This window comes from Dendrobates tinctorius, unplaced genomic scaffold (assembly GCF_039654945.1).
Source record: "Dendrobates tinctorius isolate UK_male_01 unplaced genomic scaffold, ASM3965494v1 ptg000070l, whole genome shotgun sequence".
Classification (NCBI taxonomy): domain Eukaryota; kingdom Metazoa; phylum Chordata; class Amphibia; order Anura; family Dendrobatidae; genus Dendrobates; species Dendrobates tinctorius.
The window spans coordinates 97,306,535-97,594,892 of NW_027361738.1; the positions used below are offsets into that span (position 1 = coordinate 97,306,535).

General features: G+C 44.3%; 1 protein-coding gene across 2 annotated transcripts; it reads right to left on the reverse strand.

Moving 5' to 3' along the window:
* Positions 1-4,237: 4,237 nt before the first annotated feature.
* Positions 4,238-240,573, reverse strand: VIPR1 (vasoactive intestinal peptide receptor 1). Of its 2 annotated transcripts, none has more exons than XM_073582198.1 (13): positions 240,310-240,573; positions 205,446-205,539; positions 119,311-119,418; positions 88,515-88,615; positions 78,119-78,213; positions 54,490-54,622; positions 36,377-36,530; positions 33,095-33,155; positions 31,036-31,105; positions 28,310-28,401; positions 13,964-14,093; positions 13,055-13,096; positions 4,238-11,569 (listed from the first exon to the last, which is right to left on the reverse strand). In XM_073582198.1, the coding sequence occupies exons 1-13, from the start codon at positions 240,385-240,387 to the stop codon at positions 11,378-11,380; spliced, it is 1,350 nt and encodes a 449-aa protein (XP_073438299.1). In that variant the 5' UTR covers positions 240,388-240,573; the 3' UTR covers positions 4,238-11,377. The 2 variants fall into 2 exon arrangements, with proteins under 2 accessions (XP_073438299.1, XP_073438298.1); XM_073582197.1 differs by having other exon boundaries at positions 78,119-78,216.
* Between the last annotated feature and the right edge of the window lie 47,785 nt (positions 240,574-288,358).

Consider the following 288,358-nt stretch of genomic DNA (forward strand, 5'->3'; position numbering starts at 1 on the left):
CATGTAGTATGTATGTAGTATGTATGTTGCATGTAGTATATATGTAGTATGAATGTAGCATGTATGTAGTATGAATGTAGCATGTATGTAGTATGCATGTTGTATGTATGTAGCATGTAATTATTTTTTTTTTTTTTTTTTTACATTCAACACATTAGCCGGATGATGGGACTACTACTGTCCCATCATTGGCTAATGTGTCAATCACTGCCATGGTAGCAGGCATTGCCTGCACAGACCCCCGAAGCCTGCACAGCCCCCCGGCAGGCCGGCACAGCCCCCCGGAGCCTGCACAGCCCCCCGGCAAGCCGGCACAGCCCCCCTGCAGGCCGGCACAGCCCCCCGGCAGGCCGGCACAGCCCACCGGAGCCTGCACAGCCCCCCTGGCAGGCCGGCACAGCCCCCCGGCAGGCCGGCACAGACCACCGGAGCCTGCACAGACCCCCTGGCAGGCCGGCACAGCCCCCCGAAAGGCCCGTACAGACCCCAGAGAGGCTGTACAAGGGAAAAACAGGATTTTTCTTATTCCGATACCAGAAGTCCCATAGACTTGAATGGGACTTCCGGTATCGGAATCGGCGATACCGATACTTTTTTTTAAGATCGGCCGATCCATTCCGATCCGATACTTTGAAGTATCGGACGGTATCGCTCAACTCTAGTTCTTTCATTCTCTGTTCTGTCTTTCCCTCATTTTCTTTCTCTTTCTGTTCTTTCTTTCTCTCTCTAACCTTTCTTTTTTCTCTCTCTGTTCTTTCTTTCTTTTTCTTTCCTCTCTTTCTCTGTTCTTTCTTTCTTTACTTCTTTCTTTCTCTCTCTGTTCTTTCTCTATCTCACTGTTCTTTCTTTCTTTCCCCTTTCTCTCTGTTCTTTCTTCTTTCTCTCCATGTTCTTTCTTTCTCGCTCTCTCTGTTTTCTTTTTTCTCTCTCTCTCTGTTTTCTCTCTTCCTTAGTGCCAGTCAGTGTGCCCATAATGCCAGCCACTGTGCCCTCAGTACCAGTCAGTGTGATCAGCAGTGCTGAATGGGTGCGATTAGGTGTGGACATGGGTGTGACTAGTTGTGAAATGGGTGTGGCTGGGCGTGGCCAAAATTTGCAGCGGCGCGCTCTGCGCGCCGCAGTCTTTGTCCATCTTTCCCTTCTTCAAAAGATGGGAGGTATGATAGGGGCGGCTATGACCAAGGGGTCTGGTTGCCCAATAGAGAGCAGTTCTGCCAGGAATTCTGTAATCATGCATACAAAAGGGGACAGAGATTTGGGAGGAGTATTGTACCTAAAAGCAATAAATAGGACTGAGCTGAAATACTGGGCACAGCTGTGACTACTTGTTATATAGTCGTGTTAATCTCCTCTCACTTCTTGTAAACTACAAGTGTACAAAGATATTATATAGTCACCATGTGACTAGTGGCCCTGTGTAACTTCAAATGCCAGGGCTGAATTTTAGTCCCAGTCCGGCCCTGGGGCTACAGCTGTCTGCCATACGAGGTAGATCAAAAAGGGAAGAAGGAGGAACTTCAGTGTAACACAGTACTGCATGTACATCAAGTAAGCACTAGAGAGGAGACTACACAACCCATCTGACAGAGAGATTCCTAAGTTGCTCCCAGGCTAATGAGCTCCTGTGCCATCTGTAGGCTGGACCCTGGACTGCACTTACAAGTAAAGGTAAAGAAACTACATTCCGCTGTGTCCTTGCCTACTTCCTGCAACTTCTTCAGGACTGCTACATCTCTGTGCCCGACACCGCACCCTCTTCCCCAACACCTATCTACACTGCCCTGGGACCAACAGCGCTGCCTGTGGAGGGCTACAACACCTTTGCTGCACCACACCATCTGTCCCAGAGGATCCGTCTGCAGCGTCGGCTTAACACCTTCATTGCCAAACACCACAGGTGGCGTCAAGAATCACTCAAACTTTATTTCACCACTCAATCCCCTCTTTACATGGGCGCTCAGGGCCACGGACCGGGTCACCGCTGCTGTGACATTCCCCTCTGAAGGACCGGCCCGGTACCGAGTAGCCCACAGCCCTGGGAGGGTGATCCATTTGCACAGCTGAAAACAGTTTGGCTGATTAGAGAAGCTATAAACCTGACTTTCCTTTGAGCTAGTTGAGAATCTGGAGCATTACATTTGTTGGTTCCATTAAACTCTCAAAATGGCCAGAAAAAAAGAACTTTCATGTGAAACTCGACAGTCTATTCTTGTTCTTAGAAATGAAGGCTATTCCATGCGAGAAATTGCCAAGAAACTGAACATTTCCTACAACGGTGTGTACTGCTCCCTTCAGAGGAGAGCACAAACAGGCTCTAACCAGAGTAGAAAGAGAAATCGATGCCTCACAGGTCCTCAACTGGCAGCTTCATTAAATAGTACACGCAAAACGCCAGTGTCAACGTCTACAGTGAAGAGGTGACTCCGGGATGCTGGCCTTCAGGGCAGAGTGGCAGAGAAAAAGCCATATCTGAGACTGGCTAATAAAAGGAAAAGATTAATATGGGCAAAAGAACACAGACATTGGACAGAGGAAGATTGGTGAAAAGTCTTATGGACAGACAAATCCAAGTTTGAGGTGTTTGGATCACACAGAAGAACATTTATGAGACACAGAACAACTGAAAAGATGCTGGAAGAGTGCCTGACGCCATCTGTCAAGCATGGTGGAGGTAATGTGATGGTCTGGGGTTGCTTTGGTGCTGGTAAAGTGGGAGATTTGTATAAGGTAAAAGGGATTTTGAATAAGGAAGGCTATCACTCCATTTTACAACGCCTTGCCATACCCTGTGGACAGCGCGTGATTGGAGCCAATTTCATCCTACAACAGGACAATGACCCAAAGCACACCTCCAAATTATACAAGAACTATTCAGGGAAGAATCAGGCAGCTGGTATTCTATCTGTAATGGAGCGGCCAGCGCAGTCACCAGATCTCAGCCCCATTGAGCTGTTGTGGGAACAGCTTGACCGCACGGGACGCAAAAAGTGCCCATCAAGCCAAACCGACATGTGGGAGGGGCTTCTGGAAGCATGGGGTGAAATTTCTCCAGAAAACCTCAGTAAATTAACTGCTAGAGTGCCAAAGGTCTGCAATGCTGGAATTGCTGCAAAGGAGCATTCTCTGACGAAAGCAAAGTATGAAGGAGAAATTATTATTTCAAATAAAAAAATTTTTTTCGAACCTTGTCAATGTCTGGACGAGATTTTACATTCATTTGGCAACTCATTTGATTAATAAAAGTATGAGCTTTCATGGAAAATACAAAATTGTCTGGGTGACCCCAAACTTTTGAACGGTAGTGTATGTGTAAAATGTATTATAATGTTATTATTTGGTGGTTTTTTTCACAAGGGGCACTTTTTAAATTTGGGACAGCTATCATTTTAGGTCTCATCTTCCAAAATTACAAATGAGAGGAAAGGCAAAGAGCAGCAGAAGAGCACAGTGCAGTGCACATGATTCATTAGCTGCTCTCAGTCTCTGTTTTCTATGTCTCTACCTCTGAAGAGTGCAGCAACGGAGAAGAATTTGTCTTTGGCTTCTGCACTCTGCATAGGCAGTAAGTCAGGTGACAAATGTCACTTTATTACATTGAGAGCTTTGTCATCCCTCCATACAGAGCACCGCAGCCGATGCCTCTCAGCCAGGATCATTTGACAGTGGGAGCAATGAAATCCAAAATGTTGCACCCCTGTGCCCCTCTAACTCGAAACCATTGGGTTTTGGATGGTTATCCAGTGTCCCTTATGACAACACTGAACTGAATGAGCACAGCGAGCCTTGAAACTGAGATACGGGCGCGTTGTCAGTGTGCCTGTGAGTAGCCAGAGCACAATGACAGGAAGTCTTGTCAGAGGGACGCAGGTAGAACACTTTACCTAACGTTACTCTCCATTTTTGCATAAATAGACAATATTGAATGGGAGATCTGATTATTTGCACAGAGAGATCTTGTGTCCCTATGACAACACTGCTGTACCACAGCACATTGACAGGAAGTTTTGTTAAATGGATGCAGGAAAAGAAGCCCAAATTCTCTCTATTTTTCTACCAAAAGTAAAATGTAACTGGAGAGTTCTGACGGACTGAGCTGAGATTCAGTGTCCTCATGACAACACTGCTACAATGCGGTGTCAGGAAGTGTTGTCATGGGGTCACAGGTAAAGAAACTCTTCTTGTACAAAGTATGAAACTTTAAACCTGGCAGAGAAGTAAAATATCTCAACACGCTTCATTGCAGATGTTCTAGATGTTTTCCTTTAATAAAAAGCAAAAAAAAGTTTCTCAAATAAACAAACAAAAAACAATTTGTCATAAAATAGAGATAATAATAAAGCAACAAACATTTCTGCACCATATATACAATTCACATTGTATCAAAAACGTACATTCATTTCCTGTGCTGTTATGGTCTAGAGCCTTATATACACCATTATATACACAGCGAGCCTATAGGGGGGCAGACTGGCCAGAAACAAAAGTGAAAAAAGTCAGGGAAAAAAAAAAAAGAAAAGAAAAACTTCACATTCTGTAATCCGTCAGAAGTTACAGAGGTTTCAGCTTCTTTCTGAAGTCCTCTTGTCATTTCCCTTTTCGCATCTTTGTTCTCTTGGATTGCGTGCTTTATTTTGCAATCTTCTCCTTCTCATTGCTGCTTTTTTTTTTGTTGTAAAAATTACAAGAAAAATATTTTACTGAAATTTATATATAAAAAAAGAAAATAAATAAAAACCAGCGCTTTTTCATTTTTTCTTTTAACCTCCAGATAAAGGTGAATATTCATCCTGATTTCCGGTCATTGGCCACTTTTTCTTGGCCATAGTGGTTGCCCTAAAGGCCAACCACAACCGAAGAGTTGGTGGAAGACTCTGGACAAAAAAAATTTGGTGGGAAGTTTCATTTGGATAATCCCTCATATATTTTTTAATTCTATGAGATTTTTTTTTCGGTTTTTCTTTTTCGAGCAGTGGGGAAATTGAATTTCGTTACAGCCAGGGAATCTGATAGCAGCATGATGTTGGGGCAGAGACCCGGATTCCAGGGATGTGTCACTTACTGGACTGCTTGCTGCAGTTTTGATAGAATCCGTGTTTGCTCGGCTGTAAATGTAGCAGGGCTCGGAATGCTCTGTTTAACCCCGCCCCCACCATTGATTGGTAGCTTCCTGTGTACACTGTTAGTAAGTTGCCAATCAGTGGTGGGGGCGTGGTTTCACAGAGTAGCTGGACTGTCCTGCATGTGAGTCCTAGTCCTCTAATGATAATCTCCTGCCGATAAAACACTGATTGTATTGAAACTACAGCAAACTGCTGAGCAAGTGACACATCCTTGAAATCATACTCTCTGCCCCTACAATATGCTGCTCTCAGATTACATAACATAAACTTGCAGACAGCTTACCACTGTTTCTTTTCCCAAACGTTGTGTGTATGGGGTGATATTGCATTTTAGTCTATGGATAAAATCCGTCTTTTGGACTTACCATAGTTTTTCCAGTAGGGCATGCCTCAATGTAATAGTTGTTTGATTCATTGAATCTAACCTTTATTACTATAGTTAGAAAAAAAGTAGACTAAAAACGAAAAGTGGACAGTTCTGGGGACAGAGGGGTCTATGGGTCGGCTGCTGGTGTGGTCACATCCCTGGATATTGTAACTACTCTATAAATCTTAGTAAACGAAGAACAGAAAGGGATAAATATAAAGAATAAAAAAAACCCTTACATGTAGAATCTGGTCCTCTGCAAAAGACTAATAAAAGCTTCTTAAATATTTCTTAAGAGGTAGGGTGAGTCAATGAGGTAATTGCTTTTATAGTCGTCTAGTGCAGGGGTACGCTGTAGGCGAATTTCGGAGGGTCCATCAAATGCTCTCAGTAGCTGGTTGCAGATACAGCAGGTGCCAGCTGCCATCCTATTAATAGAGTTTAATGAAAACCAATGCAATTCTAATAAAATGCCTATGGAGGCCACGGGACAGCCTTCTGATTACAGCACAAAACTTTCTAGGGAAACCTCTTGGGGGGGGGCCTCCAACATTTTCCGATGATGCCAGCTATATTTGGGCTATAAGTAGATATATTCAAGGTCTAGCAAACTCAAACATGGCTGATTGAACCTACAAAATAGCTGCCAATACTGAGTGCCAACAGAAGGACAGCCAGGACGATATAGCTATGTGACTCTGCTGGGACGTATAGCGACACCTACATAGAGCATCTCAACACATGTAATTCTTGCCTATTCTATGCGCAATGTCCGTAAAATTAATTTAATTTACTAGTTATTTTATAGACTGAATGTTGAAAATCTACAAAGAGTGATATGCATCAAGTTATAATTTCATTGTGCTAAATATATATAAAACAATTCCTTTATAATAAATTGTATGCTATAATTGCTTAACTATATTTGGAGCTATTAGCAATCTCAAACATTTCTATAGTCATAGAGTTATTACATAAAGGGTATCATTTCCATTTTACTTTGTTTAACAGTAGAGATGTCGATAGACCCATGGCGGTCCCCCATGGCCAGAGCTTTACTTCTCATATATTCCCCACTTCCAAATTACTTTAAAAAGATACCCTAAGTAGACAATGATGATTATTATACCTGTTACTTTTTATATCCCTTTATTTTATACCAACATCAAAGGTAAAATACTAGCAATTAAACAAACAAGATGTAGACATTTGTGGGGATGTTGATAGACCCATGGTGGTCCTCAAAGGCTGCAGAACTTGTTCTCATATATTCCTCAGTTCCAGTGATTCTTCTGTTTATCACCTACTCAGGGTATTTTGAAACTATATTATTATTATTGTTATTTTTTTTCCGTCTCTGCATTTTGGTTCAAGATCACAGCTAATACACTAATAATGAAGCTTGCACAGTGGAGATACTTGTCCTGTATAGGTTTGTTAATTGCTGCCTTAATGCAAGGAGAAAGAACTAAACTCAACCCTAAAGACACATTTTAAATTCTAAAATTGTAGTACGTTGCTCGAGGGTGGGTTGTCACTAAATCCTCCTACTGCCATTATGCTGATTGGTGCATTTTAGGGAAATAGCCAGGGATGTTGAATGTGTAAATAGGTGCAAAGTGAATGGAGAGATATATTTAGAAAATATAGTGGATTCAAATAACAATCTGCACCAGAATGTGGTTCCCTATGCTGTCGGGTTCTCCAATCCTTGTACAGCCCCTACTCAATATTCATTCATATCCATGCACTTACTCACATTGCATATATCAACAATTACTGAAATAATAAAAAGGGATAATCATTTTAAGGGGCTGTCACCTACTTTTGGAAGAGAATATAGATTGAGGATACTGTCTTACATATTGATAGAAGGGCTCAACTATATTAGGTAAAATTAGGTGAAATTCAGGGGGCGCTATTTCATTGGGGTCTATGTAAAGTAAGGTGGTGAAATGTGGTACTGCAAGTTGTAAGTGTAAACGATATGCTTGAGGTCTAAGGGGTAAGGTTTCTCCTTGCGGAGAGTGACATAAGTTAAATTGTGCATTTAACCAGAAGGCCACAGAAAAACCCTCACAATATTACTGCACATTGTGAAAATAAACTCAGCTCTGATACATCGCTGTCCGTACATCCATATTCATTTTATCTGCTACAATGGAGCAGAAATATTCCGCAATCTCCGTCAATCTGCAATTTTCTCCTTGCCATCATTACATCAATGAGGGTCCGATTATTTAAAAAGCAAAACTCCGCTATCTGTGAGCGCGGAGGCGCACTCGCTGTCACTCGGACTATTTAGGTTACTTTCAGCCGATATTATAAATTCTGTTCGGTCTCTGTAGAAACAAAATATTAAATCGGCTCTAAAATCCCAGGTTCTTCATAATAAGAATCTCTGGCGCGACGTCGTTTATTGCAAGAACATTTCAATCACGCTCAGCTGAATTCTGCCTATCTCTCAGGAGGTGCCACCAGGTGATGGGCTTAAAGGGGAACTCTAGTCACCACTAAATCCTACATATCTCCATACAGATGTCCCCCGTTATAGGACTGTACAACAGAAGGCTCTAGACTCCACATTTTGTTTTCCCCCATCATGCATCATTTTTAGATTTTGGGCGGAGCTTAGTGGTTAGGTAGCCATGTGCACTTGTTACATGACATCTGTGTAGTAAAACAAGTATTAAAGGGATTATCCACCAGGGAAAAATCATCAAGGTCTAGATGTAACATAAAGGTGATAGAATAATCCCTTTAAAAAAAGGTAGAGTGTGACATGTTGGCTGAATTTGGAGAACCCCTTTAAATATACCTCCTCATCTTTCAATAGCTGCCCAAGAAAATCTCACAACTCCCCCCAAAATGCCCACTTTTGCCATATTTCCACAAACACTTTCTGTTTTTTGGGGTCATTTTGCCAAGAAGTCCAAGAAAACAGAACCAGTTGGAAGGAAATCCTTAAAAGAGAACCCGTCACTTCGATTTCCCACATTGAAAGTTATCATTTGACTTTTTACTCACAAGTAGTCATCTGGGCGGGGCCACTCCTGGAAACAGTCACGGGCTAGAATCAGAACAATGTTGTCTCTTTTCCTGCTGTGTCGGGTTTGGTTGTCGGACATTTGCGCATGCACGCTCCAGATGACAGGACACCGATGAAGATTCCTCGCCTTCACTGCACATGCCCGGGGAGCGGAACTAAACAGAGCAAAATACCCACAACCACTGTGTGACTATTCATGGGAATGTCCCGCCCAGATGACTAGTAATCAAAATAGTGCATGCACCAAATTATAACTTTTTTTTTTTTTTTTAAACTATGCCTTTAAGAAAGTTTACACAGGACTTTCCCTTTAAAGGTGTGAAAGAGGTTAATAACATTATTATGCAGTTTATTGTGGAAGATTTAAAGTGACAGCAATCCCTTTAAAAAAAGGAGGAGGAGTCTTAAACATTTGTAAATCATGTGTCCTGGAGACCACAGAAATGAGTTGATACAATGTATAAGCCCTAGTGTAACACTAAGAGCAGGTCTGGGACAACTTGAGGACAGTTTTCAACTTTGACTGGGGTTCCCCTTTAAGCCTTAGATCAGCCACCTGTATACATACATGGTAGTGCTGTAGGTGTCGGAGGGCGGGGGAGGGCGGATATCTCATTTTATGGATCTCATAAACTTCCATAATAACCTGCAAATAGACACATCGTATCTCAGAGAGGCAAATAGAAGCTGCCGATCCATGGAAGCTCATTTACAGGGACGATCTAGAAATGTACAGCTACGCTAATCCTGTGCATTGGAAATATCTCACGGCTGCGACCTCAGGAGTCAGGTATTTCTTACGGAAAGAGAAGGTGTGTATACTTTTGCAACATTCATTTTATTGCTTCAATGCATCTAAGATTAAAAATGAAGTCCCCTAGTCAATAGACTTGATTAAAACTCTTCTACCGTTTTTTGTATACAGCTCCGCTTCTGACCATATCACCATGGCTACAGAATAACCCTATGTCGTCTGATCTCACCTACCCCTCTTCTAGTGTCTGCAGGTCAGAGAGTGAGGAGTGACAAGGAAGGCAGGATCTGACTACAGGCAGGGTTTGTTTGTTGTCTGTAACCATGGAGACAAACTGATACTTTTCAAAGTCAGAGAACTGTTGCCACTCACCGACCAATAGAATGTTATGTTCCATGTAGTTTAAAAGCTTCGTGGAGCCCAACGGGGAGTACAAGGAGAACATCTGTACTCCATGTTATGCTCCATAGACCGCTGAGTGCAGCTTCTACTCAAGATTTTTTGTAAAGTTGCTTCATTTTTGTATTTTCAATTAAAAATGTACACACCCTTTAATGTTTAGCGAAGTCGTCCACATAAATGTTTAGAAGTTGCAGGAGACTTAGTCTCATTAGCAGCTGTAAATGCCAAAATACTGTAAAATTTCACTTCCTGAAGGTAGAAACACTTAAAAAAAGGGATATTTCCCATATTTCTAGACTTTCACCCATTTTGCAGATCCCTTCTTGGTGATTAACGTAAGGATTCCCCCATTTCTGATGGACATTTTATTCCGAAGTTATTCTAATTACAAGATAAAGAGCTGGGGGGGGCGCTGTTTCATTGGAGTCTAAGAGAAATTTACAACAGCAGTTGTGGTGGAAGGTGGTACTGCAAGTTAAAAAATATAGTTTGAAATTACTTTGAATGGGAATGGACAGATCAATACTTCCTGAAAATCAGGACCGGAACTACAAAAATAAATACATTCTATCACACTATAGATGGTACTGCTCCTTATACAATTAATGCAGCATAAACCTGGACTAACTGGTAATATATGGAATATGGCTCCTTCTACACCCTGGAGACAAAATGTGAAGTCTCACATATTTATCCCATTAGATCAGTTTTCAAAACTTCAAAAAACTTTTTTTTTTTTTTTTTTTTCTCTTTTAGTTTGGCATTATGTTAGGGTCAAACATTTCTATTTGCTTTCTCTCTAGGTTTCCCGTAAGGATTGTTTTAACCCAGGCACAAATTTATTACTAGTCATATCTTATATATTTTTCTTCACGCACAATTCCCCCCCCCCCAAAAAAAAAAAATAAAATAAAATCTGTCCAGAAAATACGATTTACACAAAAGTAGCTCCAAAAGTTAAAAATAGCACAAAAAAAAAAAAAAAATAAATTCACTAAACTCCGGACTGACAACACCGCGGAGCCACGAATGTGATCCAGTCAGAGGCTGAAAACTGCCCTCCGAAAATAGAAAAAATACAGACGCTTTGTACAACGTCTTGTGCATTTTCTGAAATTTCTATCTAGATGATTTGATTTTTACTTAAACGCTAGAAAAAATTTTTTTGTGTACTTTTGTGTTTTTTTTGCTTTTTTTTAACATTAAATATAAAATGGATCCAGAAACCCAGATGGATCATTTCTTAGCTTATCAGATTTCCCTCTATGTTCGCTCATTCCGTCCATTTACATCTTTTCTTGATGCTTTAGTTCGTACTCCAAGTCAAAGATTAAATAAATATATTTAGAACTTTTTGTTTTTTTTTAACTTTTTTTTCTAAAATTCCAAAATTTTGCTATTCTTAAGATTTTCCTTTGTTTTTAAGATTCACTCAAGAAAGTTTTGTAAGACATTCCAGTACGAAGCCAGAAAAACTCCAAGTCTTTTTTCTGTCTGTAAAGTTTGCAATGGTCCGCTTGGTCCAGGAGAGTGTATCGGGGGGTTACGCAAACCCTCTAAAGTGCAATCTTAAAAAAAAAAAAAAAAAGTGTGTCCAGGCTTCCTGCTGAATCCACTTCAAGGCGGTGACGTCACCATTTGGCATAAAGTCTCGCACCAAACTTGTAAGCTTGATCCTTCCTACTTCAGACTAAAGAAAATTCTGCCTGGAATCCGGAAGATCTCCGGGTCTTGGGGCTGCATTTGGTCAACATGGAAATCTGGGTGCTGAAGTTGGTCCCATTGCTGCCCAGTGAAGGGTGGTGATATTTCATGTCCTTTCCTGGACACCGCTCAAGGTGCCATCTCCGCCATTTACGTTTTAGTTCTGCTTGAACCTAGAATATTAAAAAATAATACAAAAAAAAGATACAATATCTAAAATTCAATTAATCTAAAATATATATATATTATTTTACAGATTATTTTCTTATTTATCCACTTCCGGACCACCTATAGACTTTAAACATCTGGGTGGTCTGTGTTCTACTCTGCATTAATGAAACGGCACCGCATACCAGGATAGCTGCGAGAGCATCGAGCTGGCTCTTAGGTACAACCAAGCTCCTCATAGGAAAGGCAGGGATGGTTTATTACCATTTCTGCCTTCTAAATCTCAGAACAAGTGCTATTGGTGCTTCCTCCTCCTGACCTAGTGATCACAGGGTTTAGGGAAGGAGCAGGACCTGCCGAGTCCTAGAAGATCCAGTTAGCTCCGCATTGCAGCCAGAATATTGAATTTCCACTGTAACTAGGGCTAACATACCTGCCCCAGTTACAGGGTAAATCAGATTTGGAAAAAAAGTATTTAAATGTTGAAATGTCCCTCAATGGTGTTTTATGACATTATGGGGGGTCATAAGATGTAAAATAACTAAAAAGTAGGTAAAATACATTAGGAACACTCCTAATCCAAACCAATGTTACTAGCCCTGTCCTTATAAAAAAAAAATTAGAAAAAGTCTTGTCCAATATGTAAAAAATGAAAGGGGAACAAATTTTAAATGAAAATGATTAAAAATGACAAAACAAAAATGAAGCCTCCCATATCAGGGAAAAAAAAAGACGCAAAAAAATTTTAACAACCATATGAGAAAATTTTTACAGTTTAGTTGCACGAAAATTCCCCGGGGTAAATGGCCTGGTATTAAACTGGTTAAATAGAGCTAACATATTCCATAGAACTCTACAGATAATATCATCGCTTCAATACCCACAGAAATTAATTTCCAAATTATCTGTGTGTTTTGGGATTTGAGCCCTAGAGCTGCAAAACAATAGCGCTAATCAGTGATGTCTCTGGTGAAAGAGCTTCTACAATGTTACTGTAAAGGGGAAATTAGGGCGCCAGAAGGTGGTTTTGACTGCCTAACAAGCCACTCAGGAGTCAGCTATGATGGGTCATGAGAATAAATCAGGACTTTTATACAATTAGCAATGACAATTGCATTTTTAAATATTTACACAAGTTACATAACAAACATAGATAAAATTGTGACTACCTGCAGCCACCACTAGGGGGAGCTTAGGAGCTTACAGTATACAGTTTATATATTGATCTCAATAATAACCCTGTATGCAGTAAGCTCCTGAGCTCCCTCTAGTGGAGGCTGCAAGTAGTCACAATTTTATTATTCACATATATAGTATGTCTAAGCAGGTTGCGCATTAAGGAAAGGAAGCACCGACTACTACATGGATAAATTAAAAAATTGCTCAAAACAAATTTGTCACCTGAATTTAAAGAACTTGTGCTCAAGGCAAACTATTTTAAAAATATAATAATATTTGAATTATTTAAATAAGAAATTGTTTCTTCTTACCTCTCCATTTAGGAAACAATACAGAATCGCCACCACGAAACCCTAGAGAGAAAACAAGAAACATGAACTGCTACATATAGACATACAAATGCAATGAAAAGTATATGACGAGGATGTCATGTCCCCCTGGAAGATCTAGAGTTAGACGGTCACGTCAGGTAATGAATCGCAGGTTTTCTTTAGAGATGGTGTGATTTAGTTTCCTCTGGTGCTGCAGAGGTTAATGACCTTTCCTATGCTGGTCAGAAACATGCAGCTCCATTTCAGCTGCTTCTGATCTGGTCATTACCTCTTCCTGTATAAACTGTCAGACCCCCTCATGGGGTGGGGGAGGGGACAAGTCAGGGTTTAACATAAGCATAGCAAGGTTGGAGACTCAGGCCTCTCTACCTTCAAGAGTACCCCTGGGACAGGGATAGTCCCAGGACCAGTTTGATGCCCCCCCTTCCTTACTGAAGACTGTCAAAGCATGACAATGTATCAACATCACAAAGGTCAGGGCTGTGAATTGATAGGGTTAAGCCCTTAAAGGAATATTCTCAATAACTTCACAATGGCTCGAGATTCGACCGATGGGTCCTCCAACAATTACGAAAACTGGAGATCTGAAGGCCCCTGTGTGAGTGGAGCAGTGGTCTATCATTCTCAATGGGACCGCCAGATATAGCTGAGAGCAGCGTTCAGCTGGTCTTCTGCACTCCCTTAGGAGTGAATGGATCTGATGTGTGCACCATCGATCAGCGCACTGTTCACACAGAGTCCCCATTCTCAGGATCGGTTGGACCCCCCAGCGATTAGGAAGTTGTCCCCTATCTCATTGGGTAGAGAAGAACTTCCAAACTTGCCGAATGTTTAATGATTTGGTGATTTCGCCCTCGAGTGCAATGTGAACACGTCTTCATTTCTTACCTGGAAGGAGCCGAGAATGAGCTCAAAGACCATCTTCACCTCCACCTTGTAATGGTCCGGGAAGAAGGCGAACACGATGTAGTGGATTCCAAACAGTGGGATTAGGAGAAGAGTCGACTTCGCCAGTCTCCTGGAAGACACACGGATATTAATTAGCCATTACTGCCTGTCCACTCAGGAGCAGACCTCTTCTAGTTATTTCCAGACCCTCAGGAGCTGCGCTCCCATGAGCGACGGCAGATTTCGGCTGCGCCGTTCTCACACTATGTTCTCTAAGAAAAGAAATAGAATAAAGGAATAATCCGAGCAAAAGTAGAAAACACCAAACGTATTAAGTCACGGTCCCTAAAGGGAGGGATCATGGACCTGAGTAGAGGAAGGATCATACACGCGAGGCTTAGATACACCACAACTCAATAGATGGAGTCGAAGGAATGATATCAAAGAAGAGTGAACACAGATCATGAAAGGTAACAGTAGAAATATGAATGGAGCTCTGGATGTGATTAAAGTAAAAAACATGATGTAACGGCAGAATTGTGAATGCAGCTCCGGGCGTAACTGTAGTACAAGAAATGAAATAACAGTATTATTATTATTATTATTTATTGTTATAGCGCCATTTATTCCATGGCGCTTTACATGTGAGGGGGGTATACATAAAAACAAGTACAATAATCTTAAACAATACAAGTCATAACTGGTACAGGAGGAGAGAGGACCCTGCCCGCGAGGGCTCACAATCTTCAAGGGATGGGTGATAATACAGTAAAACATGTTACTGCAGCTCTAGAAGTGACTTTTGTATAAGGCACAAAGTAACAGTGGAATTGTGAATTCTGGATGTAACTGGAGTAGAGAATATGATATGAAATTAGAAACATTGCTGCAGATCTGTATGTGGTTAGGGTGTAAGATATGAAGAAACAGCAGAATTGTGAGTACAGCTCTGGAAGTAAATACAGTGCAGGGCACGGGATACCAATATAAATGTGGTTGCAGCTCTGGATGAGACAAGTATAAGGCATGACATAAGAGCAGAATTATGAATACAGCTCTGGATGTGCTTGCCATGATGATACATTAGAAACATGGCAGCAGCTCTGGATGTGACAGAGGTAGAAGATATGATATAACTTGAGGCTAAGGTAACAGAAATTTACTTCTAGGCTCAGATGTCTGCTGCTCCCCATGCTTTACACTGCAGCACAGCATAAGCTGGTTATTATTACAGCAGTGACGTGATGAGGTACCGGCTGTAGGTGAACTGTAGAAAAGGAGCTGCAGCGCGGGGAGAGGCTTTTAAGGGAACATGATTTCCAGAACAAATGACCCTTACAGTAATTTATGCTCAGCAATCTCAGCCATTTGATTTCTGGACGCTCGTCCCGGCTGACGCTGCAGCTTTCGTCACCGCACTCCGGTTGTTAATGTCCTCGGCAGATATTAAATGGGAAATGTAAATTGATTTACTCCCTCCCTGTGCACTTCAATTGGTTTTATGCTCCAAGACGACTCAGAGTGAAAGGACTTTACCTAATTAAAACCGTCCTAATGGTAAGTAGAATAAATGGCGCCTGACTGTCTCCAGACACATCCAAAGATTACACCCGTGACTAGAAGAGCCCCTTACACCGAAGACTAGATGAGCCCCTTACACCGAAGACTAGATGAGCCCCTTACACCCAAGACTAGAAGAGCCCCTTACACCCATGACTAGATGAGCCCCTTACACCCAAGACTAGAAGAGCCCCTTACACCCATGACTAGATGAGCCCCTTATACCCAAGACTATATTAGTCCCCTACACTCATGACTAGAAGCCCTTACACCCAAGACTAGATGAGCCCCTCACACCCAAGACTAGAAGAGCCCCTTACACCGAAGACTAGATGAGCCCCTTACACCCAAGACTAGAAGAGCCCCTTACACCCATGACTAGATGAGCCCCTTATACCCATGACTATATTAGTCCCCTACACTCATGACTAGAAGCCCTTACACCCAAGACTAGATGAGCCCCTCACACCCAAGACTAGAGGAGCCCCTTACACCCAAGACTAGATGAGCCCCTCACACCCAAGACTAGAGGAGCCCCTTACACCCATGACTAGACGTGCCCCTTACACCCATAACTAGAGGAGCCCCTTACACCCATGACTATATTAGTCCCCTACACTCATGACTAGAAGCCAGTTACACCCAAGACTAGATGAGCCCCTTACACCCAAGACTAGATGAGCCCCTCACACCCAAGACTAGAGGAGCCCCTTACACCCATGACTAGACGTGCCCCTTACACCCATAACTAGAGGAGCCCCTTACACCCATGACTATATTAGTCCCCTACACTCATGACTAGAAGCCAGTTACACCCAAGACTAGATGAGCCCCTTACACCCTGACTAGATGAGCCCATTACACCCATGAATAGATGAGCCCCTTACACCCATGACTAGATGAGCCCCTTGCACCCATGAATAGATGAGCCCCTTACACCCAAGACTAGATGAGCCCCTTGCAGCCATGACTAGATGAGCCCCTTGCAGCCATGACTAGATGAGCCCCTTGCAGCCATGACTAGATGAGCCCCTTGCAGCCATGACTAGATGAGCCCCTTGCAGCCATGACTAGATGAGCCCCTTGCAGCCATGACTAGATGAGCCCCTTGCAGCCATGACTAGATGAGCCCCTTACACCCATAACTAGAGGAGCCCCTTACACCCAAGACTAGATGAGCCCCTTACACCCAAGACTAGAGGAGCCCCTTACACCCATGACTAGAGGAGCCCCTTACACCCAAGACTAGATGAGCCTCTTACACCCATGACTAGAGGAGCCCCTTAGACCCATGACTAGAGGAGCCCCTTACACCCAAGACTAGAGGAGCCCCTTACACCCATGACTAGAGGAGCCCCTTACACCCATGACTAGAGGAGCCCCTTACACCCAAGACTAGATGAGCCTCTTACACCCATGACTAGAGGAGCTCCTTAGACCCATGACTAGATGAGCTCCTTACACTAATGACTAGATTAGTCCCTTACACCCATGACTAGATGAGCCCCTTACACCATTGACTAGATGAGCCCCTTACACCCATGACTAGATGAGCCCCTTACACCCAAGACTAGATGAGCCCCTTACACTAATGACTAGATGAGCCCCTTACACCCAAGACTAGACGAGCCCATTACACCCATGACTAGATGAGCCCCTTACACCCAAGACTAGATGAGCCCCTTACACTAATGACTAGATGAGCCCCTTACACCCATGACTAGCTGAGCCCCTTACACCCATGACTAGACGAGCCCATTACACCCATGACTAGATGAGCCCCTTACACCCAAGACTAGATGAGCCCCTTACACCCATGACTAGATGAGCCCATTACACCCATGACTAGATGAGCCCCTTACACCCAAGACAAGATGAGCCCCTTACACCCATGACTAGATGAGCCCCTTACACCCATGACTAGATGAGCCCCTTACACCCATGACTAGATGAGCCCCTTACACCCATGACTAGATGAGACCCTTACACCCATGACTAGCTGAGCCCCTTACACCCAAGACTAGATGAGACCCTTACACCCATGACTAGCTGAGCCCCTTACACCCAAGACTAGACGAGCCCATTACACCCATGACTAGATGAGCCCCTTACACTTGTGACTATATGAGCCCCTTATACCCAAGACTAGATGAGTCCCTTACACGCATGACTATGTAAGGAGGTGTCAGAGACCCTCACATGCCTCCTCTCCCCTAGTAGCTGCTCACAGGATAGCGTGCGGCACCTCATTGTTTATTAATGTGAAATGTAATGTTTATGTACTATAATGTCATGTGTCTGTCTGGAACTGTGTAAAGGCTTAAGGGGGTTTTACACATAGCGATATCGTTAGCAATATCGCTAAAGCATCACCGATTTGGTGACGCAGCAGCAATATCGCTAGCGATATCGCTATGTGTGATACTTACCTCCGACCGGCTCCCCCACTGTCTGTTGCTGATCGCGCGAGATCGCGCAGCTCCATTTCTCGTCAGGCGCTTCCTGCTGGGCTTCCAGCTGGCGCCGATGAGCGACGCGTGGACGCGGACGGGAGGACGTCAGGATCGCCGCATCTGAAAGGTAAGTAACGATCGCTGTATCGCTGCTGAATCGCTGGTGAGATCTGCCTGTTTGGCAGCTCACTAGCGACCATTTAGCGACGCACCAGCGATCCTGACAGGGTCATATCGTTGTCGGGATCGCTGGTGCATCGCTAAATGTAAAGGGGGCTTTAGAGCTAGGGTAGGATCTTAGATAGTATAGGACTGTAAGGGGGGCACATTAGAGATAGAGAATAGAGTAGGAAAGATAAGAGTGGTAGTTAGGTATAGGCAGCAAGGGGTTATTCAATGGGGAGGAGTTAGAGCAGAGCAGGGCAGAGTCATAGGGATATAGTAAGGACACTTTCTGATAAGACAGCAGAGCCTTGCCCAGCGCAGGGTACATGCAGTAGTGAGTCCAGACGGATTGCTAGCCATGGGGATAAAGTTGCGGAGGCAGTAAGGGGCCCCAGGCGAGAACACTTCAGTCGGGCACCAGCTCAATGGGACCATCCCCAAGAAGGATCGAGGGTCTACGACCAGGGCGGAAGCCGCTGAGATGGTGTTTCCGGCACGTTTCTCAATTAGAATGGGACGAGGGGCTGACAGGGAGCTGGTGACTTTGAAGACACAAATGGGACACAGACTGTCCAGCGATACGGCAGGGATTGGCGGGAAAAGGAAGCTGATAGAGAGGACAGAGGCTGCCCGGATGGCAGGGAAAGAAAGAAGACGTCTCTGTGTCTAACCTGTGCTGCCAATGAGATGGATGCCCTATTGTTTAGTAAAGTTAAATTGTTGGAAAAGAATTGTGACTATGCTATGTTTTGTGGAGCCGGAGTGACAGAACTGGAAAGGACTCTGACATTGACCACAAGTGGTCTGCTGCGCACGCTGCACATGCAGTAGAAGAGACATTGTGTTTCATCTGTGGGGAGCCAGGGTGTGGGAACCGTACAGCCCATTGCCACGACTACCACCCTGGCCGCCTTACAACTACATGAGCTCCTTACACTTACTCCCATGACTCGTTGAGACTTCCCAACACTTGAGTTCTGATTTATGGGATATTTTAAGTCCCGGCCTGAAATACATAGCTTTGTCCACAATGCCTCCAAGAAAAGCCCCTTGCATAAGATCTGCCCTTGTGCGACGACAGTTCCATAAATCTAGCTGATTTTTCCAAATTGAATAACTCCTTCTCCAGCTATAAGCTGAGGTCAGAGCCCTCCATGATCGCCGGCAATCACCAGCAGATGCAGCAGTAAATGAAACATTACACTTTTCTCCATGAAATCAATGGGTGGAGATGCTTTTTGTCGCCGCTTTCCGCTTGGTGAGGGTCCTGAATTTTTACCACTTTTGAGCTTCAGATGTGACCACTTTTTTATACGTTTTGATGCAGCCAGGAGCTGACGACGACCCGTCCGCCGAGTCACAGTAATATCACAAGCGAGAGTCACATTACCACTGGTAGGTAAATGTCACGAGCCGTAAAGGGCAAGCAGCAATTTTTCTGATACTCAGTCGCTTCCTGCAATCATAAATTTGCATTCCTTTTCATGCCAATCTGCTTGGCTTGCATTGCGATAACAGTGGAGAAATGAAATAAAGTCTATTTTTTTTGTTATCATGTATATAAGGTGGGGGGAGATAATTCTGCCCTAAGGTTCCCCGTGCTACTCCTCGGCACTGTATATACCGTAAATTGATTTTCTGACAGCAAGGAAAAAAAATGACTTGTGACCACATTTCCATATACCTAGACACAGGAACAGCTAACACCCTGCAAACAGCACCTTATATCTCAGCATCCTGGACTCTGGTGAGAAAATCTTGGGGAAGAACGGAATACTTGGCTATTGCAAGCATTTTTCTGCTATTTAGATCTCAGTCAGAAAAACAACAACAATGTAAATCTGATTGAACAAACAGCACCTTATAGCTCAGCTTTCCAGTGCGTAGGATATGCAGTCATGGCTGAAAGTGTTGGCACCCTTTAAATTGTTTGCAAAAATGAAGTATTTCTCCTTGAAAATTATTGCAATTCCACGTGTTTTGTTATACACCCGTTTGAGAAAGCAGGGATAATATTCATACGAAACGCGCGTTGGGGACGGAATCATCAGATTTTTTAATTGTGTCCTCTCCAATTACAGGGTAATATGTCTTGATATTATGTGTATACCTTTTCTAACCAGTTGTGGCATCACATTATGCATGCTATTGAAATGTTGGTGACATTTATTTACTTATTTATCCATTATGTCATTTTTCCACTGGTCAGCAGAATCAAAATCTCTCTTTGACCATTGACTCTACCCCTATTTATGGTGTGTGAATATTACAATTTTGGAAATGACTTTTGATAGTTACATCTGTGTTTGCCTTATATATATTTTTAGAACTTATGGCTATTATGTCCTTTAATAAAAATCAGTCTTTTAACCATTATATTCCATATTTCTCCTGTTTAAGCCATGTTTATTTCCTGTGTGTGTATTCGACTCATTGCTGTAACTTCAGAACTCTCCTGTGCTTTGTTTCCATCCATTTCTGGGGAATTCTTGAACTATATTTGGGACTTTGTTCTACTGGAAGACTCATGACCAAAGACATAAACCCTGCTTTCTGGCACTAAGCATTACATTGTGACCCCAAATCCTTTAGTAATATTCAGATTTCATGATGCCTTGCATACAGTCAAGACACCCAGTTCCAGAGGCAGCAAAACAACCACAAAACATCTTTGAACCTCCACCATATTTGACTGTAGGTACTGTGTTCTTTTCTCATTCTGTTTTTGGTAAACAGTAGAATAATGTGCTTTACCAAAAAAGCTCTATCATGGTCTCATCTGTCAACAAGATGCTTTCCCAGAAGGATTTTGGCTTACTCACATACATTTTGGTAAACTGCAGTGTAGTATTTTTATGTCTCTGTGTCAGAAGTGGGGTCCTCCTGGGTCTCCTGTCATAGCATTTCATTTAGTTCACATGTCGATGGATAGCTCGTGCTGACACTGATGCACCCTGAGCATGCAGGAAAGCTTGAATTTCTTTGGAGCTTGATTGGGGCTGCTTATCGATCACCTGGCCTATCCTGCATTGCAACCTTTCATCAGGTTTTCTCTGCTATCCACGTCCTGGAAGATTAGCTACAGTGCCAGGGGTTGTAAACTTCTTGATTATATTGCGCACCATGGACAAAGGAACATCAAGATCTCTGGAGATGGACTTGTAACTTTGAGATTGTTGATATTGTTCAACAATTTTGAACAATTTTTGAACTTATGAATTTTTAAACAACAATTTTGGTTCTCAAGTCCTCAGACAGTTCTCTTCTCCTCTTTCTGTTCTCCATGCTTAGTGGACTTAGTGCACTGTGTGTCTGTTTGCACAGACAGACAGTGCAAAGATTGAGTCAACTTCTCCCCTTTTTATCTGGTTTCAGGTGTGATTTTCATATTGCCCACACCTGTTGCTTGCCACAGGTGAGTTTGAACAAGCATCAGATGCTTGAAACAAAGTTGTTTACCCACTATTTTGGAAAGGTGCCAACAATTTTCTAGGAAAAATACTTCATTTTCTGGAACAATTTCAAGGGTGCCAACTTTTTCGGTCGTGATAGTATGTGGCCATTGATGTTAACTGCAGTCAGTCTTACATTTCCAGGTTTACTGTCAAATTTACATATTCAACCAGAACTAAAAAGAACTGATTGCCGAGACGGATAGCAAGCGATACCCTGCAACAGTCCAGACCTCAGCTTCCGACACATCCGTAAGTATGATGGGGTAACTGCATATTAGGGGCAATAATTGAATACTAAAATGTTTAACCTCGGAGAAAATCTGTGGTTGAAACCGAAAAGCACAAACGGCAAACTGCGGCCAACATCTTGCAAACAACACCCCATATCTCAGCTTCTTCAAAGCCTATACATGTGATGTGGAGGACTGAAGAGTTAGAATAAGTTTCAATATTGAGTAGATTTAGTCTTTAAATTGAAGCAGGGATCACAACCCTGCAAACAACACCCTATATCTCAGCTTCTTGGACACTAATAATAACGCTCATTCCTACAGATCGCAATCACAAGTTTCCTTGCTGGTTATATTTAGACATTTTAAAATGAAGAAGAAATCACTAATACTCCACAGAGACCAATACCCCACCAACAACACTCCATATCTCAGCTTCCACAGAGTCTGTACGCCAAGATATTCTGGAATGGGATATAGGGATTAAAAGGTAAACTGGATTTCAGCTTTCAGCATAAAATATATCATGTCAAAGAAAGCAGAAAACAGCAAAAGACACTGCAAACAGCAACTAATACTTACCATAATTTAAAAAAAAAAAAGATCTATTTTTGTTCAAGATACAGTGCCACTCTTGGCCGTGGCAATGTCTGGTACTGAGCTCCGTTTATGTGATGAAGTGCAATACCACACATGACCTACAGACAAGGGTGGTGCTATTTTTGGAGTAAACGCAGACCCTTTTACTCTAATCCTGGAAAAGTCAGTTAATTCATAGACAGAAAATATCAGAGAGAAATCCTGGATCCTGAGATGTTTTATTTCTGCTGTTTAGTTTCTGCTAATCTGATGAATCTCTGGAGATAAAGAGGACGGAAGAGATTCTCGGTGTTATTATAAGGGGATGCGCGATGCCACGCTCGGATTTCCTGCTGGGATACTCTGTGTCTCATCCTCGCACTGGATACATTCTGGATTGGATGCTGCAAATAAACACTTCACTGGTACAGACTGGATACATCGGGTAAACTATTTAACCCTTTCCTGCAGTGGATATCACAGTTACAATTTAACAATTTCTACACTTTACCCAGAAGTTGTATAAAACTGATACATTCTCCACCTCCAGATACTGTTTAGGGATAAGTCCCGTTTTTATGATTGTGATGCTCTGCAGGAAACTCCTCAGAAGACCAGCCGATTACTGGGAACACCCCACAAGACCTGCTGTATACTGGGAACACCCCACAAGACCTGCTGTATACTGGGAACACCCCACAAGACCTGCCGTATACCAAGAGCACCTCACAAGACCTACCAAATACCAGGAACACCCCACAAGACCTGCCGATTACTGGGAACACCCCACAAGACCTGCTGTATACTGGGAACTCCCCACAAGACCCGCTGTATACTGGGAACTCCCCACAAGACCCGCCGTATACGGGGAATACCCTACAAGACCTGCTGTATACTGGGAACACCCCACAAGACCCGCCATATATCGGGAACACCCCACAAGACCTGCCATATACCAGGAACACCCCACAAGACCCACTGTACACTGGGAATACCCCACAAGACCTGCTGTATACTGGGAACACCTCAAAAGACCTGCTGTATACTGGGAACACCTCACAAGACCTGCTGAATACTGGGAACACCCCACAAGACCTGCCGTATACAGGTAACACCCCACAAGACCCACCGTATACTGGGAACACCCCACAAGACCTGCCGAATACTGGGAACACCCCACAAGACCCGCTGTATACTGGGAACTCCCCACAAGACCCGCTGTATACTGGGAACTCCCCACAAGACCCGCCGTATACGGGGAATACCCTACAAGACCTGCTGTATACTGGGAACACCCCACAAGACCCGCCATATATCGGGAACACCCCACAAGACCTGCCATATACCAGGAACACCCCACAAGACCCACCGTACACTGGGAATACCCCACAAGACCTGCTGTATACTGGGAACACCTCAAAAGACCTGCTGTATACTGGGAACACCCCACAAGACCTGCTGAATACTGGGAACACCCCACAAGACCCACCGTATACTGGGAACACCCCACAAGACCTGCCGTATACAGGTAACACCCCACAAGACCCGCTGTATACTGGGAACTCCCCACAAGACCCGCCGTATACGGGGAATACCCTACAAGACCTGCTGTATACTGGGAACACCCCACAAGACCCGCCATATATCGGGAACACCCCACAAGACCTGCCATATACCAGGAACACCCCACAAGACCCACCGTACACTGGGAATACCCCACAAGACCTGCTGTATACTGGGAACACCTCAAAAGACCTGCTGTATACTGGGAACACCCCACAAGACCTGCTGAATACTGGGAACACCCCACAAGACCCACCGTATACTGGGAACACCCCACAAGACCTGCCGAATACTGGGAACACCCCACAAGACCTGCTTAATACTGGGAACACCCCACAAGAGCTGCCGTATACTGGGAACACCCCACAAGACCTGCCATATACAGGTAACACCCCACAAGACCCACCGTATACTGGGAACACCCCACAAGACCCACCGTATACTGGAAACACCCCACAAGACCTGCTGAATACTGGGAACACCCCACAAGAGCTGCCGTATACTGGGAACACCCGACAAGACCCACCGTATACTGGGAACACCCCACAAGACCTGCCGAATACTGGGAACACCCCACAAGACCTGCTGAATACTGGGAACACCCCACAAGACCCACTGTATACTGGGAACACCCCACAAGATCTGCCGTATACTGGGAAAACCCCACAAGACCTGCCGTATACTGGGAACACCCCACAAGACCTGCCGTATACAGGTAACACCCCACAAGACCTGCCGTATACAGGTAACACCCCACAAGATCTTCTGTATACCAGGAACACTTCACAAGACCCGAGGTATACCGGGACACCCCACAAGACCTGCGTATACCGGGAACACCCCACAAGACCCGCCATATACCGGGAACACCCCACAAGACCCGACATATGCCAAGAACATCCCACAAGACCTGCAGTATACAGGTAACATCCTACAAGACCTGCTGTATACCGGGAACACCCCACAAGACCTGCCATATACTGAGAACATCCCAAAGGCCTGCCGTATACCGGGAACACCTCACTAGACCAGCTGTATACCGGGAAGACCCCAAAAGACCTGCTGTATACCGGAAACACCCCACAAGACCTGCCATATACTGGGAACACCCCACATGTCCTGCCGTATACTGGGAACACCCCACAAGACCCACCATATACCGAGAACATCCCAAAGGCCTGCTGTATACCGGGAACACCCCACAAGACCGGACGTATACCGGGAACACCCCTCAAGACCTGCAGTATACTGGGAACACCCCACAAGACCTGCAGTATACTGGGAACACCCCACAAGACCCGCCATATACTGGGAACACCCCACAAGACCCGCCATATACCGGGAACACCCCACAAGACCCGCCGTATACCGGGAACACCCCACAAGGCCTGCCGTATACTGGGAACACCCCACAAGACCCGCCATATACCGGGAACACCCCACAAGACCCGCCATATACCGGGAACACCCCACAAGACATGCAGTATACTGGGAACACCCCATAAGACCCGCCATATACTGGGAACACCCCACAAGACCCGCCGTTTACTGGGAACACCCCACAAGACCTGCCGTATACCGGGAACACCCCACAAGGCCTGCCGTATACTGGGAACACCCCACAAGACCTGCTGTATACCGGGAACACCCCACAAGACCTGCAGTATACCAGGAACACCCCACAAGACCTGCTGCTGTACATTGGAAACACAGCACAAGACCCGCCGTATACCGGGACCACCCCACAAGACCTGCCATATACCGGGAACACCCCACAAGACCTGCCATTTTGGAGATGCTCCTCACCTGTTCTATGTTTTTGTATCGTGTGAACTTTATGACATTTTGGAGATATTCTGATCCAGTCTTACAATTTTGACTTGTGACTTTACCTGATGGTGGTTTTAATGTTCTGGCTGATCCCTCCACATCTCCTCAGTGTTAATGGTACAAGGTTCTATTGTATTTCCCGACTCATACATTGTCACGCTTTGTTTCTCGGCTCCACGGTGCGGCAGGACGCTGCGCCGCATTCGCAGACCACAATAACGCGATTTTTTTTTATTATTTATTGATAACCTTCCTGGAAACGAAGTGACAACACAGCACAAAACGCCGCTCATTAGCAGTAACAAGAGTTAATGAGAATAAATTTGACAAGTATTTTCCTGGTACACATTCTCGTCCAGCACAAAGGAGCCATCGCACGGTTGAGTTACAGCCGCTCGGCACGAAATGCCGCTGGAAAGATGCCTGCCGGGAGAACTTCTGCCCCAATAAACAAGCTCTCCGCACAGCAGACACAGAGAGGCGCATCAGATGGAATTTGTCTTAATTAGGAAGAACATCTCGTAAGCGAGCGCCAGGACTGGCCTCCGAAAGAGCAACATTTATGTTCAAAGTCAGCCGAACATGAGACATTTCTCGGAGGAAAGTTTTACCGGGACAATTTTACAAACAGAGACATTTACAAGTCCAGGGAGTTTGTACAAATGTTTTCAGGTCTCTGGGGGTCCTGGTTCACTTTGTGGAGACTTAAAGGCCAAGCAATGCTATCTGGGAAAAAAAATATGCAAATTGACCCTCCTCCTCATTAAAGTATCACTGCCTCCTAATTTGCATATCTCTTTTCCCATGGAGCCTTGCCTCGCCTGTGAGTCTCCACGAGGAGTAACATTACCCTGAAAGGCCTTCTTACCATTGGTGAGGGCCAAGAACCCAAAGTGGGATGTCTTCTCCTTTTGGAGTAAATTCCAGTAATATTCCGAGTTATGATGTAAGGCTCATAAAGAAGGAGATTCGATTTCATTTGTATTTCGTAAATCAATCATACATAGAAAAAGAAAAAATGTAATGTATCGAATCAGGGAAATCTGCTTCTTTCTCCTCCTTTTCACTCTCAAAATTCTCAATTTGAGGTTAAAATCTGTATTCAGTAGAGAAAAAATGTTACACTCCTGAGATAAGAGAGGACAGTTGGTGCTCATAAAGTTCTATGGAGAGAGGAGGAGCTAGAGGCAGACAGAACGTTATAAGCTTCAACTGTCATCTCATATCTCAGTAATGGGAAAGTCTATTAATAGAAGACAGATTTTACCTATGAATTGAGATCTAACGGTATCATTTCTCCTTGTGGAGAGTGAAATGCCAGGTCTGGCACGCCAGTATGAGACTTAAATGCCTTGCATGTTCTTTGGGAAATTAAATATGCAAATTATCTCTTCAGAGAGGAAGAGGACTAGCACTCTATAGCGCCACCTATTGGAAGTAGCAATCTTACAAGTCATAATCGACCCTTTAACGAGTCTTGTAATATGACTTAGGATAAAAGCCAAATCAGAATCTCAATTTGCAGTCACGGTGTTTCGAGCTATTGCCCCTCGTCAGTGCAAAGTGTGATAATTGATTACGTTGTACTGATGAGGAGCAATAGCCCTGAAACACCGTGTCTGCAAACTGAGATTCTGATTTGGCTTTTATCCTAAGTCATATTTCAAGACTCGTTAAAGGGTCTTGTTATGACTTGTAGGATCGCCGCTTCCAACAGGGGGGCGCTATAGAGTTCAGGTCTTCTTCTTCGCTCAAGAGGCAATTTCCATATTTACTTGTGAATTGACAAATTTGAGGAGGAAAGTTCAGTCCAGGCAGAGTAAGAAGCTGACTTCGTGATAAAATTTCTTAGTCTACTATTTTATTTTTTTTCATGATGGTTACACTGTAAATGTTATGCAATGACTACAGTCCCTCCAATAGGGGGCACTAAACCCTTTAAAGAGATCCTCCTTGCATTATCTCATCTTTGGGTCCTCGCAGCCCCCTTTGTTCTCTTCTGTTTTGCTGCTAAAAAAATTGCATTTTATTGATAGACGTTGTGTCCCAATAAATGAAGTGAAGCAGCAGCTCTTAAAATGAAGCAGCTCTTCCTTCCCCTCTCTCAGCGGAATGCCCAGCAATATTTAGAAAATCCTTGATAAATCCGATACCTCGTAATTTAAGACCCTCTAACTCTGCTCATGGAGAGGTAAAAGATTTGGTCCAACCCTCCATCCCCTAATCAGCACAGGTACCTTTGTATGAAATATCCTAAAAATTACAGAAAGGGGTTGGCTTTTGTCTTTTCTCCAGAAGCAATGACACTTTTATTTGTGGGCTGCATCCTAGGTGAAAGAGGTAAAGCTGCAATACCAGTAGTGGCCTACAGACAAAGTGGCGCTATTTCCTCTTTAGAAAAAAACATTTTTCTAACTTTAAAAACTTTCTAAATCCTGAATCGAGCCGACGGCGCCGACGCGTTTCGTATAACAGACATACAATAAAGGAGAGCAGAAGAGTGAAACCTACGTGTATTGGCTGTGTTCATTTCTTCCCACATCGGGCGAATGTAATTTTTGAACCAAAATTCGGATGATGCAGATGAAAAGAATGAAATTTACCTAAAAAAAAAAATAAAAAAAGAGACAGATTACTCAAAAATAAATCCACAAAAATATCTAAAAAAAAAACAAAACAAAGATCATAAAGAAAAAAGAGAAACCATAAGCAGTGCAGTAAAACGGGGCGAGCGGCTCGTCAGTAACCTGTCTTCTCCGACGGAATTTATTCACGTTTGTATAGCGGGATAGGATGGCAGCCATCTTGGGCCTGACATCAACCTGCTTGGGACTTTGTGTCATACATCGCAAGTATGATGATGTCAAGCCCATAGAACACAGCTATGCGAAACGCAGCAGCCTCAGACAGCGGACAGGCGACATGGCGGCTAGAGGTCGGCATTTAGAGAACCGTTAATTAGACAAACTGAAGCAATGAAACAACGAGAAGTCAAGAACAAGTCACAGGTAAAACAATGTACCAGGGTGATAATTATTAAAAGTTTAGAACCATTACCTAAGAAAAAAAAATGTCAAACAAAAGAAAAAAAAACAATGAAAAGATAGAAATTTGGTTCTAAAAAAACCCTCTAAAGTTTATAGTAAAAAAAATTTGAATTTTTGGTGAAATAAAAATAAATCAAATAATAAACAAAAAGTAATAGAAATAAAAAATGCAAATTAAATATTGTTTTTTCTATATACACGTGTGTGTTCCAATCAAAGACATTTTTTTTTCAGACACGGTTTTGAAATTGGTGACATTTTTTTTTCTAGATTTTTCTAAGCTGTTTTCTCTATATTTATGGAGAAATTAAATAACAATAATTTTAATACATGACAATCAAAACTCTTATTTTTCCCAGACCCGTTAAAGAGGCAAATCCAGCAGGTTAACCCCTTTAGAAGCATGGCCATATTGGTTGCTCTGACCGCAGAGGACGACTCAAGAACTGTTGATTCTAGTTTGTTTTTTTTTTGTTTTTTTTAAAAAGTAACAATTCAGGAAAAACGGATAAATTGTATTAAGTCTGATGCAGAAGCCAAGGGGGCGGAGCACCATGAAATCGTCACTGGGTCATGCTCCGCCCACAGATGTGATACAATGTATCCATTTAGTCCACAGTGTTCCGAGTCATGTGACGACTCCTTTGTAATTTAAGCCAATGGAGAAACTTTACTATTATGGATCCCTGTTGTGAGTTCATTCTCTGGTTCACCAGTAGTGAGTTCCCCTTCTGGACTCCCTCTGGTGGCGACGGGAGGTAGTGAGGCTGGTTTGATAGGTGGAGATCTGCCACCTGAGAATGAGGATGACGATTGGATCTCAGGATTCTCAGATTGGATTTAAGACAGCCGACGCCCTATTCAGTTGCTGGTGATTCCTTCTGGCTTGTCAGCTCTTGGTTTTCAGCTCTGTTTCAGTCATCTAAAGCTAAGTTTTTCTGCTAATGTTCACACTTGATTTTGTTGGACTATTCAATTTTTTGGTGTGGTCAGCCAGCCCCGGCTGGGGGCTGAGCTGAATTTCCACTCTTATTTATCAGTATTTTGCCAATTGGCTTTTTGTCCCTTACTAGTTCGGTCTCTTTTTGCTCTGTCTCAGAATATTTCAGAGTGCTGATATAGTGGGAGAAGTCTAGTGACTTCAGGGTTAATTTTGCTATCAGAAGTGTTGGACATTAATTTGTAGGGTTTTGGGCAGATTGCAGACAGTGTCTTTCCTTTCCTGTCTAGTTAGTTTGGGCCCCATCGTTTGCTCAGCCTATTTTCCTACCTGTGTTTGTGTTTTCATCTTGTTTCACCATCAATACATGTGTGGGGGCTGTCTATTCCTTTGGGGTCTGCTCTGGGGCAGTTAGATTTCCCCTTTCTTGCTTTAGGCTTATTTAGTCCTCCGGCCGTGACGAGGCGTCTAGGATCATCGTAGGCACGCTCCACGGCTGCTGCTAGTTGTGTGGTAGGATCAGGGATCTGCAATCTGCATAGTTATCAACCTCTCTGGTTTTTTCTGGGCTTAGCATGTTTAGGTTTTTTCCTCCTCGGTGACCCATTCATAACAGATCCCTGCCCTAAACATGAAACTGCAACTTTCTGGATCCCATTTCAGCACATTTTGGCAAACGGTATAAAATTTATTAAAGTTTCCCTCTCCACATAATATATTACATATTAGATCCACGGCACTTAATGTACCCTAAGACAACACTTCTGGGTCATGCTCTCGCTGTTATCATAGACAGAAGCTCAGATCAACCAATCAGCTTTGATTTTTCTTGCACGGGACCCAAGATTCAATGATACTATGACAACACAGAACTGCCAGAGCACAGGGACAGGAAGTGTTGCCATGGGGGTACGAGGAAAGATGTTTTTTTTTTTAATTCATGTGCACTATGATAGATAATTTTTTTAATTTAAGAAATATTAAGGTAATTGGACCTTAATGGGGTCTTGGGACTCAGCCTTGAAAGGCCATTAATTTTTGACTGGTGGAGGTCTGACCAATGGAACCCCTGACAACAGCAGAAGACAGGGCCGCCTCACCGGACAGGCACAGCCGCTCCTCCTTATGGCACTACTACTCTTTAGGCTTTGCGCCACAAGCCTAAATTCACGTCCTTTTCATGCACAAAGAGTTAATTATAATGTATTTTATAATAGATTCATAGAAGCAATGCAAGTAAAATACTTTACCGAAATGGAGACCAAAATGGGACCTCGGATGATCCACCACCATATCGGGGATTCAATGGTGTCCCAACACCTGTAAAAAAAAAAAAAAGATCAGCGCTGATGAAATCCCTGTTATAAAGGATGGAATTGTGAAAACCGCGCACAATGACGTTTTCTGCCTCCATTCTGATCTGTTCCAGAGGCAGCAAAGAAGGAAGGTGAAACGTGCCTAGGTGCGATACAGATTCACGTTTCAATTTTTTGCTGCATTTTTTGTAAAATTGACAAATCATTTCTAGTCTTTTTAATAAAAGAGATGCCGAAAACATTCATTAAAAATTGCCATAGAAAGGTGCCTAAAATACACCATGAATGAGCACCCGAAAAGGTGCGTTCAGATGGGCGGTACAGAGGCATCTACACTTGTGCCCCAATATAATGTATGGAATTAATCTAGGTTCGTACATTTTGGTCACTGTGCACTTTTTTAGTGAAGTCACGGCCTGATGAAACTACAAGAAAACAGTAACAAGTGAACACAGTCTGTGCAATCAATTAAAAAAGCAACAAAAAAAAAAAACTGCAGCGAAAACTACATAAGTGAACACAGCCCTTTACAGGTAAATATTGTGGAGAGCACAGAAAACTAAACACTGCACACGTGAACACAGCCTTTACAGTGAAATACTATGAAGAACACACAACTAAACACTGACCATAAGAATACAGCCTGTGCAGTCAAATATTATAAAGTACACACAAAACTAAAAACTGCATACGTGAATATACAGTCTAATACTAAAACGAACACATAACTAAGATGTATACAAGAACACAGCCTTTACAGTTAATTATGAAGAGCACAAAAAACTAAAAACTTCATAAAAAAAACCAAAAAGAGAAGATAAGAACAAAGTCTTTACATCCAAATATTGTGCAGAACAGACAAAACTAGTAACTGCATATGTGAACCTTAAAGTCTAACACTAAAAAGAACACACAACTAAAAAAAAGCATACAAGAACACAGCCTTTAGAGACAAATATTATGAAGAGCAGACAAAACTACACAGTGTACACAAGAACACATTGCTTATGCAACCAAACATGTAAAAAAAAAGCAAAGAAAAACTCCATGAGTGAACACAGGAGTTAAAGCTAAATATTGTGAAGAACACAGAAAACTAAAAACTTCTTACGTGAACACAGCCTTTACAGTGAAAGACTATAAAGAACACACTACTAAACACTGCACACAGTGAAATATTATATTATGAAGAGCACACAAAACCAAAAAGTGTATGCAGTACCAGAACACAGCCTTCACAGCCAAATATTGTGAAGAACACACCAAACTAAAAACATCATATGTGAACACGGCCTTTACAGTGAAAGACTATAAAGAACACACAACTAAAACGCTGCATAAAAAAACACAAAAACACAGCCTTTACAGCCATATATTTAAAAAAACCCAATAATAAAATCTGCATAATTGAATACGGGCTTTACAAATAAGTATTATAAAGAGCACACATGTGACCCCCATCCATCCCGCAGTCCCAGTCTCTCATTTGATGCATTTTACTGGTCACAACTCTCTCTCTTCTCTCTATACAGCAAGCACCCTTTAAAGGGACTTTCTATAACTAAACTTAATCAGATTGCTGGGGTTCAGCTCGTTGCACTCCCGCCTATCTGCAGCCGCAGCGCCATGCGGCTCTTTATCGCATACTCCTCCATATAAGCTCAGCACCGTATTTTTGGTAAGCCAATCACTGGGGCTGTAGAGTCAGTCCTTCCATGAAGATTTTGTAGTCCGGATTAACCCATTTAAAGGGAACCAGTCACCAGAATACAATGAGACTTCCACGTCTCCAAAAGTCCATTTTTTTTTTTTTTACAAAAATTTGGGATTTTACAGAAATTTTCATCTAATCGGAGATATCTGGCGTCTGAGGTCCGATTGGTAATTTTCTGGGGCTCAATTTAGGTGGTGGAATCGTCTCGCTTATAGACCTGGGTGACCGGTTGCCCTCTAAGTCATACCTCATCCATCAGTACATTTCGGCTTTTCTTACCCACTGTCATCATAATATATCCTGGTGAACGTCCAGGCGGTGATGAATACGGTCGGGGCTCCTATGGAAGGAGAGAAGTATGTTCAGGTGATCAAAGAGAAATTCATTTGGAGAAAAATACTGATAAATCTATTGATTTAGTGCCAGGGGTAATTTGTCGGAGGTCGCGGAGTCGGCGGGAGATCATCCCGGCACAACGTGAACTTATTGATTTGGAAATCCAGACTATTCATGAGACTTAACTCTTCCATTTTCTCCCTTATGCTCAGACCACAGGGTGACATTTTAACTCCGCAAATATTTTGTGGCCTCAGACAATATTTAGGAGCGTTTAGATAATTAATTGCCCAGTAATAAGATTCACGCCCGTGCAGAAAGGAAGAAAAGTAGAGGCTGCTGACCTCCAATAAAATCCGTACCAGGACCTTCAAAACTTCCCAGCTGTCCCAGAGGCTCCCAAAAAAGGGGGAAACCGTCTGGACTCCCTAAAGAGTCCTCAAACCCACAGAATCTGCCCACAATCTCCGGGAAAACAGAGTCGGTCATGAAGTGGAGTGGCGGGGTGTGTGGCACAGAGATGTTCGATGGGGCCATGACTTCAGTAAAGGGGAGCGACTGAGGCCCAAAAATGTGGATCTGCTTTTGGCTGATCCTTACCATGGAAAGTTGGTGAGTATGTTTATAATAACGATGTCTAATGTGGCAAAGGGGTGTGACTACTACCTCTGCACCTCCTATAGACACACCCCTGAGTAATTCATAGCAACCAATGAGATCACTGATTCCAAGAACCTGCAAATGAAAAATTATTGCAAAACTACCGTGGCCCTAGAAGAAGGAGAACAGCCGTGGTTAGTCTCAACACTTTGGCTACTAGGTGGCAAACATTTCCTGGGGAATGTAGGATTAGAGTATGTCAACACAAAGTGTTATTTTATGCAGATTGTAAAGGGTTATTCCAACAAAAAAAAAAAATCAAGTATGAGAGATTACTTGCTCATTGTTAGTGGGTCCAATCGCTTGGACACACAGCGACCCCAAGAGCAAGGCTTTGCAGCCCCAACCTGACAGGGGTGGAGGTGCAGAAGTGCGGCTTCTGCTCCATTCACTGTCTATGGGACTGTCAAGGCCATCACATAGGCAATGAAAGGAGCCTAGGCTGCACTTGTGCACGTCCCTCGATCTCGGGGTCACGGGGGTTCCCGTGGATCAGACTCCAGTGATCAGCAAAGAAACTGATTATTTTTTGGGAAATAAATGTTTAAAATCTAATCTGCATGAACTAAAGAAAATCTCCGAGTGAACACGTCCTAACAATGCAGTTTCCCCAAGAAAGAGGCCAAGATTTTAGCCATGGAAGAGACCAACCCTGGCTGCTCTCCTCCCATTCCGAGGCATAGGACAGGGGATAACTGGATTTTTTTTTTTTTGGAAAAACCTTTTAAAACATAAAATTCTGCATTTAAACCTATGTGAAATGTCGCATCCTATGAATGTGAACGAGGTTTGCAATATCCAATTTTTTTTTTTTCTACATTGTGAAATAAAATCTGCAGCAAAATTCTGTGTTTTTGCTTCTCATTTCTTATATATTCAGGATGGAAAATGCGAGAATGACAATGGAGATAATCCGGGAGGGGGGGAATCAAAGACAAATGCACATCCAAACGGCGTCCACGAGTGATCACCCAAACATAACCGGAGTTAAGGACAATGTCAGCAATGCGTTAGTCTCCTCTGGATTTTGGCTACTAGCATGGCATAAAGCCTGGGAATTTATTTGGATTTTTTTCTGCTCCTGCTTCTCCCTATAGGCAGGGGATAGGACTATTTCTGAATCCCGGCCCCATAATAAAGAGTCCATTTTTATTTTGGCGACTGGGTTCTTCCTTCTATGAAGGATACGATCACAACAATGTAACAACAAAAAATAGAGGCAAAAAGCAATAAAAACCAAAATAATTAAAACTATAATTTATTCCATAAATTATTTTTTTTTTTACATTAATTTGTTGAACACGTGGATCACAACTAAGTAATTTACCAATAATTGCACCATAATGCGGCCGCTTCCATCATTCCGGGAAACCTCTGAACTATTACTGTGGAAATGTTATTACTGTGGGGATGAGGTCATGACTATCGCTCTACAGACTGACAAATAACAGGACATTGTCATGATCCAGGTTGGATGATGACAGTTAAAAGCACATGTAACCTTTTTTTTCCTTAAGCTGTGTGCTTAAGTTTGGTTTTGCCCCCCGGTGGCCATTAGGATTATTACACAGTGGTGTCTTTTGTTCTTTTTTGCCCCCAGTGGTGGTTAGCGTTATTACACGGGAATCACTTACAGGTGTGATTCCTCTGGCTTAACTATAAAGGTGTGTCATGTGCTCTCACTGGTGTTGGTGATAGTGTTCATTTCCAACCATCCTTGGTGGAGAAAGGAGCTATAGAGAGAGTTCCTTGCAGCACAGTCAGAGTCCTGGTGTGGAAAGAGTCAGAGGGGATTTCCTTGCAGCTCTGACAGCGCTTGGTGGCAGCTATTCAGGAGGAAAGCTGCATTCTGGTGGTGGACTCTGTTGCTGGGAGCAAGAGCAACAGAGCAAAGTGGTGTTTCCCTGTTTGTGCCTTTCCTTTATGTGTGTTTCAGTGCAGTGGTGCGATTAGTCTCTGGCCATTTCACTAGAAAGGGGTAGGTGCAGGGCAAGCTAGGGTTTAAAGGTATCCTGAGTGGTGCCTGGTGCGGAACCGGCCTAGGGATCGGTAAGAGTGTAGAGACACTGACTCAGGGGAGTGTAGGAGGTCTCCACCTCCCCGTTCCCTATCGCAGGGCCTTCCATGGTAATTGTTTCCCTGGTGTTTCCCCTTATTATTTAAATTCGCCTGCTGGAGGTGGTGTATCCGGTTTCACGTGTATTTCTGAAATTCGCCTGCTGGAGGCGGTGTATCCGGCTGCACGTCTTATTATTTAAATTCGCCCTACAGGAGGCAGTGCGTCCAGGGTCGCGTGTGTCATAAATTCGCCCTGCTGGAGGTGGTGTGTCCAGTCACACGTTGACCATTACAGACATTATTTCTAGTATCTTGTTTTGAGCGAGCAGGGGTTGCATTTGGGTTGGTCTGAATGTTAACAATGTTCCTTTGGAGGAGTCCATGAGTGATGTCCAATCGTTGGGGGCAACACTACAGAAATTGGTGTTATTGGCTAAATAATGTCCAAAATGTTCAATATTCTAAAACCTTCCTGGACAGTAAAAGGATAAAAATTATGCAGCTTACCCCATCCTATCAAGATGTACCACCAGAAATACTTTCTTTCCGAGAAGAAAGAGATGACCAAGAGGGTATGAAGGTAGAGACCTTCCACCAGGAGCCAAAAGAAGTTGGCCATGATGCAGTATTGGAAGAAGACTATCGCGGCTTTACATCCAGCCTGGAAATGAAATATTGTACAAAATCAACAATACAAATTATTAGAAAAGAAGAAATATTCTCTAAAAGCTACAAATGTGTGGCCGTCCTGAACCCCGGTAGTCCACTACAAGCTTGCCACAAGGTTTCACCATACACCTACAATAACCAGCCATTTGGACGCCGGTTAAATTTCCCATTCACCCGCAGACAAAAAAATTAGGCATTTCCAATGGAAAGCGGAGAAACCACGACCAGACACCTCCCTTCAGCACTAAGGATTGGAAATGCCGAAATCCAGCAATCCCAAGCCTCCTAGCTTACAACCTCTGATGGTGGAGGAGGTCAGACAGCCCCATACACATAAGCTGGCACGGCGGGTTTCTCCGTCATTCTTAAATGGTCACCCAGGATTATCTAGTAGATACAGAAAAATCTCATTGATTCTTTTCTTAAACTTAGGAAGGAAACTAATGGAAGACCACCAAGTATCCAACGACAACACATTCAAGATAAAAAAAATAACTCTGAGGAACCTCTGTAGACCCCTGAGGACTCATGAAGAGAGGGTCAACTATCAGCTGTATTGCAAGTCTCGTGATATAAGTTCAGGTATTGTAAAATGGCACCAATAATAAACACAAATTAATTATCAGGATTACTGTTTTTTTTTTTTTTTTTACTAAATTATCTATTTGACCATTATTCATTTTAGACTTTACTTCTTCTACTAGGTCCTCTATCATGCGCTTTTTAAGAATAAGCCATCCTGTATGTGCACATGAAGAATATCACTATTTCTGGCTTTTATTCTGCATTTTCCACCATGTTCTGTTCTGCGGACCCCATCTATAATTTTCAGTTGTCTCTGAGATAGTGGGCCTAAACTAGCTGACATGATGTCTCCCTTAAACAGCACTCACAGAAGTAAGTGATTCCTGTTCTACAGTCTCTATATAGCACATGTTCAGAAGAGCAGTATTATACAGAAATCCTGAGCCGTCTAGCTGTGAATCTAGCTCCGGGCTGAGATAAAACACTTATTACAACCAGCAGAATACAGTACATTATAGAGCACTACTACGCAGTGTAGCTGTGAACCCAATCCTGGAGTGAGAAAAAAAAACATTTACTAAAGCCATCACCACAGATTACTTTATACAGCAGTACTGAGCAGGGTAGCTGGGAATCCGCTAAGAAGAGATGAAACACTTACTAGAAATCAGCAGTGAAAGTCTAAGCTTCTCACTCTGGTCCTTCCTCTCTCCCTACCCTCTTCAAAGACTTCAATAGGCAAATGTAATCTGATCCCTCATTGCACTGACAATCCATCTTGTCTTGTGCAAGACAGACTTTAGCTCTTTGTCAGAGTGAATAATGCCATTAGTACATACCATGGCAGTGCTGAAAAATCTAAAAATGGGGGACAGTTTCTGGATGTGGGGGAGAAGCAGTGACCTAAAATCAAAGATTACAAAGAGGGGAGAATGGGTGCTGCTAAGTGTTTGCGCCATAACTGAGAATGGCAGCGCCTCAGTGTATCCAACTGGTTAATTCAAAATCAATGTAGAGTCTTGCCTAACAACATTCTCAACATTGAAGTTACTAAATTTCTATCTTTCAAATGTCGTTCTACTTAATTTGAATACCCAGCGGAGAATATTTCATTAGATTAAGCAGATGTAAATCTCGCTACGTGCTGCAGCCATTAAGCCGTGGGTGGATACAAGCAAAAACATCAGCTTTCGAAGAAACTATTAAAATATAATCAAGCTAATTGCTTCAGTAATGTCACTGTGACTGCCCGGAAGAGCAGATCCTTGTACTGCGGTCTCTCAGATTAAGACATTTATAGGATAACCATTATCATGTCGTATTGTCTACGTGTTCCAGATATTCCTTGTTACAATAAGGTTTATACAATGTAGCCACTCATAGCCGTTATCTGGCTACATGTTCCGAATATTCCCCCTACAATAAGGTTTCTACATAGTAACAACTCTTGGTCGTTATCTGGCTACATGCTCTGAATATTCCCCCTACAATAAGGTTTCTACATTGTAACAACTCTTGGTCGTTATCTGGCTACATGCTCTGAATATTCCCCCTACAATAAGGTTTCTACATTGTAACAACTCATGGCTGTTATCTGGCTACATGCTCTGAATATTCCCCCTACAATAAGCTTTCTACATTGTAACAACTCATGGCCTTTATCTGGCTACATGCTCCGAATATTCCCCCTACAATAAGGTTTCTACATAGTAACAACTCATGGTCGTTATCTGGCTACATGCTCCGAATATTCCCCCTACAATAAGGTTTCTACATAGTAACAACTCATGGCCTTTATCTGGCTACATGCTCCGAATATTCCCCCTACAATAAGGTTTCTACATAGTAACAACTCATGGCCTTTATCTGGCTACATGCTCCGAATATTCCCCCTACAATAAGGTTTCTACATAGTAACAACTCATGGTCGTTATCTGGCTACATGCTCCGAATATTCCCCCTACAATAAGCTTTCTACATTGTAACAACTCATGGCCTTTATCTGGCTACATGCTCCGAATATTCCCCCTACAATAAGGTTTCTACATTGTAACAACTCATGGTCGTTATCTGGCTACATGCTCCGAATATTCCCCCTACAATAAGGTTTCTACAATGTAACAACTCATGGCCGTTATCTGGCTACATGCTCCGAATATTCCCCCTACAATAAGGTTTCTACATAGTAACAACTCATGGCCGTTATCTGGCTACATGTTAAGTATATTCCCCCTACAATAAGGTTTCTACATAGTAACAACTCATGGCTGTTATCTGGCTACATGCTCCGAATATTCCCCCTACAATAAGGTTCCTAAATTGTAACAACTCATGGTCGTTATCTGGCTACATGCTCCGAATATTCCCCCTACAATAAGGTTTCTACATAGTAACAACTCACGGACGTAATCTGGTTACATGCTCCGTATATTCCCCCTACAATAAGGTTCCTAAATTGTAACAACTCATGGCCGTTATCTGGCTACATGCTCCGAATATTCCCCCTACAATAAGGTTTCTACATAGTAACAACTCTTGGTCGTTATCTGGCTACATGCTCTGAATATTCCCCCTACAATAAGGTTTCTACATTGTAACAACTCTTGGTCGTTATCTGGCTACATGCTCTGAATATTCCCCCTACAATAAGGTTTCTACATTGTAACAACTCATGGCTGTTATCTGGCTACATGCTCCGAATATTCCCCCTACAATAAGCTTTCTACATTGTAACAACTCATGGCCTTTATCTGGCTACATGCTCCGAATATTCCCCCTACAATAAGGTTTCTACATTGTAACAACTCATGGTCGTTATCTGGCTACATGCTCCTAATATTCCCCCTACAATAAGGTTTCTACATTGTAACAACTCATGGCCTTTATCTGGCTACATGCTCCGAATATTCCCCCTACAATAAGGTTTCTACATTGTAACAACTCATGGTCGTTATCTGGCTACATGCTCCGAATATTCCCCCTACAATAAGGTTTCTACAATGTAACAACTCATGGCCGTTATCTGGCTACATGCTCCGAATATTCCCCCTACAATAAGGTTTCTACATAGTAACAACTCATGGCCGTTATCTGGCTACATGTTCCGTATATTCCCCCTACAATAAGGTTTCTACATAGTAACAACTCATGGCTGTTATCTGGCTACATGCTCCGAATATTCCCCCTACAATAAGGTTCCTAAATTGTAACAAATCATGGTCGTTATCTGGCTACATGCTCCGAATATTCCCCCTACAATAAGGTTTCTACATAGTAACAACTCATGGCCGTTATCTGGCTACCTGCTCCGAATATTCCCCCTACAGTAAGGTTTCTACATAGTAACAACTCACGGACGTAATCTGGTTACATGCTCCGTATATTCCCCCTACAATAAGGTTCCTAAATTGTAACAACTCATGGCCGTTATCTGGCTACATGCTCCGAATATTCCCCCTACAATAAGGTTTCTACATAGTAACAACTCATGGTCGTTATCTGGCTACATGCTCCGAATATTCCCCCTACAATAAGGTTTCTACATAGTAACAACTCACGGACGTAATCTGGTTACATGCTCCGTATATTCCCCCTACAATAAGGTTCCTAAATTGTAACAACTCATGGCCGTTATCTGGCTACATGCTCCGAATATTCCCCCTACAATAAGGTTTCTACATTGTAACAACTCATGGTCGTTATCTGGCTACATGCTCCGAATATTCCCCCTACAATAAGGTTTCTACATAGTAACAACTCATGGCCGTTATCTGGCTACATGCTCCGTATATTCCCCCTACAATAAGGTTCCTAAATTGTAACAACTCATGGCCGTTATCTGGCTACATGCTCCGAATATTCCCCCTACAATAAGGTTTCTACATAGTAACAACTCATAGTCGTTATCTGGCTACATGCTCCGAATATTCCCCCTACAATAAGGTTTCTACATTGTAACAACTCATGGCCGTTATCTGGCTACATGCTCCGAATATTCCCCCTACAATAAGGTTTCTACATAGTAACAACTCATGGCCGTTATCTGGCTACATGCTCCGAATATTCCCCCTACAATAAGGTTCCTACATAGTAACAACTCATGGCCGTTATCTGGCTACATGCTCCGAATATTCCCCCTACAATAAGGTTTCTACATTGTAACAACTCATGGCCGTTATCTGGCTACATGCTCCAAATTTTCCCTGTTACAATAAGGTTCCTACATAGTAACAACTCATGGCCGTTATCTGGCTACATGCTCCGAATATTCCCCCTACAGTAAGGTTTCTACATAGTAACAACTCATGGCCGTTATCTGGCTACATGCTCCGAATATTCCCCCTCCAATAAGGTTTCTACATTGTAACAACTCATGGCCGTTATCTGGCTACATGCTCCGAATATTCCCCCTCCAATAAGGTTTCTACAATGTAACAACTCATGGCCGTTATCTGGCTACATGCTCCGGATATTCCCCCTCCAATAAGGTTTCTACATTGTAACAACTCATGGCCGTTATCTGGCTACATGCTCCGAATATTCCCCCTACAGTAAGGTTTCTACATAGTAACAACTCATGGCCGTTATCTGGCTACATGCTCCGAATATTCCCCCTCCAATAAGGTTTCTACATTGTAACAACTCATGGCCGTTATCTGGCTACATGCTCCGAATATTCCCCCTACAATAAGGTTTCTACATAGTAACAACTCATGGCCGTTATCTGGCTACCTGCTCCGAATATTCCCCCTAAAATAAGGTTTCTACATAGTAACAACTCTTGGTCGTTATCTGGCTACATGCTCCGAATATTCCCCCTACAGTAAGGTTTCTACATAGTAACAACTCATGGCCATTATCTGGCTACGTGCTCCGAATATTCCCCCTACAATAAGGTTTCTACATAGTAACAACTCATAGTCGTCATCTGGCTACATGCTCCGGATATTCCCCCTACAATAAGGTTTCTACAATGTAACAACTCATGGTCGGTATCTGGCTACATGCTCCGAATATTCTACCTACAATAAGGTTTCTACATTGTAACAACTCATGGTCGTTATCTGGCTACATGCTCCAAATATTCCCCCTACAATAAGGTTTCTACAATGTAACAACTCATGGCCGTTATCTGGCTACATGCTCCGAATATTCCCCCTACAATAAGGTTCCTACATTGTAACAACTCATGGTCGCTATCTGGCTACATGCTCCGAATATTCCCCCTACAATAAGGTTTCTACATTGTAACAACTCATGGTCGCTATCTGGCTACGTGCTCCGAATATTCCCCCTACAATAAGGTTCCTACATAGTAACAACTCATGGCCGTTATCTGGCTACGTGCTCCGAATATTCCCCCTACAATAAGGTTTCTACAATGTAACAACTCATGGTCGCTATCTGGCTACATGCTCCGAATATTCTCCCTACAATAAGGTTTCTACATTGTAACAACTCATGGTCGTTATCTGGCTACATGCTCCAAATATTCCCCCTACAATAAGGTTTCTACATTGTAACAACTCATGGCCGTTATCTGGCTACGTGCTCCGAATATTCCCCCTACAATAAGGTTTCTACAATGTAACAACTCATGGTCGCTATCTGGCTACATGCACCGAATATTCTACCTACAATAAGGTTTCTACATTGTAACAACTCATGGCCGTTATCTGGCTACATGCTCCAAATATTCCCCCTACAATAAGGTTTCTACATTGTAACAACTCATGGTCGTTATCTGGCTACATGCTCCGAATATTCCCCCTACAATAAGGTTTCTACAATGTAACAACTCATGGTCGCTATCTGGCTACATGCTCCGAATATTCCCCCTACAATAAGGTTCCTACATTGTAACAACTCATGGCCGTTATCTGGCTACATGCTCCGAATATTCCCCCTACAATAAGGTTTCTACAATGTAACAACTCATGGTCGTTATCTGGCTACATGCTCCAAATTTTCCCTGTTACAATAAGGTTCCTACATAGTAACAACTCATGGCCGTTATCTGGCTACATGCTCCGAATATTCCCCCTACAATAAGGTTTCTACATAGTAACAACTCATGGCCGTTATCTGGCTACATGCTCCGAATATTCCCCCTACAGTAAGGTTTCTACATAGTAACAACTCATGGTCGTTATCTGACTACATGCTCCGAATATTCCCCCTACAATAAGGTTTCTACAATGTAACAACTCATGGTCGCTATCTGGCTACATGCTCCGAATATTCCCCCTACAATAAGGTTTCTACAATGTAACAACTCATGGTCGCTATCTGGCTACATGCTCCGAATATTCCCCCTACAATAAGGTTTCTACAATGTAACAACTCATGGTCGCTATCTGGCTACATGCTCCGAATATTCCCCCTACAATAAGGTTCCTACATTGTAACAACTCATGGCCGTTATCTGGCTACATGCTCCGAATATTCCCCCTACAATAAGGTTTCTACAATGTAACAACTCATGGTCGTTATCTGGCTACATGCTCCGAATATTCCCCCTACAATAAGGTTTCTACAATGTAACAACTCATGGTCGTTATCTGACTACATGCTCCGAATATTCCCCCTACAATAAGGTTTCTACAATGTAACAACTCATGGTCGCTATCTGGCTACATGCTCCGAATATTACCCCTACAATAAGGTTTCTACAATGTAACAACTCATGGTCGCTATCTGGCTACATGCTCCGAATATTCCCCCTACAATAAGGTTCCTACATTGTAACAACTCATGGCCGTTATCTGGCTACATGCTCCGAATATTCCCCCTACAATAAGGTTTCTACAATGTAACAACTCATGGTCGTTATCTGGCTACATGCTCCAAATTTTCCCTGTTACAATAAGGTTCCTACATAGTAACAACTCATGGCCGTTATCTGGCTACATGCTCCGAATATTCCCCCTACAGTAAGGTTTCTACATAGTAACAACTCATGGCCGTTATCTGACTACATGCTCCGAATATTCCCCCTACAATAAGGTTTCTACAATGTAACAACTCATGGTCGCTATCTGGCTACATGCTCCGAATATTCCCCCTACAATAAGGTTCCTACATTGTAACAACTCATGGCCGTTATCTGGCTACATGCTCCGAATATTCCCCCTACAATAAGGTTTCTACAATGTAACAACTCATGGTCGTTATCTGGCTACATGCTCCAAATTTTCCCTGTTACAATAAGGTTCCTACATAGTAACAACTCATGGCCGTTATCTGGCTACATGCTCCGAATATTCCCCCTACAGTAAGGTTTCTACATAGTAACAACTCATGGCCGTTATCTGGCTACATGCTCCGAATATTCCCCCTACAATAAGGTTTCTACAATGTAACAACTCATGGTCGCTATCTGGCTACATGCTCCGAATATTCCCCCTACAATAAGGTTTCTACAATGTAACAACTCATGGTTGCTATCTGGCTACATTCTCCGAATATTCCCCCTACAATAAGGTTCCTACATTGTAACAACTCATGGTCGTTATCTGGCTACATGCTCCGAATATTCTACCTACAATAAGGTTTCTACATTGTAACAACTCATGGTCGTTATCTGGCTACATGCTCCAAATATTCCCCCTACAATAAGGTTTCTACAATGTAACAACTCATGGCCGTTATCTGGCTACATGCTCCGAATATTCCCCCTACAATAAGGTTCCTACATTGTAACAACTCATGGTCGTTATCTGGCTACATGCTCCGAATATTCTACCTACAATAAGGTTTCTACATTGTAACAACTCATGGTCGTTATCTGGCTACATGCTCCGAATATTCCCCCTACAATAAGGTTTCTACAATGTAACAACTCATGGTCGTTATCTGGCTACATGCTCCAAATTTTCCCTGTTACAATAAGGTTCCTACATAGTAACAACTTATGGCTGTTATCTGGCTACATGCTCCGAATATTCCCCCTACAATAAGGTTCCTACATTGTAACAACTCATGGTCGTTATCTGGCTACATGCTCCGAATATTCTACCTACAATAAGGTTTCTACATTGTAACAACTCATGGTCGTTATCTGGCTACATGCTCCGAATATTCCCCCTACAATAAGGTTTCTACAATGTAACAACTCATGGTCGTTATCTGGCTACATGCTCCAAATTTTCCCTGTTACAATAAGGTTCCTACATAGTAACAACTTATGGCTGTTATCTGGCTACATGCTCCGAATATTCCCCCTACAGTAAGGTTTCTACAATGTAACAACTCATGGTCGTTATCTGGCTACATGCTCCGAATATTCCCCCTACAATAAGGTTTCTACATAGTAACAACTTATGGCCGTTATCTGGCTACATGCTCCGAATATTCCCCCTACAATAAGGTTTCTACATTGTAACAACTCACGGACGTAATCTGGTTACATGCTCCGAATATTCCCCCTACAATAAGGTTTCTACAATGTAACAACTCATGGTCGTTATCTGGCTACATGCTCCAAATTTTCCCTGTTACAATAAGGTTCCTACATAGTAACAACTTATGGCTGTTATCTGGCTACATGCTCCGAATATTCCCCCTACAATAAGGTTTCTACATAGTAACAACTTATGGCTGTTATCTGGCTACATGCTCTGAATATTCCCCCTACAATAAGGTTTCTACATAGTAACAACTCATGGCTGTTATCTGGCTACATGCTCCGAATGTTCCCCCTACAATAAGATTTCTACAATACATTGTAACAACTGTACAACCCACTCTGTACTGACCATGCTTTCCAATAGGACATATATGTATCAGGGTTTTTGGATTACGATAACCCCAGGTAAACTTCTTCCTGCTCTTTGCTACACATCTCTACATATAAGATATTGGTGGATGGCCCTTATTGTGGGAATGGTGACATAATGGTGCAATTGTCTGGATCAGAGCTAGTGCTGATCGGCACGGTTTAACCTCTTAGTAGTAGCAGTAGGTTGTCCTTATATTGTCACAGACCTAGAAGAATATATAGCAAATGTGGATAATGCATCTTGGACAACGGTGTGTGCGTTATTGGATATAGTCTTGGCGCACCGCAGCATATATTTCACTCACTTCACCCCCCTTTCTATTGCCCTCCATAAAGTGATTCATTGCCAGATATCAGATTTGTTTAATAGTTTCCTTCTGTAGAGTGACCTTTGGCAATAAAGTCCTATCTTCTCAGCTACTGGATATTATAAGTGGTGTCAGGTTTACATATCGGCACTTTGTATGGTGCAAGATGTCAAAGACATGACTACTTCTGGATATTTTGACAAATGTTATATTTATTCCATATTCTAATACAAGTCACATATTATACATGTAGAAGAGCTTCTGCATCTTCGCTCCTGAACAATAGATTACAACTGGCATTACAACTTTCTCTATGGGTCTGTTAAGGGTCTCCGATGCTTTATATCAGCCAGTATATGCAACATTTATCATATTTGTAGTACATCATTAGTTTTTTTTTACTTTAATATTTTTTTTTTTTATTATTAGTTGAACTCCGTGACGTGAATAAAAATAATAGTTTTTTTTTTTAAACCATCCCTGAAGATAGATCTTGTCACATCTTTATTTTACCTCCGATTATGGATCATCTATGTTGCAAGTTATTGCAATTCCAGTTTTACGGGAAAATATTTTTCTACCGTTTTTTCTCAAAAAAATGTTGAGGAAAATTACTTTATTGATGTTTTTTTAATTAGCAATAGGAGACTTCCGTTCTGTATCGAGCAGCTTGAAGATGTATTAAAAGGACAATAAACTTTAGATCTACGGACAAAACGTTGAACGCAACTCATTTTTTATTTTAGAAAAAATCCTGCAAAATGACTATATAGTATAGTATGATAGGAAGTCTCGTCGTGCGCTCATAAATTGCCACATCCTGACTATTGAAGGCTTATCACACAGGTCAATAATGGAATGTCCCAAGATAAACTATTATACGGGAGTCATAAACGTTAATTTCTGAAGATTGCCTGTTGTTAATATTTCTGATTAGGCCAAGAGCTGTGACTCCATATAAACCATATGTAGGCATTTTGGAGATAAGACTAAATGAGAATTGATGAACTGTTGACAGTGAGAATGCAGGAAAGCAAACCACGTACCAGGGATCTATTAATAGTGTGCAGATAACTAAATGAATTAGGTGTACAGATCGTCTTTAAATGTTATCTTCATATTGGACATTCAGACCCAAAACTATTCACTTTCTCAATTCACAAGTTTCACAAAACCAATAACATGAAAGTTGGTTTACATGTTTTACATAATGCCAGACTAAAGTGTTTTGATCAATATTGCACACTTGACTTTCATAACCACCCTCATAGCAGTGATCAAAAAATATGGAAGTTTCAAAAAAGTGAAAAGGAACTGGACTTTAATCCCATATAAGTATAAGCATTAGCATCAATGCTTTGAAATGGAATTTAGGAACTTAGCAACCAGCTATCAGTTAACTGGTACCAAGGAATGATTGCGATTTTTTGCACAGTTTCAAACTTGTTTCAAATGTTGGATATTAATGGTAAGGTTTAAAACGTATCACCACCCTTTTTAGAAGTGATCATGAGATGTGGAAAAATGCCAAACTGAAAAGCATGTGGACTGGCCATGGGGTCCCACTTCACCCCACAAGCATAAAATTTCTTGTGTTAATCTCTGTTTCAGTAACTTTGGCATTTGGTGACAAAACCTTGTATACTTCAAGATGTGGTTAAACTCCAAGGTGACCAGCTTGGAAACACACTAGCTTTAACCATTCATCAATTAATGACTGTGATCATTTGCACAGACTCAAACTTGTCTCAGAAAGTGGACAAAGGTGCTAAAGTACAAAAAGAACTTTTTTATGCCCACATTTCTACCATTGTTCATGAATTGTCTCTGGGTATTAGGTTATGTTCACACTGCGTTTTTTGTTGTGCACTTAGATGTTCCGCATAAATCCCTTTTATCAACAGGATTCAGAAGAATCAACATTGGGAAATATAAACTCAGCTTGTTAGTTTTTTTTGGAAAGTGTTTGTCTGTCAGATGGGCATAAAAATGTGGTCTGCTATGTCGTGTGCCCTTCTAAACAGATGGACCATACACTTTCAGAAAAAAAAACACAAACAGCATACGGTGCATTTGAACTCATTTCCTGTCACTGCACTCTTTAGCCCCAATGAGGGTTTATAAATAAATCTCAATTTTAGGTGGATTCAGGTGGATCCCCCAAACACACTATAGAAACATAGTGTGAATACGGCCTTACCACAAGTTATCCAACTCTTCTCTCTACTCCGCTGCATAAATTAATTTAAATATATCTAAAAACAAGTTTTCTCCAGCTAAAGATTCTGTCAAAATCCATTTATCTCTATCACTTCAATTACCTAAAACCCCACATTCTCCCATATAAATACCATTCTCTACCTTTTACTTCGGGGTCAGGGTCTTATCTCCGGGAGACCATCACCAATAGTTCATTGACTCTTATTTTTTGACTCATACAGTGAACTGAATATATTCCTGGAATGTTTCCCGAGTCGTCCCACGCTCTTTGGGCATAGAAATACTTGTACTAATAAGATTTATTCCAAATGTGCATTTTTAAACTTTTCTTAAAATCAAAGAAATCACTTTTCTTGCTTCTTATCTGGGTTTCTTTATATAAAAGAAATCTGATCCTATTAATAGTGCAGAAGCTGTGTCACAGGCAACAAGTGAGTCGTCTTCTATCAAGTTGTTAAATATTCTATTGAATGTAGTCCCATAAGTGCCTACATAGAGAACACATGGACCTACAGTACATTTACAATTGGGCATCTTCCATAGGAGGTCAATGATAGAACATGATCCTTGTCGGAGAAAGTTGGCCCATACAAAAGGCTGTCGCGGATGTGGTGCGGAACCACTGTGCCTCGGACCGCAGAGAGCCTGGAAGGGCATGACTAAGCATGCACCGGACTGTTCACTAGAACCTCTGATGGTGATGTTAGGTTTAGCTCCCGATGCACGCTAGGTGCCATCCAGGACAGACCAATGAACTTTTGGCAGCTGGACCCGGAAGGACAGACTGGATGGTGAGGTAGGCAGAGTTCGTATCAGAGTGCAGCAGGCAGGATCTGCACTGAAGTGTAGCAGGCAGGATCTGCACCAAAGTGCAGCAGGCAGGATCTGCTCCGAAGTGCAGCAGGCAGGATCTGCTCCGAAGTGCAGCAGGCAGGATCTGCTCCGAAGTGCAGCAGGCAGGATCGGCAGGATCTGCACCGAAGTGCAGCAAGGACTGGTACGCAACCTTATGCAACTTAGACTGCAGAACAGGAAGATTGCTCAGGCACCATCCAAGACAGACCAACAGACTTTCGGCAGCTGGACCCGGAAGGACAGACTGGATGGTGAGGCAGGCAGAGTTCGTATCAGAGTGCAGCAGGCAGGATCTGCACCGAAATGCAGCAGGCAGGATCTGCTCCAAAGTGCAGCAGGCAGGATCAGCAAAATCTGCACCGAAGTGCAGCAAGGACTGGTACGCAACCTTACGCAACTTAGACTGCAGAACAGGAAGATTGCTCAGGCACCTCCCCAGTGGGGGACTAAGCAATATAAACCTACTGCCCCACAGCCATTGGCAAGGGAGGAAATAGCAAGTGCACGCACTGGCCCTTTAAGAGGGTGGGAGCGTGCATGCTCTAAGGACATGTCTAGAGACCTGGCTGGAAGCTCTGCTGGGAGCATGCGGAGCATGAGAAAAGGGAGAACCGACCGCAGCGTGGGTGAGTGAAGTGACACGCCGGAGGCCCTGCCTGTCAGAGCAGGGATCCTGCGTGGTGCTAATAAAGTCCTTTTGACCACACCAGAAGGCATTATTAGAAACGGTAGGTGGGGTACTTTCACAGATTTTGTGTTGGACTTCACTAATTTCAAGCTATGTCTCAGCTCCCTTTTGCAAAATCCCTTCTATTTAAGAACAAACATGCTCAATGCTCATTACTCTGGTGTCTACTCATCCTTCATAAGACAGAAGGTTAGTGGAAAATGTATATATATTGTTACGCTCAACATTGACACATACAGTGGGGCAAAAAAGTATTTAGTCAGTCAGCAATAGTGCAAGTTCCACCACTTAAAAAGATGAGAGGCGTCTGTAATTTACATCATAGGTAGACCTCAACTATGGGAGACAAACTGAGAAAAAAAAATCCAGAAAATCACATTGTCTGTTTTTTTTTTTTCATTTTATTTGCATATTATGGTGGAAAATAAGTATTTGGTCAGAAACAAAATTTCATCTCAATACTTTGTGATATATCCTTTGTTGGCAATGACAGAGGTCAAACGTTTTCTGTAAGTCTTCACAAGGTTGCCACACACTGTTGTTGGTATGTCGGCCCATTCCTCCATGCAGATCTCCTCTAGAGCAGTGATGTTTTTGGCTTTTCGCTTGGCAACACGGACTTTCAACTCCCTCCAAAGGTTTTCTATAGGGTTGAGATCTGGAGACTGGCTAGGCCACTCCAGGACATTGAAATGCTTCTTACGAAGCCACTCCTTCGTTGCCCTGGCGGTGTGCTTTGGATCATTGTCATGTTGAAAGACCCAGCCACGTTTCATCTGCAATGCCCTTGCTGATGAAAGGAGGTTTGCACTCAAAATCTCACGATACATGGCCCCATTCATTCTTTCATGTACCCGGATCAGTCGTCCTGGCCCCTTTGCAGAGAAACAGCCCCAAAGTATGATGTTTCCACCACCATGCTTTACAGTAGGTATGGTGTTTGATGGATGCAACTCAGTATTCTTTTTCCTCCAAACACGACAAGTTGTGTTTCTACCAAACAGTTCCAGTTTGGTTTCATCAGACCATAGGACATTCTCCCAAAACTTATCTGGATCATCCAAATGCTCTCTAGCAAACTTCAGACGGGCCCAGACATGTACAGGCTTAAGCAGTGGGACACGTCTGGCACTGCAGGATCTGAGTCCATGGTGGCGTAGTGTGTTACTTATGGTAGGCCTTGTTACATTGGTCCCAGCTCTCTGCAGTTCATTCACTAGGTCCCCCCGCGTGGTTCTGGGATTTTTGCTCACCGTTCTTGTGATCATTCTGACCCCACGGGGTGGGATTTTGCGTGGAGCACCAGATCGAGGGAGATTATCAGTGGTCTTGTATGTCTTCCATTTTCTAATTATTGCTCCCACAGTTGATTTCTTCACTCCAAGCTGGTTGGCTATTGCAGATTCAGTCTTCCCAGCCTGGTGCAGGGCTACAATTTTGTTTCTGGTGTCCTTTGACAGCTCTTTGGTCTTCACCATAGTGGAGTTTGGAGTCAGACTGTTTGAGGGTGTGCACAGGTGTCTTTTTATACTGATAACAAGTTTAAACAGCTGCCATTACTACAGGTAATGAGTGGAGGAAAGAGGAGACTCTTAAAGAAGAAGTTACAGGTCTGAGAGCCAGAAATCTTGTTTGCTTGTTTCTGACCAAATACTTATTTTCCACCATAATATGCAAATAAAATGAAAAAAAAACGGACAATGTGATTTTCTGGATTTTTTTTTCTCAGTTTGTCTCCCATAGTTGAGGTCTACCTATGATGTAAATTACAGACGCCTCTCATCTTTTTAAGTGGTGGAACTTGCACTATTGCTGACTGACTAAATACTTTTTTGCCCCACTGTATGTACTTATGGACCCACTGTGCCACAGGACAGGAAGGGGCGCAGCTAAGCGGCTCCCAGGTATTCACTGGAGCTCCTGATGGTGGAGACAGACTGGACTGCAGGTATCGGCCAGGTACTACTTCTGGGCAGATCCTGGTACTGAGGCTGCTAACTCCAGGGATCAGGTGTGCTGACATGGAATAGGGCTATGTACAGACACACTGGTCTCGGATACTGGGCCAGTGACTGGCCGAACAAGGACAGGGAGACAATGTTCAGGCTTTCCTTTTCTGGGTGTCCATATTCGGGACCCGGTCCTGTTCGTCCCTTATTCACAGTAACGTATGTGGTAGTGGAACCACTGTGCCAGGGAACGAGGAGAGCCTGGAGGGGCATGACTAGGCAAACACCTGACTCTTCGCTAGAGCCAATGATGGTGTTGTTAGACTTGGCTTCAGATAGATGCCAGGTGCGGCTCCAGGTTAGGCATCGGACACATGGCCCTGACCCCCAAAGGGGTAAGAAGTTGGTAGGACCAGAAATGGATGGTACAGCAGTCACAGGCAGGTGCTGGAAGACACCGCTGGTAAGCAGGAAGGTACGGCAGGGGTTGGCAGACACGCTGGTATACTGACAGGCACAGTTGGTACTGACAGACATGGCTGGTATACAGACAGGCATGGGAGATGCTGGCGTACACAGCTTGTACACATGCAGGCACAGCAACTGCTGGCGGACACGGACAATATACAGGGATACAAGCACAGGGGACCTGACAACTAGCAAGCGTGCAGACTAACTGAAAGAACACGTTGCTCAGACACCTCCCAACAGGTGGAGGTACCTTAAATAATATGTGTTACCCAGCTATTGGCTGAAGACACTTTAGCTACATTCACATTAACGCCACTTTGACAAATGATAAGGCTTTAATACTAGAAGTTAGGACCATCCAGATTTGGGCACACCTTGATATTAGTGGGAAGGATTTTTGCTTTTTTTTTTTTTTTTTTTTAATCAAAAACGGTGTCCACTAAGTCCCCTATGTAATTTATATGTTATTTTATTTTGTGAATTACTGATAACTTAATCTTACTGGAAAAACCCTTTAAGAATCCATCTCCCCATAGGACATTTTGTGAAATAAGAAGAACCTTTAGTATTCCATAGAGGAGCTTGTCACTTTCCTAGGTTATACAGGTATAAATGGTAAAAGGTCCGCTTTAAATTAGAAAATGACGATTTTGCTATTACTAGGAGAAGAGAAAAACTCTCCCTACAGTTTCATGTGCCCTAATATTGCCTGAAGACATCATAAAGACTCCCTTCTCTCCGGTGGGCTTACAAAGAACATTTTATTAAATAGGATATCCCATTTAAAGATTTGTATGAGGCTCTGGATTCAATGCCCGCATTCTCCACCACTTGTCATGGAAATGTGTCTTTCCTAGCAAAGATTTGGTCTTCACTTGTAATTTGAATGAAAAGGAAATTTATTTAGTGTTCATTAAAAACTGATAGAAATAGATGAGAGGAAAAATACTGATGGAGGTCTGGCTTTCCCTTCAAAGGTAGCAATTTTGAACAAAATGTTGGCACATGGCCACGAGGCTCCAACCAAAATAATATTGCATATTACGAAAACTCATTCTCGTATATAACGCTTCCAGGATTTCAACGATCATTTTACACCCAAAAGAACAACAATACTGTTCTTCTGATGAGCATTTGTCCTTACAGACTAGAGGGTTCTGTGCTAAATCATTGATTTTCAACACATTCTGGGCGGTTGAACAGAGAAAAGTGCAACTCAGAATGATATATACTAATAAGAACATAATTATTCATTAAGCTAATATTGGCAATTTATTGATTTTAATAAGTGTATATTATTTTCCTTATGAGTCTTAAGAAAGAGTGAGTTATAGGTAAATCCCAAAACCGTGTTGCATAGTCCCACCTTGAGGTCACTGGGGGGTCCCTTGCGAAAACTTTTTAATCTGCAGAAAAGTTCTATACAGAATGTGAACCGTAGGGTTAATTAATTCCATAACCCAAATATTAATTCCCTTTTTCCTGTTTTATTTTGCCGAATAACATCTTATAAATCCCCGAAGATAGAGACGAGCGTAGGAGCAAGAAACACAATGTATCAAAAACGCACACCATGAAATATAGATCAAACGCCCCCAGCCGTTCATTTCAACTCCACTTTACGTTTCTCCGTTTATGGCTCATCATCACTTCTTTCCTTCTGGGTGGAATTGGAAAAAAACATTTATCACATTTAATTCGAGAGAGAGAAAAAAAAAAAACGTAGAAGAACTCAAAAGGCAGAGAGCTACAAAAATATTCACGTCCCAAATAACAGATCCACCTGGAAATTCCTCCTAGTCTAGGCCATCTGTCAGAGGCAGCTGCTGCCATAGAATATTAATTCTGCTACAATATATAGTGATTTCCATAAAGACATTCTCAGTCCTCCTATACAGTTGCAGATGTAGCATTCTTTAACCACTTAATTGCGTTCATCTTTATGCCTAATAATAAGGTTTACTTGTAATACCCCTCCTGACCACCGGGTGTGCAGTTACAAAAATACATTCATTGCACACAGGAAGTACTTTCTTGTTATACAAAAATCACAAAAAGTGCACTGCAGATATTTACATTATTTTTCTTTGCAGAATGTAGACGCACAAATACAAAACATAGGGAGCGTGTACGTATACAGAGCGTACGGTACTCACCGATCCCGGATTGCAGTGATCGGACTCCCCTCTTTCAAAAAGGACAATATCCTTGATAAATACAGCAATGGCCCTCATGATAAACGACATGAAGAGATGCATGTGGATGTAGTTCCTTGTGCAGTGGAGCTTTCTGCAACAGGAAAGGAAATAGTTACACATTACTATCCATTTATTGTCAAACTACTGTATTTTTCTCTTGTTAACCCCTTTACCCCCAAGGGTGGTTTGCACGTTCATGACCGGGCCAATTTTTACAATTCTGACCACTGTCCCTTTATGAGGTCATAACTCTGGAACGCTTCCATGGATCCCGGTGATTCTGACAACGTTTTCTCATGACATATTGTACTTCATGTTAGCGGTAAAATTTATTTGATATTACTTGCTTTTATTTGTGAAAAAAAAGCAGAAATTTGGCGAAAATTTAGAAAATTTCGCAATTTTCAAAGTTTGAATTTTCACGCCCTTAAAACTGAGAAATATGTCACACAAAATAGTTAATAAATAACATTTCCCACATGTTTACTTTACATCAGCACAATTTTGGAACCAACATTTTTTTTTTTGCTAGGAAGTTATAAGGGTTAAAAGTTGATCAGCGATTTCTCATTTTTACAACATTTTTTTTAGGGACCGCATCACATTTGAAGCCACTTTCAAGGGTCTATATGATAGAAAATACCCAAAAGTGACACCATTCTAAAAACTGCACCCCTGACGGTGCTCAAAACCAGATTCAAGAAGTTTATTAACCCTTCAGGTGCTTCACAGGAATTTTTGGAATGTTAAAAAAAATGAACATTTAACTTTTTTTCATAAAAAAAATACTTCAGATCCAATTTGTTTCATTTCACCAAGGGTAACAGGAGAAATTGGACCCCAAAAATTGTACAATTTGTCCTGAGCACACGGATACTCCATATGTGGGGGTAAACCATTGTTCAGCAGGGAAGGAGCGCCGTTTGACTTTTTCAATGCAAAATTGGCTGGAATTGAGATCGGACGCCATGACGTGTTTGCAGAGCCTCTGATGTACCTAAACAGTGGAAACCCCCCACAAGTGACCCCATTTTGGAAAATAGACCACCCAAGGAACTAATCTAGATGTGTGGTGAGCACTTTGAACCCCCAAGTGCTTCGCAGAAGTTTATAATACAGAGCCGTAAAAATAAAAAAATCTTATTTTTTTTCACAAAATGATATTTCGCCCCCAATTTTTTATTTTCCCAAGGGTAACAGGACAAATTGCACAATAACTTTTGTGGTCCAATTTCTCCAGTGGTACCATGTTTATTTATATCCGTCTTTTTGATCGTGTGTTATTCCACTTTTTGTTCGGCGGCATTTTCATGGCTCTGGATGGGATTTCCCTCACTGTCCTTCTAGGGTTAATTTTGCATGGCCTCCCTTTGGTTTGGGGAGGGTTATATTTACCCGCCACTGTGCTGGACTCAGAGAGCTGCTCCATATGAAGGGGTCTCCCCTTGAGAAAGCAAGCACATTTTGAAGCGAAACGCGCGTTGAGGGTTCTGTGGATCCTCACCTGCTGTCCCTTGCCCGCTGTTTACTTACTGGTAAGCGCTGCTCTCTGTATGGTTACCGCTATGTGGCGTCTTATTTTCTCTTAACATGATACCGGTTCATATGGAGCAGCTCTCCGCCTACATAGTCATTTATACAGCCGGCAGGGCACACTTGGGTGGGTTTCCTCATTCACAGTCCTTGTGCATCTTTTACTATCGCATGTTTTTGTAACTTTATGGTGATATATTTATTATGCGTTGTCAATAAAAATTTAATATTTTACACCTTTATACTCCTGTATTCTCCATTTCTTACATCTTTTATATAAATTACATATATATATATATATATATATTATATACACACATTGTAAAATGGAGATTAGTGGTGAACCTGGGTATTATATAACAGAGTTTCTAGCAGTCGAGATAAGGATATTTATAAAATGTTTAATAACACCAAGTGTTCTGCCCATTTATGTGCAGCAAGTATTTTCCTAAGTGCTATACCAGTTATGACCATTAGATGTCATTAGTTGTTCCTTTTTTTCCTGTTCCTGGATTTAGGAGCCTCTCTCTTTAATAGCTTGTTCTGATTAGAACCGCCCCCTTCAGTTTTCCTGGGCTAGAGAACTTGTGGCCATTTTCCCCCCAGATCTCTGAGTTACACACACACACACACACATGTGTTCCTGGCTCTCCCTACAAACTACTGCTTCTGTCAAGCAGATTCCGGTGAGAGTTAATACAGTTATGTGTTTGTGCAATGTATCTGTGCTAGCTAGCCATTATGCAGCCACCGTGCAACGTCTTATGAGTGAGGCATATGGTGCAATGTATCTTCCAGCTAGTTGTAATGCTCTTTGCACTGCATGTAGATCAATGCATTTCTGTTTAGAGTAGTGCAATGCTGGCAGCCTAAGTTTGCTTTAGATATTCCTCTTAACTTCATTTATGTGTTGTATTGTGCAACCTCTGTAATACTCCTGTTACTGATGTAATGGCACCCTGTATTATTGCTGTTGTTTTATTATCTGCCAGTACTGATATACTGTCTATTTCTTTGTAGTTTTTACCAGTTATCATCCACCATTGTTGTTCACTGGTACCAAGTTCACATCATCATCTCAATAAATATAGACTTAAGCACCCATACAGTCTTTTTACTGGGAAGTGGATGAAGGGTTTAGCCGTATGCTGGACTGCATACAGCATCATACGTGGAGGAAGGCAGAACACCAAGAGTTAAAAATTTAAATCGAGATCGGACATATAGGTAACGTTTTACGCATTGGACCACTTTACTTAGATGTTTCTTTAATCTCCGCACTGTGTTCCTCCTCAAGGTGCGCAGCTCCTGCCATCCGTCTCCTCTAATGCCGGCCTGCAGATATCGCAGCTTTACTTAAAGTGTCACATTGTTGTGAAGAAGTGTCACGGTGTCATCACCTCTAATATGTCTTTAGGAACCTTTCAAAGTCAGCCTGGCGCCAGGCGACTGCGAGGGCAAAGTGGGGAGCAATTATACCAGACAAATGGGCTTTCTGCAAAACGCCGGCCGCGCATAGGAGGCTCATTCTGCCGCTCTATAGAAATCCATTAGAGGAGAAGAAAAATCACCTACAGCTGCATCTGCAGCTCGTTAATTGCAACAAGAGAGGCTTCAAGATGCTCAAACGATGATTCTCATCTCTCACCCATCATTACACCCAACTCACTGATCGCCTCCCTCTATATCAGGAGACTCCCAGCACAGTCATGGAGTCACAATCACAAATATTCAATTAATATTTCACTTCTTTATTGATACATATCTTAATCATTGAATTCAGGCTCCCCATTCAGCCCCATTAGCCCCCCCCCGGTGTATAATCACCGGCCTCCCTCCCCCCATGTATAACATCCGGCCATGGTATATAACCTCTGGCCTATCGTAATGCCATCTGAGTGATTCTCCTCGCTGAGCTGTGGATCTCTGCAGCTCCTCCAGTGACCATGGGTCTCTTGACTGCTTCAAACCCATGACAGACAACATGATTAGTGATAATAAAAATTCTTGATTAAATGTCACCTGCTTAACCCAGCAGGAAGTACAGCGGCGACTAAAAATCACTAAGGTTGAGAAATTCCCGGGCTCGGATGGGATACACCCCCGAGTACTGCAGGAATTAAGTACAGTCATAGATAGACCATTATTTTTAATCTTTAAAGATTCCATAATAACAGGGTCTGTACCACAGGACTGGCGTATGGCAAATGTGGGGCCAATATTCAAAAAGGGACAACAACTTGGAAATTATAGGCCAGTGAGCTTAACCTCAACTGTGGGTAAAATCCTGGAGGGTTTTCTAAGAGATACTATACTGGAGTATCTGAAGAAGAATAACCTCATGACCCAATATCAACATGGGTTTACAAGGGACCGTTCCTGTCAGACTAATCTGATAAATTTTTATGAAGAGGTAAGTTCCGGACTGGACCAAGGGAATGCAGTGGACGTGGTGTACATGGACTTTTCAAAAGCTTTTGATACGGTGCCACACAAAAGGTTGATACATAAAATGAGAACAATGGGGATAGGGGAAAATATGAGTAAGTGGGTTAAGAGCTGGCTCAGGGATAGGAAACAAAGGGTGGTTATTAATGGAGCACACTCGGACTGGGTCACGGTTAGCAGTGGGGTACCACAGGGATCAGTACTGGGTGCCACAGGGGTCAGTATTGGGCCCGCTTCTTTTTAACATATTTATTAATGACATTGTAGGGGGCATAGAGAGTACAATTTCAATATTTGCAGATGACACTAAACTCTGCAGGGTAATCAATACAGAGGAGGACAATTTTATATTACAGGAGGATTTATGTAAACTAGAAGCTTGGGCTGATAAATGGCAAATGAGCTTTAACGGGGATAAATGAAAGGTCATGCACTTGGGTAGAACGAACAAGATGTATAATTATGTGCTTAATTGTAAAACACTGGGCAAAACTGTCACTGAAAAAGACCTGGGTGTATGGGTGGACGACAAACTCACATTTAGTGGCCAGTGTCAGGCAGCTGCTGCAAAGGCAAATAAAATAATGGGATGCATTAAAAGAGGCATAGATGCTCATGAGGAGAACATAATTTTACCTCTATATAAGTCACTAGTGCGACCACACTTACAATACTGTGTACAGTTCTGGTTTCCGGTGTATAAGAAAGACATAGCTGAACTGGAGCGGGTACTGAGAAGAACGACCAAGGTTATTAGGGAACTAGGGGGTCTGCAATACCAAGACAGGTTATTACACTTGGGGTTATTTAGTTTGGAGAATCGAAGGCTTAGGGGTGATCTTATTACAATGTATAAATATTTGCGGGGTGTTGTGAGTTCATTTTCCCCTTCACTACTGAGGCCCGAGGAACTCCCTCTTCTGATAATGAAAGGTAGTGAGCCTGATTATCAAACACCTGGGCCTGATGATGATGACTGGCTGAGTGGAGTTACTGACTGGATATAAGGCTGCCGACGCCCTTCTGCCCTGCGGGTGATTTCTCTGTGGGATCCTTGGAGACCAGTCTGAATTCCTGCTCTTCTAAAGCTCAATTTTCTGCTCGGCTTTTTGCATTTGTGCTTTGACTCTGTTTTGCCTTGTTTTTCTGGATTTCTGCCATTCCCTGCTGGGGTGTGCTGAATTCCTTTAGCTCTGTCTTCTGAAAATACCTGAGTGCTGATTTAGTTTTTGAAGCCTAGCTGCTTCAGGGTCTTTTTTTTCATATCAGCTTGTTGGCTTATGTCTTTGATAGGGTTTTGGCAGATTGCAGACAGCAACCTTCCTTTCCTGTTCTGTGTAGTTAGCTTGGGCCCCATCATTTGCTCAGCCTATCTTTCTATCTGTGTGAGTGTTTTTTCATCTTGCTTCACCGTCATTATATGTTGGGGGCTGCCTTTTACTTTGGGGTCTGCTCTGGGGCAGTTTAGATTTCCTTTTCTGTCTTTAGGCTATTTATCTCTTCGGCTGTGATCGAGGGGTCTAGGGCATCGTAGGAACCCCCCACGGCTACTGCTAGTTGTGTTGATAGGTTCAGGGGTCTGCAATCTGATAGTTGCCAACTTCTCTGGTTTTCTGGACGTAGCTTCTATTTTTGTGTCTGCCTCCTACGGTGACTCAATCATAACAGAATCACCCGCCATACCGCAGATCCTAGGGTACTCAATAGCAGGAAAGAATTGTAAAAAAAAAAAAAAGCGTGTATATTTTTTCCTCTATATCTCTGAGGCCGTAGGGGGAATTTTTTTCTCTCTCAATGGAGATAAAGCAATTGTCTGATCGTGTGGAGCAGCTCGCTGCGGAAGTGTGGGGAATTTCCGCCTACCTTGCTCATTCACATGCTGCTGAACCAAAGATTCCTACACCAGATGTATTTTTTGGGGATCGGTCTAAATTTTTGAATTTCAAAAATAATTGTAAATTATTTTTTACCTTGAAGCCTAACTCGTCAGGGAGCTCCGCGCAGCAGGTTAAAATTGTCATCTCTTTGCTGCGTGGCGATCCCCAGGATTGGGCGTTTTCTTTGAAATCAGATGATCCTCTTCTGACTAATGTGAACACATTTTTTCAGGCCTTGGGGTTGTTGTATGATGAACCTAATGCCATTGATCAGGCTGAAAAGACCCTGCTGGCATTGAACCAGGGTCGAGATTCTGCAGAATTGTACTGTCAAAAATTCCGAAAGTGGGCAGTACTTACTACCTGAAATGATAATGCCTTGGCTGCTCTCTTTCGGAAGGGGTTGTCAGAAGCCGTAAAAGATACTATGGTGGGATTTCCTGTTCCCTCTGGTCTTGACAATTCTATGTCATTAGCCATTCAGGTTGATCGGCGTTTGCGCAAACGCAAAGTTGCACGAGAGGTGTTGCCACCTGTTGAACAAATGTCTAAACCTATGCAATGTGATAGAGTTTTCTCCAGAGAGCAGCGTCAGGAGTTCAGAAGGCGTAATAAGTTGTGTTTTTTCTGTGGAGATGCCTCGCATATTATTTCTGTCTGTCCTAAATGAGAGAAACGCTTTGCACACACGTTTTCTGTTGGTGGTGTTCAACCTAAGTTTCTTCTGGCTATTACGCTGATCTGCTCCCTGTCCACATTTTCCGCCAAGGCTTTTGTGGATTCGGGAGCAGCCCTAAACCTAATGGACTTGGATTTTGCTAAACGTTGTGGATTTCCGAAGACACCTCTGCAGACGCCTATACCTTTGAGGGGGATTGATGCTACTCCTTTGGCTAAAAATAAACCTCAGTTTTGGACCCAGGTGGTAATGCGGGTCGCCCCAGACCATCAATAAAATTGCAGATTTTTGGTGTTGCATAATCTGCATGATACTATTGTTCTGGGGTTTCCCTGGTTACAAATTCATAATCCAGTTTTGGATTGGAAATCTGTGTCTGTGGTGAGTTGGGGTTGTCGGTGTGCCTTTAGTGAGGCTCCGGTGTTTTCCACCTCTCCTCAGTCGCATGATGTTCCTGATTATTTGGCGGACTTTTATGATGTATTTAGTGAGAATGAGTCTGCGTCTCTGCCTCCTCATAGGAGTTATGACTGTGCAGTTGAACTGAGCCCGGGGTGTAAATTTCCCAAGGGTCGGCTCTTCAATTTATCTGTACCCGAGCACGAGGCTATGCGATCCTATATTAAGGAGGCGTTGGAGAAGGGTCATATTAGACCATCCTCGTCACCCTTAGGTGCCGGGTTTTTTTTTGTAGCCAAAAAGGATGGATCATTAAGACCTTGTATTGATTATCGTGCCCTCAACAAAATTACTGTTAAATATCAGTATCCGTTACCCCTGATTTCTGATCTATTCTCCAGAGTTAAAGGTGCTTGTTGGTTTACCAAGCTTGACCTCAGGGGGGCATATAATCTTATTCGCATTAAGCAGGGGGATGAATGGAAGACGGCGTTTAATACTCCGGAGGGACATTTTGAGTACCTGGTGATGCCTTTTGGGCTCACTAATGCCCCTTCTGTCTTCCAGTGCTTCATGAACGATATTTTCCGAAATTTTGTCGATAAATTTTTGATTATCTATCTGGATGATATTTTGATCTTCTCCAAGGATTGGGATTCTCATGTGGAACATATTCGGACTGTGTTCCGGATCTTGAGGGAGAATTCCCTGTATGTCAAAGGATCTAAATGCCTTTTTGGAGTACAGAGGATTTCTTTTTTGGGATTTATTTTGTCCCCGTCAACTATTGAAATGGACCCGGCCAAGGTACAGGCCATTTACGATTGGGTTCAGCCCACTTCTTTGAAGGCCCTCCAGAAGTTTTTGGGTTTTGCTAATTTTTATCGGAAATTTATAGCAAAGTTTTCTAGTATTGCCAAGCCATTGACTGATTTGACTAAGAAGGGTGCTGATGTGTTAAATTGGTCTCCGGAGGCTGTTTCTTCCTTTCAGGAGCTGAAGCGAAGATTCACCTCCGCCCCGGTTTTACGGCAACCTGATGTCTCACTTCCGTTCCAGGTAGAGGTGGATGCTTCTGAGATTGGTGCAGGAGCTGTTTTGTCCCAAAAGGATCCTGTAACATCTAAAATGAATCCCTGTGCTTTCTTTTCCCGAAAGTTCTCTCCATCTGAACGTAACTATGATGTGGGGAATTGGGAACTGTTGGCCATGAAATGGGCATTTGAGGAGTGGAGACATTGGTTGGAGGGAGCTAAGCATCAAGTCGTGGTCCTCACTGACCACAAGAATTTGATTTACCTAGAGTCGGCTAAGCGCTTGAACCCTAGACAGGCTAGGTGGGCCTTGTTTTTTACACGTTTTGATTTTGTGGTTTCTTTTCTTCCTGGAACTAAGAATGTCAAGGCAGATGCCCTCTCTAGGAGCTTCTTTGCTGATTCTCCTGTGGTGACTAAGCCTGCTACCATCTTAGGCGAAGGGGTAGTTCTTTCTGCCATCTCGCCCGATTTGAGACGTGCTCTGGAAGAGTTCCAGGAGGACAAACCTGAGCGTTGTCCCAGTGGAAAGTTGTATGTTCCTGACCAGTGGAAGAAGAGAGTGATGTCTGAAGTTCATTGCTCTGCTTTGGCTGGTCATCCAGGTATTTTTGGTACTAGAGATCTGGTGAGTCGGTCTTTTTGGTGGCCCTCCTTGTCTCGTGATGTCAGGAATTTTGTGCAGTCCTGTGGGACGTGCTTCCGGTCTAAATCGTGTTCTCGCTCTAGTGGGTTGTTGATGCCTTTGCCTGTCCCCAAGAGGCCATTGACCCATATTTCAATGGATTTCATCTCTGATATGCCTGTCTCTCAAAGGATGACTGTTATTTGGGTGATTTGTGATAGGTTCTCTAAGATGGTTCATCTTGTACCACTCCCTAAGTTGCCGTCTTCCTCTGAGCTGGTGCCCCTGTTTTTACAACAGGTGGTTCGCTTGCACGGGATTCCTGAGAACATTGTATCTGACAGAGGAGTCCAGTTTGTGTCTAGATTTTGGAGAACTTTCTGTTCCAAGCTGGGAATTCAGTTGTCCTTCTCCTCTGCGTTTCACCCTCAGACCAATGGGCAGACAGAGAGAACAAACCAGACCTTGGAGTCATATTTGAGATGTTTTATTTCTGCTGATCAGGATGATTGGGTTTCATTTTTGCCCTTGGCCGAATTTGCTCTAAATAATAGAGCTAGTTCTGCCACTTTGATGTCACCTTTTTTTTGTAACTTTGGGTTTCATCCTCCATTTTCTTCAGGGCAGGTGGAGCCCTCTGCCTGCCCAGGTGTTGACACTGTGGTGGAGAGAATGCACCAGATCTGGGACCAAGTGGTGGATAAGTTATCTCTCTCCCAGGAAAAGGCCCATCGGTTTTCCAACCGACATAGGACCATTGGTCCCCAGTTTAAGGTTGGTGATATGGTGTGGTTATCAAAAAAAAATATTGCTATGAAGGTGGCTTCTCCTAAGTTAAGCCTAGATTTATTGGACCTTACAAGATTTTGGAGATTATTAATCCGGTCTCTTTTCGTTTGGCTCTTCCTGTCACATTTAAAATCCATAATGTGTTCCATAAATCTTTGTTGAAGAGGTTTGTTGAACCTGTTGTTCCGGGGGTGGCACCTCCAGACCCTGTATTGGTTGAAGGTAACATGGAATATGAGGTAGAGAAAGTACTGGATTCCCGTCTGGCTAGACGGAGACTCCAGTATTTGGTTAAGTGGAAGGGTTATGGTCAGGAGGATAATTCCTGGGTCTCTGCCTCTGATATTCATGCCAAAAGATTGGTGCGTGCCTTTCATCGGGCTCACCCTGATCGCCCTGGTGGCGTGGTTGAGGGTTCGGTGACCCCTCCTCAAGGGGGAGGTACTGTTGTGAGTTCATTTTCCACTTCACTACTGAGGCCCGAGGAACTCCCTCTTCTGGTAAAGAAAGGTAGTGAGCCTGATTATCAAACACCTGGGCCTGATGATGATGACTGGCTGAGTGGAGTTACTGACTGGATATAAGGCTGCCGACGCCCTTCTGCCCTGCGGGTGATTTCTCTGTGGGATCCTTGGAGACCAGTCTGAATTCCTGCTCTTCTAAAGCTAAGTTTTCTGCTCGGCTTTTTGCCTTTGTGCTTTGACTCTGTTTTGCCTTGTTTTTCTGGATTTCTGCCATTCCCTGCTGGGGTGTGCTGAATTCCTTTAGCTCTGTCTTCTGAAAATACCTGAGTGCTGATTTAGTTTTTGAAGCCTAGCTGCTTCAGGGTCTTTTTTCATATCAGCTTGTTGGCTTATGTCTTTGATAGGGTTTTGGCAGATTGCAGACAGCAACCTTCCTTTCCTGTTCTGTGTAGTTAGCTTGGGCCCCATCATTTGCTCAGCCTATCTTTCTATCTGTGTGAGTGTTTTTTCATCTTGCTTCACCGTCATTATATGTTGGGGGCTGCCTTTTACTTTTGGGTCTGCTCTGGGGCAATTTAGATTTCCTTTTCTGTCTTTAGGCTATTTATCTCTCCGGCTGTGATCGAGGGGTCTAGGGCATCGTAGGAACCCCCCACGGCTACTGCTAGTTGTGTTGATAGGTTCAGGGGTCTGCAATCTGATAGTTGCCAACTTCTCTGGTTTTCTGGACGTAGCTTCTATTTTTGTGTCTGCCTCCTACGGTGACTCAATCATAACAGCGGGGACAGTACAAAGACCTTTCTAATTATCTTTTTACTCTTAGACCTGTGACGGGGACAAGGGGGCATCCACTACGTCTGGAGGAAAGAAGGTTTAAGCATACTCACAGACGCGGATTCTTTACTGTAAGAGCAGTGAGACTATGGAATGTTGTGAGTTCATTTTTCCCTTCACCATTGAGGTCTGATGAACTCCCTCCTCTAGTGAAGGAAGGTAGTGAGACTGATTACCAAACACCTGGGCAGCTAGATGATGACTGGGTGGATGAAATTGAGGACTGGATATAAGGCTGCTGACGCCCTTCTTCCTGACTGGTGATTTTCCTGCTTGATTCTTGGAGACCAGTCTGATTCCTGCATCTCAAAGCTAAGTTTTTCTGCTCTGCTTTGTACTCTTCAGTTTTGTTTTTGTTTTGCCTTGTTTTTTGGGAGTTCTGCCATCCCCGGCTGGGGGTGAGCTGAATTCCATTTTTGTCTCTGATCTGTTGATCTTTTGCTCTGTCTTCAGAATATACCTGAGTGCTGATATAGTCTTTTGAAGCCTAGCGACTTCAGGGCTTGTTTTTCCTATCAGTCGGTTGGCTCATTTTGATAGGGTTTTTGCGGATGGCAGACAGCAGCTTTCCTATCCTGTCCTATGTAGTTAGCTTGGGCCCCATCATTTGCTCAACCTATCTTTCTATCTGTGTTAGTGTTTTCATCTTGCTTCACCGTCATTATATGTTGGGGGCTGCCTGTTGCTTTGGGGTCTGCTCTGGGGCAGTTTAGTTTTTCCCCTTTCTGTCTTTAGGCTATATAGTTCTCCGGCTGTGATCGAGGGGTCTAGGGCACCGTAGGAACCCCCCACGGCTACTGCTAGTTGTTGTGGATAGGTTCAGGGGTCTGCAATCCGATAGCTGGCAGCCTCTCTGGTTTTTCTGGACTTAGCTGGTATTTTCTTTTTTCCTCCTTCGGTAACTCATCATAACAGAATCACCAGCCATACCGCAGATCCAAGGGTACTCAATAGCAGGAAAGAATTGTAAAAAAAAAAAAAAAAAAAAAAGTGTCAGAATTTTTTTTTTTTTGTGTGCATATTTTTTCCTCTATATCTCTGAGGCCGTAGGGGGAATTTTTCTCTCAATGGAGATGAAGCAATTGTCTGATCGTGTGGAGCAGCTCGCTGCTGAAGTGCGGGGAATTTCCGCCTATCTTGCTCATTCACATGCTGCTGAACCAAAGATTCCTACTCCTGATGTATTTTTGGGGATCGGTCTAAATTCTTGAATTTCAAGAATAATTGTAAATTATTTTTTGCCTTGAAGCCTAACTCGTCGGGGAACTCCGCGCAGCAGGTTAAAATTGTCATCTCTTTGCTGCGCGGCGATCCCCAGGATTGGGCGTTTTCTTTGAAACCTGATGATCCTATTCTGAATAATGAGAATGCATTTTTTCAAGCCTTGGGGTTGTTGTATGATGAACCTAATGCTATTGATCAGGCTGAAAAGACCCTGTTGGCATTAAGCCAGGGTCGGGATTCGGCAGAGTTGTACTGTCAAAAATTCCTAAAATGGGCGGTCCTTACTACCTGGAATGATGGTGCCTTGGCAGCCCTCTTTCGGAAGGGTTTGTCAGAAACTGTAAAAGATACTATGGTGGGATTTCCTGTTCCCTCTAGTCTTGACGATTCTATGTCATTAGCCATTCAGGTGGATCGGCGTTTACGTTAACGCAAAACTACACGAGAGATGTTACCACCTGTTGAACAAATGTCTGAACCTATGCAATGTGATAGAGTTTTGTCTAGGGCGCAACGTCAGGAGTTCAGAAGGCGTAATAAGCTGTGTTTTTTTTGTGGAGATGCCTCGCATATTATTTCTGTCTGCCCTAAACGAGAGAAACGTTGTGCACACACGTTTTCTGTGGGTGGTGTTCAACCTAAGTTTCTTCTGGCAATTACTCTGATCTGCTCCCTGTCCACATTTTCCGCCAAGGCTTTTGTGGATTCAGGAGCAGCTCTGAACCTGATGGACTTGGATTTTGCTAAACGTTGTGGATTTCCTATGACACCTCTGCAGACGCCTATCCCTTTGAGGGGTATTGATGCTACTCCTTTGGCGAAGAATAAACCTCAGTTTTGGACCCAGGTGGTAATGCGGGTCGCCCCAGACCATCAATAAAATTGCAGATTTTTGGTGTTGCATAATTTGCATGATACCATTGTTCTGGGGTTTCCCTGGTTACAAATCCATAATCCAGTTCTGGATTGGAAATCTTTGTCTGTGGTGAGTTGGGGTTGTCGGTGTGCCCTTAGTGATGCTGCTGTTTTCTCCACCTCTCCCCAGTCGCATGATGTTCCTGACTATTTGGCTGACTTTTAATATGTATTTAGTGAGAATGAGTCTGCGTCTTTGCATCCTCATAGGAGTTATGACTGTGCTATTGAGCTGAACCCGGGGTGTAAATTCCCCAAGGGTCGGCTTTTCAATTTATCTGTACCCGAGCACGAGGCTATGCGATCCTATATTAAGGAGGCATTGGAGAAGGGTCATATTAGACCATCCTCTTCACCCTTAGGTGCTGGGTTTTTTTTCGTGGCTAAAAAGGATGGTTCATTAAGGCCTTGTATTGACTATCGTGCCCTCAACAAAATTACTGTTAAATATCAGTATCCGTTACCCCTGATTTCTGATCTATTCTCCAGAGTTAAAGGTGCTTGCTGGTTTACCAAGCTTGACCTCAGGGGGGCGTATAATCTTATTCGCATTAAGCATGGGGATGAATGGAAGACGGCGTTTAATACTCCGGAGGGACATTTTGAGTACCTGGTGATGCCTTTTGGGCTCACTAATGCCCCTTCTGTCTTCCAGTGCTTCATGAACGATATATTCCGAGACTTTGTGGATAAATTTTTGATTATCTATCTGGATGATATTTTGATCTTCTCCAAGAATTGGGACTCTCATGAGGAACATGTTCGGACTGTGTTCCGGATCTTGAGGGAGAATTCCCTGTATGTCAAGGGATCGAAATGCCTTTTTGGGGTACAGAGGATTTCATTTATGGGATTTATTTTGTCTCCGTCAACTATTGAAATGGACCCGGCCAAGGTACAGGCCATTTATGATTGGGTTCAGCCCACTTCTTTGAAGGCCCTCCAGAAGTTTTTGGGTTTTGCTATTTTTTATCGGAAATTTATAGCTAATTTTTCTCATATTGCCAAGCCATTGACGGATTTGACTAGGAAGGGTGCTGATGTGCTGAATTGGTCTCCGGAGGCTGTTTCTTCCTTTCAGGCGCTGAAGCGAAGATTCACTTCTGCTCCGGTTTTGCGGCAACCTGATGTCTCACTCCCGTTTCAGGTGGAGGTGGACGCTTCTGAGATTGGTGCAGGAGCGGTGTTGTCCCAAAAAGATCCTGTGACATCTAAAATGAATCCTTGTGCTTTCTTTTCCCGAAAGTTCTCCCCATCCGAACGTAACTATGATGTGGGGAATCGGGAACTGTTGGCCATGAAATGGGCATTTGAGGAGTGGAGACATTGGTTGGAGGGAGCCAAACACCAAGTCGTGGTCCTTACTGACCACAAGAATTTGATTTACCTGGAGTTGGCCAAGCGCTTGAATCCTAGACAGGCTAGGTGGGCCTTGTTTTTCACACGTTTTGATTTTGTGGTCTCTTTTCTTCCGGGCACTAAGAATGTCAAGGCAGACGCCCTCTCTAGGAGTTTCCTTGCTGATTCTCCAGTTGTGACTAAGCCTGCTACCATCTTAGGCGAGGGGGTAGTTCTTTCTGCCATCTCGCCCGATTTGAGACGTGCTCTGGAAGAGTTTCAGGACGACAAACCTGAGCGTTGTCCCAGTGGAAAGTTGTATGTTCCTGACCAGTGGAGGAAGAGAGTGATGTCTGAAGTTCATTGCTCTGCATTGGCTGGTCATCCAGGTATTTTTGGTACTAGAGATCTGGTGAGTCGATCTTTTTGGTGGCCCGCCTTGTCTCGTGATGTCAGGAATTTTGTGCAGTCCTGTGGGACTTGCTCCCAGTCTAAACCTTGTTCTCGCTCTAGTGGCTTGTTGATGCCTTTGCCGGTGCCCAGGAGGCCATGGACCCATAATTCAATGGATTTTATCTCTGATATGCCTGTCTCTCAGAGAATGACTGTTATTTGGGTGATTTGTGATAGATTCTCTAAGATGGTCCATCTTGTACCACTCCCTAAGTTGCCATCTTCCTCTGAGTTGGTGCCCTTGTTTTTGCAACAGGTGGTTCGCTTGCACGGGATTCCTGAGAACATTGTATCTGACAGAGGAGTTCAGTTTGTGTCTAGATTTTGGAGGACTTTCTGTTCCAAGCTGGGAATTCAGTTGTCCTTCTCCTCTGCGTTTCACCCTCAGACCAATGGGCAGACGGAGAGAACAAACCAGACTTTGGAGTCGTATTTGAGATGTTTTATTTCCGCCGATCAGGATGATTGGGTTTCATTTTTGCCCTTGACCGAATTTGCTTTAAATAATAGAGCTAGTTCTGCCACTTTGATGTCACCTTTTTTTTGTAACTTTGGTTTTCACCCTCGATTTTCTTCAGGGCAGGTGGAGCCCTCTGCCTGCCCAGGTGTTGACACTGTGGTGGAGAGAATGCACCAGATCTGGGACCAAGTAGTGGATAAGTTGTCTCTCTCCCAGGAAAAGGCCCAGCGGTTTTCCAACCGGCGTAGGACCGTTGGTCCCCAGTTTAAGGTGGGTGATATGGTTTGGTTGTCATAAAAAAATATCGCTATGAAGGTGGCTTCTCCTAAGTTAAGCCTAGATTTATTGGACCTTACAAGATTTTGGAGATTATTAATCCGGTCTCTTTTCGTTTGGCTCTTCCTGTCACATTTAAAATCCATAATGTGTTCCATAAATCTTTGTTGAAGAGGTTTGTTGAACCTGTTGTTCCGGGGGTGGCACCTCCAGACCCTGTATTGGTTGAAGGTAACATGGAATATGAGGTAGAGAAAGTACTGGATTCCCGTCTGGCTAGACGGAGACTCCAGTATTTGGTTAAGTGGAAAGGTTATGGTCAGGAGGATAATTCCTGGGTCTCTGCCTCTGATATTCATGCCAAAAGATTGGTGCGTGCTTCTCCTAAGTTTAAGCCTAGATATATTGGACCTTACAAGATTTTGGAGATTATTAATCCGGTCTCTTTTCGGTTGGCTCTTCTTGTCACATTTAAAATTCTTAATGTGTTTCATAAGTCCTTGTTGAAGAGGTTTGTTGAACCAGTAGTTCCTGTGGTGGCACCTCCTGACCCTATATTGGTTGAAGGTAACATGGAATATGAGGTATAGAAGATACTGGATTCCCGTCTGGCTAGACGGAGACTCCAGTATTTGGTTAAGTGGAAGGGTTATGGTCAGGAGGATAATTCCTGGGTCTCTGCCTCTGATATTCATGCCGAAAGATTGGTGCGTGCCTTTCATCAGGCTCACCCGGATCGCCCTGGTGGCATGGATGAGGGTTCGGTGACCCCTCCTCAAGGGGGAGGTACTGTTGTGAGTTCATTTTTCCCTTCGCCATTGAGGTCTGATGAACTCCCTCCTCTAGTGAAGGAAGGTAGTGAGTCTGATTACCAAACACCTGGGCAGCTAGATGATGACTGGGTGGCTGGAATTGAGGACTGGATATAAGGCTGCCGACGCCCTTCTTCCTGGCTGGTGATTTTCCTGCTGGATTCTTGGAGACCAGTCTGATTCCTGCATCTCAAAGCTAAGTTTTTCTGCTCTGCTTTGTACTCTTCAGTTTTGTTTTTGTTTTGCCTTGTTTTTTGGGAGTTCTGCCATCCCCGGCCGGGGGTGAGCTGAATTCCATTTTTGTCTCTGATCTGTTGATCTTTTGCTCTGTCTTCAGAATATACCTGAGTGCTGATATAGTCTTTTGAAGCCTAGCGACTTCAGGGCCTGTTTTTCCTATCAGTGGGTTGGCTCATTTTGATAGTGTTTTTGCGGATGGCAGACAGCAGCTTTCCTATTCTGTCCTATGTAGTTAGCTTGGGCCCCATCATTTGCTCAACCTATCTTTCTATCTGTGTTAGTGTTTTCATCTTGCTTCACCGTCATTATATGTTGGGGGCTGCCTATTGCTTTGGGGTCTGCTCTGGGGCAGTTTAGTTTTTCCCTTTTCTGTCTTTAGGCTATATAGTTCTCCGGCTGTGATCGAGGGGTCTAGGGCACCGTAGGAACCCCCCACGGCTACTGCTAGTTGTTGTGGATAGGTTCAGGGGTCTGCAATCCGATAGCTGCCAACCTCTCTGGTTTTTCTGGACTTAGCTGGTATTTTGTTTTTTCCTCCTTCGGTGACTCATCATAACAATGGAACTCTCTGCCATATGATGTTGTAATGAGTGATTCCCTACTAAAATTTAAGAAGGGCCTGGATGTCATTCTAGAAAAGTATAATATTACAGGGTATATACACTAATCTCCTTGATATTGCATTGATCCAGGGAGCTAGTCTGATTGCCGTATGTGGAGTCGGGAAGGAATTTTTTGCCCCAATGTGAAGCTTACTGTTTGCCACATGGGTTTTTTTTGCCTTCCTCTGTATCAAAATGTTAGGGCAAGTTAGGATAGGATATGGGGTGAACTAGATGGACTTAAAGTCTCCCTTCAACCTTAATAACTATGTAAACTATGTAAATCATTAGTGCTCTCCTTGCTTGGGATGTCAGTTTAGATGGATGGCCATGTCTTAGTAGGTTTGCAGTTGTGCCATACTCCTTTTCCATTTTTGGATGATGGATTGATGCTCCATGAGATGTTTAGAGCTATGTCACGGGGTCCTTCTCTGGTATCACACAATCAACAGAGCAAGCGAAGAGTGAACAATTCCAAGACCTTTATTCAGGCAAAAATACGAAAAGGTCCATATTCAGTCCACCACACAAAGGATAAGATAGTCCAGAATAAGAATGCAGTCCAGTATCAGTATAAAATGTCCAGGGAAACGAGATTCCAAAACTCTAGCACCAGAGGATAAAATGGGTCCTTCTCTCTCTGAAGTGCTGTCTGTACACGATCCTGTCCACACCGGAACTGACTTGTCCAGCTGCTGTTCTCCCCACCCTCTTCCTTGTCCAGGGGTAGTCAAACAAGTTGAGGTGGTTTCCAAGCCTCCCAGAGGAGAACAAAGGGCCTTAGGGATTAATGCACTACAGGGGGTCATCAAGAGACAGATACAGTGAGGCTGTAGACTTACAATGTAATAAGAAAAACACTATGAAAATAACTGAAATAGAAAAATAGGAATATAAAAAAAATGATATCCACATAACATATCACACCATCACAACCAAGGATTATTTTTTTTTTTTGTAACCTAACCTTGCTTTCGTATGCTCCACAACTTTATCCCTGACCTGTCTGATGGGCTCCTTCGTTTTCATTATGCTGTTTGATCCCTAACATTCTCACACAAACCTCTGAGGCCTTCACAGATCACCTGTAGTTATACTGAAGAAGTCACACCCAGGAGGACGCAATGTACTAATTTTGTGACTTCTAGAGGTGATTGGTCACTCAGGAATTTATTTACGGGACTCAGACTACAGGGGGCTAAATACAAATGCAAATCGCAATTATCAGATTTATATTTTTACAGTGTTTAGAAAACCTCGCATCATTTCCTTTACACTTCACAAATATTTGATATTTTGTGTTTGTATCAAATAAAATACCAATAAAATACATTAAAGTTTTTGGGTGTAATGTGGAATATTGTGGAAAAGTTTATGTGATATGATGCTTTTTCAAGACACTGTATATAATTATATACAGGAGATGCCCAGGTTATAACAGCTGTACATATATAATTATTGTCATGATACCAGTGCTGGGTGACCGGCACTGCTGGGGTTAATGTTCTGACCTCAGTGCAGACTCTCACCTGTACACCGGGGACCTATTATGGTGGCCTCTCATTGGTTCTGGGGAGGCTTCTTATAGCCTCAGGACGCTCCCATCTCTGTCAGTTATACTTTCGCCCTTGGCATTGTGTGGTGACCCCTGAGTGTGTTAGTGCTGTGTTCTGATTGCTTGATTCTCTGTGTACGACTCTGTCTGTTCTCTGGATATTGCTTTGGATTCTGCCTGGTACCTTCTACGTCTGTTTGGTTTTGATCTCTGCTTGGCTCTGACTATCCGTTCTGTCTCATCCCTGGTACTGTACTGATATCTTGTGTATGACCTTTGGCTTTGTCTGACCTCCCGTCTGTTTATCCCTCCTGTACCTCGCTTTCCTGTATTGTGCCTGACCTCTGCTTTGCCCGACTTTGAGTTTTCTACCTTCTTTGAAAGCAGGATGCTAAGCCCCGCCCCCTTGCAGTCACATGACCGTTCATATGACCGTAGGTCCTGTGCCTACTTTCTAAACCTCTACATTCAGGTCCTGTGCATCTTTATTTTCTGGCTGTTCTTGTCCCCAGGAGTCCCTACGGTGCGGGTGAGTCCCTGCTTAGCGGAGGCTGTACGCCGGCGCTGTCAGGACCCTGACATTATAACTGACCATTAAGTTTTTTTGGGGTTTTTTGTGCAGAGAGTTATGGATGCCATACAGTCTCTGGCTGACCAGATGAAAAGTCTGAGTCAGATGTTTCAGGGTTTATCTCTGGAGCAGCGAGCTCTGGCTCGTTCTCAGCAGCAGCTTTCTGAGACAGTGCGAGGGGCTTTAGCTGCTGGGTCAAGTGATGTTGTTTTGGTGTCCCCAGAACCACCTGTTAAACTGCCTGACTTTTTTTCTGGAAACAAAAAGGAGTTCAGGGTCTTCATGGAGGGGTGCAAACTTTTTTTTAGGGGACGAAAGTCAGAAGGTTGGGGTTGTTATGTCTCTACTAAGAGGGTCCCCACAAGCTTGGGCTTTCTCCCTTTCTCCCACTGCCCCTGAGAGAGTGTCGGTGAATGCATTTTTTGAGGCCCTCGGGCACATTTATGATGAGCCTGACCGAGTGCGATTGGCAGAGGACATGGTGATGAGTGTCTGTCAGGGGAAACACTCAGCTGAGTGGTTTTGTACTGAATTCCACCGCTGGGCTACAGAGGTCTCTTGGAACGACGCCACGCTCCGAGGACACTTTCGCAGAGGCTTGTCCGAGGGGCTGCAGGATGCCTTGGTGTTACATCCCCCACCTAACTCTCTCGAGGACGCCATGACCCAGGCCGTCCGGATGGACTGCAGGCTGCGGGCCAGAGGGGTTTTGCAGGTGGAAACTCCATTGTTCCCCAGTGGAAAAGAGACTGCCCCTGAGCTCATGGATGTAGGCGCCCTCTCCCTGAAGGATACGGAGAGGAAACGCCGGAAGGACAAGCAGTTATGCTTTTACTGCGATAAAACGGGACATTGGAAAAGGGAGTGTCCTGATTGCCCGTCTTCAACCCGGTCGGTGGGAAACGACTAGGTCTGGGTAGTCAACGGGGAGACTACTCAGACCCTCAGGTACCCTTTTCCTCGTTTTCTAAAGTCTTACTGCATGTGGAACTGTTTGTGGACAGTAGTTCTTTTTCCTCTACAGCTTTCGTGGACTGCGGATCATCGATTAACCTCATTGACTCCCAACTGGTCACACACTGTAAGATAGAGACAGTTAGGCTCAAGGTTCCGATCAAGGTGATGGCCATTGACTCCTCTCCCCTCACTAAGGAGGGAATTCTCTTTATGTCTGACTTGTTTTCACTCAGAGTGGGCACTACTCATGTGGAAAGCCTAAGTTGTTTTGATCTGGACAATCTACCTGCAGGGTTGGTGCTGGGCATGCCCTGGTTACAACGTCATAACCCAGTTATTAACTGGAAAATGGGGGAGATTGTCCAATGGGGGTTTAAGGATTTTAAGTTATGTGATAAATCCGCACTGCTGGTTGAACCTGTTAAATCTGTGTCTGTATCATCTGTCGAGCTGGAAAGTATTCCGGAATGCCTGAAGGACTTCGAAGATGTATTCTCCGAAAGCGAGGCCGAGACGTTACCGCCACATAGACCCTTTGACTGCGCTATTGAGCTGGTCCCGGGGGCTAAATTACCTAAAGCCCGTCTGTTTAATTTGTCCTCTCCTGAGCTCTTGGCTATGAAGGAGTACATTACTGAAAGTCTGCGCAAAGGACACATATAAAAGGGCTCGAAGGATCATACAACAGGATGCAGCAGCCCAATGGTAAATGAGGTGGCAGGAAACAGTGGGGAAAATAAGTATTTGATACACTGCTGATTTTGCGAAATGGTTCTTACGCAGCGACTCCTCAGTTACCCTGGCTGTGTGATTCAGGCCATTGTCATGCTGGAAGACCCCAGCCATGACTCATCTTCAATGCCCTTACTGAGGGAAGGAGGTTGTTGGCCAAAATCTGGCGATACATGACCATATCAATCCTCCCTTCAATACGGTGCAGTCGTCCTATCCCCTTTGCTGTAAAGCACCCAAAGTATGATGTTTCCCCCACCATGCTTCACAGTTGGGACGGTGTTCTTGGGGTTGTACTTACTGATACCAAAGTTGGAGTTGATACCGAAACATTCTATTTTGGTCTCATCTAACCATATGACCTTCTCCCACGTCTCCTTTAGATCATCCAGATGGTCATTGCTGAACTTAAAATGGGCCTGGACATGTGCTGGTGTGAGCAGGGGGATATTGCGTGTCCTGCAGGATTTTAATCCATGACAGCGTAGTGTGTTACTAATGGTAATGTTTGAGTCTGTGGTCCCAGCTCTCTTCAGGTCATTGACCAGATCTTCCTGTGTAGTTCTGGGCTGATTCCTGACCTTTCACAGAATCATCCTTACTCCATGAGCAAGACTTACAGTCACCTTGTGTTTCTTCCACTTTCTAATAATTGTGCCAACATTTGTTGCATTTTCTCCAAGCTGCTTGCCTCTTGTCCTGTAGCCCATGCCAGCATTGTGTACGTCTACAATTTTATCCCTGGTGTCCTTAGACAGCTCTTTGGTCTTGGCCATGGTGGATTGGTTGGAGTGTGATTGTGTGTGTGGACAGGTGCCTTATATGCAAGTAACCAGGTCAAACAGGAGCAAGTAATACAGGTAATGAGTGCAGAGTAGGAGGTTTATCACACAAAAACTAACAGGTCTGTGAGAGACATAATTCTTGCTGGTTGGTTGGTGATCAAATACTTATTTCATGCAATAAAATGCAATTTAATTATGCAAAAATCCTACAATGTGATTTTCTGGTTTTTATTTTTACATTTTGTCTCTCACAGGTGAAGTGTACCTACAATAAAAATTACTGACCTCTCCATTCATTGTAGGGGGGAAAACTTGCAAAATCTGCAGTGTATCAAATACTTATTTTACCCACTGTAGGTGAAAAAAAAATACTGATGAAACCACCACTAACACCGAGATATCATGGAGGGCCGGCTGCTTAGTATTGCAATTGCACATAGTCCTTGCTATGACACCAGCGCACCCCACAAGGACAGACACCCAAATTACCCAATCTAACACTAAAGGACCTGGCTGCATCCTGTACAAAAATGCAAAAAAAATGTAAAAACTACATCAGGGATTGGTCAGTATTTTGGCCAAAATACATGCATTTGCAACCTGCGTCATTGTCTGCGAATCCCTGCACCAAAATCAAAAGCAACTCGCCGAAAAAGGTCATAAAATATAAAAAACATCAAAGAAAGAAGGCCTTGGGGTGTCTGTCCTTGTGGGGTGCCCTTACCGTATATAGAGCAGGGCAGCTCTAATGTTATGAGGGTCACTAATTCCCGGTGAGCCGGACACTACACGTACCTGTGTGACTGACGCCCTATACGGCTACTGACTTCTTTCTGAGATTTTTTTTTAACTTCATGGCCTTGTCAGTGAGTTGCTTTACAGTGAACAAAGAAGACCTCTATACCGTGACTAAATAATACCGCCATACAGCGACTAAAAAATACCAACATATGAAGATGGCATAATAATAACATTCAGTGACTAAATAACACCCCCATACAGTGACTATATAATACCATCATACAGTGACAAATACTCCATACAGAGACTATATAACAATTCAATGCAGTGAATATTACCCCATATAGTGACTAAATAATAATACCAGTGACTAAATACATACAAAGAAATAAAAAGCAAAGCTATATAATGAATGAACAAGATAACTATTGAAGTCACACATTCAGTAATTAAATACTACCATACAGTAGCTAAAATATACTGATAAATGAATAACACCACTACATAGTATGAAAACACACAGTGACTAAATAATACCCCCATACAGTGACTAATTAGACAATGAATTATGCCACCATACAGCAGCTGAATATCAAACTAGACTGTAACAAATAATACCGCCATACATTAATGGAATAATACCATCATATAGTAATCGTATCATGTCACCAAAAATGCAGTAAATTTTACCGCCATACAGCGACATAATAACACCTTCTTAATATAACCTAATAATACCGCCATACAGTAGTGAACCACGTCTTGCCCTGAATCAGTGGATGCTGCTCCTTTTTCAGTGTACGGGTTAATTGACCAGTTGTACCGCCAGATGCAATTTAATGCTAATTGCTCCTGCAGTGATTTCTATAAATGGCGCTGTATACGCCACTCTCATTCCCTATTATTTACGCCGCTTATAATCTTCGCTGCCTCGCGGATTTCTTTACAGATTGAACTTTACGGCTTTGGAAGAGAATGAAAAGTTTTTGCCTTTTGGTTGAAGCGTAAGTCTTGATTCTGCGCACCGACCTTCTGCGCTGCGGAGTTAATTAAATCGTTACAATGTATCAGTCACAGACGAGCCGCTCGTTACTTGGGGATAATTTAATATTGGCTTCCTGATTGTTTCAGCCATGTCCTATTAATATCCAGAATCTTTGGTAATCTGTAATCTGGCTCCTGTTCATCCCGGACTGAAGAGATTTCTGCTTATTATTTTTTTCCGTTAAATATCCATTTCTTACCTGAAAAGGCAGAGGATGATCATGGCGGCAGTCAGCGAGATCAGGGATAAGCTGTGTCCAATGGTGTAGCCAGTCTGAACTATGGCATAGAAAGCCTTCTGTCAACAGAGGAGATTACAGTTACTCACAGGCAGAAGGAAGGAAGTGGGGGATGTTTTTACTTTTCCAATCATATTTTCAGATTTTAACTATACTTGCTGTGAAATAATTTAACCAGCACAGAGTATTTCAGGAATAGAGTGTTAGAAACTTTTGGCTATCCCCTCCATCTACTAAGGACAGGTCGCGCATGCTCATTACTCAGACGTACAATGGTGGTTGTACATGCTCACTGCTCAATCGCTCAGTGGTGGTCGCGCTTGCTCATTACTCATTCGCTCAGTGGTGGTCGCGCTTGCTCATTACTCATTCGCTCAGTGGTGGTTGTACATGCTCACTGCTCAGTGATGGTCATACATGCTCACTACTCAGTTGCTCAGTGGTGGTCGCACATGCTCACTGCTCAGTGATAGTCATACATGCTCACTACTCAGTTGCTCAGTGATGGTCATACATGCTCACTACTCAGTTGCTCAGTGATGGTCGCACATACTCACTACTCAGTCGCTCAGTGATGGTCATGTGGTACCGACAGGTACGCGGGATGCAGTGACGAGACGCGAGACTTTATGCTTTTGGTAATAACTTTTTATAAGTATAGATCAGGTGACTAGTCTAAGCAACCAAGCAGGTAACAGGGATTGTCCTCGCAGGGACTCAACACAAGCAAACACGGATATATATGAACACGACTACCCCGGCAACGGCCGTCACTATAGGGCCGCGGTATGGCCGACTACGGGTCCTTAGTTATATAATGTCAGTTATCCATCCTGATGTCTTCGGCGTCCTGGGTGATGGTTCTTCGGCGTAGCAGCTGCTGGGCCCAGCTGCTGAAGAACTGGCGAAGTCTTCGAGCGTTCCGACGCTCAGGCGAAGCAGGGGCACAACAGGCCCCGGAAGAGTTCTTGAACAGATGGACCACAATCCCCGGACGGGGGTAAGCGGTCGCGAAGCGGGGTGGCGATTGACAAGCCACCGGTGCAGCCAGCAGCTGTAACAGGGAGTCCGCGGAGGGTAACGGGCCGACTCTTGCCACGGACTGGAGCGGGGAACTAGTGGCTGCCGTCTGCAATGAACTGGCCGCAGCCACGGTCGGGAGCGGGGCGGCTGCGGGCGGCGAGGGGTAGGCTGCAGCCGCGGGCTGGAGTGAGGCAACGGCCACGGTTGACCGCGGGCAGACCACAGACGAGGGCTGGAGTGTGGCGGCAACAGCCTCAGGCGTCCGCGGGCAGGCCACGGGCTGGAGTGTGCAGGTGTCCGCGGGCAGGCTGCGGGCTGGAGTGTGACGGCAACAGTCGCAGGCGTTCGCGGGCAGGCCACGGGCTGGAGTGTGCGGCAGCAGCCGCAGGTGTCCGCGAGCAGGCCGCAGGTTGAAGTGGAACAGCGGTTCTCTGACGGCCGACTCGGCGCCGTCCCTCTGCTGTCCAGTGTAAGTGTCCCTCTTGCTTCTGTCCTCCTCTCGGGCCTCTGTAGGTCTCTCTGGCTCTCACACACTCCCACGGTCTCCTGCTCCTTCTTCCCCATTCTGCTGACTCACTGTGACTGGCGTTCTCCTCTCCTTTTATATCGGCTCCTCCCCCAGCCCATCTGTCAGTCTCAACGGTCCGGCCCTGAACTCTGTCCCCCGGAAACAACCTGCCCTGAAACCTAAATGACGGCCCCCTTGGATCCGGCCCGGACACTCGACGGGGTCCCCTTCTCCTACAGTCATACCTGCTCACTACTCAGTTGCTCAGTGATCCTTCTACCCCTGAGGAAGCCACATATTGGTTGGAGATACGCATGGGGTCTCTGTTACCCCTCTATTACTTCTTGTCCCAATTCTCAGATCCCTCTCTTTTAATTTGTTTTTTTTACAATTCTATGACCTCTGGTCCCTTTTGGGATGCTCATACTCACATTTGGATCTGGTATGTATTAGGTGATCTCTTTATCTGTGCAGCACAGGTCATTATTGGTTGCCCACCATAGATGGTCTTTTCTTGAGTATCTATTGATTTATGGGCATCTGTGTTTCTTACCGTGTGTGTTTATGATTCACAGACTTATCATGCATTTATCCATACTTGCTCTAAATTATTTTTTGTGTTCATTATTAGGCATTTACTGGAACTCTCAGGCGATAACACTGTTCTTCCTGTGATATACTGTACTTTGTATATGGGGCTTTCTATTTATTGCTACTATTTGGACATTTATGGAGGGGTGTTAGCCCTATTATGGCCACGCGTGGGGTATCATTTTGCAGCCTTTTGCCTTTTTAAATGTTTTGATTTCTATGATATAATTTGTTCTTGTATCAAAAAAAAGTATATATATATATATATATATATATATATATATTTTCTATTTGGTAATCCTGACATTCATGCACACTTCTTTCTTTTTAATTACATTGTCGCACAGTGGTGGTCACACAGTGGTGGTCGCACAGTGGTGGTCACACAGTGGTGGTCGCACAGTGGTGGTCACACAGTGGTGGTCATGTAAGAAGATGAGCCGAGACAGAGTCGGCGGTTTCCGATGCGCTTTGAGGCTGGAACTATCGGGACTGTCACCACTGTTGCCGGGGGAAGGTTCTTCTGGGAGGGGAGGACCTTTGCACTGGACAGCAGGGGGCGCGGAGGAGATCAAAGGGACTGAGCACAGGAACGGGAGAGACTTGGTGGGAAAGCAATAGGAGAACAAGGAGAAGGTTGACTCCCTCCCCACGAGTCCGACTGCTAACTCCATGTCATCGATCCCTCAGCGTTCTGACTTTCAAATTGACTGTGTCACTACCGAGGTGTGTTTGGACCCTTCCTTTTTAGATGGCTCCTTCCCGCCTGCAGTTGCAGATAATCTGACTTGCTCCGTTCCTAGAGACTACTCCAGAGTCCCGCACTCTCCCGCGGTCTGCGACCGTGCCCACGGTTCATGTCCGGTGCCATTCCAGACAAGTCTACATAAAGGACTGTTTCTATGTTCCAGCTCACCCAAGCCAAGCGGGACCGGATACATCGGCACCATCGGGAGACAGTGCTTTTCATTCCTCCGTAATAGAGCCAGAGACATTGTCCACAATCTGCGACGCCATCAGGAGATATTCCAGCCTTTCCCCAACAAGAACTGCAAGTGAAAAGTTGCCTTTTTTGTACACCTTTTTCTCAAGCTTTCTGTTTGTGTGCAATTCCCGTTGTTGCCGTTACTGATCTCGTCTCCCTGCGTAGAGTATTTCTTGTATAATTACCCATTCTAGTAAATCCTGTTAACCCCTTCTATGCCTCCGGCTCTTTAAGAAAATGAAAGTGAATACTTGGCAGCAGCATAAGATTCTTATATCTGACAGCTGGTGCTCCTAGATCATACTTCATTGGATGCACACTGAGGATATTTGGCTTTCTGGGAATGTTTTGGGTGGAAGCGGCTGTGCAGGTGTTTTCAAGTGACACATTGTTACACTGGGCACACTGCCAGATATCTGCTGTGATGCCGACTGTGTGTGACAGGGTGTCAGTGGTGACATCACAGGAGGAATGCAGCAGGAGAATGTCACATTTATCATCCAGACAAGAACACAAAAATGCAATAAAGAAACTTCATTAAAAAGTAAAAGTAATCTAAACAAGAAAACTGCTACCACCATGTAATAATACCGTATAATAATACTGATAAGAGACTATATAATAGCGGATTACACCAGCAACATAGAATAAATACAATCTGCACAAGATCATAATCATCAATAAGTAAAGAGGGTAGATCAAGATCTAAAGGAAATCCATATACTGTAATATGACATTCGGCTGAATATTACTATTCTAGTATACAGGTGCAGTAATATCGTAGTTATATTCTTGTACATAGGAGCAGTATTATAGTAGTTATATTCTTGTACATAGGAGCAGTATTATAGTAGTTATATTCTTATACATAGGGAGCAGTATTATAGTAGTTATATTCTTGTACATAGGGGCAGTATTATAGTAGTTATAGTCTTGTACATAGAGGGCAGTATTATAGTAGTTATATTCTTGTACATAGGAGCAGTATTATAGTAGTTATATTCTTGTACATAGGGACAGTGTTATAGTAGTTATATTCTTGTACATAGGAGCAATATTATAGTAGTTATATTCTTGTGCATAGGAGCAGTATTATAGTAGTTATATTCTTGTACATAGGGACAGTATTATAGTAGTTATATTCTTGTACATAGGGGGCAGTATTATAGTAGTTATATTCTTGTACATAAGGGGGCAGTATTATAGTAGTTATATTCTTGTACATAGGAGCAGTATTATAGTAGTTATATTCTTGTACATAGGAGCAGTATTATAGTAGTTAAATTCTTGTACATAGGGGCAGTATTATAGTAGTTATATTCTTGTACATAGGGGGCAGTATTATAGTAGTTATATTCTTGTACATAGGGGCAGTATTATAGTAGTTATATTCTTGTACATAGGGGGCAGTATTATAGTAGTTATATTCTTGTACATAGGGACAGTATTATAGTAGTTATATTCTTGTACATAGGGGGCAGTATTATAGTAGTTATATTCTTGTACATAGGAGCAGTATTATAGTAGTTATATTCTTGTACATAGGGACAGTATTATAGTAGTTATATTCTTGTACATAGGGGCAGTATTATAGTAGTTATATTCTTGTACATAGGGGCAGTATTATAGTAGTTATAGTCTTGTACATAGAGGGCAGTATTATAGTAGTTATATTCTTGTACATAGGAGCAGTATTATAGTAGTTATCTTCTTGTACATAGGAGCAGTATTATAGTAGTTATATTCTTATACATAGGGAGCAGTATTATAGTAGTTATATTCTTGTACATAGGGGCAGTATTATAGTAGTTATAGTCTTGTACATAGAGGGCAGTATTATAGTAGTTATATTCTTGTACATAGGAGCAGTATTATAGTAGTTATCTTCTTGTACATAGGAGCAGTATTATAGTAGTTATATTCTTGTACATAGGGACAGTGTTATAGTAGTTATATTCTTGCACATAGGAGCAATATTATAATAGTTATATTCTTGTGCATAGGGACAGTGTTATAGTAGTTATATTCTTGTACATAGGAGCAGTATTATAGTAGTTATATTCTTGTACATAGGGACAGTGTTATAGTAGTTATATTCTTGTACATAGGAGCAGTATTATAGTAGTTATATTCTTGTACATAGGAGCAGTATTATAGTAGTTATATTCTTGTACATAGGAGCAGTATTATAGTAGTTATATTCTTGTACATAGGAGCAATATTATAGTAGTTATATTCTTGTACATAAGGGGCAGTATTATAGTAGTTATATTCTTGTACATAGGGGCAGTATTATAGTAGTTATATTCTTGTACATAGGAGCAATATTATAGTAGTTATATTCTTGTGCATAGGAGCAGTATTATAGTAGTTATATTCTTGTACATAGGGACAGTATTATAGTAGTTATATTCTTGTACATAGGGGGCAGTATTATAGTAGTTATATTCTTGTACATAAGGGGGCAGTATTATAGTAGTTATATTCTTGTACATAGGAGCAGTATTATAGTAGTTATATTCTTGTACATAGGAGCAGTATTATAGTAGTTATATTCTTGTACATAGGGGCAGTATTATAGTAGTTATATTCTTGTACATAGGGGGCAGTATTATAGTAGTTATATTCTTGTACATAGGGGCAGTATTATAGTAGTTATATTCTTGTACATAGGGGGCAGTATTATAGTAGTTATATTCTTGTACATAGGGACAGTATTATAGTAGTTATATTCTTGTACATAGGAGCAGTATTATAGTAGTTATATTCTTGTACATAGGGACAGTATTATAGTAGTTATATTCTTGTACATAGGGGCAGTATTATAGTAGTTATATTCTTGTACATAGGGGCAGTATTATAGTAGTTATAGTCTTGTACATAGAGGGCAGTATTATAGTAGTTATATTCTTGTACATAGGAGCAGTATTATAGTAGTTATCTTCTTGTACATAGGAGCAGTATTATAGTAGTTATATTCTTATACATAGGGAGCAGTATTATAGTAGTTATATTCTTGTACATAGGGGCAGTATTATAGTAGTTATAGTCTTGTACATAGAGGGCAGTATTATAGTAGTTATATTCTTGTACATAGGAGCAGTATTATAGTAGTTATCTTCTTGTACATAGGAGCAGTATTATAGTAGTTATATTCTTGTACATAGGGACAGTGTTATAGTAGTTATATTCTTGCACATAGGAGCAATATTATAATAGTTATATTCTTGTGCATAGGGACAGTGTTATAGTAGTTATATTCTTGTACATAGGAGCAGTATTATAGTAGTTATATTCTTGTACATAGGGACAGTGTTATAGTAGTTATATTCTTGTACATAGGAGCAGTATTATAGTAGTTATATTCTTGTACATAGGAGCAGTATTATAGTAGTTATATTCTTGTACATAGGAGCAGTATTATAGTAGTTATATTCTTGTACATAGGAGCAGTATTATAGTAGTTATATTCTTGTACATAGGAGCAATATTATAGTAGTTATATTCTTGTACATAAGGGGCAGTATTATAGTAGTTATATTCTTGTACATAGGGGCAGTATTATAGTAGTTATATTCTTGTACATAGGAGCAATATTATAGTAGTTATATTCTTGTGCATAGGAGCAGTATTATAGTAGTTATATTCTTGTACATAGGGACAGTATTATAGTAGTTATATTCTTGTACATAGGGGGCAGTATTATAGTAGTTATATTCTTGTACATAGGGGGCAGTATTATAGTAGTTATATTCTTGTACATAGGAGCAGTATTATAGTAGTTATATTCTTGTACATAGGAGCAGTATTATAGTAGTTATATTCTTGTACATAGGGGCAGTATTATAGTAGTTATATTCTTGTACATAGGTGGCAGTATTATAGTAGTTATATTCTTGTACATAGGGGCAGTATTATAGTAGTTATATTCTTGTACATAGGGGGCAGTATTATAGTAGTTATATTCTTGTACATAGGAGCAGTATTATAGTAGTTATATTCTTGTACATAGGGACAGTATTATAGTAGTTATATTCTTGTACATAGGGGCAGTATTATAGTAGTTATATTCTTGTACATAGGGGCAGTATTATAGTAGTTATAGTCTTGTACATAGAGGGCAGTATTATAGTAGTTATATTCTTGTACATAGGAGCAGTATTATAGTAGTTATCTTCTTGTACATAGGAGCAGTATTATAGTAGTTATATTCTTGTACATAGGGACAGTGTTATAGTAGTTATATTCTTGCACATAGGAGCAATATTATAATAGTTATATTCTTGTGCATAGGGACAGTGTTATAGTAGTTATATTCTTGTACATAGGAGCAGTATTATAGTAGTTATATTCTTGTACATAGGGACAGTGTTATAGTAGTTATATTCTTGTACATAGGAGCAGTATTATAGTAGTTATATTCTTGTACATAGGAGCAGTATTATAGTAGTTATATTCTTGTACATAGGAGCAGTATTATAGTAGTTATATTCTTGTACATAGGAGCAATATTATAGTAGTTATATTCTTGTACATAAGGGGCAGTATTATAGTAGTTATATTTTTGTACATAGGGGCAATATTATAGTAGTTATATTCTTGTGCATAGGAGCAGTATTATAGTAGTTATATTCTTGTACATAGGGACAGTATTATAGTAGTTATATTCTTGTACATAGGGGGCAGTATTATAGTAGTTATATTCTTGTACATAGGGGGCAGTATTATAGTAGTTATATTCTTGTACATAGGAGCAGTATTATAGTAGTTATATTCTTGTACATAGGAGCAGTATTATAGTAGTTATATTCTTGTACATAGGGGCAGTATTATAGTAGTTATATTCTTGTACATAGGGGGCAGTATTATAGTAGTTATATTCTTGTACATAGGGGCAGTATTATAGTAGTTATATTCTTGTACATAGGGGGCAGTATTATAGTAGTTATATTCTTGTACATAGGGACAGTATTATAGTAGTTATATTCTTGTACATAGGGGGCAGTATTATAGTAGTTATATTCTTGTACATAGGAGCAGTATTATAGTAGTTATATTCTTGTACATAGGGACAGTATTATAGTAGTTATATTCTTGTACATAGGGGGCAGTATTATAGTAGTTATATTCTTGTACATAGGGGGCAGTATTATAGTAGTTATATTCTTGTACATAGGATCAGTATTATAGTAGTTATATTCTTGTATATAGGCGCAGTATTATAGTAGTTATATTCTTGTACATAGGATCAGTATTATAGTAGTTATATTCTTGTACATAGGATCAGTATTATAGTAGTTATATTCTTGTACATAGGAGCAGTATTATAGCAGGTATATTCCTGTACATAGGAGCAGTATTATAGTAGTTATATTCTTGTACATAGGGGCAGTATTATAGTAGTTATATTCTTGTACATAGGGGCAGTATTATGGTAGTTATATTCTTGTACATAGGAGCAGTATTATAGTAGTTATATTCTTGTACATAGGGGGCAGTATTATAGTAGTTATATTCTTGTATATAGGGGCAGTATTATAGTAGTTATATTCTTGTATATGGGGCAGTATTATAGTAGTTATATTCTTGTACATAGGGGGCAGTATTATAGTAGTTATATTCTTGTACATAGGGGCAGTATTATAGTAGTTATATTCTTGTACATAGGAGCAGTATTATAGTAGCTATATTCTTGTACATAGGGGCAGTATTATAGTAGTTATATTCTTGTACATAGGGAGCAGTATTATATTAGCTATATTCTTGTACGAGTACATAGGGGCAGTATTATAGTAGTTTTGTAATGGTTTATAAGGGCAGACCCTTTCCTTCTCGGGACTGTAGAACAGTTACAAACCCTCGATTCTCCGCTGATTTTGTCAGAGTCTCCCCCAGATCTGCACAGTACCGGGCAGTATCACTTCATACTTGATGAACTGTATATTTAATTCATGTTCTCAAACAAATAAAAGTCAACAAATTTAATAATTGCTATGAAAAACATTCTATTGTTGGATTGCTCCTTTCCACGTCACACACCGTCCATGAATACGTTTGTTTCCCCTTCTTATTCCTTGTGTTGTGCTGATTCCGTCCCTCCGGTGCGGTTTCCAGCAGTGACGCTCCCCTCCCCCACACCACTGATTCATTCGACTCCCATCAATATTACACTGAAGATGAGATCTTTAATCGCTTTCGAGGTTGCTGACATTTTGTGAGAGGCATGAATAATGCCACCACTTGATTCTGCTTTCAATATAAATGTTTGCAGCGTCGGTGAAAAGGGGGCGACAAACGTCAGGCAGGTAAAACAAACAACCTGCGTCACATCCAGACGACCGCCATCACTTATGTCTCATAATAGGATCGTGCACTGCGATCAGACGTCAGCTCATGGTACAGATCACGTGGTGCGTCGCACGTCTCCACCCGTCGGATTACAAATGCTGGCGGTGACGTATATACGGTATAATGTCTGTCCGCAGATACGCCATGTTGGGAGACCTTTTTTGTGTTAGGACGAAAAAATGAATCATTTGCGGAATTTTCAAAAACACTGCTACAATTCGGAGGAAAAACACATATTTCAACACATTGGTAGAATAGAGGCTGCCATAGACAGCAGTCTGCATTCTGCTGATCTGCTAGTTGGTGCAGAAAAGAAGTAAACTCCGATCTGCTCCACCCCTCCGCACTATGGCAGCCAGGGCCGCCATCAGGGCATTACTGCCACTCTAACCTCGGTAATGCTGCACCTCCTGTGCTTTCCTATCAGTGTTTGCCCTTTTTATCTTTATCTTCATGCACTGCAAGAATTTAAGTGTCTTTTCAATAATATTGGAAAATAAAAAAGTGTTATTAGCGCGATGAGACAAAATAATGTAGGAAATGTCTAGGTAGAGCCGTGCCAGGACCTTCTTCCTCATTTTCTCCCTTCCAAAATTTGATGTTCTGCATGAAAAAAAACTTCTGGAAATACTGGATTCCATGAAATTTCACAGAAGTTTTGATAGTGCCCTTGAAATCTGCCATGAAGTCCAGGAGGTGCCAGAAATCTCCGCTTTCACTGGGAACCTTCCTAACATTTCATAGATGGCAAATCTCGAAAACGTCTCAATTTCGTCTGTGTCCGAGGTCACAACTCAGATCCCCCATCTTGCACCCATCATTATCCTGAATAAGTCACTTTAAATACAGAAATGTACCACAGGTGGGGTCATAAAAGACATATATAAAAAGTCCTACCATACCTGATCCGTCCGGGTGTCATTACCGAAGAACTCGCAGGCCACTATATAGGACGGGTACATCTCCGACCAGCCCTCGCTTGTGCAGTATTTGGAGACATTTCCTGAAAAAATAAAATACAATGATAAGATATGAAGCATGTAGTTTATTGGTAGTTAATTACATTTCCCCGTGTTCAGCAATTCTTAAAGGGCAACTCCATTTACTACTGAGGATAACACCCCCGGGGTTTTACTACATCCATTTATCTTTTTCAGAATAACCCTCTCATCATGTCACAGGATGGAGAAAGGGTGTGTTCTTTATAATCCGGTTTTAGTTTTTACTCACAGCTTTTAGGGGAACATGCAATTTTTTAAATTGCTTTTTATTCCATTTTCCTGGGGAGGCAAAATGATCAGTTTATGTCACTTCTTGTATTATTGGTGGTAATATATATTTATGAATTAAGTATTAACTTTTACAGAAGTTTCAGAATATATTTATACATTCATGGACGAAATTGTTCCAGAAAATGAAAGGTGTCAACCATCGAGGACTCTCAAATTGTATATTGGAGCTGTAGGTGTTAAATTTAGCAATTAATTCACGGAAAAAACTGGCGTGGGCTCAGTGACTACCGCTGACGTCACTTAGGCTACGCTGACTCCCCGCCTGACCCGCAGTGAACTGACAGCGTGGGAAAATGTTCAGAAACTTTCCCACGCTAATGGGTTCATCTCCGGTCAGGTTGGGAGGCTGCGCAGGCAGCTTTAGCTTCATTCCTCCGTGGTTTACAGCCGGGGCCGGTAGCATTAGCACCGCTCCCGGTTGTAAACTATTTAACCCCTTCAGATGGATTGCAGCGTGGGACTTGACTGTATGGCGGACAGGTATGGGATATTGTTGCTTTTTTATTTTGGATTTTTTACAGGAGAACAAAGGCTTCGATTGGATTGGGAATTAAATAAAGATGGAAAAAATGTGTGTTTAATTATTTCATTAAAAGTCTTTAGTCTTAATGTGTGTGTGTTTTTTAACCCTTTCAGACTAGTGAATTAATAATGGATCGGCGTCTTATTGACACCTCTCCATTATTAACCAGGCTTAATGTCACCTTACAATAGCAAGGTGACATTAATCCCTTATTACCCCATATACCACCCGCTACACGGCAATGGGAAGAGAGACGATAAGTGCCGGAATAGGCGCATCCTACAGATGCACCTTTTCTGGGACGGATGGGGGCAGATGTTTTTAGCCGGGGGGGGGGCAATAACCATGGTTGCTGTCACTAGCTTTCCCTCTATGGTGGAGAAAATGGCGCGGGCGCCCACGCCTGTTATGTCTGTGAATTAAATCTTTAATTTAACACTTACAGGTCCAAAGTTTTTTTACACATTCACTACTAACATTATTAGTGAGGGAGATATAAAAATATCGGGTTCGGCAATGATTTTACAGAAGCCGACAATTGAATTATCGTCTATTCTGCTATCTAGCTCTGTATGAAATATAAATTATATATATATATATATGTATATATACACACACACACTATATGTGTGTCTCACTGATATATATATATATATATATATATATATTTATTTATTTATTTATTTATTTAGTGTTTTCACAAATATTTGAGCCCATGTATCCATAAGGGTATGTGCACACCTTACAGATTCGTGTGTGGAATTTTCCGTGCAGAATCTGCTATTTTTGGCAGAATCCACAGGTCAAAATCTGCGCGTTTTACCTGCGGATTTAGCATGCATTTTTACACCTGCGGATTCCCATAATGGAATGGGTGTAAAAACGCTGAAGAATCCGCACAAAGAATTGACATGCTGCGGAAAATAAACCGCTGCCTTTCCGCGCGGAATTTTCCGCAGCATGTGGCTATGTGCACACGTTGTGGATTCTGCTGCGGATCAGCAGCGTTTCTGGCCCTGCGGGTCCGCAGCAGATTTAGGTGTGTTGTACAGTGCCATTGTTTTCAATGGTAAACTGAAAAACGCTGTGCACATGCTGTGGATTTTTCCACGCGGATTTGCTGTGGGTTCAAGTCCGCAGCATGTCAATTCTTTGTGCGGAATCCGCAGCGGTTTCACACCTTCTCCATTGTAGAGGTGTTAAACCGCAGGGCAAAACCGCAGGCTAATCCGCAGTTAAAAGTGAAAAGAACTGGGAGCGCAGGTGGTCTTCTCTTCCATCCTCCCAGTGGATGGCCATGGAACAAGGAGGTGGAATAAGATTCTGCAGGTGAACAACTGGCTACGTCGATGGTGCCGTCAGCAACGATTTGGATTTCTGGATCACGGAGTGAACTACTTATACGATGGACTACTTGCTAGAGATGGGGTGCACCTTACGTAGACTGGAAAACATGTATTTGGAAGTCGCCTTGCTACACTTGTAAGTAGAGCTTTAAACTAGAACAACATGGGAAGGGAAGCAAAAGACCAGAAAAAGCCATACACCTGACAAATGCTATTGAGAACTCTGCTATTAGAAGTGGAAAGGAAGAACAAAGACGAAAGAATCTAATTAATAAAAATATTGGAGAAAGAGAAACCAATCACAAACTAAAATGTTTCTATACTAATGCACAAAGCATGGGCAACAAACAAGGAGAATTGGAACTACTAACACAGGAAAAGAAATATGATGTCATTGGAATCACTGAAACTTGGTGGGACAATACACATGATTGGAATACAAGACTAGAAGGATACAACTTATTGCAAGAAACAGACTTGATAAACGAGGAGGGGGTGTCGCATTGTACGTTAGAAACATGTATATCTGCACAGAGATTGAAGCTTCAGAGACCGGGAGTTCTGTGGAAACTGTTTGGGTAAGAATACAAGGACAGAACAATGGAAAGGACACCATTGTAGGCATTTACTACAGGCCGCCTGTGCAAGCCGAAGATATAGATGAACTCTTTATGCATCAGATGGCCAAGTTCTCCAAAAAATATGACATAGTTGTCATGGGAGATTTAAACTATCCAGACATTTGTTGGGAATCTCTCTCAGGCAAAACTAACAGGTCAAGGAAATTCTCATCCTCTCTTGCTGACAACTTTATCTTCCAAAAGGTAGGGGAGAAAACAAGGGGAACTGTTACCTTGGATCTAATCCTTATAAACAGGGAGGAAATGGTTGAGGAGGTAAAAGTGGATGGGACCCTAGGAGGTAGCGACCATGCTATTTTAGAATTTTGGATAACTAGAGGCGGAAGACCTGTGAAGACTCAGACGTCAAGGTTAGATTTCAGAAAGGCAGATTTTAAGGGATTCAGAAAGAGAATTGGAGGGATCCATTGGCTGGATATCCTTAAAGACAAAAATGTCCAGGATGGATGGGAAATCTTGAAAAATGAAATTCTCAAAGCACAGTTGTTAAAAATTCCGAAAAGAGGGAAGAATAGGAAGCATTTAAGGAAACCAGGATGGATGAACACAGAACTTAAGCACATGCTAAAAAGGAAGAAAAAAATATTTATAAAATGGAAAGAGCATATCTAAAGAAGAATATAATGCTGTCTGCAGAACCTGCAGGGCACAAATCAGATTATCTAAAGCTGAAAATGAATTGAGGCTTGCAAGAGATGTCAAAAGCAATATTAAAGGATTTTGGGGATATGTCAAAAGTAAAAGAAAAGTCAAAGATGCTACAGGATTTTTACAGGATGAAAATGATGAAATGGTAAGACAGGATGTTAAGAAGGCTGAACTTTTAAATTCCTATTTTGCATCTGTTTTCTCTCAGAAAGGAAATGTAGCATCAACTATTCTTCACTGTCCTATTAAGGGAATAGAAGAATCCAGGATATCTATAAACAGAAAGATAGTGAGGAAACACTTAGCTAACCTAAATGAATTCAAGTCTCCAGGTCCAGATGAATTACACCCCAGAGTACTGAAGGAGATAGCAGAAGAAATTTTTGAACCCCTCTCCATAATCTTTGAAAATTCTTGGAGAACAGGAGAAGTGCCAGAAGACTGGAGAAGAGCAAATGTTGTTCCTATCTTCAAAAAAGGGAAGAAGGTGGACCCAGGCAACTATAGGCCGGTGAGTCTGACTTCTATACCAGGAAAGATCTTTGAACAAATTATTAAACAACATGTATGTCAATACCTGGATAAGAATGAAGTGATTAAACAGAGTCAGCATGGGTTTGTAACTAATAAGTCATGTCAGACTAACTTAATTTCCTTCTATGACGGAATCACTGATTGGGTGGATCAAGGAAATGCTGTAGATATAGTATATCTTGACTTCAGCAAAGCATTTGACAAAGTCTCTCATACAATCCTTATTGAAAAAATGACTAAGTATGGAATGGACAAGGCAACTGTTAGGTGGATTCATAACTGGCTTAGTGATCGGACCCAAAGAGTGGTCGTAAATGGCTGCACATCCAGTTGGAAGAATGTCTCAAGTGGGGTACCACAGGGCTCTGTCCTGGGCCCTGTATTGTTCAACATCTTTATCAATGATTTAGATGAAGGAATTGAGGGTAAACTGATTAAATTTGCTGATGACACAAAGCTAGGAGGGATAGCTAATACTAGAGAAGAGAGAGAGAGGATTCAAAAAGATTTAAATAAACTGGAGAAGTGGGCAGCAACTAACAGAATGGTTTTTAACAGGGAAAAATGCAAAGTACTACATCTGGGCAATAAAAATGAAAAAAGCAGATATAGAATGGGAGGAATAGGGCTAAGTGACAGCACATGTGAAAAAGACTTGGGTATACTAATAGATCACAGACTGAATATGAGTCAACAGTGTGATGCAGCAGCAAAAAAGGCAAATGCAATTCTAGGATGTATTAACAGAAGCATACAGTCTAGATCACGTGAAGTCATTATTTCCCTCTACTCCTCTTTGGTCAGACCTCATCTGGAATATTGTGTCCAGTTTTGGGCACCACATTTTAAAAAAGACATCAACAAACTGGAGCAAGTTCAGAAAAGAGCGACCAGAATGGTGACCGGTCTGCAAACCCTGTCTTATAAGGAAAGGTTGCAGGATTTGGGAATGTTTAGTTTGCAAAAGAGAAGACTGAGAGGAGACTTAATAGCTGTCTACAAATATCTAAAGGGCTGTCACATTGTAGAAGGATCAACTTTATTCTCATTTGCACAAGGAAAGACTAGAAGCAATGGGATGAAACTGAATGGGAGGAGACACAGATTAGATATTAGAAAAAACTTTTTGACAGTTAGAGTGATCAATGAGTGGAACAGGCTGCCACGAGAAGTGGTGAGTTCTCCTTCAATGGAAGTCTTCAAACAGAGGCTGGACAGACATCTGACTGGGATGATTTAGCGAATCCTGCTTTGAGCAGGGGGTTGGACCAGATGGCCCAGGAGGTCCCTTCCAACTCTACGATTCTATGATTAAACCACAGGTCTTTTGACCTGAAAATTTACCTGTGGATTTTTCCAAATCCGTGCGGAAAAATCCGCAGCTCCTAAAACTACGTTTGCACACACCCTTATATGTCCATTTTGCAAGCCGGCGAGAAAATCTCACTATACGGATGTCACACGGATGTCATACGGATGCTTACAAGTGAGAAAATCGCATCCTCACATTGCACACGGATGACATACGGATCGCTGTTCAGGGAACATTTCTGTGATTCTCGTCCATGTAAAACGGAACATATTTTTAGACGTTGTGTGTGACTCCAGCCTTAGTTTGTAAATCATCATTAATTTACATAACCCTGGCATATGCTGGACACATCCAACATGTAATTTCCTGGCGCACAGTGCAAAGTATTCTAGAAAATAATAATAATAAACGTTGACATTTGAGGCTGATTAATTATCTCTTCCCCTACGTGAACCTTTCACCCAGGGACAAATGACAGTGAAAATTGTGAAAAGACAGAAAACCTCCTGATAAACTGTTGGACTCAAGCTACCCCCCAAAAAAATGCATAGAATAATGAATTGCTTTGCAAAAAATTGGAGAGGCAACAGAAAGCAGACATGACCTCAGGAGCAACAGCGCGGGCGCTTCTTCTTAGTGCCTTACAACTGGCATAGCACAACAAAGCAGGAGAGACTATCATAGTCTGTATAAAAGCTGAGGCAGGGATTCCAGCAGCCATTTAGGAGTAATTTAGGATACTTAGAACAATCATAGAATGAATCCTTGAGTGTTATAATTGGGAGGGACCTCCAGGGTCATCGTGTCCAACTCTCTGCTCAATGCAGAATTCAATAAACCATCTCAGAGAGATATCTGTCCAGCCTCTGTTTGAAGACTTTCATTGAAGGAGAATGCACCACCTCTCGTGGCAGCCTGTTCCACTCATTGATCATCCTCACTGTCAAAAAGTTTTTTCTAATATCTAATCTGTATCTTCTCCCTTTCAGTTTCATCCCATTGCTTCTTGTGTGTCCATGTGCAAATGAGAATAATGATGATCCCTCTACACTGTGACAGCCCTTCAAATATTTGTAGACAGCTATTAAGTCTCCTCTTAGTCTGAGTCCTCACTGGTCTTCCTCCTCATGTAATCCAAAATTTGAGGATAGCATGATCGCTGCCTCCTAAATTCCGGCCACCTTTACAAAATCAACCATTTCCTCCCTGTTGGTAAGAATTAGGCCCAAGATTGCAGACCTTCTTGTTCTCTCTTCTACCTTTTAAAGATAAAGAAGAAAATAATTTTCTGGACCCAGTACTTTTGCCTGAGAGAGATTTCCAACAAATATCTGGATAGATAAAATCTCCCATTATCACTACGTCATACTTTATTGAGAACAAAGACAACTGATGTAAAAAATCCATATCTTCAGTCTGTCCAAGTGGCCAATAGTTAACACCTATAATAGTGTCTTTACTTTTCTTCTCTCCTTATATTTTTACCCAAATAATTTTTACAGAGCTACCATTCTCTGTAACTTGGATCTCTGTGGAGATATACATTTTTCTAACATACAATGCAACACCTCCTCTCCTCTTGTTAATCCTGTTTCTAATAAATAAGTTGCAGCCTTCAAGGTTTGTATTCCAATCATGTGTATCATCCCACCACGTTTCAGTGATGGCTATGACATCATATTTCTCTTCCTGTGTTATCAGCTCAAATTCTCCTTGTTTGTTTCCCATGCTCTGTGCATTTGTATAGTTTGTAGTCAGCTTCTCTTGCTTTTCTATTTTCATTTATAATTTGTTAGCTTTATTTATTCTTTCCACTTCTAGTAGAAGGCTTCTCAAAAGAATGCATTAGCTGCATATCTTTTCTGTCCATTTATTTGCAATATCATATTGCTCTAGTTTAAAGCTCTCCTGATGAGTGTAGCAAGGCGTCTACCAAATATGTGTTTGCTCACAGCTCAACTATGCAGATAGGAAGAGAAATCCCTAATATCTTGGGCAAATACTCCAAACAGTAAAGTGTTTTATAACTGCATCAGTGAAGAAGATGAGAGTAGTAGTCTGTCAATAATACATAGATGCAATTGAAAAGGGGAGAGAGAAAAGAGAAGTGCCGGCAGCAGTGCCTGGCGCCATGTGATTGATCAGTGATATGGTAAAGCTGCACCTGTTCCCCTGTATTTGTGTTACATTTACACATTTTTTCTTAATTCTTAATGCACTAGAAAGCAGCAGCAAGGCAGCACAATACTTTTCAAAGGGAAATACATCTGAAATCGCTGTCAGAGACTGTGTGCTTGCCTGAAACAAGAGACTGTCCTGAGCGCTTGCATTTATTGTGCAATTGTTTTCGTGAAAGGAAACATTTTTTTTTAAATACAAAAGAAAATTCTCCAAGATCCAGACATTTATCTGCAACTGTCTACTTCACGAAGTGTGAGTGTCACAAACATAAAACAGATGTGCCGAACAAAAGTTATTAGATAAATTACACATCTGTACCTGTGAAACCAATACAGCGTCCTGCTGCAGGTGCTGGGTTATCGGACATCTACCTATAAAGCATTTCTTATTACAGAATTTTTGGGAAAAGAGTTGAATTCGTACAAAAAAAAAGAGGATATAATTTTGAAGTACTAGACATTTAACGGTACATGTCTGTTTTTACAGTGTACAAATCCGTTTGCTTTCTATATTTCTATTTACCTACCTAACCTAGCATTTCTTGTGGTATCAGTAGAAGAAGCACCAACTAAAACACTAGAAAAACACTAGCTGTCTGGGCAAAAGAACTAACAAACGAGGCCACAATTGGCCTCATTTGCCTCTTGCGTATTAGAGGGGAGGAAGTGGAAGAGCTATGGAATATACAGGGAAGGAAATAAGTATTTGATCCCTTGCTGATTTTGTAAGTTTGCCCACCGACAAACACATGAACAGTCTATAATTTTAAGGGTAGGTGAATATTAACATTGAGAGATAGAATATCAAAAATAAAATCCAGAAAATCAAATTGTATAAATTATATAAATTTATTTGCATTTTGCAGTGAGAAATAAGTATTGTTAAAATCAACCTACCCTTAAAATTATAGGCTGTTTAGGTCTTTGTCAGTGGGCAAACTTACAAAATCTGCGTTTATTTACTTCACTGTATGGCTCATCACTCATCTCAGTCACAGCAGGATGATGTTACCTCTGAAAGCGACACCTTCAGTTTTAGTCAGTTTTTTACATCAGGTCTGCCCGATCACAAATAATTAAAAGGGACCATTTTTAAAAATAAAAAAACCATGAAAAGTTTATCACTGCAACGTGTTAAATTAATAATCGGTTGTCAATTTATATTTCTTATTATACCCAGTTCTGTACTGAAAATTGTCTTACGCTGACACTACATATGTAAGTTTAGCTCATAGTAAATGTCAACTCCATATACATATAGAGATCACGTGCTTTGAGAGACATATATAATTCATGGCTTACTCTAGGGGTCACTCTCCTTCCCTATCACCATGAGACACAGACTCGAGGAGTCATCTGTGCTGGGCCACTACACTCCTGACAGCTGGTATGCAACTTAATCACCATGTGTGACTTCAAGAGAAGCTACATGCTGAAGATAGACGCCTTTTTCATTCAGAGTCCAGAGTTCCAGGAAAGAAGGATACAAGCTTAGCTATGAACAAATGGACAATCTCTTTATAATCTTTTAACCTATTTTTATGTTTTTCTGTAATAATCTTTTCTTGGATGCAAGAATCCAAATAAACCACTACATTTTTTTATAAGAACACTGTCATATTTTAGAGTATCACATCTGGTATCAAGAATATACAAGAATATGCATTTTTAGCATTGGAGAGCCAGCCATATCTGAATTTTTGTACTTTTTTGCGGATTTCCCTCAACTTGCCCAAAAGGGGGAATGAACTTTGCGAATGTCAGATGTGCAAGTTATCAGGAACTCCACTACTATGGACAATTCACAAGAATCAGACAGAACCTAGAAGTGAGGACTAAGAATTACCAGATGGATTGAGAAGTACTACAAAGGCAGACGTACTACAAGATAGACGTGTGAAGACAAGAGCCCAGCGTTGAAAGGAACTACAAGCTGAGATATTTCAAGGTAAGAAACATGGATGTCATTACATCTTTTTCTAAGCAGAGTAAACTGAAATTTATGTCTGTAGACGAGTCTAATTTAGACGTTTTATGGCTCAGCTTATATGCAGAATGTGAAATGGAGAATCTAAAGTATGATTCTAAGCTGGTGTCCTTTAATAGAGAAAGAGAGAAATTGAAAAATATTTTACAAATGATTGATGTATTTCACAAGTTGGTGACAGAGAAATCCAAAAATGATTGTATAAAGGAAAAATGTGATGTTCCCAAGATTCACTGTAATGTGGAGAAGCAGTTACAAGATGAAAGGCAAGTGTCTGTAGCAACCATTCAAGGTGACCTTGCAGACTTGGAACAAAATGGAGGAGTAGGAGGAGACTTCAGAACGGACGTAGATGCCGTACAAGGGAAAGATGTACCACTAAAATTAGACCACTCAGAGGCCCAACTCCAAATTAAAGTTAGGAAAAATTTGTTAAAATTATGCAAAATCATTCCTGCATATGATAACAAAATCCATGTTTGTAGAAACTCTGAGGTTTTTGAAAGCTGTGTTGACAAGTTTGATTTGACTAACGAGGAGAAAATCCAGTTGTTTAAAATGTGGGTCCCTGTAACCTTTTCCAGGCGATTATCTTTAAGGATATCTTGTGACACACATGTGAACTTAAATGATACAGACAGATTAACAAATTCAGATTTTTTTGTGCATCAAATGAAAATTATCCAGATATTGATATTCTTCAAAAATTAAGGATTGGTCAGAAAGAATACACTTTTACATTCATGTCCATATTTGATCGCTTGTACAGAACACACTTTGAAAATGTCAAAACACAGTCCCTGATAAAGAGTTTTGTAAACAAATTTGGTTTCCTAAATCCTGCATCTCGTGTTATTGCATCACAAAAAGATTCTTTATTTGAACGTGCGCAATCCCTTGCTTTTGCTAGGAAACATGAGAATCGTGAAAGGAGAATAAATCGTGCTAATTTTGTAAAGACAAGGCAGAGTAAAATCTTATCAGAAGCCTGTATCAAAGTATCCCCGAAATCAAATCTATGAAGAACAAAGAAAATCACATGTTTGCTTTAAGCCTTATGGAATGATGAGTTCTGACCTTCTTTCTGTAATAAAGATGGCGGAATCTGATGGACAGAAGCAGGTGGTGAGTGAGATCATTGGCTGTGAGCTGATGAGTTCATTAACAGAGCCACTCAGAGAATCCATCAGCTTCAAAATGGGGGAAGAGTCTTGAGGAGATCATTTGGATATTCCCAGTGCCTTCTGGGATAAGTGAAGAGTCTCCGCGAGCTCAACGATCACTGGGTTTTGGCCGTTGCAGCTGAAAAGAGGAAATCGGAAAACCAGGGGAAGAGTCTTGAGGAGATCATTTGCATATTCCCAGTGCCTTCTGGGATAAGTGAAGAGTCTCTGCGAGCTCAACGATCACTATCGGCGCACGAATTTTGGCTCATCTTTCATCGTTTTTAAGAAATCTCAAGATGGAAGAGGCCAGGAGCCATTTGGTGAGCTGCAATTCTTGCTACATGTTCACAGACTTACCAGTGGAAAAGCCAAACTTCACATGCCACAAATGCAAGCTTGTGTCCCTGTTGGAGGAAAAGTTGCAAAATCTCGAAGAGAGGTTAGCTACGTTGAAGATCATTAAGGAAGGCGAAGAGTTCTTGGACAGAGCAGAATTATCTCTTCATGTTACAGAAAGAGAAGAAATTCGAAGTGCACCTGAAGAAACAGGAATGGAGACATGTGACCCAGAGAAGCAGGAGGATCGGGAGGCAGTCAGCACCCATACTGCTCAGAAACCAGTACCAGGCTCTCACGCAGGAAAACGATGAAGAAATACATCAGGATAAGACTTTGCCAACAAACAGCAACCTTGTACGCCTTCAGAGTCCTCCTGGATGGAGAAAGAAAAATGTTGTGAAGAAGAAACGGAGAGTGGTGGTCATGGGGGATTCCCTGTTGAGAGGAACAGAGGCCGCTATCTGCAGACCGGATATAACTTCAAGAGAAATGTGCTGTCTTCCAGGTGCAAAAATTAAAGATGTGTCTGACAGGATATCAGGACTCTTCAGACCTACAGATGACTACCCATTCCTGCTACTACATGTGGGGACAAATGACACTGCAAGAAACGTCCTGGAAACCATCTGCAGAGACTTTGAAGACTTAGGCAAGAAAGTGAAAGAACTGGGAGCGCAGGTGGTCTTCTCTTCCATCCTCCCAGTGGATGGCCATGGAACAAGGAGGTGGAATAAGATTCTGCAGGTGAACAACTGGCTACGTCGATGGTGCCGTCAGCAACGATTTGGATTTATGGATTGCTAGAGATGGGGTGCACCTTACGAAGACTGGAAAACATGTATTTGGAAGTCGCCTTGCTACACTTGTAAGGAGAGCTTTAAACTAGAACAACATGGGAAGGGAAGCAAAAGACCAGAAAAAGCCATACACCTGACAAATGCTATTGAGAACTCTGCTATTAGAAGTGGAAAGGAAGAACAAAGACAAAAGAATCTAATTAATAAAAATATTGGAGAAAGAGAAACCAATCACAAACTAAAATGTTTCTATACTAATGCACAAAGCATGGGCAACAAACAAGGAGAATTGGAACTACTAACACAGGACAAGAAATATGATGTCATTGGAATCACTGAAACTTGGTGGGACAATACACATGATTGGAATACAAGACTAGAAGGATACAACTTATTTGCAAGAAACAGACTTGATAAACGAGGAGGGGGTGTCGCATTGTATGTTAGAAACGCGTATATCTGCACAGAGATTGAAGCTTCAGAGCCCGGGAGGTCTGTGGAAACTGTTTGGGTAAGAATACAAGGACAGAACAATGGAAAGGACACCATTGTAGGCATTTACTACAGGCCGCCTGTGCAAGCTAAAGATATGGATGAACTCTTTATGCATCAAATGGCCAAGTTCTCCAAAAAATATGACATAGTTGTCATGGGAGATTTCAACTATCCAGACATTTGTTGGGAATCTCTCTCAGGCAAAACTAACAGGTCAAGGAAATTCTTATCCTCTCTTGCTGACAACTTTATCTCCCAAAAGGTAGGGGAGAAAACAAGGGGAACTGCTACCTTGGATCTAATCCTTATAAACAGGGAGGAAATGGTTGAGGAGGTAAAAGTGGCTGGGACCCTAGGAGGTAGCGACCATGCTATTTTAGAATTTTGGATAACTAGAGGAGGAAGACCTGTGAAGACTCAGACATCAAGGTTAGATTTCAGAAAGGCAGATTTTAAGGGATTCAGAAAGAGAATTGGAGGGATCCAATGGCTGGACATCCTTAAAGACAAAAATGTCCAGGATGGATGGGAAATCTTGAAAAATGAAATTCTCAAAGCACAATTGTTAACAATTCTGAAAAGAGGGAAGAATAGGAAGCATTTAAGGAAGCCACAGAACTTAAGCACATGCTAAAAAGGAAGAAAAAAATCTTTATAAAATGGAAAGAGGGAGGCATATCTAAAGAAGAATATAATGCTGTCTGCAGAACCTGCAGGGCACAAATCAGATTATCTAAAGCTGACAATGAATTGAGGCTTGCAAGAGATGTCAAAAGCAATAATAAAGTATTTTGGGGATATGTCAAAAGTAAAAGAAAAGTCAAAGATGCTATAGGATTTTTACAGTATGAAAATGATGAAATGGTAAGACAGGATGTTGAGAAGGCTGAACTTTTAAATTCCTATTTTGCATCTGTTTTCTCTCAGAAAGGAAATGTAACATCAACTGTTCTTCACTGTCCTATTAAGGAAATAGAAGAATCCAGGATATCTATAAACAGAAAGATAGTAAGGAAACACTTAGCTAACCTAAATGAATTCAAGTCTCCAGGTCCAGATGAATTACACCCCAGAGTACTGAAGGAGATAGCAGAAGAAATTTTTGAACCCCTCTCCATAATCTTTGAAAATTGTTGGAGAACAGGAGAAGTCCCAGAAGACTGGAGAAGAGCAAATGTTGTTCTTATCTTCAAAAAGGGGAAGAAGGTGGACCCAGGCAACTATAGGCCGGTGAATCTGACTTCTATACCAGGAAAGATCTTTGAACAAATTATTAAACAACATGTATGTCAGTACCTGGATAAGAATGAAGTGATTAAACAGAGTCAGCATGGGTTTGTAACTAATAAGTCATGTCAGACTAACTTAATTTCCTTCTATGACGGAATCACTGATTGGGTGGATCAAGGAAATGCTGTAGCAAAGCATTTGACAAAGTATCTCATACAATCCTTATTGAAAAAATGACTAAGTATGGAATGGACAAGGCAACTGTTAGGTGGATTCATAACTGGCTTAGTGATTGGACCCAAAGAGTGGTCGTAAATGGCTGCACATCCAGTTGGAAGAATGTCTCAAGTGGGGTACCACAGGGCTCTGTCCTGGGCCCTGTATTGTTCAACATCTTTATCAATGATTTAGATGAAGGAATTGAGGGTAAACTGATTACATTTGCTGATGACACAAAGCTAGGAGGGATAGCTAATACTAGAGAAGAGAGAGAGAGGATTCAAAAAGATATAAATAAACTGGAGCAGTGGGCAGCAACTAACAGAATGGTTTTTAACAGGGAGAAATGCAAAGTACTACATCTGGGCAATAAAAATGAAAAAAGCATATACAGAATGGGAGGCATAGGCCTAAGCAACAGCACATGTGAAAAAGACTTGGGTATACTAATAGATCACAGACTGAATATGAGTCAACAGTGTGATGCAGCAGCAAAAAAGGCAAATGCAATTCTAGGATGTATTAACAGAAGCATACAGTCTAGATCACGTGAAGTCATTATTTCCCTCTACTCCTCTTTGGTCAGACCTCATCTGGAATATTGTGTCCAGTTTTGGGCACCACATTTTAAAAAAGACATCAACAAACTGGAGCAAGTTCAGAAAAGAGCGACCAGAATGGTGACCGGACTGCAAACCCTGTCTTATGAGGAAAGGTTGCAGGATTTGGGATTGTTTAGTTTGCAAAAGAGATGACTGATAGGAGACTTAATAGCTGTCTACAAATATCTAAAGGGCTGTCACATTGTAGAAGGATCAACTTTATTCTCATTTGCACAAGGAAAGACTAGAAGCAATGGGATGAAACTGAATGGGAGGAGACACAGATTGGATATTAGAAAAAACTTTTTGACAGTTAGAGTGATCAATGAGTGGAACAGGTGGCCACGAGAGGTGGCGAGTTCTCCTTCAATGGAAGTCTTCAAACAGAGGCTGGACAGACATCTGACTGGGATGATTTAGCGAATCCTGCTTTGATCAGGGGGTTGGACCAGATGGCCCAGGAGGTCCCTTCCAACTCTACGATTCTATGATTCTATGATTCTATGAGGCCTCAAGACTATGTATGTTAGAAAAAAAACAAACTTTGTCTTTATAAGAAATATGCAGGTCAGTCAAATTATTAGAATATTAAGATATATAATGAAATATTATCTACACAAGATATATTTCTATATTTCTTTAGTAATTATCTCTTGATTTAGTTAATTGTGGATAAGTGCCATCACACATCAAAATGGTTAAGAAAATCTACATTTAAATTAATTTTTCCAAAGGATAATTTTATGATATTCAAATAAAATTTAATGGTTACACATCTTCAGAAAAATAAATGGTATAAAGCAAGTATAAAATTTACACAATTTATACATTAATTATTTTTAATTTTGGTTTTGATAAATGAATTATTTCATGAAACAATATTTTTCGGTATTAAGGGGGAAATGTGTTTTTGATCCTGACTACATCATCGCATTTGATTAATACCTCTTCTTCACACATTTTAATAAAGAAGAAATATTAATAAGGTACAATGGTATAAGTATTGGGTATAATAACATTAAGTATTATAAAGAGTCATTTCTTTACACTAAGAAGAGTATTACATGCAAAGTTGCATAATTTGAATATTTTGGTAATACAAGTTTATGACAATTATGAAATAATCCGGATCATGGAAATATTAAGGGTATAAGTTACTGAGGACATAACTACTCTGCATTTGGTATCAACATAAAGGCCTTATTTTTATTCTTATTTTTTATTTTTATTCTTATTTTTATTTTTCATTTTCAATTTTTATTATTCCATTTTTATTTTTAATTCTTACATTTTTATTTTTTCTGTCAATCAATAAAAGAAAAAAAAACATCAATATTTAATAAAGTAATGTCTAGTATGCGAATATTGCTTCATTAAATCTAACAATGATATGGTTCCATTTTCTTTCATTCACTCGCTCATATATTCTTATTTTGGTTCATGGCTATACATTCTTACACTGGTTCTGAGCATCTCAGTGCAGACCCTGAACAAACAAGGTGCTCGAGGGGGTCTTGCAGTTGTAAAGCTGTATTTCAGTTTTGCATGTTTTACCATTGTGTTATAGAAGAGCACAGGAATAAAGTTCTTATTATTTTCAGGGAATTGGACTTGTTAATTGGCATCTGGACGGATAGCGGGAATCACAGAAATGCGCTGACCTTTGGGCATTTTCAAAGTGAAGAGTGCGGTGCGGGAATGTTAAGCAGCGGGACACTGAAGACTTAAAATACTGAACGATTTATTTCCAGTGGAGATTTGTATAAATTTGGCCTGAATTGTAATGTCTGGGGTTTTCTGTTTCTTTGGTAGAAAGGAACAAATTCTTACAGGTGAAGAAGATTCTAGGCGGCGACTTCTAGCAGATTGGACTTATCGTTATGACTGTGTCCACTGAGCGTCTATTACATATCTATTATCTATCTATTAACTATCTATCCATTCTTTGCAGCAGTTCAGTATTTGCAGAGTTAGTGCAGATCATACATTGCCTTCTTGCCTTTGCTAAAGGTCTTATGTATTGGAAACCACTAATGGGATACCGGCTCCCTGAGTAGCTCCATTTCTGTACTTTGACAACTCCTAAGATAAAAACAGAAGTAAATGCCACATCCGGCTGACCCTATTCAGGACGGTCCTGACCTCTAGTATTAAAACAATAACATACAGTTGTGGCCAAAAGTATTGACACCCCTGCAATTCTGTCAGATAATACTCAGTTTCTTCCTGAAAATGATTGCAAACACAAATTCTTCGGTATTATTATCTTCATTTAATTTGTCTTAAATGAAAAAACAAAAAAGAGAATGAAGCAAAAAGCAAAACATTGATCATTTCACACAAAACTCCAAAAATGGGCCAGACAAAAGTATTGGCACCCTCAGCCTAATACTTTTACACGTTTCCTGCAGCGGTGCTCCAGGTGCACTGAACGTCTGTGGAAAAAATCCAATCTACATGAAGATTTCATCCATTATAAGTTTATGCTTCGAACATACAACACTGCCCTTCACCTCTCCAAACAAACCTATTTCAACACCCTCATCACCTCACTGTCCAATAACCCGAAACGTCTCTTTGACACTTTTCATTCTCTACTCAACCCAAGAGTACAGGCCCCAACCACGGAGCTCCGAGCTGACGATCTGGCCAATTACTTCAAAGAAAAAATTGACCAGATCCGACAGGAAATTATCTCCCAATCACCTCATACCATGCACTGTCCTCCCTCCCCCACTGCATCTAGCTCACTCTCTGATTTTGAACCAGTCACAGAAGAAGAAGTAAGCAGGCTCCTTGCATCTTCTCGCCTAAACACTTGCATCAGTGACCCATTTCCGTCACATCTCTTCCAGTCCCTTTCCCCTGCTGTCACCACTCACCTAACTAAAATATTTAACCTCTCGCTCTCTTCTGGTATCTTTCCCTCCTCATTTAAGCATGCCATCATACATCCACTACTTAAAAACCATCCCTCGACCAAAACTGTGCCGCTAACTATAGACCTGTCTCTAATCTTCCCTTCATCTCTAAACTCCCGGAACGCCTGGTCCACTCCCGTCTTATCCGCTATCTCTCTGATAACTCTCTTCTCGACCCTCTCCAATCCAGCTTCCGCTCTTTACACTCTACTGAAACTGCCCTCACTAAAGTCTCTAATGATCTGCTAACAGCTAAATCAAATGGTCATTACTCCATGCTAATTCTCTTGGATCTCTCTGCAGCATTCGACACTGTGGATCATCAGCTCCTCCTCACTATGCTCCATTCCATGGGCCTCAAGGACACCGTTCTCTCCTGGTTCTCCTCCTATCTCTCCGACCGCTCCTTTACTGTATCTTTTGCCGGTTCCTCCTCCTCTCATCTTCCCCTTACTGTTGGGGTCCCCCAAGGATCGGTTCTAGGCCCCCTCCTCTTCTCCTTGTACACTGCCCCTATTGGTCAAACAATCAGTAGATTTGGTTTCCAGTACCATCTCTATGCTGATGACACCCAATTATACGCTTCTTCTCCTGACGCCAGCCTTTCTAGAAAACACCGGCGATTGTCTAAAAGCTGTGTCTAACATCATGTCCTCACTATATCTGAAACTGAACCTGTCAAAGACTGAACTCCTGGTGTTTCCTCCCTCTACTACTGTAGCTATACCCGACATTGCCATTTCTGTGTGTGGCTCCACTATTACTCCCCAGCAACATGCCCGCTGTCTTGGGGTCATACTTGATTCCGAGCTTTCCTTTGCCCCCCACATTCGATCACTGGCTCGCTCTTGTTATCTGCACCTCAAAAACATTTCTAGAATTTGACCTTTTCTTACTTTTGACTCTGCAAAAACTCTTACTGTTTCTCTTATTCATTCTCGTCTCGACTATTGTAACTCTCTTCTAATCGGTCTCCCTCTTACCAAACTCTCCCCTCTCCAATCTGTCTTGAATGCTGCAGCCAGGATCATATTCCTCGCCAATCGTTACACCGATGCCTCTACCTTGTGCCAGTCATTACACTGGCTACCCATCCACTCCAGAATTCAGTATAAACTTATTACCCGCACCCACAAAGCCCTCCATGGCTCAGCACCACCCTACATCTCCTGCCTTGTTTCAGTATACCACCCTACCCGCGCCCTCCGTTCTGCTGATGACCTGAGGTTAGCATCCTCAATAATCAGAACCTCCCACTCCCGTTTCCAAGACTTTACACGTGCTGCGCCAATTCTTTGGAATGCACTTCCCAGGTCAATACGATTAGTCCCCAATCCCCACAATTTTAAACGTGCCCTGAAAACGCATTTATTCAGACTGGCCTATCGCCTCAACACATTAACCTAATCTATCCCTGTGTGGCACAGCCAAAAGTTTTGCCAAAACCAGGTTCCCCGCATCATGTTCCCACATGCTTTATGCATCCATTAGCCCTCTGTGTCTGTACTGATGCACACTTAACATTATGGCTGGTCCATACAATCAGGGCAACTGTTACCACCCACCTTTTGTGTCTACCTTTTTTTCCTCATAGACTGTAAGCTTGCGAGCAGGGCCCTCATTCCTCTTGGTATTTGTTATAATCTATGTGATTATTGTTATGCTGTAATGTCTATTGTCTGTACAAATCCCCTCCGAAATGTAAAGTGCTGCGGAATATGTCGGTGCTATAGAAATAAAATTTATTATTATTAATACCTGGTTGCACAACCTTTAGCCAAAATAACTGCGACCAACCGCTTCCGGTAACCATCAATGAGTTTCTTACAATGCTCTGCTGGAATTTTAGACCATTCTTCTTTGGCAAACGGCTCCAGGTCCCTGATATTAGAAGGGTGCCTTCTCCAAACTGCCATTTTTAGATCTCTCCACAGGTGTTCTATGGGATTCAGGTCTGGACTCATTGCTGGCCACCTTAGGCCTCTTTCACACTTCAGTTTTTTGTGTCAGTTACAATCCGCCAAAAAGGCTTAGAAGCGGATCCGTTATTAACTGATGTGAACGGATGCCACAGGATCCGTTTTTTGACGGATCCGCAAAATGAGGAAATTTAAAGGAACCGCTGGTCGGGAAGGACAGAGAGAGAGAAGAGAGAGAAGAGAGAGAGAGAGATTTTTTTTTTTTTTGTCCGGCACCCAGACAGAATTTCGGGTTAAATTAGTGTCTGGAGGATCCGCCGGCCAAAAAAACGTTGCAAGCTCCGTTTGGAAATCTTTGAGGATGTTAACAGACAGCAACATTATGGCGGATCCTCACAAAAATGGATGCAACGGACGACAAGTCGTCAAAATCCGCCAATAATGGAAGTCAATGGTGAAAAAAACGGATCCGCAAAAAAAATTGCGGATCCGTTTTTTTCAAAACCTGGCGGATTTTGACTGATTGTAAAAAACGGAAGTGTGAAAGAGGCCTTAGATGTCTCCAGTGCTTTCTCTCAAACCATTTTCTAGTGCTTTTTGAAGTGTATTTTGGATCATTGTCCTGCTGGAAGACCCGTGACCTCTGAGGGAGACCCAGCTTTCTCACACTGGGCCCTACATTATGCTGCAAAATTTGTTGGTGTTCTTCAGACTTCATAATGCCATACACACAGTCAAGCAGTCCAGTGCCAGACGCAGCAAAGCAACCCCAAAACATCAGGGAACCTCCGCCATGTTTGACTGTAGGGACCGTGTTCTTTTCTTTGAATGCCTCTTTTTTTCTCCTGTAAACTCTATGTTAATGCCTTTGCCCAAAAAGCTCTACTTTTGTCTCATCTGACCAGAGAACATTCTTCCAAAACGTTTTAGGCTTTTTCAGGTAAGTTTTGGCAAACTCCAGCCTGGCTTTTTTATGTCTCGGGGTAAGAAGTGGGGTCTTCCTGGGTCTCCTACCATACAGTCCCTTTTCATTCAGACGCCGACGGATAGTACGGGTTGACACTGTTGTACCCTCGGACTGCAGGGCAGCTTGAACTTGTTTGGATGTTAGTCGAGGTTCTTTATCCAACATCCGCACAATCTTGCGTTGAAATCTCTTGTCAATTTTTCTTTTCCGTCCACATCTAGGGAGGTTAGCCACAGTGCCATGGGCTTTACACTTCTTGATGACACTGCGCACGGTAGACACAGGAACATTCAGGTCTTTGGAGATGGACTTGTAGCCTTGAGATTGCTCATGCTTCCTCACAATTTGGTTTCTCAAGTCCTCAGACAGTTCTTTGGTCTTCTTTCTTTTCTCCATGCTCAATGTGGTACACACAAGGACACAGGACAGAGGTTGAGTCAACTTTAATCCATGTCAACTGGCTGCAAGTGTGATTTAGTTATTGCCAACACCTGTTAGGTGCCACAGGTAAGTTACAGGTGCTGCTAATTACACAAATTAGAGAAGCATCACATGATTTTTCGAACAGTGCCAATACTTTTGTCCACCCTCTTTGTTATGTTTGGTGTGGAATTATATCCAATTTGGCTTTAGGACAATTCTTTTTGTGTTTTTTTCATTTAAGACAAATTAAATGAAGATAATAATAACAAAGAATTTGTGTTTGCAATCATTTTCAGGAAGAAACTGAGTATTATCTGACAGAATTGCAGGGGTGTCAATACTTTTGGCCACAACTCTATGTCGAATTATTTAAACGTGAATAAGGGCAGAGCAGGACGAGGACCCCGACTAGTGGACACTCAGCCGTGGAGCTATGTAAATGTGATGTCCAGCTGAAAGAAGCGTGCTATTGCTATTTACTTACTGTAGAGTAGTCGCTTACTGTGTTTTTATCTTAGATTTTGACTGTTTTGTAGCCAGTGTGGACATGCACCTACACGCTGCATGCACAATAACATGTATTGCAGTTCATATCTTTATATTTTTGGTTCTATAGTAAAAAAAATCAAAAGCGAAAAAGGAAAAGAAATCCAGTATAGTGTAGTACAATACTATGCTCTATACTGGCTATACTCACCATGCTAGTAGTGCTCAATAGTAGTATTGCGCACACATTGCTTGGCAGTAGCATAGACGATGGCATCGTGCACTATATGATGTGACTGACCTTGTCCAGTATCTGTTTGTCTTTAGGATAGTAAGTATCCTCCTAATTAATGGCCGGTGTGTGAGTGGACGGATCAGTATCTTCATATACCATCATGGCTTGTCCCCTCCTGGTGCTGTAACCTGACCCTTGGTGATCAGCTGTAATCTGTGAGGATACCTGGCAGTATGTGCTCATTTATCTGTCAGCACCCCTACTGGTGAAATGAAGAATTACACTGTATCCATTGATACCCATGGGATTTCTGTAAAAAGCAGGAAAGGTGCCCTATGGGGGGGGGGGGGAGAGACATTCTTTTTAACCATTTCCTACCCTTGCTATAGAGAATATGAACATGGACATTCTAATCTGCCTAACCCTTTTAATAAATCCACATTTTCATCTTCCATATAAAGTCCCTTGGAAGCTATGAAGAATGTTTCTAGCTCTGGGACGACCTCACGAGACTTTGCATTACACAGACCGACCGTTGACTTCAATGCAATCAATGCAATACTTCATTTCTCCAGTGGTGGCGCTGTAGAGCAATGAGCTCTTGCTTTCATTTTCTCCTGCCGATCACTGGAGACAATGCTCAGACCATGTGCCCACCCCTTTAATTGTGTCCCAAGTTCTCCCCATGGCTACGTGCACCTCTCTAGTCAGGAAGCGAGAGGACAGCGCGGTCGGTTCTCATGCCGGTTTTATATGGCGCTGATGTCATCTTTAAAATCATTATTGGTCACAGACCAAGATATCAAGTGCCGCTGTCAAAGCCTCCAACACAATCCCCAAACAAACGATGGACGCCGTCCCGGGATTCCCAGCCGAGGTTTTATAGGATTCAGCATGAATGTCAAACTCAGAAAACACGAATTTATGTCAATCTCCACTTATCGCTGAATGTCACGTAGACGTGCGACATCGCAGAGTGAAGCCTAAAGTATTATACCCGGGCTTCATCTACAGAAAAGACCAGAAAAGCACTGTAATGAATGGGGGGAAATGACAGAGGAGGCTGCCGGCTGCATTAAAGGGAATTTCCACTAGTATATGTCAGAATGTAATATGCTATTGTGGCAGAAAAGTGCACACTGTATGACTCAGCAGGGGGCGACACAGAGCAGAAGTAAAAGCTCCTCCCACAAGATGGAAGGTGGTCCGCTGCTCATGGTCCCCCTCTGTGGCTGCTCCATATGAATGGTTTCCACTATGATTTACCCACATGTCCATGCGTCACATAACCGACATGTAATACTAAATCTGACCACAAGTGGCCACTATAGGACCAGCTCAGTTGGTAAAACTGTCCACCTGCGTCGACCCGATCATCTGATCACAGTATACCTGCGGCGATCCGATCATCCGGTCACTGTATACCTGTGGCGATCTGATCATCTGGTCACTGTATACCTGTGGCGATCCGATCATCTGATCACTGTATACCTGTGGCGATCTGATCATCTGGTCACTGTATACCTGTGGCGATCTGATCATCTGGTCACTGTATACCTGTGGCGATCCGATCATCTGAGCACTGTATACCTGTGGCGATCAGATCATCTAGTCACTGTATACCTGTGGCGATCCGATCATCTGATCACTGTATACCTGTGGCGATCCGGTAATCTGGTCACTGAATACCTGTGGCGATCCCGTAATCTGTTCACTGTATACCTGTGGCGATCCGATCATCTGGTCACTGTATACCTGTGGCGATCCGATCATCCGGTCACTGTATACCTGCGGCGATCCGATCATCTGATCACTATACACCCGCGGCGATCCGATCATCTGATCACTATACACCTGCGGCGATCCGATCATCTGATCACTATACACCCGCGGCGATCCGATCATCTGGTCCAAGACATTTACTGGTTCTGACTTACACCCTCCCTCGTTCTCCGGCCCGGCCTTTCCAGATAGTGTTGACCTTTGCGCATCCTAGAAGACTAATTATTAAGCATTGCAGGACAGAAATGTCCAACCAGACTGTTCTGCACTGAAAAAGTTGATTACCGGGGATCACGGAAGCCATATTGTGGGGATGTGATCAGCTGATCACTTGGTCAAGGTCTATACAACGAGCAGCTGATCTAAATAACCCTTTCAAGAGAATGCAAACCCTGATGGGAATCCTTCCATACGATAGCTGAGAGATGACCACTACTATGTAGATCCCACATAACACCGCCATATAGTGCACTCATAAATCCAAGAAATCAAGGTTTTGTTTTCATTTTTTTTACTACAAAACTTGGAGGTTTTCCACTTTTGAAGTCGGATATCGGTGTGTGCACAACACTGCAGTATATTAGTCATTGTTGGTTAGCATGACCTGGCCCCGATGATGGAAACAGACCCGCACTGCGGTAAGCTAAGAGGTGGTATGTGGAATTATTAGCTGGCTGTGAGCTTTTTACAGTCAGACTCCGGGGAATTCAAAGCTTTTAATTTTCGAGGCCAAAAACAAGAATCCAGAACCGGCAAAGAGGAGGATGAGCTGCGCCACTCCGGCTCTGCACCACATGCAGCCCATAGGTGTAATGCAGATTACATCTCTTCTCCTGACCTCCAGATCCAGCGCACGTGTGACACGTTTACAATCTGCAGGCAGATCCGGGGTCAGACGTGCAGACCCCATCCATCAGGACATATGAGCTGCCTTTTTATATGGGTTTTCCAGAATGAGGGATTATATTCTGTCTTCTGCCTGCACAGGGACATGCACGGAGAACACGGGAATTACTCAACGATAAAAGTCAAGTTTCAATATTCCATTGTTGCCCCTACAATGTAACAAATCTGTTCTTAAAGGGCCCTGATGCTGCAAAGGCAAAGCTGTCCTAAATACAGACTGGTAGCAGGTACCCCCACCAATCAGCTGAGTGAGGGGCTGCCACATACTGCTGGGAGCTGCAGTACCAGGCGCGGACACACCTAGGTGGATGGCGCTGCGCTCATGTTGCAAGTCCTATAATTGTCAAACGACGGTACATAATTCTCCCCTTCCTCCCTGACATTGACAATCTAGGAGAAAAGGTTACGTAGAATAGAAGATAGAAGGCCAAAAAAATAAGGACCATTAGTCGATGCTGTATCTCCCCCAGTGCCTGAAGGGTCCACAGACCCATGAAAAGGGTCATCTAAAATAATGTACAACATTTTTTTAGAATTGGGAAATCAATGTGTTTCAATTTTTCACCATTTTAAAGATCTCTGCTTGTCGTCTTGAATATGAAAATGCTTCTGTTTCCCTTTCAAAGGCTGAAATCAGTCTTTAGCCCAGCGTACAGAGATACAGGTCTTACAGGGATCGTCCAGCCTTCTGATTAATGTCTGCACTGTAGGTGACTTCTATATTCTGACAGTGTGCGGTGCGCACACTGTCAGGATCCGCTGGTATTGCTGGTGAGAGCGGGCGGAGACGTGAACACAATTTGCATATTTCCGGTCACATTCCAACTAGTCGTGCCTGGCTTCTCTCAGTACAAGCGACCCATTAGTAATACACCTGACCTCCCTTTTGCATTGATAATAGGCTGGGGTCAGACTTGCGAGAAACTCGGACGAGTCTCGCACATCAATAACTGGCACAGCCGCCGGCACTCAGGACCGGGGCGTGTGGCTCCATGTATTTCTATGCGGCCGCACGCTCCGGCAGCAGTGCCGGGTATTAAGATGCGAGACTTGTCTGAGTTTCTCGCATTGGGTGATCCCGGCCATACTGGTGAATACTGACAGTGTGTGCACTGCGCACTGTCAGGATTCAGAAGGCTGCAGTCACGTAGTGTGTCTGCAGACTTATCAGAAGACCGGACAACCCCTTTTATCATACTTGTAAGAGCTCTGAGTGCACTCTACCCGTCCTGCTCCTGTGTCAGCAGAAAACTTTTGCAAGTTTTTATGTGCAGAAAAAAAAAATATTTCTAGTGGAAATGCTGCTTCTTTTGGGAGTTATTGGGGAAGTTTTTTGTTCCCAGAAAACTTTTTGCAGAGTTTTTGAAGTTTATTTTCCTAGTTTTGGAGCAGATTCCAGCAGGAAACCCTTCCAGGAAGCGTCACACACTTTTTTTTTTCTCTGCCACCAGACACTTTTCAAAACCTGAAATGGAAGAAAAGACTGAACATCTGACCGGCAAGGTGGTTTTTGCAATAGAAATGTATAGGAAGAGTCTTTAAAGGGTTATCGATCGATAGCGAAGTTGCAGAGATTTTTAGAACTGCTCCAAAAAAAGCCTGTGCACATATCCGAAGAATATGAAAAAGAAAGTTTTCATTCACTGACAGCAAGCAGAATTAGAAAAAAAATAACCCTCAATGGCATATAAAGTGATATTCCTAAGGAAAGGTCAATGATGCCTGTGTGGTGCCCAGCGGGGTCACGGGAAAATGGGGACAATGCAGTCAGTATGAGTCCCTGCGGGGTCACGGGAAAATGGGGACAATGCAGTCAGTTCACTTACTATTTATTTACTTTCCATTTTTCCATTTTTACTGCAGTTATTTTGTAAGTAGAAAGGTGGCAAAGAAGAATCAGAAGACGCTTCATAGAAAAGGTCATATCAAGGGTGACGCTTTGGGATTCTCCTTTTATGCGTGAAAGTTTTAGATTCTTTTGGATTATTTTTTTCTGCACTTAATTTTTTTTTTTTTTTTATAGAAAATGGAAGCATTAATTCCTTTCTTTAAGCAAAGTAAAGTATTTACCCAGCTCTGACTCTCAGGTGTAAGGCGTCTTGTCGTTCTCGCAGGCACAGAACCCTCCGCTTCTATAGGATTTGGGCTGTCAGTGTTGGTTAGCCTCAATCATTTGACACACAGTAGACTACAATCACCCCCACTCCTTCTTCGCCTCCATCTCCCTCCTCTCCCCCCCTCCGAGAAACACATTACTATTACATTTTTTTTTTTTTTTCTTCTCTTTCAGCGACTTTGCCAAAGTAAAACTTGTGAAAATGATTAGAGAGTAGAGTATTTTATATAGGTCATTTTCTCGGAGATGAAAGAACGCACCTGTCATGTTCCAGGGGATTAGCGTAAATGACAATTTTTTTACACTTTTAATAATTAATAATATTGGGTTTGTAGAAGGGGCATGTTACAGACGGCTAATTGAGAAGTAAAACAGGAAACATATTACATAATTAAACGTAAAGATTTTTTTCTTCTTAGTTTAGAACATTTTTCCTTATGAAATAAAAATACAGAGTTTACAGCTGGGCAGAAATGTCCCGGAGTTATTTTACTTCCAGTATTTTGCTTTACGATTTCTGAGAAGTACAGGACTCCAAAATGTGTAACACAAGGGTGAAAACTATAACTTGTAACTATGACAGTAACTACAAGAGATAATATTAATGTCGCTTGCGTTTGTATCACTTTAGGGGTCTGGTCTGGTGTCTGTATTGCTTTATGGATCTGGTCTTGGGTCTGTGTTAGTTTAGGGGTCTGGTCTGGGGTCTGTATTACTTTAGGGGTCTGGTCTGGTGTCTGTATTGCTTTATGGATCTGGTCTGGGGTCTGTATTGCTTTATGGATCTGGTCTTGGGTCTGTATTACTTTAGGGGTCTGGTCTGGGGTCTGTATTACTTTAGGGGTCTGGTCTGGGGTCTGTAGTAGATTAGAAGTGTGGTCTGGGGTCTAAATTGCTTTACTTGATTTAATTAGAGGGACTGGTCTGGGGTCTGTATTAGTTTGTGTGGTCTTACGGTTACCTAGGGTCTGTATTATCTAAAAAGAACTGGTCTGTAGTCTGCATTATTTCAGAGGGACTGGTCTGAGATTTGTATTAGATAAGAACGTCTGGTGTGGGGTCAGTATTAGTTTAGGGGTACTGATATGAAGTTTGTAATATATTAGGGGGGCTGCTCTAGAGTCTGTATTAGTTTGTGTGGTCTTATTTGGGATATTATTTAAAAAGGTCTGGTCTGGGGTCTGTATTAGTTTAGAGGGTCTGGTCTGGAGTCTGTATTAGTTTAGGGGGTCTGGTCTGGAGTCTGTATTAGTTTAGAGGGTCTGATCTGGGGTCTGTATTACTTTAGAGGGTTTGGTCTGGGGTCTATTAGTTTAGAGGGTCTGGTCTGGGGTGTGTATTAGTTTAGGGGTCTTGTCCGGGGTCTGTATTAGTTAAGAGAGTCTGGTTTGTATTATTTTAGATGGTCTGGTCTGGGGTCTATATTAGTTTAGGGGGTCTTGTCTGAGGTCTGTATTAGTTTAGAGGATTTTGTCTGGGGTCTATTAGTTTAGAAGGTCTGTGTTGTGTAATCGTTTAGAAGGTCTGGTCTGGAGTCTGTATTAGTTTAGGGGGTCTGGTCTGGAGTCTGTATTAGTTTAGAGGGTTTGGTCTGGGGTCTATTAGTTTAGAGGGTTTGGTCTGGGGTCTATTAGTTTAGAGGGTCTGGTCTGGGGTGTGTATTAGTTTAGGGGGTCTTGTCTGGGGTCTGTATTAGTTAAGAGAGTCTGGTTTGTATTATTTTAGATGGTCTTGTCTGAGGTCTGTATTAGTTTAGAGGGTCTGGTCTGGTGTCTTTATTAGTTTAGGGGGTCTGGTCTGGGGTCTGTATTAGTTTAGGGGGTCTTGTCTGAGGTCTGTATTAGTTTAGAGGGTCTGGTCTGGAGTCTTTATTAGTTTAGGGGGTCTGGTCTGGGGTCTGTATTAGTTTAGAGGATTTTGTCTGGGGTCTATTAGTTTAGAAGGTCTGGGTTCTGTAATCGTTTAGAAGGTCTCGTCTGGGGTCTGTATTAGTTTAGGGATCTGGTCTTTGGTCTGTATATTTTTTTGGTGTGATGAATCTACAGAAGGTTGTAGATCCAATATCTATAAATATAATATATATAAGTAGACGAATCCCGGGCACCACTACCTCAGCTCCGTGCTCTCTTGGGGCAACTCTTCACCATATGGCCAATAAGTCCAACAACAAAAAGTATCCAAGGCAGCAGGCGTGTACCAACGTTTTGGCCACAAATGGTCTTTCATCAAGCCACACATTGACAAATATAATGAAGAATACATCTGGTATTGATGAATATATAATTGGTCGGGGCAGAAGACATATTTGACAACAATGCATTCGGAAAGGTTCTTGGAAAAAGTTGAGACTTCCCGGACTCTTGGAAGAGTTGTCAAATCTCCTTATCATCGCCAAAGACTCCCAGAGTGCGAGCGTCATCAGACGGAGCTGAAGCGTCCAGGCACACATAGAAAAGGGGCACTGCCACAGAGAAATGTTGGCAATCGGTAACGTCTCAGACACTCACTCATGAAAGGTGGCAATTATGACAAAAGTTAAAAAAAAAAATTGTGCCGTGAGCTCTATTTGCTGATTTATACTCCGTCTTTCACAATCCCCTTTCGTAAATGGTAACAAGAATGTTATAAGAAACTTTTCAGGAATCACAAACTCCAAGAATCCGAGAAGTAACAGTCCCATCGTACTGGATAATTGCAACCTTCTTATTGCCACCTTGGAAGAAGTGGTCACTTTACGTTCTGGATTCACAGCCAAGTAACCAATTTACCCAGAGAATCAACGGGCACGCCATGTTCATCCATCATAATGGCGGCTTTCAGGGTGTGAATGTAATGGGGACTCGTTCAATGGCCTGGAATTTGGATCAATGGGTTTTCTTTTTTTCATTTAACACCACTGTTCAATGGAATTCGCTCTTAACTCCCCCGGATTTCTCCGCCACTCAGCATATGTTAACATCTCTTCTGGAAGACGTGAATGTTCTTTGGCAGAAAGACAGAGTCTCGGTAAACAAGCAAACAATAGGAGTACAAGCCGATGAGGTTGTTCAACCTTGTGTTCTGTTTCAAAAGCGAAAAATTCAAGGCGCCCCGCTGAGATCACTGCCAACACGAGGCACCAGAAATCTCCGTAAGAAGCCAAGCCCTGGTTGACACACGGGGAACAACGAAGAGCATGAAGATCCTCAAGACTCGACTCTACACTGAAAACTATGCTGAAGAAAGGTATCCAAATTATAGAAATCTCTGATTAATCCTCGGAAGGTCTGAGGACCACAAGACCCTGCCCTCCGGTAACGACTTCCATGGTCACGTAGCCATCACTAGATACTTGCCAACTTTTCATGATGAACATCTTAGAGGCCAAAGAAGAGCACCACCAAAAACTTTTCCTTAAAACCCCACTGTTTTTCATACCATGACCCCCTTTTTCAGGCCACTTTCCTTGAATGAATATTTGAGGTTTGTCAAAGATTCCAGAAAACATTTTTTTGAGGCTTCGGTAGCGAGGAGAGATTTGCCAACTCTAGTAAGTTTCCAAGTTTACTGGGACGCATCAGGATTTTTATACTAAAAAGCCTTTTTTTCTACTATACTTTTTATAAATTTTAGTCTGAAAATGAATCCTATGTTAGCTACTTCCCCTCTCATTGATTTAACTACTGAACTAAAATTCTCAGACTCACTTGGGTTTAGAATCTAAAGACAAAAAATAACATATATGGGCAAAAAACAACACAAATAGTCACCCCACTTTGAAGTGTACTGCCGTACAAAGCACAAAAAACATATCATACTGTTCCTATTTGTGCAGTATAAGGGTAAGTTCACACTGGGCGTTTTTGCTGCTTTTTTTCTGCAGCAAAACCTGATTTCTTGTCAGGAAAGAAGCTGCGGCGAAAAGCGCAGGTTTAGGTGCATTTTTGTTGTGGATTTGGTGCGGTTTAGGTGCGTTTTTGCAGCATTTTTGCAGCATTTTTTCAACACCCATTCAAGCCAATGGGTGAAAAATGCTGCTAAAACGCTGAAAGAAGTGACATGCTCTATGTCCAAAAAAAAACAGCAAAGCACAAAATCCTGATGACACAAAAAAACCAATGTGTGTGCAGGAGATTTCTGTAATTTCATAGGCTTTGCTGGTACTGTAAAAAGCAGCTGAAAATTAGCATTAAAAAATGCAGCAAAAACTGCAGCAAAAACACCCAGTGTGAACATACCCTAATATTAAAAACAGGGTACATATTGGCCTGATAACTCTTCCATACAGGCACCTAAATGTAATATAGAGCCACCACTATAAACTATAAAATATTATACCGTACAGAACCGCACACTACTTAATATTGCCAAGTAGTTATAATACCGCAATAAAGTGATTAAAGCAAAAAAAAAACATGCAAAAAGGAAATAATGGTTCTATATATAAAATAAACCACTAAGAATTCTGTACAAAAAATATTAGGATCTATAGGGGGTTATAAGTTTTGGAAGAAGTCCACGGGTGATGCGGAATAGTCACAGCGTCCAGATTATCGAGTACAAACATATTAACTTTAAAAAAAAATGGCACAGTCACACTGATTTCTCCACTTAGGTCACTTAGAATCCCATTTTTAAATAGGGTTTTCTTACCTTTTCCAGCAGAAAAGAAAGTAAAGTAATCCGGACATGGAAGCACCACCAGTTCTCCTTCTGATGCAGCGGGCCAACAGGTGATGTTATCCCAAATTCTTGGACAAGCTGAAATATATCAAAACATGTAAAGAAGAATAACTTTACTACATTTATCACATGTGCTTAATACAACAAGCAGAGAATACACTTCAGAAATTCCCCATTATGTAAAAAAAGCAAAAATATTAAAGGCCCCGCTGTAACAGAATATAACATAATCCCTATGTACAAGAATATAACTACTATAATACTGCTCCTATGTACAAGAATATAACTACTATAATACTGCCCCTATGTACAAGAATATAACTACTATAATACTGCCCCTATGTACAAGAATATAACTACTATAATACTGCCTCTATGTACAAGAATATAACTACTATAATACTGCTCCTAAGTACAAGAATATAACTACTATAATACTGCTCCCTATGTACAAGAATATAACTACTAGAATACTGCTCCTATGTACAAGAATATAACTACTATAATACTGCCCCTATATACAAGAATATAACTACTATAATACTGCCCCCTATAGACAAGAATATAACTACTATAATACTGCTCCTATGTACAAGAATATAACTACTATAATACTGCTCCTATGTACAAGAATATAACTACTATAATACTGCCCCTATGTACAAGAATATAACTACTATAATACTGCTCCTATGTACAAGAATATAACTACTATAATACTGCTCCTATGTACAAGAATATAACTACTATAATACTGCCCCTATGTACAAGAATATAACTACTATAATACTGCTCCTATAGACAAGAATATAACTACTATAATACTGCTCCTATGTACAAGAATATAACTACTATAATACTGCTCCTATGTACAAGAATATAACTACTATAATACTGCCCCTATGTACAAGAATATAACTACTATAATACTGCCTCTATGTACAAGAATATAACTACTATAATACTGCTCCTAAGTACAAGAATATAACTACTATAATACTGCTCCCTATGTACAAGAATATAACTACTAGAATACTGCTCCTATGTACAAGAATATAACTACTATAATACTGCCCCTATATACAAGAATATAACTACTATAATACTGCCCCCTATAGACAAGAATATAACTACTATAATACTGCTCCTATGTACAAGAATATAACTACTATAATACTGCTCCTATGTACAAGAATATAACTACTATAATACTGCCCCTATGTACAAGAATATAACTACTATAATACTGCTCCTATGTACAAGAATATAACTACTATAATACTGCTCCTATGTACAAGAATATAACTACTATAATACTGCCCCTATGTACAAGAATATAACTACTATAATACTGCTCCTATAGACAAGAATATAACTACTATAATACTGCTCCTATGTACAAGAATATAACTACTATAATACTGCTCCTATGTACAAGAATATAACTACTATAATACTGCTCCTATGTACAAGAATATAACCACTATAATACTGCCCCCTATGTACAAGAATATAACTACTATAATACTGCTCCTAAGTACAAGAATATAACTACTATAATACTGCTCCTAAGTACAAGAATATAACTACTATAATACTGCTCCCTATGTACAAGAATATAACTACTAGAATACTGCTCCTATGTACAAGAATATAACTACTATAATACTGCCCCTATGTACAAGAATATAACTACTATAATACTGCCCCTATGTACAAGAATATAACTACTATAATACTGCCTCTATGTACAAGAATATAACTACTATAATACTGCTCCTAAGTACAAGAATATAACTACTATAATACTGCTCCCTATGTACAAGAATATAACTACTAGAATACTGCTCCTATGTACAAGAATATAACTACTATAATACTGCCCCTATATACAAGAATATAACTACTATAATACTGCCCCCTATAGACAAGAATATAACTACTATAATACTGCTCCTATGTACAAGAATATAACTACTATAATACTGCTCCTATGTACAAGAATATAACTACTATAATACTGCCCCTATGTACAAGAATATAACTACTATAATACTGCTCCTATGTACAAGAATATAACTACTATAATACTGCTCCTATGTACAAGAATATAACTACTATAATACTGCCCCTATGTACAAGAATATAACTACTATAATACTGCTCCTATAGACAAGAATATAACTACTATAATACTGCTCCTATGTACAAGAATATAACTACTATAATACTGCTCCTATGTACAAGAATATAACTACTATAATACTGCTCCTATGTACAAGAATATAACCACTATAATACTGCCCCCTATGTACAAGAATATAACTACTATAATACTGCTCCTATGTACAATATAACTACTATAATACTGCTCCTATGTGCAAGAATATAACTACTATAATACTGCTCCTATGTACAATATAACTACTATAATACTGCTCCTATGTACAAGAATATAACCACTATAATACTGCCCCCTATGTACAAGAATATAACTACTATAATACTGCTCCTATGTACAATATAACTACTATAATACTGCTCCTATGTACAAGAATATAACTACTATAATACTGCTCCTATGTACAAGAATATAACCACTATAATACTGCCCCCTATGTACAAGAATATAACTACTATAATACTGCTCCTATGTACAAGAATATAACCACTATAATACTGCCCCCTATGTACAAGAATATAACTACTATAATACTGCTCCTATGTACAAGAATATAACCACTATAATACTGCCCCCTATGTACAAGAATATAACTACTATAATACTGCTCCTATGTACAATATAACTACTATAATACTGCTCCTATGTACAAGAATATAACTACTATAATACTGCTCCTATGTACAATATAACTACTATAATACTGCTCCTATGTGCAAGAATATAACTACTATAATACTGCTCCTATGTACAAGAATATAACTACTATAATACTGCCCCCTATGTACAAGAATATAACTACTATAATACTGCCCCCTATGTACAAGAATATAACTACTATAATACTGCTCCCTATGTACAAGAATATAACTACTATAATACTGCTCCTATGTACAAGAATATAACTACTATAATACTGCCCCCTATGTACAAGAATATAACTACTATAATACTGCCCCCTATGTACAAGAATATAACTACTATAATACTGCCCCATGTACAAGAATATAACTACTATAATACTGCCTCTATGTACAAGAATATAACTACTATAATACTGCTCCCTATGTACAAGAATATAACTACTAGAATACTGCTCCTATGTACAAGAATATAACTACTATAATACTGCTCCTATGTACAAGAATATAACTACTATAATACTGCTCCTATGTACAAGAATATAACTACTATAATACTGCCCCTATGTACAAGAATATAACTACTATAATACTGCTCCTATAGACAAGAATATAACTACTATAATACTGCTCCTATGTACAAGAATATAACTACTATAATACTGCTCCTATGTACAAGAATATAACTACTATAATACTGCTCCTATGTACAAGAATATAACCACTATAATACTGCCCCCTATGTACAAGAATATAACTACTATAATACTGCTCCTATGTACAAGAATATAACTACTATAATACTGCCCCCTATGTACAAGAATATAACTACTATAATACTGCCCCCTATGTACAAGAATATAACTACTATAATACTGCCCCATGTACAAGAATATAACTACTATAATACTGCCCCCTATGTACAAGAATATAACTACTATAATACTGCTCCTATGTACAAGAATATAACTACTATAATACTGCCTCCTATGTACAAGAATATAACTACTATAATACTGCTCCTATGTACAAGAATATAACTACTATAATACTGCCTCTATGTACAAGATGTGGTGTAGTTACCACTGTGTCGGCTAGGGGGCGCTGTGTGGGTGTCCCAGGACGGGTGTACAGGCACATTCAGTGTGGTAACAGGAGCAGGGTCCTAAATGACCATTATGGGTCTCAAGGTGGGTGGCCTTGGGATGCAGGCTCCAGGGTGTATTGATCAGCAGAGGTACTGCTGATCTTTCTGTTACACTGTGTCAGGGAAGCCTGTGTGTCTATACAACCTTTAGTGATGTCATAGCCATGTGATCCCCTTTGGGTGTGGTTACAGGGCTATGTAATTGAGGTGTTTGGCACATGTGAGAGAGTGGAGGGAGTCTGTCAGAGTGTGGACAGACTTCCATGTGTCCAGGTGGGACACTACAGAGAGTGTATATGGGGAGGACTACACCTCCCAGCATGTGCTGAGACTCTCGGTCCGAGTCTGAAGCCACGGACGTTTATGTTCTTTTGTGCCTAAGATAGAGGCTATTTTGGTGATACGCTGATTTATGGTTTATGGAGCAAATAAACCACATAGACTTTGGGAAGAACCTGCCTCATGATTGTCTCCCGCTGCACCTGAGCGAGTCACATCCCTACAATTGGTGACAGACTGCGGGCAGCGACTCCCAGAAGCGCGTGTGGCAGCGCTGGCGATTCTGAGCCAGGAGAGCAGACGGTCTGACAACCGTGAGTATTACTGACCGAGGTCAGAGAAAGTGACTGTATTAAAATTTGTGGGATACCTCTGAGGAGAAGAGGCGTCCAGGAACCTGTGTGGCCGACACAGGTAACAGACAGGAGTCTGTGTTGCACTGGGGTCAGTGAGAGACTGTGTTCCTGGAGGGGTCAGTGAGCAAGGTCCTGGAGGGTCAGTGTTGGGAGGTTCTGGGAGAGGAATCGGATCCCTGGAACACGTGATATGACCCTGGACCTGGTGAGGCGTGTGTTGGGCAGTCTCAGGCGGAGACGGATGTCCTGAAGAGCACCCGCTGAGCCCCTGGACCTGGTGAGGCTGGTGTGTTGGGAGACCCTGGGAGGAGGGTCGGCTCCCTGAATAGCACCCGGTGCACCCTGTGTGGTGGACGGTCTCAGGTGGAGACGGTACGTCCTGAGTGGCACACGAACAGGACATGTGAGAGACTGTGCATGTGTTTTTTTTTTTCTTTTTTTTTTTTTCTTCTTTTCCTCTGCAAAACCTGAAGGTGCTTGCTGTGGCTCAGTGGGGTCACGAAGGTCTCGCAGCACAGGGACCTGGTGTTTTCTTTAAGGGATCTGCCCTGGGAGCATTGGTAGCAGACGCTGTCTGTCTACACCATCCTGCTGCAGCTTTATTGCATGTGACTAAGCGGATACAGTAGTTGTGGCTTTACACAACTATTAAGGGTGAGTACCCTGTATTATTGCTGCATAACCCATTATACCTGCACTGGTAAGGCCCTATGGGTGCACTTTTGTGGCTTTTTTATCTTTGAGGGTGACAAGCGGCTTCCAGTAACCCGGCGGGGTTACGAAGGTGACAAGCGGCTTCCGGTGGATCGGCGGGTCCACGAAGATGGCGCAGCAGGAGCTGCAGTGACACCAGCCGCTGTGTATGTGTGTGAACAGCAGCCGGAGGTGCCGGTGATCAGTGACAGCAGGAGCTGTGGTGGTGCCAGCAAAGACTTGTGTGGTATCGTGAGAGACAAACTGTACTGTGTGAACTGTGGCATAAGAAGTTCTGCAGAACGGACATGGGGAAATCCCAAAAGGGGGCGGTGACCCAAAAGGGAGTGGTAACCAAAAAAGGGGTGGAGTCCCAAAAGGGGGCGGTGACCCAAATTAGAGTGGTAACCCAAAAAGGGGTGGAGTCACAAAAGGGGGAGGTGACCCAAATTGGAGTGGTAACCCAAAAGGGGTGGAGTCCCAAAAGGGGGCGGTGACCCAAATTGGAGTGGCAACCCAAAGTGGGGTGGTGGTCCAGAAAGGGGCAAAGTGTGAAGAAGTGACAGCACTGGGTGTCTCAGTAGGTATGTCTGGAGTACCGCAGTGTATGTGCAGGTCTTTTTCAGAATGTGGAATATCCTTTCCAGGTAGTAATGATGGGCCACAGATGTGTACAGTGATGCTGCACCGGGAAGGAGCCTTTGGTCGGCTGGACTCAGAGAGTCAGGTGACTCTGACAGGAACGCCTCTCGTTTTCTCTCTGACCGAGAAAAACATCAGGGTTCGCTGTAAACACGGGGTCACGGTGAACTATGCAGTAGACAGAGTAGTGTTTGAGGGGACCAAAGGTGGTGAGTGCCAAGGTAGAGGGATACCACGGGACTTAGTCTATGCCTGGGAGAGGGGCCGGGACTTTCTTTTGTTTGATGACATTTGGTCGGATGATGGAGATGCTTCGACTGTGGGGCCAGCGGACACTGAGACAGTGACGGCTCCTGACATGGACAGGTCAGAGGTAGAACTGACCAGAGGAAGAAGTACATCTGCCCAACTGACGGACCTGACGTCTCGTGATAAGACAGATGGTGGGCTGGGAGACGAGACTACTGGACTAGACACATTGGTGCTGGACGGTAACTGGAGGGTTCACTCGACTGGGGTGACTGACCCAGTGGTACCCTTTAACGATATAATTAAAGAGGTAGTGGTGCGACACGTGATGGACAAAAGAGAACAAGATCATGAGATACAGCTGATAAAGGAGACTGTAACAGAACATGTCGAACGGGAAAGAGTCCTAAGGCAAGCAGCTGAGCACAGAGTGGATGAGCTGGAGAAGGAAGTCTCTGAGCTCAGAGGTCACCTGTCAGCATGTAAAACCATGAACAAGACCCTGTTGGAAGATATGGAGGTGCTCAGAGAGGCCCAAGAGAAGCATCAACAGGAGATTCTCAGGAGAGAGGATGAGCGTCGCTACCTGGCAGAGGAGCGAGATAAAGTTCTGCAAGAACTCAGTGGAGTAGTAAAAGGTCTTCTGCAGGAGAAGGGGATGGGCGAAGACGTACAGCGGCCTTGCCCGACTGATAGCAAGGCAGAACTGCCAAAGCCCATCTTGGAAAAGGGTCCTGAAGACTGTAAATCTCAGGAAGATGGTGAGCCAAGAGCTGCACAAGACAGTCACCCGGTCTTGGCAGATACCTTGAGGGAAGTGTCCGTGGGGAACCCAGAGCCATCTGTCCAGGATGAGAGCAAGTCCATGACCTTCAAGTGCGTGATGGAGGTACCCGAAGACGTGCGAGAAGCGTGTGCCAGCGAAGGTGTGCATGAGACTTTTAAAAAGGCAGTAAAGGCCTATAGTGTGAGCTGGGCACCAGAAACAGACCAGTTGGTGATACTGGCAGAAACGGAAGACACAGAGAGAAGGGTGGCTGTCCTGAAGGAGATGCACCTACAATGTCTCCGCACGAAACAGATGCTCGTGGAGCGTAATAGGAAAGCCGCTCGACGTCTGGAGCTTGCAAGGGAAGCACAAAGTCGGCTGGGCTTTGTGGAAGACATAATTCCGGTACCCAGAAATCTGGTGGGGAAAGTCGTTGGCAGACTTGGAAAGGTGATGCAGGAGATGGTGAATCGATCCAGTGTGAAGAGAGTGAGGATCCCACCTGCTGGTGAAATCCAAGTCGCTGTTGAAGATGACATGGTTCCTGTCATTGTGGTTGGTTCGGTGGAAAGCATTGAGACGTTTCGCATGCTCCTGGAATATCGGGTAGCGTACCTGAAGGAGATTGAGCAGCTAAGACAGGATCGGCTGCAGATGAATGAGCAGATAGAGAATGTCAGGTGGCATCCACCTCCAACCCAGGGTGTAAGGACCCGAAGGGATCCTCCAAGGAATGAAAGGACAGGTAGTCGAAGGCAAGAACGTCGAGAGTCCGCAAGTGGCCGTTCTAATCGTAGTAACATAGGCACGAGACCCGGTGGTGGACATAGTGACAGAGGGTCAGACTCAGACCAGCCAGTTGGCCCAGCTGGACGTGGGACTCATGACAGTGTGAACTGGGAGAGCCGGCCGGTGAGAGAAAGGTCGGGTGACGGAGCGCACTGCAAACAGGTGGAGACTAAAGAGTGTCTGATCACACTGACGGACGTTGACGGGAAGGCCAAAGCCCAAGGCCGAGATACTGACCGCTGGGGGCGGGGGAGGCCTAACGTGAATATGAGGCAGTTTGACTACCGAAACAGACGGAGATGGTCCTCTCGACTTGTAGGGCAAGGTGACATGGGTGCCAGGTCTCAAGATACCTGGGTGATGTCATGTGTTCAACCCCACAAGTTTGAACAGAGGGGGGAGGTATGTGGTGTAGTTACCACTGTGTCGGCTAGGGGGCGCTGTGTGGGTGTCCCAGGACGGGTGTACAGGCACATTCAGTGTGGTAACAGGAGCAGGGTCCTAAATGACCATTATGGGTCTCAAGGTGGGTGGCCTTGGGATGCAGGCTCCAGGGTGTATTGATCAGCAGAGGTACTGCTGATCTTTCTGTTACACTGTGTCAGGGAAGCCTGTGTGTCTATACAACCTTTGGTGATGTCATAGCCATGTGATCCCCTTTGGGTGTGGTTACAGGGCTATGTAATTGAGGTGTTTGGCACATGTGAGTGAGTGGAGGGAGTCTGTCAGAGTGTGGACAGACTTCCATGTGTCCAGGTGGGACACTACAGAGAGTGTATATGGGGAGGACTACACCTCCCAGCATGTGCTGAGACTCTCGGTCCGAGTCTGAAGCCACGGACGTTTATGTTCTTTTGTGCCTAAGCTATAGGCTATTTTGGTGATATGCAGATATATGGTTTATGGAGCAAATAAACCACATGGACTTTGGGAAGAACCTGCCTCATGTTTGTCTCCCGCTGCACCTGAGCGAGTCACATCCCTACAATGAATATAACTACTAGAATACTGCTCCTATGTACAAGAATATAACTACTATAATACTGCCTCCTATGTACAAGAATATAACTACTATAATACTGCCTCTATGTACAAGAATATAACTACTAGAATACTGCTCCTATGTACAAGAATATAACTACTATAATACTGCCTCCTATGTACAAGAATATAACTACTATAATACTGCTCCTATAGACAAGAATATAACTACTATAATACTGCTCCTATGTACAAGAATATAACTACTATAATACTGCCTCCTATGTACAAGAATATAACTACTATAATACTGCTCCCTATGTACAAGAATATAACTACTATAATACTGCCCCCTATGTACAAGAATATAACTACTATAATACTGCCCCCTATGTACAAGAATATAACTACTATAATACTGCCCCCTATGTACAAGAATATAACTACTATAATGCTGCTCCTGTGTACAAGATTTTGAGTTGATTGGGGACTTACTGTATCTAGTTATGAAAGAGAGGGAGGAGTTAGTGGAACAGTTAATGGTACCAGGACCCTAAAGACAAAGGGTGTTGTACATGGCCCATTCACATGTCTTGAGTGTACATCTGGATGTGGACAACATTCAAGAACATGTCATGCCGAGGTTCTATTGGCCCGAAAGTCACTGGGAAATCTTAAAGTATTGCAGGTCCTGTCACATCTTCCAGCTATTTTCCCCCAGGTTTCACTTTCAAAGGCCTCTCATCTCATTACTAGAGTTGAGCGATACCGTCCGATACTTCAAAATATCGGATCGGAATGGATCGGCCGATCTTTAAAAAAGTATCGGTATCGCCGATGCCGATACCGGAAGTCCCATTCAAGTCTATGAGACTTCCGGTATCGGAATTGGAAAAACCCTTTCCTGCCCTTGTACAGCCTCTCGGGGGTCTGTACGGGCCTTCCGGGGGTCTCTGCCGGCCTGCCGGGGGTCTGTGCCGGCCTGCCGGTGGGCTGTGCGGACTGCCCGGGGTCTGTGCACCCTGTGGGGGTCTGTACCGGCCTGCCGGGGGGCTGTGCTGATTTCCGGGGGTCTGTGCAGGCATCGTCCGATGGGACTACAAGTCCCATCGGGCTATGCCTGCTACCATGACAGTGATTGACACATTAGCCAATGATGGGACAGTAGTAGTCCCATCATCCGGCTAATGTGTTAAATGTAAAAAAAAAAAAAAAAAAAACTACATACATACATACATACTACATGCATGCTACATACATACTACATGCTACATACATACTACATATATATACTACATGCATGCTACATACATACTACATACATACTACATATATGCATCATACATACTACATACATGCTACATACATACTACATACTACATGCATGCTACATATATACTACATATATACTACATGCATGCTACATATATACTACATGCTACATACATACTACATATATACTACATGCTACATACATACTACATGCATGCTACATACATACTACATACATGCTACATATATACTACATGCATGCTACATACATACTACATATATATACTACATGCATGCTACATACATACTACATACATACTACATACATACTACATATATGCATCATACATACTACATACATGCTACATACATACTACATGCTAACTACATACTACATACATGCATCATACATACTACATATATACTACATGCATGCTACATATATACTACATGCTACATACATACTACATATATACTACATGCTACATACATACTACATGCTACATACATACTACATATATACTACATACATACTACATACATGCTACATATACTACATGCATGCTACATACATACTACATGCATGCTACATGCATGCTACATATATACTACATACATACTACATGCATGCTACATGCATGCTACATATATACTACATGCATACTACATGCATGCTATATACTACATACATACTACATATATACTACATGCATGCTACATACATACTACATGCTACATACATACTACATGCATGCTACATGCATGCTACATGCTACATACATACTACATGCATGCTACATACTACATATATACTACATACATACTACATATATACTACATGCATGCTACATACATACTAGATGCTACATGCATACTACATGCTACATACATACTACATGCATGCTACATACAATACATTCGTACAATACATACATAGACATACAGTACATATAACAGAGTAACATACTTACCAATACTTGTCACATTGTTGTCCGATGCCCGGATGTCGGATGTCGGTATCGGAATTCCGATACAGCAAGTATCGGCCGATACCCGATACTTGCGGTATTGGAATGTTCAACACTACTCATTACCCATCATAGAAGTACTGTTTGAGAGAGCTGCCATAGACTTGGTCAGTTCCCTGGTTAAATCTGCTTGTGGGCATCAATATATAGTATATTGGTCTTCCTTGATAATGCTACACGGTACTCTGAAGCGATTCCCCTGAGAAACTGCTCTGCAAAATGTGTAGCCTGCGAGTTTGTCCATGTTTTTCCCTGACAGGGTTACCGAGGGAGATCCTGACTGACCAAGGAACACCATTTATGAGTAAGGTGATGACTGATGAGGGATCTGTGTAAGGCCCTGAAAATTACACAATTGAAGATGTCAGTGTATCATTCTCAGACCGATGGCCTTGTGGAAAGGTTCAATAAAACATTTAAGAGTATGCTTAAGAAGGTCATAGAAAAGGACGGTCGAGACTGTGACTACCTCCTAATGTATCTATCCGAGAGGTTACACAGGCCTCTACTGGGTTTTCTCCATTTGAACTTCTGTATGGCCGACATCAGCGGGTTCTCCTTGATAAAGCGAGGGAAACCTGGGAAGCCAAAGTCACACCCCACCGGAGCGTCACCGAGCATGTCACTCAGATGCAGGAGAGGATTGCGAAGGAGACGCCCATCGTAAAAGGTCATCTCCTACAGGCACAAGAAGCTCAAGGTAGGGGCTATAACTGGTCAGCCAGGGTGAGGCAGTTCAGCCCCGGAGATTGAGTCCTCAAAATAATTCCCACCATGGAGAGTTAGTTCATGGCCAAGTGGCAAGGGACTTATGAGGTGGTGGAAAAGCTTGGTGAAGTGAACTACAAGATTCATTAACTGTAAAGATGTAACCCCCTCAATCTCATCAAGCCATGGCAAGATCGAGAGCCCATTGCGGTACAGAAGAGGGACCTGTTCTCAGATTTGCCTGGGTCTGCAAAGGTCATAAAATATGAGGTTCTAACGGAACCCCATGTGCGGGTGAACTTGAAGCCCTATTGAATTTCCGAGGCACAACGAGAGCGGATTTCCAAGGAAGTAAGTTGTTTGTTGTAAGTCATTGAGGAATCCAAGAGCTGATGATCTGGCTCGATTGTCCTGGCTCCAAAACCCGAAGGCGAAAAGAGATTCTGTAACAACTATAGGAATTTGAATGAAGTCTCCAAGCGTGACACATATTCGATGCCGTGTGTTGATGAGCTTATCGAGAAACTTGGGCCGGCAAGAAACATAACCACTATGGATTTAACTAAGGAATATTGACGAATACCCATGTCATAAGAAGCAAAGGAGAAGAAGATGGCTTCTTCTATGCCCGTCAGATGCTTCCAAATCATCCAGATGCTGTTTGGACTGCAGGGAGCGCCGGCCCCCTTCCAGAGGGCCATGGACCAGATCCTTGCACCCAATAAGAATTACTTCTCAGCATACCTGGACGATATTGTAATCTTCAGTTTGGATTGGGGAAGTCATTTTCGAAAAGTCTAGGTAGTGCTTGATGCACTTAGGAAGATGGGGGTTTTGATAAATTCCCAAAAATATGCCACGGGGAAAGAAGGCCAAATATCTAGGATATGTAGTAGGTAGAGGCAAGATCAATCCCCAGAACAGTAAGGCTACTTTCACACATCCGGTGTGTGGGGTCCGGCGGCGTGCGGCGAAAAGCCGGGCCGCCGGATCCGGCCTGCAGCCGTGACACCGGATGTGTGTGCGGCGTCTGATACGGCTCGGACGTGATTTAAAGGAGCCGCAGCAGGAGGTGGACAGAGACAGCCGCTGAGAGAGACAGCTGCTGGAGGGGAGGAGAGGAGAGGGGAGAGGAGAGGAGAGGGGAGAGGAGAGGGGGTTGGAGAGAGAGAGAGACATGTGGGGTTAACACTCAGTGTCCGGGCGAGAGAATCTCTCTCTCTTGCCGGGCACTTGTGGGGTTAACCCCACAGAGAGATCTCTCTCTCTCACCCAGACACTGTGAGTGTTAACCCCACAAGTGCCCGGCGAGAGAGATCTCTCACAAGTGTCTGGGTGACAGAGAGAGATCTCTCTCTCTCTCACCGGGCACTTGTGGGGTTAACATTCACAGAGTCCGGGCATGCGCTGTGGAAAAAGCCGGTCCGGCGCTGAGAAAAAACGTTGCAGAGAACGTTTTTTCCAGACGCCGGACCGGCTGTTTTTGCCGGATCTGGCAAAAACCGGATACGCCGCATAGGCATCAGGCGCGATGTGGCGATAATGAAACTCTATGGGGAAAAAACCGGATCCGGTGGCAACAGGCGCCGGATCCGGTTTTTACACTTTTCGCCGCATCGCGCCTGATGCACAAAAACTGATGTGTGAAAGTAGCCTAAAGTGGACGCAATCCAAAACTGTACAAGACCGCTCTCATAGAAGCAAATTAGAGACTCTCTGGTAATTGTGGGGTACTACAGGAGGCTCATCCTAAACTTTGCCATGATGGCCACATCCCTGACTGACCTCCTTAAGAGAGTAAATCAACTATTGCCAAATGAACTGCAGAGGCGAGACGGCCTTTCAAGAACTGAAAATGGCTCTGCGTACGCAGACAATCCTTGTTGCCCCTGACTTCAAGACGGAATTTGTACTCCAGATAGTTGCCTCAGAGGTCAGGTTCAGGAGCCGCCCTTTCTCAAGAGATCCACAAGGACGAGTTCCCCGTTCTTTACCGGAGTAGGAAGCTGTTGGCATGCAAAAATAATTATTCCACAGTAGAAAAGGAATGCTTGGCCATAAAGTGGGTGGTGGACACATTACGGTACGATATGTTAGGGTGAAAATTTAATTTAGTATCCGACCATGCCTCAGGTGGATGAGAGAGAAAAAGGGGAAACATTCTCAACTTACTCACTGGTTTCTAATCCTTCAAGATTTCAGCTTCTATATAGAACACAGAGCCAGGAGGCTATATGGTAATGACGATGCCCTCTCGAGAATTCCGTGTTTAATAGTGAAACATGCCAAGCCACATGGCTTTAGGCAGAGGGAGAGGCAGGTAAGGTGGCTTCCAGACACATAGTTGATGGGAGGTGTGTATCACAGAGGTGGTTGTCATCTGTGATGTAAACCTGGAGTACCGCTCTAGTGCACATAGTACTAAGATACTTGTTTGGTGCATTTGGGCCAGGTTTTATGGGCAGCAGAGAGATGGGTGTGTCTGGCTGTCCACTTACCCCACCTCTGGGTGTGGTTCACATGTTAAAATGGAGTGTGTTGTTTGGACACGTAGTCTGCGTTTGGAGGAAAAAGCCTCCTGTGTGTTATCTCCAGACTGAGACAGTATACTGGATGCAGTTCCAGCCTGTGTGACCAGGACTGTCTCTAAAGAGATTTTGTCAAGAACTGTTTAATTTATTTTGCCTGCACTGAAAGGCGTTTATTTTTCATTTGCTTATGGCTGGTTTATGAAGCACAAAAAAAACCCAGTATGGACATTTCAATGGAAACGCTCCCTGTATCGCCTCACGACGCCCCCAATTGATTGGCTATCCGATACCCTCTACTTCATCTTTATGCAATTTATGGCCACAGGATGCCAGGCTTGATAGAGAATAAACTGAACGTGTACAGGTCATCAAAACACAACTGCATAAGATTACGAAAAGGAAAATCACCACGATCCATTCATTCATGCGGAATACGATTTACAGCAAGGTGGCGGCGTGCAGATCCCATCGCTGCTGCATCTCTTCTATCAGATCTCAAACCTCATATTACTCCCCTTTTGCAAAGTAATGTTTCTTTCATGGATTGAAAAATTTACAGAAGTGGAAAAGCAGGGAAGACAATTTGTGATTTTCCATCAAGGTGATGGAAAATCCATTATCTCTCAGAATATGAGTTCTGCTCCACTTATCAATGAATTAAAAGTATTTCCTTCAGGCAGAGACAGACTATTTTAACGTCTGATCAGGAAGAAAAAAATTAAATTGGACACAAACCACTGTGCGGTTATGTGATCATAATTAATAGTGTTGATTGCTTAATCTTGCTAAAGCTTCAGCTAAGGTGTGAGCACATGCCTAAAATAAAGACCCCCCCGTGTACAAGAATATATCTATTATAATACTGCCCCTATATACAAGAATATAACTACTATAATACTGCCCCTATATACAAGAATATAACTACTATTGTAATGTAAAATGTCTATAAAGTATGATGTTTTCTGTAACCTTCCAGAATCCTTCATTCTATGAGAAAGTAGCCTGTCAGCTTTTGCAGCCCCCTCCTTGTGCCTCTCTTAGCAGCTGTGTGTGTACAGCTCTCTGCCTGCACCTGAAACCTGACACCGGGCATTTCCTCCCGAAGCCTTCTCCCCCCCCCCCCCCCCCCCCCCCGGCACAGCTAAGGGAAAGCATTTCTTTTGTTCTCAGACAGGCTGAAAGAAAAGTATGAGAGATATTAAACTAAGCTAGCATGGGCCCCGGTCGCGGCACAAAAATGAAACGGACATTTCTGTGATCTGAGTGGACCCGGCTTCGCTACAGTGGCTCCTGCGAGGTTCTCGGACCTCCAGAAACTGAGATATGGATTTCTCCCAAATGGAGTGTCTTAATTATGGCATGCTTGGTGTTATTGGATCCTATTCGATAAATCACAAACAATGATGCCCTATGTGTGTTGGTACGGACTTTTCTCGTTTAGATATAGTTATTCTAAGTTTTGTAGCCAAATCATAACTTAGAGAAAGGGGGGTTGGACCTCACCAGACCGCCCATTTCGTGAGGTCACAGACCCTAGGCTATAAGGTATTCCCTATCAAATTCCAGTCAGTTGAAGCTGGAGTTCTGATGCTGGACAGACCTACCCCATGTCTTGGGATGTTTGGTTGCGGCCCATCCCCCGAGCCACATGGTCTGCCTATTACCACCTAAGCACATGTAAGTGTTACTTTCTGCCTTTTAATCCTTTTGTTTTATACTGCATTGTACATACTTAATGTCTCAACTTTATAACAACTTTTATCTATGTAACTACTGCCCATTTGGGGAATAAATGATAAAATTATTCAGTCTGCTTTCATGCTCTAAAAAACGAAGTATGCGCCTATTTTAGATAATCGCTACTAATTTGGGGGTTTGCCACGGACTCTCTTAATTAACTCTTTGATTAAGTAAAGCGTGGCTGGTGGTAGTGTGGTGTGTGCGGTTGGTTGGGCTGGTTGGCAGTCCAGAAGGGTCTTATATTGCTGGATGAGTGGTTGAGGCCACAGCATTGATAATTCCCTTACTGCAGCAGTCTGATTGGCTGTGCACAACAAGCAGCCCGTCCGGCGACTAATTATCCTAGGTGCAGTTCCCTGACTGACCTGAGGGTAAGGGGGGCGCTGGAGAGCTGCGAGTTCCAAAGTGGAACTGAGAAAGTGGGATATACGTGGTGGGGCAACCAAAATACCCCCCTGCGGTAAATTGCTAGAGCAAGATTAGCTTGCTGTGTTTTGGTCAAACAGTGCCAGTGGTGGGATAACTAAGATAAGCCCCCACTGTGCCTGTGATAGCCATGTGCCGGCAGTGCGTCGCGTCCCTCCGTCCGCTGACAAACCCGTGTCAGTGGTGGGATTGTGACATATTGGTGGCACTGGCCGTGCTGTTCGTCACAACTATAATATTGCTCCTATGTACAAGAATATAACTACTATAATACTGCCCCTATATACAAGAATATAACTACTATAATACTGCCCCTATGTACAAGAATATAACTACTATAATACTGCCACTATGTACAAGAATATAACTACTATAATACTGCCCCTATGTACAAGAATATAACTACTATAATACTGCCACCTATGTACAAGAATATAACTACTATAATACTGCTCCCTATGTACAAGAATATAACTACTATAATACTGCTTCTATGTACAAGAATATAACTAATATAATACTGCTCCTATGTACAAGAATATAACTACTATAATACTGCCCCTATGTACAAGAATATAACTACTATAATACTGCTCCTATGTACAAGAATATAACTACTATAATACTGCCCCCTATGTACAAGAACATAACTACTATAATACTGCCCCTATGTACAAGAATATATCTACTATAACACTGCCCCCTATGTACAAGAATATAACTACTATAGTACTGCCCCCTATGTACAAGAATATAACTACTATAATACTGCCCCCATGTACAAGAATATAACTACTATAATACTGCTCCTATGTACAAGAATATAACTGCTATAATACTGCCCCTATGTAAAAGAATATAACTACTATAATACTGCCCCCTATGTACAAGAATATAACTACTATAATACTGCCCCTATGTACAAGAATATAACTACTATAATACTGCCCCTATGTACAAGAATATAACTACTATAATACTGCCCCTATGTACAAGAATATAACTACTATAATACTGCCCCTATGTACAAGAATATAACTACTATAATACTGCCCCTATGTACAAGAATATAACTACTATAATACTGCTCCTATGTACAAGAATATAACTACTATAATACTGCCCCTATGTACAAGACTATAACTACTATAATACTGCTCCTATGTACAAGAATATAACTACTATAATACTGCCCACTATGTACAAGAACATAACTACTATAATACTGCCCCTATGTACAAGAATATATCTACTATAACACTGCCCCCTATGTACAAGAATATAACTACTATAGTACTGCCCCCTATGTACAAGAATATAACTACTATAATACTGCCCCCTATGTACAAGAATATAACTACTATAATACTGCCCCCTATGTACAAGAATATAACTACTATAATACTGCTCCTATGTACAAGAATATAACTGCTATAATACTGCCCCTATGTAAAAGAATATAACTACTATAATACTGCCCCCTATGTACAAGAATATAACTACTATAATACTGCCCCTATGTACAAGACTATAACTACTATAATACTGCTCCTATGTACAAGAATATAACTACTATAATACTGCCCCTATGTACAAGAATATAACTACTATAATACTGCCCCTATGTACAAGAATATAACTACTATAATACTGCCCCTATGTACAAGAATATAACTACTATAATACTGCTCCTATGTACAAGAATATAACTACTATAATACTGCCCCTATATACAAGAATATAACTACTATTGTAATGTAAAATGTCTATAAAGTATGAGGTTTTCTGTAACCTTCTAGAATCCTTCATTCTATGAGAAAGTAGCCTGTCAGCTTTTGCAGCCCCCTCCTTGTGCCCCCTTAGAAGCTGTGTGTGTACAGCTCTCTGCCTGCATCTGAAACCTGATACCTGGCATTTCCTCTCGAAGCCTTCTCCTCCTCCCCCCCCTGCACAGCTAAAGGGAAAGCATTTCTTTTGTTCTCAGACAGGCCGAATGAAAAGCATGAGAGATATTAAACTAAGCTAGCATGGGCCCCGGTCGCGGCAGAAAAATGAAACGGACATTTCTGTGATCTGAGTGGACCTGGCTTCGCTACGGTGGCTCCTGCGAGGTTCTCGGACCTCCAGAAACTGAGATATGGATTTCTCCCAAATGGAGTGTCTTAATTATGGCATGCTTGGTGTTATTGGATCCTATTCGATAAATCACAAACAATGATGCCCTATGTGTGTTGGTACGGACTTTTCTCGTTTAGATATAGTTATGATTTGGCTACAAAACTTAGAATAACTTAGAGAAAGGGGGGTTGGACCTCACCAGACCGCCCATTTCGTGAGGTCACAGACCCTAGGCTATAAGGTATTCCCTATCAAATTCCAGTCAGTTGAAGCTGGAGTTCTGATGCTGGACAGACCTACCCCATGTCTTGGGATGTTTGGTTGCGGCCCATCCCCCGAGCCACATGGTCTGCCTAATACCACCTAAGCACATGTAAGTGTTACTTTCTGCCTTTTAATCCTTTTGTTTTATACTGCATTGTACATACTTAATGTCTCAACTTTATAACAACTTTTATCTATGTAATTACTGCCCATTTGGGGAATAAATGATAAAATTATTCAGTCTGCTTTCATGCACTAAAAAACGAAGTATGCGCCTATTTTAGATAATCGCTACTAATTTGGGGGTTTGCCACGGACCCTCTTAATTAACTCTTTGATTAAGTAAAGCGTGGCTGGTGGTAGTGTGGTGTGTGCGGTTGGTTAGGCTGGTTGGCAGTCCAGAAGGGTCTTATATTGCTGGATGAGTGGTTGAGGCCACAGCATTGATAATTCCCTTACTGCAGCAGTCTGATTGGCTGTGCACAACAAGCAGCCCGTCCGGCGACTAATTATCCTACGTGCAGTTCCCTGACTGACCTGAGGGTAAGGGGGGCGCCGGAGAGCTGCGAGTTCCAAAGTGGAACTGAGAAAGTGGGATATACATAAATCCCCGCAGTTCTTGGAAGGTTGTTAGCAGTGGTGGGGCAACCAAAATACCCCCCTGCGGTAAATTGCTAGAGCAAGATTAGCTTGCTGTGTTTTGGTCAAACGGTGCCAGTGGTGGGATAACTAAGATAAGCCCCACTGTGCCTGTGATAACCGTGTGCCGGCAGTGCGTCGCGTCCCTCCGTCCGCTGACAAACCCGTGTCAGTGGTGGGATTGTGACGTATTGGTGGCACTGGCCGTGCTGTTCGTCACAACTATAATATTGCTCCTATGTACAAGAATATAACTACTATAATACTGCCCCTATATACAAGAATATAACTACTATAATACTGCCCCTATGTACAAGAATATAACTACTATAATACTGCCACTATGTACAAGAATATAACTACTATAATACTGCCCCTATGTACAAGAATATAACTACTATAATACTGCCACCTATGTACAAGAATATAACTACTATAATACTGCTCCCTATGTACAAGAATATAACTACTATAATACTGCTCCTATGTACAAGAATATAACTGCTATAATACTGCCCCTATGTACAAGAATATAACTGCTATAATACTGGCCCTATGTACAAGAATATAACTACTATAATACTGCCCCTATGTACAAGAATATAACTACTATAATACTGCCCCTATGTACAAGACTATAACTACTATAATACTGCCCCTATGTACAAGACTATAACTACTATAATACTGCCCCTATGTAAAAGAATATAACTACTATAATACTGCCCCCTATGTACAAGAATATAACTACTATAATACTGCCCCTATGTACAAGAATATAACTACTATAATACTGCCCCTATGTACAAGAATATAACTACTATAATACTGCCCCTATGTACAAGAATATAACTACTATAATACTGGCCCTATGTACAAGAATATAACTACTATAATACTGGCCCTATGTACAAGAATATAACTACTATAATACTGCCCCTATGTACAAGAATATAACTACTATAATACTGCCCCTATGTACAAGAATATAACTACTATAATACTGCCCCTATGTACAAGAATATAACTACTATAATACTGCTCCTATATACAAGAATATAACTGCTATAATACTGCCCCTATGTACAAGAATATAACTACTATAATACTGCCCCTATGTACAAGAATATAACTACTATAATACTGCTCCTATGTACAAGAATATAACTGCTATAATACTGCCCCTATGTAAAAGAATATAACTACTATAATACTGCCCCCTATGTACAAGAATATAACTACTATAATACTGCCCCTATGTACAAGAATATAACTACTATAATACTGCCCCTATGTACAAGAATATAACTACTATAATACTGGCCCTATGTACAAGAATATAACTACTATAATACTGCCCCCTATGTACAAGAATATAACTACTATAATACTGCCCCTATGTACAAGAATATAACTACTATAATACTGGCCCTATGTACAAGAATATAACTACTATAATACTGCCCCTATGTACAAGAATATAACTACTATAATACTGCCCCTATGTACAAGAATATAACTACTATAATACTGCCCCTATGTACAAGAATATAACTACTATAATACTGCTCCTATGTACAAGAATATAACTGCTATAATACTGCCCCTATGTAAAAGAATATAACTACTATAATACTGCCCCCTATGTACAAGAATATAACTACTATAATACTGCCCCTATGTACAAGAATATAACTACTATAATACTGCCCCTATGTACAAGAATATAACTACTATAATACTGCCCCTATGTACAAGAATATAACTACTATAATACTGCCCCTATGTACAAGAATATAACTACTATAATACTGCTCCTATGTACAAGAATATAACTACTATAATACTGCCCCTATGTACAAGACTATAACTACTATAATACTGCCTCCTAGCTGTGAGGTTGTGTGTTTGTAGCTCTCCTGATGTCTGGAGCAAGCCCAGGGGGTGGCCACCCTGGGCGGGGTAACTCCCCAAGCAAGGCCCAGGCTTCCAGGCCTACACTTGGAAGTAACACTCAAGTTGTGTCTAAGGCGGATGCAAGTCCCAAAGTTGTTTCTGAGGGAAAGAAAGCTCAGAATGGAAGTAGCAGCAGCAGCAAGAAAGGTGAAGCTGTGAAAGTGCAAAAAGTAACGGAACAAGGAAAAGCCATGGCTGTGGGTAAGAAAGTTCCAGTTAAGCAGTCGGCCAGCCAAGGCAAACAGAGTGAAGGACAACTAGGAGAAATCCAAAAGAAATCTACTGGTGAGAAGCTGAATGGAGGAAAGCAGCCTGCAGCTCAGGAGGTGCCATCACCAACTTCAGGTGTGCAGCTGACTCCCAGCAGACAGAGGAGAACCTCACTGGAGAGGCAGACGCTTCAGGAGAACCTGCAGCAGCAGCATGTGGTGGCCAGCATGGCGAGCTCTGGGCGCACAAGGTCGCAGTCAGGTGGCAGCAGTAAAAGTGCTGTGGAGCCTGGAACCACGAAACCAGCGGTGGTGAAAGTTAAAGAGACGTCTGGTTTCAAGCATCCAGGGACATTGCTGAAAGCAGGATCCCAGGAGGAGACGCCATGTGCACCTGAGCTTCAGGTCGCAGAGGAGATCCCAGGACTGGTCAAGAGGCTCGGTGAGTTACAGCAGCACAAAGACTTGCTGCAGAAACAGATAGACATGGGCTATAAGGTAAAGGCTGCTAATCCTGGTGGGGATCACACCTTTTGTGATCAGACTCTGAACATGCTTGGTATACAGCTGGCAAAAGTGGTGACGGACATGGACTGTGTCCTAGAGAAGATGGGGCCCCTGGCAGAGACTTATAGGAACCAGGAACTGTTTATGTCACACAAACAGGACTCTGCAGGTTCCAGCTCAGACATTGTCCCAGGTGGGCCACAGAAGCCGGTGCGGCCAGTGCTGCAGCCTGCAAGTTTCTGCTTCCAAAAGGGTCAAATACTGCAGCCGCAGCAGCCTGCGGCAGACCCCAAGCAGCAGCATGTTATGCAGATTCCAGCAGGTGTACCACAAGTCTCAGAATGCCCAGCAGAGCAGCCTGCAGCAGATTCCAAGCAGCAGCATGGACTGCACTTTCCAGCAGAGGGACTACAAGTCTCAGAATGCCAAGCACAACAGTTGGGCAGTGGACATGTGCCGGTCATTACTGATGGTGCCCAGCAGGGCTCTGATGCTGGGGATAACTGCACTGTATCTGGGGGGTCGGGGGCTTGGGAGAGCACAGTATCTTTGGTGGACGCTGCACAGTCTGATAATGACATTGATGCTGATGATAACAATGTGCATGATAATGTCTGTGATTTCCCCCCTTTAATTTCAAGCACACAAGGTGTGGCTGCCCCTCCTGCTGCAGACCTTCACCCCGTCAGTCAACCCAATGTGACCCCGCACGGTCCCCCCAGTAATGCCTGGAGTCGTGGTGCTCCGTCCTTTACCTCTGATTCCAATTATACAGGCCAGGAGTTTAAACGGAGAAACGTTGTGCGTTTCCGGCACAAAGGTGCCAAGGAGGATCTGCCGGACAGGAAGTTTGTCGTCAGGGAGCTCTTGTGCCACCAGATGGGGTTTGTGCCAGTCAGCATCCTGGCAGTGATTAATCTTCCAGACAGGCAGGGCTATGATGTCAGCTTTAAGCTCATGTCTGACCTGGACAGATTCTGGTCTAGTTTCCCCAAGTTTAGAGACTCGGAGGGCTGGAGTAAGTTCAGCTTTATTCCTATCTCTAAGCCAGATACTGTCACCGTAAATGTCATCTTCTGGAATGAGTCTGTTCCCCCGCAGGACATTGTGGTGTGGCTCCGGAGGCATTGTGACCTGGTCTCTGACCTCACCAAAAGCAGAGACAGTGATGGGATCTGGACGGGAGGGTGGCGGGTTTTGGTGAAACTGCGCCAATGCAATAACATCACTGCCCATTTACCCAACTCCTTCTTTATTGGGAGGGAGAGGGGTGTGTGTTTATATCCTGGTCAGCCTCGTAAGTGCTTTAAATGTGGCAAGGCAGGTCACCTGGCAAATACCTGTACTGTGGTGAAGTGCAGCCTGTGTGGGGAGGTCGGCCATCTAGCTGCAGACTGCCAGAACATCAGGTGCAACCTCTGTGGGAAGATCGGTCACCCTCACAGGGACTGTCCAGACGCCTGGCACAATATCTGTAAGGACTTTCCTGACGAGGACTTGGTGGCAGGGGCAGAGATTCTGGAGGAGGCAGCTTTACTGTCAGGGGAAATACTGACCAGACCAGAGGTCCACCAGGGGTCTACTCAGCTAACACCAGAGCAGCAGGGTTCAGAGAGAGAACAGGGGAGTATGGAGGTTGTACCTCAGGGGCAGTGGTCACAGGAAGGCATTACTTCAGTGCTACCATCCGTGTCTGAAGAGTATAGCAATAATCAGAAAAGGAAGAAAAAGGACAAGGCCTCCCGTAAACCTGAGGAGTATGACACTGGCCAAGGAGCCGGGAAGAAATTCCAGAGTTCTGCAGGTGTAATGGTCGTATCTAACAGGTTTGATGTTCTGTCTGAGTCTGACGGCGATTTTGAAGATGACCTTAAGAGAATTGACGCAGAGTGTGATAGGGACGTAGAGGACTGTCCTCCGCCAAAGCGGAAGCCCTTACCTGAGGGCACTCGAGTAGAGTCTGAGATGGAGACCGGTGGTGAACAGAATAACTCCGACTCAGATCTGTGACGCTGTCAACCAGATAATGTCCAAACTCAGATAGGGAAAATCATTAGGAGAAATTAGGAAATGTTAAGATAGGGAAGGATGAGTCACTGGGTAGGAACATGATGAGCTCTGTTTGCAAAGTGTTTTTTTTTTTTTTTTTTTTTCTCTCCTCAAACTAGGAGTATGGACTCTAAGTTAATTTGATATGTATAAACTGGATATGTAATGAATGTATGTACAATCCAAGTGAATTCAGTTTTGTATTATTGGAGGAATGTTATTTGTATTTGTTTTGTTTTTACAATAAAAATTGCCCCCTATGTACAAGAATATAACTACTATAATACTGCCCCTATGTACAATAATATAACTACTATAATACTGCCCCTATGTACAAGAATATAACTACTATAATACTGCCCCTATGTACAAGAATATAACTACTATAATACTGCCCCTATGTACAAGAATATAACTACTATAATACTGCCCCTATGTACAAGATTATAACTACTATAATACTGCCCCTATGTACAAGAATATAACTACTATAATACTGCCCCTATGTACAAGAATATAACTACTATAATACTGCCCCTATGTACAAGAATATAACTACTATAATACTGCCCCTATATACAAGAATATAACTACTATTGTAATGTAAAATGTCTATAAAGTATGAGGTTTTCTGTAACCTTCTAGAATCCTTCATTCTATGAGAAAGTAGCCTGTCAGCTTTTGCAGCCCCCTCCTTGTGCCCCCTTAGAAGCTGTGTGTGTACAGCTCTCTGCCTGCATCTGAAACCTGATACCTGGCATTTCCTCTCGAAGCCTTCTCCTCCTCCCCCCCTGCACAGCTAAAGGGAAAGCATTTCTTTTGTTCTCAGACAGGCCAAATGAAAAGCATGAGAGATATTAAACTAAGCTAGCATGGGCCCCGGTCGCGGCAGAAAAATGAAACGGACATTTCTGTGATCTGAGTGGACCTGGCTTCGCTACGGTGGCTCCTGCGAGGTTCTCGGACCTCCAGAAACTGAGATATGGATTTCTCCCAAATGGAGTGTCTTAATTATGGCATGCTTGGTGTTATTGGATCCTATTCGATAAATCACAAACAATGATGCCCTATGTGTGTTGGTACGGACTTTTCTCATTTAGATATAGTTATGATTTGGCTACAAAACTTAGAATAACTTAGAGAAAGGGGGGTTGGACCTCACCAGACCGCCCATTTCGTGAGGTCACAGACCCTAGGCTATAAGGTATTCCCTATCAAATTCCAGTCAGTTGAAGCTGGAGTTCTGATGCTGGACAGACCTACCCCATGTCTTGGGATGTTTGGTTGCGGCCCATCCCCCGAGCCACATGGTCTGCCTAATACCACCTAAGCACATGTAAGTGTTACTTTCTGCCTTTTAATCCTTTTGTTTTATACTGCATTGTACATACTTAATGTCTCAACTTTATAACAACTTTTATCTATGTAATTACTGCCCATTTGGGGAATAAATGATAAAATTATTCAGTCTGCTTTCATGCACTAAAAAACGAAGTATGCGCCTATTTTAGATAATCGCTACTAATTTGGGGGTTTGCCACGGACCCTCTTAATTAACTCTTTGATTAAGTAAAGCGTGGCTGGTGGTAGTGTGGTGTGTGCGGTTGGTTAGGCTGGTTGGCAGTCCAGAAGGGTCTTATATTGCTGGATGAGTGGTTGAGGCCACAGCATTGATAATTCCCTTACTGCAGCAGTCTGATTGGCTGTGCACAACAAGCAGCCCGTCCGGCGACTAATTATCCTACGTGCAGTTCCCTGACTGACCTGAGGGTAAGGGGGGCGCCGGAGAGCTGCGAGTTCCAAAGTGGAACTGAGAAAGTGGGATATACATAAATCCCCGCAGTTCTTGGAAGGTTGTTAGCAGTGGTGGGGCAACAAAAATACCCCCCTGCGGTAAATTGCTAGAGCAAGATTAGCTTGCTGTGTTTTGGTCAAACGGTGCCAGTGGTGGGATAACTAAGATAAGCCCCCACTGTGCCTGTGATAGCCATGTGCCGGCAGTGCGTCGCGTCCCTCCGTCCGCTGACAAACCCGTGTCAGTGGTGGGATTGTGACGTATTGGTGGCACTGGCCGTGCTGTTCGTCACAACTATAATATTGCTCCTATGTACAAGAATATAACTACTATAATACTGCCCCTATGTACAAGAATATAACTACTATAATACTGCCCCTATGTACAAGAATATAACTACTATAATACTGCCCCTATGTACAAGGATATAACTACTATAATACTGCCCCTATGTACAAGAATATAACTACTATAATACTGCCACCTATGTACAAGAATATAACTACTATAATACTGCTCCCTATGTACAAGAATATAACTACTATAATACTGCTCCTATGTACAAGAATATAACTGCTATAATACTGCTGCTATGTACAAGAATATAACTACTATAATACTGCCCCTATGTACAAGAATATAACTACTATAATACTGCTTCCTATGTACAAGAATATAACTACTATAATACTGCCCCTATGTAGAAGAATATAACTCCTATAATATTGCTCCCTATGTACAAGAATATAACTACTATAATACTGCCCCTATGTACAGGAATATAACTACTATAATACCGCCTTTTGTGGACAAAAAATATAGATCTGAACATTGAGTCCTCAGATTTCTTGTTTTAGTGGATTTCGTTTGTTTCTTTGGATTTTACAAGGAGTCAGAAGAAAAAGAATCTTTCTAAATTAATCTACTCTTAATTACTCAATCTTCCCCTTGAGAAAGCAATGAAATAAGAAGCGAAACGTACGTCGGGGTTCCTCTGGATCCAGCCACCTCCTGTACTCTTTGGTAAGAGTTGTTCACATCTTGTGTAGACTATTATGTCATGTGCACTTTTACCACCACCTGCCTCATTGAACAAGCGCCTTTGGCTTATCTTCGGTGGGGGTCTGGCACCGGTGGTTCCACAGTATAATCCTTGTGCATTTTATCTCTTTCTTCCTATATATTTTTTTGTATTTATGCTTGGTTACATATATTTGATAAAAATTACTATTCTTCTAAAAAACTGGAATACTCCTTTCCCTTTTTATTTTGTAGACTCTTTAATAAGTCCGTCCAGTCTGAGTGTTGCTCGGTGTCGGCTGATTACCATTATGTTTGATACAGCTTTCCTCCTTTACATCAGACATATTGATGCTACTAAAACACTTTTCAAACTATTTGGAGCTTTTATTTATTTTTTCTGATGTTTTATGAATTTAAAGGCGTTTTGCTCTTTAAGACTGAATGGATCTCCCCTGAGAAAAGCCCATTAACGTTAGAAGCAATTGGTATTTATCAACCTTCGATATTTTCCCACTTCCTGAAGCCATTCTGCTGATTACAATTATGTCCTGTGCTGACATTCTGATGGTAAATATCGGGCCGGCCAGTGCACGCAGCGGTTCAGGAGTCCATGTCCCGGCCCTCTGCTTGTTTATCACCAGGAATCTCCTATCTAATACACAGAGCATCATTAATCAGCCATGTTTATTTGGAAACGTCACCGGCGCTAATAGAGAAACGAGTACGCATCCAGAAAGTTAGAAAAAAAAAATACCGTACATAAAAAATTATCTAAAATTTGGACAACTTGCACTTTCTCACCAAAGAGAAAAACAGAACATCTGATAAAACAAATAATGTGGATGATTGCGCTGGATCTGGGCCGGGCGGGATAGCCTGGCCTCTACCTATGTATATAGGAACTTTAAACTTTATACCAAAAAAAATGTATAAAAAAAAAAGTCCCAAAAATATCAGCTCTTCAGTCCTCAATTAAAAAGCATCAGGTTTTTTTTAAGGACTAAGGCTGGCTTCACATTACCGTTTTTCCTGCGCGGCCGTGCGTCATGCATACCTATGTTTAACATGGGGGGCGCATGGTCTTGCGTTTGCGTGCGTTCGTATGAGTTTTCGTGCGCATGCGTTTTTTTCAAGGTGTGCGCCTAGGCACGCAAGACGCAACCTGTTGCATTTTTGGGTCCGACGAAAGGCGTAATAAAACGCATGCGCACGGAATGCTACAAAATAACGCATCACAGTCTATGGGAACGCAGGCGTGCACTGTTCCTATTTGAGAGGTGTTTCCGTCCATTTCAGTGATTTTTCTGCCCTCACAGACCTGCTGGGAGGGTCTGCCAGAAAAATGCTGGCGTTTCCCACTGATTTCCATTATACTCGTTACTCGAGTCAGGCACGTCTGACCTGCTCGATTCGCGTACCGAACACTCGAGCATTTTAGTATAATCAGAGCAAAAGTGAACCCCTTATTGCAATGCCCATGATCAGTAAATATAAGTCAGATGTATATAGAAAATATATATGATCGGGCATTAATATTTCAGTGCTCGCTCATCCCTGCTCCTCCAGAGTCCAGTGGTGGCGGCTTTACACCATTCCATCCGATGCTCAGCATTGTGCTTGGTGATGTACGGCTGCAGCAGCTGCTCGGCCATGAAGCTCCCGGTGGGGGCGCAGTTTTTGTGCCGATACCAGAGGAGGTCTGGACTCTGCAGTTATGGGGTCAGCAGAGCGGTGGGGACTTTTGCTCCTCAGCACTCGGCCCCCCGCTCTATAATGTTACAGGGGTCTCCACTCCGTGGCTGAGTTGCTGCAGTTCCTTCCAGTTGTCAATAATATGACTCACAGGTGATGGAGGAAGATTCAGGAGGAGAAATGTCATGAAAGGACTTGTTATCCCGGTGGTTCCTATTACAGGACCGCCGCTGGTATTAGTGAGCTCTGCACCACCGGCCGCTCTGTCACATGGTAGTAAAAGCAGATGGCATATTGGAAGGGCCGGAGGTTATCCACAGGGAATGGGGGACCAGAAATTATAAACCATGTTATTCACCAGGGGCAAGGGGCTGGAGGTTATATACCTGGGGGGCTGTAGATTATACACAGGGGATGAGGGGCCGGAAATTATAAACCAGGGACGATGGGCTGTAGTCATACACTACGAACAATGGGGCAAATGTGATACACTGGGGATAATGGGACTGAATGAGAAACCGGATTTTATTCATTGACACACACAAATCCCAATATTTTTCACTATTTAGTGTATTTCCTTCCGGTTGACCATCTGATTATTTTGTATTTTGTCCATGTCAGTCTTCACTGTCATTTTAGAATTGTATTCATGAAGCGGTAAGATTTATCTCTGGGACTCGGTCAGATGTGAACTGGAAAGAAGATATATCAAAAGTAAACATAAATACTGATACAATGTGGCTGCATCCGCATACAATGTATCTATCTGAGGATTTCTCACGAAGCCAATTAGAGGCGACTTTCATAGAACACTTGTGCCTGTACATTCCGCATAGTGCGGTGCTGGTGGCCAGGATTTCGGTGCTGGTAACCTTGGTTTCAGTGCTGGTGACCAGGATTTCGGTGCTGGTGACCCTGATTTCGGTGCTGGTGACCAGGATTTCGGTGCTGGTGACCAGGATTTCGGTGCTGGTGACCAGGATTTCGGTGCTGGTGACCAGGATTTCGGTGCTGGTGACCAGGATTTCAGTGCTGGTGACCCGATTTCATTCCCTGATACATTCCCTTTGATCTAGTAAAGCCTCCACATTGCATCATCCTATAAATCGGCCGAGAAGTCTAATTAAAAAGACGTGCAGAGAATGTCGCCATAATACCTGGATCCTTCATCTCTAACTGGATAGGACTCCCCGGGGAGCCAGAAATCCTCACACCATGAACATTACTTTGTAGATAATTGCTGTGTGCACAGGCACTTACAGTGAAAGCCTGGTAAAATCACTCAGCTTCACTTAACCCCTCGTAACCCTCTGCCACTGGGCACAATGCCACAGATCCCCTATGGGAGGGAATTAGATGGGGGTGTTAGCTCAGGTCACCTTCCACTTATGTGGGGGTCCACATTTACCATCGGCGTACACAGGACATGACAGATCTTCTCTACCTGCTGCACAGGAGACTGCCCTGCCATCCTGCACAGACTAAGTTAATTTCATAGGAAGTCAATTAATGTTTTTTTCTTTTCCCATGACATAAACAAATAGATATGTCATCATCCCTTTATGAATGGTGGGAGTCCGATGCTTGGGACCCTCACAGATCCTGAGAATGAAGGGACTGCGGGCCACTTCTGCTTCAGTTAAATTAGCTCCCGATCACTTTCTATATGGGAAGGAGGGGGGGGGGGGAGACCACCACTGGGATAAACCATAAGAAGTGGTGTATAAGTGCTGTGAGCATTCTCAGATGTGATGGAAGTCTCAGGGGGGTCCGCTAATGATAATAAGCCATCACTCTAAGACATGGGAATTACTCTTTAAGCTGCTGGTAAGTGGCTTCTGAACAAAACACACACAGACCATAATTAAAACTAAACTCTAATTAGTTGGGATTAGAAGGTAAGACCCGAGAGCTGCAGGGAAGATTGGGATTTGCTATACAGTGGACTGCCTCCCCGCTGCACACAGGCGGATGGAAGCACCAACGCTTGTGTCTCAGGGTGTAAACTAGAAGGAAAGAGAGCTGCGCACTATGAGCGAGCCTCGGCAGATTCATGGCTTTTTAATTAGATATATATTATGCAAAACAGCTAACATCCAAGCAGCAATAATACAATTACTTGTTTGTTTTTAATATATAGCAGTATGAATTAGAGGCGCTGGGATTTTAATATTAGAACCCTTGGAGGTGATTTGTATTTTTGCATTGCCACTTTTCACCATAGCTGATACATGTCCGCCATAAAAAGCTGTGCAAAAAGGAATAGTACCAAAGAAAAAGAAATTTATATATATTTATTTTCTGCTAATGTACATATCATTATTATGTACATCTATTACATGAAGCGCCAAGCATGGCAAGACAAGCCGCAGCATGGACAGATAATGGAGGTGGCTGACATGGAGAAATCCTACCAAAGGCTGGAGAAAGCTGGAGACAGCACAGAGGCGCTAATCATAGCGGCACAAGAGCAAGCACTAAGTACCAGATCCATATTAGCAGGAATCTACCACACAAGACAAGACCCAAGGTGCCGACTATGCAAAGAAAACTCAGAAACCGTCCAAAACATAGTGGCAGGATGCAAGATCAGCGCATACCGAACACCACAACCAAGTAGCGGGAATTGTATCCAGGAACATCTGCACAGCATATGGGCTAAGTCCAGGTGGAAGACCCCAGGGAAAGTGGTGGAGAAAGAAAGGGCTAAAATCCTGTGGGACTTCAAGATCCAGACGGATAAGCAGGTGTTGGCTAACCAACCAGACATTGTCATAGTAGACAAGGATCAGAAGACGGCAATGATAATAGATGTGGCAGCAACATCAGAAAGAAGGAATATGAGAAGCTGGAGAAATACCAGGACCTCAAAGGAGAACTGGAGAAGATGTGGAAGGTGAAGGAAACAGTGATTCCAGTGGTGAGGAGCACTTGGAGCAGTGACCCCAAGACAGAAGAATGGCTACAACAGATCCCAGGATCTGAGCTCTCTGTCCAGAAAGCACAATGCTGGGAACAGCTAAGATCCTGCGCAGAACCCTCAAACTCCCAGGATTCTGAGGACCCGAGAATGAGAAAGGACAACCCCCAGTGGGGGTGAAAAGGAAGTTTTATATATATATATTGAATGGTATATTGAAAATTATAATAATTATAACTTTTTTTGTGGCAGCCAATATTTTAAGATCTATTAGGCCCAGAGAGAGCTATTAGGAAAAATAATAATAAAAAAAATATAACAAAATCTGAAACCGACTTATATAAAGATCAGCGGAAAAAAAAAAAAAAAAAAAGAAACAAATATACATAAAAAACGAGAATAAATTGAAAGGAATTAAAAAAAAAAATACATAAAAAGATAAGAAATAAATAAAATAAAAAATAAATGAAAAATACAGAAAAACAGTAAAAGGAAAAAAGAAAATAATAAATATAAATTAGTTATTCATTTATATTTTAATGTAATTTAATACTTTAAAAGTAAAAATTATTTTGTATGAATTAAAAACAGTAACTGAATATGGAAAATACAAAAAAGTTAAAAATAAATAAAGTATATGTATAAATATATATCTGAATATGTAGAGAAAAGAAAGGAAATTTAATATGAATACATTACTAAATGCATAAAAAAAACAAAATTAAAAAATTATATATTAAAGAAAAAGGTAAAATGGAAATTGCTAAATGAGTTAAAAGCCAAAAATAAATCAAATAAAAATAAGTACATTAAATATAAAAAATTACAAAATAAAGAAAAAGAAAAAAACAAATATAAAATACCGGTAACTGAGTTAAAAGCAAAACAATAAATGAATTAAAAATAAGTAAATTAAATATAAATAAACAAAGCAATAAAAAGATCATATATACATCAAATAACATTATTATCTAATAGAATAACATTTTTATATTATAAAATAATGTAAAAAACTAACAATATAATAAAATACATACTGAAATTCCTTCGCCTTTGACCTTGAGGTATCACAACTCGAGGTTCGATGTACTATATCAGAGCAGTGGAATAATAAATCAGCGACTGATAATAAAATAGAAGATTTTGTTTTTTCTGTTATATATTTCTGAATTAGCCTCTGGGGTTCGTCCACAATTCCGCAATAATTAAAGCTATTGAGCGCGGAGTGTGGGGAAGTTACGGCTCTTCTCAGTTGAGAAGGATCAATGCTAGTAATACTCTCACCCCATAGAAGTGATTTGTGGGGCTTTCACGTTCACCCCTATAAACATTAATGAGCCCATATGTGTTTTTGTTCCTTTGTGTATAGAGGATGAGGCTTTTATGAAGGTCACTACAAGGAGTTCATCATCACAGCTGGAGCAGATACTGCAGACAGACAGATAGTGTCCACTGGGCATCAGTAGTTACAAGCTCACGGCTCAGTATATAAAGGTCTCTAGGTGGAAGGACATTATAGGTTTTGATAGGGTCATAACTAGTTGCTGTGCTTTTGGTGCCACTCATCCCCCTAGAGAAGATTCCAGAAAAAAAAAAAAAAAAGCGCAGCCTCAAGATCGAGACCTTGTCTGGGCCCAGTTGCCCATCAGCCTTTGTGGACATTACATATCTTGTGGTTGTAACCCAATGTTCTCCAAAAACAGAATGATCTTGCGATCCAGACAATCAGTAGAGATCGCACCTTGAAAAATAGACAGTTGGGATCTGTGTGAATATTTGTTGAGGTGTGACTGGAGCAAGGGGACAATGTTTGCGTCAGAGGTGCAATATGGGGTAGGAGGTAATAGTGAGGGCTTGGGGTAGGCATAGAAAGTCAGATTTACAAGAGTACACAAGACTCCCAAAAATATCCAACCAGGGTCAAGAGAACACAAGAGTCCTAAAAATACACAACCAGGGTCAAGAGAACATGAGTCGAAAAAATACACAACCAGGTTCAAGAGAACATAAGAGTCCTAAAAATACACAACCAGGGTCAAGAGAACATAAGAGTCCTAAAAATACACAACCAGGGTCAAGAGAACATGAGTCCAAAAAATACACTGTCTTGATCCAGGACGGGGTTTTGTCTTTGGCCCGTCCTGGTCAGACAGGGGTTAATTGTTTCCGCCTCTCTCTGGCAGAGGGCGGCTATTTAGAGGCCACTCGACCTAGGTCCGATGTCAGTTATACTACTGCCCTCAGCTGAGTTAGTTGACCTTTTGCGTACGTGTGCCTTGTGCCTGATAACTTGTTGCATGTTTGGTTTTGATCCGGTTCCGTCCCTGTTACGAGCTCTGCCTGCCCCTCTTGTGCTGCGCTACCCTCTCTGTGTATGACTCTCTGCCTGTGACCTGACTACTCTCTGCTCGTCCCTCTGGTGCCGCGCCGCCCTCTCCGTGTATGACCTCTGCTTGTCTGACCTGAGTTTCCCTCTCCTTTACTAGAGTATCCCTGTAGTAAGTATATTACATCATCTGCAGCAGTAGGACGCTAAGCCCCGCCCCCTGCAGTCACATGATCATAGGTCCTTGTACTCTTTACTACTTTCAGCGTTGCAGGTCCTGTCTGCCTGAACTTTCCCTGCAGTATCGGACCTCAGGCCCTCCCGTAGTGTGGGTAAGTCACCCTGCTCAGCTGTGGCAGCTTGCCGACGCTGACAGTATCCTGACATACACAACCAGGGTCAAGAGAACATAAGAGTCCTAAAAATACACAACCAGGGTCAAGAGAACGCAAGAGTCCCAAAAAATACACAACCAGGGTCAAGAGAAAATGAGTCCAAAAATACACAACCAGGGTCAAGCGAACACAAGAGTCCCAAAAAAAAAACTAACAGGGTCAACAGAACATAAGAGTCCAAAAAAATACACAACCAGGGTCAAGAGAACACAAGAGTCCTAAAAATACACAACCAGGGTCAAGAGAACGCGAGATTCCCAAAAAATACACAACCAGGGTCAAGAGAAAATGAGTCCAAAAAATACACAACCAGGGTCAAGCGAACACAAGAGTCCCAAAAAAAAAACTAACAGGGTCAACAGAACATAAGAGTCCAAAAAAATACAAAACCAGGGTCAAGAGAACACAAGAGTCCCAAAAATACCCAATCGGGGTCAAGAGAACACGAGTCCCAAAAATTCACAATCAGGGTCAAGAGAAAATGAGTCCAAAAAATACACAACCAGTGTGAAGTAGAGAACAGTCCTGTGTTTTGTCTGTGTGTGGAAAGGGGCGATGAGTGACGATCCCCTATACATAATGCACAATATGGCAATGTGTTACCATCTTTTCAGTTAACCATTAAAAGGTATCAACCACTGAGGACCCTCAAGTCTAAGTATTCCAATATGGTCAGATCATCATGTTAGAAAACTTCTGTAAGTTCTCATGCTGCAGAACGTTGTACAGTTTATTCATAGACATTATCAATTCTGTGCAGCCATCGTCCCCGAGCAGGCGGCAACTGTCGTGCTTCCCTCTCCTCATACCGCTATCTCTCCCCAAATCCTTCCTGTCAATCTTACTCGTATGACACAATGCAGGAGTCTGGCAGCTTGTCATAAACGAATGCGACATGATGGATCGTCGCTGGGTGGCCTGACGGATCCTGAGGAATGGGACAAGCATCAGGACAAATCTCTGCTCAGAGAGTGTAGACTGAGAAACAACAGCCCAACTGATCGTTAGAGGGGGGTTAGGTTACAGAAGAGAGAATCTCCGGAAATTCAATTTGGGCAGATTTGCTGGAATTCACCAGTCAGATTATTTTTGGTTCAATTGAAACTTCAGTGTTAACCCCACCCAAAAAAACAACTTTATACTCAGCATGCCTCATCTGTTCTTACATCCTTTATGACACCTTCATCCCCTTGGCTCCCTGGACCTCAGTGTCAGTCTTCTTTTCTTCCCGTCGCTACAGTCCAGGGCTCAGGCCAATTTTAGAACTCACATTGGCCCCTCCTGTCTATGTAACAGGGTGACGCATATCGTGATGTACCGCAGCCCTCCCTGTGATGATATGACGCCAAGCAGAGGACAAGAATGAAGCGATAGAAGCGACAGCCGAGGAGGCATAATTAAAGGTAGGGGTAGGGGAAGAGTAAAGGATTTTTTTTCTATTTTAACCCACTTCCAGTCCGCAAAAGAATCCAGTGAAAGGGACGCCGGCTGGATTTGTGCAGATCAAATCCCCAAAAATATGGATTGTGGCAGATACAAATTTGTCCCAAAAATTGCTATTGCATCAATGTGATTCATTACGAATCTTTTTGCTCCTCTCTAGTTGAGAAAAATTGAAAATACATGTTTATTACAAAATTCTACTATTTCTTATTCTATATCCCTTTAAGTGGTGCTCTAACATGCAGAAAACGCTGACTGCCATGCAACCAAATCTACAACAGCCATCTCATTAAATAGGAAACATCTTTCTAATTATGGCTAAGTTATTCTTTTCACAGCTGATGGAGAGAATTGAATCAAGATATAAATGAAGATTGTGCTGAGATGTTCTGCTGTGAGAGAGGAAGAGAGAGCAGCTTCATTGCAGTGCAGACACACAGCTGATTGCATGGCAGCTGCCGGTAAAGTAATAAGAAAAATCTGCAAAAAAGCTAAGAGAACAATTCTTATATGGCAGATTCCAGTAATCAGAACATTTATACATATCCATATAAATTAATTTCAGCTAATCCAGTATGTAATATATATATATATATATATATACACACACACACATAACACAAGAGAAGCTTTTAGTGAACACTAAAGTGTACAATCTCCAGAAATCAACTCTTCATTACAACAGAAGATATAACCAAATCAGCTACAACCTCAAAACTGGAAAACTCAATATTTACTTCCTTGTCAGAAGCTTTGAAAAAAGTGTAAGAATTCTTAAAACCATTCCCATGACTAAAGCAAACCTATATACAGGATTCTGGCCAGACTCATCTGAAAAGTGGAGCGTAGCTGGATTCTATTAGCTGTTGTCAGTGCTGAGTTGATGGCACTGCTGGATATCTTATGATTTTAAAGGAAAGATACATGATTTATCTGCTGCACTAAGTTTCCTAAGACTTGGGTATACTAATAGATCACAGACTGAATATGAGTCAACAATGTGATGCAGCAGCAAAAAAGGCAAATGCAATTCTAGGATGTATTAACAGAAGCATACAGTCTAGATCACGTGAAGTCATTATTTCCCTCTACTCCTCTTTGGTCAGACCTCATCTGGAATATTGTGTCCAGTTTTGGGCACCACATTTTAAAAAAGACATCAACAAACTGGAGCAAGTTCAGAAAAGAGCGACCAAAATGGTGACCGGTCTGCAAACCCTGTCTTATGAGGAAAGGTGCAGGATTTGGGATTGTTTAGTTTGCATAAGAGAAGACTGAGAGGAGACTTAATAGCTGTCTACAAATATCTAAAGGGCTGTCACATTGTAGAAGGATCAACTTTATTCTCATTTGCACAAGGAAAGACTAGAAGCAATGGGATGAAACTGAATGGGAGGAGACACAGATTAGATATTAGAAAAAACTTTTTGACAGTTAGAGTGATCAATGAGTGGAACAGGCTGCCACGAGAAGTGGTGAGTTCTCCTTCAATGGAAGTCTTCAAACAGAGGCTGGACAGGCATCTGACTGGGATGATTTAGCGAATCCTGCTTTGAGCAGGGGGTTGGACCAGATGGCCCAGGAGGTCCCTTCCAACTCTACGATTCTATGATTCTATGATTCCTTGGCAGAGTACTGTCTATAGTTGTCAGCATCTCCCATTTCTTACCGTTTCTTCAAAAGAGCTTGAACAGCACACAAAATCTTAGACTGCTCAGAAGTTTTTGCCTGAGAGACACCTTGCTGATGCAATATAACTACCTTGCATCTTGTTGCTGGGCTCAGTCTTGGCATGGTGTATGAGCTGTGATATTAATGTCTTCCACAACTTCACATTTGAGTTAATGACTGTGTTTCAACCTGCTTGTCAAAATGAAATATTGTGATGACAGCTCTTGTGCTTTATAAAAATGGAGGCTGAAGTCGGTTCTTCACTGTCTCACTAATTCACAGCTGAGAGAGACTTCCTGCTTGTGAGTTTGGAGACATTATTAGTGTGTTAGATATTAGGAATTTGCAACATGGAGACTTAGGGGAGATCTGTGCTGTTATCTGTATACTGCATGTAGTTAGGTATGAAGGGATGGATGTAAGATGGATTACTGTGTATTATAGAGCAGCAGGGTGGGGCAGAAGAAAAGCTTCATCAACAAAGGCAAATTCTGTCACAGCCTCTCCTCAGTGTGCTGGGGCTGTCAGATTGTGTGAGACATTCAGGATTACGAGGGCTAGTGTTAGCAAAGAGCAAACTGGGAAATTGCCTCAAAAGGGTGCCAAAGTTTACAAGCAAAAACTATACTGATAATAGCACTCCTGCATTGTCAGTGCAGTTTCTGAGGTTAAATCTGCAGCAGGACCGTTAGTGACATCAGAGGCATGTGATCATGATGTCATCAGAGATCCATTAGCCTTTGAGATCATAGAAGAACTGAACAGGAGGAGACAGACTTGTAAGTGCTGCTCATTCATTGGGTGATTGAATGGTTTATGCTGGAACAAAAAATCATTGTATTCGGCAGCACATCACTAGGGATGAGCGAGTAGTGAAATACTCGGACTCGCTGTACTCGTTACGAGTAGCTCCTAATACTCGGGTCCTCATAATGAGTAGCAAGTCCAATGTAAGTCTATGGAAAATGCGAGTAATGGGCTGTTTGTGTGTGCTGGGCTGGGTGGGGACTGTGCAGGGCTGTGCGGGACTGTGCGAAGACTGTGCAGGGCTGTGCAGGGACTGTGTTGGGCTGTGCAGGTACTGTGCGGGGACTGTGCTGGGCTGTACGGGACTGTGCTGGGCTGTGCGGGACTGTGCTGGGCTGTGCAGGGACTGTGCTGGCCTGTGCTGGCCTGTGCAGGGACTGTGCTGGTACTGTGCTGGTACTGTGCAGGGCTGTGCGGGGACTGTGCTGGGCTGTACGGGACTGTGCTGGGCTGTGCGGGACTGTGCTGGTACTGTGCGGGACTGTGCTGGTACTGTGCGGGACTGTGCTGGTACTGTGCAGGGCTGTGCGGGGACTGTGCTGGGATGTGCAGGACTGTGTGGGATTGTGCTGGGCTGTGCAGGGACTGTGCCGGGCTGTCTAGGACTGTGCTGGGCTGTGCGGGGACTGTGTCGGGCCGTGCTGGGCTGTGCGTGGACTATGCCGGGCTGTGAGGGACTGTGCTGGGTTGTACGGGACTGTGCTGGGCTGTGCGGGACTGTTCTGGGCTGTGCAGGTACTGTGCAGGGACTGTGCTGGGCTGTGCGGGATTGTGCTGGGCTGTGATGGGCTCTGCGGGGGCTGTGCGGGGACTGTGCCGGGCTGTGCTTGGCTGTTGTGTGGACTGTGCCGGGCTGTGAGGGACTGTGCTGGGCTGTGCGGGCACTGTGCCGGGCTGTGTGTGGACTGTGCCGGGCTGTGAGGGACTGTGCTGGGCTGTGCGGGGACTGTGCTGGGATTGTGCCAGGATGTGCGGGACTGTGCTGGGCTGTGCGGGGACTGTGCCGGGCTGTGCGGGGACTGTGCCGGGCTGTGCGGGGACTGTGCCGGGCTGTGCGGGGACTGTGCCGGGCTGTGCGGGGACTGTGCCGGGCTGTGCCGAATATTGCGAGGTGAGTAGTGAAATTTACTCGCCAGGATTCGAGTACTGCGAGTGCCGCATTACTCGCCGAGTACCGAATCCTAACGAGTATACTCGCTCATCCCTACACATCACCCATGTATGAGACGTTCTGCTGATAACATGATATGCACATGATATTTACGGGGACAGACGGATCTACTAGTATTCGTTATGTGAACATCTTCCTTTCTCATCCTGTGTAAATAGGTTAATAAACAGGTGCTAAATTACTTGAATATTGTCCATGGTGCTTGTTTAACAGTAAAAATCAGCTTGTGGAAATGGAACATAAATGTTTTGTGTGATGGTGAAATAAATTAGCATTTGGAGCCCCATTTTTAACTTTTGTCCAGTGCCCCACTGTGTCTAAAACTGGCCTCAAGGTTAATCCTTTACAAGCAGGTGAATTTTACGCTAAAAGACTAACCATTTACAAGCAGCTGTTCTTACAAAGTAATCCTTTAGAAGCAGATGTGTCCTCCTTCAGAGAACTGTTCCCATAGCTGCTGTGGACACTACACTATGCAAAAAAACGCTAAAAAGATAACCAAAATAAAAGAAAGTATTTCCTAGCGTGACAAGACGCAATATATCCACTTTTTTATATACAATGTTATCTAGGGACAGTTCTACTTTCAGGGTTTCTAATAAAGAAAATAATACTAAAAATCGGAGCACTTTATGTAATGTCACATTTTGACAATACTGCAGTGTGCAAGGTCATAGAAGCAATCAGGAGATCACGTGGTCAATAGTCTTAGTAGGAAATATTGTGATGTAATAGTCAACACAAGTACTTAGAGAAAGCTAAAAGTCACATGAGACGGGTTCTCATCCAGGATTCTTCACATTTCTTAATATTATGGTTTAAAAATAAAGCTTTGTCTTCGTTACATAAAGCAATTAGAGGCAACAGATTCTAAATATAACAACGTTACATAACGCGAGAGAAGCCGGGCGCAGCGGACAGCGAAGAACTTAGTGATTCCCGGACGACTTTTACAAATCTACTGAGAGATCTTCAATGTTTGAAGCACCGAACTGAAACCCACAGATCAGCAGCGTACTGGAAGCAAAAACACAACGTGTCCACATAGCAGCAACTAAATAAGTAACCACTGCTGTAACACTCAAGTGTGCACAGAAATGGGGTCCGCACACCACAATATACATATACACAGAAACCCATATATGTAACGACATCAGCAAAGAGCTCCAAATGACAGGTGAAACAGGGGCAGTATTATAGTAGTTATATTCTTGTACATGGGGCAGTATTCTAGTAGTTATATTCTTGTACATAGGAGCAGTATTATAGTAGTTATATCCTTGTACATAGGGAGCAGTATTATAGTAGTTATATTCTTGTACATGGGGCAGTATTCTAGTAGTTATATTCTTGTACATAGGAGCAGTATTATAGTAGTTATATCCTTGTACATAGGGAGCAGTATTATAGTAGTTATATTCTTGTACATAGGGGGCAGTATTATAGAAGTTACAGACTTGTACATAGGAGCAGTATTATAGTAGTTATATTCTTGTACAGAAGAGCAGCATTATAGTAGTTATATTCTTGTACATAGGGGCAGTATTATAGTAGTTATATTCTTGTACATAGGAGCAGTATTATAGTAGTTATATTCTTGTACATAGGGGTCAGTATTATAGTAGTTATATTCTTGTACAGAGGAGCAGCATTATAGTAGTTATATTCTTGTACATGGGGCAGTATTATAGTAGTTATATTCTTGTACATAGGAGCAGTATTATAGTAGCTATATTCTTGTACAGAGGAGCAGTATTATAGTAGTTATATTCTTGTACAGAGGAGCGGTAGTATAGTAGTTATATTCTTGTACATAGGAGCAGTATTATAGTAGTTATATTCTTGTAAATGGGGGCAGTATTATAGTAGCTATATTCTTGTACAGAGGAGCAGTATTATAGTAGTTATATTCTTGTACATAGGAGCAGTATTATAGTAGTTATATTCTTATACATAGGGGCAGTATTATAGTAGTTATATACTTGTATATAGGGGCAGTATTATAGTAGTTATATTCTTGTACATAGGAGCAGTATTATAGTAGTTATATTCTTGTACATAGGGGGCTGTATTATAGTAGTTGTATTCTTGTACATAGGAGCAGTATTATAGTAGTTATATTCTTATACATAGGGGCAGTATTATAGTAGTTATATTCTTATACATAGGGGCAGTATTATAGTAGTTATATACTTGTATATAGGGGCAGTATTATAGTAGTTATATTCTTGTACATAGGAGCAGTATTATAGTAGTTATATTCTTGTACATAGGAACAGTATTATAGTAGTTATATTCTTGTACATAGGAGCAGTATTATAGTAGTTATATACTTGAACATAGGGGGCTGTATTATAGTAGTTATATTCTTGTACATAGGAGCAGTATTATAGTAGTTATATTCTTGTACATAGGAACAGTATTATAGTAGTTATATTCTTGTACATAGGAGCAGTATTATAGTAGCTATATTCTTGTACATAGGGGGCTGTATTATATTAGTTATATTCTTGTACATAGGAGCAGTATTATAGTAGTTATATTCTTGTACATAGGGGCAGTATTATAGTAGTAATATTCTTGTACATGGGGCAGTATTATAGTAGTTATATTCTTGTACATAGGAGCAGTATTATAGTAGTTATATTCTTGTACATAGGAACAGTATTATAGTAGATATATTCTTGTACATAGGGGCAGTATTATAGTAGTTATATTATTGTACATAGGAACAGTATTATAGTAGTTATATTCTTGTACATAGGGGGCTGTATTATAGTAGTTATATTCTTGTACATAGGGGGCAGTATTACAGCAGTTATATTCTTGTACATAGCAGTATTATAGTAGTTATATTCTTGTACATAGGGGCAGTATTATAGTATTTATATTCTTGTACATAGGAGCAGTATTATATTAGTTATAATCTTGTACATAGGGGTCAGTATTATAGTAGTTATATTCTTGTACATAGGAGCAGTATTATAGTAGTTGTATTCTTGTACAGAGGAGCAGCATTATAGTAGTTATATTCTTGTACATAGGGGCAGTATTATAGTAGTTATATTCTTGTACATAGGAGCAGTATTATAGTAGTTATATTCTTGTACATAGGGGCAGTATTATAGTAGTTATATTCCTGTACAGAGGAGCAGCATTATAGTAGTTATATTCTTGTACATAGGGGCAGTATTATAGTAGTTATATTCTTGTACATAGGAGCAGTATTATAGTAGCTATATTCTTGTACAGAGGAGCAGTATTATAGTAGTTATATTCTTGTACAGAGGAGCGGTATTATAGTAGTTATATTCTTGTACATAGGAGCAGTATTATAGTAGTTATATTCTTGTAAATGGGGGCAGTATTATAGTAGCTATATTCTTGTACAGAGGAGCAGTATTATAGTAGTTATATTCTTGTACAGAGGAGCGGTATTATAGTAGTTATATTCTTGTACATAGGAGCAGTATTATAGTAGTTATATTCTTATACATAGGGGCAGTATTATAGTAGTTATATACTTGTATATAGGGGCAGTATTATAGTAGTTATATTCTTGTACATAGGAGCAGTATTATAGTAGTTATATTCTTGTACATAGGGGGCTGTATTATAGTAGTTGTATTCTTGTACATAGGAGCAGTATTATAGTAGTTATATTCTTATACATAGGGGCAGTATTATAGTAGTTATATTCTTATACATAGGGGCAGTATTATAGTAGTTATATACTTGTATATAGGGGCAGTATTATAGTAGTTATATTCTTGTACATAGGAGCAGTATTATAGTAGTTATATTCTTGTACATAGGAACAGTATTATAGTAGTTATATTCTTGTACATAGGAGCAGTATTATAGTAGTTATATTCTTGTACATAGGGGGCTGTATTATAGTAGTTATATTCTTGTACATAGGAGCAGTATTATAGTAGTTATATTCTTGTACATAGGAACAGTATTATAGTAGTTATATTCTTGTACATAGGAGCAGTATTATAGTAGCTATATTCTTGTACATAGGGGACAGTATTATAGTAGTTATATTCTTGTACATAGGGGCAGTATTATAGTAGTAATATTCTTGTACATGGGGCAGTATTATAGTAGTTATATTCTTGTACATAGGAGCAGTATTATAGTAGTTATATTCTTGTACATAGGAACAGTATAATAGTAGATATATTCTTGTACATAGGGGCAGTATTATAGTAGTTATATTCTTGTACATAGGGGCAGTATTATAGTAGTTATATTCTTATACATAGGGGACAGTATTATAGTAGTTATACTCTTGTACATGGGGGCAGTATTATAGTAGTTATATTCTTGTACATAGGGGGCTGTATTATAGTAGTTATATTCTTGTACATAGGGGGCAGTATTATAGCAGTTATATTCTTGTACATAGCAGTATTATAGTAGTTATATTCTTGTACATAGGGGCAGTATTATAGTAGTTATATTCTTGTACATAGGGGCAGTATTATAGTATTTATATTCTTGTACATAGGAGCAGTATTATATTAGTTATAATCTTGTACATAGGGGTCAGTATTATAGTAGTTATATTCTTGTACATAGGAGCAGTATTATAGTAGTTGTATTCTTGTAGAGAGGAGCAGCATTATAGTAGTTATATTCTTGTACATAGGGGCAGTATTATAGTAGTTATATTCTTGTACATAGGGGCAGTATTATAGTAGTTATATTCTTGTACAGAGGAGCAGCATTATAGTAGTTATATTCTTGTACATAGGGGCAGTATTATAGTAGTTATATTCTTGTACATAGGGGACAGTATTATAGTAGTTATACTCTTGTACATGGGGGCAGTATTATAGTAGTTATATTCTTGTACATAGGGGGCTGTATTATAGTAGTTATATTCTTGTACATAGGGGGCAGTATTATAGCAGTTATATTCTTGTACATAGCAGTATTATAGTAGTTATATTCTTGTACATAGGGGCAGTATTATAGTAGTTATATTCTTGTACATAGGGGCAGTATTATAGTATTTATATTCTTGTACATAGGAGCAGTATTATATTAGTTATAATCTTGTACATAGGGGTCAGTATTATAGTAGTTATATTCTTGTACATAGGAGCAGTATTATAGTAGTTGTATTCTTGTACATAGGAAGAGTATTATAGTAGTTTTATTCTTGTCCATAGGGGCAGTATTATAGTAGTTATATTCTTGTACATAGGAGCAGGATTATAGTAGTTATATTCTTGTACATAGGAATAGTATTATAGTAGATATATTCTTGTACATAGGGGCCGTAATATAGTAGTTATATTCTTGTACATAGGGGCAGTATTATGGTAGTTATATTTTTGTACATAGGAGCAGTATTATAGTAGTTATATTCTTGTACATAGTAGCAGTGTTATAGTAGCTATATTCTTGTACATAGGGGGCTGTATTATATTAGTTATATTCTTGTACATAGGGGCAGTATTATAGTAGTTATATTCTTGTACATAGGGGCAGTATTATAGTAGTAATATTCTTGTACATGGGGCAGTATTATAGTAGTTATATTCTTGTACATAGGAGCAGTATTATAGTAGTTATATTCTTGTACATAGGAAAAGTATTATAGTAGATATATTCTTGTACATAGGGGCAGTATTATAGTAGTTATATTCTTGTACATAGGGGCAATATTATAGTAGTTATATTCTTGTAAATGGGGGCAGTATTATAGTAGCTATATTCTTGTACAGAGGAGCAGTATTATAGTAGTTATATTCTTGTACAGAGGAGCAGCATTATAGTAGTTATATTCTTGTACATAGGGGCAGTATTATAGTAGTTATATTCTTGTACATAGGAGCAGTATTATAGTAGTTATATTCTTGTACATAGGGGCAGTATTATAGTAGTTATATTCTTGTACAGAGGAGCAGCATTATAGTAGTTATATTCTTGTACATAGGGGCAGTATTATAGTAGTTATATTCTTGTACATAGGGGACAGTATTATAGTAGTTATACTCTTGTACATGGGGGCAGTATTATAGTAGTTATATTCTTGTACATAGGGGGCTGTATTATAGTAGTTATATTCTTGTACATAGGGGGCAGTATTATAGCAGTTATATTCTTGTACATAGCAGTATTATAGTAGTTATATTCTTGTACATAGGGGCAGTATTATAGTAGTTATATTCTTGTACATAGGGGCAGTATTATAGTATTTATATTCTTGTACATAGGAGCAGTATTATATTAGTTATAATCTTGTACATAGGGGTCAGTATTATAGTAGTTATATTCTTGTACATAGGAGCAGTATTATAGTAGTTGTATTCTTGTACATAGGAAGAGTATTATAGTAGTTTTATTCTTGTCCATAGGGGCAGTATTATAGTAGTTATATTCTTGTACATAGGAGCAGGATTATAGTAGTTATATTCTTGTACATAGGAATAGTATTATAGTAGATATATTCTTGTACATAGGGGCCGTAATATAGTAGTTATATTCTTGTACATAGGGGGCAGTATTATAGTAGTTGTATTCTTGTACATAGGGGCAGTATTATGGTAGTTATATTTTTGTACATAGGAACAGTATTATAGTAGTTATATTCTTGTACATAGGGGGCTGTATTATAGTAGTTATATTCTTGTACATAGGAACAGTATTATAGTAGTTATATTCTTGTACATAGTAGCAGTGTTATAGTAGCTATATTCTTGTACATAGGGGGCTGTATTATATTAGCTATATTCTTGTACATAGGGGCAGTATTATAGTAGTTATATTCTTGTACATAGGGGCAGTATTATAGTAGTTATATTCTTGTACATAGGGGCAGTATTATAGTAGTAATATTCTTGTACATGGGGCAGTATTATAGTAGTTATATTCTTGTACATAGGAGCAGTATTATAGTAGTTATATTCTTGTACATAGGAAAAGTATTATAGTAGATATATTCTTGTACATAGGGGCAGTATTATAGTAGTTATATTCTTGTACATAGGGGCAGTATTATAGTAGTTATATTCTTGTACATAGGGGACATTATTATATTTGTTATACTCTTGTACATGGGGGCAGTATTATAGTAGCTATATTCTTGTACATAGGGGGCTGTATTATAGTAGTTATATTCTTGTACATAGGGGGCAGTATTATAGCAGTTATATTCTTGTACATAGCAGTATTATAGTAGTTATATTCTTGTACATAGGGGCAGTATTATAGTAGTTATATTCTTGTACATAGGGGCAGTATTATAGTATTTATATTCTTGTACATAGGAGCAGTATTATATTAGTTATAATCTTGTACATAGGGGTCAGTATTATAGTAGTTATATTCTTGTACATAGGAGCAGTATTATAGTAGTTATATTCTTGTACATAGGGGGCTGTATTATAGTAGTTATATTCTTGTACATAGGAGCAGTATTATAGTAGTTATATTCTTGTACATAGGAACAGTATTATAGTAGTTATATTCTTGTACATAGTAGCAGTGTTATAGTAGCTATATTCTTGTACATAGGGGGCTGTATTATATTAGTTATATTCTTGTACATAGGGGCAGTATTATAGTAGTTATATTCTTGTACATAGGGGCAGTATTATAGTAGTAATATTCTTGTACATGGGGCAGTATTATAGTAGTTATATTCTTGTACATAGGAGCAGTATTATAGTAGTTATATTCTTGTACATAGGAAAAGTATTATAGTAGATATATTCTTGTACATAGGGGCAGTATTATAGTAGTTATATTCTTGTACATAGGGTACATTATTATATTTGTTATACTCTTGTACATGGGGGCAGTATTATAGTAGCTATATTCTTGTACATAGGGGGCTGTATTATAGTAGTTATATTCTTGTACATAGGGGGCAGTATTATAGCAGTTATATTCTTGTACATAGCAGTATTATAGTAGTTATATTCTTGTACATAGGGGCAGTATTATAGTAGTTATATTCTTGTACATAGGGGCAGTATTATAGTATTTATATTCTTGTACATAGGAGCAGTATTATATTAGTTATAATCTTGTACATAGGGGTCAGTATTATAGTAGTTATATTCTTGTACATAGGAGCAGTATTATAGTAGTTGTATTCTTGTACATAGGAACAGTATTATAGTAGTTTTATTCTTGTCCATAGGGGCAGTATTATAGTAGTTATATTCTTGTACATAGGAACAGTATTATAGTAGATATATTCTTGTACATAGGGGCAGTATTATAGTAGTTATATTCTTGTACATAGGGGACAGTATTATAGTAGTTATACTCTTGTACATGGGGGCAGTATTATAGTAGTTATATTCTTGTACATAGGGGGCTGTATTATAGTAGTTATATTCTTGTACATAGGGGGCAGTATTATAGCAGTTATATTCTTGTACATAGCAGTATTATAGTAGTTATATTCTTGTACATAGGGGCAGTATTATAGTAGTTATATTCTTGTACATAGGGGCAGTATTATAGTATTTATATTCTTGTACATAGGAGCAGTATTATATTAGTTATAATCTTGTACATAGGGGTCAGTATTATAGTAGTTATATTCTTGTACATAGGAGCAGTATTATAGTAGTTGTATTCTTGTACATAGGAAGAGTATTATAGTAGTTTTATTCTTGTCCATAGGGGCAGTATTATAGTAGTTATATTCTTGTACATAGGAGCAGGATTATAGTAGTTATATTCTTGTACATAGGAATAGTATTATAGTAGATATATTCTTGTACATAGGGGCCGTAATATAGTAGTTATATTCTTGTACATAGGGGCAGTATTATGGTAGTTATATTTTTGTACATAGGGGCAGTATTATAGTAGTTATATTCTTGTACATAGGGGACAGTATTATAGTAGTTATACTCTTATACATAGGGGGCAGTATTATAGTAGTTATATTCTTGTACATAGGGGGCAGTATTATAGTAGTTGTATTCTTGTACATAGGGGCAGTATTATAGTAGTTATATTCTTGCACATAGGGGGCAGTATTATAGTAGCTATATTCTTGTACATAGGAGCAGTATTATAGAAGTTTTATTCTTGTACATACGGGGATGTATTATAGTAGTTATATTCTTGTACATAGGGGCAGTATTATAGTAGCTATATTCTTGTACATAGGGGCAGTATTATAGTATTTATATTCTTGTATATAGGGAGCATTATTATAGTAGTTATAATCTTGTACATAGGGGTCAGTATTATAGTAGTTATATTCTTGTACATAGGAGCAGTATTATAGTAGTTATATTCTTGTACATAGGGGGCTGTATTATAGTGTTTATATTCTTGTACGTAGGAGCAGTATTATAGTAGTTATATTCTTGTACATAGGAGCAGTATTATAGTAGTTATATTCTTGCACATAGGGGCAGTATTATAGTAGTTATATTCTTGCACATAGGGCAGTCGGGGGCTGTCACCCTGGATAATTCTACACATGGAGCTTTTTATACCATATGATGTTTCCTTCACTTCTAAATCTTGTAATCACCAGAAACCTCATCTGACTATAAACAGAATCTTTTAACTAATGACTTTAATAAAACATTTCCCAGATATTTACTTGCTGAGATGTAAAAAGTACATGGAAGGAAGAAGGAGGGAATTTTTTTTTACATTAATGTTTTTAATTTCTTCTTGTGAAGCATTTTACCCACATTATTAATTTATACTTATTAATAATATATTCGCCAAACCATGTTCCCAACACTAATTCTGACTGCCAGCACTGTAACACACATCTCCGGAGAACAAAGACGCACCGGAGGAGGTGAAGAAAGCAGGAACTAAATCTTATCAAACATTCACAAAGTCTAAGGGAAATGTTTGTTTTCATTTTTAATTTGCAATATTAAAATTCAGTGACCCAGAATAGACCCTGTATGGATAAACCGTAACTGATTGATACAGCCCTAAAATGTATATAAAAAGATATATACTATAATGCTGCCACTATGTACAAGAATATAACTACTATAATACTGCCCCTATGTACAAGAATATAACTACTATAATATTGCCCCCTATGTACAAGAATATAACTACTATAATACTGCCCCTTATGTACAAGAATATAACTACTATAATAGTGCCCCCTATGTACAAGAATATAACTACTATAATACTGCCCCTATGTACAAGAATATAACTACTATAATACTGCCCCCTATATACAAGAATATAACTACTATAATACTGCTCCTATGTACAAGAATATAACTACTATAATACTGCCTCCTATGTACAAGACTATAACTACTATAATACTGCCCCTATGTACAAGAATAGAACTACTATAATACTGCCACTATGTACTAGAATATAACTACTATAATACTGCCCCTATGTACAAGAATATAACTACTATAATACTGCCCCTAGGTACAAGAATATAACTACTATATTACTGCTCCTATGTACAAGAATATAACTACTATAATACTGCCCCCTATATACAAGAATATAACTACTATAATACTGCTCCTATGTACAAGAATATAACTACTATAATACTGCCACTATGTACAAGACTATAACTACTATAATACTGCCCCTATGTACAAGAATAGAACTACTATAATACTGCCACTATGTACTAGAATATAACTACTATAATACTGCCCCTATGTACAAGAATATAACTACTATAATACTGCCCCTAGGTACAAGAATATAACTACTATATTACTGCTCCTATGTACAAGAATATAACTACTATAATACTGTCCCTTATATACAAGAATATAACTACTATAATACTGCCCCCTATGTACAAGAATATAACTACTATAATACTGCCTCCTATGTACAAGAATATAACCACTATAATACTGCCTCCTATGTACAAGAATATAACCACTATAATATCACACATGAGAGTTACACATTACTTAATTTGACATATATAAGGATAAACTGTGTAGAAGTCATAAATAAGAATATAATGCTGTCTGCAGAACCTGCAGGGCACGAATCAGATTACTAAAGCTGACAATGAATTGAGGCTTGAAAGAGACCTCAAAAGCAATAAAAAGGATTTTGGGGACATGTCAAAAGTAAAAGAAAAGTCAAAGATGCTATAGGATGAAAATGATGAAATGGTAATACAGGATGTTGAGAAGGCCGAACTTTTAAATTCCTATTTTGCATCTGCTTTCTCTCTGAAAGGAAATGTAACATCAACTGTTCTTCCCTGTCCTATTAAGGGAATAGAAGAATCCATGATATCTATAAACAGAAGATAGTGAGGAAACACTTAACTAACCTAAATGAATTCAAGTCTCCAGGTCCAGATGAATTACACCCCAGAGTACTGAAGGAGATAGCAGAAGAAATTTTGGAACCACTCTCCATAATCTTTGAAAATTCTTGGAGAACAGGAGAAGTGCCAGAAGACTGGAGAAGAGCAAATGTTGTTCCTATCTTTAAAAAGGGGAAGAAAGTGGATTCAGAGAACTATAGGTCGGTGAGTCTGAATTCTATACCAGGAAAGATCTTTGAACAAATTATTAAACAACATGTATGTAAGCACCTAGATAAGAGTGAAGTGATTAACCATAGTCAGCATGGGTTTGTAACTAATAAGTCATGTCAGACTAACTTAATTTCCTTCTAGAACAGAATCACTGACGAGGTTTTATCAGGGAAATGCTGTAGATATAGTATAATCTTGACTTCAGCAAAGCATTTGACAAAGTATCTCACACCATCCTTATTGAAAAAATGACTAAGTATGGAATGGACAAGGCAACTGTTAGGTGGATTCCTAAGTGGCTTAGTGATTGGACCCATAGAGCGGTCGTAAATGGCTGCACATCCAGTTGGAAGAATGTCTCAAGTGGGGTACCACAGGGCTCTGTCCTGGGCCCTGTATTGTTCAACATCTTTATCAACGATTTAGATGAAGGAATTGAGGGTAAACTGATTAAATTTGCTGATGACACAAAGCTAGGAGGGATAGCTAATACTAGAGAAGAGAGAGGATTCAAAAAGATATAAATAAACTGGAGTAGTGGGCAGCAACTAACAGAATGGTTTTTAACAGGGAAAAATGCAAAGTACTACATCTGGGCAATAAAAATGAAAAAAGCATATACAGAATAGGAGGAATAGGGCTAAGCAACAGCACATGTGAAAAAGACTTGGGTATACTAATAGATCACAGACTGAATATGAGTCAACAGTGTAATGCAGCAGCAAAAAAGGCAAATACAATTCTAGGATGTATTAACAGAAGCATTCAGTCTAGATCACGTGAAGTCATTATTTCCCTCTACTCCTCTTTGATCAGACCTCATCTGTAATACTGTGTCCAGTTTTGGGCGCCACATTTTAAAAAAGACATTAACAAACTGGAGCAAGTTCAGAAAAGAGCGACCAGAATGGTGACAGGTCTGATAACCCTGTCTTATGAGGAAAGGTTGCAGGATTTGGGAATGTTTAGCTTGCAGAAGAGAAGACTGAGAGGAGACTTAATAGCTGTCTGCAAATATCTAAAGGGCTGTCACATTGTAGAAGGATCATCTTTATTCTCATTTGCACAAGGAAAGACTAGAAGCAATGGGATGAAACTGAATGGGAGGAGACACAGATTAGATATTAGAAAAAACTTTTTGACAGTTAGAGTGATCAATGAGTGGAACAGGCTGCCACGAGAAGTGGTGAGTTCTCCTTCAATAGAAGTCTTCAGAGGCTGGACAGACATGTGTCTAGGATGATTTAGCGAATCCTGCTTTGAGCAGGGGGTTGGACCAGATGACCCAGGAGGTCCCTTCCAACTCTACCATTCTATGATTCTAACCATGGATTTCCCTTTGCTGGAATGTATCTATATGTTTGTCACTTCTGCAATAATAAAGTTCAAAACTTCCTGGTGATAAAGTTCATAATAAATCCTTGCAGTAATAAGATTGTTGCTACCTGCTGCCAGCACTGGGGGGCGCTATGGATGGTAAAGAAGACTAGTTTAGTATTAGCTGTATTTCTGTACGAAGAGAATTCCTCCTGGTAGAAATCTAAGGACCCTAATTGTTCTCATCATTTGTATGCGGTGGTTTTGCGTTTGTTCTGCGCTGATCACCTTATAAATCTGTTACCAAATTCATCAGCACAGGGATTTTAACTCATTTAGATTAAAAGCGCAGTCGCACTTCTTAAAGTTCCTGTAATAAAGCGAGCATCTTTTATATTCCCTCCATCTATGATTCATAAATCAGTAAATTAGGAAACAGATTGAACATCCCCGCTCCGTCCTCGGTGTCTGGGAATAATCCGCTGAGCAGCGACTCGGCTTTGTTTGCTGAGCGTCGGCTGCATTTCAGCCCATTATATAAAATTGCGGCTCCTGATTATCATGATTACTACTGTTATTGTATCTCTTTGTGCTGTTTATTCCAAAATAATCAAAACACAATGCGGATGATTGTACAGATGGCGCTTAGAAATGAGACGTCTCATCAGGAATTCTGCTTTATTTTGTGTCATTTTGTTGTGAAATATAAGTATTTAAATTGGCAGGGGAGGAGATCATAGGGAAATACTTGATTTAGTCTAAAAACAGCGCCACACCTGTCTACAGTTTGCCTATGGTATTGTAGATCAGTTCGAAATTTCATAATTTTTCATTTTAATTTCCTAAGTCGCTTTCCTTTTTTTGTCTTGTGGTATTACCGTAGATGTCATTTTTTTGGCACCAAATTAATTGGCGCAAAGTCAAAAATGGGTTTTCTTCCTGTTTTGCTAATTTTGGTGCCAAAAGTTTCCAAAAATTGCACCAAAGTGCTCAAAAATAAAAGAGGGTGGGGGGGTACCGGCATGAACTTGAGCCAACTTTTGTGACTTTTAACAAAGTCTCAATTGATGAATCAGGGATTAAAGCGATGGCTGCCCAATACAGGACCATAGCGTTAAAAAACTGTCACTCACAAGACAGTCACTGACACATTGAGCTGCTCAGCAGGGTAAACGTTGGGAACCACACAGACACCTGATAGCTACAGGACAGGCTGCAAATTGCATTATGTTGAGATGTCTCAGTGGAGTAATATGTGTAAGGTTGTAGCCAGAAAAATCCTGTATAGGTGGTATGTGTCACCAAGGTGGCTAGCCTCAGTGATGTAGGACCCAGAGACGTAGGCTCCAGCATGGATAGTGCTTACAGGGTTTTTTTTTTATATCAGCAAGAGTAATGGGTCCAGGTTTCAGGAACAACCAGTAGAGCTGGGTGGGTCTGGCTGTTCCCATACCTGCAGTTCCTGGCCCATTTAAGGCAGTCCAGATGTCTTATTCAGTTTCCGGATGTGGGAGGTGTAAAGACCTTTACTGTGGTTTAGTCTCAGTCAGAGACAGAGAAGTGTGAACTTCAGTTTATATAGATGAGCCCGCATTGCTGAACACTTTACTACTGCAGGGACTGATTTACTTTTCTTTACCAATATTTATGCCGGAGAAGAGGCTGATTTCTCTTCATGTGCCAGAGGTTTTGAAGAATAATAAACCTTACTGTTTGCCATAAGGACTTTGTGTGTATGTGTACAGCTGCCAGAAAGCAAGGATCCCTACACATTTGCTTGGGTCCGACTGCTGTTACCCCATTCCCTCAGAACTCTCTCTGCCACTTGATCTCCTGTCACATTCTATTTATTCTCTTGAGGCCCTAAGTTCAGGCATTGATTATAATGGTCTGACTATGTGCCCCCGCTTCATGTGAGCCGCATGTGGAGTCACATTGCTCAGACCCCCACTAATAGGATGATGCCGGCATATCCAAGCCAATCAAACACTTTACCTTGAGTATACATTAATTATGTCCTTAAACAGCCATTCCTGTGTAAGTATGTGATTGCATATCACTAGGACATGCCCGCCATCACTTAGAGTAACTTCTATTCTCCCATACTCCATGCTGTCAGCACAGTTTTGACTGCCTTGTTCATGCACTTACAGTAGCTCTTTTGAACACCAGGTGCAGTATATACCCGGACTCCATTGGAAGATTGTTTGCTTCTCCCTCCTATGTTCAGACACCATTTACAGTGACCAAAGAGAGCAGAAAATATTTGTTAGACCTGCGATTTAAATCAGATGCTCTAAGTGCACAAACAAGGCCGGTAAAACAGCACTTTCTGCTTGGAGTTTGGAAGAAAAGGAAACAAGATAAGTTAATAGAGAATATTACAAAGATTCAGAACTTTGCAAAGACTAATCAGTACGGTAATTAAAAAAAAACTTTACTCTTTAATAATCGCTGGGGGTCTGACCCTTGGACCCCTTACACATCCTGAGAATGAAGTGGCCATAGCAGTGATTCAGTTCATGTTTTGCACACAGGCTTTTCTGGTGGAGACAGATTTCCCAAAAAATAGTTTAAATCATTTTTTCAAATCAGTCATCAGATTTGATGCGAATAAATTTGGTCTGGAATAAAAGTAACTGGATTTTGTTCATCATGGTTTGAGGGGTCTACAGATGCCAAAGAGTAATAAGCGCAGGGAGACATAAAATAAAAAAAGATTATTCTCACCTGTCCTACCATCGCAGCGCCTCACATGATATTTGGGTCTTCTCTCTTCTGTTCAAGATCTTCAGGCCCCGGACAGGAACTTGTGACGAAGTCCCAAGGGATGAGACACACGTCAATGGCGTTCATCGCTCCATGCAGTCATGAAAACGTGACACTCGCCATGATGTGTATCACAGCCTATGTCATGAGGACCAGCCAGGGCTAGAAGATCCCGGACAGAAGACTAAAGAGGAGAAGTCCCAAGTCTCGAAGAACCAGCAGGACCAGTGAAGGAAATGCCTATGAGGCCTAAGTAGAATCAATTACGGTATCTTAACTCCTTCCCAGCCTTTTTTATAAAGAATCCAGCAAAATGGAGGTGATACAAATCCCACAAATTTCTTGTGACTCAGAATTTATTAGGGAATTTGATTAGTTGTGAATCGTTTTGCTCTTCTCTTGTTCCCAGCCACCGGTTGCGCGACGGTTCCCTTCAGGTGACTGAGGCTGGCTGCAGTTCCCTGTACAGCAGCCAAGTGGCTGGGAGTGCTGATTCTGTGAGCGGGATGTTGCAATGCTGATTCGCGCCTTCATTCTCATTGTCGGAGAAATCCCGGAACCAGGGCACCTGACATCCTTCTTTTGTAACTTTATTAGTACAGAAAACTCACATTTCGGCCGCACAGGGCCTTTATCAAGCCATAAAAAAAGAGATATGCATTTTTTTACGGCTTGATAAAGACCCTCTGCGGCAGAAACTTTGCGATTTTTCTGACTATTAAAGTTACTAAATGGAGGCTGTCTGCTGTCCTGGTTCCGGGATTTCTCTATATTGGAGGATAATAATAATAATAATAATAATAATCTTTATTTATATAGCGCCAACATATTCCGCAGCGCTTTACAGTTTAACAGTTTCAAAACACAAGTCATAAGTAACAACGTTAATAAAACAATAATTAAAGCAAAATAAGACGAAATAAGATGACCCTGCTGGTGAGAGCGTACAATCTACAATGAGGTGAGGGAGATACAGAGTACAGGTGTGTATTTACAATTGTATATTTACAATGAAGGTCCAGCCATCCTGAGGGAGTGAGGGATGGATGGAGATAGTGAATGGGCTACACACTCACACTTACACATAGAATGACTTTGATTAGGGAACGTGATAGGCCGCTCTGAACAAATGTGTTTTGAGGGAGCGCTTAAAACTATGCATATTGTGGTTAGTCCTAATTTCTTGGGGTAGAGCATTCCAGAGGATAGGAGCAGCACGTGAGAAGTCTTGGAGTCGGGAGTGGGAGGTACGGATTAGTGCAGAGGTTAGTCGAAAGTCGTTTGCAGAGCGCAGCGGTCGGCTAGGCCGATAGACAGAAATGAGGGAGGAGATGTAGGGGGGTGCCGCACCGTGCAGAGCTTTGTGGGTGAGAACAAGAACTTTGAATTGGATCCTATAATGAATGGGCAGCCAGTGTAATGACTGACGAAGAGCGACACGTCCGAGTACCGATTAGGCAGATGGATGACCCTGGCTGCAGCATTAAGTATGGACTGGAGAGGGGATAGTTGAGTGACGGGGAGGCCAATTAATAGAGCGTTGCAGTAATCCAGGCAGGAGTGGGTCAATGCTACAGTGAGGGTTTTTGTTGTCTCCATGGTGAGAAAAGGGCGATTTCTAGAGATGTTCTTTAGGTGTAAGCAGCAAGAGCGGGCAAGAGATTGTATATGGGATGTGAAGGAGAGATTGGTGTCAAACATAACACCCAGACAGCGCGCCTGCTCCCGGGGAGTTATTGTGGTACCACCCACGGAGAGGGAAATGTCAGATTTAGGGAGGTTAGTAGACGACGGGAGCAGAAGAAGTTCAGTTTTGGAGAGTTTGAGTTTCAGATAGAGAGCGGACATGATATTGGAGACTGCGGACAGACAGTCACTGGCGTTCTGTAGTACAGAGGGGGTATGGTTGAGGGAAGACGCATATAGTTGTGTGTCATCAGCATAAAGATGGTACCGAAAGCCAAATCTGCTGATGGTCTGTCCAATTGGGGCTGAGTAGAGAGAGAAGAGAAGGGGGCCAAGGACTGAGCCCTGAGGTACCCCGACAGTGAGAGAAAGAGGAGATGACGTGGAGCCAGAGAACAAAACACTGAAGGAGCGGTCAGAGAGATAGGAAGAGAACCAGGAGAGAGCAGTGTTCTTAATGCCTAGTGACTGGAGCCTAGAGAGTAGGAGATGGTGGTCAACAGTATCGAAAGCTGCAGATAGGTCAAGAAGAATGAGCAGAGAGTGGTCACCGTTACGTTTTGCTGTCAGAAGGTCATTGGTCACTTTGATGAGTGCAGTATCAGTCGAATGTAGGGGGCGGAAGCCGGACTGTGAAGGGTCTAGAAGGGAGTGAGTGGAGAGGTAACGGGTAAGGCGGCAGTAAACTAGGTGCTCCAAAAGTTTAGAGATGAAGGGGAGATTGGAGACTGGTCTGTAGTGGTTTGTGCAGGATGAGTCGAGAGCGGGTTTCTTTAGTAATGGAGTAACGATGAAGTGTTTGAAGGAGGATGGGAAAATGCCCGAGGAGAGGGAGAGATTAAAGATTGTAGTTAGGTGGGTTGTGACGACTGGAGAGACTGGAGGAGATGTGAGGGAATGGGGTCGGTAGTGCACGTAGTCGGGCGAGAAGAAGAGAGGAGTCTGGAGACTTCTTCTTCTGTGATGGGATCAAATGTGGAAAGTGAGCCAGCTGAGATGCAGGAAGGGACGGGAGTCACAGCACTTGGTGGTTGGGAGCAGATTTCCTGACGGATATTATCTATTTTTTCTGTAAACTGGGAGGCCAGGTCATCAGCACAAATGTCTGTGATAGGGGCTTGTGCTTTTGGCCTGAGGAGGGAGAGAAAAGTGTCAAAAAGTTTCTTGGGGTTTTTGGCTTTCGAGGAGATCAGGGTGGTGAAGTAGGTCTGTTTGGCGAGGTGAAGGGCAGCGTTATAGGTTCTTAACATAAATTTGAAGTGGAGGATGTCTGGTGTCCTGGTTCTGGGATTTCTCTGTATTGGAGGATGTCTGGTGCCCTGGCTCCTGGATTTCTCTGTATTGGAGGATGTCTGGTGCCTTGGTTCCAGGATTTCTCTGTATTGGAGGACGTCTGGTGCCTTGGTTCCAGGATTTCTCTGTATTGGAGGACGTCTGGTGTCCTGGTTCCAGGATTTCTCTGTATTGGAAGATGTCTGGTGCCCTGGTTCCGGGATTTCTCTGTATTGGAGGACGTCTGGTGTCCTGGTTCCAGGATTTCTCTGTATTGGAGGATGTCTGGTGTCCTGGTTCCAGGATTTCTCTGTATTGGGGGAAGTCTGGTGCCCTGGCTCCTGGATTTCTCTGTATTGGAGGACATCTGGTGCCCTGGTTCCTGGATTTCTCTGTATTGGAGGACGTCTGGTGCCCTGGCTCCTGGATTTCTCTGTATTGGAGGACGTCTGGTGCCCTTTCCCTGAATTTCTCTGTTTTGGAGGACGTCTCGTGCACTGGTTCCAGGATTTCTATGTATTGGAGGACGTCTGGTGCCCTGGCTCCTTTATTTCACTGTATTTGAAAGGACGTCTGGTGCCCTGGCTCCTGGATTTCTCTGTATTGGAGGACGCCTGGTCCCCTGGTTCCTGGATTTCTCTGTATTGGAGGACATCTGGTGCCAGGATTTATCTGTATTGCAGGACGTCTGGTGCCCTGGTTCTGGGATTTATCTGTACTGGAGGATGTCTGGTGTCCTGGTTCCTGGATTTCTCTGTATTGGAGGACGTCTGGTGCCCTGGTTCCTGGATTTCTCTGTATTGGAGGACGAATGGTGCCCTGGTTCCGGGATTTCTCTGTATTGGAGGACGTCTGGTGCCCTGGCTCCTGGATTTCTCTGTATTGGAGGATGTCTGGTGTCCTGGATTTCTCTGTATTGCAGGATGTCTGGTGCCCTGGCTCCTTGATTTCTCTGTATTGGAGGATGTCTAGTGCCCTGGTTCCGGGATTTCTCTGTATTGGAGGATGTCTGGTGCCCTGGTTCCGGGATTTCTCTGTATTGGAAGACGATTGGTGGCCAGGTTCCGGAATTTCTCTGAATTGGAGGATGCCTATGGCTCTGGTTCCTGGATTTCTCTGTATTGGAGGATGTCTCGTGACCTGGTTCCTGGATTTCTCTGTATTGGAGGACGTCTGGTGCCCTGGTTCCGGGATTTCTTTGTATTGGAAGATGTTTGGTGGCCAGGTTCCGGGATTTCTCTGTATTGGAGGACGTCTGGGGCCCTAGTTCCTGGATTTCTCTGTATTGGAGGACGTCTGGTGCCCTGGCTCCTGGATTTCTCTGTATTGGAGGATGTCTGGTGCCCTGGTTCCGGGATTTCTCTGTATTGGAGGACGTCTGGTGCCCTGGCTCCTTGGTTTCTCTGTATTGGAGGATGTCTAGTGCCCTGTTTCCGGGATTTCTCTGTATTGGAGGATGTCTGGTGCCCTGGTTCCGGGATTTCTCTGTATTGGAAGACGTATGGTGGCCAGGTTCCGGAATTTCTCTGAAATGGAGGACGCCTAATGCTCTGGTTCCTGGACTTCTCTGTATTGGAGGACGTCTGGTGCCCTGGATTTCTCTGTATTGAGAACGTCTGGTGCCCTGGCTCCTGGATTTCTCTGTACTGTAGGATGTCTGGTGTCCTGGTTCCTGGATTTCTCTGTATTGGAGGACGTCTGGTGCCCTGGTTCCTGGATTTCTCTGTATTGGAGGACGTATGGTGCCCTGGTTCCGGGATTTCTCTGTATTGGAGGACGTCTGGTGCCCTGGTTCCTGGATTTCTCTGTATTGGAGGACGTCTGGTGCCCTGGTTCCTGGATTTCTCTGTACTGGAGGATGTCTGGTGTCCTGGATTTCTCTGTATTGGAGGACGTCTGGTGCCCTGTTTCCTGGATTTCTCTGTATTGGAGGACATCTGGTGCCCTGGCGCCTGGATTTCTTTGTATTGGAGGACGTCTGGTGCCCTGGTTCCGGGATTTATCTGTATTGGAGGACGTCTGGTGCCCTGGTTCCGGGATTTATCTGTAATGGAGGACGTCTGGTGCCCTGGTTCCGGGATTTCTGTATTTTGGAGGATGTCTGGTGTCCTGGCTCCTGGATTTCTCTGTACTGGAGGATGTCTGGTGTCCTGGTTCCGGGATTTCTGTATTTTGGAGGATGTCTGGTGTCCTGGCTCCTGGATTTCTCTGTACTGGAGGATGTCTGGTGCCCTGGTTCCTGGAATTCTCTGTATTGGAGGACGTATGGTGCCCTGGTTCCGGGATTTATCTGTATTGGAGGACATCTGGTGCCCTGGCGCCTGGTTTCTATGTATTGGAGGACGTCTGGTGCCCTGGTTCCGGGATTTTTCTGTATTGGAGGACGTCTGGTGCCCTGGTTCTTGGATTTCTCTGTATTGGAGGACGTCTGGTGCCTTGGTTCCGGGATTTCTCTGTATTGGAGGACGTCTGGTGCCCTGGCTCCTGGATTTCTCTGTATTGGAGGATGTCTGGTGCCCTGGTTCCAGGATTTCTCTGTATTGGAGGACGTCTGGTGCCCTGGCTCCTTGGTTTCTCTGTATTGGAGGATGTCTAGTGCCCTGGTTCCGGGATTTCTCTGTATTGGAGGATGTCTGGTGCCCTGGTTCCGGGATTTCTCTGTATTGGAAGACGTATGGTGGCCAGGTTCCGGAATTTCTCTGAAATGGAGGACGCCTAATGCTCTGGTTCCTGGACTTCTCTGTATTGGAGGACGTCTGGTGCCCTGGTTCTTGGATTTATCTGTATTGGAGGACGTCTGGTGCCCTGGTTCCTGGATTTCTCTGTACTGGAGGATGTCTGGTGTCCTGGATTTCTCTGTATTGGAGGACGTCTGGTGCCCTGTTTCCTGGATTTCTCTGTATTGGAGGACATCTGGTGCCCTGGCGCCTGGTTTCTATGTATTGGAGGACGTCTGGTGCCCTGTTTCCTGGATTTCTCTGTATTGGAGGACATCTGGTGCCCTGGCGCCTGGATTTCTTTGTATTGGAGGACGTCTGGTGCCCTGGTTCCGGGATTTATCTGTATTGGAGGACGTCTGGTGTCCTGGTTCCGGGATTTATCTGTATTGGAGGACGTCTGGTGCCCTGGTTCCGGGATTTCTGTATTTTGGAGGATGTCTGGTGTCCTGGCTCCTGGATTTCTCTGTACTGGAGGATGTCTGGTGTCCTGGTTCCGGGATTTCTGTATTTTGGAGGATGTCTGGTGTCCTGGCTCCTGGATTTCTCTGTACTGGAGGATGTCTGGTGCCCTGGTTCCTGGAATTCTCTGTATTGGAGGACGTATGGTGCCCTGGTTCCGGGATTTATCTGTATTGGAGGACATCTGGTGCCCTGGCGCCTGGTTTTTATGTATTGGAGGACGTCTGGTGCCCTGGTTCCGGGATTTCTCTGTATTGGAGGACGTCTGTTGCCCTGGTTCTTGGATTTCTCTGTATTGGAGGACGTCTGGTGCCTTGGTTCCGGGATTTCTCTGTATTGGAGGACGTCTGGTGCCCTGTTTCCTGGATTTCTCTGTATTGGAGGACATCTGGTGCCCTGGCGCCTGGTTTCTCTGTATTGGAGGACGTCTGGTGCCCTGGTTCCGCGATTTCTCTGTATTGGAGGACGTCTGGTGCCCTGGTTCTTGGATTTCTCTGTATTGGAGGACGTCTGATGCCTTGGTTCTGGGATTTCTCTGTATTGGAGGGTTTCACCCAGTGTGCCCGGACAATAGAATGGTGCATGGGACTCACCTATTACAAGTACTCATTCTCAGTACCGGATGGAATCTCAGAGGTCTCATAAAGCGATGCTGTAGCCTTTGTCATTCCTCTTTAATGCACACAAGTAGCTGCACCACAATTACTACTTGCAGCAGAGATGAGTTTTTCATCCGGCGCAATGTAGACAATATGGAGGTAACAATGCCGCGTTGTAGGGTCATCATGCTCACAACAATGCAGAGTAGATGACACACTCAGCTCTGCTACATCCCCGTGACTCCCCATAACCCCAGAGCAATGTCTCATTAACCGGCTGTCGTGTAGGCAGAGTGGGACAAGCCACCTCACTAATGTCCTGGATGACAGAATGGATTTGTTCCACGCTCCATCTATGGGGCCTAATGAGTGCAGGAACATGACATTACTCTTCCGAGCCGTCACATGGAATGAGTTTGATTGGTGACGATAACATTTCAATGCTCAGAATTTACATATCCGGCAGAACACAGCAGCGCTGTATTGTTTCCATTCATTCCTGATTGGGGAGGGGGACGGGCAGCTACCGTTATTGTTACCCTTCTGTTACCTTCTCTCAGCAGAATTATCCCTTCAGGTGGAAACTCACAACCGGTCAGGGTTTTGAGGCAACGTTCAGGTCTCATTGGAGAAGACAAGATGTGTGTTAGATCCTCCAACCTGATCACTGAGCGTAAAACTGCACTATTTGTACAAAAATATGTGACCCCCATAATGAGCGTGTCAGACATACCACTGAAATAAACAAGAATTTCATGCGGAGTTGAGCCATTTATGTAGAAACTAGATGGTGGCCCGATTCTATCGCATCGGGTATTCTAGAGTCTCTGTTAAAATAAAAAATAGTTATATACTCACCTTCCGACGGCCCCCGGACTCTTTCTCTCCTCTCCACGCTCCACATGCCTTTACTGGCTGCTGTGATCTTCATGGGCAGGAACTGAGGTTGCCACGCTCAGCATAATTAAGTACTGAATGTGTGCACGCTCTTCCTTAGGCTGGGGTCAGACTTGCGAGAGCTATGCAAGAAACTCGCGCGAGTCTCAATACTCGGGAATGGAGTGTGCAGCGAATCAGCGACGGGTATTGATGAGAGAGACTCACGCGAGTTTCTTGCATCACACTCGCAAGTGTGAGCCCGGCCTTACACTGAACTCTACCTTCTCGGTCACTGCCCGTGCAGAGCACATCAGCTAACGATAAAGACATCTCGACTGCTGCACGCTGTATGGGCACTGGCGGCAGCGATTAGAAATACAAAGCAGCTGCTGCCTCGCTAGTCTCACTGACCACTGGGGGAAACTAGGAATTCACAGCATTGCTTGCAGTGTAAGGCTGTGTGCGCACGTTACGGATTTGCTTGCGGAAATTTCTGCATCTCCGGGCAGAAAAACGCAGTGGAAATTCTGTGCGTTTTTGATGAAGATTTTATGCGAATTTACATGCTGATTTGTATGCGGATTTGTTAGCTAAATAAAGATACATGATTCCATTTTCCATTGTTGATGTGCTTCAACAAAGATAGGCACTATTCTATATTCTCCGCCCACACACTCGTCCTCCTTCTGACATCATTTCCTTTGACAAATCTGTAGCGTTTTTGGCACCAAATCCGCAGCAAATCCACAAACCTTTTTTACACCTGCGTTTTTGCTGCAGATTTGAGTGAGAAAAATGCTGCAAATTCGCAAAAAAAAGAATTGATATGCTGTGGAAAATAAAACGCTGCGAATCAGGACGGAAATTTCTGGATCATGTGCACAACACTTTAGGATTGTCATTGATTAACCTTGCTTTAGTAATCCTTTACGTTTTTGGAGCACTTCTGTGCAGAAAAATACGTTGCGAGAATGCAACAAATCTGTATTGTGTGCACATAACCTAAGAAGAAGCAAGCTTGCTGCTCTGTGTAGTCCCCAGTTGCAGGTCATTTGAAGGGGGACTAGAAATTTTGTGGCAATAACAATTTTGCATATTGGGCAATTGCCCCTGTGTCTTCTCCCCCAAGATATACCACTAGACATTCGTGAGGGCAGTGTTGCTCGGGCATCTGCTATATCCCAATTCATCTCTGAGACTGCAGGCATTGAGTCCATCACAATGTACTTTACATCTATTCAGCAGCTGTCTGGCATTGTGAATGTTCGTCTTGTGCAACTTTCCCGCCATGAAGCTCCTGCACACAATTCTTGTGCTGATGGCATTTCCAGACTGAATGATCTGACAGATTCTAGGTAATTTTTATGCACAACTTGCTTTGGTGCATAGCAAGGTTGGCGCGGTCTAATGCCCCATGGCGGTCACTCCAAGATGCTTCCATTTCACAACAATAGCACTTCCAGAAGCTCAGGACAGATCCAGCAAATCAAAAATCTCACAAACTGATATGTGGCACAGGTGGCAACCAATGACAGCGCTAACAGGGCCACGATTAGTCACTGAGCTCTATGGTACGACCAATGTTTGTCTATGGAGATCACATGTCTGTGTGCAATAGATGTGGCTGAAGAATCTGGACTCAATAATAAGAAGGGGGCTCACATACTTATGGTCATAGAGGGGCCGGTTCATTATCATGTTTCCACCTTTTTATGGTTCTAGTAGTGATGGCATTATTTCATTTTTTAATTTGCGCCTTTTTAAAAAAAAAATCCAGATGTTTAAGCTGAATTTACCAATTGTAACTTTCATAAATATTACAACATTTTTGAGCAACTGTCCTCCACTACCTTAGCGGAGTAAAAATCTGCAGTTTTGACTGAAGGCTAATGGGCGACATTTTAATGCTTATTGAAAGAAAAATGAAACATTTTACCCCAATGACAGAAGAGAAAAAGGAAAAAAAAATTCAATTTGCACAAATGAACATTGGGCTCCCATTTGGATGAATTTATAAATAATAAATGAATAATAAATCCACAAAAAGAAAGACAGGACATCATGGCACCTTCTTAGACCAGAGTGGTCTATCCTAGATCATACTGATCGCTGAAGATCTGCAGGCACAAGAGTGAAGGAGCTTAGGTCGTAGCATGACACCTTGGCTCCTAAATTCTTGACCCCCAAATATTGTCCGGTGGGGGAGCTGTTCTAGAGCATATTTGCCAAGGGTGATGAACCTATAACGTGACCTCTGCAGATAGCAATGGTCTGGTAGTGCAATGAGTGATACAGAACTTCACCCAAGCCAAATCTGAGGCATAGGGAGTTACTGCATGGGTCCATGGAGTCTCTGTATGGATCCAAGGAGTTTCTGTATGCCTCCAGGCAGTTGCTGAATGGGTCCATGGAGTTACTGTATGGGTTTATGTATGGGTCCAATGAGTTGCTGTATGGGTACAGGGAGCACTGTATGGGTTCAGGGAGTTTCTGTATTGGACAAGAGAGTTTCTATATGGGTCCAGGGAGTTTCTGTATGTCTCTAGGGAGTTGCTGTATGGGTCCATGGAGTTTCTATATGGGTTTCTGTACGGGTCCAGGGAGTTACTGTATGGGTCAAGGAAGTTGCTGTATGTGTCCAGGGACTTCTGTATAGGTCCAGGGAGTTTCTGTATGAGTCCAGGGAGTTGCTGTATGTCATCAGGGAGTTTCTGTATGGGTCCAGGGAGTTTCTATATGGGTCCAGAGAGTTGTTGTATAGGTCCAGGGAGTTTCTGTATGAGTCCAGGGAGTTGCTGTATGTCATCAGGGAGTTTCTGTATGGGTCCAGGGAGTTTCTATATGGGTCCAGAGAGTTGTTGTATGGGTCCAGGGACTTCTGTTTAACATAAAACCATATTTGCCCAAAGTTCTGATTTTATTGGAGTAAGAGTTTGGGGAAAAGTTACGGGATTTATGCCATCTCTGTCCATAAATGCTTATTTGGGACTTAATGTCCTGATTTTGTATACTTGTTCTTTTACGCAAAACCTGTAGAAAGAGTTGGTCTTGCTGTCTTCATTCCCCACAGTAAAAACTGTTTTTGGTTCAAATACTATTCCAATAAGTTCACAAATGACCCAATTCTACTGCTCGGAAACATGTCATCTACTCTTTTTGGGTAAGGTCAATTTATGTTTGCCAGCATTCTGCCAGCACTATAGGTGATTGTGCTTTCTTTCCCTAACTTTCCAGCATGCATCGATCCTGCCATCGTACAGTAGTTTGTTTCCCTACTCCCAATTAAAAGCCAACCTGTCTGTAATGGCAGTATGCAGTTGAACAGACAGGAAAGCCACTAAAAAAAATAATAAACTAAAAAAGTGCATAAACATGAAGCCGATACAGACAGATGCAATGCATATACGGCTCAGCCACAGAAGACATTTCATGACTTGGTTCTTCTGTCCTCGTGTTTTTAGCTGGACAAACTCTGCTACATCTACATTCCAGCATGGATATATAACGTGCACAGAGCGGAGCTTGCTCTCCAAGGTACAAATGAATTACTGCATTGTGCAATTACATTAATGGACGCCCAAAATGCACAGAGTAAATGTGTCTATTATAAGGTTATTACGGTGCGGCTGCTCCAACATGACCTTTCTGCATTAAAGATATGCTAAGAGCTATGGAAAAAACAACATGTCCTCACTTGGCTGATGGCGGCCCCTCCAGGTGAGGCCTGGACTCATTGTACCGTTTGGCCACAATGCAACCACTGAACTCACACGACCGAAAGAAGAAAACCGGATTCTACTACTGTGGACGGTGCGAGTGCCACCATGATAACACTGAGGCAATCCTCCCATAGCGCCCCCTGAAAGAGGGCACACCACCCGCCACCATGACGACACTGGGGCAATCCTCCTATAGTGTCCCCTGAACGAGGGCACACCACCCGCCACCATGACGACACTGGGGCAATCCTCCTATAGTGTCCCCTGAACGAGGGCACACCACCCGCCACCATGATGACACTGGGGCAATCCTCCTATAGTGTCCCCTGAACGAGGGCACACCACTCGCCACCATGATGACACAGGGGCAATCCTCCTATAGTGTCCCCTGAACGAGGGCACACCACCCGCCACCATGATGACACTGGGGCAATCCTCCTATAGTGTCCCCTGAACGAGGGCGCACCACCCGCCACCATGACGACACTGGGGCAATCCTCCTATAGTGTCCCCTGAACGAGGGCCCACCACCCGCCACCATGACGACACTGGGGCAATCCTCCTATAGTGTCCCCTGAACGAGGGCACACCACCCGCCACCATGATGACACTGGGGCAATCCTCCTATAGTGCCCCCTGAACGAGGGCACACCACCCGCCACCATGATGACACTGGGGCAATCCTCCTATAGTGTCCCCTGAACGAGGGCACACCACCCGCCACCATGACGACACTGGGGCAATCCTCCTATAGTGTCCCCTGAACGAGGGCACACCACCCGCCACCATGATGACACTGGGGCAATCCTCCTATAGTGTCCCCTGAACGAGGGCACACCACCCCCCACCATGACGACACTGGGGCAATCCTCCTATAGTGTCCCCTGAACGAGGGCACACCACCCGCCACCATGATGACACTGGGGCAATCCTCCTATAGTGCCCCCCTGAACGAGGGCACACCACCTGCCACCATAACACAGGGGCAATCCTCTCATAGCGCCCCCCTGAATGAGGGCACACCACCTGCCACCATGATATCACTGAGGCAATCCTCCCATAGCGCCCCCCTGAACGAGGGCACACCAGCTGCCACCATAACACAGGGGCAATCCTCCCATAGTGCCCCCTGAGCGAGGGCACACCACCTGCCACCATGATAACACTGTGGCAATCCTCCCATAGTGCCCCCCTGAACGAGGGCACACCAGCTGCCACCATAACACAGGGGCAATCCTCCCATAGTGCCCCCTGAGCGAGGGCACACCACCTGCCACCATGATAACACTGTGGCAATCCTCCCATAGTGCCCCCCTGAACGAGGGCACACCAGCTGCCACCATAACACAGGGGCAATCCTCCCATAGTGCCCCCTGTGCGAGGGCACACCACCCGCCACCATGATTACACTGGGGCAATCCTCCCATACTGCCCCTCTGAACGAGGGCACACCACCTGCCACCATAACACAGGGGCAATCCTCCCATACTGCCCCTCTGAACGAGGGCACACCACCTGCCACCATGAAAACACTGGGGTAATCCTCCCATAGTGCCCCCCTAAACGAGGGCACACCAGCTACCACCATGATAACACTGGGGCAATCCTCCCATAGTGCCCCCCCGAACGAGGGCACACCAATAGTTACAACTGAGGGAGGTGGGGACCCCTGAAACCTAAGAGGTCTACTTTTTACTAACAGAGTGAGAAATATTTGCATAATTTGTATCATAATATTGTAACATCTCTCATGATAGAAACAAGTGTGAATGGGTCTTAGAGCAACAAACTAACGTTCTTGCTTTGAGGCTGGGTCATTCGGTGGCATTTTGGCGTGGATGAAGTGTTCCATGCCTCCATCAACCAACACAGATTGGCAGAAGATGCAAAAATAGAAATCCCAATCTTCACCTTCTAAACCGCAGCAAAATGCAAAGTTTTCTCGCAAGGTTCTCTGCCACATGGCGTTCCGCTCCCCGGCAAACATGCAAACTCGGCCGCACAGCCCCAACTGTGAGAGCATGGAAACACAATTGGCGTTCATTCCCAGCCGTTATTCTTCTGCAGAAAATCTAACAACCGAAGCAAAGCGGATGTGACTCCATGAAACCTCCGTCCACCGTCCGGCTAGAGACGTTGTGGGGCTGCGCATTTTTTGGTGCATTTCTGTCCCTATAGACCTAAGTGTTTTCTAGTTTAGAATCCCACAACAAAACGCATTATAAATACGAATGCTATAATTCTCAGCCAAAAACGCATTAAAAAAAAAGGCGGAAAAATTTTGCAGCAACATAATAAGTGACAATAAGAAGACGAAAAACTGGAAGCAAAAGGGTTCCGGTAATCCGCGCTGCCGACGCTGAAGGGATGCGGAATCCAAGTGGAAGCGGTTTATTCGCGATCTCTGCATCAGGACAAACCCGTTTCGGATTTAGTTGCGGAAATGCTGAGAATTTACTAAGCAATTGGCGCGAGCATCAGTGGCGTAAAGTGAGAAGAGTCAGGCTGTACGTCCGCATCACTGGGAAGGATCGGCTGTGGGTAGTGTCCAAAAAGAGGAAAGAAGATCAAAAATGAAGATGATACATTGACAGTTCCACAGATGGAGCCTCCTGGGGCACATAGGGCCCCTAATAGATGGAGCAGAGTTATTAATGGCCGGGGCCACATTTATTATCCTCCTTCCTCTACGATCTGTGAATCATCCTAATGACTCATTCTTTACTTTTTAATTAGCGCCGCTCTTGGTTTTAATTATTTTCCTGACTGCAGACTTGACGTTAGGATTCCAAAGTGGACATTCATCACCGATCGCCAGGACAATGCAGGATTTCATCCCAGGAAACTGTCATTATAACTAGTTATGATCGGGCAAAGACAAACAATGGCGGCCATGTGTCAGAAACGGAGCAGATCCCTCAAACGCGCCATTTCTGATTGACAGCGGTGACTACTATTGATATTATACTGCAACGCTTCAGTGTTTGATTTAGGAATTCTGCAATTATTTGCGATATGATCATTGGCCACATTGTTACTCCGGTAGCTCGGCGTTTTTCATGACTGTTGCACGTCTCCATGTTACACAATGAAAAACAAATAAAATTGAAAAAGTGATTTTTTTTTCCAGCACTTGTCATTGTGACGAGACTCGTGGCTTGTCAGGGACTGATTCACGCTGTGCAGCTCCGGGGCTGGAGGATACAAATGGTCCAATACTGTAAATTCTCATCTATGTTCTCAGGGCTGATGGTGCCAGTCAGTGCATGTTGCGGACGCCGCCATATATCCTGATCGAGTTCATTTTAACGATGAAAGATGTTAGATCCTGGAATTTATACCCTGTAATGCAGTGTTGCGACCGGTTCTTGCCACGGTTTTCCAAAAATGTAAAAAAAATTAAAAATAAAAATAACTGCAGTATGTGTGATGTGACTTTTGGAAGATTGTACCGTGGCCACAATGTATCTGCAACCTGCAAAGTAGATGTAAGTAACTTAAAGGGGCAGTCTCATCCCTTTAACAATGTGGTTGCAGTTGCAATCGTATGCTCGTCATCTGCACCATTGATTGTCTCAAGGGTCAAGCGTGTGCACCTCCCCTAAATTAATAAAGCGCCTCTACAGAGCACTGATCGCGGGATCGCTGCCAGTCCCAATGGTCAGACGTCCCAGCGATCAGCACATTGTCCTCTATCCATAACCTTTGATTTTGGGAATACCGCTTAAAATGCAGCGTGGCGTAATAATGACATCAGGACGGAGTTTTCATATTTGCACTCGGCGACTCCCGGGAAATGATGGCACGGAATGGAGATAAGAGCGCCGCTTCCTCCTCCAGATTGATGAGAGACTTTAAAATTCACTACGCTTCCCTAAATCTCGGGATTACACAGGTAGAATATCTGTCGGTAATAAACCGTCTTCGGGGGAAGAGAATTATGGAGATTTCCGTCAGTCTTGCTGTTTGCTATCAATCATGGTTACGGCCTCGTTTACGGCACGGACGCATCTGCTGCAGTAATCGGCATTCTGCACACATTGGTGACGTCCTCTCGCCGATGCAGCGCCGCTTTCTCTAGAAGTATCGGGCATCAGACATCTCATTACGTCGCTCACGTCTCGGCGACCTTCCACACTGCCGGCTTGTCACTCTCTTTTAGGGCTGTGCGTCTATTTGCTCAATAGATCAGAAGTCATAAATTGTTTCCTTCACCAATCACTTCAAGGAACGGACGGCACGTAGATAATGGAGCGCGGGGAGAGCAGGATGGTGGAGTCTGCATCGACTGTGACAAGACTGAGCAAACCATACGGGGAAATAGACTTACTTAAAGGGCAATTCCAGACTGAGTTGATATTAACAGGACTGGTCGTGTAATAACCCCAACGTTATATGGCGATGACTCTTTATAAATAGGTTTTACTAAATTTCTAGCCCTGAAGCACCAAGTATGTTTGCTGCGGATGAGCGATCGATTCACGTTGCCCTAGTCCAGCGTCTAGTCCACTCCTCGGTGACCGTGAGTCTTTGCCTCTGTGCCCAGCAACCATTGCTTAACACCCTGGACACCTATGGCCACTTGCTACGACATAGTGATGTTATAATGCCATGTGGGGGCTAGTCCAAGTGAGGGCTAGTCCCTCTGTAATGCCATGATGTCGTGGGGGCTAGTAAGTGCGAGAGACGCCCAGGATGCCAGGCAATGGATGCCGGGTGCAGAAGTAAAGACAGCCTGCCAACACAAAATGAATTGATCGCCTCTTATGTCCAGCAGTAAAGAATGTAATGTGCTACCATCGGTGATGGTTACATTGTGTCAGATATCCCATTGGGATCTAAGGGATAATATTTCTCCTTCTCCATGCCTGGCATGTCAGTGTAAGGAGACTTATAGGCCATGCATTGTTCCTCTTCATTCTTCAGACAGGACTTGAACTCTAGCGCCACCTATTGGAAGTAACATAGTAACATAGTAGCATAGTTAGTAAGGCCGAAAAAGGACATTGGTCCATCCAGTTCAGCCTATAAAATCCTGTCAGAATAAATCCCCAGATCTCCGTCCTTCTAAAGAACCTAACAATAACTGTAAGATACAATATTGTTCCGCTCCAGGAAGACATCCAGGCCTCTCTTGAACCCTTCGACTGAGTTCGTCATCTCCACCTCCTCAGGCAGGGAATTCCAGATTCTCACTGCCCTAACAGTAAAGAATCCTCTTCTATGTTGGTGGAGGAACCTTCTCTCCTCCAGACGCAGAGAATGCCCCCTTGTGACCGTCACCTTCCTTAGTATAAACAGATCCTCGGAGAGATATTTGTATCGTCCCCGTATATACTTATACATGGTTATTAGATCTCCCCTCAGTCGTCTTTTTTCTAGACTAAATAATCCTAATTTTGCTAATCTCTCTGGGTATTGTAGTTCCCCCATCCCCTTTATTAATTTTGTTGCCCTCCTTTGTACCCGCTCTAGTTCCATTATATCCTTCCTGAGCACCAGTGCCCAAAACTGTACACAGTACTCCATGTGCGGTCTAACCAGGCATTTGTACAGAGGCAGTATAATGCTCTCATCATGTGTATCCAGACCTCTTTTAATGCACCCCATGATCCTGTTGGCCTTGGCAGCCGCTGCCTGGCACTGGCTGCTCCAGGTAAGTTTATCATTAACTAAGATCCCCAAGTCCTTCTCCATGTCAGATTTACCCAGTGGTTTACCGTTCGGTGTGTAATGGTGATATTGATTCCTTCTTCCCATGTGTATCACCTTACATTTATCATTGTTAAACTGCATCTGCCACCTTTCGGCCCAAGTTCCCAACTTATCCAGATCCATCTGTAGCAGAATACTATCTTCTCTTGTATTGACTGCTTTACATAGTTTTGTATCATCTGTAAATATCGATATGTTACTGTGTAAACCTTCTACCAGATCGTTAATAAATATGTTGAAGAGAAGAGGTCCCAACACCGACCCCTGCGGTCCCCACTGGTCACAGTGACCCAGTTAGAGAATATACCATTTATAACCCCCCTCTGCTTTCTATCACTAAGCCAGTTACTTACCCACTCACACACATTTTCCACCAGACCCGGCATTCTCATTCTGTGTACCAACCTCTTGTGTGGCACGGGATCAAACGCTTTGGAAAAATCAAGATATACCACATCCAATGAATCACCTTGGTCCAGTCTATAGCTTACCTCTTCATAAAAGCTGATTAGATTGGTGTGACAGGAGCGATTCCTCATAAACCCATGCTGATATGGAGTTACACAGTTATTCTCAGTGAGATCATCCAGAATAACATCCCTCAGAAACCCTTCACATATCTCACCAACAATAGAGGTTAGACTTACTGGCCTATAATTTCCAGGGTCACTTTTAGAGCCTTTTTGAATATTGGTACCACATTTGCTATGCGCCAGTCCTGTGGAACAGACCCCGTCGCTATAGAGTCTCTAAGTATAAGAAATAATGGTTTGTCTATTACATTACTTAGTTCTCTTAGTACTCGTGGGTGTATGCCATCCGGATCCGGAGATTTATCTATTGTAATCTTATTTAGCCGGTTTCGCACCTCTTCTTGGGTTAGATTGATGACCCTTAATATCGGGTTTTCTTTGTCTCTCGGCATTTCATTTTCCACTGTGAATACTGTGGAGATGAAGGTGTTTAATATTAGCTTTTTCCTCCTCATCTACAACCATACTTTCCTCACAATTTTTTAATGGGCCTATACTTTCACCTTTGATTCTTTTACTATTGATATAGGTGAAGAACAGCTTGGGATTAGTGTTACTCTCCTTAGCAATGTGCTTCTCTGTTTCCTTTATGGCAGCTTTAATTAGTTTTTTAGATATAGTATTTTTCTCCTTATAGTTTTTAAGAGCTTCACCGGTGCCATCCTGCTTTAGTAGTGTCAATGCTTTCTTGTTTCTGGTAATTGCCCCTCTTACTTTTTTGTTAGCCACATTGGGTTTTTCCTATTTCTTGTCTTTTTATTCCTTCAAGGTATAAACCGCTTACAGCGCCTATTAAGGATGTTCTTACACATTTACCATTTATTATCTGTATTCTTATTTCTGAGGACATTGTCCCAGTCACCAGATTAAGGGCATCTCTAAGCTGGTCAGACTTTGTCTTCCTAAAGTTCAGTGTTTCTGTGACTCCCTGACATGTCCCCCTAGCGAAAGACAAGTGAAACTGTACAATATTGTGGTCGCTATTTCCTAGATGCCGACGACCTGCAGATCTGTTATTCTGTCTGTTAGTATTAGGTGTAAAGTGCGGCTCCTCTGGTTGGATTCTGCACCAATTGTGAGAGAGGATTATTCTTGGTTATTAGCAGAAACCTGTTGCTTTTATGGGTTTCGCAGGTCTCTGTTTCCCAGTTTCCGGGTTGTTAAAGTCCCCCATAACAAGGGCCTCATTATGGGTTGCAGCTTCATCTATCTGCCTTAGTAGTGAACTTTCCATGATTTCTGTTATATTTGGGGGGTGTAACAGACCCCAAGGAGAATTTTGTTACTATTTTTCCCTCCATGTATTTCGACCCATATGGACTCGACCTCCTCATTCCCTTCGCTAATCTCTTCCCTTGAAGTGGACTTTAGACAAGACTTTACATAAAGACAAACCCCTCCTCCTCCTCTCCGATTTTTACAATCCTTCCTAAACAGACTGTAACCCTGTAAGTTAACTGCCCGGTCATAGGTTTCATCTCACCATGTCTCGGTTATTCCCACTATGTTATTGTTACCTGTAGATGTTTCTGCTTCTAGTTCTTCCATCTTGGTTGTCAGGCTTCTGGCGGTTGTGATCATGCAGGTTAGAGGATTTTGCTTTGTTCCAATCTCCTCCCTGTGGATTGTTTTATAAATTTTCTTAGCTCCCTTCTGAGTATGTTTTCTTGGATCTTCTTTGCTACACCTCATATCATTCATCAGTATAATATCTGGTTTCATGTTCGTGTCTAACGTTCTTCTTCCCGTCCCCTCTTCTTCTAGTGTAACGCTCTCCTGATGAGTGTAGCGAGTCTTCTGGGGAATGTGTGTTTCCCAGGTTTGTTGAGGTGTAGTCCGTCTCTGGCGAGGAGTCCGTCGTACAGGTAATTCACACCGTGGTCCAGGAATCCGAATCCTTGTTGTCTGCACCATCGTCTTAGCCAGTTGTTCGCATCAAGGATCCTGTTCCATCTCCTGGTGCCATGCCCGTCTACTGGAAGGATAGAAGAAAAAACTACCTGTGCATCCAGCTCCTTTACTTTCTTCCCCAACTCTTCTAGTCCTTGCAGATTGTCGGTAGGTCCTTCCTTGCCGTGTCATTGGTGCCAACATGTATCAAAAGAAATGGGTGGACGTCCTTGGAACTGATGAGCTTTGGTATTCTATCGGTCACATCCTTGATCTTCGCACCTGGGAGGCAGCATACTTCTCTTGCGGTTATATCCGGTCTGCAGATGGCTGCTTCTGTGCCTCTCAGTAGTGAGTCTCCCACCACTACCACTCTTCTTCGCTTCTTGGCTGTACTTTTTGTTGTCGCTTCTGGGTGTTGCTGTGTGCCCTTTTCTTCTTTGCCTGCCGGTAGTGCCTCATCCTTAGGTGTACCATCGTCATACTCCGCAAGGCCTTGGTATCGGTTTGTCAGTTGTGTGGTTGGTGATGTCTCTATGGTCTTCTTGCTTCATTTAGCAATCCTTAAAGTTAAGACTGGTTAAAGGGTCGACAATGACTTTTAGGATTGCTACTTCCAAAAGGTGGCGCTAGAGTTGTAGTCCTCTTCCTCTCTGAAGAGGCAATTTGCCAAGAAACCCCATTGTGATCCATCACTGTGTATTTCTACCATATTAATGTTAGGTCACAGCTCACCTCAAGTCCAGATACTAGTAATGACCACAAATGACTCCGAGGGTCACAGCGACTCTTAATTATCACCTGGATTCTCCAACGATGGTCAGAACTTTTAGAACTTTTTACATGGACTGATAACGATGGTTCACGATCAGTGCGAGAAACGTTACCAGCTGGTTAATGAGAAGCGTAAAACTACCTAAACAATAAAATCAGTGGCAACATCTCTATAGTAAAACAGAAGCCAAGACCCGTCATTACCGGAAATAATGTCTCATCCTGGACGAGCCCCCAATTTTGTGATCTTATTAACACGTTTGTTCGACGAGCCGTTACGTCCATTCCAACTTCCATTCTCTGACTATGTGCTGTAGGTGTCAGGCTGCTGCAGTGCGGTTACGAGAAACCTTCACCAGGAGTGCTGGTGAGGGGAAAGGATGCACTCACAGCGTAGCACCGAGGTGCAGCAGCGCAGCAACCACTAGATGGCGGAAGACTAGTCAGACAAGCCGGGCCAGAAACAGACAGGGAACGCGGTACCGGAGAAAGCAGCAATACAAGTGGTCAGAAGCAAGCCAGAAAAGTCAGAGCCGGTCGGGAACAGGAGCGCCAGAGATGGAGAATAGTCAGATAGATCCGAGAACAACCTGGGTCAAATACCAAAGGGTCGTAGCACGGAGAGCAGACACTAACACTAACAAAGTAACGGGAGGGGACAGGGATGGGAGCACAGAGAGAGGGCAGAGGACAGGGTGTAACGGGGTCAGCCGTTCAAGCCAGAGGCAGGAACTATAACTGACGCTGCCTGCCATCTGCGGCGGAAAGAAATAGCCAAACAGATCCTAAAAAGAGGCAGGGAAAATTAACCCCTGCATGACCAGGTCTGGAAGAGGATAACAAAAAGTAAACCCTGACCTGGATCATGACAGTAGGTCAGTCTACGAGCCCAGCAGATATAGGGGGGGACTGTGAAGATTGGCACCTTTATGCCATTGCTGCCATGAGCCGGTGCAGCTCCTCTAGGTCCAGGCACTAATTCTACTTTATGTGCAGGAATTCATAGTGGCCACAACTTGTAAGAATCATGACTGCACCTCATAGGCTTCTCTCGGGAGCGGCTCTACAATCACGTCCTACTTGAGATGATAACAAAGATATTCGTGTTTCCAGAACCCCCGGCGTGTTCTCGTGTTGTCGGCACAGGAGTGTTTTGTTGGACGGCAGCAGAGAGTCTTCTCTACCTCTACAATGTATGTCGAGGCTTCGGCAGTCAATATCAGAGAGCAAATATTTGATCATGGGATAATCGGGGAAAATAGCAACAAGATTTCACGTCTCCAAAGTCTTTGTCTCATGAATGGAAAGATGGATTTAGGGACGTGAAAACAACGTAACTCCTAATTAATCGTCTGACTTATGTAATTGGAATTTATATTGTAAGTGGCTTCATGTGCAAATAAATCTATAAGGATGGGCTAAGAGAAAAGTGACAGAAGGACGGCATGAAACTCTTTGCGTTGTTGAGTTTCTCTAACTTTCTTGCTACTTTTACTTTTTGTGCAATTAAAGCTGACAGTTTAGGGTTCATAACCAGACAACACATTAATACTGAGTATAAGTGGTGAGAAAAGACTGATATAAGTAGCACATAGAGTCACAAGGATGTCACGTCAACTTGGAAGATCTGGAGTAAGACGGTCACGTCAGCTAATGAATCGCAGGTCTTTTTTAGAGATGGTGTGATTTGTGTCTCATATTAACTGTATTAAGTTTCCTCTGGTGCTGAAGAGGTTAAAGACCCTTTCTATGATGGTCAGAAACATGCTACTCCATTTCAGCTGCTTCTGATCTGGTCATTACCTCTTTCTGTATAAAATGGTCAGAACTTCTTGTCCGTGCCGGTGAAAGATTCGCATTCCTGTGCAGTGTGCTAAACGTAAGTGGTTGTAGTAGAGTTGAGTTGTTGTAGTAATGTTCTCTGGTTTGCTGTAGTACAGGAGCTTCTCATAAAATTAGAATATCATTAAAAAGTTAATTTTTTGGATAGTGGAGTGGAAGGAAAAAGTGTGGTAGAAAAAGTTGCACAAGCAACCGGGATAACCGCAGCCTGGAAAGGATTGTTGAGAAAAAGTCATTCAAAAATTTGGGGGAGATTCACAAGGAGTGGACTGCTGCTGGAGTCATTGCTTCACACCACACACAGACGTATCCAGGACATGGGCTACAAGTGTCACATTCCTTGTGTCAGACACTCGTGACCAATAGACAACACCAGAAGCGTCTTACCTGGGCCAAGGAGAAAAAGAACTGCACTGCTGTCAGTGGTCCAAGGTCTTGTTTTCCGATAACAGTAATGTGTCATGTTGGCCCTCCTGTCATGAACTCATTTTCTGCTCCACCAGTTGAGAGTTCCCCTTCCGTTCTTCCTCTGGTGGTGACAGGAGGTAGTGCGGTTGGTTTAAGTGGTAGTGATCTGCCACCTGATGTGGAAGATAACAATTGGATCTCTGGAGTATCAGACTGGATATAAGACAGCCGACGCCCTATCCGGGTGCTGGTGATTCAGTCTGTTTCTCAGGTCCTGGACTTCAGCTCTCTTCCAGTCTTCTCAAGTTAAGTTTGTTTTTTACTAATGTTCACACTTGCACTTGTTGGTCAATTCAGTTTGTTGTGTAATCAGCCTGCCCCTGCTGGGGCTAAGCTGAAATTCCACTCCTATTAATCAGTATTTGCCAATCTGCTTTTTGTCCCTTATTAGATTGGCCTCTTTTTTGCTCTGTCTCAGAATATTTCAGAGTGCTGATATAGGTTTAGAAGTCTAGTGACTTCAGGGTTAATTTTGCTATCAGAAGTGTTGGACAATATTTTTGTAGGTTGTTTTTGGCAGACTGCAGACAGTGTCTTTCCTTTTCTGTCCTTTTTAGTTAGCCGGGCCCCATCGTTTCCTCAGCCTATTTTCCTGCTTTTGTTTGTGTTTTCATCTTGTTTCACCGTCAATACATGTGGGGGGCTGTCTTTCCTTTGGGGTCTGCTCTGGGGCAGTTAGTTTTCCTCTTTTCCTGCTTTAGGCTTTTGTAGTCCTCCAGCTGTGACAAGGCGTCTAGGACCAACGTAGGAACGCTCCATGACTGCTGCTAGTTGTGCGGTTAAGATCAGGGATCTGCAATCTGCATAGTTTCCAACTTCTCTTGTTTTCTGAGACTTAGCTTGTTGTCTTGTTTTTCCTCCTCAGTTTCCCATTCATAACACCCTCCGTTCCACCACGAAATTCACTAAATCCAATCTGGGAACATCCCGAAACGTGGTGTCGTGGTGTGACTGTGCACTTGTGGATGGGGTTGTATAAATCCTGTCCTCTTTAGTCTGGGACTTTCCCAAATTTAATTGTTTCTGGAAAAATCAGGACCAGTTGGCTCCTATGGTTTTACGATTGGCTATGCCCAAAAGTGGGCTCGAAGAATCGTAGCGATGGTGATCAAATCGTTGCCGCAGAGACCAATTTCTTTTTTTTATCTTCATAGATAAATATTTTTTGTAAAGCGGAAATGATACAATATGTTTCCCTTAATACCTCATTGGAGGAAGATGAGATTTTGGACCTTTGAAATGTTAGAAAATAATTTTTGTCTGAAGCGCCACTGAAAACTCTGCAACAGACACACGGATAATTAGGATTTCACACCTCTACTATGGAGGGTTACATTGTGGCATATTTTAGAGAGAATGTTAGTTCAGGGTCACGGCGTCTGTGTCCCATTATTTCCCATGATTTACTTATCAGGCGCTCGCTCTGCTCCCTTCGCTGTATGAGAGGCCGCCATTCTACGTAAAAACATTGTAAAAGTGTCGAAACTATTGCTGCTCCCGATCCCTCACCGAACGCAAACCTGCTAACACGGCCGGGTGCGTGCGTGATCTTACCGGAAAAGACACGGTGCACATATGACGCACACATACCTCCTATATACTGGACACATGACGCACTGACGCACACACACCTCCTATATACTGGACACATGGTGCACACATACCTCCTATATACTGGACACATGGTGCACACATACCTCCTATATACTGGACACATGGTGCACACATACCTCCTATATACTGGACACATGGTGCACACATACCTCCTATATACTGGACACATGGTGCACACATACCTCCTATATACTGGACACATGAGGCACACATACCTCCTATATACTGGACACATGGTGCACACATACCTCCTATATACTGGACACATGACGCACTGACGCACACACACCTCCTATATACTGGACACATGGTGCACACATACCTCCTATATACTGGACACATGGTGCACACATACCTCCTATATACTGGACACATGAGGCACACATACCTCCTATATACTGGACACATGGTGCACACATACCTCCTATATACTGGACACATGACGCACACATACCTCCTATATACTGGACACATGGTGCACACATACCTCCTATATACTGGACACATGGTGCACACATACCTCCTATATACTGGACACATGAGGCACACATACCTCCTATATACTGGACACATGGTGCACACATACCTCCTATATACTGGACACATGACGCACACATACCTCCTATATACTGGACACATGAGGCACACATACCTCCTATATACTGGACACATGGTGCACACATACCTCCTATATACTGGACACATGAGGCACACATACCTCCTATATACTGGACACATGACGCACTGACGCACACACACCTCCTATATACTGGACACATGGTGCACACATACCTCCTATATACTGGACACATGAGGCACACATACCTCCTATATACTGGACACATGGTGCACACATACCTCCTATATACTGGACACATGACGCACACATACCTCCTATATACTGGACACATGGTGCACACATACCTCCTATATACTGGACACATGGTGCACACATACCTCCTATATACTGGACACATGGTGCACACATACCTCCTATATACTGGACACATGGGGCACACATACCTCCTATATACTGGACACATGGTGCACACATACCTCCTATATACTGGACACATGGTGCACACATACCTCCTATATACTGGACACATGGTGCACACATACCTCCTATATACTGGACACATGGTGCACACATACCTCCTATATACTGGACACATGACGCACACATACCTCCTATATACTGGACACATGGGGCACACACACCTCCTATATACTGGACACATGGGGCACACACACCTCCTATATACTGGACACATGAGGCACACATACCTCCTATATACTGGACACATGGTGCACACATACCTCCTATATACTGGACACATGGTGCACACATACCTCCTATATACTGGACACATGAGGCACACATACCTCCTATATACTGGACACATGGTGCACACATACCTCCTATATACTGGACACATGGTGCACACATACCTCCTATATACTGGACACATGAGGCACACATACCTCCTATATACTGGACACATGGTGCACACATACCTCCTATATACTGGACACATGACGCACTGACGCACACACACCTCCTATATACTGGACACATGGTGCACACATACCTCCTATATACTGGACACATGGTGCACACATACCTCCTATATACTGGACACATGGTGCACACATACCTCCTATATACTGGACACATGACGCACACATACCTCCTATATACTGGACACATGGTGCACACATACCTCCTATATACTGGACACATGAGGCACACATACCTCCTATATACTGGACACATGACGCACACATACCTCCTATATACTGGACACATGAGGCACACATACCTCCTATATACTGGACACATGGTGCACACATACCTCCTATATACTGGACACATGGGGCACACATACCTCCTATATACTGGACACATGACGCACACATACCTCCTATATACTGGACACATGAGGCACACATACCTCCTATATACTGGACACATGGTGCACACATACCTCCTATATACTGGACACATGACGCACACATACCTCCTATATACTGGACACATGGTGCACACATACCTCCTATATACTGGACACATGGTGCACACATACCTCCTATATACTGGACACATGGTGCACACATACCTCCTATATACTGGACACATGGTGCACACATACCTCCTATATACTGGACACATGGTGCACACATACCTCCTATATACTGGACACATGGTGCACACATACCTCCTATATACTGGACACATGACGCACACATACCTCCTATATACTGGACACATGAGGCACACATACCTCCTATATACTGGACACATGACGCACACATGCCTCCTATATACTGGACACATGGTGCACACATACCTCCTATATACTGGACACATGGTGCACACATACCTCCTATATACTGGACACATGGTGCACACATACCTCCTATATACTGGACACATGGTGCACACATACCTCCTATATACTGGACACATGGTGCACACATACCTCCTATATACTGGACACATGACGCACACATACCTCCTATATACTGGACACATGGTGCACACATACCTCCTATATACTGGACACATGGTGCACACATACCTCCTATATACTGGACACATGGTGCACACATACCTCCTATATACTGGACACATGGTGCACACATACCTCCTATATACCTCCTCCATGTGCAAACCCCAGGCCCATTATTGGTCAGCTAGTTTCTGCTCCTTGGTGCTCCTGTCATGATCGGGCAGCTGCACAGGCGGTATGTCCGCCCCGGTACATGTCCGTCTATCCCTCGGCCCCGCACTCACTCCACTGCGCTATTTCTGCATGTGCATCAGCGCCAATTAACAACTTTCTTAAAAGCCATAAATGTAACACATTAATAGAAGTGGAGACGTGGCACAACGTGTCCGGAGGGGAGAAGATTCAGACCTGAACATCGAATTCAGTAATCATCATCAGCCAGTGATCAGAGGAGCTGAGCTCAGCACCGGGCCGGGGGCCGTCGTGTGCCCCCCCAGAGGTGCTATCTGCAGCCATTAGGCATATGGACAACAAAGCAAACACAATCAGGAGAAGGGCCTGGGTCGGGGACCATTAGAGGAGGACCTGGAGGGGCAGGAGGGGACTCCATGGATTAATGTGCTTTACACCCAATGGTTGTGTGAAAACAAATCAATCATTTCCCGGTCTGGTGGCCACTTCTCTCCTCAGCCCTCGTTACGATAACACAATTGATGGATACGCGCTTTCCAGGGTAACAAAAAGCAATTAAGATTAAGTGACCATTTCTAGGAGTTTGGTCTCCTGGGAAATTTGGAAATGTTCTGCCGAGGAGAATTGCAAAACGTTTGGCTTCCTGCAGGGTAAAGTCCTCACGTGTGGTCCCTGAGGGAAATAAGGCCAAAAAAGGCTGAAAATCGGGGCCGGCGAGGGATTTTATGGGGAATGAGAGATACAGAATTCCTTATACTTTAATGGTCCAAACTCTGGGACAAGAGGGCAACACGGAGATTTACCCTTCCGCCTCACTAATTGTTAGAGACGAAGGACAGCCAAACATGTGAAAACCATACAATAAGCATCAGAGAAACGGACAGTTTTCCAACTCAAAATTTTTAGCCATAGCCAAGAACATTTTTGCATCTGTGGCCAATCCCTGCCCATCTGCCTCCTAGCGCCTCAGAAACCAGGGAGCAAAATACATTCTGATACTGCTCATTTCTAAGCGGTTTCAGAGGTCATAAGCGTCTATAAGGTTTCCGACTGTTACCCAAGTCTTCTAAAGACTCTATGTATACAGAAATACATGATAAGATCCTGTCTGCAGCCACCACTAGGGGGAGCTCCCTGTATACGGAGAGAGATGATAAAATCCAGCCTGTAGTCACCACTAGGGGGAGCTCCCTGTATATGGAAATACATGATAAGATCCTGTCTGCAGCCACCACTAGGGGGAGCTCCCTGTATACAGAGATATAGGATAAGATCTTGTCTGCAGTCACCACTAGAGGGAGCTCCCTATATACAGAGATACATGATAAGATCCTGTCTGCAGCCACCACTAGGGGGAGCTCCCTGTATACAAACATACATGATAAGATCCTGTCTGCAGCCACCACTAGGGGGAGCTCCCTGTTAACGGAGATAGATGATAAGATCCTGCCTGTAGTCACCACTAGGGGGAGCTCCCTGTATGCGTAAATACATGATAAGATCGTGTCTGCAGCCACCACTAGGGGGAGCTCCCTGTATACAGAGATACATGATAAGATCCTGTCTGCAGTCACCACTAGGGAGAGCTCCCTGTATACAGAGATACATGATAAGATCCTGTCTGCAGCCACCACTAGGGGGAGCTCCCTGTATATGGAGATACATGATAAGATCCTGCCTGTAGTCACCACTAGGGGGAGCTCCCTGTATACGGAGATACATGATAAGATCCTGGCTGCAGCCACCACTAGGAGGAGCTCCCTGTATACAGTGATACATGATAAGATCCTGTCTGCAGCCACCACTAGGGGGAGCTCCCTGTATACAGAGATACATGATAAGATCCTGTCTGCAGTCACCACTAGGGGAGCTCCCTGTATACAGAGATACATGATAAGATCCTGTCTGCAGCCACCACTAGGGGGAGCTCCCTGTATATGGAGATACATGATAAGATCCTGCCTGCAGCCACCACTAGGGGGAGCTCCCGGTATACAGAGATACATGATAAGATCCGGTCTGCAGCCACCACTAGAGGGAGCTCCCTGTATACAGAGATACATGATAAGATCCTGTCTGCAGTCACCACTAGGGGAGCTCCCTGTATACAGAGATACATGATAAGATCCTGCCTGCAGCCACCACTAGGGGGAGCTCCCGGTATACAGAGATACATGATAAGATCCTGTCTGCAGCCACCACTAGGGGGAGCTCCCTGTATACAGAGATACATGATAAGATCCTGTCTGCAGTCACCACTAGGGGAGCTCCCTGTATACAGAGATACATGATAAGATCCTGCCTGCAGCCACCACTAGGGGGAGCTCCCGGTATACAGAGATACATGATAAGATCCTGTCTGCAGCCACCACTAGGGGGAGCTCCCTGTATACAGAGATACATGATAAGATCCTGTCTGCAGTCACCACTAGGGGAGCTCCCTGTATACAGAGATACATGATAAGATCCTGCCTGCAGCCACCACTAGGGGGAGCTCCCTGTATACAGAGATACATGATAAGATCCTGTCTGCAGTCACCACTAGGGGAGCTCCCTGTATACAGAGATACATGATAAGATCCTGCCTGCAGCCACCACTAGGGGGAGCTCCCGGTATACAGAGATACATGATAAGATCCTGTCTGCAGCCACCACTAGGGGGAGCTCCCTGTATACAGAGATACATGATAAGATCCTGTCTGCAGTCACCACTAGGGGAGCTCCCTGTATACAGAGATACATGATAAGATCCTGCCTGCAGCCACCACTAGGGGGAGCTCCCTGTATACGGAGATAGATGATAAGATCCTGCCTGTAGTCACCACTAGAGGGAGCTCCCTGTATACAGAGATACATGATAAGATCCTGTCTGCAGTCACCACTAGGGGAGCTCCCTGTATACAGAGATACATGATAAGATCCTGCCTGCAGCCACCACTAGGGGGAGCTCCCTGTATACAGAGATACATGATAAGATCCTGTCTGCAGTCACCACTAGGGGAGCTCCCTGTATACAGAGATACATGATAAGATCCTGCCTGCAGCCACCACTAGGGGGAGCTCCCGGTATACAGAGATACATGATAAGATCCTGTCTGCAGCCACCACTAGGGGGAGCTCCCTGTATACAGAGATACATGATAAGATCCTGTCTGCAGTCACCACTAGGGGAGCTCCCTGTATACAGAGATACATGATAAGATCCTGCCTGCAGCCACCACTAGGGGGAGCTCCCTGTATACGGAGATAGATGATAAGATCCTGCCTGTAGTCACCACTAGGGGGAGCTCCCTGTATACAGAGATACATGATAAGATTGTGTCTGTAGTGACCACTAGGGGGAGCTCCCTGTATACGGAGATACGTGATAAGATCCTGTTTGCAGTCACCACTAGGGGGATCACTTTGCACCTAATTTGTAGCACATAATATGGCTTTGTAAAATATGATGTAATCACAGAAAATATTATTGACTAGCCTAGAAATAATTAGTATACTGATAAATATTTACATATAATGTGCAAACATATATAAAGTGCTAGTGCAATATACAATAGGCAAAAACATCATTATGTGCAAAAAAGCAGTATTTGTGCAAAATGCAAACTTGCAAAAAAGAAAAGAAAATGGAAACACAAGGAAAAAGGTTTTTTTTTAGGTAAGGCTAGAAGTGCAAATGTAAACCAACTACTATGTTATTTATCTATTATCTATCTATATCTATCTATTTCCTGTGTTCCGAACTCCATCAATAGAAATATACTTCTCTGCACACCAAATTCTAGACCCGATTTTATCCTCAGTTATCTGAAGCATGGAGGTCTAGACATCCATTATTGCAGTGACGTGTCTTTGGCTCGCTGTACCAGTCACCTCTTCCTCCCTTTTGGTGCCAAATGGTGAGAAATAAGATTCTTTTTCCAACTAATTTGAAAAGTCTTAAATTCTAGGAAAATAATTGTTTCAAGTGACAGATCTCCAGATGTGAAATCCCAGACATGTCCCACCAGAGCCTCCCGGAAGATTTGTGTGTCTACACTCTACCTACGAGACAGTCCTCTATCTATATATTACTGCCATATAGATTATACTTAGAAAATGCTCACACTGGCCAACTCATAAGAACCCACCAGTCACAACAATATTATCTATCTATCATCTATCTATCATCCATCCATCCCGGTAGGCCTCCGTTGGTTAGCGCTTAGGCCGTGTCTCACCTGTGGTCTCGTTGTAGTAGTCGGGGTGGTCTATGCACTCGTTGCGCTTGTGGTCGATTAGCTGCATAATGTTACATTCTGGCACAGATTCAATCTGAAAACACAAAAACCACATGTGAGGCGTTTTATCATCCTGGAGAAGAAGTGACAATCTACAGCCAATATCCCCCCTCGCTGTCCATGATCCCCTCATCCCCAACACACTGGAGCCATTAGAGCAGATGACGGCCATGATCCGGCTCCAGGCTTCCCCATGTGAGCGCCATCTCTCCGCTGAATATTTGTCCGGTGACTCGTGATCCGTCACTTTGTTATGTGGCAAGTGAAGATGTCAAGATCCGTCCTGGAAGGCGCGAGGAGACATTTGCATAATTGCATAATAACAAACTTCATGCAAAACAAGTAATCTGCATATTAAATCCTCTCTGCACCGTGACGGATCCCAGAGTCCGGTGACAGCGCAACATAACACATGGGGATTTAAAGGGAACCTGCCCCCCCCAAGAAGGATCATTCCATCCTAGGAGACCCCTAGGAAAGCCCGACTAGGGCAATCCACAGATGATGTTGAGGCCGCACAGACTGTATAAGGCTAATCCCAGAGAGACATCACGACTATGAGGAGCGTGCCCAAACACCATCAATTCCTCCCATTCCCTCCTACACATGCATGTACTGAGCACGCATGTATGTTCAATGTGCAGGGCAGAGTAAGCCATCGCCAGAAACATCTGCCATCGCCTTATCCTTCCTGATAAAAAAGGATTGGGGGATGATGGTTGTCCGGTGCTGCCAAAATCCTCTGGTTCGGCCAGCATCACTCCTCGGTGCCCTTACCGGCCACGTGGGCTTTGTGCCATGCAATTAGTCTAAGCTGTGGTGCGTTCGAGGAGTCAGTCGCCTCTTCTGGAAAAAATGACTTTAGTGCAAATCTTATGTGCAAACCGCTTCTTCATGTGAGGACACCCCTACGATCGGCGCCTCCAGCTCGGCTGCGGTGCATGTTGGAGACGGCGGTGGTGGGAAAGGATTTGGCCATTTTTCATATAACAACACAAACAATTTCATTTTCTCAGCTTGATTACTCTCCCTGTAGGTAGATGGAGCCGGCACGGTGCTCGTAACATGCTGCTGCACAGGGCGCAGCCTCCAGCCTCTCCTGGGCCTTCACCTGCATTTGTGGCCTCCCACAATTTTTCTATTAGCCTTTAGCTTAAAACAGAAGGGATCAGGTCATGCGTCCTTCTGGGCAAGGCATGCTGAGACATGTAGTCACCAGACCTACAGTGGTGAAAATAAGTATTTGATACTCTGCCGATTTTGCAGTTTCCCCACCTACAAAGAATGGAGAGATCTGTAATTGTTATCATAGGTGCACTTCACCTGTGAGAGACAGAATCTAAAAATAAATCCAGAAAATCACATTGTAGGATGTTTACATAATTAATTGCATTTTATTGCATGAAATAAGTATTTGATCACCGACCAACCAGCGAGAATTCTGTCTCTCACAGACCTGATAGTTTTTCTGCAAGAAACCTCACTACTCTGCCCTCATTACCTGTATTAATTGCTCCCATTTGACATCGTTACCTGTATAAAAGACACCTGTCCACACACTCACTCAATCACACTCCAACCTCTCCACCATGGCCAAGACCAAAGAGCTGTCTAAGGACACAAGGGGCAAAATTGTAGACCTGCACAAGGCTGGGATGGGCTACAGGACAATAGGCAAGCAGCTTGGTGAGAAGGCAACAACTGTTGGTACAATTATTAGAAAATGGAAGAAACACAAAATGACTGTCAATCTTCCTGGCTTTGGGGCTCCATGCAAGATCTCACCTCGTGGGGTAAGGGTGATTCTGAGAAAGGTCAGGAATCAGCCCAGAACTATACAGAAGGACCTGGTCTATGACCTGAAGAGAGCTGGGACCACAGTCTCAAACATTACTGTTAGTAACACACTACGCCGTCATGGATTAAAATCCTGCAGGGCACACATGGTCCCCCTGCTCACACCAGCACATCTTCAGGCGCATTTGAAGTTTGTCAATAATAATAAATTTTATTTCTATAGCGCCGACATATTCCGCAGCACTTTACATTTCAGAGGGAATGAGGGCCCTGCTCGCAAGCTTACAATCTATGAGGAAAGAGGTAGACACGAAAGGTGGGTGGTAACAATTGCTTTTATTATTTTTATTGCTTGGACCATCCCTAGTATAAGAATCGAGTGTTCCTGTTGCTGCATGAACCAGTTAACAGTCTAAATATGTAACAGTACAGACACAGAGGGCTATTAACTGCCTAAAGCATGTGGGAACATGATGCGGGGAACCTGGTTATGGTAAAAATTTTGAATGAGCCACCCAGGGATAGATTAGGTTAATGTGTTGAGGCGATAGGCCAGTCTGAACAAATGTGTTTTTAAGGCACGCTTAAAATTATAGGAATTGGGGACTAATCGTATTAACCTGAGTAGCGCATTCCAAAGAATTGGCGCAGCACGTGAAAAGTCTTGGAGACCGGAGTGGGAGGTTCTGATTAATGAGGATGTTAACCTCAGGTCATTAGCAGAACGGAGGGCACAGGTAGGGTGGTAGGCTGAAACAAGGGAGGAGATGTAGGGTGGTGCTGAGCCATGGAGGGCTTTGTGGGTGAGGGTCAGGTATGGACTTGAGCTGAAATTCAGCCCTCGCATTTGAAATCACACAGGTCCATGGTGTGCCCGTTCCCAAGCTCCAGATGGGATATATTACTAATATTACCTTGGATGGAGGAAAGCAAGATTTACTACAAGACAAATATTTCTAATGATACCCGTGGTCTGCTGGGGTAAATGAGTCAGCATCTATGTGCTCCTTCACAACTCTTAACAGTATGAGTGTCTTGAGATCAACAATTTTGTTAACAACGTTGCAAGCAAAGGCAGCCCATGACCAGACAGGACCTTCTGGCATTTGCCAGAATTGCCAGATGGCCAGTCCAGCCCTGGTGAGGGTAATAAGTTTATACTGAATTCTGGAGTGGATGGGTAACCAGTGTAATGACTGGCACAAGGTAGAGGAATCGGTGTAACGATTAGCGAGGAATTTGATCCTGGCTGCAGCATTCAGGATGGATTGGAGAGGGAAGAGTTTGGTAAGAGGAAGACCGATTAGAAGAGAGTTACAATAGTCCAGACGAGAATGAATAAGAGAAACAGTAAGTGTTTTTGTTGAGTCGAAAGTAAGAAAAGGTCGAATTCTAGAAATGTTTTTGAGGTGCAGATAACCAACTGGATGATCCAGAGGAGGCATGGGAGAAGATCATATGGTCAGATGACACCAAAATAGAACTTTTTGGTATCAACTCCACTCGCCGTCCCAACTGTGAAGCATGGTGGGGGAAGCATCATGCTGTGGGTGCCTTTCTGCAAAGGGAACAGGACGACTGCACCATATTGAATGGAGGATGGATACGGTCATGCTCAGTTAGAGCATTGAAGATGGGTCATGGCTGGGTCTTCCAACATGACAATGACCTGAAACACACAGCCAGGGCAACTAAGGAGTGGCTCTGTAAGAAGCATTTCCAGGTCCTGGAGCGGCCTAACCAGAATCCAGACCTGAACCCAATAGAAAGTCTTTGGAGGGATCTGAAACTCAATGTTGCCCAGTGACAGCCCCAAAACCTGAAAGATCTGGAGAAGATCTGTGTGGAGAAGGGGGCCAAAATCCCTGCTGAAGTGTTTGCAAACCTGGACAAGAAATGCAGGAAACGTCTGACCTCTGTAACTGCAAACAAAGGTTTCTGGATCAAATATTAAGTGCTGTTTTTCTATTGTATCAAATACTTATTTCATGCAATAAAATACAAATTAATTATGTAAACATCCTACAATGTGATTTTCTGGATTTTATTTTTACATTCTGTCTCTCACAGGTGAAGTGCACCTGCGATAAAAATTACAGACCTCTCCATTCTCTGTAGGGGGGAAACCTTGCAAAATCGGCAGAATATCGAATATTTATTGTCCCCACTGTATAACTTGCAGAACTGAAATAACTTCTCCATCAGTGAAGAAACTAAGTCACAGTTATCATCAGGGGATCAGGACATTGTAATAATGTGGAGGAGGTCAGGGTGTACCAGGAATGATCTGATTTGTCACAGCTGAGGGTTTGTTACCATGATACCCAGTCTTTTCTGTCCTGGTATTTTGTTACAATGTATCAGCGCAGGTCGCAGGTGTCTGGACACAGATGTGAGAGGGCTCACAGGTTCTTACACTCTGGCTGTCTCCTTTCTTTCACAACAAGCAGAGATCTTGAAGCTGAAGAAGAATCCGCAGATTCTATCAGAATGATATTAACTAATAATCTCCTGGTTAGCGGTGACGTCAGTCGTGTCCGCACCATGTAATCCGCTATCGTGTGTGTGATCAACACTCGCAGCCTCGACAAACACGACGTTACCATCAGCAAATAGAACGCAGAGAAAAGAGCAGGATTCCCTCCCGCCGTCCTCGGCCGTAATTTGTTTGCACGCGGAGCAATTAGTTTGGGTGAATACAGAGAGGCGCGACGGATTTAGCGAGCGGCACTTTAGGAAAATAAAAGGAATGTTGTTTTCATACTTCTTATTCCAATAAGACGGCGGGACAAGCCCCGGCCTGCCCTGTCCTGCCCCGGCCTGCCGGCCCCCCAGGGTCAACATAAACAGCCTGAGGATGGACGTCAGTACCATGGTCGCAGGATCAAATCCCTGATGGTTTTTTTTATTATTATTTAATTTTTAAATCAACGTGAAGTGCAAGAAGTAGAAACGAGGCACATCGGAGGCGAGACGGGACCCTGCGCCATGTGCATCCGGCAATGTGCACCAGACCCTGCACCGTGTGCACCAGACCCTACACCATGTGCACAGGAACTTGTGCCAAGTGCATCAGACACTGCGCCATGTGCACCGGACCCTGCGCCAAGTGCAGCGGACCTTGTGCCGTGTTTGCCGGACCCTGCTCCGTGTGCCCCGGACCCTGCGCCATGTGCACCAGACCCGGCGCCGTTTGCACCGGACCTTGTGCCGCGTGCACTGGACCTTGTGCCGCGTGCACCAGACCCTGCACCGTGTGCACCAGACACTACACCATGTGCACAGGAACTTGTGCCAAGTGCATCAGACCCTGCGCCATGTGCAGCGGACTTTGTGCCATGTGCACTGGACCCTGCACCATGTGCACAAGACCCTGCGCCAAGTGCACCAGACCCGGCGCCATTTGCACCGGACCTTTTGCCGTGTGCACCGGACCCTGCGCTCCTGTAATTGTCCCTGCGCCGTGTGCACTGGACCCGGCACCGTGTGCACCAGACCTTGCGCCGTGTGCACTGGACCCTGCGCCAAGCGCACCAGACCCTGCACCATGCAAACCGGATCCTGCACCGTGTGTACCGGACCCTGCACTCCTGCAACAGACCCTGCACCACGTGCCCGAGACCCTCCAAGGTTGCAATAAAGAGCAGTAGTAGGAGACGCTCACATAGAGTTCTTTTTGCTGTTTTTTTTTGGACAAACTCTGCAAAAATGATAAGATGTTCAAAATCTCAAGTTATAATTGGATTGTTGGAGAGTTTCAGCTCCAAAAACAGCAAAATAAAAAAACTTATTGCGAATGCACCAAAGGGTATGTTCACACTGAGATTTTGGAGCAGAAACTGAATGGAAATTCTCCAGATCCTGGTCAAAATCGAAAAAAAACCAAAACTGAGTTTCCGCTCAGTTTCTGATCCAAAAACGTAGCAAAAAGACTTCAGGCCTCTTTAGATATCTGATTTTTTTCATGTATGAGGGTATCGGACCGCTGCCTCTGATCAGAGTTTGGGACGAGTGTCAGTGAAAATCGGACCATATTCAGATGTCATCCGAGCGCGGTCTGATTTTCTCACGGATCCTTTGACTTTCATTGCCGATTTTGACTCGACCCTTGAATCATGTGTCTGATATTTGCTGCAGATCACTCGGCCCGAGGAAATGAAATCAGACATGTGACTGGCCCCATCGAATAACATGGATACGAGGGTCATCCGTACAACACGCAGGTAGCGCTCATGCGCCCCCGGGAAGGCTCAGCCCGTCTGCCGGCGTCAGTGTGCACGCCGCCTTATTGTAGCAGGCGGCTCTCTGGACGAGGCTTTTCAGCCGGGGATTTAGCGCCCAGTTTGGGGCATTTTCCACCAGAAGAAGCTTCAGAGAAGGGACATAACGTTTCTTTTTTTGCCACCAGGAACTGTTGAAAACCTGAAGCAGAAAAAGCCGAATAGACTGAAAACGTGAGAAGCGCAAACTGGTTTTATAATTGAAAAACTCTTCTTTTCTAATGTTTTTAATGTAATATTTTGAGCATATTTTTAGCGCGGATCCGCTGCAATAAACTCCTCAAAAGGCTCGGTGTGCACGTGTCCTCGGGTGGTGACATCCGCGTGTCCGGGGGGCTACGGTTGTGGCGCCCCTGAGGGTTCAGTCGCCACAGATGTACTGCACCTCCTCCTGAGATGTGGTACCCCACCATCCAGGTAAGGTGGAGACACCTGACCACACTCCAACACCTGCATCCCACACAGCACAGTAGTGTAGCAAAGCACCCTTTGGTGGCTCACTGCTTGGAACACGAAGCGTGCTGGGAGGCGGGTGAAGCTTAGCTGGCACCAAAAGAGCGGGAAGAGTTTAGGATTTAGTCAGTCAGTCAGTCTGACAGAGTCAGTGGAAGAGAGAGGACCCCCTGAGTGGGATGGATGAAAGAAGTGCTGCAGCCGACCTCAGTGTCCTGGGTCCGCTGGCACAGGAAAGGAACATTGATGGAAAGCCTGACTCTCCATAAGAAAGAAGGATTAGTATGGAACGTAAGAAGAGGAGGACTAAGGAGTAGGGTTAGAAAAGAACCCTTCCCAAGTTCACAGCGCAAGGCCGGGGTCCGGTCCCCGAGGTTGTATGGATACTAATGGTCCTGCCACAGACACCGGAGGAATAGAAGTTGTCACCACTTTATTCCCACACAAGACTTGGGGGCACAACAGCAACGTGAGTGAGCCGGGACTAGGTAGTAAGGAGTCCCCGAAGCAGGCTACAGCTGTCTGCCGTACAAGTAGAGTTCATAGGAACATCGGACAGGAGGAACTCCAGTGTAACTCAGGACTGTGAGTACTTCACTATAGGCGCAAGAAGGGAGACGTTCAGAAAAGGCACATATGTTGGCGGAGTGTTGGAAGGGAGCACTTCATCTTGCCTGGAGGTTGGCTGAGCCCCTGACTCGGAGGACACAGTACGGATGCGGGCACCTGTATGCACAACAGACTGTGAGTAAAGCTTTGGAACTACATGCTCTGGTGTCCTCCGCTTATTCCTGCGCCAACCCACTCAGCACTGCTACATCTTTGTGCCTAACACTGCACCATCCACATCTCCCCTCACCGTCACTTCACCTACTCTGCCCGAGGACTACAGCCTTGCCTGTGGAGGGCTATACCATCATTGCTGCACTACACTATCTGTCCCAGAGGATCTGCTTGAGGCGTCGGCTTAACATCTTCATTGCCGAACACCACAGGTGGCGTCACGAATCATCCACTCATAAACTTTATTCCATCACTTAACCCCTTTACATGGGCACCCAGGGCCATGGACCGGGTCACCGCTGCTGTGACATTCCCCTCTGAGAGACCGGCCCGGTACCGAGTACCCCACGGCCCTGGGAGGGCGACCCAAAACTTGGCGTCATGAACAGGATGACGAAGCCCGGTGCCACCGGGTTCTGTGTGCCTGAGTTTTATTGGACTTAAACATTGCTGAAAATGTGCAGAATAACCAAATTAATAGACTGTAAAATGGACTCTCAAAATGGCCGCTGGCGCGGTGAAGAAGGGCGTGACAACATGGGTGGTCCTAGGAAAAGACCGCGAACTGTCCTGGGCCTGCCCTGCCTCAACTTCTATGCAACTGCAACATGGCCCACCCCCCGAGGGGTTCGGATACTGGCCTGGTATGGAGGAGTAGGAAGAAGACGCCGCCCCCAGAAGGAGGAGCGAGAGCCGGTGGCGGGAAAAGAGGCCAGGAAGGAGGAACGCCAGAACGCCATGATGGAAGGAGGAGGGAGGCCCGAACAGTGCAAGGAGGTTGAGCTGAACATCCCCAGCGCATTGGCTGAAGGCTCCGATCCGACTTCCACAATGAACTGCCAGCAGCTGGAGGACGAGATTGCTCAGCTGACCCACCGTCTGCAGTTGAGACAGGAGGCTCTCTGGATCATGAACTGGCAGCACCCCCGGGAGGGGCCTAAACCATCGGTACCTCCATCACTGGTACCTTCACCCGCAGTACCCATCGCTGCTGCACAAGATCTCCCCCAGGCAGCACCTGTGGAACCTACGGCCGCTGCCCTGTCACCGGCGGCGCCTGTCTCCATCTCCACGCTGCAATCACCGCTGAGCGCGGCCTGTCATGAGGAGTTCCCTGGGGGCCTGGAGGCTGAAGCGGAGGAAGTTGAACTCCTGCCTGGACCTGACGCGGCTGTGCAGGTCCCACCGGAGACCCCTGCGGACCCGGAACCGCCATCTGCCCCGCCATCGTCTCCGATCTTGGGACGGGCAACTCTAGTGAACATCGTGCACCGCCGGGAGGCTCCAGGTATGACAGCCACCCCTGCCAACGGGTTACCCCCTGAGTTTTCACGCACTGCGGCTGGCATGCTCGAACTCCACATGGGACAAATGGAAGAGCTATGCTCTCAATTTGGAGACACTAAGCTGACTGCGATGGGGAAGTGGAAGAAATCCCTGCTGAAAAGAGTGAGACTGGAGCAGACACGTCCCATTCGGCATCTTGTAGGTTCGGTAGAAGGGTCTGAACAGCAGACGAGTATTAATATGCATCATGGGTTCCCTGTTCCACAGATTCCGAACCCTCGCCTTTCACCCTATCAGCGGCCACAGACATCGGTGCCACCAGACGTTAGGCCATAAACAAAGGCAGCAGCACTGCTAACTGTGGTGCCACCTGAAACTGGGGAACAACATCTATTGGTACCAGCTGCAACTCCTGCAGAATCATTGGCAGCAGATATACCACCAGCAGCAGCTGAAATGCCACCCTCACAGGCAGCAGTTCCACCAGCTGCTATTCCATCTGCACAGGCAGCCACTAACCTAACTCTTTGGGAGAGGGAATTCCTGCAATTTGTGGACAATCAGCAAGAAGAGGATGTCCTTCAGTTCTCCCCTGGAAGCAGCCCAAGCGACCAGCTTCCACCACCCCAGGAGGGGACCATCACTGAGAATTAATAACTAACTGTTACCCAGGAGGGTATAGGCACCGTTATGCCTTCATTTGTTTTTGTTTTGTTCATCATGTTGTTTTTCTTTTGATTCCAGTTTGCCCAATTTCTTAGGCAGTCTTTTATATTTGAACTGTGGAGATCATGGACAATGAGTGATTCAGAACTGTCCTGTAAATAGTTGCACCTCTTAAGGTGCCTTCTCTTGGTTTTACATAGACCTGCTTTAATAGGGACATTTCAAGACATCTTGGCTGGATCAAGGTCTACTTTACATAATTGCACTTAATAATAATGTTTAGCATTTTGATAGAAAAAGTAAATAGTGTTTAATAAAGAAATAGAACAGATTTTATATAGGAACAGTGAATGTTCTACAGAGTTTAGACTCATGTTAATGTGTGAATAAAGATGAAAAATTTGAATGAAGATTTGAAAATGCAGGTGACGAACCAGTCATCGGCGGCTGTCACCTAGGGTCTAGAAGTAATAGTAAAAAGGTGAAAGAAATGTGTTAATGATAATACTTGAACTGGTAGTGAGTTTACTGACAATAGCACTTTACTTAGGTGCTATATTTCGACATAGATAGTTAGTTAAATTGTTTACAACATTCAAGAGTGAGTGCCTCCCACATTGGGAAGTTTAGATAAGTATTGTTTATTAAGCATTCAAAAATTTTTGTATGTTCCTTGGTTTGTCTAACTTTGTTTCACTTGCAGCCCACGGACGTGCTGTGTTTAACGGGGGGGTATGTGGCACCCCTGAGGGTTCAGTTGCCACAGAGGTACTGCACCTCCTCCTGAGCTGTGGTACCGCACCATTCAGGTAAGGTGGAAACACCTGACCACGCTCCAACACCTGCATCCCACACAACACAGTAGTGTAGCAAAGCACCCTTTGGTGGCTCCCTGCTTGGAACACGAAGCGTGTTGGGAGGCGGGTGGAGCTTAGCTGGCACCAAAAGAGCGGGAAGAGTTTAGGATTTAGTCAGTCAGTCAGTCTGACAGAGTCAGTGGAAGAGAGAGGATCCCCTGAGTGGGATGGATGAAGGAAGTGCTGCAGCCGACCTCAGTGACCTGGGTCCGCTGGCACAGGAAAGGAACATTGATGGAAAGCCTGACTCTCTCCATAAGAAGGAAGGATTAGTACGGAACGTAAGGAGAGGAAGAGAACAAGGACCAGAGTTAGAGGAGAACCCTTCCCAAGTTCACAGCGCATGGCCGGGGTCCAGTCCCAGAGGTTGTACGGATACTAATGGTCCTGCAGCAGACACCAGAGGAATAGAAGTTGTCACCACTTTATTCCCACACAAGACTTGAGGGCACAACAGCAACGATAGTGAGCCGGGACTAGGTAGCAAGGAGCCCCCGAAGCAGGCTACAGCTGTCTGCCGTACAAGTAGAGTTCATAAGAACATCTGACAGGAGGAACTCCAGTGTAACTCAGGACTGCGAGTACTTCACTAAAGGCGCTAAGAGGGAGACGTTCAGAAAAGGCACATATGTTGGCGGAGTGTTGGAAGGGAAGACTTCATCTTGCCTGGAGGTTGGCTGAGCCCCTGACCCGGAGGACACGGCATGGATGCGGGCACCTGTATGCTCAACAGACTGAGTAAAGCTTTGGAACTACATGCCCTGGTGTCCTCCACTTATTCCTGCGCCAACCCATTCAGCACTGCTACATCTTTGTGCCTAACACTGCACTATCCACGTCTCCCCTCACCGTCACTTCACCTACTCTGCCCTGAGACTACAGCCCTACCTGTGGAGGCCACACCATCATTGCTGCACTACACCATCTGTCCCAGAGGATCTGCTTGCAGCGTCGGCTTAACATCTCCTTTGCCGAACACCACAGGTGGCGTCACAAATCATCCACTCAAACTTTATTCCATCACTTAACCCCTTTTACATGGGCGCCCAGAGCCACGGTCCGGCTCACCGCTGCTGTGACATTCCCCTCTGAGAGACCGGCCCGGTACCGAGTACCCCACAGCCCTGGGAGGGCGACCCACGGTCACAGCTAGGACAGGTCACAACGGCAGAGAATACAAGGGAAAGTGTTCACTGCCCTCAGTCTAGGTCCCGGGGCTCAGGTCACCTGAAATACTCTGTGCTGCTGAGGACATTACTCCTTCCATTACATTCACAGATCCAGATATCCCCATTTGAGGGTCTCCTGACCCGAACCCCCCAGCCTTACATGTGCCTCTGACCCGTACACGGATGGATGATTGTAGCTCCTCTCATGGCTGGATCCTCTCCTGAAATACTCTGTGCTGCTGTACAGATCTTGCTCTGTATACAGTGACTGTCGGTGACTTCGCCTCTCCTGAAATACTCTGCGCTGCCGTGACGCCATTCTCTGAACACAGAATGATCCGAAATGACACGCAAAGAGCAATAAGCCGAAAAACAAATAGAAAATCACTGCAAAGATGAAACAAAAACCATAAAGTGTAAAAGGTCAAAGTATCAGATACAGAACATTGTACACTGGAGAGAAGGGGCGGTGTAGAGGCTGCACCCTGGGAACTACAACTCCCAGCATAGCCTGCAGAGAATGGTGGATGGAGATTAACAGATGGAGAGACGCATGTATGATCTCAGTGCATTATACACGGTCCTATATATACCTGAAGATAACACGTCCGATCACCACGTCCATGCCACATGACAAACCCAGCTCAAAACAAGCCCAGCAGTGAAGAATGTGACCTACTCAGCTCTGCTGCATCCAGAAATCTCAGCTTTAGAGCATCTGACCAGCTCGGCTCCGCTGCGTCCGACCAGCTCGGCTCCGCTGCGTCCGACCAGCTCGGCTCCGCTGCGTCCGACCAGCTCGGCTCCGCTGCGTCCGACCAGCTCGGCTCCGCTGCGTCCGACCAGCTCGGCTCCGCTGCGTCCGACCAGCTCGGCTCCGCTGCGTCCGATCAGCTCGGCTCCGCTGCGTCCGACCAGCTCGGCTCCGCTGCGTCCGACCAGCTCGGCTCTGCTGTGCCTAACCAGCTTGGCTCTGCTGCATCTGACCAGCTTGGCTCTGCTGCATATGACAAGCTCAGCCCTGCTGCATATGACCAGTTCGGCTCTGCTGCATCTAACCAGCTCGGCTCTGCTGCATCTGACCAGCTCGGCTCTGCTATGCCTTCACCAAGCTCAACCAACCCAGCTCTGCTACATCTGTACATACGCCCGGCTGTCCTGGTGATCGGCTGGACAAATATTGGCTGTGATCCGCGTCTATCCGAGGAGTGATCATATTGATGCTGAGATCAGTAGGGATTCTCTGCGCCGTGAGCACGGTGAACAGCGCGGAGATTACAGAGACGGAGCAATTAGAAAGGAGGGAGAAAACAAACAGCGTTCAGCCCTTCAGGAAAATTCCAGTAGTCCGGCATTGGCTCATCAGATATTCCAGATTATGGGACGCACAAAACTTTAACATTGGCGGAAAAAAAAAATTCTGTTTAAAAAACTAAATCATAAATCAGCCGCAAATATCTGAGAAAAAAAAACAGACGCAGAAGATAAGAGCAACGAAGAGGAAGAATTAGGAGCAAAGCAAGAAAAAATTCTGCCTCAAAAGAGGAAAAAGTCTACAAAACCAGGAACAATAATGGGATCGTAGGGATCGGCCGCACTGCAGCGTCGTGTCTTTGTAGCGACCTCAGTCTGAATTTCCTCGCCCAGAACCGTCCGTGTCGGATGCGATTGTTTTTCAGCAGCTGTCTGCATTAGTTGTGGTCGCGCTGCTGCTTCGCTCCCCGCCATCTGCCCTCGCGCTGCCTCCTGATGCCACCCGCAGCCCTGATGTCACCCATGAAATGTCATTTACACCGGTGGTTTTATGCCGCCATGTAGTTTACAAACCTTCACACTCCGTTCTTTTCCTGTGTTATGAGGCGAAATGACTCTAAAGTGACCCAGACCCAGATGGAAACTTGTTCTTATTACTGAGGCCAAGAATGGGCTTGAAAAGGTGACACAGACAAATAATACAGCCAGATAGGGCCCATAAATAATACTGCACTGGCTCCTTAAGTCACACCATACAGCTACCCAATAATACTGCCGTACGCTGCCCCTGTACTATCATTACTGACCCAACACAACCACAATACATTGCTGTAAAACACTGTCATATAATGCCACTCTACTACCATACTGCCCCAACAGACACATCATACAGTGTGGTAAGAATACCGCCATACGCTGCCTCTGTACTACCATTACATACTGACCCAAGCTTGAGAAAGGACACTTCATGTTGGAAACACGTAGCCACTTACCATGTTACATCATGTCTGTCATCATCTTTCTTTTTAATTTTGGTAAATAAAATTGAAATTTTATAAGAAGCTGGAGCAACACCTATTTTTTTGATTACTGCACGTGAGACTACACGGGTTCTGCGCTTCTACACGCTGCATGCTGCTACAGGTGAGCTGGTAATTTTTTTATCCTTTTTGTAACAGTACTCACATAACGGTGTCAGACACAGTACTTACATAACAGTGTCAGACACAGTACTCACATAACAGTGTCAGACACAGTACTTACATAACAGTGTCAGACACAGTACTCACATAACAGTGTCAGACACAGTACTCACATAACAGTGTAAGACACAGTACTCACATAACAGTGTCAGACACAGTACTTACATAACAGTGTCAGACACAGTACTCACATAAGTGTCAGACAATGTCAGACACAGTACTCACATAACAGTGTCAGACACAGTACTCACATAACAGTGTCAGACACAGTACTCACATAACAGTGTCAGACAATGTCAGACACAGTACTCACATAACAGTGTCAGACACAGTACTCACATAACAGTGTCAGACAATGTCAGTCACAGTACTCACATAACAGTGTCAGACACAGTACTCACATAACAGTGTCAGTCACAGTACTCACATAACAGTGTCAGTCACAGTACTCACATAACAGTGTCAGACACAGTACTCACATAACAGTGTCAGTCACAGTACTCACATAACAGTGTCAGTCACAGTACTCACATAACAGTGTCAGACAATGTCAGACACAGTACTCACATAACAGTGTCAGTCACAGTACTCACATAACAGTGTCAGACACAGTACTCACATAACAGTGTCAGTCACAGTACTCACATAACAGTGTCAGTCACAGTACTCACATAACAGTGTCAGTCACAGTACTCACATAACAGTGTCAGTCACAGTACTCACATAACAGTGTCAGTCACAGTACTCACATAACAGTGTCAGACACAGTACTCACATAACAGTGTCAGACAGTGTCAGACACAGTACTCACCTAACAGTGTCAGTCACAGTACTCACCTAACAGTGTCAGACAGTGTCAGTCACAGTACTCACCTAACAGTGTCAGTCACAGTACTCACCTAACAGTGTCAGTCACAGTACTCACCTAACAGTGTCAGTCACAGTACTCACCTAACAGTGTCAGTCACAATACTCACCTAACAGTGTCAGTCACAGTACTCACCTAACAGTGTCAGTCACAGTACTCACCTAACAGTGTCAGTCACAGTACTCACATAACAGTGTCAGTCACAGTACTCACATAACAGTGTCAGACAATGTCAGACACAGTACTCACATAACAGTGTCAGACACAGTACTCACATAACAGTGTCAGACAATGTCAGACACAGTACTCACATAACAGTGTCAGACACAGTACTCACATAACAGTGTCAGACACAGTACTCACATAACAGTGTCAGACACAGTACTCACATAACAGTGTCAGACACAGTACTCACATAACAGTGTCAGACACAGTACTCACATAACAGTGTCAGACACAGTACTCACATAACAGTGTCAGTCACAGTACTCACATAACAGTGTCAGACAATGTCAGACACAGTACTCACATAACAGTGTCAGACACAGTACTCACATAACAGTGTCAGACACAGTACTCACATAACAGTGTCAGTCACAGTACTCACATAACAGTGTCAGTCACAGTACTCACATAACAGTGTCAGTCACAGTACTCACATAACAGTGTCAGTCACAGTACTCACATAACAGTGTCAGTCACAGTACTCACATAACAGTGTCAGTCACAGTACGCACATAACAGTGTCAGACAATGTCAGACACAGTACTCACATAACAGTGTCAGACACAGTACTCACATAACAGTGTCAGACAATGTCAGTCACAGTACTCACATAACAGTGTCAGTCACAGTACTCACATAACAGTGTCAGTCACAGTACTCACATAACAGTGTCAGACAATGTCAGACACAGTACTCACATAACAGTGTCAGACACAGTACTCACATGACAGTGTCAGACACAGTACTCACATGACAGTGTCAGACACAGTACTCACATGACAGTGTCAGACACAGTACTCACATGACAGTGTCAGACACAGTACTCACATGACAGTGTCAGACACAGTACTCACATGACAGTGTCAGTCACAGTACTCACATGACAGTGTCAGTCACAGTACTCACATAACAGTGTCAGTCACAGTACTCACATGACAGTGTCAGACACAGTACTCACCTAACAGTGTCAGACACAGTACTCACCTAACAGTGTCAGACACAGTACTCACCTAACAGTGTCAGACACAGTACTCACCTAACAGTGTCAGTCACAGTACTCACATAACAGTGTCAGTCACAGTACTCACATAACAGTGTCAGTCACAGTACTCACATAACAGTGTCAGACACAGTACTCACATAACAGTGTCAGACAATGTCAAACACAGTACTCACATGACAGTGTCAGACACAGTACTCACATGACAGTGTCAGACACAGTACTCACATGACAGTGTCAGACACAGTACTCACATGACAGTGTCAGACACAGTACTCACATGACAGTGTCAGACACAGTACTCACATGACAGTGTCAGACACAGTACTCACATGACAGTGTCAGACACAGTACTCGCATAACAGTGTCAGTCACAGTACTCGCATAACAGTGTCAGTCACAGTACTCGCATAACAGTGTCAGTCACAGAACTCACATAACAGTGTCAGTCACAGTACTCACATAACAGTGTCAGTCACAGTACTCACATAACAGTGTCAGTCACAGTACTCACATAACAGTGTCAGACAATGTCAGACACAGTACTCACATAACAGTGTCAGACACAGTACTCACATGACAGTGTCAGACACAGTACTCACATGACAGTGTCAGACACAGTACTCACATGACAGTGTCAGACACAGTACTCACATGACAGTGTCAGACACAGTACTCACATGACAGTGTCAGTCACAGTACTCACATAACAGTGTCAGTCACAGTACTCGCATAACAGTGTCAGTCACAGAACTCACATAACAGTGTCAGTCACAGTACTCACATGACAGTGTCAGACAGTGTCAGTCACAGTACTCACATAACAGTGTCAGTCACAGTACTCACATAACAGTGTCAGTCACAGTACTCACATAACAGTGTCAGACACAGTACTCACATAACAGTGTCAGACACAGTACTCACATAACAGTGTCAGACACAGTACTCACATAACAGTGTCAGACACAGTACTCACATAACAGTGTCAGTCAGTCACAGTACTCACACATAACAGTGTCAGACAGTGTCAGTCACAGTACTCACATAACAGTGTCAGTCACAGTACTCTCATAACAGTGTCAGTCACAGTACTCTCATAACAGTGTCAGACACAGTACTCACATAACAGTGTCAGACACAGTACTCACATAACAGTGTCAGACACAGTACTCACATAACAGTGCCAGTCAGACAGTATCAGCCATAGTACTCACCAAACAGTGTCAGTCACATTACAGTACTCTGCAAATAGAATTAGATTTGAGAAGATAACATAAATCAGTACACTAAATAAAAAGTAAATGATACACAGCTCATCAGAAGGTATTATATATGAAAAGCTTAGATACATCGGCTCAGCCATTAGTACCACACATGATAAGAATAAAAAGTATCTTTCTCCAAGTTTTTCATGTTGAACTGGACACAAATAATGTAACAGCGGCTGGACAGCGGAGTAAAACTTTTTTTTTTTTAATTATAAATTCTGCATTTCAATTGCAAAGATATTAGAGATCAAAGTATTTGACACCTAAATAGTTACCGTAATTTCTTTTAAATCCAAGTGGGTGTTATCAGAGAGATTTCACTGGGGGCGTGTACTCCTTCCTGTTTCTGAAGGTGACCAATCAAAAGCAGACAGGAAAACACTGGGGAATGTGCCAAGCCATTATGGGGGGGGGGTGTTCTTCTTTCCCAAGCAGGTTGCTGCCTGCTCATGATTGGTCAGCATCAGAAAGAGGAAGAAGTACACGCCTCCAGTGAAATCTCTCTCATAACGCTCAGTTAGACATAAAAAAAATTAACTGATTAGGTGCCAAATACTTTGATCATTAATATTTCTGCTATTGTATTCTGCTATGCAGCCACTATTACATCAAGTGTCCAGTCAAACAAGAAAAATTTCGTTAAAGGTCATAGACTTTTATGACAGTATAAAATATAATTGGTTTAGATACAGCAGCTCAGCAGAAAGTATCACACATGACCGGATTAGATCCATCCAGTGTCTGTGACACTATTGATGTACACTGACTGACTCACTGTCGTCTCGCCGTGATCCACCCATCAAACATCTTGCGCTTGTCTTGGTCCAGAAGCCGTGTAATTCACAGTCATCCATTCCTCCGGCAGACACAATGTAATTACATCGCCCCCTCTGTTCATTTTTCTGCACATCATCCTGGGCCTCCTGCATTACCTTGATAAATTATCTTTGTGAACTCTGCAGAGCTTATTTCTGAGCCGACCGCAGGCAGCAAAAGACCTTTACTTCATGTCTGGGATGCACCAGCGACAGCTCCAGACCGGAAAGTGCTGGATTATCAGATGTCAGTAGCAAAGAAGAACATCACTAAAATCTCCGATATCACTTATGATTAGATTAGCATTACTGATCCTGAGTTACCTCCTGTATTATACTCCAGAGCTGCACTCACTATTCTGCTGGTGCACGCACTGTGTACATACATTACATTACTGATCCTGAGTTACATCCTGTATTATACTCCAGAGCTGCACTCACTATTCTGCTGGTGCACGCACTGTGTACATACATTACATTACTGATCCTGAGTTACCTCCTGTATTATACCCCAGAGCTGCACTCACTATTCTGCTGGTGCACGCACTGTGTACATACATTACATTACTGATCCTGAGTTACCTCCTGTATTATACCCCAGAGCTGCACTCACTATTCTGCTGGTGCACGCACTGTGTACATACATTACATTACTGATCCTGAGTTACCTCCTGTATTATACCCCAGAGCTGCACTCACTATTCTGCTGGTGCACGCACTGTGTACATACATTACATTACTGATCCTGAGTTACATCCTGTATTATACTCCAGAGCTGCACTCTCTATTCTGCTGGTGCAGTCACTGAGTTGCACCATCTAAGCACTGACTTCTGTGGTATGTGGCAGGTTTATCTTGTTTATCTTTGCAGTCTGAGCTCTGCTGCGCCTGCGTCTGACATACTCTGCTCTGTGAACACCGGAGACAGAATTTGATTTCCTGGTGAATCTTCAGATTCTACTGAGTCACAAACACGACTCCTTCAGCCGAGTCTCACGGATCTTCTCACGATGTCTGATCCTGCAAAGCGCCTCCGTTGCTAGTGAGATATCTGCCTGCGACAATCAAGGCCCACTGACAATAAACACACATAGGCATGCTCACTACATACATGGATGCACACATAGGCATGCTCACTACATACATGGATGCACACATAGGCATGCTCACTACATACGTGGATGCACACATAGGCATGCTCACTACATACATTGATGCACACATAGGCATGCTCACTACATACATGGATGCACACATAGGCGTGCTCACTACATACATGGATGTTGTGAATTCCCTTGCTTAGGCTGTGTGCACACGCTGCGGATTTAGGCGCGGATTTTGTAAAATCCGCAGGTAAATCTGCAGGTCAAAAGACCTGCGGTTTTACCTGCGGATTGGCCTGCAGTTTTGCATCTCCTCAATGGAGGAGATGGCAAACCGCAGCGGAATCCGCAGAAAGAATTGACATATCAATTCTTTCTGCGGATTGAAAACCGCAGATAATCCGCGCGGAAAATTCCGCACCGTCTGCATTGCGGTTTTTGATTCCTATAGGGAATCATGGTACTGTACACCGCAGCAAAAACTGCTGTGGGTCCGCAGCGGCCAAAACCGCTGCGGAACCGCAGCAAAATCTGCAGCGTGTGCACACAGCCTTAGATTTCTGAGCTGCAGCTCCCTCTGGTGGTTACTGGGAGTAATGGAGCTGGCCAGTCTGATGGAAGTTTGCCACCTGACGAGGATGATTGGGAATATGGGATTGCTGGCTGGAAGCATATAAGTGAGCAGGCTTCCCTTGGTGGTTGCTGGTGATTTCCTACTTGTGCATTTTGAGCTCTTCAGTCTCCTGCCTGATCTGCATGGTTCAGTTAAGTGATTATTTTGCTAATCCTTTGCATCTAATCTGGTTGTGCCTTTTTCTGCTTTGTTGCGAGGGTTCAGAGTACTCCCTGCTGGGGTAGCGCTGGGCCCCGCTCCATATGTTTTAGTTTGTGCTAGTTTGTTCAGTCCCCTGTTATATTTTTATTTTTTCTTCGCTTCCAGTTCACACCAGAGTGCTGATGTAGTGGGGGAGAGGTTGTGTGGCCTCAGGTTTTTTGTATATCAGATGTGTTGGATTTTTTAGGGTTTTTGCATGATTGCAGACAGTATGTTTTCTGTCCTGTCCTACCTAGACAGCTTGGGCCCCACTGTTTGCTCAGTCTGTTCTCTGCCTGTGTTTGGTTCTCATCTGGTCTCACCGACAATATATGCTTGGGGGATATCTATTCCTTTGGGGACCTGCTCCCGGGCAGTTTAGATTTCACCTTTCTGGCTTTAGGCTTAATTAACTCTCCGGCTGTGACGAGGCGTCTAGGGCATCGTAGGAACGCTCCACGGCTACTGCTAGTTGTGTTGTTAGGATCAGGGGTCTGCAATCCGCTGAGTTACCAACCTCTCTGGTTTCCTGGTGGCTTAGCCTGTTCCTGCCATCCTCCTCAGTGACCTGTTCATAACACATGGATGCACACATAGGCATGCTCACTAGATACATGGATGCACACATAGGCATGCTCACTAGATACATGGATGCACACATAGGCATGCTCACTAGATACATGGATGCACACATAGGCATGCTCACTAGATACATGGATGCACACATAGGCATGCTCACTAGATACATGGATGCACACATAGGCATGCTCACTACATACATGGATGCACACATAGGCATGCTCACTACATACATGGATGCACACATAGGCATGCTCACTACATACATGGATGCACACATAGGCATGCTCACTACATACATGGATGCACACATAGGCATGCTCCCTACATACATGGATGCACACATAGGCATGCTCCCTACATACATGGATGCACACATAGGCATGCTCCCTACATACATGGATGCACACATAGGCGTGCTCACTATATACATTTGCGTATGAGACCGTTTTTTCTTTTATAATGTAGCACCCCATTAAAATTTCACAGACCGCGTATGGAAGGTCCTGGAAACATTCCGGCGGGCGCTGAGCCACTTTCGCTGCACATAACAATTAATGGGCTCGTTAGGTGGCAGATTTGTGATCTGATAAGAGCGAGAAGCAATTAAATTGCTATTGTGTTATTTATATAAAAGATTGCTGGTACGATACAGGCGGGGAGAGTAATCGGACCCACGGCGCTGAGTATCTCTGATATTCCAGATTTCATAAAGACTCGTAAATTCTTCCCACGGTGCGAGGTTCCCTGCTACACCTTATTGACAATGCAGCTAAAGGTTCCTGTCCCTTTAAATAAGACCACAAAGTAGCAACAGATGGGCCAGATTGTCCAGCAGCCCCCTACTAAAGTGCATTATGTAGATCCGACATAGAGTAAGTTCTCCAGCAACACACTCACCACATTGGGGGACCCACAATAACAAATATTGATCTATGGGGTCCGGCTAAATTTAAAAAAAAAAAACTTTTCTAAAACAGTTTTGCTGGATGAGATTTATTGAACGGCACATCGGTTTCCTACACAAATGCTGGCTGTGACCAGAAGAGTCGTCACAAGGCTTTCCAATGATTCTGAATGGCAAGACGAGGTTTTACGAAATTCCACCACATCGACGGGGGCTTCCTGTGGCCCCACCCCAAGTATATGGCCTTACATCTCCCCCTTATTTCCATTACCCCTAAGTCTTCACCACAGTTCTGGCATTGCATTCATGAACCAGGAAGATCAGGATGAACAATGTTGGAGGCCCCGGCCAGAGCGCATGGAGGGCTACAATATAAGGGGCACGATTCATCCACCGACGCTGGAGCATGCTGACTGCAGAATATCCCGCCGATGTCACCCCAACAATCCGCTTTATTCTGTGGGGCGCGCTGACGGGAAGCCTCTGTTCACACAGGTTTTTGATGAGTTTTTTGGAGCAGGTCCTCTCTGAAATCCTCATCTAAGGAGACGTGCACTTTTAGTTTTTGGTACAGAATCAAAGCTGAAATTTTCCAGATCTTAAAACTCCTCGAAAACTTGGAGGTTCTGCTCCAAACACTCAGCAAAAAAAAAACCCCTGTGTGCACAGTCGCTTAAGATCACGCCACAAACTGCGGGAAAACTCTTCCTAGTCGTTTCCATGGGAAATCCGCTTTGGGTTTTTTGAGCTTCTCCAAACTTGAAGCCGATGAAAAACTTCAGGAAAAAAAACTCTTCAGAAATTTCTCCAGCAAAAGAACAGTCTCCTTTAAAAAATGCCCCCAAAAATAAAGTGAGAGATTCCGTAAGCCGTTTGTATTTGATAAATTCATGATTATGAGCGCCACAGAAAAACTCAAGAGTTCAATTTCCGCACAGCGCCTCCGCAGGAGAAATGGAGTATTACACGTCTCTCAATAAAAGAATATTTTTCAATTATTTTCTAAACTAGACACCCCCTAATGTTACCGAGTCAGGTCTTACATACTATATTGCAATATTCTCTATTCACATCCAGAGCTGCCCTTTTTTTTTTTTTTTTTTTTCCGAATGTATTCAGTAATGCAAAGCGACCCCTGCTGATTCATTGTCTGCATTTCTATATCTGTTGTGGGAAGGATAGAACCTGCCTGTCCGAGCTGCAGACAGAAGTATTGCTTGCAGATCCTTACTGGCAGCTATCACGATGGTGAATACAGCTTTGGATGTGACTAGAGTATTAAGACGTGACTTGCACTATACACTGCAGGGCTCAGAGGAGAAGCAGCTGAAGAGCATTGTGTCTATTGTTTTGCACCAAAAATCAGCAAGATAAAGCAGAAATAAAAGAGAAGTAGCCGACACATTGTATCTTCTCACATGGACACTTAGGCCGTGTTCACACGTTGCATTTTTGCCGCTTTTTTATGCAAAATTTTAAGCTGCGTTTTACAGCACCAGCAAAGGCTGCGAGACTGCAGAAATCTAATGGTTTTATTTTTCTGACTGATTTGCCGCGTTTTAGCAAACTGCAATATGTCACTCCTTCCAGCGGTTTTTCATCCATAGGAAATAATGGGTCCAGTGCACAAAAACGCAGCGACACATGCAGCTGTCAGTTTTTGCTGCGTTTTTGGTGCAAAAACCTTAAGGAAGTTGCATCATGACTTTTTGTGGGGCACTAAACTTTATCAGCATGCAAAAAGAGACTACAACAAAAACGCAGCAAAACTTTTTTTTTTTTTCTTTGCAGCATCTTGGAGCAGGGGGAAAAAAACACGCAGCAAAAACGCAACATGTGAACATGGCCTAAACCCGAGCAGTGTGAGAAGACTGGCCCAGCAGGCACAGCTATAAAAGCTACATCACGACGCCCTGCCCATCACTATAAATACAGACTGAAACGCGTCCAAATTCCTTCCGGCGTTTGCTGCAATAGACCGCCAGAGGAATGGAACGGGCGAAGGACATGTCACGTGGACTGTACAGATCGTCAGGAATGACCGGCCAATCATTTTATGAAGAACTCTATGTGAACTGAAATGCGTCGGACTCAATCACAACTTTAATAAAGGACTTTGTTTTGTCCGTTGCCGCCTGATGAGCCGTCCGGAAACTCCTCTCAGCTGCCAGTCTGGAGACTGAGCCGTGACTAATGGCCGAAATGTGTTGGAATTCCTTTATTTTTGCATTTGTAAAGGAGGACTCCAGCCCAGTGGAGTACGGCCACTGCAATGGTAGGAAGCCTGGAGTACACAGCCCCGACCGGCCAATCAAGTGATGCAAATCTCTGAACCGATCTACCGCGTTGGTGCAGACCAAAATGCGTTGAAATTTCTCCCGTAGGCTTTGCCCATATCCAGACCTGTAAGGCCGAGGCGGTCACCTAGGTCTATGACTGCACCATTAGGACACCAACGTCATGACGGGCACGGACTGAAATGCGCTGGCGTTCCTTCACATGTGTAATGTTTAGGACTTTGACCGAGCTCAGGTTGTAGGACAAAGGTCCTTCCTTCATACTGTGGAGCATGATGTCCATCACGTCATGAAGAAGGACTCAGGACAGGGACCGACCGAAATGCGACAGCACTCCCTGGTGTGTATTGTAATAAGGCCCTAGAGATGTCCTCACCTCTTATCTCACATATCATGGAGGAGATCGGGAGCTCGTGAGGCAGAAAGCAGCTAATTAATATTGGAGTAGGAGGCACCGGACACCTAGTCCTGTAGGGATAATCTCCTGCTAATAAAACACTGATCATATTGAAACAGCCACACACAGATTAACATGTGAAACATCGCTGGAATCAGGCTCTCAGCCCCTACATCATGCTGTTCTCAGACTCCAAAGCAAAAACCTGCAGATGGATTCCTTTTATTGGTCAAGTGTGCAGCATGTGTCCTATAGGTCATTGGTGCAGGTGTCCTGGCTATGCACCTATGTGCTCCTTGGGGTGAGGGTGCCGGTGGCACACGTGCACCTTAGGTCCAGTGCGTAAGCAGCATGTATCCAGTGCAGAACTGGTACAAGTCATGTCCAGTGTATGATGGGGGAATGGGTGCAGCACGCCTGTGCAATGTTGTGCATGGTGCTGGCAGACACTTTTGCATTGGGGCTGTTCTCTTAAGAAGACTGTCATCCAGTGTAAAGAACAGCTCCATAAAGTATCCCCATCTCTAATGGTCTAAGCTCCCCTATAAATGGGCTGAAGGTCCATGATATACAGAGATGGAACTCCCTATTCGTATCAATCTGTCTTCAGGATGCTCCTGAGCTCCCCCTAGTGGTGTGTACAGGAGCTAAACTTTTATGACTGACTCTTATCCACTATACAGAATAAAGACCCATTCAGCAGCTTTTCCACACACACTAGACTCTACTCGCTCTCCTGGAAATCCTCTCCTTGGTGGCCTTCTGCCTGTCCTAGGAGCATCCGATGTGAGCATCCATAGCTGCAGTGTAAAGCATGATGGACAGCCAATGCTCAGGCTACTGACTATTAGATTTCATTGCCATCCCGTTCATCCGCCGCTCTATCCTATGAGCTGAATATAGGTCATGAGCTGCGGGAGGCGCCGTACATTAAAGCTATATTTATATTTTTTTTTACTTTAGGAAGAGCTAAAATATTTTTATTTCTGAGAAGTCGAGATGATCGTGCTGTGCGCAAACCGCGTGGCGTAATTAGGATCGCGCCATGAGCGCTCATTATAAATGCAAGCGACACAGAAGAACGGGGGGACCTGAAAATCATAAATATCACCAAGGGGATTCCAGGAAAACTGGGAAAAGATCAATCCAAAAAAATGTCACCCCGAAACCTAAATGTAATATATAGAGGAAGTAATGATATGGCGGCATTACCGCCGCGCCATAACTAAACTCTACCACAAACAGCTGCACATAAAAGAGAAGAATCAGGATTGTTACAATGTAACAGGAGAAAGTAGGAGGAATATTCACTGCAGACACAGCCTTATACTGGGGGATAAGTGCTCGCTAATGTGAGGACTGTCACACGCTCCACCGCCAGCCGAGGCCTCAGCAAATATTCTGTGAGGTCGACTACAGATAATGGAAGCGCAGAAGAGCGACAGGAACCGGACGGAAAAAGAGCCACGTGTACAACAATCACCATAATGTAAAGGAATCCGGCTAAAAATAAGCTGTTTATACAAAGAGAGAGATGAAAGGGGAGCGGAGGATTGTGGGAAGGGAAGAATAAATAATACCGCAACCCGGAGAACGCGTACCATAATAATAGTAATAATATTTACTGCAGTGCATCATATATCCACCAAAACATTATACACAGGAGCAGTATTATAGTAGTTATATTCTTGTACATAGGGGGCAGTATTATAGTAGTTATATTCTTGTACATAGGGGCAGTATTATAGTAGTTATATTCTTGTACATAGGAGCAGTATTATAGTAGTTATATTCTTGTACATAGGGGGCAGTATTATAGTAGTTATATTCTTGTACATAGGGGCAGTATTATAGTAGTTATATTCTTGTACATAGGAGCAGTATTATAGTAGTTATATTCTTGTACATAGGAGCAGTATTATAGTAGTTATATACTTGTACATAGGGGCAGTATTATAGTAGTTATATTCTTGTACATAGGGGGCAGTATTATAGTAGTTATATTCTTGTACATAGGAGCAGTATTATAGTAGTTTTATACTTGTACATAGGGAGCAGTATTATAGTAGTTATATTCTTGTATATAGGGGCAGTATTATAGTAGTTATATTCTTGTATATAGGGGCAGTATTACAGTAGTTATATTCTTGTACATAGGGGGCAGTATTACAGTAGTTATATTCTTGTACATAGGGAGCAGTATAATAGTAGTTATATTCTTGTACATAGTGGGCAGTATTATAGTAGTTATATTCTTGTACATAGGGGGCAGTATTATAGTAGTTATATTCTTGTACATAGGGGCAGTATTATAATAGTTATATTCTTGTACATAGGAGCAGTATTATAGTAGTTATATTCTTGTACATAGGAGCAGTATTATAGTAGTTATATTCTTGTACATAGGAGCAGTATTATAGTAGTTATATTCTTGTACATAGGAGCAGTATTATAGTAGTTATATTCTTGTACATAGGGGGCAGTATTATAGTAGTTATATTCTTGTACATAGGGGGCAGTATTATAGTAGTTATATTCTTGTACATAGGGGCAGTATTATAGTAGTTATATTCTTGTACATAGGGGCAGTATTATAATAGTTATATTCTTGTACATAGGGGCAGTATTATAGTAGTTATATTCTTGTACATAGGAGCAGTATTATAGTAGTTATATTCTTGTACATAGGGGGCAGTATTATAGTAGTTATATTCTTGTACATAGGGGCAGTATTATAGTAGTTATATTCTTGTACATAGGGGGCAGTATTATAGTAGTTACTGTATAGTCTTGTATATAGAGGCAGTATTATAGTAGTTATATTCCTTTCATTCTTACAGCACATTTTGTATTTAAAGGAAAATGCTCTCTAAATGTTCCCAGGTTTTTTTCTTTGTGCACTCTATCACCATCCAGAGGCCGGTTTGAATACTACCTGAGGGTAAGTGGCTGTACAGTCACATATGGCTCCAGAGATCACACGCTGCAGATATTGTAGGACAGTATTATCATCCTTTCACCCGCTGTGTATAATATGATGGGGACAGTTTTGTACGTGAGGTAAATCATAGGGTCTCCCAGTATGGGGCTGAGCGGGAACATCTCCGTGCTTGTGAGGACCATCTTGTTATTGCAGGTGGGCACTTGGCTGGCGGGAGACATTAGAGGTTTGGGATACGACAGGCAGCCATCTTCCGCTTGGACAAGTTATAGGCCTTTCAGGAGAATGAGGGGTAAAGGTTCTATATGAAAAATTAAGAAAGAACATCCAAAAAGTTCTAAATTCAGGATATTAATAAGGGAAATAAATGTGGAGAAATATACACGATGCCTCTTATCTAATCCCACAATGGAGGGCTGGGATGAGAGCGATCTGGGCCCCAGGCCTTTACAAATCGAACCATTTTCTAACCGTTTTGTCTCGGCCATTCTAACCAGAATACACTGAGGATGGAATGATAGAAATGTCACCAGATTCTGCCAGAACACCCAATGGTAACTTTACTGTTTAATTTACCAGAGGGAAGAAAAACATAAAACATAACATCCAGCAACTGTAAATATTTATTCTCACACCGACACACTGTAACAAACCAAAGGGCCACACAATGTGATGTCACTAAGACCTCTTTCACACATCAGTTTTTTAGAATCAGTCGGAATCCGTCAAAGTGCGCCAAAAACGGATCCTGCGCCGACTGTAAAAAACTGATGCACCGGATCCGTCAAAGCAGCAGTTGTAGGAATTTTAAAGGAAGAGAATTCGTTCGAGAGAGAGAGAGAATTTTAGGTGCCAGCTGTAGGGGTTAAATTAAAGGAATAAAAATTGTTCCGGGCATGTTCAGTTTTAAAAACCGGAATACGTTGCTGGATTCCGTCATTTGTCGGACAGCGACGGATCCTGCGCCCATAGGCTCCCATTATAGCCAACGACGGCCGGCCGACGGACAAAGATTTCCCGACGGATCCGTCGTACGACAGATGAAGAGTGCGGCCATCAGTCGCAATCCGTCGCTAATACAAGTCTATGAGAAAAAAAACAGATCCAGCAGCATCAGTCGCGGAATCCGTTTTTTTTTTTTTCAAAAAATGACGGCTTGTGACTGATGGCAAAAAACTGATGTGTAAAACAGGCCTCAGATGTAATTCCCAGTCCATGTGTAGGAAGGGGGTGTCTCAAAGTATCGGCACAGTGGGGTCTACGAGTCCGGGAGAGACACTTATGCTACCGATTGTCTGCAGTGATACAAGAGACGGCCAGGGACTTACAGCAAGGTGTCAGGGACAGGAGGGCAGAAAGATGTAGAACCGGACACAACGGTTGCCTTTCAGTTAAGGGCTGGACTGTACGTCTCGATTACTCAGGCGTTCCTCCTTCTGTTACTAATCAAAGGGGGTTAGAAAAATTAAGTCATCTGCTTTTACAAGCATTGGTGTATGGACCTGGCACCATCAAGTGCACTGTGAGGAGTACATGCACATTTTGCCTTTGGGGTCCTTAATGGGGAGCTAGGGGCATCAACCATTTTGGCCTTCATGCCGCTCTGAAGCGATGTACAGAGGGTTTATCTTCTATTGTGGCGCTGAGCGTCCTTCCCAGAACCACAGGGTCAGGGTTCCCCAACTCCAGTCCTCAAGGCGCACCAACGGGTCATGTTTTCAGGATTTCCTTTGTATTGCTCACATGATAATTGCTTCACCTGAGCAATACAAAGGGAATCCTGAAAACATGACCCGATGGTGCGCCTTGAGGACTGGAGTTGGGGAACCCTGCACTAGGTATGTCCAGAACTCATCCGTAAGATTGGATCCAGCTGCCATCCGTCGGCGATAAAGTTCTGCACACACAAGGTTTTCTTCTCCTGATTTCAGCTGGATCCGTTATTGTTAGCATTGAAGTCTACAAACAACGGATCCGGTAATTTGCCATCCGTTTACCTTTCATTCATAGAGGATCCGTTTTTTGATTACTGGATCAGCTTCAGATGGAAGAAAACGGACGGTTAATTCACGGGTCCATAGACCTCATCGTTAAAAAAAAAACAAAAAAACGGATCCAGTTGGAATAATTTTTTGTTTTTTTTAATAAACGGACAAAAAAGTTACGTCTGCAGAACTTTTTTTTGCCCACGGATTGCTGCTGGATCCGTTCTAACAGGTGATTCATGGACGTGTGAACAGAGCCTTGGCCGTCATTTTGGGAATCGGTAGGGGATAGTTCACACCTGGAGTACCTGAAGGACCATAATAAACTAATTCTAGGAGGAAACACTCCAGGGTGGAGGGACGACCTCGTCACCACGACCCTCCATGATGGACGGCGGTCACTCCTTCCGCCATGGCCCCAGAGTACGAGCCGAACATTTCTCCAGGTGTCGTAATAACCATTAAATATTACAGTTTACAGCTTGTAAACTCCGGAGCAGCGCTCCACCCTCCGCTCACCTAACGTGTCAGCGGTACCACGGGTCACCTGGATTTAGCTGACACTTCTCCTCCACTTAATTCCTGTTTGACATTAACCTTTTCTTATCTGAGACATCCACTTGAAGGACAACTCCATCCAAAGGAGCTACTGACATGTCGGAATATAAACTGTCCTACATAATGTAAGGAACCCAAAGTCTGAACCCAGCACAAAGCATCCCAGTGGGTATGGAGGGAGAGTTCCCCTTTTCTACCAACTTTCTAATAGCCAAAAACTATTGGTAGCACGGCTTATCTTCAGCAGCAAGCACATTGCTGTGGCATGTGAAAATACACCTTTTTAAAGCTGGAAACCATCAACAAGCAGGCTACTTACAGCTGACAGAACACAGGGTCTGAATCTGCTGTTTCTTTTTTTTTTTTTTTTTTCTTGCCCTGTGCAATTTGGTAACGTTTTGTGCCTAATTCTGCAAAATGGCGCACGTGAGTCATGAACTTCGCGCCAAATCAAAAATAATTTTTTTTCTTTGACCTTTTTTCATCATTTCTTTAGCACAACAATTCGAGTAATCCAATAAAATATCTCAAAGTTTATGCAAAAAAAAAAAAAAAAATAAGATTCAGAAAAATGTAAAAATCACCCAAGAGAGGACTGGAGAACATTTGTGGAAAAGTTCTGCAACTTTTGCAAAAATTGATGAATAAAACGAAAACCTCTGGAGACCCCCAACCTCGAGCGTAATTATGAAAATAAAACAAAAACAACAGGTGAATATATAAAAGAAATGCAAATTAAAAGAATAATAAGACGCAAATGAAAAACAGGCGAAAAACACCAAAAACTCCACAAAAAATAGGCACAAATGTAATAATGAATCAAATCCATTTGTTTAATTCTGGAAATCATCATCTCCCCTGTATCGCAATAACCAATTCTCATGTCATGGTAGCACTGGTGACATCCGAGCATGTTGTTCCACCAGCGGACCCTCCAGTAAGCCCATGAGGACCGTAGGGAAAAGACCACCTGGTTTGGCATTCTGGGAGTTGTAGTCGCACAGGAGCCAGAGAGTCGCAGTTTACAGACGACTTCTGTGGACTATAAATCTTCAGCTCCAGCTGTAGAAACCTATAAAAGTCTTGGCACCCAGGTTTATGAGAGCGACCTTGACTATACTCTCAATGTTAAGTAACTTTTAACATTTGTCTTGAAGTTTTATCTTCTCCCCGTAATAAAAAATCTTCAACTATATAACAGGTAGGGAAAAGTCAGCGACTACTACTTGTCACCACTACACTGGGTGAAGGGACGGACACAGACAGAGGAGACCCCGGGGCAAAAGCAGTATATGGCCCCTGTGCTGTCCAATAACTCATAATGCACATTTACTTTGCAGGTAGAAGGGACCCCCAACCTCTTTGGCCCCTGTGCACACAGGTTGCACCAATTGCTGAGAAGTGTAGTTCTATGGTGATCATTGGGGTGGAAGGTCCTACTAGGGCTCTAGTCCCATAACAAGTATTGCTGGGAGGTGTAGTTCTATGGTGATCATTGGGGTGGAAGGTCCTAGTAGGGCTCTAGTCCCATAACAAGTATTGCTGGGAGGTGTAGTTCTATGGTGATCATTGGGGTGGAAGGTCCTACTAGGGCTCTAGTCCCATAACAAGTATTGCTGGGAGGTGTAGTTCTATGGTGATCATTGGGGTGGAAGGTCCTAGTAGGGCTCTAGTCCCATAACAAGTGTTGCTGGGAGGTGTAGTTCTATGGTGATCATTGGGGTGGAAGGTCCTAGTAGGGCTCTAGTCCCATAACAAGTATTGCTGGGAGGTGTAGTTCTATGGTGATCATTGGGGTGGAAGGTCCTAGTAGGGCTCTAGTCCCATAACAAGTGTTGCTGGGAGGTGTAGTTCTATGGTGATCATTGGGGTGGAAGGTCCTAGTAGGGCTCTAGTCCCATAACAAGTATTGCTGGGAGGTGTAGTTCTATGGTGATCATTGGGGTGGAAGGTCCTAGTAGGGCTCTAGTCCCATAACAAGTATTGCTGGGAGGTGTAGTTCTATGGTGATCATTGGGGTGGAAGGTCCTACTAGGGCTCTAGTCCCATAACAAGTATTGCTGGGAGGTGTAGTTCTATGGTGATCATTGGGGTGGAAGGTCCTAGTAGGGCTCTAGTCCCATAACAAGTGTTGCTGGGAGGTGTAGTTCTATGGTGATCATTGGGGTGGAAGGTCCTAGTAGGGCTCTAGTCCCATAACAAGTATTGCTGGGAGGTGTAGTTCTATGGTGATCATTGGGGTGGAAGGTCCTAGTAGGGCTCTAGTCCCATAACAAGTGTTGCTGGGAGGTGTAGTTCTATGGTGATCATTGGGGTGGAAGGTCCTAGTAGGGCTCTAGTCCCATAACAAGTATTGCTGAGAAGTGTAGTTCTATGGTGATCATTGGGGTGGAAGGTCCTAGTAGGGCTCTAGTCCCATAACAAGTGTTGCTGGGAGGTGTAGTTCTATGGTGATCATTGGGGTGGAAGGTCCTAGTAGGGCTCTAGTCCCATAACAAGTGTTGCTGGGAGGTGTAGTTCTATGGTGATCATTGGGGTGGAAGGTCCTGGTAGGGCTCTAGTCCCATAACAAGTATTGCTGGGAGGTGTAGTTCTATGGTGATCATTGGGGTGGAAGGTCCTGGTAGGGCTCTAGTCCCATAACAAGTATTGCTGGGAGGTGTAGTTCTATGGTGATCATTGGGGTGGAAGGTCCTGGTAGGGCTCTAGTCCCATAACAAGTGTTGCTGGGAGGTGTAGTTCTATGGTGATCATTGGGGTGGAAGGTCCTGGTAGGGCTCTAGTCCCATAACAAGTGTTGCTGGGAGGTGTAGTTCTATGGTGATCATTGGGGTGGAAGGTCCTGGTAGGGCTCTAGTCCCATAACAAGTGTTGCTGGGAGGTGTAGTTCTATGGTGATCATTGGGGTGGAAGGTCCTGGTAGGGCTCTAGTCCCATAACAAGTATTGCTGGGAGGTGTAGTTCTATGGTGATCATTGGGGTGGAAGGTCCTGGTAGGGCTCTAGTCCCATAACAAGTGTTGCTGGGAGGTGTAGTTCTATGGTGATCATTGGGGTGGAAGGTCCTGGTAGGGCTCTAGTCCCATAACAAGTATTGCTGGGAGGTGTAGTTCTATGGTGATCATTGGGGTGGAAGGTCCTAGTAGGGCTCTAGTCCCATAACAAGTATTGCTGGGAGGTGTAGTTCTATGGTGATCATTGGGGTGGAAGGTCCTGGTAGGGCTCTAGTCCCATAACAAGTATTGCTGGGAGGTGTAGTTCTATGGTGATCATTGGGGTGGAAGGTCCTGGTAGGGCTCTACATATTTACTATTGTAGTCTGATTTGGTGACTGCGGCGTTATTGTGTTTTTATGTCCATGATTATGGAGTCATGGCCTCTATCTGCCACAAACAGCGCCACCAGGTCCCCGTAGGTTGTGTGTGGTATTACAGCCTGGCCTGACAAGCTTTGCCTTTTGCTGCGACCTCTCAGGGCAAATAAAATACGCGTCCTAATTAGGATCCAGAAATCTGTGACTAGATCGCGGCTGTCCAGGATCCAGTGACTTCCCCAATGTCAGTATTGATCCAGGGTGGACAAGCCCTTTAAGTGAAGCATTAACCCCTGACCTGCCACTATCGACACCAAGTGTTTGTGCCGCGGCCTCCTTATCTAGCGGGCTCCCTCCATCCCTGCGGCACCGCAGATAAACCGCAGATAAACCGCCAACAGGCTGTACACCGAGCCCGGACCACCCAAAGAAGCCCACCAGACCCTGCAATGCTCCATCCTCCGGTGCCAAAACTGAAATCCTCTGTGCTGCGTCACTGAAGTTCTGGACAGAAACTCATGAATCAGGAGGATCAGGATGAGCATATTTCCAGAGCAGTGATACAATGTAGAGAAAAGTCATTAGTAACAATGCTGCTGAGAAAAGGGAAGAGGAGAGGTGGAAATCCTGGGAAGGGGCCAGGCTGCAATCTATTACCAACCTGCCTGTGCCTGAGGCGGAGGGCAGAGAAGGGGGCAGCGAGGAAGGTGCCAGGCTGCGGGGCCATAGTCACATGGGTGGGCACCCACAGTGGGGGGTAATAATGCCCGAGCACCCAGGGGGCATCTACCTCCACCAACACTACAAGGAGGAAGGTGCCAGGCTGTAATGCCAACACAGACACTGGGCAGCACCAAGAGGAGCGGAGACAAGAAACGCTACACTAAGGCTCTGTTCACACGTTGCGTTTTTCCTGATAAAAATCAGGTTTTCTGTGTTTTTTGCTGCGGTTTTGTTGTCTTTTGTGCTGATAAAGGTTTGTGTCCCCCCAAAAAAGCCTGATTTATTAGATTTTTGCACCACAAACACAGCAAACCCCGATCCCTGCGCCTTTTCCTGCGTTTTTGCTCTCATTGCTTCCTGTGGGTGAAGAATCGCTGAGAGAAGCGACCTTTGCTGGGGCTGGAAAAACGCAGCTGAAACTTTGCATTAAAAAACATTGCAAAAAAAACGCTGAAAAAAACGCAATGTGTGAACATAATGTAACTCTGTAAGTAGCAGAAGGAGCAGGGAAGGTGCCAACACATCTAGCACCAGGAAAACCGCGCGATGTCCGCAGGGATCTCAGCAGATGCCAACACAGGACACCAGGAAACCACCAACAATCACAACCTGCAGCTGACCACATGCACTGGCTGAGCTTTGTAGTTCTTCCCCAGGAGATCCAGAGCAGCCTCCATCCCTGGAGACCTCTGCCGCAGGGAATGTGGGACATGTAGCAGAGCCGACTGTGTCCTGCACCATCTCACAGCGCTGCTATTCTGCCTCTCCTAAAGTGGAATAAACCTCAGCTCTGCTGCATCTTGACAAACTCATCCCAACGTAACATTGACAACCCAGATCCGCTACATCTTAACACACTCGCCTCTGCTACATTGTTCTCTGCAGAGGTCGGGCTCCGCTGTGCCACGTCTGAGAAAACACACAACTATTTTAGCTCTGCTACATCTTCAAAAAGTCAACCCAGTGTAATCCGAACACTCAGCTCTGCTACATATGGACAAACTCATCTGGACACATGTTGAGACCATCCTGCAGCCCTGCTGCAAATAACAAACTCCGCACTGCTACATCTCACACCACAGTTCAGCACTCTACACCGTGACAAACCCCCTGCAAACACGGAGCCCCTCAGCACTGCTACATCTCACGCACCAAACATGGAGACAACCTCAGCTCTGCTACATATCCGCCGGCACGGCACAACTGGGGAGAACAGGAACTTTTCAGATTGCAATGAAGAAGTTCTGCAGCGGCTGCCACTTACAGGGGAAACGAGGCTGAGGAGCAGCAGGAAGGAGCCCGTCATCAGGCAGGAGCCCGTCATCAGGCAGGGGCCCGTCATCAGGCAGGGGCCCCTCTCCAAACTTCTGCCGACTCGATGCGATATGTCCCCAATGTGCAGAGCAGGTGCAATCCTCAGAGAGCCAGAGAGACCTCGCCCAGTGCAGGGAGTGCACGATCCACCGCCGCCGCCGATCACACACTGAGCGGAGCCGCCGCCGCCGATCACACACTGAGCGGCTCCTCTCCTGCCCATCACTCTGCGCGGTCATTAAGAAAGTCACCCCGGGCCAAGAAACCGTCCCCGGGCCGGGAGCAGCCAATCAGCTGCCTGCGAGGGAAGGGCCGGCATCAGAAGGCGGCGCCTGCAGAGAGGAGAGAAGCGGCGGCAGCGTGACAGGGAGGTGGAGATGTCACCACATGGTCAATGCTGCTACCCAGCTCTGCTACATCCGACATATAACAAACCCAGCTCTGCAGCATCTGACTGACAGCCTCAGCTCTGCTACATCCGACATGTAACAAACCCAGCTCTGCAGCCTCTGACAGCCTCAGCTCTGCTACATCCGACATGTAACAAACCCAGCTCTGCAGCACCTGACAAATAACAAACCCAGCTCTGCAGCATCTGACTGACAGCCTCAGCTCTGCTACATCCGACATATAACAAACCCAGCTCTGCAGCCTCTGACAGCCTCAGTCTGCTACATCTGACATATAACAAACCCAGCTCTGCAGCATCTGACAAATAACAAACCCAGCTCTGCAGCATCTGACTGACAGCCTCAGCCCTGCTACATCTGACATATAACAAACCCAGCTCTGAGCATCTGACAGCCTCAGCTCTGCTACATCTGACATATAACAAACCCAGCTCTGCAGCCTCTGACAGCCTCAGCTCTGCTACATCCGACATATAACAAACCCAGCTCTGCAGCCTCTGACAGCCTCAGCTCTGCTACATCTGACATATAACAAACCCAGCGCTACAGCATCTGACAAATAACAAACCCAGCTCTGCAGCATCTGACTGACAGCCTCAGCTCTGCTACATCTGACATATAACAAACCCAGCTCTGAGCATCTGACAGCCTCAGCTCTGCTACATCTGACATATAACAAACCCAGCTCTGCAGCCTCTGACAGCCTCAGCTCTGCTACATCCGACATATAACAAACCCAGCTCTGCAGCCTCTGACAGCCTCAGCTCTGCTACATCTGACATATAACAAACCCAGCTCTGAGCATCTGACAGCCTCAGCTCTGCTACATCCGACAAATAACAAACCCAGCTCTGAGCATCTGACAGCCTCAGCTCTGCCACATCCGACATATAACAAACCCAGCTCTGAGCATCTGACAGCCTCAGCTCTGCTACATCCGACAAATAACAAACCCAGCTCTGCAGCACCTGACAGCCTCAGCTCTGCTACATCCAACATATAACAAACCCAGCTCTGCAGCACCTGACAGCCTCAGCTCTGCTACATCCGACATATAACAAACCCAGCTCTGAGCATCTGACAGCCTCAGCTCTGCTACATCCGACAAATAACAAACCCAGCACTACAGCATCTGACAGCCTCAGCTCTGCTACATCCGACATATAACAAACCCAGCTCTGCAGCATCTGACAGCCTCAGCTCTGCTACATCCGACAAATAACAAACCCAGCTCTGCAGCACCTGACAGCCTCAGCTCTGTTACATCCAACATATAACAAACCCAGCTCTGCAGCACCTGACAGCCTCAGCTCTGCTACATCCGACATATAACAAACCCAGCTCTGCAGCACCTGACAGCCTCAGCTCTGCTACATCCGACATATAACAAACCAAGCTCTGCAGCATCTGACAGCCTCAGGTCTGCTACATCCGACAAGGATGCAAATAACAAACTCAGTTCTGAGCATCTTTACAGACAGATCTGATGCTTTTCCCCAACTACAGCTCTGCTGCATTTACAGAGAAAGCATCTGACATACCCAGCTCTAAACATCTGACAACCTTGGCTCTGCTATATCTGACAAGTCTATCAATACAGCCTTTAACAAACCTGTCCACGCCAACAAATTGTCACCATCTTGTCTCTGCTACATCTTACAGACTCTTCAATGTTTTATTGAGAAACCTACACTTAATACATATGATAACCTCAGACTCGCACTCTATGACAAATCCAGCTCTACTGTACTGCATTGATCAACCTTTATTACATTTCACTAATCTTTTAAAGCTGACAAACCTTGCTTTATTACACACAACATCCTCAGCTCTACTACATCTGAGAAGCGCCGCTCTGCCATAAGCCGCCTGCAGCAAATTACAAACTCAACTTTACTATATCTTACATAGTCTCCAAGGTTGTGTTAACATTTAACAAACCCAGCTCTGCTGCGCTGCGTAGATCCCACCTACTAGATTTTACAACCTCACCTCTTCTACATCTCACATATTCGTCTCTGCTACACTTGACAAATTTGCATCTAACAGTCTCAGCTCTGCCATATCTGACAACATAACTCTGCTGCATCCAGCAAACCCAGCCATTCTGTAATCAACAAACTCAACTCTGCTACATCTCACAATCACTGACATCCTTCTGCAGCATCTTACAAACGCAGCTCATTACATCTGACATCCTCAGCTCTGCTAGATCTTACCTACACAGCCATGTCTACCTCTGAAAATGAAAGTTCTGCTACATTAATGACCTCAGCTCTGCTACATTTACAAAATTAACTCATGAACCTTTGTTACAAACTTCACTTAGCTACATCCCCAACTCTGCTACATCTGATAAGCCCATCACAGGTCTGTGACCTCTGCTACATCTGTCAGGTGCATCTGCTGGACCCCGCATCACTCACTGCCGTGTAACATAATGAGCTCTGCTACATGGAGATGTGCTGAAAACTGTCATTTTATTCCTACAAAAGAGCCAAAAATATCATCGCAGCCGCGAGCTTACTGCATCTTCTCTTTTATTTCTTATTCGCTCGTCTTCGGGTTCTAGATGGAAACATTTCAAGGTCGTTTCCTTTTCTATAAAAGTCGTGCATTTTCCCTGCAGATTTCAGCCTACGCACTACATAGGGTTAAATCTGCAGCAAATCAGCGGCCAAATCTGCCATTAAATTCTGATGCTGCACAGGCGGATAGTGGGGTGGACTCGCGGAGGCCGTGGCCTCAGTCTAAGGCTATGTGCACACGCTGCGGATTTGGCTGCAGATTTTTCCGTGTGGATTTTGCTAAATCCGCAGCTAAAATGACCCGCGTTTTACCTGCAGATTTTGTGCGGATTTCCCCTGCGCTTTTACATCAGCTACTATGGAAAACACGTCAGTACTAAGGCCGTGTTCACACTGGGAGGAATCGGCAACAAATCAGCGACTAAATGCATGTGGATATTTTGCCAAGGATTTCACCCAAGGGCATTACACCAAGAAAAGAACATGTAGTGGAGGTGACAATCCGCAGCGTGACCTGATCACCGCGCAGTCACTTTTTCTGCTCCATGTAGACGGGGTCTTGAAATTGACATTCACTTGTGCTGCCGACTCTCGGAGCGCTCTCTGATGACTGAAGAGTAACGATACGCCGCCATTCCGAAAAAATCTGCTGCAAACACTGAAGTGATGGCAGCAAAACTGGACGTAGATAAGAACAGGAGGAAAAGTTGTGAAAACGCTGAGGCGAGAATTGACAGGCGCAGATCGGAACCTGCTGCAAATCTGCGAGGAAACATAACCGTGTGCACGAGACTCGGCAATAAGAAATCTGCGCAGAAGAAAACGCGGCAAATACTGAGCGCGTGCACACGCTGCGGAACTTTCCTGCGGTTTATCTGCAGTTTTTCTGCGCTTGCCTGCGGGTTTTCCCTGCGGTTTGACACCTCTATAATGGAGCAGGTGCCAAACCACTGCGGAATCCGCACAAAGAAGTGACATGATGCGGTTTTGAAACTGTAGAAAAACCGCGCGGAAAAATTCCTCACTGTCTGCACTGCGGATTTCATTTTCCATAGACTTTGGCTCTGTGCACACGGTGCAGATTCTGCTGTGGATCCGCAGCGGTTTTGGCTCTGCGGGTCTGCAGCAGGTTTAGGTGCATTGGACAGTACAATTGTTTTCAATGGTAAACTGGAAAACGCTGTGCACATGCTGCAGATTTTTCCGCGGGTTCCAATCCGCAGCATGTCAATTCTTTGCGCGGATTCCGCTGCGGTTTCACATCTTCTCCATTATGAGGTGTGAAACCGCAGGGCAAAACTTTTGTCCTGCGGATTTTACAACAAAATCCGCACCACCTAAAAACTACCTGGGCACATAGCCTCACATGGTACTGTACAACGCAGCAGAAACTGCTGCGGATCCGCAGGACCAAAACCGCTGCCGATCCGCAGCAGAATCCGCAGCGTGTGCACATGGCCTCAAGCTGTGCGCTGGTACAATGTGGAGGGAAATGGGTAATGAAGGAGTTTCTGTTTAGATTTAGAGACTTTTTGGAACTTTTCTCTTTGAGTTTTTGTCACCTTTTGATTAGTCGAGCCCTGAGGATTTCCGCTCCTGAGCGATGTCCCTGCCTGGAGCAGGTGAATGTCGTCCTCCGACAGTGATTTATGACCGCAATATCCATCACTGCTGTACACGCCGTATAGATCGGAGCAATACACAATCATTCTATGGAAACCGCGGCATAAATTACACGGGTGACATGAAAAAAGCGGAAGTGAGCTTATTATTTCTGGTGCCGCGAATATCATATAGGAAGGCGGCGAGTCCCCGGGGGCAAACGCCTGACCAATGGGGAAGGGGCAGATAACAAAGAGTTCACTTTAACTTTTCAGTCAAACTTACAAAAAAGTTTTGTAAAGTATAAAATATTAAATGTATCTGCGCTGACGTCAGCCACGATTAGTTACAAAGTCACCAGGGCTTCACAGAAAATCATAATCCCTGCTGTCTCCTCCCAGCCCTGGAAAGTCTGAAGGGGCATAATAAATGGAATCTCCATTAGATCCCATTTACAAAGCGTTGTCACCCCCCCTCTCCCCCAGATTTTCCCAATTCCTTCTACATTTTATTCTTTTATAGGATCCACAATGGTAGACAGTCAGAGTGGAGGACACTTAAAAAAGAGCACCAGGATCAGCCACATCCTTGCACTGCACGGCCAGCCCATTACATAGAATGCTGTAATGCCTCCTTTTTCCTGCGGGAGTGCTGTAGAATTATTGAACGCTTGCTGCCAGGTTCCATCACTGATTGTAGCTGATTGTTGGAGATCCGAGCATCGTCATTCCACATCACCACTGCAGCCAAATAAACAAAGACGGGGAGTAGTGATGAGCGAGTATACTCGTTGCTTGAGTTTTTCCGGAGCTTGCTCAGCTGTCCGAGTATTTTGGCGTGCTCAGAGATTTAGTTTTTGTCAACGCAGCTGCATGATTTGCGGCTCCTAGACAGCCTGAATACATGTGAGGAATGCCTGTTTGCTAGGGAATCCCCAGATGTATTCAGGCTGTCTAGCAGCCACAAATCATGCAGCTGCGTTGACAAAAACTAAATCTCCGAGCACGTCAAAATACTCGGAGGACACCCGAGCATGCTCAGGAAAAACCAGAGCAACGAGTATACTCGCTCATCACTAATGGGGACCATTGGAACAACGGGGATATAACAGACAAAGGCTTTTGTGTGATGCTATCACATTCCTAGCTAATTCCTGGAACACCCCTTTCACCGCAGGGGGATATTATTTGTATGGGTGTCACCATTATTAATAATGGTAGCTTTGCTATTAGTGTTATTTTCCATTGTGGTGGATGAAGACAATTTCTTTTTCTAATGCGCGCTGTCCCACAATGTCAGTGGATCTGCGGTGTTTCCCGTGGACGGCGGCCTCAGTGTTATATTTGCCTTTTTATTTCTTCTAATTACCTTCTACTTCCTGATCTGACGGGCTGGAGACTGAGGATTGTTGTCCTTGGACTCTGTCTCTGTGATACGCAGTGTGTATTGTGCTGTATGGGGCTTGTATTAATAGCGGCGTGTGATACGACCGGTGACTTATCGCTAATGTCAACCTGTCCAAATACAGTAATTACATTGTACAGTAATGATGATGAACTGGGAAGCCGGACCGCGCTGGGCAAACACCAGCTCAAGGCAAGCGCTCCCTCACTGTCTGTCTCATAGTTCTCTCTTTCTCACGTTTTCTCTCACTCTTGTTCACTCTCATTCTCTTTTCTATTCCTCTCTTTCTATTTCTGACTTCCCTCTCTCCTACCTTATCCCTCTTTACCTGCTTCTCTCTCCATCTTTCCTCGTTTTCCTGCCTTCGTGATCTTCCTCTACCTTTTCCTCCTCTTTCACTCCTGCCTGTTCTCTCTCTTAGGCTGTGTGCTCACGTGGATTTTCCTCCTGCGGATTTCTTCCTGTTTTCTTGCGGTTTTCCCCCTGCGGATTTGGAGAATGGAGCAGGTGGAAAACCGCACAAAAGAAGTGACATGCTGCATTTTTTGTACCGTACAAAAACCACGCGGAAAACACAGCAGCGTCTGCACAGCGTTTTTTTTTTTAATTTACATTGTACTGTAAATCACTTTGCGGATCCGCAGTGTTTCTGCGCAGTAAAATCTGCTGCGGATCCGCAGGAAAAATGCATCGTGTGCACATGGCCTTATCACTCTCTCCTTTCTTTCTTTCTCCTCCCTCTGTCCTTCCTTTCCACTCTTTCTACCTTCTTCCCCTCCCTTTCTCTTACTCATCTTTTACTCCAAAATGTCTAGCTTTAATTTCCTCCCCCGCTCTTGTGCATTTTCCCTTTTTTTCTATTTTCTTCCATCTTTCCCTCCTGCCTCTTTCTCCTACGTGGTGTTTCCTCTTTCTCCTGACATGCCTGTTCTCTCTCCCAACTCTTTTTCTTTCTATACTACCTGTTCCTTCCCATCTTTCTCCTGCTTTTCTTTCTCCTGCCTGTTCCCTCTTCTCTCTCCTGCCTGTTCCCTCTTCTCTCTCCTGCCTGTTCTCTCTTCTCTCTCCTGCCTGTTCTCTCTTCTCTCTCCTGCCTGTTCTCACTTCCCTCTCCTGCCTGTTCTCTCTTCTCTCTCCTGCCTGTTCTCTCTTCTCTCTCCTGCCTGTTCCCTCTTCTCTCTCCTGCCTGTTCTCTCTTCTCTCTCCTGCCTGTTCTCTCTTCTCTCTCCTGCCTGTTCTCACTTCCCTCTCCTGCCTGTTCTCTCTTCCCTCTCCTGCCTGTTCTCTCTTCTCTCTCCTGCCTGTTCTCACTTCTCTCTCCTGCCTGTTCCCTCTTCTCTCTCCTGCCTGTTCCCTCTTCTCTCTCCTGCCTGTTCTCTCTTCTCTCTCCTGCCTGTTCTCTCTTCTCTCTCCTGCCTGTTCCCTCTTCTCTCTCCTGCCTGTTCTATCTTCTCTCTCCTGCCTGTTCTCTCTTCTCTCTCCTGCCTGTTCTCACTTCCCTCTCCTGCCTGTTCCCTCTTCTCTCTCCTGCCTGTTCCCTCTTCTCTCTCCTGCCTGTTCCCTCTTCCCTCTCCTGCCTGTTCTCTCTTCTCTCTCCTGCCTGTTCTCACTTCCCTCTCCTGCCTGTTCTCTCTTATATCTCCTGCCTGTTCCCTCTTCTCTCTCCTGCCTGTTCCCTCTTCACTCTCCTGCCTGTTCCCTCTTCCCTCTCCTGCCTGTTCCCTCTTCTCTCTCCTGCCTGTTCTCTCTTCTCTCTCCTGCCTGTTCTCTCTTCTCTCTCCTGCCTGTTCTCTCTTCTCTCTCCTGCCTGTTCTCACTTCCCTCTCCTGCCTGTTCTCTCTTCTCTCTCCTGCCTGTTCCCTCTTCTCTCTCCTGCCTGTTCCCTCTTCTCTCTCCTGCCTGTTCCCTCTTCTCTCTCCTGCCTGTTCCCTCTTCCCTCTCCTGCCTGTTCTCTCTCCTGCCTGTTCTCACTTCCCTCTCCTGCCTGTTCTCTCTTATATCTCCTGCCTGTTCCCTCTTCTCTCTCCTGCCTGTTCCCTCTTCCCTCTCCTGCCTGTTCCCTCTTCCCTCTCCTGCCTGTTCCCTCTTCTCTCTCCTGCCTGTTCTCTCTTCTCTCTCCTGCCTGTTCCCTCTTCTCTCTCCTGCCTGTTCTCACTTCCCTCTCCTGCCTGTTCCCTCTTCTCTCTCCTGCCTGTTCTCTCTTCTCTCTCCTGCCTGTTCTCTCTTCTCTCTCCTGCCTGTTCTCTCTTCTCTCTCCTGCCTGTTCCTTCTTCTCTCTCCTGCCTGTTCTCACTTCCCTCTCCTGCCTGTTCCCTCTTCTCTCTCCTGCCTGTTCCCTCTTCTCTCTCCTGCCTGTTCCCTCTTCTCTCTCCTGCCTGTTCTATCTTCTCTCTCCTGCCTGTTCTCTCTTCTCTCTCCTGCCTGTTCTCACTTCCCTCTCCTGCCTGTTCCCTCTTCTCTCTCCTGCCTGTTCCCTCTTCTCTCTCCTGCCTGTTCCCTCTTCTCTCTCCTGCCTGTTCCCTCTTCCCTCTCCTGCCTGTTCTCTCTTCTCTCTCCTGCCTGTTCTCACTTCCCTCTCCTGCCTGTTCTCTCTTATATCTCCTGCCTGTTCCCTCTTCTCTCTCCTGCCTGTTCCCTCTTCCCTCTCCTGCCTGTTCCCTCTTCCCTCTCCTGCCTGTTCCCTCTTCTCTCTCCTGCCTGTTCTCTCTTCCCTCTCCTGCCTGTTCCCTCTTCTCTCTCCTGCCTGTTCCCTCTTCTCTCTCCTGCCTGTTCCCTCTTCCCTCTCCTGCCTGTTCTCTCTTCTCTCTCCTGCCTGTTCTCACTTCCCTCTCCTGCCTGTTCTCTCTTATATCTCCTGCCTGTTCTCTCTTCTCTCTCCTGCCTGTTCTCTCTTCTCTCTCCTGCCTGTTCCCTCTTCTCTCTCCTGCCTGTTCTCTCTTCCCTCTCCTGCCTGTTCCCTCTTCTCTCTCCTGCCTGTTCTCTCTTCTCTCTCCTGCCTGTTCTCACTTCTCTCTCCTGCCTGTTCCCTCTTCTCTCTCCTGCCTGTTCCCTCTTCCCTCTCCTGCCTGTTCTCTCTTCTCTCTCCTGCCTGTTCTCTCTTCCCTCTCCTGCCTGTTCCCTCTTCTCTCTCCTGCCTGTTCCCTCTTCCCTCTCCTGCCTGTTCCCTCTTCTCTCTCCTGCCTGTTCCCTCTTCTCTCTCCTGCCTGTTCCCTCTTCCCTCTCCTGCCTGTTCTCTCTTCTCTCTCCTGCCTGTTCTCACTTCCCTCTCCTGCCTGTTCTCTCTTATATCTCCTGCCTGTTCCCTCTTCCCTCTCCTGCCTGTTCCCTCTTCCCTCTCCTGCCTGTTCCCTCTTCCCTCTCCTGCCTGTTCCCTCTTCTCTCTCCTGCCTGTTCTCTCTTCTCTCTCCTGCCTGTTCCCTCTTCCCTCTCCTGCCTGTTCCCTCTTCCCTCTCCTGCCTGTTCCCTCTTCTCTCTCCTGCCTGTTCCCTCTTCTCTCTCCTGCCTGTTCTCTCTTCTCTCTCCTGCCTGTTCCCTCTTCTCTCTCCTGCCTGTTCCCTCTTCTCTTTCTCCTGCCCATTCCCTCTGGTGAATGTTCTTTCTACTGTCTTTCTCTCTCCTGCCTGTTTTCTCTCCTGCATGTTCTCTCTTCTCTTTCTCCTGCATGTTCTCACTCCTCTCTTTCTCCTGGCTGTTCTTTCTCTCTTCTTTTTTCATCTTCCCTACCCCTCTCTCCTGTGTTTTCCCATTTTCTCTATCTTCTTCCATCTCTTTTTTTTGCCTGCTCTCTCTACTCTTTCTCCTGCTTGTTCTCTCTTCTTCCTGTTCTCTCTACTCTCTTTCTCCTACCTGTTCTCTTCTTTTCTTTTTTCTGCTTGTTCTCTCCTCTATTTTTGCTGCCTGTTCTCTCTACTCTGTTTCTCTACTCTCTCTCATACCTGTGCTCTCTCCTGTTTGTTCTCTCGTCTTTTTCTCCTACCTATTTTGTCTTTCTCCTGCCTGTTCTCTTTCCAGCCATTTCTCTCTATTCTCTTTCTCTTGCCTGCTCTCTCTTCTCTCTTTCTCCTGGCTGTTGTTTCTCTCCTCCCTCTCTCCTGTCTATTTTTTCCCTCTTCTTTTTTTACCCCCTCTCCCTCTTACATCTCTTTCTCTCCTGCCTGTTCTCTATCCTGTCTTTCACCTGCCTGCTCTCTCTTCTCTCTTTCTCCTGGCTGTTGTCTCTCTCCTCCCTCTCTTCTCTTTGTTCTTTCTTCTCTTTACCCCTCTCTCCCTCTTCCATCTCTTTCTCTCCTGCCTGTTCTCGCTCTTCTTCTCTCTCCTGCCTGTTCTTTCTCTCTTCTTTTTCCCTCTTTCCTTATCCTCTCCATTCCATCTCTATTTTCTTCTCTCTGAATCATCCCTCTTTACTCTTTTTCTCTTTATCCTCCATCTTTTACTCCCCTCATTTCTCTCTACACCTTCTCTCTTTGCCTCGTCCTCTCGCCTGCCTTCCCAGGGCCTCTATTCTCCATAGGTTCTAATCCCTGATTGATAACCACATTGAAATAATCAGCAAATTGTTCTTGGTTCAGCTTCAAAACCCCCCAGCGATCAGGTGAGAGCAGATCATACAGTGGCCACTATAGGGGAAATGTGGTATTACATGCTGGACATTGAAATGACTGTAATACATGGATGGGCTGCTCTGCCGGGGGTCTATGTATGTTCCTCTGCCAGAGCGGGGGGTCTATGTATGTTCCTCTGCCAGAGCGGGAGGTCTATGTATGTTCCTCTGCCAGAGCGGGGGGTCTATGTATGTTCCTCTGCCAGAGCGGGGGGTCTATGTATGTTCCTCTGCCAGAGCGGGGGGTCTATGTATGTTCCTCTGCCAGAGCGGGGGGTCTATGTATGTTCCTCTGCCAGAGCGGGGGGTCTATGTATGTTCCTCTGCCAGAGCGGGGGGTCTATGTATGTTCCTCTGCCAGAGCGGGGGGTCTATGTATGTTCCTCTGCCAGAGCGGGGGGTCTATGTATGTTCCTCTGCCAGAGCGGGGGGTCTATGTATGTTCCTCTGCCAGAGGGGGGGTCTATGTTTGTTCCTCTGCCAGAGCGGGGGTCTATGTATGTTCCTCTGCCAGAGCGGGGGTCTATGTATGTTCCTCTGCTAGAGCGGGGGTCTATGTATGTTCCTCTGCCAGAGCGGGGGTCTATGTATGTTCCTCTGCCAGAGCGGGGGTCTATGTATGTTCCTCTGCCAGAGCGGGGGTCTATGTATGTTCCTCTGCTAGAGCGGGGGTCTATGTATGTTCCTCTGCTAGAGCGGGGGTCTATGTATGTTCCTCTGCCAGAGCGGGGGGTCTATGTATGTTCCTCTGCTAGAGCGGGGGTCTATGTATGTTCCTCTGCCAGAGCGGGGGGTCTATGTATGTTCCTCTGCCAGAGCGGGGGTCTATGTATGTTCCTCTGCCAGAGCGGGGGTCTATGTATGTTCCTCTGCCAGAGCGGGGGGTCTATGTATGTTCCTCTGCCAGAGCGGGGGTCTATGTATGTTCCTCTGCCAGAGCGGGGGTCTATGTATGTTCCTCTGCTAGAGCGGGGGTCTATGTATGTTCCTCTGCCAGAGCGGGGGGTCTATGTATGTTCCTCTGCTAGAGCGGGGGTCTATGTATGTTCCTCTGCCAGAGCGGGGGTCTATGTATGTTCCTCTGCCAGAGCGGGGGGTCTATGTATGTTCCTCTGCTAGAGCGGGGGTCTATGTATGTTCCTCTGCCAGAGCGGGGGGTCTATGTATGTTCCTCTGCCAGAGCGGGGGTCTATGTATGTTCCTCTGCCAGAGCGGGGGGTCTATGTATGTTCCTCTGCTCTAGCTCCCCTACTACTTTAATATATTTTTGAGCAGTGTCTTAATAACTCAAAAGGTGCGGCATTTTGTTCTAGTAAAGTCAGAGATAACTGGACACATTTTCTTGATAATTTAAATATTTTACGCCAGAACTAAAAAAGTTAAGATAATTTTTAACCTGACACTGCCGGGCGGATACAGTATAATTTACACTACACAAAAGTGACATCAATGATAACAGAAATGTAGCGCTGCTCACGACTGGAGAACACGGGCATCCGGGAATTCATCAAGATCCATTGAGACATCAGAGTAAGTCAGGACTTTTTTCATTGACTGCCAACGTACCGATGCCGATCCCTCAGGACTCCCTCCGAGATCTTACAGAACATATGTTGGTTCCCAGCACCTCAATATGCATAACATTGTACCCATCAGGGAGCGCACGTTCAATCCAAGGCGTCCTTCTTGGAAAAACGGAATCCACAGCATAGCAAAAAACAGCGCTCCACACATTGGTGAAAATGGAACTTCACATTTAATCTGACTTCTGTGGCAACGTTTCGATCCCAATGATCTGCATCAAGCTTGATGTGTGGAGCGCTGATTTTTGATATGCTGTGGACCCTCAGAGATCTTGTTCCCTACATTTGTCCTCCATGCTTTATCTGGTCAGAGCACATGTGGGAGTAATACAATTTGGCTGGTGGTTTTATTGTTATGGCACCGCCACTTGTTTGCTGCTTACTGAGGAGCATCTGCAACTAAAAGTTCCAATAAATGTCACATAGGTGGTGAAGAAGTCCATCGAGAGTCTATAGACTGGAGATCTGTGCGTGCGGCCGAGGCGCGGACATACTATGGAAACGCCTGAATAAACAAACTCACACCTCCGAGAAACGCACGGTCACAGGCGCCTTATACTGCTAAGCAGGGTTTGTTTTTTTGCCTTCAAGGGTCAAAAAAAGAGAATAACGCAATCACGTGATAAGTTACAATATACCCGATCAGTGCAGGACAATGTATTTTTCACCTCCCATCAGCCCACCTTATTCCTTTTCCTGTCTGCGAACGCATCATAAATGCAGAAATCTTCTTGGTCACTACAAAAACAAGCAACATATTTTCTAATACAGGAAATAGCAGATATGTAGAAGGGAGAGGAGGGGGATGCAGCTGCAGTTTTTCCTTTATCTATGGGACTGCATGCTGTGAGAGGGGAGAGGGAGTGACAAAAGTTCTGATTGGCTCAGAGTATATCACAGTTAGAAGATCTCAGGCAAGCAGAGGAAGAGAGAAAACAAACATTTATAAAAGGAAAAGAAAGAGAATCACATATAAAACTGGGGCATTCTGGACAGAAATACAGATATGTTCAGATAGCTTGGGGCTAAAAAATGGGCAGCGCCCTCTACAGAACACTTTTCTATTAGCATCTCTTTAATCTGGAGGACCGAGCACATCCACATATCATATGGAATTCCATTGATTTGAATGGACACGGTGTAATACCTTATTTCTCCACTAGTGGCAGTACAGGGATATTGAACACCTGTTGCCAGATTCCCCACCAGCAGCAGGACCTCCTGGGCCATGATCAGCCATTTATCAGGGGATCCATCAAACACTAAAGTAGAGAGCCGCTTTCATCGAAGTTCCCCTATTTCTAGGATTTATCGCTGCCTATAGATAGACAGGTCCCTCCCGTCACTCTCTTGATCTGCACTCCAGGATCTCCGCTTCTCTCTATCCGTAATCGATCCGAGCTGCGTTTTATGCTTCATTAAATGTGCGCTCATTTAGGGTTAACGATGAGGTTCTGTTTTGTCGGGAGCATTGTGGGATTATATTGCCGGGCTCAATCAATACATCAATCCGTCACTATCTCCTCCTGCGCTCCCGCCGCCATCCGTCAGTCCGCGCAACGCTCCAGAGATGGACGGCAGAAAGCGAAGACTGAAGAAAATTCACCAACTCTCCCAGATACATGACAAGTCCGTGTCCACTGATCCAGATAAGATGCCGCTGTCTCCGAGTACACCAGGAGGTCTCATCTATCTATCATTATCTATTTTCTATCTATCATTATCTATTAATCTATCTGTCTATTATATATCTATCTATTATCTATCTATATATTATCTATCTATTATCTATCATCTATCTATTATCTATCTTTCCATCTATCTATACAGTATCTATTTTCTATCTACGTGTGAGCCATAGTTATCACACATCTGGTAGTGACTGCTCCTGAATAAAGCACTTATGTCCCAGACGTCTTCATGGATTATTATTATTATTATTTCTATAGCACCATTGATTCCATGGTGCTGTACATGAGAAGGGGTTACATACAAATTACAGATATCACTTACAGTAAACTAACAATCACAGACTGATACAGAGGGGAGAGAGGACCCTTCCCTTTCGGGCTTACATTCTACAGGATGGTGGGGAAGGAGACAGTAGGTTGGGGGGTTGCAGCAGTTCCGGTGATGGTGAGGCGGTGGCTCCAGTAGTGGTGAGGAGGTAGTGAGGTCATTGCAGGCTGTAGGTTTTCCTGAAGAGATGGGTTTTCAGGTTCCATCTGAAGGATCCGAATGTGGTTGATAGTCGGACATATTGGGGGCAAAGAATTCCAGAGGACAGGGGCAATTCGGGAGAAGTCTTGGAGGCGGTTGGGTGAGGAGCGTATAAGTGTGGAGGAGAGAAGGAGGTCTTGGGAGGACCGGAGATTACGTGAGGGAATGTATCGGGAGATTAGTTCAGAGACATATGGAGGAGACAGGTTATAGATGGCCTTGTAGGTCAGTATTAGTAATTTGAACTGGATAGCTGAGGGAATGGGAGCCAGTGAAGAGATTTGCAGAGGGGAGAAGCGGAGGAGTAGCGAGGAGAGAGATGAATTAGTCGGGCAGCAGAGTTAAGGATGGACTGGAGAGGTGCGAGGGTGTTAGCAGGGAGGCCACAGAAAAGGATGTTGCAGTAGTCAAGGCGGGAGATGATGAGGGTGGGACGCCCTCACATCCAGGGCTGTGGGGTACTTGGTACCAGGCCCGATGGTCCTCAGTGGGAGATATCACGGTAGCTGGGACCCAACCCGTGGCCCTGGGCGCCCATTGTAAATGTTCAGTGTGAATGTGTAAGTTGTGACGCCACCTGTGGTGTTTGGCAATGAAGATGTTAAGCCGACGCTGCAGACAGATCCTCTGGGACAGATGGTGTGGTGCAGCAATGATGATATAGCCCTCCACAGGCAGGGCTGTAGTCCCAGGGCAGAGTAGGTGAAGTGACACTTAGATGATGTAGTGTTGGGCGCAGGGGATGTAGCAGTGCTGGGCAGGTTGACGCGGGAATAAGTGGAGGACACCGGGGCATGTAGTTCCAAAGCTTTACTCACAGTCTTTGTGGCACCAGAGCCCGCATTCGTGCCGTGTCCTCTGGGTCAGGAGCTCAGCCAACTTCCAGGCAAGATGAAGTACTCCTTTCCAACACTCCGCCAACATACAGTTGTGGCCAAAAGTATTGACACCCCCGCAATTCTGTCAGATAATACTCAGTTTCTTCCTGAAAATGATTGCAAACACAAATTCTTTGGTATTATTATCTTCATTTAATTTGTCTTAAATGAAAAACCACAAAAAGAATTGTCCTAAAGCCAAATTGGATATAATTCCACACCAAACATAAAAAAGAGGGTGGACAAAAGTATTGGCACTGTGCGAAAAATCATGTGATGCTTCTCTAATTTGTGTAATTAACAGCACCTGTAACTTACCTGTGGCACCTAACAGGTGTTGGCAATAACTAAATCACACTTGCAGCCAGTTGACATGGATTAAAGTTGACTCAACCTCTGTCCTGTGTCCTTGTGTGTACCACATTGAGCATGGAGAAAAGAAAGAAGACCAAAGAACTGTCTGAGGACTTGAGAAACCAAATTGTGAGGAAGCAAGAGCAATCTCAAGGCTACAAGTCCATCTCCAAAGACCTGAATGTTCCTGTGTCTACCGTGCGCAGTGTCATCAAGAAGTGTAAAGCCCATGGCACTGTGGCTAACCTCACTAGATGTGGACGGAAAAGAAAAATTGACAAGAGATTTCAACGCAAGATTGTGCGGAGGTTGGATAAAGAACCTCGACTAACATCCAAACAAGTTCAAGCTGCCCTGCAGTCCGAGGGTACAACAGTGTCAGCCCGTACTATCCGTTGGCGTCTGAATGAAAAGGGACTGTATGGTAGGAGACCCAGGAAGACCCCACTTCTTACCTCGAGACATAAAAAAGCCAGGCTGGAGTTTGCCAAAACTTACCTGAAAAAGCCTAAAACATTTTGGAAGAATGTTCTCTGGTCAGATGAGACAAAAGTAGAGCTTTTAGGGCAAAAGCATCAACATAGAGTTTACTGGAGAAAAAAGAGGCATTCAAAGAAAAGTACACGGTCCCTACAGTCAAACATGGTGGAGGTTCCCTGATGTTTTGGGGTTGCTTTGCTGCCTCTGGCACTGGACTGCTTGACCGTGTGCATGGCATTATGAAGTCTGAAGACTACCAACAAATTTTGCAGCATAATGTAGGGCCCAGTGTGAGAAAGCTGGGTCTCCCTCAGAGGTCATGGGTCTTCCAGCAGGACAATAACCCAAAACACACTTCAAAAAGCACTAGAAAATGGTTTGAGAGAAAGCACTGGAGACTTCTAAGGTGGCCAGCAATGAGTCCAGACCTGAATCCCATAGAACACCTGTGGAGAGATCTAAAAATGGCAGTTTGGAGAAGGCACCCTTCAAATATCAGGGACCTGGAGCAGATTGCCAAAGAAGAATGGTCTAAACTTCCAGCAGAGCATTGTAAGAAACTCATTGATGGTTACCGGAAGCGGTTGGTCGCAGTTATTTTGGCTAAAGGTTGTGCAGCCAAGTATTAGGCTGAGGGTGCCAATACTTTTGTCTGGCCCATTTTTGGAGTTTTGTGTGAAATGATCAATGTTTTGCTTTTTGCTTCATTCTCTTTTGTGTTTTTTCATTTAAGACAAATTAAATGAAGATAATAATACCAAAGAATTTGTGTTTGCAATCATTTTCAGGAAGAAACTGGGTATTATCTGACAGAATTGCAGGGATGTCAATACATTTGGCCACAACAGTATGTGCCTTTTCTGAACGTCTCCCTTTTGCGCCTAAAGTGAAGTACTCACAGTACTGAGTTACACTGGAGTTCCTCCTGTCCGATGTTCCTATGAACTCTACTTGTTCGGCAGACAGCTGTAGCCTGCTTCGGGGACTCTCTGCTACCAAGTCCCGGCTCACTCACGTTGCTGTTGTGCCCCCAAGTCTTGTGTGGGAATAAAGTGGTGACAAACTTCTATTCCTCCGGTGTCTTTTGCGGGACCATTAGTATCCAAATAACCTCGGGGACCGGACCCCGGCCTTGCGCTGTGAACTTGAGAAGGGTTCTTTTCTAACCCTAATCCTTAGTCCTCCTCTACTCACGTTCCGTACTAATCCTTCTTTCTTATGGAGAGAGTCAGGCTATCCTTCTAAGTCTCTTTCCTGTGCCAGCGGACCCAGGTTACTGAGGCCGGCTGCAGCACTTCCTTCATCTATCCCTCTCAGGGGATCTTCTTACACAGGTCAGACCTTGTCAGACTCCTGTGACTAACTGTCTGTCTTCTCCTATCCTCTTCCCACTCTTTTGTGCAAACTAAACTCCACCCGCCTCCCAGCACGCTTCGTGTTCCAAGCAGGGAGCCATCAAAGGGTGCTTTGCTACACTACTGTGTTGTGTGGGATGCAGGTGTTGGAGTGTGGTCAGGTGTCCCCACCTTACCTGGATAGTGGGGTACCACACCTCAGGAGGAGGTGCATTACCTCTGTGGTGACTGAACCATCAGGGGCGCCACAAGGGCATGAGATTCGCCCTCCCAGGGCCGTGGGGTACTCGGTACCGGGCCGGTGTCGGCGGGATGTGTCACAGCAACGGTGACCCGGTCCGTGGCCCTGGGCACCCAATTAATAGGGCGAGGTTGAATGGTGGAATGTAGTTAATGGAATAGTTCGTGACGCCACCTGTGGTGTTCGGCAAGTGAGATGTTAAGCCGACGCTGCTTGCAGATCCTCTGAGGCTGGTGGTGTGTTGTAGCCAAGATGGTGAAGCTCCCCACAGGTGGAGCTGTAGCCCCAGGGCAGTGTAGATGTGGAGTTAGAGGAGAGGAACAAGCGGTGTGGAAGTTGGTACCCAGATGTAGCAGTGCTGGGTGTGTTGATGCAAGAATCAATGGAGGACACCAGGGCTTGTAGTTCCAAAGCTTTACTCACAGTCTGTAGTACACACAGGTGCCTGCCTCCGTGCTGTGTCCTCCGGGTCAGAGGCTCAATCCACCTCCAGGTCAGATGGAATGCTCCCTTCCAACGCTCCGCCAACATGTGCCTTTCTGAACGTCTCCTCTTATAGCGCCTTTAAGTGTGAAGATCTCCTAGTACTGAGTTACACTGGAGTTCCTCCTGACAGATGTTCCCAAAAACTCTACTTGTACGGCAGACAGCTGTAGCCTGCTTTGGGGACTCCTCACTCCTGAGTCCCGGCTCACTATCCAAGTTGCTGTTGTGCCCCCAAGTCTCAGATGGGAGTAGTGCATTTACAGCCCACTACTCCACCAGTGTCTGCTGCAGGACCATTAGCATCCATACAACCTTGGGGACCGGGCCTCAACTCCACCCGCCCCCCAGCACATTTCGCGTTCCAAGCAGGGAGCCACCAATGGTGCTCTGCTATACTCTAAGCAGGGAGCCGCAATGTGGCTTTGCTGAACTACTCTGTTGTGGGGGGTGTGAGTGTTGGAGTGTGGTCAGGAGCCTCCAACTTACCTGGATGGTGGGGAACCACACCTCAGGAGGAGGTGCAGTACCTCTGTGGTGACTGAGCCTCAGGGGCGCCACATACCCCCCATTAAACATAGCACGTCCGCGGGTTGCAAGGCAAACAAAGTTGACAACACAGGAGCATACAAAATTTTTGTAATGCTGAATAAACATGTCTTATACTAAACTTCCCAATGTGGGAGGCACTCATTCTTGAACGTTGCAAACAATTCTTAATTAACTATCTAAAATCCTAAGTCAAAAGTGCAATTTTTTTTAAATACAATACGTAATTCAAAGTGCTATTGTCTGTTACTCACTATCACTTCAGTATTCTTCATCAACACATTTCTTTCCATCTTTAGTGCACATTTTCTACTTTCTTTTAACTCTGAGTGACAACCGTGGTGCCTGGTTCATCACCTACATTTCCAATTCTTTATTCAAATCTCTCATCTCTCTATCAAAACAGTCTTAATTCTATATAAAAGCCATTTCCTAGTTACCAATACTCTCATAAGACACATCATTATCAAATACTTCACATTAAAACTTTCAACAATTCTTGTAAACGCTGGACACCGCTCCCAGCCGGGATCTCTTGCAGTGTCCTTTGATTGGAGTCATACTCCAGATGAGGTAGACCATATCTTCGAAAAGTGTCTATGTAAAACCAAGAGAGGGCACCTAAAGAGGTGCAACTATTTACAATGGCAGTTCTGGACCATTCAGCGTTCATGATCTCCTTAGTTCAAGTATAACAGCTGCCAACAAAACTGGGCAACTCTGGGAAAATAAACTAGGACATGATAACCAAAAATAGGAAAACTAGTGCAAAAAATAGAAAACAATGGCACAACTGTGCAAATACCCTACTGGGTAACGAGATTTACTAATGGTTGTTGTTTCCTCCTGGGGTTTCTGGACTGGAACCGCTACCAGATGTGATGCTTTGGGTATCTTCATCTTGTTTATGGTTGCTGGCCAAAGAGCAGGGTTGTGGCAGCTGATGTGATTGCCGCCTAGGGTCTTTTAGCTGTGGTAAAGGGAACCCATGATGCATATCGATACCCATCAACGGTTCCTCATGGGTGGGTGGCTCTGTTGCTCTGGTGCGTGGCTCCACGGAATCTGCCTGGGGAAGCTCCGGTGCAGCAGCGGCCGTTACCGCAGGTGTAGGCCCCTCCTGGGCGCGCTGCCAGTTCAGTCTCCACAAGGCCGCCTGCCTCAGTCGCAAACATTGGGTCAGCGGGGCAATCTCCTCCAGCTGCCGTCGATTCAGCCTAGAAGCAGGGTCCGAGCCTTCAGCCATGGAGCCGGGGAGATCCATCTCCCTGCGCTCCGCCGGCCTCCTTCCCTCTTCTTCCATCATGGCGTTCTGGCATTCTTCTTCCTGTCTCGGCTCTTTTCCCACCACTGGCTTCTGCCCCTCCTTCTTGGGGCAGCGTCTTCTTCCAGCGCCTCCATACCAAGCCAGTATACAAACCCCTCGGGGGGTGGGCCATGTTGCTGTCACATAGTATTTCAGGCAGGGGAGGCCCAAGACTGCTAGCGGTCTTTTCCTATGACCTCCCATATCGTCACGCCCTTCTTCAGCGGCCATTTTTAATGTTCATTTTACAGTCTATTAAATTGGGTCTTCTGCACATTCTCAAAAGTTTTAAGTCCAACAAATCTTAGGCACACAGAACCCGATGGTATCGGGTCTCGTCATCCTGTTCGTGACGCCAAGTTTGGGTCGCCCTCCCAGGGCCGTGGGGTACTCGGTACCTGGCCGGTGTCGGCAGGATGTGTCGCAGCAGCGGTGACCCGGTCCGTGGCCCTGGATGCCCAATTAATAGGGGGAGGTTGAATGGTGGAATGTAGTTAATGGAATAGTTTGTGACGCCACCTGTGGTGTTCGGCAAGTGAGATGTTAGGCCGACGCTGCTTGCAGATCCTCTGGGGCTGGTGGTGTGTTGCAGCCAAGATGGTGAAGCTCCCCACAGGTGAAGCTATAGCCCCAGGGCAGTGTAGATGAGTTAGAGGAGAGGCACAAGCAGTGTGGAAGTTGGTAATCAGATGTAGCAGTGCTGGGTGTGTTGACGCAAGAATCAATGGAGGACACCAGGGCTTGTAGTTCCAATGCTTTACTCACAGTCTGTAGTACACACAGGTGCCTGCCTCCGTACTGTGTCCTCCGGGTCAGAGGCTCAATCAACCTCCAGGTCAGATGGAATGCTCCCTTCCAACATGAACCTTTCTGAACGTCTCCTCTTATAGCGCCTTTAAGTGTGAAGATCTCCTAGTATTGAGTTACACTGGAGTTCCTCCTGACAGATGTTCCCAAGAACTCTACTTGTACGGCAGACAGCTGTAGCCTGCTTCGGGGACTCCTCACTCCTGAGTCCCGGCTCACTATCCAAGTTGCTGTTGTACCTCCAAGTCTTAGATGGGAGTAGTGCATTTACAGCCCACTACTCCACCGGTGTCTGCTGCAGGACCATTAGCATCCATACAACCTCTGGGACCGGGCCCCGGCCTTGCGCTTAGCACTTCTAGGCAGGGTTCTCTCCTAACCCATGTCCTCTATTCCCTTTTACTCCTTCGTTCCGTACTAATCTCTCTCTCTTATGGAAGATCAGGTTTCAGTTCAATGTCTTTCTCCTTCTTTCCTTTCCCGTGCCAGCAGACCCAGGTCACTGAGGTCTGCTGCAGCACCTCCTTCCTCCATCCCTCTCTCAGGGATCTTCTTTCCTCACTCCTCTCTGAGTGGCTTCCTCTCTCAGACTGACCTGTAATCCTAAACATTCCCGCTCTTTTATGTATTCTCAACTCCACCCGCCTCCCAGCACGTTTCGTGTTCCAAGCAGGGAGTGTTAGGGCTGGCGGAGCGCACCAAATTATAAAATAATAGTATGTGCGTTCGCAGCCCAGGGTCCACCGTGCAGAGGTGGTACACTGCTGCTAGGTAATGGCGGAAGAATAGAGCGGCGTAAAAACAGTCACGCGTGGTTTACGTCACCCAATGTGAACAGGTGCGAACTCTGTTAACCGCTGAACGTAGATGCCGGAGCCTGTTTAGCTCACAGAGCCTGGCCAAAAGAGCGCACAGTGTATGGCCACAGAACTCTACCCCAAGGACACGGGGTTAGAGTCCTTCTAGGCCCACTGAGCGCGCGGTGTTGCTGCCACGAGCGCCGCTATAGACGCTGGCTATGAAGTGGAGCACGTGCACTGAGGCGTGTCGAGTCCCTGGTGAGGGCTGATGCCTGAATCAACCTCTGTCCTACCTACACCTAAGCCTGGGCGCTAGCAGGCTAGGCTGCACAACACATGCGTACCAAGGGTAGGGGTTTCTTAAGGAGTCATTCACCAAAGACATTCATACATCACTCAATCCACATAGTCTGTAAATACAGTCTTATCCTAGCACATGGCCGAGCGGCCATGCTAACCTTTTATAGCCGCGAGCATCCGGGACCTTCCTGGCTTCTCAGATGGGCCAATCCGAACACAAGCAGGACTTGAGCATGTGAAATTCGATCTCCAATGGGAGCTCACTCCACGGGCATGCTCAGTGGCCTGACATGGGGACTTAGTCCCTGGAGAATCTTGCTGATGAGCAGCATGTATTGCCATAGATGTGCCAGAGGTGGCAGCAGCAAACAAACCCACGGAGCTGGTCTGGGCAGAGCGCCTGGACCCTGGACCGACGAGTTTGCTGAGCAACCTCCTCTGCGGCTGGAAAGGAATGGGAGACCGCTGGAAGTAAGGCTCGGGATTCTCGCTGTGCAGCGACAGAAATCCGATGCCTAACATTACCCCCACTCCTAGGGCCCCCCCTCTCTGAGCCTCACTCCGCTAAAATTCCGCAATGAGAAGAGGAGCGTGGATGTTCTCCACCGGCTCCCAAGTCCGAGCCTCTAGACCATGACCCTTCCAATCCACCAAGAAAAACTTTTTGCCCCACATCATCTTGCATCCCACGATGGCATTGACCTTAAACTTGTCTGACGACAAGTCTGATGTCCCGGCAGATGGCTCAGAAAACCGGGACATGTGCACCGGCTTAAGGAGAGACACATGAAATGTGTCCGAGATAGCCAAGTGTGGTGGAAGAGCCAGGTGGTAGACCACAGGGTTGATCTGCTCGAGGACCTTGAAAGGGCCATATAGCGTGGTGCAAACTTAGCGGATTCCACCCGCAGCCTGATGTTTCGAGCGGAGAGCCACACTAAGTTGCCAGGAGCGAAGGTCACAGCCGGGCGCCGGCGATTGTCAGCGGAGGACCTCATTCTCTCCTTGGAGGCCCGGATAGCATCCTGCGTGCGATCCCAAATGTCACGTGCCTCCACCGCCCAGTCTGCCACCCTAGAGATCGTGGACGACACGGGCTGGCCGTAATTTAAGAGGAATGGGGTCTGACCGGTGGAGTCGGCCACAGCGTTGTTCAAGGCGAACTCCGCTCACGGCAGCAAGGGTGCCCAATCATCCTGCCTGGCCGAGACAAAATGTCGCAGATATGTCACCAAGGTCTGGTTGGCTCTCTCAACCAACTCGTTCGTCTCGGGATGATAGGCCGAGGAGAGATTTAGCTCTATGCTGAGCAGAGAACAGAGCTCTCTCCAGAACCGAGACGCAAACTGAGGACCCTGGTCGCTGACAATCTTATCTGGTATGCCGTGCAGACGGAAAACATGTTTAATAAACAACGCTGCCAGGCCCCGTGCCGAAGGTAACCGAGAGAGTGGTACCAGATGCACCATCTTGGAGAAATGATCGGTGACCACCCAAATGACGGTACTGCCACTGGACTTGGGCAGACCCACCACAAAGTCCATATCGACCATCTCCCAGGGCCTGTCAGCAACCGGCAGAGGATAGAGTAACCCAGCGGGCTGCTGCAGAGAGGGCCGATTCTGGGCGCAAGAGACGCACGCCCGTATATAGTCCCTGACGTCACGGGCCATATGTGGCCACCAGTACGTCCTCGCCAGAAGCTCAGAGGTCCGTTTGGTCCCAAAATGTCCACCCAGCCTGGACGAATGAGCCCAAGAGAACCTCCAGTCGCAGATGGACAGGGACAAAAGTCTTGCCCGGAGGTACAGACTCGAGGGTGACCGGAGCCACGGTCCTCAGGCTCTCAGACGGGACTATCAGCCGAGGCTCCTCCGATGACACCACGGAGCGGGAGAGAGCATCGGCCCGGACGTTCTTCTCCCCAGAGAGAAAATGCATGGTGAAGTGGAAATGGGAGATGAACAAGGACCATCTGGCCTGGCGAGAATTCAGCCGCTGGGCTGTTTGTAAATAGACCAAATTCTTGTGGTCGGTGAACACCTGGAAAGGGTGGCGAGCTCCCTCCAGGAGGTGTCTCCACTCTGAAAAGGCCAACTTCATTGCTAGCAACTCCCTGTCCCTGATGGAATAATTCCTCTCCGCCGGTGTGAAGGTCTTGGAGAAGAAGAAGCATGGGTGCTTCCGACCTTGCGAGTCCTTCTGGAACAGGACCGCTCCAGCACCGACGGAAGAGGCAGCCACTTCCAGAATGAAGGGCTTATCTACATCGGGGCGATGTAGAATGGGAGCGCTAGCAAAATGGGACTTAATGGAAGAGAAGGCCTTGGAGACCGGTTCCGACCACAACTTGGGGTTGGCACCCTTCTTGGTGAGGGCTACCAAGGGTGCTACCAAAGTCGAGAAGTGGGGGGTGAATTGGCGATAGTAATTTATGAACCCCATAAAGTGCTGCACCGCTTTGAGAGAATGAGGTTCCTGCCAATCCATCACCGCCTGTAGCTTGGCAGGATCCATGGCCAATCCCCAGGCGGAGATGATATAGCCCAGGAAAGGCAAGGACTCCTGCTCAAACACACACTTCTCCAACTTGGCATAGAGGGAGTTTGCCCGCAGGCGTTCGAAAACTTTGCAAACATCTGTGTGGTGGAAGTCAATATCTGGTGAGTAGATGAGAATATCATCCAGATAGACAACAACCGAGGTGGTAAGCATATCCCGGAAGATATCGTTCACAAAGTCTTGGAAGACGGCCGGGGCATTACAGAGGCCGAAGGGCATCACCAGGTATTCATAGTGCCCATCCCTGGTGTTAAATGCCGTCTTCCATTGGTCCCCATCATGGATGCGAATCAGGTTGTAAGCCCCCCGCAGATAAAGTTTGGAAAACACCCTCTCCCCGTAGCCTATCAAACAGCTCTGATATCAGGGGCAGAGGATACTTATTCTTAACGGTGATGGCGTTAAGACCCCTGTAATCAATGCAAGGACGTAGTTCCCCGCTCTTCTTCTGGACGAAGAAGAATCCCACCCCCGCTGGTGACACTGACTTCCTAATGAATCCTCTTGCCAGATTCTCCCTGATGTATTGAGACATGGCCTCTGTCTCCGGGAGAGATAGGGGATAGACTCGACCCCGGGGAGGCTCAGCACCAGGCAAGAGGTCAATAGGACAGTCAAAGGGGCGATGCGGTGGAAGGGTCTCCGCTGCCTTTTTGGAGAACACGCCCACATACTGTCGATAGTGTTTGGGGAGCGAGGAGAGATCTGCGGGAACCTCGGTGGAGGCAACCTGAACGCACTCCCTCAGACATATACCCTCACATGATTTACTCCACCCAGTAATCCTCCCTGAGGACCACTCTATATGGGGGGAGTGGTACCGCAACCAGGGGACCCCTAGAAGTACCTGGTCAATACCCTCAGGCATGACGAGGAGGGATATCGTCTCCTGATGAGATGGAGCCACTGAGAGTAACAAAGGGGAGGTCTGGTGGGTTATCTGTGAGGGTAGAGTGGCGCCGTTCACCACTCTGACGGTGACTGGTGTAGACATCATAACCAGGGGTATAACGTGCCGTTGAATGAAGGCTGACGACAAAAAAGTGCCCTCTGCCCCGGAATCCACGCAAACCTCCACCGCCAGAGTGGAAGAACCAAACCCATGTGTCCCCTTAAAGTACAACCTGGAGGAAAATGCTGCGGATTCTAGTGAGCCGCCTCCTACGGCCACTAGGGGCGAGCGTCTTCCCAGCCGCTGTTGGCACTGGTTGGCAAAGTGACCGAATTGCCGGCAACCATGACAGATCACAGGGGCTCGAGCGGGCCAGGGCCTGGATCCCTCGTGGGAAGCCCCCTGACGCTCGGACACCCGATCAGGAGATTCCAGAGGTTTAGCAAAACCGGGTGCCAACCTAAACCTCTGCCTACACTGGGTCCGCTCCAACCTTCGCTCGGCAAAGCGAAGGTCTATACGGGTGGAGACAGTGATAAGCTCCTCCAGTGTAGCAGGAATCTCCCTGGTGGCCAGAGCGTCCTTCACATGGCCAGCCAAACCTCTCCAGAATGCCGGAATGAGGACCTTATCTGGCCACTCTAACTCCGAGGCCAGCATCCGGAACTGGATGGCAAAGTGGCTGACCATGGACGAACCCTGTGACAATGCCAGCAGCCGAAGCGCGGTGTCATGGGTGACTCGCGGTCCCAGGAAGACATGCTTCAGAGTATCCAGGAACCGAGAGGCACTGGCTCACAAAACCCCTACAAGAGGCACTATCACCCGAGAACTTCTTGGGCAGTGGGAGGCGGGACAAAGTCGGGGCAGGGATGGCAGTGGTCACATGGGAGACAGCCTCTGTGGCTGCCAGAACAGCGACCGCAGTAACTTCCGTAGCTGAGGCTGGACGCTCGAGAGCCGCCAACCTGCCCTGCAGCTGCCGGATGTACTGCAGCAGTCGCTGTTCGTTCGCCATTACTAGCTAGACGGAGCTGGTCTGGGAAGAGCACCTGGACCGATGAGTTTGCTGAGCAACCTCCTCTGCGGCTGGAGAGGAATGGGAGACCGCTGGAAGTAAGGCTCGGGATTCTCGCTGTGCAGCGACAGAAATCCGACGCCTAACAGGGAGCCACCAAAGGTGATCTGCTACACTCCAAGCAGGGAGCTGCAATGTGGCTTTGCTGAACTACTCTGTTGTGTGGGAGCTTGGTCAGGAGCCTCCAACTTACCTGGATTGTGGGGCACCACACCTCAGGAGGAGGTGCAGTACCTCTGTGGTGACTGAGCCTCAGGGGCGCCACACATGCACAAGCATTTTAGTAGATTGAGAGTTGAGGAAAGGACAGATTCTGGAAATATTTTTGAGCTGGAGGCGACAGGAGGTAGAAAGAGCTTGGATGTGCAGTTTGAAGGACAGGGCAGAGTCAAAGGTTACTCCGAGGCAGCGGACTTCCGGTACTGGGGAAAGCGTGATGTCATTAATTGTTATAGCTAGGTTGGCTAAGGAAGATCTGTGAGATGGGGAAAGATGATGAGTTCATATTTGTCCACATTGAGCTTGAGGAAGAGAGAGGAGAAGAAGGAGGATATGGCTGATAGACACTCTGGGATTCTGGACAGCAGAGAGGTGACGTCTGGGCCAGAGAGGTAGATCTGAATGTCATCAGCGTAAAGGTGGTACTGGAATCCATGGGACTTTGAGTTGCCCCAGATCAAGTGTATAGATTGAGAAGAGTAGGGGTCCTAGAAGAGAGCCTTGGGGGACTCCAACAGAGAGAGGGTGGGATGAGGAGGTGGTGTGGGAGTGGGGACGCTGAATGTGCGGTTGGAAAGGTATGAGGAGATCCAGGATAGGGCGAGGTCTTTGATGCCGAAGGAGGAGAGGATCTGTAGTAGGAGGCAGTGGTCAACTGTGTCGAAGGCAGAGGACAGGTCTAGAAGCAGGAGTATAGAGTAATGTCCGTTAGCTTTGGCTGTAAGTAGGTAGTTAATAATTTTGGTCAAGGCTGTCTCAGTGGAGTGATGGGGGCAGAATCCAGATTGTAGATTGTCAAAGAGCAAGTTAGATGAGAGGTGGGAGGAAAGTTCAGCGTGGACGTGTGCTGCTCCAGGAGTTTGGAAGCGAATGGGAGCAACGATATTGGGCGATAGCTGGACATAGCGGTTGGGTCGAGGATTGGCTTTTTAAGGATAGGCGTGATTGTGGCATGTTTAAAAACAGAAGGGAAGGTACCGGATGTTAGTGATAGGTTGAAGAGGTGGGTTAGGGATGGGATAAGTGTGGTGGTGAGGTTGGGGAGGAGGTGGGATGGAATGGGGTCAAGTTCACAGGTTGTGAAGTGCGATTTGGAGAAGAGACAATTAAGCTCCCCTTCAGTGATGTTGGAGAGTGAGGTTATGGGGTTTGGGCATTGGTCTGGTCTACAAAGGGGTTGTGGTGGTTGAACGATGAAGACTTGCCTGAAGGAGAAAGCTTCATGTGTGGGGCCGGATTCTGGGAACGGCCGTATGGTCGCGCAGCCCCTGAACAATGCCCCATTCATCAAGATCAATGATCAGTATAGAATGTCCAGGGAAAGTATCTAATTGCTGCATCAATGTATCGATCTATGTACATACAAAGCCAGATGGTGAGAAGCTGGAGCAGACACGTGTGCGAGAGGCACCGAGTGCCCATGGAGAGACGCCTCATGGGAAAACGATGCAAAGTAGCTCGTCTTCAGGAATAGGAAAGCAATATCTCCAGTGCTAGAAGTAGAGATGGATACATTTAGGACGTGTGCATGTAAAACAGAGATTTCCCCCTGAAGGAATGGCAACAGATTTTGCTGCCGATTTCAAGCTTTTCGGGACCATTAATCCTGCAATCTGAAATCTCTGCGCAGGAGTAAGAAACACGTCTGTAAGTGTGAGGCCCAGGAGAGGCGGGAGGCTGCTCACATGTAACATGCAGTGTGAGGTCCAAGAGAGGCGAGAGGCTGCTCGCATGTCACATGCAGTGTGAGGCCCAGGAGAGGTGAGAGGCTGTTTGCATGTCACATGCAGTGTGAGGCCCAGGAGAGGCGAGAGGCTGCTCACATGTCACATGCAGTGTGAGGTCCAAGAGAGGCGAGAGGCTGCTCGCATGTCACATGCAGTGTGAGGCCCAGGAGAGGCGAGAGGCTGCTCACATGTCACATGCAGTGTGAGGTCCAAGAGAGGCGAGAGGCTGCTCGCATGTCACATGCAGTGTGAGGCCCAGGAGAGGCGAGAGGCTGCTCACATGTCACATGCATTGTGAGGCCCAGGAGAGGCGAGAGGCTGCTCGCATGTCACATGCAGTGTGAGGCCCAGGAGAGGCGAGAGGCTGCTCACATGTCACATGCAGTGTGAGGCCCAGGAGAGGCAGGAGGCTGCTTACATGTTACATGCACTGTGAGGCCTAGGAGAGGCGAGAGGCTGCTCACATGTCACATGCAGTGTGAGGCCCAGGAAAGGCTAGAGGCTGCTCGCATGTCACATGCAGTTTGAGGCCCAGGAGAGGCGAGAGGCTGCTCGCATGTCACATGCCCAGGAGAGGCGAGAGTGTTATGAATGGGTCACCGAGGAGAAAAAAACAAAACAAGCTAAGTCACAGAAAACCAGAGAGGTTGGTAACTATGCAGATTGCAGATCCCTGATCTTACCAAACAACTAGCAGTAGACGTGGAGCGTGCCTACGATGTTCCTAGACGCCTCGACACTGCCGGAGGACTTAATAAGCCTAAAGCAAGAAAGGGGAAAACTAACTGCCCCAGAGCAGACCCCAAAGGAATAGATAGCCCCCACACATGTATTGACAGTGAAACAAGATGAAGGCACAAACACAGGCAGGAAAATAGGCTGAGCAAATGATGGGGCCCAAACTAACTAGACAGGAAAGGAAAGGCAAGTCACTGTCTGCAACCTGCAAAAAACCCTACAAAAATCATGTCCAACACTTCTGATAGCAAAATTAACCCTGAAGTCACTAGACTTCTCCCACTATATCAGCACTCTGAAATATTCTGAGACAGAGCAAAAAGAGACCGAACTAGTAAGGGACAAAAAGCCAATTGGCAAAATACTGATAAATAAGAGTGGAAATTCAGCACAGCCCCCAGCAGGGGCTGGCTGACCACACCAAAAAACTGAACAGACCAACAAAATCAAGTGTGAACATTAGCAGAAAAACTTAGCTTTAGAAGACTGGAACAGAGCTGAAAACCAAGAGCTGACAAGCCAGAAGGAATCACCAGCAACTGAATAGGGCGTCGGCTGTCTTAAATCCAATCTGAGACTCCTGAGATCCAATCGTCATCCTCATTCTCAGGTGGCAGATCTCCACCGATCAAATCAGCCTCTCTACCTCCTGTTACCACCAGAGGGAGTCTGGAAGGAGAACTCACAACTGGTGAACCAGAGAATGAACTCACAACACGAGAGGCTGCTCACATGTCACATGCAGTGTGAGGCCCTGGAGAGGATTGAGGCTGCTCGCATGTCACATGCAGTGTGAGGCCCAGGAGAGGCGAGAGGCTGCTCGCATGTCACATGTAGGTCGCCCTCCCAGGGCCGTGGGGTACTCGGTACCGGGCTGGTGTCAGGGGAATGTGTCACAGCAGCGGTGACCCGGTCCGTGGCCCTGGGCGCCCAAGTAATGGGGGAATGTAGTTAATGGAATGGAATAGTTTGTGACGCCACCTGTGGTGTTTGGCAAGGGAGGTGTTAAGCCGACGCTGCAGACAGATCCTCCATGACAGATCGTGTGGTGCAGCGATGATGGTATAGCCCTCCACAGGCAGGGCTGTTGTCCCAGGGCAGTGTAGATGTGGGGACACTTAGGTGGTGGAGTGTCCGGCGCAGGGGATGTGCTACGTTGTGGACACAGGTGACGAGAGTGGACCCACTGGACCGTGGCGCCGAGCTCTCCCCGAGCGAGCGCACCAAGTGGACCGACCCCTATACAGGGACCGTTAGGGAACAGACTCGGGAAGTTCTAGCGCCACGGCAGCCAGGACCAGGGGTCGGCTCAGGAGGGTGAACTAGTGATGAGGAACAGAGGAAGGTCCAGAGAGGAACCAGGGTGACCAGGGTCCAGCGACTGCGGAAGAGGAGAAGGACGGAGGAAGGGGGGGTCCAGGAAGAGGCGAACTGAAAAGGAAGGAGACACAAGGGTTAGGCAGGAGGAACGACCAGAGGGACAGAGGAACACTGAGGACACAGGAACTAACAGGAGGCACAAAACACAAGGAATAAACTAGAGAGCAGCTAGCAAGGAACAAGCAGCAGGGAGCACGGCCTAGACAACCGAGAGGCAACTCAATAGTCAGGCACCTCCACTAAGGGAGGGCGGCCTGAAATACCTGGTGGTGGCCTCTGATAGGTCGGGGGGCCGGTCCGGGTCAGGTCACGGCAGACAGGTGGCTGCCGGTAGCAGCGTGCGGCTTATCCCTCCGGCGCGTGCGCAGAGGCACAGTGCGCGCGGCCGAGGGAAGTGGAGGAGAACGTCGGGACGCCGGTCGCCGGAAAGCAAGGGAAGCGGAGGCGCGCGTGCAGGACGCGTCAGAGGAGAGAGTCGGGGCAGAAGCAGGAGCGGTGAGTATGGCAGCGGGAGCGGTGCTAACAGTACCCCCTCTCTTACACTCCCCTCCACTGCGTCTGGCTAAAAACCTCTTAAGAATGCGAGGAGCATTGATATTCTCCTGCGGCTCCCAGGATCTCTCCTCGGGACCAAAACCCTTCCAGTCGATCAAAAAAAAGGTTTTACCTCTAACTTTTCTCGAGGCCAGGATGTCTTTTACCTCGAAGACGTCATCAGACGTAACAGGAAGAGGAGAAAGGTTCGGGGCCGGGTGAAACCGATTCAGGACAACTGGTTTAAGGAGGGAGACGTGGAAGGAGTTGGGGACCCGAAGCGACGCAGGCAACTCCAGTTTGTAAGATACGTTGTTCAGACGTTTGAGAATCTTGAAAGGCCCAATGTAGCGCGGTCCCAACTTGTAGGAAGGGAGCTTTAGCCTAATGTACTTGGCCGATAACCAAACTTGTTGACCTGGGAGGTAGTTGGGAGCATCCAAGCGTCTTTTGTCAGCGTGCCTCTTCATGCGTTCCCCCGACCTCTGGAGGGCCTCCTTAGTTTCGGACCAGATCCGAGAGAACTCTTGGGTCAGGGAGTCGGCTGCAGGCACACCGGAGGAACCGGACAAAGGTAGAGGAACACCAGGGTGCATGCCAAAGACTACGAAAAATGGAGACTTGGCTGATGACTCGCTGGGATGGTTATTGTAGGAGAACTCTGCCCAGGGAAGTAGATGGACCCAGTTATCCTGATGAGCGTTAGAGAACTGCCGTAAGTAGGACGCTAGTACCTGATTAACGCGTTCAACCTGACCATTGGACTGGGGATGGTATGCGGATGAAAAGTCCAGTTTTATCTCTAGAAGTTTACACAAGGCCCTCCAAAACCGAGAGGTGAACTGTACCCCTCGATCGGAAACAATATGCTGTGGAAAGCCGTGGAGGCGGAAGATGTGCTGGATAAAAATCTTCGCCAACTCTGGAGCGGAGGGCAGCGCAGGTAGAGGAACAAAATGGGCCATCTTGGAGAAGCGGTCAACAGCTACCAGGATAGTCGTAGATCCGGAAGACTTAGGCAGATCCGTGATGAAATCCAAACCAATATGTTGCCATGGAACCGAAGGAATCGGGAGAGGAAGCAGAAGGCCGGCGGGTGGTCGCCTAGGAATCTTGACCTTGGCGCAAGAGGGACAGGAGGCCGTGAAGTCTGTCACATCCTGGCGGAGTGAGGGCCACCAGTAAAAACGAGCGATGAGCTCAAATGTCTTCTTGACTCCGACATGTCCGGAAACTTTCGAGGAATGTCCCCAATGCAGTACCTTTTCTCTTTCTGCATCTGGGACGTAGGTCTTGCCGGGAGGAGGAGTAATCAGTCTCACCGGGGCCACAGTGATGATCTTAGCGGGATCGATAATGTGAGATGGTTCCTCCATCAGATCAGCGGGCTGCAGAGACCGGGACAATGCGTCCGCCTTGATGTTCTTTGGCCCGGGACGGAAACGCAATTCAAAATCGAACCGACCAAAGAAGAGGGACCATCTGGCCTGCCGAGGGTTAAGTCTCTGGGCTGACTGGAGATATGCAAGGTTCTTGTGGTCGGTAAAGATGGTAAACGGATGGACCGAGCCTTCAAGGAGGTAACGCCACTCCTCGAGCGACAACTTTATGGCCAACAGCTCGCGATCCCCGATGGCGTAGTTACACTCCGCCGGCGAGAAGGCCTTTGAAAAGAACCCGCAGGTAATCAGGCGGCCGGACGGGGACCTCTGTGAGAGCACTGCACCTGCTCCGGTGGAGGAGGCGTCTACCTCCAGGATGAATGGCTTATTAGCCTCGGGTCGGTGTAGAACAGGTGCGGTCGCGAAGGCTTGTTTCAGGCAGGAAAAGGCCTCTTCAGCCTCCGGAGGCCAGGACGAGGAGTTGACGCTCTTGCGAGTGAGACTGGAGATGGGTTTGATGATGGACGAAAAATGTGGCACAAATTGACGGTAATAGTTGGCGAAGCCGAGGAACCTTTGAATCGCCTTGACCCCCACAGGGCGAGGCCATCGAAGAATAGCCGACAGTTTCTCAGGATCCATCTCCAGCCCAGAATCTGAAACGATGTAGCCCAAGAAAGGCAAGGAAGACTGCTCAAAGAGACACTTCTCAAGCTTCGCGTAGAGGCGATTCTCCCGCAGACGTTGTAAGACCAGACGAACACTCCTCCTATGGGACACCAGATCCGGGGAAAAAATAAGGATGTCGTCCAGATATACCACCACGCAGGAGTACAACAAGTCTCGGAAGATATCATTAACAAACTCCTGAAAGACCGCGGGAGCATTGCAGAGACCGAAGGGCATAACCAGGTATTCGTAATGCCCGTCCCGGGTGTTAAAGGCGGTCTTCCATTCGTCACCAGGGCGAATGCGGATGAGGTTGTAAGCCCCACGTAGATCCAACTTTGAGAAAATGCGGGCTCCCCGTAACCGGTCAAAGAGTTCAGGAATGAGAGGCAACGGATATTTGTTCTTCACAGTAATGTCGTTCAGGCCCCGGAAATCAATACAAGGACGGAGAGAACCGTCTTTCTTCTTTACAAAGAAAAACCCGGCTCCGGCCGGGGAAGAAGATTTCCGTATGAACCCTCGAGCTAAATTCTCACGAATATACTCGGACATGGCCGTAGTCTCTGCAGGGGACAAGGGATAAATTCGCCCTCGGGGCGGAGTGGTCCCGGGTCGCAGATCAATAGGGCAGTCATACGGGCGATGCGGAGGAAGAACCTCTGCCTCCTTCTTGTCAAATACGTCAGAGAAAGCCCAGTATGCGGCTGGAAGAGCCTCGGGACCCGAGGAGGCTGGTGGAGGGTTAGCCGGGCGGACAGGCCCCAGACACTTCTCTTGGCAGGGATGCCCCCAGCGGAGGACCTCACCGGAACGCCAATCCAAGACAGGTTCATGAGTCCTAAGCCACGGAAGACCAAGCAGCACAGCATGGGAAAGGTTGGGGAGGACGTAGAAAGCGATCCGCTCCTGGTGCAAGGCCCCAATTTGCAGACACACCTCCTCTGTTACCAGGAACACGGATTCACGTAGGGGTCTACCATCTACTGAGGCGATGACACGTGGAGTCTTCAGAGAGACCACAGGAATCTGATACTTCTTTACCTCCTTCAACCTAATGAAGTTCCCTGCCGCGCCCGAGTCCACATAGGCCACCTCCGAACCACGTCTCCGACCCAAAACCAACTGAACTGAAAGGGTAAGGGGGTGAGAGAATTGAGACACACCTAGATCGGCCTCTCTTACCTGCCCTAGGTGGAGGAGTTTCCCGGTCTCTCAGGACAGAAGCGTAAGAAGTGGGACGCGCTGCCACAATACAGGCACAGACCCTCCATCATTCTCTCCTTACGGCGCCGTTCTGCCAACTTGACCCGATCCACCTGCATTGGCTCAGACGTCGGACTGGAGGATGCCCCAGGCGGATGTGGGCTGGACGGCCTGTGAAAAGAAGATGGTCTCAGCGGTCTCCTGTCCCTACCAGTCTCTCTAGCGCGTTCCTGGAACCGAAGGTCGATGCGTGTGGCCAACGAAATTAAATCCTCCAAGGAGGTTGGGGTGTCTCGCCCTGCCAGCTCATCTTTAATTTTGCCTGAGAGGCCACGCCAGAAGGCCCCAACCAAAGCCTCGTTATTCCACCCTACCTCGGAGGCCAAGGTACGGAACCGGATGGCGTATTGTCCGACTGTAAGAGCGCCCTGGGAGAGGCAAAAAAGAGACTCCGTGGCGGAAGCCAACCGTCCGGGCTCGTCAAAGACCCTACGGAATGTGTCAGTGAAGGTCTGGAGACTGGAGACCACGAGATCGTCCCGCTCCCACAGGGGATTTACCCAGGAGAGTGCCTCTCCCTCCAAATGGGAGACAATGAAGGCAACCTTGGCCCGATCGGTGGGGTATTGTTGGGGCAGGAGTTCGAAGTGCAACCTGCACTGATTCAAGAAGCCCCTGCACAACTTGGGGTCGCCGCCATACCGAGGCGGTCTACCAAGCCTGGGAGGCGGAGAGGGTCCGGGATCTGAACTGCGGGACGAATCGCGTCCGGCGGCCGATTGAAGGGAAAGCAGCCGATCGTCGACCGAAGCCATATACGAAAGAATATGGGATTGGGTGTCCCGTTGTTGAACCAGCTCCTGCTGGAGGCTGGCAAGTTGGGAGGCGTTACCAGGATCAGCGGCCTGCAAGGCCGACAAGCGGGAATCCATGGTCTTCATGAAAGACATAATACGGGTCTGGTTCTCCCTAAGGAAAACCAACTCCTTTTGGGTAGCGGCCCCGGCGGGGTCCATGGCCTGACTATACTGTTACGTTGTGGACACAGGTGACGAGAGTGGACCCACTGGACCGTGGCGCCGAGCTCTCCCCGAGCGAGCGCACCAAGTGGACCGACCCCTATACAGGGACCGTTAGGGAACAGACTCGGGAAGTTCTAGCGCCACGGCAGCCAGGACCAGGGGTCGGCTCAGGAGGGTGAACTAGTGATGAGGAACAGAGGAAGGTCCAGAGAGGAACCAGGGTGACCAGGGTCCAGCGACTGCGGAAGAGGAGAAGGACGGAGGAAGGGGGGGGTCCAGGAAGAGGCGAACTGAAAAGGAAGGAGACACAAGGGTTAGGCAGGAGGAACGACCAGAGGGACAGAGGAACAATGAGGACACAGGAACTAACAGGAGGCACAAAACACAAGGAATAAACTAGAGAGCAGCTAGCAAGGAACAAGCAGCAGGGAGCACGGCCTAGACAACCGAGAGGCAACTCAATAGTCAGGCGCCTCCACTAAGGGAGGGCGGCCTGAAATACCTGGTGGTGGCCTCTGATAGGTCGGGGGGCCGGTCCGGGTCAGGTCACGGCAGACAGGTGGCTGCCGGTAGCAGCGTGCGGCTTATCCCTCCGGCGCGTGTGCAGAGGCACAGTGCGCGCGGCCGAGGGAAGTGGAGGAGAACGTCGGGACGCCGGTCGCCGGAAAGCAAGGGAAGCGGAGGCGCGCGTGCAGGACGCGTCAGAGGAGAGAGTCGGGGCAGAAGCAGGAGCGGTGAGTATGGCAGCGGGAGCGGTGCTAACAGGATGTAGCAGTGTGAGGCAGGCGGATGCAGGAAGGAATGGGGGACACCAGGGCATGTAGTTCCAAAGCTTTACTCACAGTCAGTAGTGCCCACTTCTGTGCCGTGTCCTCCGGGTCCGGGACCCAGCCAACCCCCAGGCAAGATGGAAAGCTCCCTTCCACACTTCGCCAACTTATGTGCTTTTCCTGAACGTCTCCTCTATAGCGCCTTTAAGTGTGAAAATCTCCAGTACCGTGGTACGCTGGAGTTCCTCCTGACTGATGTTCCCAAGAACTCTACTTGTACGGCAGACAGCTGTAGCCTGCTTCGGGGACTCCCTTCTCCTGAGTCCCGGCTCTCTATCCAGTTGCTGTTGTGCCACAAGTCTTAGATGGGAGTAGTGCATTTACAGCCAACTACTCCACCGGTGTCTGCTGCAGAACCATAAGTGTCCATACAACCTCGGGGACTGGGCCCCGGCCTTGTGCTGAGAACCTATAGGCAGGGTTCCTCTTCCAACCCACGTCCTCTCTGTTCTCTCTATTCCTTCGTTCCGTACTTGTCTTTCTTTCTTATGGAAGCTTAGGTTTCAGTTTCTACATCTTTCTCCTTCTTTTCCTTTCCTGTGCCAGCTGGCTCAGATCACTGAGGCAGCTGCAGCACTCCTTCCTCCATCCCTTCTTCCAGGGATCCTCACTCCTCTCTGAGTGACTTCCTACCCAACTGACCTTCTGTCATACTGACTCTGTCATCCTATACTTTCCCACTCTTTTAAGTATCTTAACTCCACCCACCTCCCAGCACATCCAGTGTTCCAAGCAGGGAAACACCAAAGGTGCTCTGCTACTCTGTAAGCACTGAGCCTCAATGTGGTTGTGCAGAACTACCCTGTTGTGTGGGGTGCGAGTGTTGGAATGCGGAAAGGAGTTCCCACCTTACCTGGATGGTGGGGCACTACACCTTAGGAGAAGGTGCAGTACCTCTGTGGCGACTGAGCCTCAGGGGCGCCACATACCCCCCTGTTAAACACAGCACGTCCGCGGGCTGCAAGATAAACAAGGTTGGCAGTACAGGAGCATACAAAATCTTGTAATGCTGCATAAACATTACTTATACTAAACTTCCTAATATAGGAGGCATTGTTTCTTGAACGTTGCAAACTATTCTTAATTAGCTATCTAAATTTCAAGTTCTAAAGTGCAATTTTTCATACTTTACGTTTATTATCTGTGACTCACTATCACTTCAGTATTCTTCATCTTTCTTTCTCTAGTACACATTTCTTCTTCTCTTTCTGGTGCAACATCCGTGATACCTGGTTCACCATTTACATTTTCAACTCTTTATTCAAATCTCTCATCTCTGTATCAAAACATTTCCCATTCTATATAAAAGCTATCATAAAACACATTATCAAATACTTCACATTAAATCTTTCAACAATTATTCTTGTAAGTGCTGGACACCGCTCCCAGCTGGGATTTCTTGCAGTGTCCTTTGAGGTAGACATCATCTTCGCAAAGTGTCCATATGTAAAACCAAGAGAGGGCACCTAAAGAGGTGCAACTATTTACAAATAAGAGTTTTTGGATCACTCCAAGTTCATGATCGCTAGTTCAATATGAAGGCTGCCAACAACACAGGGCAACACTGGGAAAACAAAACTAACCATGATGGTCAAAAATAAAACAAGAGCACAACGGTGCAAACAAACCCTCCTGGGCAACGAGAGTTACTGCATATTTTTAGTGCTGGTCCCCTCCTGAGTTTCTGGAAGCTGACTGTGAACTGCTACCAGATGAGGTATCTTCATCTTGATTCTGGTTTCTTGCTAAAGGGCACTGAAGCTGTGGTAAAGGGAACCGATGATGTATCTCAATGCCCATCAACTGCTCCTCCTCAATAGGTGATTCCGCTGCTCTGGTGCGAGGCTTAGCACCGAGGGACTCCACAGCTTGTCGGCGCTGATAGGCAACTATACAAGGGTTCGGCAGCCAAGGGATCCCGAGGTCACTATCCCAAAGCGACTGAGACTCATCCAATCCCCGAAGATGTCAAATCGTGCGTGCCTGTTCCAGCCATACCCTTCTCAGTAGGGACCTCCTCCACCGCCCCATCTCTGACTGACTAGCGCCCCCAGCGGACTATTCCAACTGCCCCATTTCGAGTTGCCGCAAACCCGCCTTGGACAACGTGAACTCGGGCAACCCATTAGGAGGGCCGGGGTATATACCTGGTGCCTCCTGGCGGTGTGGCCTCTGCTCCGGTGCAGGCATGGTGGCAACGGGCTCTGCCCGGTGAGACACCGGGGACGGCAGTGGAGCCAATGGCAGCTCCGGCTCCACGGGGGTCGCTGACGGGACCTGCGCAGCTGCGTCAGGTCCAGGCAGGGGCTTCTCTTCTTCCGCTTCAGCTCCCTGGGCTGTGTACAACTCCTCTGATAGTAGTGGCAGAGAGGGAACAGGGCACTGTTATGAATGAGTCACCGAGGAGGAAAAGCAAAAACAAGCTAAGCCCCAGAAAACCAGAGAGGTTGGTAACTAAGCGGATTGCAGACCCCTGATCCTATCCATACAACTAGCAGTAGCCATGGAGCGTACCTACGATGATCCTAGACGCCTCGTCACAGCCGGAGAACTAAATAAGCCTAATACAAGAAAAGGGGAAATCTAACTGCCCCAGAGCAGACCCCAAAGCATTAGAGAGCCCCCAAACATGTATTGACAGTGAGACAAGATGAAGACACAAACACAGATAGAAAAATAGGCTGAGTAAGCGATGGGCCCCACACTAACTAGGAAGGACAGGAAAGGAAAGATGCTGTCTGCAATCATGCACAAAACCCTGCCAAAAAATGTCCAACAATTTCTGATAACAAAAACCCTGAAGTCGCTAGACTTCAATTCCCTATATCAGCACTCTGGTATATTCTGAAGACAGAGCAGAAAGAGACCAATCTGATCAGGGACAAAGAGCAAACTGGCATAAACAGAGACATAAGAATGGAAATTCAGCACAGCCCCAGCAGGGGCTGGCTGACCACAAAAACTGAGTAAACCAGACCAAATCTCATGTGAAAAATAGCAGAGCACACTTAGCTTGAGAAGGCAGGAACAGAACTGGAAACCAGAACCCCAGGGCAGGAGAAAATCACCAGCACAAAATTAGGGAGTCGGCTGTCTTAAATCCAGTCAGAGACTCCTGATGTCCACTCACAGTCCTCCTCCTCAGGTGGCAGGTCTCTGCAATTTAGATCAGCTTCATTACCTGCTGACAGCACCAGAGGGAGCCCGGATGGAGAACTCACGACTCCTCTGTCAACACAGCTATCTCGACCACCCTCACCAGAAGCCAGAGTGCTATGAAAGAGTCACCGTAGGAGGCAAAAACAGAAATACTAGCTAAGTCCAGAAAACCAGAGAAGTTGGCAGCTATCGGATTGCAGACCCCTGAACCTAACAACAACAACTAGCAGTAGCCATGGGGGGTTCCTACGTTGCCCTAGACCCCTCTATCACAGCCGGAGAACTACATAGCCTAAAGACAGAAAGGGAAATCTAAACTGCCCCAGAGCAGACCCCAAAGCAATAGGCAGCCCCCAACATATAATGACGGTGAAGAAAGATGAAAAAACACTCACACAGATAGAACGATAGGCTGAGCAAATGATGGGGCCCAAGCTAAATAAATAGGACAGAATAGAAAAGCTGCTGTCTGCAATCCGCCAAAACCCTCTCAAAAACAAGAGCCAACAGACTGATAGGGAAAAAAGCCCTGAAGATGCTAGGCTTCAAAAAGGCTATAACAGTACTCAGGTATTATCTGAAGACAGAGTAATAAGGAATTCAGCTCACCCAGAAGGGAAAGGCAGAAATCCAGAAAAACAAGGCAAAACAAAACCAAAACACAAATGCAAAAAGTAGAGCAGAAAACTTAGCTTTTGAGGAGCAGGAATCAGACTGGTCTCCAAGAATCCCTCAGAGTAATCACCCGCAAGACAGAAGGGCGTCGGCTGCCTTATATCCAGTCAGCAATCTCAGTCACCCAGTCATCATCATTCTGCTCAGGTGCTTTGTAATCAGCCTCACTACCTTCCTCCACCAGAAGAGGGAGTTCATCAGACCTCAATGGTGAGGGGGAAAATGAACTCACAACAGTACCTCCCCCTTGAGGATGGGTCACCGAACCCTCATCCACGCCACCAGGGCCATCAGGGTGAGCCCGATGAAAGGCACGCACCAATCTTTTGGCATGAATATCAGAGGCAGAGACCCAGGAATTATCCTCCTGACCATAACCCTTCCACTTAACCAAATACTGGAGTCTCCGTCTAGCCAGATGGGAATCCAGTATCTTCTCTACCTCATATTCCATGTTACCTTCAACTAATACAGGGTCCGGAGGTGCCACCCCAGGAACAACTGGTTCAACAAGCCTCTTCAACAAGGACTTATGAAACACATTATGAATTTTAAATGTGACAGGAAAAGCCAAACGAAAAGAGACCGGATTAATAATCTCCAAAATCTTGTAAGGTCCAATAAATCTAGGCTTAAACTTAGGAGAAGCCACCTTCATAGCGATATTTTTTGATGATAACCAAACCATATCACCAACCTTAAACTGGGGACCAATGGTCCTATGTCGGTTGGAAAACCGCTGGGCCTTTCCCTGTGAGAGAGATAACTTATAAACCACTTGGTCTCAGATCTGGTGCATTCTCTCCACCACAGTGTCAACACCTGGGCAGGCAGAAGGCTCAAACCTGCCCTGAAGAAAATCGAGGATGAAACCCAAAGTTACAAAAAAAAGGTGACATCAAGGTGGCAGAACTAGCTCTATTATTTAAAGCAAATTCGGCCAAGGGCAAAAATGAAACCCAATCATCCTGATCGGCGGAAATAATACATCTCAAATACGACTCCAAGGTCTGGTTTGTTCTCTCCGTCTGCCCATTGGTCTGAGGGTGAAAAGCAGAGGAGAAGGACAACTGAATTCCCAGCTTGGAACAGAAAGTCCTCCAAAATCTAGACACAAATTGAACTCCTCTGTCAGATACAATGTTCTCAGGAATCCCGTGCAAGCGAACCACCTGTTGCAAAAACAGGGGCACCAACTCAGAGGAAGATGGCAACTTAGGGAGTGGTACAAGATGAATCATCTTAGAGAACCTATCACAAATCACCCAAATAACAGTCATTCTCTGAGAGACAGGCATATCAGAGATGAAATCCATTGAAATATGGGTCCATGTCCTCCTGGGGACCGGCAAAGGCATCAACAACCCACTAGAGTGAGAACAAGGTTTAGACCGGGAGCACGTCCCACAGGACTGCACAAAATTCCTGACATCACGAGACAAGGTGGGCCACCAAAAAGACCGACTCACCAGATCTCTAGTACCAAAAATACCTGGATGACCAGCTAATGCAGAGCAATGAACTTCAGACATCACTCTCTTCTTCCACTGGTCAGGAACATACAACTTTCCACTGGGACAACGCTCAGGTTTGCCCTCCTGGAACTCTTCCAGAGCACGTCTCAAATCGGGCGAGATGGCAGAAAGAACTACCCCTTCGCCTAAGATGGTAGCAGGCTTGGTCACCACAGGAGAATCAGCAAAGAAGCTCCTAGAGAGGGCGTCTGCCTTGACATTCTTAGTGCCAGGAAGAAAAGAGACCACAAAATCAAAACGTGTAAAAAACAAGGCCCACCTAGCCTGTCTAGGGTTCAAGCGCTTGGCCGACTCCAGGTAAATCAAATTCTTGTGGTCCGTGAGGACCACGACTTGGTGTTTAGCTCCCTCCAACCAATGTCTCCACTCCTCAAATGCCCATTTCATGGCTAACAGTTCCCGATTCCCCACATCATAGTTACGTTCAGATGGAGAGAACTTTCGGGAAAAGAAAGCACAGGGATTAATTTTAGATGTTACAGGATCCTTTTGGGACAAAACAGCTCCTGCACCAATCTCAGAAGCGTCCACCTCTACCTGGAACGGGAGTGAGACATCAGGTTGCCGCAAAACCGGGGCAGAAGTGAATCTTCGCTTCAGCTCCTGAAAGGAAGAAACAGCCTCCGGAGACCAATTCAACACATCAGCACCCTTTTTAGTCAGATCAGTCAATGGCTTGGCAATACTAGAAAATTTTGCTATAAATTTCCGATAAAAATTAGCAAAACCCAAAAACTTCTGGAGGGCCTTCAAAGAAGTGGGCTGAACCCAATCATAAATGGCCTGTACCTTGGCCGGGTCCATTTCAATAGTTGACGGAGACAAAATAAATCCCAAAAATGAAATCCTCTGTACCCCAAAAAGGCATTTCGATCCTTTGACATACAGGAAATTCTCCCTCAAGATCCGGAACACAGTCCGAATATGTTCCACATGAGAATCCCAATCCTTGGAGAAGATCAAAATATCATCCAGATAGATAATCAAAAATTTATCCACAAAGTCTCAGAAAATGTCGTTCATGAAGCACTGGAAGACAGAAGGGGCATTGGTGAGCCCAAAAGGCATCACCAGGTACTCAAAATGTCCCTCCGGAGTATTAAACGCTGTCTTCCATTCATCCCCATGCTTAATGCGGATAAGATTATACGCCCCCCTGAGGTCAAGCTTGGTAAGCCAGGAAGCACCTTTAACTCTGGAGAATAGATCCGAAATCAGGGGTAACGGATACTGATATTTAATAGTAATTTTGTTGAGGGCACGATGGCCTTAATGAACCATCTTTTTTGGCCACGAAAAAAAACCCGGAACCTAAGGGTGAAGAGGATGGTTTAATATGACCCTTCTCCAATGCCTCCTTAATATAGGATCGCATAGCCTCGTGCTCGGGTACAGATAAATTGAAGAGCCGACCCTTAGGAAATTTACACCCCGGGCTCAGTTCAATTGCACAGTCATAACTCCTATGAGGAGGCAAAGACGCAGACTCAGTCTCACTAAATACATCATAAAAGTCCGCCAAATAGTCAGGAACATCAGGCGACTGAGGAGAGGTGGTAAAAACCGGAGCCTCACTAAGGGCACACCGACAACCCCAACTCACCACAGACACAGATTTCCAATCCAAAACTGGATTATGAATTTGCAACCAGGGAAACCACAGAACAATGGTATCATGCAAATTATGCAACACCAAAAATCTGCAATTTTCTTGATGGCCTGGGGCGACCTGCATTACCACCTGGGTCCAAAACTGAGGTTTATTTTTCACCAAAGGAGTAGCATCAATCCCCCTCAAAGGGATAGGCGTCCGCAGAGGTGTCATCGGAAATCCACAACGTTTAGCAAAATCCAAGTCCATTAGATTCAGGGCTGCTGCTGAATCCACAAAAGCCTTGGCGGAAAATGTGGACAGGGAGCAGATCAGAGTAATTGCCAGAAGAAACTTAGGTTGAACACCACCCACAGAAAACGTGTGTGCAAAGCGTTTCTCTCGTTTAGGACAGACAGAAATAATATGCGAGGCATCTCCACAAAAAAACACAGCTTATTACGCCTTCTGAACTCCTGGCGTTGCTCCCTGGACAAAACTCTATCACATTGCATAGTTTCAGACACTTGTTCAACAGGTGGCAACACCTCTCGTGCAGTCCTGCGTTCACGTAAACGCCGATCAACCTGAATGGCTAATGACATAGAATCGTCAAGACCAGAGGGAACAGGAAATCCCACCATAGTATCTTTTACGGCTTCTGACAAACCCTTCCGAAAGAGAGCTGCCAAGGCATTATCATTCCAGGTAGTAAGGACCGCCCACTTTTGGAATTTTTGACAGTACAATTCTGCAGAATCTCGACCCTGGCTCGATGCCAACAGGGTCTTTTCAGCCTGATCAATAGCATTAGGTTCGTCATACAACAACCCCAAGGCTTGAAAAAATGCGTTCACATTAGTCAGAATAGGATCATCTGGTTTCAAAGAAAACGCCCAATCCTGGGGATCGCCACGCAGCAAAGAGATGACAATTTTAAATTTTAACCTGCTGCGCGGAGCTCCCTGACGAGTTAGGCTTCAAGGCAAAAAATAATTTACAAATGTTTTTGAAATTCAAAAATTTAGACCGATCCCCAAAAAACACATCAGGAGTAGGGATCTTTGGTTCAGCAGCATGTGAATGAGCAAGGTAGGTGGAAATTCCCTGCACTTCCGCAGCGAGCTGCTCCACACGATCAGACAATTGCTTTATCTCCATTGAGAGAAAAAAAAATTCCCCCTACGGCCTCAGAGATATAGAGGAAAAAATATACACACTTTTTTTTTTTTTTTTTTTTCAATTCTTTCCTGCTATTGAGTACCCTAGGATCTGCGGTATGGCGGGTGATTCTGCTATGAAAGAGTCACCGTAGGAGGCAAAAACAGAAATACTAGCCAAGTCCAGAAAACCAGAGAAGTTGGCAGCTATCGGATTGCAGACCCCTGAACCTAACAACAACAACTAGCAGTAGCCGTGGGGGGTTCCTACGTTTCCCTAGACCCCTCTATCACAGCCGGAGAACTACATAGCCTAAAGACAGAAAGGGAAATCTAAACTGCCCCAGAGCAGACCCCAAAGCAATAGGCAGCCCCCAACATATAATGACGGTGAAGAAAGATGAAAAAACACTCACACAGAACGATAGGCTGTGCAAATGATGGGGCCCAAGCTAACTAAATAGGACAGAATAGAAAAGCTGCTGTCTGCAATCCGCCAAAACCCTCTCAAAAACAAGACCCAACAGACTGATAGGGAAAAAAGCCCTGAAGATGCTAGGCTTCAAAAAGGCTATATCAGTACTCAGGTATTATCTGAAGACAGAGTAAAAAGGAATTCAGCTCACCTAGAAGGGAAAGGCAGAAATCCAGAAAAACAAGGCAAAACAAAACCAAAACACAAATGCAAAAAGTAGAGCAGAAAACTTAGCTTTTGAGGAGCAGGAATCAGACTGGTCTCCAAGAATCCCTCAGAGTAATCACCCGCAAGGCAGAAGGGCGTCGGCTGCCTTATATCCAGTCAGCAATCCCAGTCACCCAGTCATCATTATTCTGCTCAGGTGCTTTGTAATCAGCCTCACTACCTTCCTTCACCAGAAGAAGGAGTTCATCAGACCTCAATGGTGAGGGGGAAAATGAACTCACAACAGTACCTCCCCCTTGAGGATGGGTCACCGAACCCTCATCCACGCCACCAGGGCGATCAGGGTGAGCCCGATGAAAGGCACGCACCAATCTTTTGGCATGAATATCAGAGGCAGAGACCCAGGAATTATCCTCCTGACCATAACCCTTCCACTTAACCAAATACTGGAATCTCCGTCTAGCCAGATGGGAATCCAGTATCTTCTCTACCTCATATTCCATGTTACCTTCAACTAATACAGGGTCCGGAGGTGGCACCCCAGGAACAACTGGTTCAACAAACCTCTTCAACAATGACTTATGAAACACATTATGAATTTTAAATGTGACAGGAAAAGCCAAACGAAAAGAGACCGGATTAATAATCTTACAGCACAGTACAAAAAGAGGACTTGAAAATCCTCCAATAATGAGAACAGCAAAAGAACAACAAGGTTTACCCGTACAGGCCTCCAAACAAATGTACTATCAGGATGCAGTGGACCCATATAATAAAGATGGCAACACAGGTGCAAAAATACCAATCAAGCAACTGCTCCAGCCTACCAATACATGGAGGGGGCGATTGCCTGGTATGTTGATGCACAAAACAACTTGTATGCGGCGCTGTTCACACTAAGGCCATGCACAGCATCCAGGCCAGCCTAGTACCAACACCCTTCTATTAGTTCAGGCGGGCTGCCCAGCGCTAACAAAATGCATGCCGTGTGAACAGACACCGCAGTTTACAAGACCAAATGGGCCCAACTGCACCCCGAAGAAAAAGTGCAAAAAACACATTTAAAAAAAAAAAAAAATGTGGAGTATTAGCTGATATTTTGGCCAAAATACGTGAGCCCGTAACCTACGTCAAAGATCTCCACACTTACGGGTACCTAACACTAAATAATAATACAGCACAATACAAAAAGAGGACTTGAAAATCCTCCAATAATGAGAACAGCAAAAGAACAACAAGGTTTACCCGTACAGGCCTCCAAACAAATGCACTATCAGGACAACAACAACTAGCAGTAGCCGTGGGGGGTTCCTACGTTGCCCTAGACCCCTCTATCACAGCCGGAGAACTACATAGCCTAAAGACAGAAAGGGAAATCTAAACTGCCCCAGAGCAGACCCCAAAGCAATAGGCAGCCCCCAACATATAATGACGGTGAAGAAAGATGAAAAAACACTCACACAGATAGAAAGATAGGCTGAGCAAATGATGGGGCCCAAGCTAACTAAATAGGACAGAATAGAAAAGCTGCTGTCTGCAATCCGCCAAAACCCTCTCAAAAACAAGAGCCAACAGACTGATAGGGAAAAAAGCCCTGAAGATGCTAGGCTTCAAAAAGACTATATCAGTACTCAGGTATTATCTGAAGACAGAGCAAAAAGGAATTCAGCTCACCCAGAAGGGAAAGGCAGAAATCCAGAAAAACAAGGCAAACAAAATCAAAACACAAATGCAAAAAGTAGAGCAGAAAACTTAGCTTTTGAGGAGCAGGAATCAGACTGGTCTCCAAGAATCCCTCAGAGTAATCACCCGCAAGGCAGAAGGGCGTCGGCTGCCTTATATCCAGTCAGCAATCCCAGTCACCCAGTCATCATCATTCTGCTCAGGTGCTTTGTAATCAGCCTCACTACCTTCCTTCACCAGAAGAGGGAGTTCTTCAGACCTCAATGGTGAAGGGGAAAATGAACTCACAACACCAGAGGTAAACCAGAAAATGAGTTCACAACAGGGCACGCTGCCGGTGACAGCGGTCGCAGGCTCCACAGGGTCTGCCGGAAAGAGGTCTGGTGCAGCAGCGGCTGGTACCGGTGACGCAGGTACCGCAGGTGTAGGCCCCTCCTGGGTGTGCTGCAGATTCAATGTCCATAATGCTTCCTGCCTCAGTTGCAGGCGGCGCGTCAGCTGGGCAATTTCGTCCTCCAGCTGCTGGCGGTTCATCTCCACTACGGAGTCGGAGCCTTCAGCCATGGCGCCGGGGAGATCCAACTTAACCTCCACGCGCTCTACAGGCCTCCTTCCCTCTCTCTCCGAAATGGCGTTCTGGCGTTCTCCCCGCCTCGACCCCTTTCCCGCCACTGGCTTCTTTTGCCCCTCCTTCCGGGGGTGGCGTCTTCTTCCAGCGCCTCCATACCAAGCCAGTATGTGAACCCCTCAGGGGGTGGGCCATGTTGCTGTTACATAGTAATTCAGGCAGGGGAGGCCCAAGACTCTTCGCGGTCTTTTCCTAGGACCTCCTATCTCTTCACGCCCTTCTTCTCTGCGCCAGCGGCCATTTTTAATATTCATGTCAAAGTCTATTAAATTGGGTCTTCTGCACATCCTCAAAAGTTCAAAGTCCAACAAATCTCAGGCACACAGAACCCGATGGCATTGGGTCTCGTCATCCTGTTCGGGACGCCAAGTTGGGTCGCCCTCCCAGGGCCGTGGGGTACTCGGTACCGGGCCGGTGTCAGGAGAATGTGTCACAGCAGCGGTGACCCGGTCCGTGGCCCTGGGCGCCCAAGTAATGGGGGAATGTAGTTAATGGAATGGAATAGTTCGTGATGCCACCTGTGGTGTTCGGCAAGGGAGGTGTTAAGCCGACGCTGCAGACAGATCCTCCACGACAGATCGTGTGGTGCAGCGATGATGGTATAGCCCTCCACAGGCAGGGCTGTTGTCCAAGGGCAGTGTAGATGTGGGGACACTTAGGTGGTGTAGTGTCCAGCACAGGGGATGTAGCAGTGTCAGGCAGGCAGCCGCAGGAAGGAATGGGGGACACCAGGGCATGTAATTCCAAAGCTTTACTCACAGTCAGTAGTGCCTGCTTCTGTGCCGT

What these genes read in the sequence shown, in the direction of transcription:
- VIPR1 (XM_073582197.1), bottom strand. Translation starts at nt 240,387, where the DNA reads ATGACGGGCCCCTGCCTGATGACGGGCTCCTGCCTGATGACGGGCTCC. An exon ending in GTACATCTTGATAGGATGGG is followed by an intron (nt 33,156 to 36,376) that starts GTAAGCTGCATA and finishes CTCCTTCCATAG; the next exon opens with GAGCCCCGACCGTATTCATC. An exon ending in ATATATTATGATGACAGTGG is followed by an intron (nt 31,106 to 33,094) that starts GTAAGAAAAGCC and finishes TTTTTTTTACAG; the next exon opens with GTGTTGGGACACCATTGAAT.